Genomic DNA, 283,050 nt, shown 5'->3' with positions numbered 1-283,050 from the left:
AAGCAGCATCAAGAACTCCACATCCTCCTCAGTTGCCTGACAAAAGCTCCCTATACACTCAGTACACCATTGTTTTCCCTCTAGACTCATGAATACTGAATAGCTTCCTGAAGCCTGTGACCCCTGTAAGCATTCAATGATGCTCAGCCAGCCCAGAGTGGTAGCACCTGGGGTCATGAGCAGCTGCACCAAGGGTCATACTTGATGCATGAAGCACCAAGTAAAAACAGAGTTTTGGGGACTAAACTCTAATATTACTTATTTTCCATCTACAAAATAAACTGACAAATTTTTAGTGGCATTTCATAGCATTTGTAGTTGCCACTCTTCTTTCTAAAGAGAGGTGCTTCACTGCATTATCCACTACTATTATTCACACGGAAAAAAAAGTGCATAAAAAATTATGTTATAAGTTAAACTGCATTGCTCTACTCATCCTTTAGAGAAGAAACCTAAGTCTGTACTAATATTGACTACCACCATAATACACCTTTGATTCAGCTCCCATTTATGGGGGAGCTGTCATTTTGCCTCTTTATCAGAAGGATTTTGATGATAGATGCACTTCATTATTATTAAAAACTGATTTCAAAACCTGCAGAAATGAACTTTTAAAATATTTTTAAATTGATTAATAAAACTTAATACTTTGCAGTCAATTGCTAAAGATTAAGGAATCTGAGCTTCTATAACAAATACTTTGCATAACACTTTTATAATATTGCCTCCTCCAATTCATATTGTGTATTCTTTAAAACAGTTACAGGCAATGGAAATCTTGTACTGTTTATAATACAAATGATTTAATACTACCTGAATGATTTAGGAAGTTAATGTAGCATTGAATAAATCCAGAATTAACCAGTAGCAGATTTTAAAAACACTCGAAATGCTGTTAGCATCTTGTTCTCTGCTAGTAGGAAGTTAGCTCATTTAGTTTCATGGCAATTCCATTATTCATGGGGAAATATTTTTGTGTCTGAAATAAAATGAGAAATGAGAAACTGTAAGCTGTTTTCTCTGCAGAAAAATACTAAGGCCTAGTGGAGTGTGCCACTTGACAGGAACATTTACACACATAAGATTTCATCTTGATGTTCCAGCTGGGAGCTTCTCTGACCAAACATGACACTGGGGGTAAGTATCTATTGACAGCAGGAAACAAAGTACAGGCTCTAAACTGGTTGTATTCAAGACATAAGGCATTTGAGAGGACAAAGACCTGAAACACATTTGTACCAGCTGCTGGGTTCACCTTCCCAACAAAGGCAGGAAGGATAGAATCTGGTTAATCTACTTATGTCCCTCATGTAGAACAGAAATTGTAGTAAATGGTGACACTGACTCCACTTATCCAGTTTGATGCTGCTAAATTTATCATTTTCTAGCTTCTCTAGACAAACTTTTTTTAATTCAAAGGGTTATTTCATGTAATGAGAGTATCCATTCAGAACTAATGTGGTGGGGTTTAGCAAGAATAACATATTTCTTACCCGTAATTATGACTCCTCATGAATCATTTGGCTATTGCTAGTTTTTGTTTCTGCTTGTTTTGGTCCTAATGTTCTGCCATTGATAATTTTGGAGCTAGGGGTTCCAGCAAGCATAACTCTGAATAGGAGATTTCTTCTGAATAGAAAAGCATTCTGTTAAAAAAAAAAAAAAAAGAACATATTACCACTGCCTCTTTTTCGATGCTGTCTCTTTCCACAAGGAACTATGAAAACCAACCCATTACTTTGATGTTGCTGATAAATATTATGGTTTCTAGTAAATTACTCACATTTTATCATGTTCAAATTTATGACTGAATTGAAAGGAACAAATATGATGATGTTTCCACTAGTTGTTGACTTCTGATACTTCTTGACACAGAGATTTGGTGCTCTTAAAATAGCAGAAAAATTAAACTTAAACCATGAAAATTAGACTTTTGAAAGAAGAGAAATGGAAAAAAAGAAATAAAATAGGTTCAAATCAACAAATGCCTTCTTCATTTCTGAATGTGTGATAATTCTAACAGAGCTATTTACGCTACGACAAAGCGTTATAGTCTCTGTTTCAATACACAGTATAAATGGGGCCATCTCCCCTTCCACATGTGCATGTTACTAAGTATATATAGCATATCTGTAGGCTGACTTGATACCATTCACACTGCTGACATTCATCATAAGACAGATGGCATGAATTCACAGTGCCATGTCTTGTGATACTAATTTTTCTTCACTCTACAAAGTCTGTTTGCAACCATCTTGAACTTCATTACAGTGGTAATAATCAGAAGAATTCTGTAATCTCCTAATATTAACACAACTTACAGAGCATTCATCAGGACCCAGGTAGTCATGAGTCCTGGATTTCCCATTTGTTGCTTGGAAGCAGGTATTCCAGTCTGTAAAAGTGCATTTAGAAAGTTAAGTTTGTTTATTCTCGTACAAGCAAATTTGTGAACATCCTCAGTGCTTTAGAGATAACAAAAACAGATTATTTGAACAGCAATTGGTAAACATGTTTCTAGCTAAGACAGATTTAGTGCATTTCCCACTTGCTCAGAGAAGGAATATTCCCTTTTGCTAAGCTGGCAAAACATTTGTCTACTTTCCTGCAGGTCCAGAATAACATTTTAACTCTCATTAAGTCCAGGAGGACACACAGATCCTGTTCAGTTACTCATCAGGGAACTCTTGCATCTGGCACTTGCTTTCAGGCATAGCAGCTGCTAAACAAAAATACAGAAATACAGATGAGAACAGACCAAGCATACTGTTGCTATTATAATGTCTAATTATTCATGTCACAAGTGCTTTACACTGCCATTTCTTTTCATTTATAGATTTCATTTAGTTTCTGTTAAACAATTGTTGGACAGAATGGCAGGGTTTCTATGTCTGTATTTCTGATTACATTAGTGAGCTGGGTGTGTTGTTTGTTCAATTTACATAATGAACGAGTTCAATGACTGAGGAAGACAACACGTATCTAAGCCCCACACACAAGTGCACAAGGATGTAATGGGACATATGGAATCTTTCTGCTGTCCCTTTTTCCAAGGGCAGCTGAAAACCTCAATTTTTAAACTTTTTAGGGAGAAATGCTCTCTGCATTCTACCTGGAAAGGTAGTCAACTACTATCTTTATATTCACAGTCATTTTATTGAGCACAGGTAACATCAGCTAAACAATTTTTAAAAGGCAGGTATGTAAGGTTTCCATGTTGCTTTCAAGATTTTGCACAAGTCTAATTATATCATTGCATGCAGCATTGTTGAATTTGGGATGTGGTAGTCTTTCCCTAGCACTGCTATGTTGTGTTGAACAGCCTCTGGGTCCTACTCCTGAGCTGTCATAATCTCATTAGTGAGTGACCTTATTTAGACACATCTTAAGTATTCCTTGGAGACAAGAAAGATTTAATTATATAGTTTTACTTGAATTAGCCTTATAATTAAATAAGAAATGAAAAGGATTTATAAATAGTATGACTAGACTTATTTTTTTTTTTTTAGAATTTATTCTTAGATTATGAAAACGCTTTTCAGGTTGGTTTATATACAGCCTGGGGTTTTTGGGTTGGTAGTATTTTTGGGGGGACTTTACCTCCGAAGGCATCAATGCTAACAGCACAACTGTGGTCCTTTTTTTGATCAGATTTATTCCTCTGTGGGTGTATGTAGAAGTTACTGCTCACAGACTGTATGGCAATTCTGTACTGAGCATGTGACAGCCACCAAAACCCTAAATCTGTCTTGAAGCACAGATCTTGCATGCCTGTCTCAAACTTCCCACAATGTAGTAGTTTTGACATATATTTGTGAGCCAAAAAAACCAACTAGTGATCTTGAATATTTTTATGTATCTCTGGCTTTCACTGGAGAAAATAATATTCAGTGCTTTCTGACTATAATTTTTTCTTATCTCATGAAAAAAACACATTGTTATTGTGTAATTGTAGGCAGCAGATAACTCTAGAGATAGTAACATATTAATGCAGCTTAGCTCACACTTCACACATGGGAATATGAGTGATGAAAATAAGATTAAGGACTTCCATTTAGTTCCATTATTACTAGCTAATGTTACCACTAGCATTCTTTCTGTGATTTTCTTTTATTCAAAAGAATAATTCAAACCAAATAATTCAAAAGAATTTATTCAAACCTTCATGAATCCTCATATGTTGTTTGGACTCCATGTCTTAAGATCACTGCTGAGTAAAGAAAGACTTCAAAATCTTGGGATGTCAGGTTTTTTTCCAGTTACTCTTCCTATATGTAACAGCAGACTGGCTTCTGCATAAGGAAGATGCTCTGCACACATTGTGATTTCCCATAGAACATGATAAGAAAAATCATCCAATGCCTGGATTGCTGTGCTATTTTTAATTTCAGATCGGGTGGATACAGGTTTAGTTGAAGGAAATATTTATGTATGCACAAATGTATTAATTCCTAGGGCGAAGAGAAAGGGTTTCATTTCATACAGCCTTCGAGATAACAAAAACTTAATCAGCTTTGTCTTGTGTAACACTAGGGAGAGTTTAATAGCCCTGACTTCTCAAATGTAAATATTTATGACACCTGGATGCAGACGAGCCATGCATGAGCACAGAAAAGGTGAGATCAGTGGGATTTTTTCACACACCAGTAACACATAACCAAGTCTAGAGGTGAGCAGGGAAGGACCAGGCAGAGGACAGGGGATTAGGGTGTTGGTCTGCTTAATAGTTGAGCCAAGTGTTAAGAGGGATGAATTATTAAGTCATTCAGGTTCTGTGGATCTCAGCCACCTCACCCACTTCTATTCAGGCTAACCCTTAGTATAAGCAGGGAAATAATGTCAGCAAATGCTTACCTGGACTGGCCGATTAAGACAGGCTCATGCTGGATGAAACCACTGGCCTTACACCAACAGAAATTTAGAGCAGAGTCAGTGCAAATGGAGGAGCCTGGGCTGGTGGTTCAGCCATGGGCACGGGGATGCCAGGTCCTGCTGGACCAATCTGGGTTAGGCTGGCACACAGCAGACTCAAGCAAGTGCAGAGGGGATAGCAAGGCACAGCCAACAGAGGACAGAGGCCCTCCTTTTCTGTTTGCTAGCAGAAAAACAGGTACCTTTTCATATATAGAGGAAGGAAAAGCCTAGGAGGATAGATTATGCTTTCTTCTTTCAGCACTGATTGCTTCAAAACTGTCAGAACAAATGATGTTGTGCTGTCCAGCTTTCCCCCCACTTCAGTGCATTCTTGTTACCATAAATCCAGTTATTCATTACTCTAATTTGCAGTCACTACCTTGGTTCACTCATTTGCTATTTACAAAAAGGAAATGTCAAACAATGTCCTAAAGAATATGTACATACCATAATACTGAGGGAAAAAAAGAAAAATGCCACCTAGCGTTCTTTAGCTATCCTTAGTCTCTAGACTAGAAAACACTGACTTGACAGCTGAGTACCCAGCACTCTTATACCTGAACACTGTTTAATAGCTTGGTTTGTACATTATAGTGGAGCATATGTCTTCAGTTGCATGTTCTTTTTATTACTATTATTCTTTCAGTCTTCCTTCATTCCTCGGAAAACCAAAGGCACTAAAACAAGTACAGCTTCCCATACACTATTTTAATTTTGTTGGTTTTTTTATTTCAGCTTGGATTTGAGCACTTAGGATGAGCTAATTCAATTTAAAGGCTCATTAACCAGACTGGAAATGAAAGGGGAAGACACTGTGTCTACACAGGAATTCTCAATGTCAGAGCAGTCTCTGGGTTTTAAAACCTCAGGACCTCCTGGTGCAGTATCAGTCTTCTTTTCTCAGGTAAAGAAAGTGGCAAAGCAATTGAAAGGAAAATTGTAATGCTTTTCTCTCCTATAAATATTAAACTGCACTGAATTTCTCTGTAGTCTTCCTGATCACATAATATCTGGCTTGTCAAGAAGCTTTTATGATAAATCACATTTTTTTCCTGATTGATCTTAAAGGTGTTTTAAAACAAAATAAATCTTTCTTTCTTTATGTCTCTACCTAGCTCTTTCACCATTTGTCACAGAGTCAGTATTCAACACCAAGTTTCCAGCAGCCATGTCCTGATTTTTCCTGTCAGAGCACCCAGCACCATAATGCTATCACAACCACCTGGTGCTTTCACCTTTTAGTTGCAAGATTCTTTGTATGAATGTAAGGGTCCTTAATTTATCAAATGCTTTTTGGTTCAGAATACATTTTGGAGGGGCTTTTCATTTTGTACTGATTTGGGGGAGTTTTATTAGTTTTACTTGAAGCATTTGCTTACTAGTGCTTATTTCTTTGCTCCCTGGAGCTGAGGAGACTGCTGGTTCACATCATTTCCCAAAGGATGCAGCCTTCAGCTGAATGCTCATATAGAGATTACTATTTCCTCTGCGGTGAGTATTCATCAGAGGCAAATTCAAATGCACAGTTTCATTTTATTAGAGTCTTACATTTGAAATATGTATTCACAAAAGCAATGTTTCAAACTAAATCTTTGGTGAGGTTCAGTGGCAGCCCTGACTCCAGGTAAGCTCAGCACAAACTCAGACCTTCACCCACCACCAGCAACACCCAAGACACTGACTGAGCTGCACATCATATTTGATTTAAATATTTACCCTGAGTCTCCAGGTAATAGCACACACATGCACTCCCTTCTTTTAAACAAATCCCTTTCACAGGCAGTGGCCTTTATGCCTGGCAGCTAAATGCCTGGTGACTGTCTCCTGTTTGAATGCTAAAGCTATTTCATTGTCCAGAGCTGTTCCTGGAACACTGCACAGCATAACGATTTCTAATAATAGGCACCTGGGATGTCTGATACTGCAGTGAATTTTCATAGATGTGTGCTGTCACTAGAATCACATTTTATTGTGGTCTCCCAAGACTTGCATTTATTGGTCTCAAAATCTCTCTTCTACCATTCTACTGGCACTTCTGCTCCAGGCCATTAATTTGTGAGGTCTCCTTCACAATTTTTTTCTGCATCTCACATTTCCTGAGGCAGATTCTCATCTTTTCTGCAGCAGGCTTTTTTTATTTTCCAGCAACAAAAACCCAGATGAAGCCAGATCTGCTGGATGAGTGAAGATTCCTTTTAAATAAGTGAATCATTTTGGTGATTCAGCTCTAGCACAGGTATCATCTTGTTTGTGTCCTAACAAGTGACCTGAATTAATCTTAGTCACTAATAATACATCCAAAATGTCCAAAAAACATGAATCAGAATGTTATCACCATGAGGTGCAAAAGTGATCATTAGTCAACCATAATGCTTAACCTAGGAAGCAAATCATCACCCTTTGAGATGGGAGGAGTGACCTCAGATGAACTTCTCTACAGAGACTGGATACAGAAGCATTTATAGTTCACATTTATAGTCCTATGTGGCATTTTAGTGGTAGCATTTTGTACTTCATTACAGACCAGATCAACACAGACCTCTCTCAGAGGGATGCCCATGTTGCCCATTACAAGGGCAGATGTGACTTGTGAGGATTGGTACAAACACAATATGGTGCCAGCAGGTAATGGCAGAAGCACTCTGATCTTCAGAGTATGAATACTTGCTATGCCATTACCCAGACACTCCATAATATTTGGGCACTTCAGTACTCATGGACAGACTTGTCTCACAACAGGAGCTGGAGTTTGTGAACAGCTCAAGGACAGGTAATGTGTGGCAGTGACTTGAGCTGGTTCATTGCTAGTGCTCCCAAGGCTGTCCCAGTCTTTCTTCATGAAAAAAATTTAACTCTGAGCAACCTGTCAAATTTTATTTTTGTTGCTTCAGACCTTCCTTCCTTTAGAAATATCAGAAGCATATAGTAAGCCACAAGGTGAAAGCCACACTGAGCCAAAAGAAGGTCAAGTGGTAAATTGGGGCTTTTTCTGCTCTCCTTCAGGGAGAGAGCACAGAGGGCAGCAGGGAACCGAGTTACAATTCACATGAATAAAGGGGTAAAATTCATGTCAAGTACACTAAGGGCAGGGTTCTTTTTGGCTTTGGAAACTCAGATATAGCTTTAACACTGCCTCTACTTAAAGATAAATTTGAAATATTACATTTTAAATAAAAGCTTGTTGAATTGGGAGCAAATATGAAGAGGATCTTGCAGAATGTTTTTGACTTCTGTATTACCATTATTTTGCTGCGTCATACAGACTGATTACTTTCCAAAGATTTAGATATGTCTGCTTTCCTGTGGGTGATTCCCACAATAATACAGAGAATACTTTATGCAAACCGTGCAGCTGAAAAAATTAGAAATTTGTAGATCTTTCATTACACAGATTTCTATTACTTAGGACATTGCTCATCATGCAATATGATTCACAGGTTTGAAAAACTGTTCAATGCAGTATAAAAGCAGACATATAGTGTGATGGCTTACAAGCATACTGTGATAGTATTACTGCAAACTCCTAGGTACAGTAAAATTACTGATTTATTTATAAATACTTGGTGGGAAGATACACGACTTTTAAGTCCACGTTTTGGTTGTCTATGGCTACAGCTGGAGTAGCTGCACACACATACACACTCAGTGAAATGAAATGCCTGAATGTTTCTTGTTACTCTCCTTTATGGAAGGAAAGGAGAATTGTTCCCTCCATGTCTGTGCACAGCTGTAACCCTTGGTTCATAAAACCACACTTGCAGGCACATGCAAGATGACCGATTTCAAGAGCTGGTAGGTTTCTTTGGTACACAGTAATTGAATTTGGTGTCTCCAGAAGAGTCTCATTTTACCTCTGAGAAAATTTTAAATGGTGGTTATATCTCTTTTAAAAAAAAACACACACTGATGTATGTCATATATACATCAAAACTTCTTCAGCATATCTTGCTCAATTTGACAAACTATTTGTGTGTACATTAGTGGTTTTGTGTGTGTACATTAGTGTTTCATTGTCATATTTGCTGTCATTGCACCTCCTTTTCTGTGTCCAAGCTTCTCCTAACTTGAAACATTCTGCTCTAACTTTTGGAAAATAAAGCTGAGTAGAAAGATATTAATTTGTATAGTAATTTCCTTTACTCTAATATGTAATGACTTCATTAGGAGCAAATGATTTGTTATGATCAATTTTCTGAAAGGTTTTTAATCAGATTCAAAATTAATTGCAGAGTAGTCAGAGAAGAAATATGTGCATAACAAGCAAAGCCTTCACACCCCTGGTTCTGATTTTCTCCCTTGTTCTGATCGTCTGCTTGGTTTTCCTCTCCAACCCTTCAGCCTCATCACTGCCTGCCTTCTATGTATGATGTCCTTCTTGGATCCTTCCTTGGAGGAGCTGATTCTCTACACTACTTTTTACAGTAAAAAAAGATTACAATTTACAATGTCTAGCTTGTAAATCTTCAGCAGTAAGTATTTGTGTTCAGCAAATACCTGATTTATTAGCTATATACAAGAAATACACAGTTTTTCTAACTGGAACAAGATGGATTACAACCAAGTTATTTCCCAACAAATTTTCAAACTATGCAATCTACTGTTTCATGATCAATACATGGTGCAATGCAAGTGATGATTTCATACCTCTCTGGCTCCTGTAATAAAATAATTTTATTATACCAGAATTATATGTATTATCCTCAAAATAACTTTACAGCTGAAGGTGTTATCTTGGGAAACATATATATTCCTAAAGTGAACCGGTTGATGCTTTAGAAGATCTCTCCTTTCCAACTTGTTGACCTCAGAAAGAAATCTGTCTTTGATGTTTCTAAAAAGCTAGTACTTCAAGGGAAGAAGTATAGTATTTCATTTGATCTGGGCATTTCCGTTATTATTTCCTTTGCTGGGATCAAGAAAGAGCCAAAATTTATGCAGGAATAAGAAATTAAAAGATCTTTGAAAATTAAGCTTGAACTGAGGAAATTACTACAATTTCCACTGACTTAAGGAGCTGCTTTTAAAAAATTTAAATGATCTGTCAAGGCAGGAAACCATTTTTGTACCTAAGGTCCAACACTAGGAAATGTTGATGCTTGATATTTATATTTATAAATAATGTTGATATTTGTGTATCTGCTGGTTTAAGTATGTTCTCCTTTGGACATTGTTGTTTCATGGATTTAAGTCACATCCTCTAGCCTGCAGGCTTGTGGTGTTACTGAAGAGACTACAATGATAAAACATTTACTGATTAAGCAATACACCACTAAGAAAGTGAGTGCACAATAACATGATTAAATAATAAGCATATCACTGCTGGTGATTTAGTTATATTGTTTTAGCATAATTATTGCAATTATTAGAACTAAACCATTACAAAGCTATTATCATTCAAGTATTATGAGACACACACAGCTACTGCTGAATTACAGCTCTATCACTCTTTCCCCCCCACCTCTCAGTACTTGGCTGCAAGTCTGTTTTCCTTTACCATACCCCACACTAAGCCTTCCAGACAGAGATCTGATGGAGAGTTCAGCAGGCTGTGTAAGACAGGTCCCTCCAGCAATCCTGAAGATGGGCCAGCATCGCAGCTCATGCTTCAGCTTAATTGATGTCTGTAGATGTCTGTAGACATCTATGCTCCTAGTATCACAAGTCACACCTCTCCTGTGTTCCTTACTCAATTTTATGCCTTATTCTCAATTTAGCCTATTGCCAGGGTCACCTTTTTGCCACTCTTGCACCTCCCTCCTCTGACCAAACCCTCAGTTATCAACCAGCAATGGACCAGATCCTTTCTTGAAGGCACACCTACCTCCTTTCCACTTTTGAGTACTGAGGACCTATTTTAGGACTTTTAGGTCCTTAGATGGGGCATTATATTTTCTTTTAGTGCTGGAAGTCACAAGCTTCCACCCTTCCCCTTCTCCAGAGGTTGTACTTACCCTAAGAGATCAGGTGTGGGCACTGCCTGATTCTCAGCTGCAGTTGGGCTCCAGAACTATTCAAGCTGCTCCATCTCAGAGAAGGGTCTCAATTTCTCCAATGCTCCTCTCTTCCTTTTGTAACACTTTCAACAGGAGGCACAGTGTGTCTTAGTGCTATACTAAGCACCCAGCTCTTATATAGGCCTGTCCTGAACACTAGCTGAAAGTGCTTTAACCTCCCTAACTGGTTGCAGCTGCAACAAAAGTTTCAGTCCATCTGGGTCAAGGGTAGCTGAGCATACTTGTTAAAAACTGCTAGAGCTTCCCTAGAATTCTATTCTTGTATCTCCCCTTACCTTGTCCTTACCAGGCACCAACAGGCACTCTTAAGTTTCTCAGAGACTTCCCCGGCATTTGCCAGTACCGTGTCCCCAAGAGCCCAGAAAGTCCCAAAGCAGAACCCAAAGACACACACAAACTGCTGTGGCTGTCTCTGTTAGCTCTGCTCATGGTTCCCCATAACAGAAATTACTGAGACCCCAAAGACTTTGGGCTCTTGGACCACCTCAGGGACAAACAAGCCCCATGAGCATGTGTAGAAGTGAGGTAGCAATTAGATAATTCCAGATAGCTGGAATACAGCAGTCCATAGGCAAGCTCTGAATGCTCTGGTTTTTCATGGCTGTTTTCCTAGACCAACCACACTGCAAATCTAAATTTAAACTCTGAATGGATGACATACTAAAAGAAAAGGCTGTTTCTTAAGGCAGTGTTTTGGGAAGCCTATCCTACTGGTAGCAGAAGTAGGGCAGAAAAGCCTTTGCCCAAAGCCCGACCTATTTGTTGTATTGACCTGATGCTGCAGGGTATATTTTTTGTGGACTGACATTCAGGACAGACAGAATGTTTAGACCATGGCATGTTCTATCCCAAAGACATTCCCTTGTGGCCTCATATTTTGTTGTACCCTCTGATGGTAAAGTTATAGTTTGGTATTTATTACATGCAAAGACCTAGACTTTACCTATTTATTTGCCACTCAAACACAAGATTTTTCAGACACTCAAATAAGCTATTGAAAACCAAAAGACAAGAAGGAGAAAGCCACCATGTGGATACTCCCAATGTAGAAGAAAGCCTTGTCTCTAAGACTGAGTGGCTTAAAACTTCACTTTCTTTAAGCTTTGCACTTTTTGAGTCCCAATGATTGCATATACACTGCTATCCAGAGAACCCTGTAGGTCAGGCTTAAAGTCCAAACAGACGTTCACCTACATTGTTGCACTGTAGGATGTCCCCATGATCTGCTAAGTGGTGAGTTTTCAAACTAAAAGAAATCTTGGCTGTAGATGGTGCATAAAGTTTTCCTCATGGCTTATTTTCCCTGTGGACACAATTAGACATCTTCCTATCTAACATATCCTTATAGCCATGACAGACAAGACAAAAAACTGCTGGTATAGTGCAGGTGAAGCACTTGCAACCAAGATGTCCAGCAGCAGAGTTTTCTTACATGCTTTTTTGCTGTTCATTCATTAGGATTTTGCACAGATGGGAGAAAATGTAACAATAAAGTCTGAAGAACTTAAATATGCTCAGGGCAAACTGGAACCTGTGGAGACCTATAAAAGGAAATCACTACATTTTCAGCCCCCATTTTGTCAATGTTTTGTTTACTATACAAACATGGGGGAGGCAGAGGTGATGGGGCATTTGCTCAGGAATTATTCAGCACCATCTGGCTTCTTGAGGTAATTAGTCTGCACTCTACCTCCTCTGGAAACCATAGCAACCCTACAATAATTTAATTGTGTTCTCTGATGACAGTATAATAAATAATAAGTGCCACTGCTGTAATATTCTAATTAATGCATTCTCATCTGCCCAGCTGCTGTATACAAATGCACTGCCCATTATAGGTTTCTTGGTAAAAAGTGTTTGCAAAACAGAAAAAAAAAAAAAAAGAATTTTAAAAGAGCATAATTCTGCCTGACATCAGTCCTGGTTAAAATCAAGGAGAAGCTCATACATGACTTGAGTAAGAATTGCAGGTATCTAACTAATGTCAGTCAACAGGGTTTCATGGGAAATGCTTTTTTAGGGCATAACTTTTGTTGATTTAAAGTAACTAAGCAGATGTAATTCACACAGCCCTGCAAAGCATGTGATGTACTGCAACATGGCAAAATATAACAGTGAAACACTATTACACTGTATCAATAAAGTACCTATTAACAAGGCTATAAAGAAATGGGAAACAAATTGGAGGGGGTTGGAAAGAAACTAAAACACAAAATCACAGTTATTCTGCAAAATGTAGATTTTTGCATGTAAAACCAATTAATAGAAACTATTCAATCAAAAGAACTTTATCAGAAGGATAGTGAATCTGGAAAACAGATTGAGAAATTCAACTAGGTAGCTGGAAAACTAATAGAACGTAGTGGACCCAGTGTTGATAAACCCAGTGTTAGAATATAGCAGTAAAGTCCAGGTGCATGTTTGCATGCAGTGCAGGCAAGTGTTGCAAGAAGAACCTCTCTCAAGGCACAGCGCTCCAAGGTCCAAACAGATGCTCCAGCAGAAGTTCACAAATGGTGCTCTGAGTTGGTTGCCCTCAGGGTTGATTAGCCTGGCTCAGTGCTACTGCTCCAGAATCAGCTAACCTCTCTGCTGACTTGCCCAGGACTGAGCTGAGCCTGTGTCTCAGGCCTCACCTTTTATTGGCCCCCTAATCCTGCTCATGTGCAGTTGGGGCCCACCCTAATCAGGCACAGGTGGGCTTAACACAAGCTCATGCCCACTACCTGGTAATTAGTGGCACCTGGTTGCCTCATTTCACTACAAGCAAGAGTGGAAGAAATTCTTCAACTCTGGAGAAAATACTCTAGAGCAGAAAAACGTGGGCACGCTGCAGCACTGGCCAAGACCCTACCCAGGGTTTGTCAAGCCAGCAGTGGAAAGTTGTAGAGCTGCAGTAGCACAAAGCAGGTTCACCCAGCTGAGGTAAGGGTCATTTGGTCCCTGTGACACCTCCTCCTCAACTGCTTCCAGAATTTGTGCTGGCACTTCAGCATTAGGCTGCTCCACATCATGAACATGTGCTAGCTTGCTCATAACTAGCCCAGGGGCCTCTGACCAGGCACAGCATCATGTTATTGAGACTGAGTTTGTGTCCCACTCCATTCAGAAACTGTAGAATGTGAGAAATAGATGCACGTGAATGTCCAAAAATCAGGTTGGATACCTTTCAGGAATATTTAAGGGGCTAGGCTCAGTCCAGGAGGTAATGGTAGAAATATAGAATAGAAATAGAATAGAATAGAATAGAATAGAATAGAATAGAATAGAATAGAATAGAATAGAATAGAATAGAATAGAATAGAATAGAAATACATGGTCCAAAACAGTGAAGATGGATCTATTATTTCATTAAAATATACAGTCACCCCATTAGCACTGTGATTACCATCACTACACTGTCACACTCTTGATCATCCAGTTCTGGAACGGTCCAAAATTTATAAATATTGTGCTTTCATTAATCCTGAATTTAAGATAGCCAGACAATTGAAAATCAGAAAATTGACTGTAAATCATTGATTACTATATAACTGCAAACTGAATTCAGAACATTACTTAGGAAGAATGTAAAATAAGAATGACATTGCTATGCATTAAAAATACCAGTATACATCAGTATACATTAAACATGACAGCCTTATGCATTTTGTAAAACACTGGCAAAACCATCGTGTTTATATTTTTCTTGTCCTCCCCCAGGCCTGTTGGTCATGTTAGTTGTGACCCACCTTTTTTCCCTTTTTTGCAGATGTGGCTGCACTGTTTTCCTAGTTCCCTAAGAAGGAATGGATATTACAAAATCCTGTGCAAGTAAATACATTTGTATTCAAAGCAGTGACAGAAATATTTTATGACCTTATTACTACAATGCTCAGTCCCATGATAGCTTAGGTCTAAACTGTGCCTCAGTCCCTCCCAATAGACACAGCATGCTTTTATGGCAGGATAATGGTGAGTTATGATCAGCTGCAAAACAAAGATACTGAAGATACTATCATATACAGTAAAGACAACATTTGTGGCTCAGATGTCTAACAATAAATTTAAAATATATTGATATACCAAAAAAAAAGGTTTTAGCAAAACATATTCACAGGGCTTTGAGAGAGAACAAATAATCACAAAACAATCAGAAACTGTGCTTCTATGCCTCATGATTCATATTTGACTCATATGGTAAGTTTTGAGTCACCAGCATAAGTGAGAATATATTTTCATGTAGGAAGCCAAGAGTTGTTTTGACTTGTTACTAGTACCATCCCAGATCACCATTCCCAAATATATGGGGAAAAATCCCAAAAACCTACAAGGCCTAATTCTGCTGATCACATCCACATTCAAGCTCACAGAAAGGAAAAGCAAAGGGATCGAGCAGTTTCTTCCCTTCCTCTGGCATCAGACCCTGCCTTTAGGTATATGTCATAATATTTACTAACATAGTATTTTGGGACAGCAGTGGCAAAGGTCTTCTGAAGCTTTGCAAACCTCTGTTTTTCCATGTCGATGCACTACAGGCATTCCGCCACACGAGGGAATGCATCCTAGAAAATAAACACCTCCTCCTGCCCACAGCGAACCGCACGGCACCGCAGGCTTGGGATATTTTCTGAGGGCAGCAATCCCTCACTCCCACCTCTTCTGTGTCAGCAGGACACACAGCAACATCACAGCAAGAGCACTTGGATAAAAACAACTTTTAGTCATTTACAATATTTCCACAATTATTTGACAGGTTCAGACAAAAAGCTATGGTGTTAAATGTACTTCGGTGAAAAGTAGATGGTAGTTCAATAATTTAATGCAAGCAAGTGAATAGAAATTTCTTAAATTGATATCTGTATTCTCAAATACTGAAAAAGCTAAAGGATTACTATTACCTTCAGCTGAACTAGTTTCACCCCAGAGCTAAGGAACAGGCTTCCCAATAAATGCTATGGACCTGTGTAACTGCAGCAGAACTCAATAATATATGTTTGGGCTTTTTCCTCATTTCATTACATGAGCACACTTCATTGTTCATTTTCAGATATACTGGGAGTTAAGCATAAAAATAACTGTGTCTATGTAATGTGTGATGTGGGAGGAAACGAGAGAATTTGAAACAATTTCAGAATTAATAACGGTGTGCTATTCTGAGCACTGCTATTTTATACTAACTTCACAGAAGGTTCAAAATTGTTTAAATGCTTTCTGTCAGATGAGCAATACTAACTGTAGAAATTGTCTCACATTCTTTGCAGAAGGAGGGAAAGAGATTGTTCTATTTCCCTTTCTTTCCCTCTCTTTCCCAGCCCTCTCCTTTGCTTCTTCGTCCCCATTTCTGCAACTTGCATTTCCATATAAGCAATCTACTGATCACCAGTGCAGTCAGCTGGGCCTTTGTCCTTACTAGACAGTTATGGGTATGTTCCAAACACTAAGTTAATGCTCCAGACGAAACACCCTGATCGATTCAGTGGTTCTCACCCCTGCTAATAATCCCAAATTACATAATTCAGCATCTTGACTTGACAGCCATCACCAGTCCCAATAAATATGGCAGTTTAGACCATTTACTACCTAGAAAGGTTGAGATTTTCCTCCACAGCTATAGCTAACCCACAGCACCAGCAGCATCAGTTAGGTAAACTCAGCCTCATTGCCCTGGCTCCAAATGTCTTTCCAGGCATCTTTAAAATAGTCCTGAAATATCTAAAAGGTCAGATTCAGTACTGCTGGGGTATCTTCCACCAAAGATACTGTTGCCCAAAGACCACCAAGATAAAAAAGGACTTGTCGTTTATGTTTCATGCCAGAAATTTGCTTTTTTATGAAGAGTTCTGTTTGCTTCTTTCTGCTCTGACACACCAGATACCTTGGCTAGTGCAATTGGAAAATTCTATCTGAAAAACAGAAAAGAGGAACATTGAAGGTTTTTTTTATTGGTCACAAAGTAAATATAAGGAACTACAGCTTTCACCATGAACAAGAAAGTAATGACCTATCAACATTTTTTCTTCTATATGTAAACATCTTTTTTATGTCCAGTCTGTGTTTAAGTACATCATCAGTGTAAGTCCTCAAGCCTCATTTATCCATCCTTTGCTAATTCAGTGCCCTCCCGGCAATCAGACAATTAAAGCTTTAATATTTTATGTGAGCAATATATTTTAAATAAATTACCTATTAAAAAAATAATGTCCCTGGAATCCCTACAATAGATGCAGCCATGCAGCTATTACAGCTTGGTTTTTGCTGTGCCATGAATTTCGTTCACTAATCACTGACCTCTCTTCAGGGGCTGCTGCATGCTTGGATGTAGTTTGTGGAGGTAAAGGCAGCACATAGAAGAGAAAATATTCCTTTCAAGTTAGCATAACTTTATCCTACCATGTTTCTGTCCTTTCTTCTCATGTGAAACAGAAGGAACTCAACCCTTAAATAAGTGGGCACACTTAAAAGTTAACCAGAAATGCTAAGGAACACCTCACAGAGAGACAATGCTCAGGGATGATTAGGGCAGAGGTGTTTTAACAAAGACAGCATTTCATTCAGATCTCCAAAGAAAGTGTGCAGTGCCCTTCACCCTGAGGATTCCCATGCTCCATGAGACAAATTTGACTCTCTAGCTCCCTCAGAGAAGGTGCTGCCCTTGCTCTCCTCCTCCTGCTTCCCATAAATTAACATCTGCTACCATTAGCTAATGCCAGCCAGCAAGAGTTGACATTCTCTAGAGAAGCACAAGCTTCTTGAAAGTTTTCAGGCCAGCACTTCAGCAGTCTGCAGAGGTCTGTCTGCAGACAAAACTGCTGCTCACCTGCTCCCATCCTCTCTAGATTTCAGTCTTGCACCTTGCTTGCTGAGGTCCTGCCACTGCCTCCCTAGGAACATGTGGCATCTCTCACAACCTCCTTGGACAATGGCACATCCTTGCCTCTTCTGTGAAAAGGTTGTGCAATCTGCTGACTGCCTTGATTTAAAGCAATGAGAAGATTCTGCCAGCCCATATTCCATGACTTCTTTCTAATCTTCATTTTTGCTACACTAAAATCACAAGCACTTTCCATAATGCCATTAGATAAGGTATTTCAGAAAACACTGACAACTTACATTATATGATTATTGTAATAATGAGGTTTTTCATCAGGGAAGCCTATGAATAATTAATTCTAATTAAGTAGATGATAGACACAGTAAATTGTTCATCAGTACTTGAGTTCTGCACATTACAGCCTGTAATAATTTTTCTATTAGCGTAAATGCTGAGCGAGAGAGTGTAATCAATGAAAACATTATTAAAGATTTGTGTCAGTGCTAGGAAACAAATTGGAAAATTTCTTCTCTTTCTCCTCTGCCTTTGTTTTCCTTATATGCTCTTGCAATATAAGGCAGTAGTTGTCCCTGGCCAATGATTCATTCTTACTGCAGCATTACTTGAAAAATTGGAGTGAAGCAGTAAGTGCAAGAGTAGGAAGAATAAGGAAAAGAAGAAAAAAGACAGAAAGTCATTGGCTTTCTCTATCGGGAAAAGTAATGAGGTAAATTTTTCTAGAAAGTGGTGAGCCAAAGGTAACAGGCATAGAATGCTTATTTAAGAGAGCTTTACGTTCCATGGTCTGTCATCACATATACTGCATATAATGCAAACTTTTGTATTTATAAGATTGCACATTATGCTTAATTTCAGTCTCAGATAACCCTGAGTTTTCTACTTCTATTTGTAAATTCTGAAAGAAATTATGCATATCTGAAAACTACTGGCAAAAGCAGTGTAATAAATACGGGTGTGATTACACATAGAATCATAATACAAGAAACTTATAAATACTAACATAGAAATCCTAGTAGCTCAAAGCTTGCAGATATATATATATATACATATATATATATATTCCTATATTTATATCAAGTGGACAAAGTTCTCCTCAGACCCAAGCACTTGAACCAGAGCAGACAAAGAACTCTGGCAATACTATTACAGGTTAGGAGATAACACACAGAAAAGGAATGGCAGGGGCACTTTGATAAGTGCTGAGCCTTCAGGTATGGTGGCTTAAAATTTACGAGTTAAAATGCTGGCGAGGTTTTTGTCTTTGACTTGTGAATTCTGGTGGTTTCATTGTCCCAAATTGACTTTTTTTGTCCTTCTAGAAAAGAATAATAACTCCAGAACACAAAGTTTTAAGATTCTCCAGGTATCTTGAGACTTCATGTAAAGCTATGAGAGAAAGTAGTAGTAGCTTGGATGTCTAGAATTCAGTCAGGGATCCTGGTCTTAATGTGCTTGGGATATGACATAATAAAAACTGGCTTTCTTTGTTACATCCAGTGTTAATAAAATGGAGAGAGTGTGTCAGACTATGTAATATACTTTTTAGTGAAAAATCGTAATTACAAAAGGCAATAGCAGCAAATATAAGAAGTCATATTTAAAAATGTATCAAGACCAGTAGGGATGATTCAAAAAAATTTTCATTGCCAAGTCTGTGAAGAAAAAAAAAACACGTAAAATCAATGCAACAAGGAACAAAACATCTGAGGGCGGTAAAACAACTATAGAACTAGTATTTCCCAAAAATTATTCCTCTTTTTATGAGTTTTCAATTTTATATAGTAACAATAATTAAGGATAATAATTATGCCTATAATTACTTAAGGATATATATATAATATATGCCTATAATTTATGTAGTGTATATATATATATTATATATAATATATGTAGTATATATATAATATATAATATATAATATGCCTATAATATATATATTATATATGCCTATAATAATTAAGGATAATAATTATGCCTACCAAGAAACCAGAACTTAAAAATGGGAGCCCAAGTAAAATGAAAAAAAGACCAAAGCTATACACAAAACTCTATTTTATGACCATGTTCCTCCAACACAGTATCTGCCTGTTTTGTATTTTCACTGCACTGCAGCAGCCACTGCCACAGGAGACACTGAACAACCTGGAGTTACATTTTTTCTCTACTGTGAATTGTACATACTGTCAGAAATGCATCTTTTTATATGGAGCAGAAAATAAAAATCCAACTATCACAATGAACTGGCTACCTCTGTCCCACTGCATCTATTTCCCATTCCTGATGTTCCTGTAGAGTGCCCTCTGTAGAAATGGGTGACAAGTAAAATTGGGAAGTCTCAAATAGTCCTCCGACTCCATCACTGCATGTATCATGCTTAGTGCCATCAGCAGTGCTCAAACAAGCCCAACCATTTTATTCATACCCTGCAGACATCACTGCAGACACTTTGCCTCTACCTCCACCATACTGCACACTGCCCACACAGCAACAGGTTGTAAGCCCAGCCAAGCTCTAGTGCCAGACAGCACTTGTCCTGGACAGAGCCCAGGTGTCCTGACTCCTCCAGAGCTGCTCCTCCCTCTCCAAGACAGGATTAACCCCTCCAGCCCCATAACCAAAGCAACGCCAGAGAGCTGTGTGTGCTGAGGCAGCTCAGCTCTGTCCCTCTGGGAGCATAGTGGTGACAAGGTGAGCAACAGAGAGGTGGATAGTGCCATACTATGGCAGGATGGCAGGATGGCAGGATGGCAGGATTTCTGTGGTCACATCATCCAACACTTGCAATACCAGTAAAGGTGCTTTAATATCTACCATAAGGAACTCGAAAACGGCACCACCTTGGTGCCATTCTTCTAAAGACTGTGTAACCCCCAAAGGTCTATCAGCCCTAAAAGAGGAAGTTCATTCCTCCTTCTAGCTTAAAATCTACAGTAGCTCATTTCATGTACCAGATTATGGGGTCTGAAAAGAGCTGTTTTCTTCTTATTTTGGACAGTGATTTGGACCTTTATGTTTTCTTGACTTACTAAACATACCACAGAGCAGGTGTCAGTTAAATACTGCCTCAAACTCAGATCTGCTGGTGCACTGAATAACTTGTTCACCACTTCATCCGTTCTTCTGTTTTAAGCTGATTTTCTAACTACATGATCCACTCAATTAGGTCTCTCTTCAGTTCCAGTTTTTGCTTTACATTCATTTCACAGAGCATCTCTCAGCATTAGAGTCAGCTACTTTTCCTTCACTGAATTACCTATCACACTGACAGCTATTGCTCTTGCTCTCCTTCTATTAAAAATAAAAAATAAAAAATAAATAAACACAGTCATCACTGTAAAATATCAACCTTGCTTCAGGTCAAATAAAAATTACACATCTCTAGCCCTACTTGGAGTATTTCCCTCTTCTTGGAGCACTTGGCTAACTACTTTGTTTTGGTGACTTCTTGACTCTCTACATGCAGTTTAACACATTCTGTACATCTCCTATGGGATCACCTAATGGCACCTTCAGTTGGATCTCAAAGGTGGTTTTGGTATTATCACTTGCCCTTCTTCACTGTCTACAAAAGCAGTGTGAGAAAACTGCACAAATGTGTATACCATGGGAGATCTGAGCCACAAAAGCACAGCATGAAAGGAAATGATAATTTAAAAACAAACAAAACCAAAACCAAAACATTTGGATATTTTACCAGAATGTGTTTTCTTTCTTGAAGTGAAAAACACAACAGGTTTCTCTCATATGTTTTTAAGCTGCTCATCTTGATATCTTTACCTAATCAGAGATGGTCTTGGTGAGAATTACAGCCATTTTCCAGACAATTTTGTCTCCTATTACAAAATTGGTTTAGCTATTTCAGAAGCAATGAGCCCTCCAATGTGTTCTGATCCTTATCTCCTCTTTCCTCACCACTGTGCCTTTTTCCAACCAGCTTTAACTATGATGTTTTATTATAATAATTCTTTATTTTCTTAGACTCTCATGTTGGCAAATAGCATCTCAGGCCACCAAGAGAGGAACTGCCCAGCAGGGAAGACTGGTCAAAGGTAAAATGAGTCCAGCAAAGAGAAAAGGATCAGTGTGTGAAGACTGAACTAAGACTGCTGTCATGGTTTAACCCCAGCCAGTAACAGCCCCATACAGCCACTCACTCACTTGTCTCAGGTGGGATGGGGGCAAAAACTGGAAGGGTAAAAGTGAGAAAGCTTATGAGTTAAGGTAAAGACAATAAAAAAGCTGTACATTCAAGCAAAGCAAATAAGGAATTCATCCACCAGCATTCATTCATCAGCAGGCAGGTGTTTGGCAATCTCCAGGAGAGCAGAGCTCCACCCTGCACAAGAGTTACTCAGGAAGACAAACACCATCACGTCTAGTGCCTCCCCCAGCCCCTTCCTCCTTCTTCCTCCAGCTTTATATGCTGAGCAAGACATCATATGGTGTGGAATATCCATTTGGTAGGGTCAGCTGTCATGGCTATGCTCCTCTTGGCCACCCACACACTAGCAAAGCATGGGAAGTTGAAAAATTCTTGATTTCCTAGCAACAACTAAAACCATCAATCTATTATCAACATTCTTCCCATACCAAATTAGATTCTAAATCCAAAACACAATGCTATTCTGGCTATTCTGAAGAAAATTAGCTCTATCCCAGCCAAATCTAGGACAACTACAAAAATTATGAGTGGAAAAAAGGCAAATTAAGAAGAAAAGTCTCAGCTGAATAAAAAGAAAAAAGTAAAGATAAGATGAAAAAAAAAAAAAAGCAAACAAAAAAAGCTCATCCAATACTAAAGTTAAAACATTATGAGTCACTTAAATCCCAAAAAGCTCACATACATATGTTAAAATAACTCTTCTGAGAAAAGCATAGAAGTTTTATAAGAAAAATATTTTACCGTACGAAGATGGCAAAACCATGATAATAATTTGCCACAGGATGAGGCCTAGAAAAACAAGTGATATAATCCCTGTTTCTTTAGATAAAAAAAAGACCATGATTCAATACATGAAATGTAGAGGTGGTGGGCCAGGACTTGACATTAAATATCTAGAAGTACCGTGACAAGTAAAGCAAAAGCAGACCTAAGGAAAGAAGATAATTAATTATACATTAGCTCTTCTGCAATGTTACAAGCACTGGAAAAAAAAAAGGGGGGGGGGGTCTGGAGGGGAGCAGTATAGAAATAAAATATGCAAGTAACTTTCTCCTGTGTTGCAAGGTATACTTAATAGCCTGCTGTAACTGAAGCCCCTGCATATTGCATCTGAATGTCCCCAGGGCACATGTAGGGCCTGGAGATTTATTACCTTTTAGGAGATGTGCTGCACCATGTAATAGAGAATGCAAGTATGAGACTGTTGGGAAGGATCCCTACAATGCTTCTTGACTGTTTTACCCACAGCCAGTACCCTGGCAATGTATTCCTGAAATTTTCACAAGGCAGAATTCTGAAATATGTGTATGTTTGTATATAGATATATATGTACATATATTTTCATGTCTACACCGGGAACATAAATTTATTTATGTACATTTTAAACTATTGCCATTACTGGACAAAAACATGGAGCACAGAGGTACCGAGGTAGAATAGATATGATAAATTCTAAATTAGTGGAAGGTCTGTACGAAGAGTTCCTTGAAGTGCAGAGATGAAAGAGGAAGATTTTTAGGAACTACAGATTTGTGTCTAGAAAAGTATGTAAGTTCAGGTATTTAGGATTAGAGTTAGAGTTTCTTATATTTTAACCTTTTATATTTTCCCAGTTAGGAAAAAAAACAAAACAAAACAGAAAACAAAAACAAAACACCAACTTTCTTTTTGCATTTTTTGCTCAGTAAACATAGAATCACAGCATCATCATGGCTGGAAAGGACCTTCAAGATTGTCAAGCCCAACCATCTGTCCTGCATAACCTTAACCCCTGAATCATCTCCCAAAGCATCACATCCACTCTACCACCTCCCTGGCTAACATTTTCCAATGTTTTCCAATGCTTCACCACTCTTTCAGTAAAGAAATTTTCCCAAATATCTAATCTGAACCTGTCCTGGCACAACTTGAACTCATTAACTCTTGACTAATCACTACTCACTGGGGAAAAGAAGCCAACAGCCCCCTCACTACAGCCTCTTCCAGGGAGTTGTAGAGGGCAATACGGTCTCCCCTCAACCTCTTCTCCTCCAGGATGAACAGCCAACATTCCTCCTCATAAGACCAGTTCTCCAGACCCCTCATCATCCTCATTGCCCTTCTCTGTATACTCTCCAGCACTTCAATGTCCTTCCTATACTGTGGTGCCCAAAACTGCACACAGTACTCGAGGTGCAGCATAGCCTGCTCATTTCTGAAAGATTCATTAAAGTAAGAAATGTTAGGTACATATTAATATGGGAGCTGCAAGCACAGATAATTTTATAAGAATACATGCTCTGCAGATACATTAAGAGAGCATCTGTCATTCAGTTTAATTGCCAGGCCAGTGTTAAACCGTGACAGCACCCCACAAGAAACACCGCAGTTAAACTGGAATCTCTCCCCTTTCATGTGAGCAGAGACCACTGACAGAAGCAGCCATTTTGTATTACATATAGCTACAGTAAAAAGGAAAGGCAAGATCAATATCTCCTGTGAAAATGATGAATATTTTTGGTTAGACTTTAATCTGTGCCATTTAAATTCATGACTCACTTCTTATGTGTAGCTGAGATTTAAGGGACTACATTTAAATCAAAGACAGTGAAATTACAATATTTTGACAAAGTAAAATGCTTAGTGTTCAAAGTTTTCTACTTCAATAGCACCACATATTTTTAATGTTAAAATTAGCCACCAAGTATTATTAGAAATTATTCAGTGGCTTTAATGGCCTGGTCTTGTTCCCATTAAACAAAAAGAGATAAATTTAAACAGAAATTTACATCAAATAAGCAACTCTTTGAAGCCTTTATTGGATGTTTAATTTCCATTAAACATCTCCCCTAAAATCTCAGCCTGATGGTGATGAATACTGGCCTGGACTGACCCCTCCCTAGCAGGTCTTCTTATAACTCCATAGCACAATATTGCTCTCTTTCTCACCCTACCTCAGAAGTGGACAGTGTTTAGCAATTCCACCAATAAGTATGATCTGTATTTAGTGTTTATTCTTATAGATACAGACAAAACCCACTCTAACATTTCTGTCTTCTAATGCTTCATCCAAGACAGTGGTTCCAGACCCCAGATGATAGACAGACACAGTCATGGCTTCTTCCCAATATCTAAAAACCCACAGTCTTCTCCTATATAAGATTGCAGGTAGTTAGTGTCCAGGATGGTTTACTCCCAAAATAGACAGAACTGGATGTGAGAGAGACAGGTCAGCAGAGCCTCTTTTCCATGCCCAGGTTTAGCCTTGTGGGCAAAAAGGACACCTCAGATTTTCCATGGCAGACGACTGAATGCAACTTCCTTGCTACATGCTCCTGTATGGATACAAGAGACCCCAACGCCTGTGAAAACAGACTTAAGTGATAGCTGATACAATCAGTACACACCACTCCTGCAAGTAGAAAGAAAAAAAAAAAAGAACAAACAGCCATTAGCATGTATCAGTTGACAGTAGATGGATGCATTGCATAAAGCCCAGGAAGCCTTGGTGTGCTAGATTGGTTTTTCTCATACAGCTTTGCAAAAGACCTCCAAACTTACAATACAGAGGTATTGTCTCTGGTTTTGAGTTCAAGCTCTACTGTGTACTCAAAGGTACTGGAAAATTGATTAACTAATAATGCAAGAGTTGCAAAGTCAGGAGATACAGATGCTGGTCCAACAGAGAAGGAAGCTGACTCAGCAAGACTGTCACTAGTAGCAGACAGATTAGATAAATCTAGAGCCTGAGGTGGGAAACAGTTCCATTAGCAGCCAGCCTACAGCAGTAGTTGCTAGTTTATGAGCCCAAGAGAGAGCTGGATCGACAGCATCTGTAAGAGCTATTTGTCAGATCCATTCAGTCTGTTCCTGAACCTTCCCTTACTCTTTGCCATTTACAGTGAAAGCCAAATGACAGATGTCCTGGAAGAACCTTGCTGAAGGAGAAGAAGGCTGGAGTGACCTCTCTGGCTGATCCCCCAGGCTCCCAGGAAGTGCTGAGCATGAGGCTGGCAACCCCTCCTAGGCAGGTCAGTGAGTAGCATCCAGCTGAGTCTCCAGCCAGGAGTCAGGCTTAGGCACTCAAGCAAGGTCCTCAAGGGATGTTCCCAAGTTCTCCTGGGAGGGAGCAGCATTAATATAGGTTTTCACATGTGTCTCTTCTGATTATTGTACAGGGAAAAAGGAGGCCCCATTGTTTGGTTTGTATTTTTCTGCTCTGATAGAAAACAATCCAAAATGTTTTCATCAAAGCACCACCAGCTTGGATGATGGGCTCATCTGTGTTGTTGGCTGGAACCAGATGTGACCATCATGAAGCAACCCCCAGTCTCTCCTCAGAGAGCACCCTGCAGCCCACCCACTACCAGTACCTTACCACCAATATACCTGGGCTTGACCAGCATATGGGATAGTACCCAGCATATGGGATGGCACTAAATACAGTCAAAGCTGCCTCATGTGGCAAGTATTTGTCAAAACAATGTTCTTTGCAGGACTTCAACAAACTCAGTGCTGTTAGCCTGCAAGAGGCATGGTTAATTACTTTTCATCTTTTATGCAATAGCTGATAGTTCAGAGACAGTTTTCCTGTGACAGAACATAATACCTATTTAGTACTCTAAAGAAGAAGGTAGTTTGCTTCTACAGCTGGTCTATGTGTGGATTTCAAGAAGATCAGAGGTACAAAGACTTAAGAAAAAATTAAGAGATTCCCCCAAGCACAGAATGTAAAAAGCCTGTGTGGTACATCACAGAAGTGAGATTAACAACACGAAATGGGAGCTCCAGAGGGATGTCTGTATCTAAGGAGATACCTGTAGCATTGCCTTCACTGAATATAGTAAGATGTCTTTCGAGTCTCTTTCTTGTACCTTAAGCGCCTGCCTGGAGACATCACTCGTATCTGTGTTTCTGATGCCTTCAAATATCCCATGCAAGTCTCTCTTAGGCAGGTGGGAAAGCTGTTGTCATCATGACCAGAGGATGCTACGCAAAATCTTGAGATAAAATTGTACTGTAAAACATTACTTCATAGTCTAGACTTAGGACTTCTGCAACAATTCAAGGAAGGTTACATAAGTGTCATTAAGTTCTTCACTATAAGACAATAAGCCTTACCAGAGTTTCATAATAAATCATAATAGCATGTATTGATGTGTGAAAAAAAAAAAACCAAAATCATTTAGTTTCCATAGCAATAGGAAAAATGTGAATAGTTTTCAAGGTCTTTTGCTGTCTTTCTTTAATTGATACTGCTGGTTGTAAAATATCTGGAAGAGGATCAGCTGAGGTGCCTCTGCTCTAGAAGGAGATGCAAGAATCTATCATTCAAATTACTTCATCTATCAAGGGTTGGTTCCCAGGAGTTTGGGTTGGTGTGGCTTGAAAAATTACTTCAAGAAGTCTATAGGTGGGAAGGGACAGCATGGCAAACGCCAATCTTTCTCCAACAAACAGTACTGAAACAATAACATCAGTTTTCAGCTAAATATTGTCTCCATAATGAAATGTTCTCAGAACTCATTCTATTTTACAGATGGGTGACACAAAGCCTCCTACAGTCAAGGTTAAAAAAGCTCTGCCTTGAAGACTATCTGAGGGTCTTTCAGATAGGCCTGTTCTGTGTTAGCTGAAAGTGGTTTGGGACCTCTCACTCCCTTTGTACGGATGTGCAAGGGAGAGCCATCAGAGGCCAGACATCCCAGGAATGGTGAAGAGATGCAGCTGCAAAAATGCATATCCCACAGTCTCCATCAGCCAGGGAAGCCTTTCTCTCATTCTCCCATTAGGACTCCAGCATCAGTCCAGGTGTTTCATGAACTTGGTAAATTCCTGAGGCTTCTGTTGCCACCTGACCTCTCTGAAAGTTGTTTTTTTGGGATATCCAGTCTTACATCACTGGAAAAGGATGCTGAAGTCCCAAATCACCTCTAGGTAGTCCCAGTCATATTGCAGGATGTTCTTATGAACATTCAACCTGTTGTATGACTAGAGATGGGACTGTGGAGGAGGCAGCAGAAAACAAGCCCAGCTATAGTTCTTGCGGTGTGGCTGCTAATTTTTCCAATCAGTTGTGAACAAATTCTGCCACAGATGCTCATGAAATGGAAAACACCTGAGCAGTTATAGGCAACTTATGCAGAAGACCCATGTTCAAGTCCTCCTTTCCTCTGAGCTTGCCCCACTGAGCACAGTGTGCACAGGAAGGCTGGATATATCTAGTGGTAGACAGAGCTGGTAATATCAACTATTATCAGTCTCCTGACAGCTTCCATTCCTATTCTGGTTGTTTATATTTCTGCCTAACTGTTTGGACTAAAATTTTCACTGACAGGTTCACTGCCTCGGGCTGAGATTTATTGGAATCATTACAAGGGAAAAAAATACTCTGCTGTGTCAAAGAGCAGAGTGGTGGAGGAGGGGAATGCACTGCTGTTTCCACATTACTGGAACAATTCAATTAACTAAACAGGAGTCTGCTTGCCATTGTTTTCCCCAGTCACTGCAGCAATGAGGCAGCTGCATCTATGTGACAATGGAAAAAACCTCCTGGATGCTGAGCAGAGTAGCTGTGCTTGAGTAAAGCAAGGTTCAGACCTCTGGTTGGTTTCAGGGTGACTACTCCCAACTAGAAAAATAGGCTAGTTCTAACCATTCTGAGAGAAAATGATGCCTCGAAGCAGAGGAGGAGGACAGAGGACAGAGTATTGGCATAAAACATAAAAATTTGGACTTGAGGGAGGGAGAAGCCAAAGGAAAAGAGGAGCACAGCCTTGGTTTTGCACCAGACAGAGCTCCCTGTTTCAGACCCTGATAGAGCCAGAGATCACCAGATTCCCCACTCTTCTGCTCTTCACAGAAGCTCATATTGTTCTCATCATATGGGTGTTCTGTGAACGGAATGACAAGCTGATAGAGTCAAGAGATTTTTGTATTGGATATAAAATGTTCGTTCCTGTTGATACCATGTTATTATAGTCATTATGACTTGTCTATGGCAGTATTAGTTTCCTTAGTTTTTTGAGAGGTTAAATCTAGGAAATATGCAGGAAAAATAGTGCAGATACATTTCAAAGTCAGTAACATCAAAGTTACAGAAAACTGGATTAAAGTCTGTAGCTCCCACCACATTTGCCCAGGGAAGTAATGGATTCACCCTCCCTGGAGGTGTTAAAAAATCTTGTAGATGTAGCACTCAAGGACATGGTTTAGTCGGCTGGTGGTGTTGGGTTGAAGGTTAGACTTGATGATCTTAGAGCTTTTTTCCAACCTTAATGATTGTATGATTAATTCTATGATAAATCTCACATGGGACTGCTCCATTTAATTTCTCACAGCTTTTAGCTGCCAAATTCTGCTTACATGCTTGGAGCAGAGAGAAACACCAAGCAGTGGTCAAGCATGGGCAGAAGGAAAGAGCCCATGCAATTCTCAACCCCTCCAGCTCTCAGCCTGCCTCAAATGTAAGGGAAGAACTGGTTCAAAATATTATTCAAAATATTATTATGATTTAAAACCGAGTAGCTGGTAACTACAGAACACATTTATATATAATTTAACATTATTCTTAATATTAAACTTTCATTTAAGATCTTTCAATAGAGATTTCTCTGGACAGGTTTTGGTTTTTTTTTTATTTCTTGCCTTCATACCAGCCAGTGCAGCAGGCAGTGAAGTGCTAGTGTTTTCTCTTCCTCCCCATCTCACATGGAGGATGCATTTACAAATCATGTTTTATGGGAGGCTTCCAGACTCTAAACACACGTAAGCAGTGCAACGAATCACAAGCACAGACATAATGCTGCACACACAGGAAGCAACTGAAATCACTGAAAAAAGTCACTGAAAAAATAAACATGTTCTGTAGTGGGGTTGGAAGCAATAGAGACACAGGAAATGCTCATTTCTAAACGTATTCATTCTGAGGTATCTGAGACATTGCAGGGGAAAGCTACTACTACTGCCTTCCATTTGTAATGATTTTCATCAAATAGAGGATGCCAGGCAGAGACCAACCACTTCATCAGTCATCAGCCTTAATGTGCTTTTCCCCAGCTCTCAAGGAAATGTGCTTCACAGTTACAACAGCTAGGAGAGGGGGGAAAAAAATATTATTTTTAGTGTTATCTATTTGACCCATAGCCACGTTTCTGGCTATTCCCAGGCCAGCATCCAATTCTCAGGCCTTGTGCAGGTGGGGACTTGGTATGTCTCTGAGGTGGCACAGTAGCCAGACAAGAGGAAGGAGCCAGCTGGTCCCCCTGCAGAGCAGTGCTGGGAGATCAGCTCAGGAGAAGGAGCTGCAATTGCTTTAGCTACCAAGGAGGGGGAAAAGCACTCTCTGAGAATAGATTAGAAAGCAAGCTCATACTCAAATGTCTGCTGTTCCTTTCATAAGATAGATAATCAGACTCAGAGTCAAAAGCAGTTGTCTTGGATATTTTCCTGTCACAAACTGCTCCAAATAGCAGACTTAATGATAGCCCAAAAACATGAATTCTAACAAATTAAACAGGAAAGTCCATTTAGAAAGTATCAGTTTCAGCTGTGTACGTATCTTTACGTCATACCCACCTCTTTGGGACCTGCTCTATATACTCCTTCTGACCCTCATGTGCACCCAGATGTGCACTGCTGAAGTGCTTCATCACTCACCCAGTGCAGTCTGTGGTTGACTCAGATCTCTTGCGCTTATCAACACCTTAACACCAACATGAATATATTAATTCGACATAGATTTCCAGCATATCAACAATTACCTGCACCACTATACAGATCTTGACAGAAATGATGTTGCTACACGTGAAAAAAAAATTGAGAGCTAAAAATCATTAAATGTTAACATGAAAAAATTAAAAAGAATACCACAAATAAAAGCCATCTCTGCTGTGGACACATTTCTCTTTAGTGAAAAGAAGATCATTTCCAGAAGCTGCAGGAAGAAACAATTGTGAGAGTCTGCCAGACAATCTGTGACACAAAAACCTGGAGTGGAATGATAACCAGAGAAAAGCACTTTATTCCCTTTATGTGATGTTTGTTTTCCCATCAGAAACCACAGAGCCATGATAAGCTGCTGTTAGGATTCTGCAGATCTTTCCTTATGATGGATAGTTAATGAATGGAATACAGCTATTTTTAAAAATTTGCCTCACTCTGTTATTTGGAGGTGAAGTTTAGCTTCTCCCCAGTTAAGGAAGGGCTCTTTTTAATGGCACAGATAGCATCTCCTGGGTGCAAGACAGCACATGGCATACACAGGTCTTCTGTAAACTAGTGTAGGAAGACAAGCAATTCTGTTACTAAGAAAGGGCTTCCCAGAGCTCATTGCTATTCTGGGACTGCAGTTGTTTTGTAGTTTTATAGGGAGATTTCTTCCTCCATAGCTCATTTGGTTGAGCCATGGGTGAGAGAGAGTTTTCACTTTTAAATAGCAGTATCTGACCTAAAAACATCTTGGAAAGGAGTGGAGAAGTGAATTGTGAAAGGCTTTTTTTGTTTGTTTGATTGTTCCAGGTGCTAACAGCCCACAGGGAAAGATGGTCCAGCTCTGTGCAGCTCTGAAGTGTGCTACTGGGTGCTTAGCAGAAGCAGAGACCTATTTATCATGTCATGAAACACATAAAGCCCTCATTTGAATTAGATATATAAATGACAAAAATGGTTAGTAGCCCAAATGAACCCACTGAATGTAATTAATTACTTACATCAACAATGAAACCACCTGTGTTAAGGTTCCAAGAACAGCCATTGCATTTTTCCAAAGCACAGTCAGTACACTTATCAACAGGTAAATTCAAGATTGTTTTCATCATGAAGTTCCTGCAACAGAGATTTTCAAGCTGCAGAGAGCCAGTTAGTGAGGTGTTCATTCCTTTTTCTTTTAACATTAAGCACAAGGGGATAGAGCAGAGGAAAAGAGAGAAGGAAATTAAATGTGTGTGAAGAAGTACACAAAGGAATGGGTTTTGCCCAAAAGAAAAAAGTTATTTGAATGGAGTACATTTTCTGAAAATGTAGGCAGAGCCAGGAGATGAGGCAAAAATCTGCACTCTTTAAGTCAGGAGGATCCTGAATTCTAGACTGAGGCTTTAATTTACCATTGTCTCTTCTTTCTCATTTGGCATATTGTGCAACTGTATTTTCAAGAAAGAAGAAACTGATGAAAAGCGAAATATTTTTTTGAAAGCAAAGTTCCCATATAAAATGGCTCCAGGTAATAAAGAAAAAAATAATATAACAGTATATAAACTTTATATGTATCCTCCAAAAAGGAAGCAGAATCACTAAAGCACCTTATGCATTTGACCTGCTTTTCTCCTGTGTTATAGGAAGTTCATATGTGAAAGGATAAAAAACCAACACAAAGCATATGTTTTCTTTAAAAAAAGAACACAGGAGTTCTCATAGTCTTGCTACATGTGGCCTGGAGTCACAAAAGAAGAAACTAACATATATTTTACTATTAGGTGACAAGTAAATGTCTTTACTGTATTCTAATTTACCAAAGAAAGGCTTTTGTGGATTATTATCTCTGCTAACAGAAATAATTTGAGAACTATTCAATAAGGTGAGTTAACTAAGGCCAACAAAAAGCAGATAAAAATAGAAAACAAAGTTTTTTTTAAAAATTGGCAAAACTTAGAAAATCCATGATTTACATTGTATTAAAAATATCTAATACAGAGGATGCATTCAGTATTGCTCAGGAATGGCAGGCAAAGGCACGGAAAGATAAGTGAAGCAATGCATTTTTGTAAAAAGCAGATACTCAGCACCATGCTAGTGTTTTGGTGGGGAAAAATACTTATGTGGGAAAAACAGAATATTTCAGTCCTTCTATGGAATATAAAGTTTGATCCAAATTTCCTGAATGACAAGGATAGTAAAGCCCAGCCCAATGTGTTCTTGCTGTCTTGCATTCTTAAAGTGGTTTTGTTAATGAGCCACCTAAATGGTAACTTAGACTTTTTCCAGCCAGGTCCAACACTGATTAGCAGTGTGTTTCACTGTTTCACACTGGAGAGTTGCTAGGATAAATAAAATAAAACATTAGGTGAGAATAGGACTTTTATGGTTACTTTTATTTTCCGTTTTCTTTCCCAACTCAGTCTCACTTTGTGAATATAACGCAGACAAGAAAAGTAATTAGGATGAAAATAACTCCATTGTCAAATAAGCTTAATGGTGTCATAAAATCAAAGTGTGCAAGAGAGATTCAGGTCAAGTGGAATTATAATAATGTAAAACCCAAGAGAAGAATTGGTCTACTCATAAACATGAAGTATAAAATTATCACTGTAATAAAACATCCATCATTTCCTTTCTTTTGTCCACAAAATAAGAATTTCCAGGGAACAATGTGTAAGTATAGAACCACAGCTTTATTTGAAGCTGGTGGGGTTTTTTTGTTTTGTTTGGGGTTTTTTGGTTTTGGGGGTTTTTTTTGTCTTTTGCCTCTCATGATTAACACACCTGGGATCTGGACACCCCACATCATCCAATATTATTTCTGGTTTTCTTTTCATAAAGAAATACAGGCATCTATAGAGTGTGTGTCCCCATGCATGCATGCACTTATGAATGCAAACAAAAGCCCTTTTGTACCATATTCTGATGATTCAGACTTTGCCCTTTTTCTCATACTGAGACAGAAAAACCTTTCAGGAAGATGTGACTCTGGAAATAGTGATGAGGAGGCCTGGCAGGGCAGGAATTCCTCTGCTTTATGAGAAACCCACACTGGGGATGGCAGCTAAACTGCAGGTGCCCCAAGCATAAGGATTGTGGAGAAACTGTTAATCTGTTAATCTCTGGTCACTAAAACAAATTCTTGTATATATCCTTTTTTTAAAATTATTTTAATTTATTTTCAACTGTCAGTCAGATACTTACTGCTCTTTTATGGTTAAATCTGTGGCAGAATTATCAAGCACTGCCCTGATATGCACACTTTTCCATAGGTGCCTGGAATAGCCAGGTGCATTCACATTGCTATGCCATCATATAAATATTTTTGACAGGGCCTCTCATCCAGCTCTCCCAGAGACAAGATTTCTGTCAGGTCAGACAATCCTTAGATCTTCTACAAGAGGCTGATTAAGCACACACTGAGAACAAGTTATGTTTCTAGAGGAGAGGATAGCCCAGCTTCTTTCCTAGAAAGTAAGGAAACTCTTAGTCTTTTTGAAACTCTCTTAGTCTTTCCTTCTTCTTAGGAAAACTCTTGGTCTTTTTGTCTGTATGCCAGCTCTTGATCCAGCACACAGCTGACCAATGGGTTTGCTCACCCCACTGCAGCCACAGACACTCAATGTGATTGCAATGCTGTAGTGAAATGGAGGAGCTCCCAACACAGTAAAGTTGCTTTTTGGCCCCTCAACTGGATGCTGCAGGGACGGAGTGAAGAACTGCAAAAGAACTAACCAGGCATGTCCCATTTCACCATGGGTTGCCCTTTACAGCTCCCTGAAAGGAGGTTGTAGGGAGGTGGGTGTTGGCCTCTTCTCCCAAGTGAATAATGACAAGACCAGAGGAAATGGTCTGAATTTGTTGCAGAGGAGGTTTGGATTAGACATTAGTAAGAATTTCTTTACTGAGAGATTGGTCAGGTACTGGAACAGGCTGCTCAGGAAAGTGGATGAGTCACCATCCCTGGAGGTATTTGAAAAATGTGTAGATGTGGCACTTCTGGGCATGCCCTAGTGGCCAAGATTGTTGGGGGTTGTTTGTTTTGGTTTGGTTTTGGTTTGTTTTAGGGGTTTTTTTTTTAGTTGTTTGGGGGGGTTTTGTTTTTTTTTTTCACTGGGTGTTATTTGATGGAGTGTGTGTGGTGTTTGTGTTTGTTCCACATTGAGTTTGGGTGGGTTTTGTTTTTTGGGGGGTTTTTTGTGTGTGTATGTCTGGAGTCAATGATCTCAGAAGTCCTTTCCAACCATAACTATTCTGTGATTCAGTGTAATACAAGGTCTTCCCTGAACCCCTTTTGCTCCCACTGTAACCAAGGCACAATTTTAGTAAGAAAGGTCCTCAACAAATCAGTGCCATTTTCACTTTAACTACATCAATGGCTTGGAACCAATGTCCTTAGTAATTAATGGTGAAATAATAACTGAAATGGCTCATCTATAAAATACATGGACAGTTTTTAAAAGAATGCCAAATGCACTGAGCTTTGAAGACTGCAGCCCTGAGACAAAGCACAGGGTAGCAGTAACCTGTGCCATAAGGCACTGCATGGTGCTCCAGCAAGCAATTTAAAATCAGCCAATGATTCTTCACTCAAATAGGTAATGAGGATTTGTTCAGTACTCTGCCAGACTATTCATCAAATGTACGAATTTTTACCCATTCATAAACACATATCAGTTTGAATTTTACATTACTGTCAACATAAGACCTAGATTAAAAATAAAGTTTCAAACCTAATGAAAGTTTCCCAAGACATGAAAGAGTCCAGACAAGATATGTTTATCTGGGGGCTTACAGATACTGTTCATATCTGAGACAGAATGTCTACAATAGATTTTTAAAACATCAAACATTTTCTGAATTGATTAATTTCAGAGAACTTGTCAAGTTGAAACACAGATGGGGGCAGTTGTCACAAACTCAGTGACAAGAAGCAAAATACAGGGGCAAAACCAAATAATATTTGACATTCTGGAAAAGCAAACTTGAAGCCTGTCAAGCATCAAACTAAATTGATGAATACTATAGCATGTGATCCTATAGCATGCGACATTTATCCCTCCAGACAGGATTTATTGAATAATTCATAAGTGCTATGGAATAGGGAATGAATGAGTTTCCTATACTAATTCTTGTAGAAGTGATTACCTGCATCTCATGGGGTTTCCAGTGTTTCCATTTACACTATGCACAAATGTCCTCCTTCAATTTCATAAATGACCATTCACAATTGCATTTTTCCTTCTGTGCCACCATTACGTATGGAACACACATAATGGCTGCTGACAGCTAAGATTGTTCTTCTTTTTCTCTGTAGTTTATTTTTTAAAATGGGGCAGCATTACAAGCTGCCATTTGTCTTCCATAGAAAAAAATATTTTTCACACCCACAATTAAAATCAAGTTCTTATTTTACAGAAAAAATGCATGCTAAAGTTGTTCAGGTCAGAGATTATAAGAATAAGCTCATGACTGCTTCTTTTACTCACAGCTATGTGTGCAAAAGAAGGCACTTCAACTGAAAATACGAATGTTATTACCTGTCAAATGCAGTTTACACCGTGTGCTCTTTCAGTGACAGCATCCCCATCCCCTGAATGATTTAATCACAAAGCCAAGAAAAGATAAGCCTCTTGTGCATTCAGCAAGAATCCAATTAGTGTATGTGTCTCCTTGGTTTTATCTTGACTCTACATGCTTTCACAGCCTCTGCCTCAACCCTGTGCAAGCAAGTGGAGCTTCACATTCACCAACACATTTAATGAGCTTGTACCGTGTAATGAATTTGCTTAAGTCACAGCTCTTCACCTTCCCCTTCAGACCTATCTTTGCTTTCAGTCAGTGACCTGTGGCCATACTCCTGAAAGTTGCAACTGTAGCAGAAGTTACAGGTTTTTTCCAGGTGGCAATACACTTGCCATTAGCAAGAGGAAGGCAGAGCAGAAGTGTTGAGAGCGAAGGTAGAGGCCACACTCACAGGGTGAACTGAGAGCCCAAGGAGGAGCCCTCAGGAACCTCAGCAGGTTTCTGTTCCTCTCTATTCCTTCTCTGTGTGAGAAAGGGATCAGTATCTTTTTATTGCCACATTTTCTTTGTGAAAAGAAAATGAGACAAAGATTAATTGCCAAGAAAGGTGGTAGAGGCATCATCCCTAGAAACATCCAAAGTCAGGTTGGACCCCAGGCTCTGAGCAGCCTGGTCTAGTTGAAGGTGTTCCTGCTCACTACGGTGGGGTTGGACTAAATGACCTTTAGAGGTGCCTTGCAAACTCAAAATATTCTAACATTATATTCTGTAATTCTATAAGTCTATGATCATGCGCTGAATGCTGAGTCACTGGTTTGATTTATGAGCCCATTGGAGTTTGTATTTGATCACTGCACACTGAGCAATGATTCAACATTGCCAATCATTAGAGTAAATTCATCTCCACAACTAAAATGGTTCTTCATAAATATACAGGAAATGCTTGATATGACCATGGAACTGTTATTTTTAAAATTTGTTTTAGTTTTCTATATTTGTCCCTTTACTAGAGAAGAATTAAAAGTGGGCAATACTATTCATTTGTTCCTAACTAAGAATTTTAGAAATATTACTTAAAGCTACATTTTACTGGTAAAGAGACAATTGTGGAAATCACTGCAGGAAATGAGAGTCATTATCAGGACCTAAATTCATTTCTTCTTTCTAGCTTAGTGAAGAAAACAAGTAAATAAAAAGGCAACACACTCAGTGGATCACATGCTGTTCTTCTATATTGGAGTATGCAGCACCTTTACTTTTCTCCCCAGACCTCCTTTCCAAGAAAGCATCCAGTTTAGCAAAAAATAATTTTCTTTTCTGTTTTTCTCACATTTAACTTTGGAAAACTATACTTTCCCCTTAAAACACCTCTACATGGAGTTCCATTTGGTTCAAGACCACTCAGTTCTCTGGACTCTAAGCACACTCCAGCTGTGCCTGGTATACCTGAAATACAAACAAATTATCATCTGAGTGGGTTTTACACTGCAGGAAAAGGTGACAGCCAAAATGATCTCTCCAGACTTAATTTTACAATAACTACATAACTACATCTCTGAGTAAGAACAGTTTCCTTTTCAGCAGGCTGAAGCTTGAGACTTTAAAAATTTATAAATTTTTGTTTGTTTGTTTGTTTTTGGCTTAGAGGAAGCTAATCTTTATATCCTAGCATGCATCAAATCAGCTTTGTAAGAGATACCAAAAAAAAAACTGGCATTGCTGAAGCTCATGGAGCTTGTGTGGCTGACATTAGACGACCTAGTTAAACTTCACCCACGGTGAATACTGTTCTGAATTTCAAAATCTGAACAATCTGCTTTAATTTCCAAATATCTGATGTAATAATAATTTGACTTGAAAATCTGCATTTTATGATCCTTTTCTCCCAGATAAACATTAGATTAGTCTCATGGTGTCTAAATAGATGTTGATACCTCTAGAGAACTAAAAGAGAAATTAAGACTGAACACTTACAGAAAATGCTTTTTCCATTTCCCCTTCACTTTTCCTTTTCTGGCATATCAGAGCTTTTTGACTTTTCTGAGATCTTACCAACCTTTCACTATATTTGCATTCTGTTAGAGATGTATTTATATTTAGCATTTTTCTTTGGCCAGCAGAATAGGCTGTGATGCTGGATTAGGGCTTTACTCATTGTAGGGTTTCAGATGAGTCACAGATCTATCTCTGCAGCAGCTGCTGAGGACCTTGTAATGCCATTAGGCTCTGACTCAAGAGATGCCACACTGGGGCATTGTGCCTATAGTCTCAGTGAGCTCTAAAACACAGGAGCCACTCAATGTAGAAGATGGGAAAGTATCACTGAAATTGATGAATTGAAGCAGAGCATAACCTGAAGGCATGATGCACACACTATGCACTACACAAATTTTGTGACCTTTTCAGAACTTACACAGAAAAACGCTGGAGAAGATGAGGAAATTCCACTTGCAAAAGCCTGTAACTGATTCCTGTCAAAAAAACGTTTGCTTCCTGCCTCATGGTAAAAAATAGTTTTCTAACCCACGGTAAAAAAACCAAACACTTCCTTGCTCATAGTAAAAAAGAATACAAAACAAAACCGAAAAGAAACACTTCCTTGTTGATGAATAAAGAAATCCCACTTCCTTGCTCATTGTAAAAAGCCTCTGCAGACCCACCAAGGACCAATAATATCTATCAAAAATTTCACAGGTCCTGCTGAAAAACTACACATTCATATTTTAAAGAAATTACATTTCATGTGAAACTAGAAAGATGGTCAGGAGTTTAGACATGCCTGAAGAGAATTGGAATGTATTTTACATATTCCCAACACTATAATAAAAGCTGCAGTTTCTGAGCTCTGGATAAGAATTATCACAGACACAGATAAAGCTTGGCATTTTCAGCTGTAATGCCAAAAACTCTACTAAGCCACCATCCTTGAGTGATGCCATTTGTAGAGAAACATTAAGCCCATCTTTACCTCTAAGGTCTCAAATGTTAAAATGATGCACTTGGCTAAATTCAGATTTAGAGCAGATAGCCTGCTATACCTAGGAATAGGTACATAAAGTATAGATGCTTGTCCTAAGTGCTTGTCCTAAATAAGAGCTGCAATCATCTTGTTTCTGCCAAATCATTCAGTCAGATATCAGGCATTATTTTGGGCTAATGAAAGATATATACCTGCCTCCTTGCACGCCATTCTAACATACCACTCGCCCGTCAATGTTCATTTCATCTGATTCCATTTCACTGCCTTTATCCAAATAAATCTGGAATGAATCTGGCCTATTAAGATACAAACAAAGTAAAGGAGGACATGCATACAGAGATTTAACAGGCTAATCATGTAACAAGTTATTTTTCTGAAAAACAGAACAGCACATAAGTGCTGCAGTGTGAAGACTCATAAATAAAAAGGAGTAGAAAATGAGCTAAATCATTTGTTATACCATAGATTATCTAGACTGATAGAGATTTTTCATCATATCAAACAACTCAAAAATAAAAGATGAATTCTCACATCCCTAACACAGAATGGGCACCTGTCATGTTACATTCAGCATATCATTAGAACCTCAAAAAGCTTTTCAGAAACTCCTATTATGCTGCATGTTTTCATGTTGTAATAAACCCAACAGAAGGACATTATATTGTTTAAAGGCCATGCAAAGCATCTGCTGAGTACACTCATTAAGAAAACTATTTCATAAATGCACATGGTTGGAATATTTCATCAGAGTCTAGTGTTGCAAGGTTTTGAGTACACTAGCAACGATCTCATTCCTCAGGTTTGTCTCTATTTATTACATATATAAAAGAGAATACAAAACACAAATGCTTACAATTACACCAACACAATGGATTAGTCTATCAAAGGGAGTGACAGGTTAAATAATGCTTCTAGAAAGGTGAACATGATCTCTAGGAAACCAGGTATTTACGAGACCCAGTGTGTGCAAACAAGTGGGCAACATTAAAGTGAAGGTTGTTCAAAAGTTCCTGAAACAAAATACATCAGAATCTTCTTTTTGAATGGGTTATATCTGCCTTTTTATCTAGGTAGTCTCACAGCTCTCTTCACTGTCTCAACGCAGAGCTAAATGAATGCTGAAGACAGAATTTACCATGTCTTGTGCATCCAACACAGACCATATATAATTACTTCACTTAGTAATAACATTCTCTTAAAGATTACATGAGAATGCTCTTCTGCCCTTCACCTTTTCATAATTGCCCCACACTACCTTGCTGTAGGGAGGAGAGTAAGAAAATGCAAATATATTCATTGCACAATAACAGTGATTTATCTCACAAAAGTACTTGGCGCTGTGGTTTTCAGCCAGAAGAGGTTTGTGGTTTGCTTTTACTGACTAGAGTACTATGACAAGTTTAAAACTAATTAAAAAATTCTGGGCAGTATCTTTGCACTCCTAAGGTCATTAGTAAAAAGGACTATCACATTCAGCAAATGAATTGAGCTCAGCATTCTGAGCTTCTGTTTTTACAGAAGGACATGGAAGATTAAAAAAAAAAAAAAAGAGAGAGAGAGAAAGAGAGTTTTCACAAAAGCTGTATGAAAAGGAAACCTCTTTGGGAAAAGTGGCTTGTTATCAAAGTCAAGCTGGGCAGTGTTTCATCCATGTGTTAAAGCCTGTGAGGTTCAACAGGCCAGAAAACTGTGACTTCTAACTTGGGACAAACTGACTTTGTAACCTTTCAGTGAAACTTCCTCTATTTCTAAAGAGGAAACAAGGATAAAAAAATCCATCTTTCAAGTTATTTTCAAATTTCATTAAAAATATTAGATTTATACCTAACCCATCTGATGTCTTTATTGCAAATTTATTCTTTTACATGTAGACTAAGATCCTCCTGGAATCACTTGCTGAAGCATGCAGTAAACTCTATGACTATCCTGATAGTCACAAGTTTGAAACCTTATTTATTGCCAGAGCTGTTAGAGATTTGATCATTACTCAAACAGTCCAAGATCTGAGACTCTGAACCAAGTATTAGGACAAGCACCCATCCCAGTGTCAAACACCAGATGTTTGTTCACAAGTCTGTAGAAAGCACGAGCTTCCTGATGTCCTAGAAAAGGTGCTCAGATTTGCAGCCATGACTCACCCAGTTCCAGTTGACTTTACTTTCAATTTCTTCTGAGCAATGTCATAAAGCATTCCTCTGATGATCACCTCCCTCCTAGAAAAGGCTCTGCAGTTTCTCTACTACATGGTAAGTTAATATTTTACATATAAGTGCCTCTCCACACAATATTTTCTCTCTTTTATAAGGCTTTCTTATGCTTGGGTTCAGTGAAACTAGAGAGAGACAAAAAGGCATGGAGTTCTGTTTCCAAGTTCAGATCTGCTACACTGCAAGATAAGAGCAAGTGCATATTGTACTGCCCTCCTACAGCCCAGACGGTGACACCTGCTTGCTCTTTTCACTACATGGAGCTGACTCATGCACAATATTGTTTCAGTTATCGGAATCTATTCCACTTTGGGTGGATTTCAGAGTGGTTATGCATTTTTGGTTTATGATTTCTTTCACTTTACTAATATTTGAATATTCCTGTTACTGTAGCCCCTGGTGGTAGCTATATCAATAGATACTTAAGTCTCTTGTAAGTGTGTTTTGTAAATGACTGCCTGGAAAACAGAAGGCATTTGTTTGAAAGAGGTTCTGCCTATTGTCCCTCCTGATTCTCCCAGAAACACGTAAATAGTTGGATACAAGGATTTCAACAATGCTAAAAGAAAAGTAATTTGCTATTGGAAAAAAAATTAAAAACTTCAGGGGCCTCATTCATGGTCCAGTTATTCTATTTGCAGTGTCATAACATCTTTAAAAATTAAAGTATTGAAGAGAGCATAAAATGGAGGAAAACAGCAGCAAATGATACTATTGCTATCAATGTAAACCCATATAACTTAAATTTGCACCACTTTCTTAAAGTGAAAGTAATCACTGAACAGCAGGTTTAAATGATCCTGCTGTATAATTAAGATAATCCTTTTAGCATCTTCTTAGAGTTTTCCCTCGCAGAAGTAACCAATCTAATATAAACATCTGCATTTTGTTTCTCATCTGTGGTTTTAATCTAGTGTTTGTGTGTGTTATTAGCCATAAAGAGGCCATCTGGCTGTCCACACTCCTCCTGATCCACTTCATGTGCCAACACTGCTTGCTCCCGTGACTTTTTCCTTATGTGACAAATCTGCTTGTCACAGTACTAAACAAAAACTACCAGCACAACAGTTTCGGCTTCTCTCTGCTGAGCACTGGGTGCTGCTCACGTGTTTGTCACAGCTTCACAAACATCCAGGGGTGCCTGCAGAATGCTATCATAGTCTTGAACCCGTGGTGAACGCCAAATAGTCTGGCAAGAGACCAAACCTTTGCCCTGTTTTCAGGCAGAGTTTTTATTTCAGGTGTGATATTCTTCCTCCTCATATTTTCTGCAGCTGTGAGTCACACACAGACCTGCACTTTCAGATTCTCTTTTAGCTGTCTGCTTTTGTACAGCTTTGCTCTTCCTGCTTATCCTGTTGTAGCACACTAGCTCTTATGGGTACAGCAGCTAGGGACTGGCAATCCTGTGGGAAACTGTCTCTGCTGCAGACCTGTAGTCACTACTGAACACCATAGAAGCCCCAAATGATGGTCATTTCAGCCCAGTCTTGCATGGTATTGAACACCTCCTGCAAAAAGCTAAGCACTGTTGTTAGAACTGTTACTGAGACCAGGACTCTACTGTAGTGGGACTGGCACTACTCAAATGAGTATGAGGAGAGAAACTTTGCTGCAAACAGCTCAAATCACAAAGAAATGGAATTAAAGCAGCCAGGACATATTTACCCAGGTTCACACAACAGGTCCCTTGGCATACAGGAAGGAATAGAATGCAGGTATCTTACTCCTTTACACAGATAAAAATGCAATCCTTAAGCAAGCATCTCTTGCTATGTCATAAACATGAACATCTGCAGGTTGGCTGCTTCCAAGTGTCCCAGTTCCTTTTAAATATCTGAGATTATTTCTTTTCAGGAACTAGCAACCTGGAACTGAGGTGGTCTATTCGATGTTGCCACAAAATGGTACAGATGCACATCAGAGAACTTGTTCTTGTAGATTTTCATGGCAAGTAACTGTTGAGTTTGGGCTTATGCTATGGAACTGTCTCCCTACATATTTTTGCTCTCATGTCCTGAGTGTGTATCTAACAGTGTATAATGGAAATCTGAATAAAGGACTTTTAGGCTCAAGTGTAGATCTGCAAAGGGAAGGATATACAGATGTAGCATCTACTTTTTCAGATACACCTTGTTTCTCTTTGTCTGGGGTTTTTTGCTTCCCTATGCTTACTCATGCACCTGGGCACTGCTACAGCAGCTTGGTGAGGTAGCTGCTCACCTCAGCAGGTGAGGAATGCCTCCACAGGTTTTCAAAAATCAGCCAAGAGGTTGAATGATCTGATGTATTTTTGATATGTTCTGTATGTCTAAAAATCCACTTCAGGTGTTTAAGTTTTCCTTTATTAACATGTCTTGCCCTAGGGAAGGAGAAGGTTTGCCTTTCAAAATCGTAAAGGATACACACAATATAAATTTACACTGGCTTGCACAGATCAAAGGCATTCTACAATGCAGAGCTCAAAGCCTGTTTCCACAGGTGGTCAACTTTTAATCCAGAGAGAAGGGGTAGAGAACAGTTAAGGGCAAAGCATAATCACATGAACAACAGCAAGCAGAAGACAAAGAGTTCTTCATATCTTGCAGTGGGATATTGATAAGTACATGAGAGCACTGGATAGAGTTTGCTGGCTTCCAGAGTACAAGCTCATCGATGAATTTGATGTTGTATTTGGGCAAACAAAGCAGATGTTTGTTTCAACTGTCAGGAATTTCACTGAGACTACTTGAGATATCAGCAAAGAAAAATCAAATATTTTAAATAAACTTGCTTTGGAGATATATTTATCTGAGAAGATTAAGCAAACCTAACAGGAGAGATATAAAAGTTTATAAAATAAAAATGAGTTAACAAATCGTTTCATAAATAAAACATATTTTCACCATTTTAATGGCTTCAGGAAGAAATTCAAAGCACTTGATCTGACCTGCTTATAGAGCAGATAGCAGAAGCTTAAGCTTAGACATACACAATATGGACTTTAAAATCTGTACACAAAGCCTGCAAGTGGTGTCCTTTCAGAGGGTTAAAGAAGATAAGGAAAGCAAGAATGTGCTTTCATTCCTTTGAGCACAGTTTAGTCTTCAACAATACCATACATAATGTCCTAGCCAAAAGGCAAATTAATAGACTCAGCTAAAATGGTTACTTTGCTTGTATCTTTTTAAATTTTAGATGTAGCTATTTATAAAATTTCATTATAAATTTCCCATGCCGTGGGAGTATTTTATATACTAAACTAAAAGAGGGTGGTTACATGAGAGCTTGGGATTAATTGCACAGACTCCATTTTCTTCAATATCTTATGAAGTGGAAAAAGACATATGCCAGAAATAAAAAAAGCAGGAGTTACAGTATTAATTTTCCCTTCCACTATTGTATGAAACCTGGCCAAATGTTTTCTGACAGTATATTATATAGGAAAAATTTACCTCTTAATGTACATTAACAGCACTACAGGAAAAATTTAGATCAAATTTTTATATATGCCAAGTTTATGAAAACTTCAACCCTGCAGACATAACTTTCCTTCTTTTATACATGCATTCATTTTAAAGAGAAGATTTCTTACTTTGGGAGGCTACTACAGTGGACACTTGTTGTATTGTAAATAATGGAAATTCTTATCTTTAAAGTTCTCATGAAATAAATGTTTATACAATTTTCAGGCACGGATTTCATCTTAAGTAGTCTACACCACTGAAGGCCATTTGAGATAAGCTGATGAGGTAAGATTGCTTCATCATAACTCAGTCTGAGGCATAACTGAGGTTATGAAATAGTATGTGTAATGTTTTTTGACATGCAAATAGACTTGTAATCAAGGCCTTTCACAATTTTGGTTTATTAGTTCAGTATTTCCGCTGTCAATGCAAGAATTTTTCTCCACTTGAAATAACTTGCCCCTCTATGGATATACAATTTCCCTGCATTTAATAAAATAAAATAAAATAGTAATTTAAAAAAGACCAAAACACCAGGTGTTTGTCCTCTTGAGCCAAAAGGTAGTTATCTGCTAAAAACTAATGCTAATAAGTAACTATTGGTTACAGCAAGCCCTCAATATATTTCAAAATACACATTGAAATCAAAGAGGGAGATCAATCTACATTGTCATCTAATCTTTAAAGTATAATCTAGGCATACTGTTTAATTGACATCTTTACTGGAAAGCCAACTGACTTGCTTCTGCTTTGCAGCCCTGTCATGCACATTCCCTGAATTCCTCACATGTAGAGCATGTTTTCAAGTGTGGAAATCTTCGACCTGTTGCTATACAAACTAAAAAAAGGTGGTGTGTGGAGATGGAAACTGAATGAGTGACACGGTATATTTATGACAGAAGAGGTGAGAGGTGGAGGGATGGAGCTCACATACTCACTTTCCAAAGAAATACAAGGGCCAGGTAGTTTGCCAACAGATCCTCTCCTGAAATAGTGTTGCAACTTGTTACTAAACTTGTTACTAATCCAGTTTCCTATGTTTGGATGACATATGGATCATATGGATGAACTATGTGCTGTGTAATGAAACGGTTAAATGTGTTTAGCTTAGCATTGAGGCTGTGTTGAACAGAATTGAAAAACTAGAGAATGTCTTAAGTGACGGTAAGATTAAATAAGCCTTCTTATGTTTGGGGTTTTTTTTTAAGTATTATTCATACTATACATTAAAAAAGGCTTAAAAAAATATTAAGAATTCACATTAACTCAGAGTACACAAAAGTGTAGCAAGAATAAAGCTACTAATTTTGTTGCTGTGCTATTCTGTGATGTGGATAGCGGCCTTGTTTGTAAAATAAGTACTTGAAAATGTAAAAGAGCACTTGGCAGCATTGCTTTACTATTTTCTGTACCCAAATAGCTAAGTTTTCAGTTGCCCAAAGGTATCAGTAATAAGTACCACTTGCCATGGATCTTACAGCCAAAAAGAAGAGTTTAGAAATAAAATGGGATTTTAAAGTAGATTTAAGTGACAATCCTATTTTCACCAGCACTGATGCCATTGTGGGGCAAAGTCATATTAACTGGCACGTATTCAAATTTAGTGAGTTTTAGAATCTGGTTGCAGTCTTTAACAATAATGTGGCTGCTATGAACAGGAAGGGATATATTTTTTTGACTTTTCTAAATGACTGCTTCAGTTAGCCTCCAATTCAATCTCAACAGAAAACTAAATCTGTTTTTTACAGTAAGTAACTTGCATCTGCCAATCTGTAGGTCATATAGCTATGACCTACACTTTGTATTTCTAAAAACTAACTGCACAGACAGTGCATGTTCCCTCCAAACATTTTGTTTTTCCAGTAAAAAAGCACAAATATGTATATTTCTACAATGTTTGCTTCTGGTTCAGAAGAAAATAAAACAAAACCAACAAAAACAAAACCATGGACAAACCAAAGAGATTGCTGTATAGGATTATGCAGAAGAGAATTCTCTTCTGAAGAGGAGTCTTCAGCAGGTTTTCTGGGTGATGGCCAGAAGAGAAGGAAGAAGAAAAAAAAAAAAAAAAAAAAGGAAAAAAAAGCTTTATTTCCCAATTTATTTCCCAGTACAGTCTTCTGTGAAGCAAAGTATTCTTCTTTCCTGGTATCTGAACTCACCACTAACGAAAAACAAATCCTTTGTCCACTTTTGTCCATAAATGAAGTGCCACTTCATAGATTTACACAGATTAAATTCAAACAATTTAATCAAACAAAAGACTGTAGCTGTTTAGACTGTGTATCTTCTCACAGTCGCATGTATGCTCTGTAAAGCAATCAGCAACAATCCCACGTCTCTAATCCGGCTATTATTTCTGAAGCATGCAATGTTGGCCTTTAGCAGGCATGTCAGCATCAAATCCTCCCAAGACTCATGGGACAATAGCAGCTTTATTCTATTTCATAACTCCCATGGCTCTCAGGGCAGCCTGTGTGCCTCGCATCTGACTGAAATGGACACAAAACATAAGTATGTCAAGACCTACAGGTCTAAATTCTTCCCTGTTTTCTTCTCCAACCTGTTTACACTCTGTCTCTTTCCTGAGAGATGGGGACAACATGCCAGAGATCCATTGCTCAGCCTGTTTCAGTCCCCCAAGCGTCACCATAGCAGTCCAGAAGTGGAACTGCCACTGCAGCTTCAGCTTGAGGCATCTACAGCTGGGACCTCCTTTCCACCAGCCCACACAGGAGGAGAGCCTGGATTCGCACTGACTCAGAGCCGTCAAACTGCAGCGCTCCGATTTATGAGTGATTAAAAACAAAAAGCTGGGAGGGAGTTTTGAAAGCCGCCTGTCAAGCAGCAGCACCAAACCTTCCTCCGCCCGAGCAGGGGGCATGGGAGCTTCAAATTCCCTCTCCGGATGGACACCTCCCGCCTCCAGCCCCCCACCCTTCATTTACTGCTCGCTAAACAGCGGAAGAGCCCATGGGACGCGGGGAGTCCCCTGTGCAAACAAACAAAGCTGCGGAGCTCCGACCTGCCTGCTGACCTCCCTCCCCCCCGCCTCCTCCAACCTCCTCTGCCCATGCCAAGGGACTGCCCCCGCCGTGCTGCCTTGCCCTGCCAAGCCGGTGATGCCCAAGGGTCGCCGCTCTCAAACGGCCCCCATGGCCCCCCCCTTCCCTCCTCGCCGAGGCTGAGCTCCGCCGCCCGGGACACAGACCCCTCCCGCTCCAGCTTCCAGGAGCGGGCACACCGGGCGGCCTTCCCCGGGGCTCCCCCCGCCCGCCCTCAGTGCTGGGCAGCGGCACAGAGCTCGGCGCGTTCCATTCCCCTCGTGTAACCGGGGGTGGTGGTGGCAGAGTGCGGAGCTATCACAACAGAAACCCTTCACTCGCTCCACAAGCGGGACCGAAACCCTCCGTAGTGCCAGTACCCGGTAGAGCACGGCGACCTGCCGCGTCCCAGCCCGCTGGGGCGGGAGATGGCGGCCAGGCGCCGCGGGACGAAGAGGCGGGGAAGTGGTGTTGGGGGAGGCGGAGTTGGTAGGTTCCAGAGGGGGCAGGGGAGCGCGGAGCGCTGGCGCCCCGGCTGTCAGTTTGGAGCGGCGGCGAGAGGCTGCCGCCTCGGGCTGCCGCAGGAGCTGTGGCCGCGGAGCCCCGCTGCCGGGAACAGCCGCCCTCGCCCCGAGCTTCGCCGCGGCGTGGGCCGCGCTTCGGCGTGCGGCAGGTGCAGGGCTTGCGGGTTGAGGCGGCCGCGCCACCGCCTCCCGCCTGGCGGCAATGCCGGCGGTGGAGAAAACCGTGTCCGAGATCCGCTCCCGCGCAGAGGGTAAGTGCCGCTCAGCACTCGCTTCTCCCCGGCTGCAGGGAAGGGTGGAAGCAGGGAGGAGAGGCAGACCACAAACCATGGCCGGAGCTCCGCCAACTCGGGCGCTGAGCCACAGCGGCGGCTGCGCTGCCTGTCCGGGAGGGGGCAGCGGGGAGATCAGGCGGTGGGAGACCGTATCGCGACGGCTGCTGCAACGCTGCTCGCCGCGCCGCCCCTCACCGAGGCCTCCGGTCGCGCTGTGCCCGCCGCCCGCCTCCCGACCCCAGAGGAGGTGGGGGGAGGAGGTCTTCCCATCGCCTCTTCTCCCCCCGCCGCACACCCTGAGCGCGGGTTAGGTCTCCCCGCATCGCCCAGAGCGCTTGCCGCGGCCGGGTAGTTACCCAGCGCCGGGGCTGGATATTCGCCGGGCGGTCCCGTATTTAGGGCTCTCCGTTGTCTGCTGGGGACGGGGAGCCCTCGGGCAGCGGTTGTCGCCCCAGCCACGGCAGCGTTCCGGGCCGAGCGGCTGTTCCCTTTTCCCCGGTGTGTCTGGCTACAGGGTCCCCTGGCCCCGAGCGGCGGGGAGGTAGCGGTGGTTCCTGCCCTGGGGTATTTGTCCGGGGTATTTCGTCCCAGGGTTCGGTCGCCGTACCGCTCGTGTGTAGTATGTAAGTGTGCACTGATCATCAGAAACAAACGTTTCTGATACAGGGGACGTGCCCGGAAGCTTCGGAGCATGCGGGTGTCTCATGCCTAGCTTAGAGGGTTATTTACCTTCAGATAGCAACGTGTCAAGAGCTGCCTTGTAGGAGGAATCACGGCTGTGAAATGATCTTTATATATTTATTGCGCACAAAACTAAGATTTGGAATCACTAATAGCAAAGCAGCACTGTGTTGGGCCCGGTTATGATTTTCAGTTGCTGTAGGTAATGACAGCAGTGTCACTAATGATGAAGGCTTAGCATTTGCTATATGCAGGTGTAGTTGTTTGTCTCAAAGTTTCAGTTAACCCATTTCATCAAGTTGATTATTTTTTGCCTATATAGGAAGGTCTCTTCCTCCTCTTCCTCCTCTTCCTCCTAATACTTTCATTTGTGCTACAAGGAACAGGAAGAAAGGTAGGTTAGCAGTAGGTTGTTACCTTGATGTTATTTTCTTTTTGCATGCCTTCCTCCCCCATAAGCAGGTTTGTAGGAGATGTGGCTCTGTCTCCATGCAGGAAGTGTTAGCTGGCCAAGAAACAGAAGTATGCATCTTTCTAAGAAAGGGAAAAGGTATAGCCTTCCAGGGAGATTTCTGAAAAGCATTTGCAGCTGTGTTTGCTCTACTCACAGTGGTTAGTATATGCCTAAGTGGTGCTAGTTAAATGTTAAAATTTTCAGTGCTTTTCAGTTATTGGCCAGTCATTCTTTTCCAGACAGTTGCTTTTCACTGCAAGCTTAGCACAAATAAATTGGGAAAATTGATGCTCTCTTGAAAATTATCTAATTACAGGACTCTTAATGGTTATTAAATGAACAAATGTGATGTTCCCTGAAGATAAAAGTCTATCTGAGATGTGCAGATGTTGTAAAAGAAGAAAAAGTCTGACTTATTTGTATAGTGTTCAAATTCAGATGACTGTAAAGAAGTTAAATACAGAGCTTAAGAGGCTTCTCAAAATACTGTCTTTAGGACTGAAAATAGTTGTGAAACTTTTTAGAGAACAACTTTGGAAAATTAAGTGATAATTTTTCACCCTAGCAGTGGAATTATTGAGTCTTACTAAACTGTTGATAGTATTACTCAAAGAAAAATTATTTTTAACTGTTAGATTAATTTGACACTTTCTTTGACACATTTGTTCATTTCATTATATTCAGTTCAGTTTATTTAAACTAAATTTATTTACAATGAAACCAGTGGCAATGAGTCTCTTCCTTTTTTCTTTTCAAGTCAGGTGGCTTCCAATTCCAACTGGTCCACATTTGGGTAGTTCTTTGCAAGTAAATGTTACTGTTTTCTAAAAAAGAGAGCTCTAGAGTTCTGCTGAGTGTTCTCATCTCTAACATTTGACAGTAACACTGAATTGTAAAGCCTTAGCTATGACCATCACAGGAGGCTCTTAGATAAGCACTGTGCAGAGTGAATGATAAAGCTGCCAAAGTCTTGCCTATAGTGATGAGTAGTAACTTCTTGTTATTGATAGGGTCCCTGTGTGTTCTTCAGAAGCCTCTAGAAATACTGTAATCACAAGCAGCAGCTTCCATAAATGCTGTGGTGGCACAGACGATTAGCTGAAGACTTGTAGGCGTCTGATGGCTTAATATTACGTCCCTTATTCTAGAAAATGTTTTGTATCTTTGAGGTTAAAACCTCATTTTCCCTCCTTTCACTGCAGCAAGTAATTTCTGACTCAGGGACCTTTTCCATGGATCATGAACTACCTTATCAGGCTGGACTGTCTTGGCATCATCTCAGAAATAAGTGCTCTCTGACATGAAGAGAGAGTAATAGTGTTATTAGATAAAATCAACTGATGCGCTCAGATGAAATAAACTTAAGTCAGAATTGTCAGAACATTGCACACGTATTGTTCCCAAGAACTGTCTGGCAGAAGCATTGACACTACGGTCTATAAATTATTCCAAAATAAAAATGTTAGGTGTTTTAACATCTGTAAGGCAATGTTACCTGTATAGAGAAAGAACTCTGTTGTAAAGGAACTACTACTTTTGCGGCCTTCTTCCAAACCTCTGCAGGTTCTTGTGCTTTTCATGACTAATGGAAGATAACCAGGCATGCTTATAACCTGTTTTAATAGATTTTTTTTGTCTACTATTCCTGCTGCAAAGAGCACCTGCAGTTTGCTGTAAGCCTAGAAAATGTTGCTGTTCTAAAGTGATACATGGATCAATAAAGTCTCACTTAATGCATGGAAGATCTGTCCCTCCTAAATGAATTTAGGAAATTACTACATGTGATATCACCACCAGTAGCCTCAATATGGAATTGAGCTTCAGACATTTTGGTGCTGTGGAAATAACATCAGTGTCATGTATTCTCTAAGTTGTAAAACACACGGGGAATTTTTGAGAAGTGTAGCCTCTACCTAGCTTTATTAAATACAGTAATTAACTGTGGTTACTTTAGCTATATAGCTGTACAGTTAATACATGCATCTATCGAACAATATGAAACTGAATCATTCAAAGCATTTTATTTCTTTTAAGAGACTGGCAGAGAGAAATTGGGTGGCAGTTCTTACTAGGGTTCACTAAATACTGAAGTACTAGTGCTTTTTCTCTGAGGAGTTCATTGTGAACTATGTTAGGTTATCGAAAAAGTGTAGAAATTTGAGATGCTATGGTGTTATCTACCAACAATAATAAGTAATAACTAGCTCTTCATATTAGTGTAAGTAAATGCCTGAATGAAAGCAGCTGAATTTAGGAATTTAGGTGAGATGAGACGAGATGAGATGATTTTCATATGAAGAGGGAAAAGTATTCTGGAGTTCTGCAGCGGTCTTCAGATTGTCTTCTGCATACCATCAGTTTTCATATTGCCTAATATATCCTTAGGTGTTTCTATATGACATTTTACCAGATATCATGCTCATTATATTTAATTGTGTCTGTTGTGGAGATTTTTCTACCAAGTGTGTTTTGCAAACTATGTAGAGATCCCAGTGCTTCACAATTGGAAAAAAACTTGGCATAGTTCTAGCCCAGGCTTGGCCGTCTCAGTGGTAGCAGCAGGCTCAGGCAGGTCATTGCAATTCCCTTCTGTGCTCTGACTCCTCAGGACAGACTGATGAGTAAGGTCCCCAGTGCCTTTTCTGTCACTGAAGGTCTGTCACAGCATTATGACAAACTGAAGGCACCTTCTTTTACATAATGATACCTTCTCCAAACTGTGCTGCATTCTTTGGAAATATGAGCTAGCAGACTTACTGGTGTAAGAGGTTCTTGGCTACAGCAGTAGCTTTCAAAGCTTTTGAATGCTGTACTTTGAGACTAAAAATAACATTCTTAATGGTTAAGGAAAGTTAATTAAAATCCTTGTCAGTATTTTAGTAAAGGTTGTCTTTCCCTCCCTTTCTTTCCATGGCGTTATTTACCTTTGTCCATTTCTTGTCATTAAAATAAGCCTGGTTTAAGGAATAAAGCTGAAATTGTTAAACTACCCTACTGAAAGGAAAATGTGGATATATGGAAAATATTGATCAATCTTTACTCTTAAGAGTTTATTGCTGTTATAGTAATTTAGAAACTTTATTATCAAGATGGTTTAGGAAAAGTTGCTGCAAATATTTTGTGATGGAACAGAGTTGCTTTTCACAAGTTTATTCCTGGAAGCAAAATACGGTCTTCAGTGGGTTCTCCTGTTGCAGAAAGCTCTAGCTGGTTGCTTAGGGTCAATTTTTTTTGTATATTTCATTATCTATTCAGCCTTTTTTGTTTTTTTAAATATTTTTCTTGCTAGAAAAACTGAAAACTTGCATGCAAAATACACATTTTCCTGTGATTTTTTTCTTTTCCAATTCAACCTGTACCCTGGAATATAAATATCATCCATATATTCAGAACTGAGAACAATCCTGTTTCAAGTTTCTTCTTGCCTTTACACACTCTTGCATATAATTTACTTTCATTCTTTAATTATGGACAGATTAAAGGACATCCTGAAACAAAATATCCAGTATTTATTGAGGTGATTTTGGATGCAATTTGTGACCTTTTGTTATTATCCATCAATAACTTTCAAATTTGCAATTTGCAAATTTGCAAATAGCAATCAGAGTTCAGAATAAAGTATTATATACAGTCATTCCAGTTTATGCAGCAGATTAGTAAGTGAACTTTTTGATTAGGGTAATAGTTGAATTCCATTGATATTGAAGCACATTTTTTATTGGGTTTTGGGCTGTTGTTATATAAACTAATCAAAATGTATTATCAGAAAGTGTGACTAAATCTTAAGAAGAAATGAGTTTTGAGGCATTCTGTTTCAGCATAATAAATGGTCAGAATAGGACAATGACTTGACATTTCCTATTATTCTTTTTAAAGTGCTGATTTAATGCTTTTCTGTCAGTGGGAAGATATACAAATGTATGTCAGAGAATATCTTTGATAATTCAGTGGTGGTTAAATATCACCTCAACTCTAGTTAAACATCAACAATTTTGCAAGCCACAGAAGAGGAAGAAAAGTCTTGGAATATATTAATATTCTTTTTTCTGAATGCAGGTCTTAGAAGTCCAGCATCACAGTTTCTATCTGAAATGTGATAAGTGCTGCTTTACTCTTGCCTAAATGTAAACTTTCGGAATTATTACTTAGAGGTACTTCAGAATATGCTGTGACCTTAAACTTTTGTGGCCTTTAGGCCAAAAGGAGTGATATTACTTTTTGTTTTGAGACCTGTTTTTTCTGATAGCTTAATGCAATGAACAAAGTGAGTTAGGTGAGTATCAGTTTAATAACTGTGACACAACAATTATGCTGTTTTGTACAAAGAGATTAGAAAGCTTGCTTCATCTTCAATTCTTGGTTATACTCTTTGCACTGATTTTTAAAAATGAGAATTTAGTGACAGCTGATGCTTTGCTACTGTCTGTGCACATGTTTTGGAGTTTTTATTTTACCTGTCTGCATTCTGTATTTCAAGTTTTTGTATTATTTTTTTCTTTGTCAACTTACTGACTGTTTCAATCAACACGCTTCTGTTGTCTGGGAACCTTCCAACAGATACAGAAGGGCAACAGTGCTTTTTAATTCTTTCTGTGTGTTAATGCATCCTTTTCAAACAAATTTTTATCAGAAATGTGGCTACTTTCACCAAGAGGTGATGTGGTGAAATTTGCCTTCCATTCTTAGGTATGGCATGGCTATCCTTTATTTGCAATTTTAGTGAGTAATTATGTGAACAAACTCCCAGTCATACTTAAGGTGGTACCTGTGAACATACAGTCCTGTAACTAATAAATTAGTGGAAAATTTCACTCACTAAACATGATATATTGACTTTAAAAACAGAAAAAAACTTGTAGGGTAGGCATGTCCTTTCTGCAGGCCAGGATGCTACAGTGTCCTTGAAGACTTTTGGCATACTGAGAGTCCAGAAATGGTGTCTGAGCCTTGGCTTCCCTTGCAGCTGTGCTGCAGAGTTCTCTTTGACCTCAAGCAGTTCAGAAAATCAGCAGCTACCTGGCAAGAAGAGTGTGCCCAATTTCTGAACAGAGATGGGGCATCTTGTAGCTAACCAGGATAGATGCATAGCAGTAGAGGAGCTGCAGCTCTGGTCTACCAACTCTCTACTGAAGTTCTTGGGTAGGTCATGCAAGATGTGATGGTGATATATGGACTTTTAAAGAAATGGCATCGTGGGAGGGTAGAATCTCTGTACCAAATAGTGAATTAAAATTTCATGACTCTTTACTAAGTATATTTAACACTTCAGGCAATACAGTGCATGAGTAATGAGTAAGTTCTTTACATATTTTAGTGTACATGTATATATACACACTTAGATAAACACAAACAGGGAAGAAACATTCTGTATCCTTGATACTCGGCTTTGTGTATCAGGATATTCTGTGTGCTCCTATGAATGTATTCTAAAGTTTAGGCAGTGAGGTGATGAATAAAGCATTATGAGTGAGGCTCAGAACTTAACTACTCAGATTGATTTTTTTAAGTGAAAATTGGAAAAATGTTAATTCAAGGTAGTAAGAAGTGGGGTGATGAATGTTTATGAAGCTGCTAGTCACCTTTTTGTTGTGGTTTTGCTTGAAGAGAAATACATGCCATAATACTGATACATGAAAATGGAAGTCTATAGTTAGTAGTCTGTTTACTACCTGCTTGTCAAAAAGTGTTTAATATCTCCTAACATTTGCTTTAACTCTGTCAGTAGTCAAGGCTTATACTGGCGTAAGTTTTTTAATGAAGGCTTTAATTTTAAAGTAGTACATTTCGCAATGTGTAAACTCTGTCCTTATTTCCTGAACTAAGTCAGGCTAGGTTGGTACTTTTGACACTTTAGTTTACAACTTTTCTACACAAGTGCCCTCCCAAGAGTCATAATTCATATTCACTCCTTCCTCGAGCAACTTGAAAGTAAACTTCCTAAACCCAGAATGAAGGTGTGCTTGCCACATGATGTATTTGGGCTCAGTCAGATATACTGTGTGATGGGAGGTGCATTACCAAAAACCTGGCCATCTAAAAGATGTACTGATACCCAGTTGTATTACAGGGATATATGTTCATGTTGTGTATAGCCATTTGTATTATGGTTGTCACTCCAAGGAGAGGTAATAACGAAGAATAGGAAGTGGCATGCTTAGTCTCTTGTGCACAATTGTTTGGCTCCTTGAGTTGGGGAGTATTGTGTGGATGCTTGTTCAAGTGGGCCCAGCCTGTCAGACTGGCTGCCCTGCCTCTGAAGGGTTTTCTTGGCATACATACTAAACTTTGGATAGAGTTGTGTTGCATGCCTTTCACTGGGAGAGCTGGAAGGAGAACAACAGAGAAGTTGCAGTGGGTGACTGTAGTAGTGGGGATTTTCTACCTAGTAATGGAATCTGGATTCTGAACAGCAAATGCCATGAGGTGACAAGGTTCTGCTGAGTCTCTGCACAACGTGTGGAGCCTTGACCTTCCAAGGCAGTGTCTGAAGTGTATGTTCTGGGTAAAATAGGTAACAGGCTATGTAGTGGGTGAGTAGACTGGAGGATGACTGTGCATAACCTGTTGGTAAGGATTTAGAGAACATGTTAGAAATTAGCTTTAAGTTTGCATGTACAGCTTTAATTATCCTTGACAGGTACATACAATCTGATGTATTCATTTGCATTCTAACGTTTTTTTTCTCTATGTATCTTTCTCATTTGACATACAGAATAAACAGTGCTTATTTAACAAGCAGCTATACACACACAGATTATTGAAATATTTTATTGATGTAATTTTAAAACTTATTGGTGATTGATTTATGTCATATATGTGTTTACTTCACAAGCTCCAGCCTGATAAGACTGTTAGGCCTGTTGATCCTAAATGTAATGCCTGAGTGGTCGACAAAACATTAGTGAAAAATCTTGAGAGAGAAGGATACGTTGGTATCCCCTTTTACAGATGAAAGTTATCTTGCAGGTTGGAATAAGATTCCTCATATTTTATAGAAGAATATACACACAGCTCAGCTTTTACTGACTAATGGAGGCAGTTGCTGGGAATGTCGGTAAGTCTAGTAAGAACATTTCAAGTTAAGCACACACAAAATGAAGAATATGATGTTGTTTAGGTGGGAATAATCTGGCTAGTGTAAAATAGCAAATCTGTAGCAGGTGAAAGAATGGTATTCCATTTACCAGCAAATGCTTAGAGACCTTGGTTTCCACAGATCATGTCCTTCCAGCTCAAGACTGGTCCATCACAATGAGCAAGAAATCCAGTGACAGTAGTACTGCAGGAATTAGCAAGGTCTCACTGTTGGACCACTTCTGGATATCTCTTCAAGGTCATGATGGTTTGGGGAATGGGGGAGGGAGTGTTCCTGAAGACTGGGAGAAAATAAATCAGTCCCACTGTAGGGTAGCTTAAAATAGTTTTCTGTGTTTGCTTAGTTACAATTGTGGCAATTTTCTACCAGTATCTCTCAGAACAGATGTTTTTTCTTAGTTTTAATTGTGATAATTTTCTGTACTTCTCAGAAGAACTAATTTGTGGAAATAATTAGGATTAGTAATTTTGATTTAAGACAGCTGTACTAGACACATGATCTTTGTATTCATTTCATTGTTCGGACATCCTCTTGGTTGAACTCTTTTTCCAGAATTTAGATTAATGGTTAACTTTTCACAAAGTTATAATAAGAAATTTACATGCTTAAGTTTCTTTTGCAAACTCAAATTTTTACAGCACTACAGGTGTGTGTGTGTGTGTGTGTGTGTGTGTGTACCACCCATCTGAAAAAAGCACAATGGGGAAAATGTTATGTGTGTACTGGCCAAATGTGCAGGCAAATAGATTAGGTGGTGTGGAGTGAATTGTAAAAAGGTTATAGTAAATGTCCCTTTAAATAGCTGAATTTTCTTTAAAGTTGGCAATGACCAATGTTAAATTTTGCATGCAAAACTCAAAACTGTTGAAGGCTCTGTATTAAATACAGACATCTTTTGATTTTTAATGCTTTTTTTCAGATAACTAAATTTTCAGGTAACCTAAAATTACAGGTATTACTAGTATATTCTTGAACTTGCGTTTTTCTTGTGTTAGTTTTAATATGTTTCTTGGTGTTTTCCTTTTTAAATATTTATTTACCTCATTACTGGAAGTAATTTCTACAGTTTTGCAGATGGTAACTGAAGATCACTCAGCGGGGAGAATGATGGATGAGAGTGACCTTTTTTGTGTTTGGGATTATGTTGTGGGGGTTCTTTAATGCTTATTTTCTGTGTTCAAATGCAGCAAAGTCAGTAGTTCGTTTCATATTGCTGTGAAGCAGCACAAGGTTTTTAAATTCACTTCTTAATTCAGTAGATTTTAGTTATACATTATTATAGTTTCATCAAGCATCTTGACTGTATACTTTCTTGTTTTTTAAATGACCATTACTTGTGAGAAATGCAAATGAGTTCAGTTCGCATTCATTATAAATGTCTTTTTTTTTTTTTTTGGTCATGATGTGCCTTAAATCTTGTGTATGTGTGTATATAAATGTATTTATATGGAAAACTATGCTTGTGTTTTTACAGGCTATGAGAAAACTGATGATGTTTCAGAGAAAACTTCTCTAGCTGATCAAGAGGAACTGCGAACTATATTCATCAATCAGCCCCAGCTAACCAAATTCTGCAATAATCATGTCAGGTATTAACTAGTGGAGTTTTTTAATAAATATTTAATTTCAAAACACAGCAAAAATTCAGAAAAGATTTTGTTTGTTTCAATCCTGCCATTTCTTCTGACCACTACTTTCAGTGTCAGGCTCTGGAGAGGATGTAATGAAGTGAAATGAAAAGAACAGCAGAGCTGTTTCAGTTACAAACTCGACCTTCCAAATTTTAAGAACAGGATGAGAAAGGCACAGATGCTTTACAGCTGCACCGTCAGCATGTCCCTAAAGCATGGATTTGTTCCTCAGCTTTCAGTTCAGTTGAACTTCAGTTTATCTTTAAATGTTTTTCTGGAAGTTGAATGCCAATGCAGATGTACTTCAGTTGAGCTTGGCATTGTGTATGCTTTGGAAACTCTTGTCAATTTTAGTCAGCCAGCTACAAAGATGCAATGGTTGCTTATGAAACTAGTTTCGAATTTCAGTGCTGAATGCTTGTAAGTCATATGTGTTTAGATCAGGTAACATCCTTAGTTTTGTTATTAAAATTGAAAGTAAATGAATGGCAGATACCCCTGTCCTAAGTAGGTGTGTTTTCTGAAGGTAATTTCAATGGTATGCAGAAATTTTACAGACTTTAAGAATAATGTGGGGGGTGGACATCTTTTCAGAGACTTCAGAAACTTTGTAATGCTTTTTGTTTGTGTGCACAACTTGTCTCTTCTGTGTTTTGATTTGTTTCTTGACAGTGTTGAGATTTTTTGCAGGATACACCCTTTAAATTGACTTTCATTCCAAGTTGAAGTAAATATAACTAACTTCAGAAAGGGTTATATATCATTGTAGCTTGAAAGCTTTTTGCATTATTATTTTCACTGTTACTGTTTTAGGATCTTAGATGGTAGCAGTCTGTTCTTAAACAAATGTAAGGCTGATGAAGAGCTGGGAGTGCCAACAGTTTGAGACAGAAGCTTAACTGTTACCCTGGGATAAGATGTATTCTTTTCTTCCAGCCTAGCAAAACTATACTTAATATCGAATATTTATCAGTTTAAAATAAAAAAGTGGACTTTCAGTGAAGAGCAAAAGTTTTTATCTTCTAATAGATTCATCTGATTTTAATAATTTCTCAAATGCAGCGTTTTCATTCGGTTGATCCTGTTTGGTTTTGTGCACTGAATTTTGCAAATGCCTACTCAACCCAGAAGCCCCACAGCACTTCAGTCCTGTCTTAATGCCCTCCTTGTTATGCCTCTTTCCTGAAGAATTTTGCTTGGCTTGAATGGAGCCCTTGTTCAGATTTGCCCTCCCAGTGTGTGCCATGTCCTGCAGGGTGTCCTGCAGAGCCGCACTCATGGGCCCTGCCTTACCCACTCCCTTGGCAGCTGTCAGGCTGCCTGGCTGCTGCCTTCTCTCTAGTTTTTCCCCCTCTCCTTGTTGCCTGGAGCTGAGTGGCCGCAGGGCTTGGCTGTTCCCCACAGAGCAGGCAGAGTTGGTAAGGGAGCTTTGTGCCTCAGCAGGGAAGCCCAGGGCAGTTTCTGTGGGCAGGTACGTGGGTTATCCAGTCCATGGGCACCTGCAGGATTGGCTCTGCAGAAGTCTGGCAGTGTCTCTTTTAGCTGAAACTAATCTGTTTTGCCAGCACAGAAATCACAAATGATTCTGTTTTACTTGAAAGCTTGTGTAACTGAGAGAGAAGGTATACATTTGAAGAAATTTCTTTGTACTGTAATAAGAGTGCATGTTTTTGTCTCTTTCTCTCAGCACTGCAAAGTACAACATAATCACATTCCTGCCAAGGTTCCTTTATTCCCAGTTCAGAAGAGCTGCTAATGCATTTTTTCTTTTTATTGCATTACTTCAGGTAAGATTAACAATAAGATGCTAATGTTTGAAACTTGTTGAGAAAAAAAGCATTTGCACTATAGACAGTGTTTTGCAGAAATACTGAGGTTGGTATACTATTATTTTTGAGCTGTTTAGCTTCACAGAATAGCTTTATTGTGTAAAATGCCTTTAGTAAATGTTTGGGTTTGTGGGTTTTTTTTTACTTCTTGCAGATAACACGTTACACAAAGATTCTTCTGTAAAGCAGGTTAAGTATAGCTGAAATACAGTCAGTAACAAAGTCTGTTGTGACAGGAAAATCCCATTTAAAAACATTTTATATAAGGGAGGGTGCTGCCTAAAAGCCTGAACCTTATGAACTTTAGTCGTGTAGTCTCTTTTTAGGGGCTGGAATTGCAGCTGAGGAGGTGTGATTACTGTGTATTGATTGTTAGAGTCAAGCTGTTAAGAATTGAAGTTGAGTCTAGATGAAGAAAAACTGCAGTGGACTCCAGTACTATAGCAGCTGTTTCCCATATCTCAGCTGGTTAACTGTGCTGGTTAGGAAGAAAGCACACAGTTTTTTCTATACCGCCACTGTAGCTTCATTCAGTATGTTTGTAAAGTGATATCCCTGACACAGGCTGTTGAGACATTTTTAAGTAGTACATGATGTTTTGCAGATGCATCAGAATGCTTTAATTTTACAGTAGTTCAAGTCAATAAAGCAAACTGTGGAGTTTTTTGACCAACATTCTATGAATACAGTATCTTGATGATGAATGAAAATTCAACTGCAGGCAGATGTAGTGATAAATACCATTACTTAGTGGTGTATTCTGATCATATTTGATTAAAACACATTTTCTACATAATTTCTAGTACATTTTTTCTGTAACGTGTTAATCTGTTCTGGAGTTTTTGGAGGTCATTATGTTAGGAGTTGACAGACCAAACAAAAATTACTGAAATAATGGCACATGTAGTGCCATGTGTACTTTTTCTTCCCTCACTTCAGATGTGTCAGGAAGTTGATACCCCCATACTTGATCAGGTTTCTCTGCTTCTGTTATAAGTGCTTGCAGCATTTTCTTAGGATACATCTGTACAGGTATCTTACACTGTTTTGGAGGGGGGAAAATACCCGAAGTTCAGGTTTTCATTAAGTTGTCTGCCCACAAACCTGTGGCTTCTAAGTAATCATCCTTTTGACAATCTTCTGACCTTTTTGGCATCTCAGGCTAATGCAGTGGTTCAGCAGCATTTCTTGGAGTGCTACTGAGCATGTCAGCTAGTGAAGCAGAATAAAGAGCTTCAGAAGCTGTTTGAGACTTGCCATGACTGGGTGAGAGGTATATGTTTGGGGTGGAGGAAATGGAAGATTAAATGGTGGATTTTTAGGACTGACAAGCCCACTAATGTCCTATCAGATTATCAGTGAGACCACACTGAGCGGAGTAAGAAAATAGGGTAACAGAACCAGAGTATATGCTTGTACCTCTTTTGCTTTCATATTCAGCCTGGAAAATAATGTGTGATTGCAATGGGGGAGTTTGGGCATACATGTAGGGAAGAAGGAAAGAGCAGGAATATCTGGAGAAGTGATAGATCCCTTTCCGGTTTCCATTTAATGACTTGAAGAAAGTGTTGTAGAGTAACCTAGAAAGCAGATTTATATTGGTCTTACTCCAAGAAACACGGCATTTATACATATAACATCCTGTTTTCCTTCAGAAGCACAGTGTAATGGTAGCAAAAAGAAGTGTATGTAATTATTAAACAACATTGGCCATTTTTCACAACATTTTATGGTAAATTGAAGATGTCTTTTAACTACATTAAGGCACAACTTATTAGTGTACTCTTTTTTTGGCAAAGATCTCATAGTAGTCATATGGGGTGCATTGCTCGTCTGTTAAGGCAGTTCTCTCCCCTGTCAATGTTGCCAATCAAGAACTCTTGTCAATATAAAGATAATTATGGATAATCATCCGTGTATATCATAAGTATCTGCGTCGTCTCAGCATTTACCTTACACACATATTCACTTGCATCATCTCTGCCCATACCTGCTTAGCAAAAATGGTTATCTTGAAGTAGTCTGGCAGAAAACACCTATTGCAATTTGTCAATTAAAAACTAGTATGATACAAAATACCTCTTACAGACTAAAACCTCAAGGAAATAAAAATATCTTGGACTTCTGCCCACTGAAACAAAAGTCTTATCTGAAAAAAATTAATCAAAATACTTATCTATCAAATACAATTGATTTGAAACACAAAAGAGCAAGGTCGAGGTACATCTGAAAGTAACTCCCCTGAATGCTATGCTGTTTAAAATGCAGATGCTGCTTTATTGTATCAGCTGTTTTTGAACTGCAGACAGTAACCCTCTCTTTGATATAATCAGCACCATGTATAACAAGTTAATCCAGTTGTCATGTCTGTATTTTCACAGAAAGTACTACTTCTTATTAAAAATATGTTTTCAACCAGCAATGCAAACAAATTCTTTCTCTCTCTCTTTTTTTTAATAGCAAATACCAGATGTATCACCAACAGGCCGTTACACAACATTGGTCCCTCTCCTATTTATTTTAGCTGTAGCTGCAGTGAAGGAAATAATAGAGGATATTGTAAGTATTTGATAGCAGTATTTTGTAAATATCTTTAAAATTTTCTGTAGATCTTACAAAAATTGAGTTGAATAATTCTGTATTGAACCATTCTTGCCTCTGGATTCTTTTGAAACTACTTCAGAAGGTAAAATGTTTAGAATATGGTGTTACAATTTGGAAGGATGTTTACTGTACATAAAGTGACAATAACATGGAAAAAACAGTGACTGCTGTGTTTATTGTTAGATTGTTTCTAGTCAAACACTTCTCAGTAGTGAAGTCAAAGTATATTTTTCAAGTGTGAACTGGAACCAAAAGTTCCACAGAATGCAGTCAAGCCCTGAATATTACCAATTTTCTTTAAAAAGGGTTCTGCTGAAATAAGACTGGAAGCTATTGAGTTAATCTCAGGTGAAATCTATTTTAAAACCAAATAATCTTTAAATATTTATTTCATTATGAAAAGAAAAATCCTGCATGAAAAGTAGTAGAGTCATTTATTCACACTAATTACACTTGTGAGCTGGATTTAAGTTCAATCATCAGTGAGATACTAGAGTAACGTTTTATAGAAAAACTGTGAGAACTTTTGGGTTGAAGAAGTTAGGATTAAACCAGCCTTCTCATTATCATTTTCTTTTACTTCATTATTTAAGATGCCTTTAAAAAAATATAGAAGCCCTTGTGAATTCACTTGAGGATCTAGGAGGCTGCACAGCATTCAGCATTTTCTGACATCCTCCATACCTAAAAAGGGACGGATTTTTGTTTCACGATGAAGTGATTCCTGACCTTTCTAAAAAGTGTCTTTTAGAAACATTATGATATTGCAGAGTGCCTTGTCCACTACAGAAGCAGTGTTCCCATTTTTCATACAGTGAGCTGTTCTCTTGATTTTTGGGAAGGGTTGCAGGTAGCATGGTCTTTGCCTGCACAAAAGTAGGAAGCTTCCTGGCAGGATCAGTTTTACTGTGTTTGAGCAGAATTACGATGTGTGTGGGAAACATGATCAAGTATAAGAGTGGTGAGCTGCAAAGAAGCTGTAAAATGGAGGGTGGTTGGTCACATGCTGCCTTTTCAGCTGATGCAGTCAATTCAGGTCTTCTGCCCAGTATCTTCTGTGGATGCATAGTAAGCAGAAAAAATTGATCCCCTGGGCAGTATGAAGCACCTGGGCTACAAAGTTGAGTCATAGAATCATAGAATTGGCTGGGTTGGAAGAGACCTCAGAGATCATCAAGTCCAACCCTTGATCCACTACCGCTGCAGTTACCAGACCATGGCACTGACTGCCACATCCAGTCTCTTTTTAAATATCTCCAGGGATGGAGAATCCACTACTTCCCTGGGCAGCCCATTCCAATGCCTGATCACCCTCTTGGTAAAGAACTTCTTTCTAATATCCAACCTAAACCTCCCCTGGCATAATTTAAGACCATGCCCTCTTGTCTTGCTGAGAGTTGCCTGGGAAAAGAGACCAACCCCCACCTGGCTACAGCCTCCTTTCATGGAGTTGTAGAGAGTGATGAGGTCTCCCCTGAACCTCTTCTTCTCCAGGCTGAACACCCCTAGCTCCCTCAGCCTCTCCTCATAGGGTCTATGCTCGAGTCCCTTCACCAGCCTGGTTGCCCTCCTTTGGACCTGCTCCAGGACCTCAATCTCCTTCCTGAACTGAGGGGCCCAGAACTGGACACAGGACTCGAGGTGTGGCCTCACCAGCGCTGAGTACAGGGGCAGAATCACTTCTTTGGACCTGCTGGCCACGCTGTTCCTGATACAGGCCAGGATGCCATTGGCCTTCTTGGCCACCTGGGCACACTGCTGGCTCATGTTCAGCTTCCTGTCAATCCAGACTCCCAGGTCCCTTTCTGCCTGGCTGCTCTCAGCCACTCTGTGCCCAGCCTGGAGCTCCCCATGGGGTTGTTGTGGCCAAAGTGCAGGACCCGGCACTTGGCTGTGTTAAACCTCATCCCATTGGAATCAGCCCAACTCTCCAGTCTGTCCAGGTCCCTCTGCAGAGCCCTCCTGCCTTCCAGCTGATCCACACTTCCCCCCAGCTTAGTGTTACCTGCGAATTTGCTGATGATGGACTCAATCCCTTCATCTAAATCATCAGTAAAGATATTGAACAGAACTGGGCCCAATACTGATCCCTGGGGGACTCCACTAGTGACCGGCTGCCAACTGGATGCAGCCCCGTTCAGCACCACTCTCTGGGCCCGGCCCTCCAGCCAGTTCTTAACCCAGCACAGGGTGCTCCTGTCCAAGCTGTGGCCTGACAGCTTTTTCAGGAGTATGCTGTAGGAGACGGTGTCAAAGGCCTTGCTGAAGTCCAGGTAGACTCCATCCACAGCCTTCCCCTCATCCACCAGTCGGGTCACCTGATAATAAAAGGAGATCAGGTTGGTCAGGCATGACCTGCCCTTCCTAAACCCGTGCTGGCTGGGTCTGATCCCTTGTCGTCCTGCAAGAGAGTGATGTTTCTATTAAATATTTTTGATCTCTTTTGCATTTCTAGTATTTGCTGCCTAATAGTCAGATTCTTCTTAAATGCCTTTGTTGCTTTATCTTTACATAAACAAAAACCCTTTAAAAAAGCTATAAAATCAATTCATGTTCTTTCAGATATTTTTAACCATTCTGCTCTTAATGCATACAGACTTACACCATCTGTCAGTGTCTAGGCACATATAAAATCGAGGCTGTTGCGACTGCACAAAGTGTCCTTTTTAATTTTTTCTCATCCACTCGCTCCCTTCTATGTCATTTGTTTTTACCATTTTGCCTGTGCAACTTGAAGTGTACAGTTTGGCATAGGGGAGGGCGGAAGACAAGGAACAGCATTAGTGTTTTCATATATATCAGCTAAAGCAGTAAGGTTCTCATTATCAAACACTAGAGAGATCCCTAAAGGCAATTCAAATACTGGTTTTCTTTCTATTAAGTTCAAGTTACCTCAGCATGCAGCTAATTCCTGCTGTATTTAGTTGAAACTGAGTGAGATGAAGGAGCTGACTGGGAGAATTTGGTTGGCAATTTAAAACCTGTTTGTGTTTATATATAGCTGATGGTAACTTCCCTGATTTCTCATTTGCACAGCTGAGTTTCACAGACTATAGTCCACGTAAAGGACTTGCTTTAGTTTTGTAGTCAAACAGGTACGAAATTTAATGCTACCTGCTGGTTATATCATGCAGGAATATTTGGCTGACAGGCAGCTGTTTTTCCTGGGAAAGCTTACCACTTACTACGTAGTAAAATATTCAGTGTGTTTTCCCTTAACCAATAATTTTCATTATGTCTTAGTTTCTTTACATAGTGAGAATCCAAGATCTCCAGGAATGGTCCTCTTCATGTATTATTAAACAAGATTAAAAGGCTCTTGGATGAGAACTTTATATATAGATACCAAGAAATATACTTATCAAAATAGTAGTTCTAGCTCAAAAAGGAAAAAGTTCCTTTTCTGGAGTGAAATCCCAAGAAGCATAAGGTGGTAGCAGAAGAGATTATTCATGAGCATCATACATTTTCACTGTATGCTTCAGAATTAATAGCAAAATTTGTGATATGCAGTGCTAGATTAACAGCTATTTGAAATTATTTTCATTGATCATAGCTCAGAAAGCAACTGACATCAAATTCATTTCTCAAGCTGCTGGAGACTCTCCCTATGGGTAAACAAGCACCTGCTTTGGTCAGGTTTTTGTGTCTTCCCATTTATTAAAGGTTATGTTTCTGTAAAATCAGCCATCTTTTTGAAAGGGAGTCTGCTGAAAATCTGTGAAAATCTGGTAAATAGTAATACCTCAAGCCTTTGCAAAGTGATAAGTTGACCTTTAAAGAGCTGCTGGCTCAGAGCAATACCAGCTTTTCATTAGAAATAGATCTCATAAATGGCTTCACTTATTTTTATTTCAGTTTACAGGACTGCTTCTGGTGTTCTTTGTATTTCAAAGACATAAGTTCTGTAGCTCTCTTCAAAAGGCTTTCCTAAAACAGTTAATTCTATTTAAATTAATTTTCCAAATCATGTTCCTCCTCAGAAAGAACAGAGTTCATTACTCTTAAGAACTGAATTTAAACTCATAGTCTCTCAAGCTCTTGGAAGCTGAGTTTAGTTATACTTTGAAAATGCCAGTGGTCTGTAGCTGCATCAGAATGTTTCTCACAGCTGTATTAAAACTGAGAGACATCATGGCCTGTTTAGGGTGGAGTTGGAGGGGTTTGTTGCTTAGTGTTTGTTTGTTACTGTTGCTGAAGTTTGTGGGTACCTAAGTGGAGTCCTATGTTTACACATTCCTTGCTTGAATTCAGATCTGTGTGAGAAACCTGTAAGTAGAATGGTTCTCTGATCTTTGCTCTGGTAGAGTTATCTCACACTTCCAGGAACCCCCAAATTTATGGAACACAAATACACTACTTCCTTATGTAAGGAACTTGAATACTGATTGCACGCAAGAGGATGTTTTAGTACAGCATGAGGGTTAGCCTGGAACTGGGTGTGACTTTCCTGATGATAATAAGTAATAAACCATAGTCCTGTTTAAAATTAGGGTTTTTTTTAATTGATGAGTGGGAGGGCATAATTATAACATAGGGTTTTTATCTAAAGTGTGAAAGGTTTGTCATGTCAACTCAAGTCTTTAACTACTGTGCAATTTCTAATTTAGAAAAGGCATAAAGCTGATAATGCGGTGAACAAGAAACAAACTCAAGGTAGGAAATTTTTTTGTTTAAGCCTATGGATTGTGGTTTGGGAGTGGTTGTTTTTTCATGCTAATGTAATATGAACTGCTGACAGGTAATTGAGTGGGAAATTGCTTATGCAGAATACTGCAAAATTTGAAATCTAAACAGTTGACATAACTATTTCCAGTCACACTAGCCACACAAAATGGTATATTGTCTCAATTAGGTTTATGACATTGCTAAGAAACTTCTAACATTACTCATGTAATGCAGGTGATGCTGTAATTGTTATAAGATCAGAATCATCACTATATTTAGTGTGCCTAGATTATGAAGAAAAGTGTGTGCGTTTCTAAGTACACACTTTTTTTTTCTTCTTTTTTTCAACTAGCAAATCTTGAATAATTTAGTTCTCAGGCTGGAAACTGTAGTTGAAAGGAAAAGTCAAAGTGGTGCTGCTTCGAAACTGGGAATAAACATGAAGGGAGTTATTTTGAGTTTGTTTTATTCTTAATATGAAATAAGTTTTATGGTTTAGTTAGAGATTCTGAGATACTGACCCAGTATACCAAAACCAAAACTTTGGAATACAGTTGTTTTAAATTTTTTAAATAAAGAAGTATTAAAACAGGGGATTATTTTAGCTCAGAAAATGGGAGATATGCCCTAAACACACTTGTCAGATAGGAAGTCCAAGTTTAAGTTCCTGCTTTGTTTCTATTTAGCTTTCCGTGGCAACCTATTCTGAGGTAGGCCTCTTTTGATAGAGCTGGTCCTTTTTTTTTTTGCTTGTTTTTTAGTAGCAGGATAAATGAATCTCCTATGAATTTGATTGCAGAAAGTGTAAAAATAATAAAAAGAGGAGACTCTTACATATAATCTCTTTTTAAATAAATAAACAGAATATTTTAAGTATGTAATAATTGAAAATAACCAGAATTGTTTAGTACTGCCAACCACTGGATTCAAAGATCTAAACTTTAAAGCCTGCCTAAATTGTACATCATTTTTTAGGTGTACTGTAAAACTTACAAGGGAAAGAGAACTTACAGACCTACTGAGCATGTGGCTCAGTATGAGGTACAGAGAGAAATCTGTTGATTGAAAGTACTAGGAATAGAAATATCCTGACAACAGACCTGGAGAAAAATAAACTTTTACCTATACTTAAAAAACCAAAGAAAAGCATATTGTAGACATCTGAAATCCTTTCATCAAGCATTCATATTTTTTGAGACTGCAATCAGCATGTCTAGGTTGCAGTGAATGTTGAGGTGTCTTTCCATTTTTTTTTCCCCAGAGTGTAAAAGTTTTAAATTAATAAAAGACTTGGTTTACTGTCTTTTTCACTTCTTCTTCTTGATTTCCTCTCATGAGGCTCTTTGGTGACTGTTCCTGAATGTTCCATGCATGCAAGAGTGTCTTGGAAGTTAAAAGTGTAATGAGGATAGATAAAATATTGCTAGCACTGAGAAACAGGTCTCAAGCTAAAGCAGGATTCAAATAAGTACAAGTGATCTGAGTGTACTGTCAAAATAATATAGAAATGTATTGACAAAGCAATAATTTAGATGTTAATTAGTATAGTTCTCTCACTTTATTTTCAGGTATTCAGCACTTCTGCAACCCTGAAATGTGTTGATATGCATGCTCTGTCATGTATCCAGATCCACCTTTGGCTTTCTTTTGAACGTACAAAATTGTTAATGAAATCACATGAGCATGGATAGATTCCACATATGGTTTCCCTTCATCTGTCTGTTCCATAAAGACCATCTGCTTCTCAGCCTTAAATTATCTAAATTCCTATTTATACATTATTTTTGCACAGGATTTTGATTTTTTAGGCTGCACTGGAGATGATTTTTGTAACCTCAGGCTGCATGCATATACAACAGGACACTGTCAGACACTGCCTTGATGGAATGTGCTTCAGTAGTCTTCTGTAGGGAACATAGAGTGGGATTTTGAAAGTTAGTTGTTGGAGATGGCTGAAAAATAGGAGCTACGAATGAGAAAGCCAGGTTGCAGAAAGACTTTATGGCACAAGTGCTCTTACTATTATATAAAAGGTGCATAGCAACACCACTTCTTTTTTGTTTGAATAAGAAAATGGGGTTAATTGAATCACACTGTATGTTAATTGTGCTTAAAAGCTTATTGGATCAAGTTAGGGTTAGGCTACTCTTGAGATTTTGGGTATCACAGCATGTTTTCATGCTTCTGACTAATCCATTTGTGAGCTGATTTTAACCAGCTAAACCAGCAGGAAACAAATCCTGAAAGAAAAGCTAACAGTTCCCTTCCCTTTAGTGCTCCTGTAGCCAGCACTTCTGATGAAGCCCCTGGCCATCTCTGGCAGCCTATTTACATTTCAGAGCTACAGAACTCGACTGACAGTGATTCTGCAGTAGCTATTGGTGGAGTTGCAGGATTGCAGGGTGTATTTTAATCCTCATCAGTCCTTTCCTCTGGTTGATACTATGACCTCCCAAGCAGTATTGCAGACACAGGGGGATGGAAGTAGGTAGATGGTGGCACAAATATCTAATGTTTTGAGTTCTTTAGCACAGAATTACAACCAGTCCTTACTCAGGATCTATAGCTTTCCACTGAGAGAAATGGTTTGTCAAAATAGATTTGGGGTAATAATCAACTGATTGGTGAGACAGCCATTAAAGTATCTTGCTTACTGTATGAAAGGGACACACCTCCATTTACCATTGCCCCGAGCTTATCAGTGCTAATAAGTTTGGAGGAAGGAAAGGTAAAATAATTTATCTCTTTCTAAATGATTATTCAGAAAGTTAGATGACTTGAAAAAATCATTTTGATGTGCAAGAGGGGTCAGTCTGGACAGCACCTAAAGGAAGACTGAGATGTAAAGGCTATGTGTGTTCCCAGATATTGACACTTTTAAAATCAACACCTGCTTGTGTAAGAATTGGAACCGGATCAGGTAATTAAACACCCTGACAGTTTGAAAGCTGGGAGACAAAGTGAAAGAGAACTATCTCTTGGAGCTGAGTATTGAAACATAGCAATACATTTTAATGTCATTTTCTTTTTGACCATCAGTCTTCAATGGCTTTGTAACTAGTGCTAATGACAGTAAAGTCACCTTTGTTATTCTCTGAGAACAGTCTTGGCAATTAACTGGTAAACAAAGCATGGTCTTTGTATCATAGTAGCAATACTTAAAACTAGAGTAGTGGAGCATGCTTGTAATATTAATTCCTGGGAAAATCTACAGTAAATCTTATGCTAAATGACATGGATTGATTTGGGGGATTTCCAGTGTATTTATGGAGGAGATGACTGCAATGATCCAAAAGTTCTCTGACATGCCCATGACGGTGGGAACAGCTAAATCATAAAAAGCCTACTGGTGACTGAGTCTTTTTGGATGAACCTCATCAATACTAGAACCAAAATTCCCCCCATAATTTCATAGTTTTCACTTTGGAACTTTTATTTCTGTTACTAATTCATTTCAGAAAACACCATATTATCATACAATTTGTATCGGGTTTAATTGATTCTCAAACCCTGTGAATTGTTTTGATTGACTGTAATTAGAGCCTATGGTACAAAAACCATTAAACAAATATGCACTGTATAATTGAAATGTTTTACTTGAATTTATAGAGACAAATCATTCTGTAAAATGTTGTGTAAATGACTGTATCTGTATGGCTTTTCATAAGGAATCTGACATGCCTGTATATTGCAGTAAGACTGTGCAATTGGAGAATTCTCTTTCCTTTTTCTTTTTTTCAGTACTACGAAATGGTGCATGGGAGATTGTCCACTGGGAAAAGGTGTGTGTTTGTGCTGGTGCCTTTCAGAGCACAATACAGATTTAATAATTGTTTTATTTTTTTCCCAGCAATTGTCATTGATTAGAATTAACTGGTATGATGGTAAATACATAATTTTTATTAATACTTGTCTGCTAAAGTGTATTCTTAAGTCTAGTCAGCTTTGATGGCATGAATCAGGCAAAATTGCCATTAAATTGTGGGCTTTAAGTTCAGTGAAACATAACTTGAATAATATAATTGACTTGAGAGTATTCACATATGGCAAAATTATATGGTTCCTTAGTGTTATTTGGCATGCTATGGTAGAAATTTCTTTCTGGAAACTGGCCAATTTGTGTATTTGCTGATTTTCTTTGGCATGAGAAAGAGTTCATGAGAACTTTAAAGGCTGTGATTTAGTAGTTAGGAAGGAACTATTAAAGGTAACTTTGGACTAAATGTTATGCCATCTATCTTGTCCCTTAGTTTTATTGGTTTCTAGACTTGAAAGCCTGAAAAAAACCCAGAGTAGTTTGGAGGCAAGGTTCAGATGAAAATGGATTATGCTTTTGGAGAGAAGCAAGGGTAAGATAAGATATACAGTGTGATGCAACAGAATTGTGATCTCAGAGATTTATTTCTTCTTTAAGTTAACTTCAGTATTCCAATAAAATATTGTACTATAACTAGCAAAATAAAGAAATGGATAGAGACAGTCAAGGTTAGCCCTATTAAAGAATACATTTCAAAGAATTCCAGTGAACTTTGAGTACATAATATCTACAGGCTTCTCTAAATGTGTGGGTTTTTAAGTCTTTCTAGCAAATTCAGCAGGTAGATATTTGCTATGCTTAAAACAAAGGGATAACATATTTTGTTTGAGGCCATTAACCAATTCCCAGTTTTCTTTCAGGTAGATGTTGGAGATATAGTTATAATAAAAGGCAAAGAGTATATACCTGCTGACACTGTACTGCTCTCATCAAGGTAGAGATGCCCACTGATGCTTATAGTGTAGAGGCTGGTTTCTCTACCCTGCATTTATTTATTTATTTATTTATTTGTGATTGCTCCAAGGAAATAAGGAATAAACAAAAAAGCTGCTGTTCTGAAGTGTAGTCTTGTGATGATTTGGGCATTTATCATTTCAGGCAGTGTTTCTTTAAACTTTGAAAACTGCAGTCTTAAAATTGCACTGGCATTCAAATTACCCCTAAGAAAAACGTAGTATGGTATTGGATATAATACACAAAAGGTTGATTCTCTGTATAAAAATTGGGCCTCAGGTGCTTTATTTAACCAGGTTGATTTTTTGAAATGTAACAAATTGCATTCTATAAACTTAAAAAGGATATATTACAGGGAACAGAAAATTGTTTAATGGGTAGAGTTGCCAATTTGGTAGCTGAATCAGAAAAAAAAAACCATGAGGTGTGAACCATCAAATTAGCATTGTCTTAATGAGCTGAGCATCCACTCTGAACATAATCAATTATGTCTAATTTCAGCACTGAAAGCAAGACAATTAGCCTGTAATGCTGTGACTCTTTTACATGGTCAATCACAGGTTGTTTATCATCATTTCCTTGGACAGTTTTGTTTAAGAAATCCACATATTATGTGGAAGATGCACATTTTTCAACATCTATTTGATCAGGTCAACAGTTGACATATTCCTAAGAATTTTTTTAATTAAGATTATGTAAAAATTTCCACTTGTATTTTGGTTTATTACTGCATGTTTACAACACAATTTCTGTATTCTTTTCTGGCACAGGCAGAAGCATTATTGTAATGTGTATGATTATGAATAAGGTAGAAACCCTCTATAGCGCCACTGAAGTTCATGAATCCACTTATACCTCCAACTAATAAGCTTAGGTTTTCCTGCATTTCTATGACTGGCTATGGTGTAGAGTAGCACATTGTTTATTCCATGTTCTATTTTATCTCAAAATCAAGTATTGCTGTTTCTAAAACACTTCTGTTAAATTATTATCAAGTGTAAAGTTGTTGACAGATAATACTGTAAATTTTGCCCACAGTCTTTCTTCAGCACTCTACTTGTCATAACTTCAGATGCTTTTGTATTGAGTATCCTCTATAAAACTTTCACTTTCTCACTTCAGTTACATATATAAATTATATTGATGCTTCTCCACCACCATCTTCATAGGCAATACATGATGCAGCAAAAAGTTGTTCTGCTGGCTGGATAACAGCTTCTGTCCTGCTAACCCTGGTCTTTTGCAGGTGAAACAGATCACATCCCCTCAGAGCAGCTGTGTTACAGCCTTCCTGAGTAAGCTTTTAAATTTGAGCCATTGCCTCAATTCTTTTGCCCTTTTGGATCTGGAGGACACTTAACATTGCAGTGTTCTCGAGCTGTAGTTTACACACAGGAAAATTCCAACTTCCTGCTTAACCTTTTTTCAGAGTCTTGTGACCTCCTGAAGGAATTCTACATCACATGTTGATAAACTGTGTTATGAGTCAGCTGATACTGGACTTGTTAGAACACAGTGTGCTAACCGTGACCATTACTCCACTTGAATTTTCCTGTCAGGTTTTCTTCTAGAATCCACTTTGCAAAGGGGACTCCTTGACTTGTGGTAGCTTTTCTGGGCCCAGTTCAAGCACCTTTTCTAGCTAAAATTTCCTTTTTAGCTGTGCTACTGGGGTCCAGAAGAGCATCCTGTGCTACTACATTACTTCTAATTCTGCCTGCATACTGGCACGTGCTCTCCTTCACCTCTCATCTCCATGTGGTATTTGGCCAGGAAGACAGTCTCATCAGTTTTGCTTACCTGATATTTATTGAAACCTTATCTTAAATAAACCTTATTTGTTGAAAACTTATCTTTTAGGCTTCCGTAGCAGTGTGAACCTGTGGACCTGGTTTTAATTCAAGCTATAATATTTGGTTGTTTTCTACCAACAGTAGCAGTTTCTGGAAAATAAGATCTTAATTCTTTTAGGAAACTATACAGTACTGGAAGGACACAAATCTTTCAGATTTAATCCTCTTTGGTTCTTCCTAGTTGAGTGTAAATTGAAATTTACAAACCTGAAACAAAGAAAATATTTTTAAGCATGTCTGTGTACAAGGGTTCTTGTCACCTGACTTCTGAAAAGTTGGTGGAAAATCTTTGATTGTTTCCTTTATGTTTTTTAATTAATATATGGAGTGGCTCAAAAATTTTTAGCTGAGAAATAAGCATAACACCTTTTTATTTTTACCATAAAATATCAAAGCATTCTGCAGCTTAAGTTGGTGCCTTATGGTAAAACAGTCCAGTTGAAAATGTTCTAGCTGTTTTATTTCTGACCTGATTAAAATAGATTTTGAAAAAATTGACATCAGACATTTTAATTAACATGTATTGTTTGTATAATAATTTCAAATTCTGTCTTTTTGTCTTTGTCCTTTTTTTGTTTGTTTGTTTTCTTTTTGTTTTGTTTGTTTGGGTTTTTTTTTTCCCCTGTCACTTATTTTTCTGTTCTAATCATTTTCAAACTGGGATGTGTAGGTGGCAGTAGGGGAAGTAGTGAAAGTGACCAATGGGGAACATCTCCCAGCTGATCTCATCAGTCTGTCATCAAGGTTAGAATACATTAGTTGCACAGGATATGTGTACGTGGGTCCTCGTATACCAAATATGAAGAAAACTGCCATATTGATAATCTTTGCTTTGCTGTTCACCTTTCTTCAACAAAACCCACACATTTATAACAGAAAGAGTTTGGCTGATAAAAGAACAGATGATTAAAGTATAACTACATGGTAACACTCCAAGAAATGAAAATTTGTTTCAGTCCTCTTTACTTTTACATTATCCCCATGAAATTTTATCAGACAAGTTGTCATCGAATAAGCATACAGTGTAACATCAGGATAAATATGTTTAAATCCTTAGAACAAATTAAGAAGAATATTAATGTTTATACCCACCTAATACTTTCAGCAAAGACTATAGTTTAATGTTCATAGGACTGGTAGAGGACCCTCTGCACAAGCTTGGATGTTGCACAGTCTCTGCTGCATGCAATGGCAAAAGCAGCCCTGTTCTTGTGTTTTGTGACAGAATGCATGTTTTGTAGGCAAGTCAGCTTTTTGCTACTGTCTGTACTGTTACTGCACTTTGGTTTTCCCTACCCAATCAATGGGCCTGCCTTGATCTAACTGTAACTTACTGACTTCAGAGGTCACTCCTGTCTGCTACAATAATTTCAATTAAGCATGAGTCTCACTTGAAATGTCTTTGCTGCCTTAGCCTGTTTTAAAAGTGCTTCACAAAAATACTGTTTGGTTTTTATTATTATTAACAAAATTCTAGAATTGTATTAATGTTTTATACAGGTGATTCCATCCAAACAACTTAGAGGTCAAATACATTTTTAGAAAAGTTTGCCAAGCAAAAAACGCTAGCAAGCAACTTACGATAACTGATTTATCACATTTTAGGGCTCCTACTTTACAAAAATGTATTACAATATCTGTATTTTATTCTGCAAACATTCTAAAACTAAATCATTATCAGTAGCCACTGTGTCGTTAAGAAAGAAAATTTTCTGAAACGTTTGATACTTCAACCTCATGTTAGAAAGAACAAAATTACTAAAAGAGATGTAGAGAGTAAACTTTTATTCTTTTAGCCTGCAAGAGGTTTTTATGACTCATTTGGTCCTTTAAAGGATCAGAACTTCTATCATAGGTATAAGTAGTACCTGCTTTGTTCTCATGTCCAGAAAATTGGAGCTGACTGGAGTAATTCAGAAATCCTGACCTGGAAGACCTGTTCTTGTTTACTGTCTGCTTGTAGAGAAATAGTTTTGTCTTATATATCTGTTTTCCTAGTTAACACTTCTGTAAGGGTTGTATTATGATTTAGTCAGAAAGTGGTTTACAAAATATAAAATCACTGCTGTGTTACACAAGAAAAAATTGTACTGAAAATTGTAGTGAATGGTACTGAAAAACTTAAATGCCAGGATTAAGCCATTTACCAGAATGTGTCAAATAGGTTAACTGTTCAAATAGTGACGTATAATCTAATGCATATGTGTAATATAATTTAAGTATAAATGTAAAACTTGTAATTTGTAAAAAAAGCTTTTTAAATTGCATAAAGAGACTGTGTATTTCTAAAACTGCTTTATGTTACACCTAATTTAAACTTTTTAATAAGGAAATCCTTTACAAGAAAATTTCTGTATCTAAACTCCTACCATCTATAGCAGTAGGTAGTATGTATGCCCTGCACTTGTGCCTGTATCTTATTCTCATATGAAAACACAGAATACTTTTGCTGTGTACAGCATTTTCATCAGTGTTTTATCTAAGAAGATGGGTTTTGGCAAACTTTTCTGAAAATGTAAAGTACTGTTGTTTTTTACAGATCTGGCTGTAGATACTTCTAGTTCTGAAGATTTGATAAGAAAAAGGAAAACCTGGTTGCATAAATAGGTTTTAAAAGATTATAGAAATACACAGATTTTGATATAATTTAAAGATCTTTTTTTCTTCATAGTGAACCACAGGCAATGTGCTACATCGAAACCTCTAACTTAGATGGTGAAACAAACTTAAAAATTCGACAGGTAGGAATTTAATTTATGAGAATATTGCTAATAGTATTTTCATTTGTTATTGCTTGAAAAACATTTCATATGCAGTATAAATATCAATGGCCATTTTAGAAGACTTCTAGTGGTTTGAATAAAAAGCTGAGGGTTACTGGCATCAAAGAAGGTTTTGTTCAGTTATTCAAGTGTAAGAAATGAATGGTTATACTAAAACCATGCTTTGTGGGTTGTTTTTTTTTTTAGGATTTTTCTTTGGGAAAGTAGGAAGATGTGTTAGTAGTTTGGGTATTTATTCATTTTGGTTTTATGGGTTTTTCTCTCTAAGAGAGGTAGAAACCATGCAGAAAGAAGCTCATAATGTCAGTATGGTGCTTGAGGGGCAAGGAGGGAATAGCAGTTTTATGACTGAGTGTGCTGTCTACAGAGGCACATTCTTGCTGAGCTGTATGATTGGTTACAACCCTGTCTTCATCATAATGTTTTAAGATACCAAGGTGACTTTTTCACTGTCTGTAGCAGTGTGACAGCGAAGTCCAGCAGTCCCATTTTGCTCTCATAGGGATACTGGTTTTCTGCTCTTGCATTAGTAGATCTGTAATACTTAGATTTATATTGGAAAGTGATTTTTTTAAATGTCATGATAAATTAATTATTAAAATAATTTATTTACAGGGCTTGCCACTAACATCAGAGATAAAAGACATAGAAAGCTTGATGAGACTTTCAGGCAGAATTGAATGCGAGAGCCCAAACCGACACCTCTATGATTTTGTTGGAAACATCAGACTGGATGGGCATGGGTATGTAAATCCAAGGAGTAAGACCCCTGGGATTCAGTCTGTCATTAGATAGCTACGTGCTTTTAAGTTACTTGAGTTAAAATATGAAGAATACGGTCTTTATTCTGTACAGATTAGAGAAACAGACATTGTTTCTGATGTATTCTTTATTATGCTTTGTTCTTTTAAAAAAACAGAGATGTGAAATCTTCTAATGTCTACAACTTGATTTTTTATACTGCTGGACCTTCAGAAAGCAATAGCTACTAATAATAGAATGGAGTGCTAATCAAATTCTACTAGTTTTGGAGTACCTAGTAACTTACATCTTAAGCATCTCATTTCTTGCCTGTTGAGCTTCTATAATAGAAGCTGAATAGAAGTAATTTCTTGTCTGAGTTCCTTATTGTTGTTTTCTTCTGTTTGTCTAAGCCTGGAATGAAGAAATTGAGTCCATTCTTCTGTACCTTAAATTTTTCTAATGTAGCTGAAAGACAATGCTGAAGATTTCTAAAAGTGTGGTTCTGTAAAAATAGACTGCCTCAGTGCAGTGACTACATTCCCTGCTTCAAAAGTTCCTCTGTAAGAGCTTACCGAATGTTGAAACTTTGAGTCTTCTATGATTTCAAACTTAATGTGATGCATTAGGAGTATTAAAATCATTGCTAGATCCTGAATTATTGAGTCCTCCATTGCCAGAGATTTACAGGATTTCTTTTTTATTGTGTAGGCATTTATTCCTCCTTACACAATATTATTCATGTTTGCTGTTGTAGACTGATTATATATAGTACTAACTAATTAATAAACACTTTTTTTTTTAATATTACATTTTTATTTACTGGTTTCTTACAGATGCATTCCAGGAGTTTTCAGTCACAAGAATGTGAATCTATTATAATTCCACTGTACTTGTCATTAAGGAGAGAAAAACATTTACCTGTAATTCTGCTCTGAAGGTAATAGTTAAAATAGATCCACACATTCATCCTTCCTCCTTGGCTAGAGGGAAAGCATATTTTTATTTTTATTCTAATTATTTCACTTTAAAATTTGATAGAAAAAAAAATATTGATTGTTCTGATGGTTATTATGCCACAAGAACATGTAGGAGCATGCCATCTGCTGGTCAAGCAGTTTGTCACTTGAGAAATTCACTATTGGAATATTTTTAATATAGTTCCTGTGCAGTAGGGTAGTTCCAAAAGTGTGGCTCTAATATAATATTTACCTTCAGTGAAAAAGAATTACAGGTAAGTAACTCTTCTTGGATCCTGATCTTATTTTTAAGATCCCTGGAAAATCAGGGATGGGTTCTCTTTCTGCCCATACGAGAAGTAGCACAGATTTATCTAACTGGTATTTATCCAGATCTTTTAAGACCTTGCTACCAGGTTGTGTAGGTCCAGCAGATGTGAGTTTTACATTTTCTACAACCATCTTACCATTTTTGCAGTGAACGTGAAATGTATCTCCCTCTTCTTTCTTTGCCTTTAGATAACTCATTGGAGTGCCATAAATACTGCATCTGGTTGACCTTTTCAGTCTCTTTCCTTGCATGGGAAAACAACTCAAAAAACTAAAATGTTGTTTTTTTACTTTGGATACTCAGTGTTCAAGGAGGTAGAACTCCACCACAGTTATTTTGCCATTTGGCTAAATATGTAGACTAAAAGTAGCCAAAAAATATTCTTGGTATCTTCAGCTTCAGGGAGCTAACTCTTATGTCCAAAGTGTTCACCTATTTGTTCTGCTCACTAATATACAGAAGAATGTCACATGGTTTTAGTCAATGAAGACAATTAGTTAGATGAAGGACAAAGCTCATTGGCCTGGATAAATGTGAGATAAGGCAATGGCTCAAAGAAAAAGGATGAGCAAGTTAAAAACAAGAGCAGATACTGGTTATCCAGTCCTAAAGTCAATGTTTTCCTGAAGATGTTCTTAGGAAAAGTTTGAGCACAATTAATCATGCTTGTTAAGAAAAATATTTGGTGCATAAGCATTCAAATCTGTCCTGGAAATTAATAGCTCTTAATATACCCTTAAAGATATATAATCTTAAAGAGTACTTCCCCATTGATAGCATCCCTTTCTGAATACAACCCAGATACACTGCTGAAGAGTCATGCAGCCTACGAGAAGAATCAGATGAGTTGGAACAGTGCTGAAGCTGGGAAATAGACTTGAGGGTTTTGTCCAGTCATCACACCACCACCCCGTTAGAACATGGCTTAAGATCCTCAACATGACACTTGGTTGATCTGAGATTTCTGTGTCCATGGTTGTTGTGCTTTCTGTTTTCAGCTCCTTGGTCTATGCACCAGTTCTGCTGGAGACAACTATTGGCTTCAATCCCAGTTCTCTTCTGATTTTCTTCCTCATAACAGGATCTTGAGGATAAATTACTGTCCCAGGTTGGAGAAGGGAGAGCCAGTGTCCTGATGGAAATAAGAATTAATGGATCCTATAATAGAAAGGACTTTACTGCATATTCTTCACAGTTTTTAAGAAAGGAAAACAAACAGAAAGATGAGGAAGTGGCAGGAAGAAAAATTGTTAAAACTTACCTGACTTTTCAGGGAGTAGCAGAATTAAGAATGGAAGGTTTTGACTTCTGTCTTCTACCTTCCTAGAGTCTTGTATTAATAGAAGAGAAGGAAAGTCTGTTGGCATTCCAGAGAATGTCCACAGTTGAAAAGGTTTCCAATTTGTCTCTGGGGGTCTTGCAGAGATAGTTCTCTCATCTTCTGTGACATTAAAGTTATATTAATAGACAAAAAATAGCTAATTTTTCTTGGAATGACATGAAATCCATTTCTTAAGTGAAAACTCTGTGTGTGTACTGATGGATGGCCCAGAGGTTTTAAAAGGATTCTGATCGAGGCATGCAAATAAATAAACATAAGTGCAGGAGCAATCTTTGATAGCAACAGGAGTCTCTCTTAATGCTGCTTGTGTCATTCAAACCCCAGCAGTTCCTTTTGCTTTTGGAAGGTCATTTATTCTCTTAATTTTGCTACGATAAGAACACATCTCAAATACAGAAGCAGCACAGTTCAGTGCAAATAAATCAGTATGTTTTAAATTGCAGTTTTCTTTTCCAGTTCTGTCTTTTGAGAAAATGCATGCACCTGGATGTTATTTGCCATGGCAATATCATTTAACATTTTGGTTGCTGAAATATTGGTGGGGAGAATGATTCCTCACACACTCAGCGTGCTCCATGCTGGTTTGCTGGAAAGTACATGGACTAGATTGTAGTGGAGGGGTCTTTGTTAGTTGTTTGGTTTTTAGGGAAAAGCACGCAAATGTTTTCCCAGATAATTTTTTTTTCCTACTTTCTGAAGAACTAATTCTAAAAACCTGTATTGCCACTGTTGCTTTTATGGCAGAAAGAATGTATTGGTTCCTTTTCACTTGCAGTCTTGGAATCTTAAAAACTTGTGTATGAGAGAAGGGAAGGGGACATGATGATCCAAAATAAATTACCTGAAACTTACTTGCTGGGACTGGCTTTGTGCTTTATTACATGTGGTGTGCTACCAAAAATATTATCAAATATCATAGCTTATTCAGACTCTTTATAGCTTATATATCAGAGATGTAATTACTGCCACTAAGCAGTTTCTTTGAAATCTTAATAGTGTGTTAATTTCAAACACCTCTAGAGATAATAGTTGGAGGTAGGAATGTCAAACAATAGAGCACTATTGATAAGTCAGAACTGCTAGCTGGTTTTTTTATAGAAAAAACCTGGCAAAATAGGGTATTGTTTGTTCCAGGAAACAAGTAATAATTAATAATAATAACATTTTTATATTTTAAGAAAAACCTGAGCTACAGTGCATGTATGAGGGCAACTGTCTGAATTTAAGACACTTATGTCACTAACATCTTTTAAGGTTTTCTTGCTCATTTACTCAGTGCAGTTCTTAAAAAAGTAACACTGGTAAATTTAGTTACTTTTGCAATTTAAAGATGATGCAGGAAATGTTGAGTTTTATATAGTTAATCGTATTCAGAAGAGATATTTATTTCAGAGGAAGTGTGGATTAAGTTAAGATTTTAGAAAATTATTTCATTAGAAAATAGTAAAGATCAATATTGTAATGGTAGCTGAGTTTCTGCATACACTTAAGAAAAAGTTTTGTAATTGTAAATCACAGGAAAATTTGCCTGTTAGTTTCAGTTTGCTTGCTTAGTAGTACTGTATCTTTAGATTCCACAGTCAAAATTGAATGGTAAGTAATAGTTTTGCAAACATATTATTTTTTACTTGCTTTTCTCCATGAGTTTTCTCTCTGTCAACACTCCCAAAAAGTTAACTATGAAAATTAGGTTCCTATTGCATTTACTATAATTGTCTAAATTTTTATAAACTAGTTTTAACTACTGCTGGTTACATTTATTCATTGACATGGATTGTTCCAATGCTAAAATGTAGAACTTGTTCTTTCTAGTACTGTTCCATTGGGAGCTGATCAGATTCTTTTACGAGGAGCTCAGTTGAGAAATACTCAGTGGGTTCATGGCATAGTTGTCTACACAGGACATGACACAAAACTTATGCAGGTTTGTCACTTGAATTTCCTCTAAATTATCTGTTTTGTTACCTTGATCTGCCATTACTCAGCACAGAAAATCCTTTCAGAAAACATTGCTAGATCCAATGTGCTAGTTAAAATGTTAGTAATAGAGCATCTTTTTTATGAAGCAAAACCAATTAAAACAAATACCTTATTATTATTAGTTGCTTAGCTATAGATTAGTTTTTTCCATGAGTAAGCATATTTGTTGATTCTATTTTGTAACTTGTGTTTTGAAAACTATTTTATTAGCAAGCTGGATCATTATAGTTTGCCTGTTCATCTTTTTTATGTTTGACTGCTCCTAAAACTGTCCTCTTGTGGAGCTTTCTTTCAAGTACAAAGGTAAGCATTCATGTCAGAAAACAAAGTAGAAGTTTATTTTCAAAATGAGCAGGGAAAAGAACCATTCTTGGATTATGAAACTACTTTTACTAGTGCTGTTTAAACTCTTAAAATTGAGATGTCTTTGTTGAGAAAGAGGAATGCTTTCAGAATAGTCATGCATGTCTCATTTTTTGCTTTTCTGATTTGTAAAAGTTACTGGAAGAAACTTGGGTGTTTTAGTGGTAGTCTTTTATAACACTGATAGTTATATGCACATTCATTTTTATGTTTACTCTTAGCTGCTTCAGTTATAAATGTTCTGTGTGATAGTTTAAGCTGCTTGTGAAACAAATCTAAAACATTAATTTGTGGACTGATAAGTTCTTTTTTTTCATTTGAGTGAAATAGATTGCTATTTATGATAACAACGTATTTGGGAGAATGTTTAGAAAAGGATGCAGTAGCATGTAATTTGAAGAGTACTGTACGTACCTCTTCTGATATTTAATAGTCAGTGTTGTTGTTTGTCTTTTGCAGAATTCAACAAGTCCACCTCTTAAAATGTCTAATGTGGAACGAATTACAAATATTCAGATACTGATTCTGTTCTGCATACTTATTGCCATGTCTTTGATCTGCTCTATTGGTTCAGCTATATGGAATCGAAGGCATACTGGAAGAGACTGGTATCTTGATCTAAATTGTAAGATGTAATATTATTATTTTAGTGTTCAGCTTTCTTTCATGTTTGGAAAGAGGATTATTACAATCTCTTTAGACCTTATGGTTTTGTCAGTCTTTCTTTATTGTTTTTTGACTGAAGTCATTAAACTAGGTATATCACAGCAAGTATAAAATTTACCTTACTGTGCCATCTGAGCTTTTGCTAATTTCAGGTAGGGAAGCTTTGTTTGCCTCTACATCTCTGCAGTTCTGTAAGGTCTGTATCAGCATTCCACTGGCATAAATATTCAGATTTCTAGACATCAGAGTAAAGGCATTTTCAGCTATTACAGATGGATTGCATGTAAAGCTGCAGAAACTTTTCTGAATTTTTTAATTCCCTCATCTCCAGAAATGATGCTGTGGCTTTATAACTTTTACTATACAGTGATCTAACTAAATGTTGGCTGCCAACTCAGACCTTAGCAGACTGCTCCTAAGGAAGATAAAACAAGCACAAAACATCTCCTCTCTCATATTATACTGGGCAACTGTACTCATGGTGGATGCAAGGGATTGTGATGCTTTATGGGCCTTCATGGCCATATGCAGTATATTTGCATATTTGATCTTCAGCAAAGAAACTAGATTTAAAGGAAGGGAATGCCTGGTAAGTTTGCTTTTCAAAAATCAAAGAAAATGGCAAAAATTTCTGAATTTGAACTCCATTTTATATTGGAGATTCTTAACTGTGATAAATATCATACTTAGAGGCAAGTGATACTGTAATTATTCTGAAGTTTCTTCTTGGACAGAGAACATCTTAAAAATCAGCAGCTAGTGCAATACTTTGAATATTTGAAGTCATGCTTTCAAGTATGGTCTTAAATGTCTTTGGATTTGCTTTGTTTTTTGGCAGATGGTGGAGCAAGCAACTTTGGACTGAATTTCTTGACTTTTATCATTCTCTTCAATAATCTTATTCCAATCAGTTTGTTGGTTACGCTTGAAGTCGTTAAATTTATCCAGGCATATTTCATAAATTGGGTAAATATTATTTTTACAATATGCATTGACTTCTAAAATCAAGCAGTTTACAAGTAACTGAAATGAATGATTGCTTGATTGTGTATATGTTTTTTCAGACTTTTTCTTAATGTAAATAATTGAGTATGCTGTTTTTACTTACTATTTTTCTTTATTATTATTATTAATTATTTATTTATTATTATTTTTACTTATTATTACTGGAGTCTGAGGAGGTAATAACAAATGGGTTTACGTAGTCTTTTAGTACCTGCACCAAATTGTTTTTGGAGCATCTTTATATGTACTTTGTACTTTTGTGTTACTAATATTTCAGGTATCAGTTTCATCCAAAATGATCAGTAGGGAGTGTTCTCACAGTTTTGTTCAGTTTCATTTCTCCTTTCAAAGCACAGCCTGTGCTTAGGGGTTTTTTGAGATTTTTTTTTTTTTTTATAATTTTCCCTTTTGTTAACTATTCTAAAATAAATATTCAACAATGACTTAGCTATTTTGAATGTGTAGATCAGCAATGGGTTTTTATACTACAAACTCAAAGAAAATTTAAGTTCTGTTCTCCCCCAGTTTCACATCATGAGGTATTACTTGTCTTTAATTTGTCTTAAATTGGAAGTCTGTACATGTATTATCTTCAAAATTTTCATTGTGTATGTCCATATCGTACATGTATACATAGCAAAGCTGGTCATCTGCAAGCTCTCACACTACATTGCCATAAGTCACAATGTCTCAATGTTTTCAAATAAGCTGTGATTTTAATTTTTTTTAACAAGTAAAAAACAAAAAAAATCCCACCACCAGAAATCTCCCCCAAAATCCCCACCTATAATATACCCAACACTTATTGTACACTCTTAAATTTATCTTCCTGTTTTTATCTCCTGGTGCATTTACCTGACTCTTTAGAAATGACTGGCTGTGCATACAATATAAATAGATAAGACTGAGTTATAAGTATTTCAATATGGTATTTCTGCTTGCTGGTGAGTCTAAAATAGATTAATTAATACAACAGTTTTTCAACAGAGATCACTATCAGAAGGAAATGTCAATCACATAGATTTTTGTTTTAAAGAGGAAATACAATTTCTTCTGGGTACACTCAGAAGTGATCTGTTTATGTCTGTGGCTTCCCATGTTGAAATGCTAAATAGATAACTTGTATTGATATTTGATCTCTCCTACACTTGATCTTTTCTATTTATGTACTAGATTTTTTGTAATATGTTATGAAAGACTAATTTTTAAATATGTATACTTTTTTAATCTGTAGGACATAGACATGCACTATGAACTCACTGACACTGCTGCAATGGCTCGTACTTCCAATCTCAATGAAGAACTTGGACAGGTAGAAAAAAATTACTTTTTCTAACTCACTGTGTGAAATTATTCATGTGATTTAGTTGTGATGGTGTTGAGACACTGGCACAGGTTGCCCAGAGAAGCTGAGGCTTCCTTTTCCCTGCCAAGGCCAAACTGGATGTGGCTTTAAACAACCTGGTCTAGTGGGAGGTGTCCTTGCCTGTGCAAGGGTCTTGAAACTAGGTGATCTTTAACCCAAGCATTATATGATTTCATAATTTTTACAATCTAAATTATTAAAATACTGTGAGGATATATTTCAAAACACTTAGATTTTTGCTTTGGTCTTTGTTTGCTTATTTCTATTAAATTATCAAACACTGCTTTATGTATCAGTGTGCATGTGGTAATCATAGAAGTGTATCATTAAAGTTTGCATGTACACGAAGTTTGCATGTACTCTGAAGTACATGAGAGCACGTGTAATGAAGAGGTTTCCCCCCAAGTGATCTTCAGCTTTTAAGAAAGGCAAAACTTTGGTGTTGGAAAAAGAGGTGTTTTCTTCAGTGCAAATCCTGCTTTCCCATTCTGTCTCAAAAAAAAAAGTTTCTTGTATCTCAACAACACAAAATCAGGAATGGTTAATTATACCACTGTGCACTGAAGCAAGCTTAAGCTCCCTGACACTTGCTTGATTATCATCTTTGGAAATTAGTATTGAGACTGTACCTCTGCCATGTTTATGTATGGTTGATGGTTTTTGTATAAAGTATGAAGACTGCAGAAATGGTAAAAATATGTAGTTGATAGTCATGAATTGAAATAGATACGTAAATAACTGGTGAATGTTGTGTATAATGAATTTTATCATTTATTTAGGTCAAATACATATTTTCTGACAAAACGGGTACCCTGACATGCAACGTTATGCAATTTAAGAAGTGCACTGTAGCAGGAGTTGCTTATGGGTAGGTATTTTTATATGCTTTTCTTTATCTGTGTGCCTTTCTTTTCCTCTGTCTGTGTATATGTCCCCATGCATTATTACCATGGTTCACCACCACTTTTCTGAGTACAGTGCCATAGCTCCAAATATCAATCTCACTTTTAAGAAATCTCTCCAAGTAAATGCAAACAAAGCATTTTACTATATTTGTCAGCAGTTGCAGCCATCTTCTCTAAAAGAGTTTGTAAAAGCCTCAGACTTCTAAGGCTGTTTGCTTAAAAATGTAAATTAGAGCAATGAATAGAGCAGAAACATGAACATTGTAAGTGGCAGCATGGCTTACCATGATGCTGGTCTTGGGCTGATCTCAGATCACTGAGTAGCAGGTAATTCAACACAGAGATCAGGCAGAGGTTATGAAATTAAGCATTGGACTTGTGCTAAAAGTCATGATATAACTTCTGTGGCTTTATCATTTCAATCTCTTTGAAAATCCTAATTTTCTACACTTTGTGTTTTGGCAAAACTTAGATCCTTAACGTATTAACCATACTCATATTTTTACTTAACTGTTGTAATAAAATACAGTGCTAACCCTGATATCTTATATGTATTTAAATGTGTGTGTTAACATATATGCACAGCCCTCAACTTCAACCAAATGAGCTAATTTTATGACTTCAGAAATGTCTCTGAGCAAAGTATTTTCAAATTCTTTGTATAGCAGATGAAAAGCATTGATGTTAATGGCTCTTAAAATCAGGTATTAGTATTTGGTTCATTATGTGTCTTCATCTGAATTTGGTACAGCACAAATTCTAAAATTTCTCCTTTATGAAACTTAGGTGTGAATGTATGTTTTTAGAAAAAAAATTATCTGTTTTTTATTGCTAAGCTTCCCAGCTCCCATCCAGCACATTTTAAAAAGGCCAATTTCCTGACGAGCATTACTATTGAGAAAGCAGAGTGTCTTTTGACAGTGGGTAGCCACTACAACATCTCTCATAGTTACTCTGTAATTCTGTATTGATGTAGATAAGAATTTGGGAACATAGGAAAGGGTGAAAGTGACTCTTCCTTCTCTCATGCCTTTTCTTCCTGAGTGTGTTAATTTGTGTTCTGTTCAGACCTGTGTCAACACAGAGCAGAGTCCTCCATGTGCTATGGCTGGCTTTCTTCATCCCCATTTTGTGAACTCTGCCAGATGAGCTGTATTAGTGTGGCTTTAGATAATTAAAAAACTTCCATTTAATGAGAAACGGTAACAGTGTATATATAGTGAAATATAAAGCAAGACTTGAGAGCACAAATGCTTTTATACCTCCTGATACAAGTTAGCAAGTAAGCTAAACACAAATAAATAAGCAATCACAAATGGTGATTTTTAGTCTATGAAACCTCAAGAGAAACTTTGTGGTTCTGAAGTATTTTATGGTTATCTAGACACTAGCAAAATATTCTGTTAAAATACCTTCAAAACTTTTTAATAATTCAATTTCATTGACTAACTTTATATGTGATCCAGCTTTTTTGCCTTTGTGATTCTTTTTCCTCTCCCTGTTTCTGTTCTTCCCTTTTTGTGCAGCCATTGCCCTGAGCCTGAAGATTTTAGTGTTCCTTCAGATGATTGGTAAGTGTGGTGTTTGTTGAGGAATCAAATGTAAAACCAGTGAGGGAATTTTTAGAAACAGAGATAAATGTGAATCTTTAGATTGCCTTTGATGTATATAGATTATCCTTCAGCTTAAATCTCTGAATTTACTGCTAACTCTCTTCAAAGATACTGTGATCCAAGGCAAGATACAAAGTAAATGAAAAGAGAATACTTTTCTCCAGCTGGAATAATTTTCAGCACCATTTTGTTTCCCTGAGATTCAGACTCAACTAGATTGTCTCAATACCCTGCAATCAGCTACCATACCAAGTTTCCCTAGAAGTATCTACATTCTTGAGCTTTCAGCTCCAACTAGATTTATGCCATTTGTGATATGTTAGTGTATGACTTTATTTCTCCAGAATCATCTCTACACTCCCTTCCTACTTCACCAATGTTTCTCTGTTATATTTATCCATCAATTTCCTAGGTTTCTTCTTGGTCATAAGTAATAAAAGATAAACCCTCTCCGTGCAGTCCATACAGACCTCCCTGATGTCTAAACTCTGCTTAGTGCTTTCAGATACCAGACTTTCTTTTTGAAAAAATTTGCACGCCTATTCCAAAAGGTCTTAATTTCTGGAAGAAAAGTGATCTCTTCAGGCATATCTTGATCTGACTCATTCTAGAGGTCAGAAGACAAGTAGTCTTAAATTGTGGATTTACTTTTACTTCACTGTGCATTGCCTGAAGATAGCAGAGAAACTTCCCTAGATTTAAGTGTATTTATATAAATCAAGGTTTCTTAAAATTAGGTAAATGTTGGAGATGTGAACAGAGTACCTCTTCTCTTCATTTTCTCACAGTATATGATTGCAGCATTCACTGTAACAGCTACTATACAAAACTTGTGCTTGACCTTAGCACAGTAGTGTGGATGGTTTGCATATGAATTGTTAAAAATATGCTAGTGCAGATCTCTTTTCTACTTAATTGTTTCTAGGCAAGGTTCACAAATTGGAGAAGAAAAGACATTCAGTGACTCAACATTACTGGAGAATCTTCAAAGCAATCATGTAAGTTATAAACAATTACCACTCTTTTGTGAAATCAGACCCTGACTTTCAGTAAGTCAAAGGATAATGTCCTTTGAAGGAAAATAAGTAAATTATGTAAATTACGTATTTGCACAAATTCAGCACTCCTGCATGAATACTTGTATAATTGCTTGTTGATGGTACATGTTAATTAGAGACAGTCTTTTTCCTCTTTTTCATTCAGATGCTCTGAGCCTGAAATACAGTAATTTTTTTTTTCTTTTTTAGAGGTGTTTTAACATAAGCCATGCTGTTCCCATGATTTCATGAAATCCATGAAAGATTTTAGGATCAGTCATGTTAACTTACTGTCCTGGCATGACTTATTTCTGTGTCCAGACTTAGACAAGAGTCAGGAGTTAACCATATCTGTTGGTTTTGTAAGACATGCTTCCCTGATGAAAGATCATCAGTACAGATGATGAAATGAAACAAATGTTCTAGAGGCTGATATTTACCCCAATGAGGCAATAAATTTTCCAGAAAGATAGCAGTTCAGTTTGTGACTTGATACCACGTTACCAGTTTCTGTTTGTCATTTGTATAGGAGATGTTTTTGCCTACTCATAATCAAAAAGTACTACCTTAAATAGTATAACTTTGTTTTCTCCTTGAAGAGTGAGAATAGATAAATTACTCTGCATGCTGAAATTAGTGTGTAGATTATGTCTGCTGTGTTCAGTTCTTGATAGCTGTTTGGTGTTTTTTTTTTAAGCCAACCGCACCTATAATATGTGAATTTTTGACAATGATGGCAGTGTGTCACACAGCAGTTCCAGAACGAGAAGGTGATAAAATTATATATCAAGCAGCATCTCCAGGTGAGACTGAAATAATTGAGTGAACCTATAATAAATTATTCTGTCAACTCAACAAGCAAATTTTATTCAATGTTTATTGTTTTTTGAAGTCTGTTCAAAAATTAAAAAATAAAACCTATCCATCCAAAAAAGAATTGGTTTTCAGATGAAGTCAATTTTGTCAAAAAAAAAAAAAATTAGACTTTCCTACTTTTCTTTAGAAAATACATATGGATGGTCTGTGGATTATGTGAGAGCCAAGGGTGATGAACAGCACTCCAAAGGTCTCATCAGATTGCTGTGAAAGTCTGGAGGAACTGCCCAAATACAGATAGAAAGCAAACCAGCAGACAGATTTATGTCTTTGGTTGTTCTGTACTTGGTAACCAAAGTATTGTTTAAAAAAAAATATTTTTAATAGGGTAAGAGTTGTGATAAGTTCTGCTAGAAAGTGAGAAAGGATAATGGTGCAGAATGGCCAAGTTCAAGCCCAGTGTGGTCCATAGACAGTTTCTAAGTTCAGGAAATGATGAAGGCAAAATGATTAAAGTATGTTCAAGTCTGCAGTGCAAACATATTATAACACATTTTGATGGCAGAAATTACATGAAGCAGAGTCTCCAGCCTTCCTCTTCCTGTCTGCCCCAGCTGCTAGGTGACTACCTCCCTAAATTCTGTCCTTCAACAGCTGGAAGACTGCAGAGGCAGAGCCATAAATTAAGGTAACTGGGCCATGGCAGTGTTTTATTGGGCACTGAAAGCAAATTCCAGTCTGACATCCTAAGCCATTTGGACAGAACTGATGCCTATGGGAGACTAGGTTGCTGCTTGAAATGTTTCCTGACTGTAGCCATTGAAGTTATCTATTATTTATGGCAATGACTTATGGCTCTTCTCTTCTGAAACAGAACTTAGACAAGAAGAAATGTTCCTTTTCCAGTGCCCTGCAATTGGGAAGTTTGTTTTCTAAGTAACATTTAGTCAATACCCAAGCCTCTAACTCCCTGCAAGTAGGCTTACAGGAAGGAGGAAGGCAGGAAGTCTTACCTCTTGATGAAGCAGAATTGTGTCTGCTGGCACATACAATTCATTAATTTGCAACACAAAACCTTGAGGAGGATGTTCTTGTTAATGAGCTGGAAGCCATGTTACTTTGGGGCTTTTTTTTTCCCCTAACTGTAAATTAATTTCATCAGTTTTCACAGTAGAAACAGAGAAATATTCTTAGCAGTTTTAACACCACCACATCTAATATTTAAAATCTACCGAAGAAAAAGGAAGTCAAAAGTAGAAAAACTTGGACAGTATCCATTGAACCACAATGTAAACTGAGAGTTTTCTAGTACATCTGTAAAATAACTAATTGACTTGTTGCAGATGAAGGAGCATTGGTCAGAGCAGCCAGGAATCTTCAGTTTGTATTCACTGGGAGGACACCTGACTCAGTAATCATAGAGTCTGTAAGTAAATTGCAGTAACACTAGCATGTTCTGTATTTTATATATTTTATTCCTGCTGTATTAAGCAATTTCTGGATAACCACATCATGGTACATATCTATTGAGATGTTGGTTGGTGGTGTGGGGTTTTCTGCTTGAAGTTTTTTGCATTGATTCTCACTTTTTTTCTTGGGTTTTTTCCTTGTTTTTTTTTCCTTTTTTTTTCTTGTTTTTTTATCCTTCAGTTAGGACAGGAAGAGAGATACGAACTGTTAAATGTCCTGGAATTTACAAGGTAAACGGCATGTTCTGCACTTAGTGTTTTTTTGTGAGAAGGCTTTGCATGTCTATTATGGATAAAAACATTTGCATTTTTAATATTTGCATAGGCAAACTATGGAATTTGTATTGATTTTATCTTTGTAAGTGATCGTAGTATAGACAAAGTGATGTATATAATTTAAGATCATGCTTTCTAATATTCTGAATTTTGCTTTTGCACAAAGATTGAAAAATAACCCTTGATTCCTAAGCTTTAAAAATTACGTGAAAAGACAGTATAGAGAAGTACTTGGACTTTTAAATGTATTTTTGGAAGTCCTGGCACCATGTAATTGTTAAAATTTTGAAATATGTGTGTAAAGGGGTTCAAGTAAGTTTATAAATGTGTTGGTTTTGACTGATGGAATGAAATTTTACATTTGATTTTACATTTGATTTTAAGTATAAGTACATAATTATGACTTGTTCAAGTACTCTAGACTGAAAGTCATTCTTTGCTGAGTGCTGGCCAGTTGCTTGTTTTGTTGTTGTTTTTGTTTTTTTGAAACTGAGCTTATCACATTATGCTTTCAGTAAAGATTTTCTGTCAAAGGTGTTGGAATTATAAAAGTAACCATAAGAAATCTGGATGCAATTTCACATGTTATGTAATTCTTAGATTGTACCCATGTATTCAGTCTGTGTTCTAAGTATATGTGTAGGATGATTGCTTTTTTTGGCACAGAATAGGGAAGAGGAAGCTCTTTTTTCTTATGATGATTACTTACAATTGTGCCTGTGGAAAGTGATTGTTGTTTTTCCTCCTGTCCCGTTATGTTTTGCTTGAACATAGCTGAGGAAGCAAAAACATAAAAAATAAAAACCCAAAGCAATACTTTGGGAAAGTATTCCAGCAATACTGGGGAAGTGGGGTGAAGATACGTATGTTTGGTTAAATAAGAGTAGTAGTTGCCTACGGGTAAAATAATACCAATAATAATGTGAAATATAAAAATCACCACAATGGAAAAAATAATGTATCAGAAACTAATGTTTATAGTTTTGAATGTCATTTTGCAATTAGTTTTGGTTTTATATATTGTAGAAAGCATACTTGAATTTTCAGATTTATGGCCTGATTTCATTTTTCCATAGGCAGGCAGTTCTTTCTTTTCTGGGAAGTTAGCAAGTATGTAGCATGAATTTTGATGGTGGTAGTTTGACATCTGAAAGTTAGTACTGCATTCATTCATGGAGTAGCAATGAAGGCTTCCTACTTTCTGCATTTGATCTTTTTCTTGATTTCATAAATGTTTTTTTAATTTATGTGTCAGTATAAAGTTGCAATTCAAACAGTGATACTTTATGGAGGAAGATGAATTGCTTTTAAAGGATCCGCTTTGCATGATTAATATTTTTTGTGGGTACCTGTCACCCAACTTTAAGCATTTGGTTTGTAAAGCTGATTTCTGAGTCTGCGCTATTTAGCTTTTCTTGGAACTGACTTCTTGGAAGCACTAGAGGTCACCCTTGTTCCACAGCAAGAGAAATTTTGGCTCCAAAGCGCAACCCTATTTGCAGTGGTAGGAGTAGGTACATTCAGAGAAGTCATTAGTAACGATTAAGCTATTGAGGTAAGAGTTTCCAGATGTTCTAAGTTTTTCCCAGAAAAATTGCAAATTAATTCCTTGTCACCTTCCAATATCAGCCACGCAAGAGTGTTCTGCAAGTAGAGGGCAACAGTGTCAATATTTGATAGGAGAGTCTTTTGGAGAAGTGTGGTACAGAAGCAAAGCTTGCAGGAATGCTTGTGTTAGAGTTGTCTTTTGTAGTATTCTTTTTACAGTAGTTTGCTTATGAGTAATAAAGTACATTTATATTTAATAGGAGCAGCTATTGATAGGAGCAGCAAAATATATATTTCCATGTCTTGCAACTAGTGTAGGAACACACTGTCAGTTACCTATATGTCAGTGCATAAACGCATACGCATAGATTATTTTAAATAATAAGGATACAGTGTTCATCAAACCTCTCCCAGGAGTGGGTCCTTAAAGTTCATGATAGATAAAGTCTTACTTTGAAGAGTGGGAGCTGAGTTAGTCATCCATTTCTGGTGATGACAGAAATTGTCTAGGAGATCTTAAAGACAAATTCAAACCGGTGGATGTAGTGGAACAAAACAATCAGACGCCTCTGATTACCGAGAAGTGGGTGTGAGCCGGTATCAAATCCACCTGTGCCCAATTAGGGCAGGCCCCCTATTGAGCATGTGCAAGACCAGGGGGCCAATAAAAGGTGAAACTCACGCCCACAGACTAGCTCACTCTCAAGCACTGTATTACCTTTATTGCGCCACTAGCGCTGATTGCCCTCAAGGTGAGGCTCTCGTGGCGCAGCTGGTTAAGACCCAGTACTGCAATGCCGAAGGCCCCGGGTTCGAGACTCCACAGAGAGCCCCACCCTGAGGGCAATGAGCGCTAGTGGCGCAATGAAGGTAATACAGTGCTCTGGGAGCTACCAGTCTCTCTCATCTAACCCAAGAGTGAGCTAGTCTGTGGGCGTGAGTTTCACCTTTTATTGGCCCCCTGGTCTTGCACATGCTCAATAGGGGGCCTGCCCTAATTGGGCACAGGTGGATTTGATACCGGCTCACACCCACTTCTCGGTAATCAGAGGCGTCTGATTGTTTTGTTCCACTACAGGTGGAGTTTCCAGAGAGAGAGAGAGACTCCATTTTATGTAAAAGCAAGTCATTTTTATATGGCAGAGATATTAAGGGAGTGTAGGACACCACCATCAGAAAGAGTCAATAGATGCTGCTAATTTTCATTTACACCTGGGACAGCCAATACATCGATCCTGTTTTCTGTCAACTTGAACAACCCATAGCAGTTGCCAGTGACAACTTTCTCCCTTTTCTAGATTTTCTCACCTTTCCAAATAATAAGTTGCAGTTACAGCTCCTTGTTTTGTGCTTATTGATGATACCTCAGGATGCTCTAAGTACCTGGCTGTACTTCAGAGATGCCAGGTGTGCTTCTCAAGGGTGTTTTGGTTCCCTTTGGCAGGCATTTTCTCTGTCGATTTCAGCAGAGATCTTCTGCTCAGTATTGCCCCCCTTATAATCAGGTTGTGTTTATGGCTGCTGACATTACTCCTGTGGTAAAAGCAAAACCAAAAAATCATCTCACAGTGACAGTTCAATTTGGTGGCTTCCTGTATTTCACCAAGAAAAGGAAATAAAACTGTCACTGCGTTGAATAAGGCTCGCAAGAAGTAAAGACATCCTTGACAGTAAGGTCTGCTCGTTAGCTTTATTGCAGTTTTACTAAGAAAGTGTATGTCAGTCAAGATTCACTGTCTGTCTTAATAGCTGAAGTTTCAGAATGCTACAGGAAAACATTGGTTATTTTCCGATACATCTTTGGGAGAGTGATAGAGAGGCTGAGAGAGCTGGGGCTGTTCAGCCTGGAGAAGAGGAGGCTCAGGGGAGACCTCATTGCTGTCTACAACTACCTGAAAGGAGGTTGTAACCGGGTGGGGGTTGGTCTCTTCTGCCAGACGACTTTCAACAAGACAAGAGGGCATGGTCTTAAGTTGTGCCAGGGGAAATTTAGGTTAGATATTAGAAAGAATTTCTTTACAGAGAGAATGATCCGGCATTGGAATGGGCTGCCCAGGGAAGTAGTGGATTCTCCGTCCCTGGAGCTATTTAAAAAGAGACTGGGTGTGGCACTCAGTGCCATGATCTAGCAACCACAACGGTGGTAAAAGGGTTGGACTCGATGATCTCTGAGGTCCCTTCCAACCCAGCCAATTCTATGATTCTGTGATTCTATGATTCAGGATTGCAGTCTTCAGGTATTGCAGGATAAGTGCAAACCTGCTGTCTTTTTACATAGCAGGGGCAATAAATATTAAATTATCGTTTATACAAACCCTAAATTACTGTAATTCCTTGCCTCGTTTTGAGAGGACTCGGATACACACCACCACCACACCTCCCACCCGGGGCTGTCCCGCCCGGAGCCGCCTCCCCAGGCGCCGCGGGGCTGTGGCGCTCTCAGTGCGGGGGCAGCGGTGCCTGTGGGGAGGGGAGGGCAGGGTGTGTCAGGTGACCCACACGGACCAATCACAGCGCTGCTGCCCATGGGGCCGGGTACAAAATGGCGCCTGGGGCAGCGCTCTGCTGCCTCTGGGCCTGGGGTGCCCGGGACGGGGCTCTTGGGTTGTCACAACTCCCATTGCATCCTGCTGGCTTCCTGGGGAAGAACATTGCTCCTTGGGACAAGTGTCCGTGTCCCGCCTTCCTGAGTATGAGCCACTGGGCCGCTCCAAGGGTTTTGTGGGCTGTCTGGGCTGTCAGTGATACCTGGGCTCAGGCACCCCCCGCTGCTGCCGAGTTCAGTTTGGGGCTTTCCTGTTTGGAAGTAATTACCAACTGAGGAGTGCGGCTCCAAGTTTACATATATTGTTTGTAATTCACCATCATCATTGCTTCATTAAACCTATTATGATATTTTTACTACCTTAAAGTCTTCTTCCCTTCTTCCCTTTCTTACCTGCCTTGGGAGGGTAGGGGGCAATAACAGAGGGCAGTGTGTCACCTGGTTACTGGCTAAAACTGGGACATTGCTCCATAGTTCCTTAATTAAACATTTAAGCAAGTGTAATGAATTTAAGCAGCAGTAGGCTAGATAGTCTTTGCCAGGAATCAAAGTGGATGTAAGACTTGCTTTTATTTCAGTCTACTTAACTCCAGTTTAGGTGATCTGAATTTCATTGCTGTTGTCTAAGCAGACCCCCAACTGGACACTGTCTTAAGGCTTTTTGGAATTGTGCTTATCTGAGTTTTTTGGATTACAGATGAAATGAAGAAAGAGTTGCAACAGTTAATGGTGCCTTTTTATGCTTTCATATGCTCTCATGAAATATTCAGGGTAGAAATGTAATTTAGTGTTGCTGTTAAAATGTCTGTACTTGAAGAAAAGTTCATGCACAGGTGTAATAGGAAAATGTTTCTTGAAGGTACTATTTAGTCATTCACTTCATCAGTAATCATAAAATTCTCTCTTCCACCCATCTCCATATGTTCCACTTACAGGGTATTTTCCATAGTAGTCTGAACTTCAGGAACCATTCATACAGTAATGCCATTTGATGATCTATAAGTGGAAACCAGTTCCAACAAATTATAAAAGGGCCATTTACTTCAGTCACTTTTGTGCGTTTTACTGTGAATGGTTGTATGAAAAATGTGTTTTGTTCCCTGAATAGTTTCAAATTATTTATTTTTAAAGTTTGAAAGAATTTTAGCATAAATACACATTTTGACTGGACATGATGTTGAACCTAAGGTATACTTGTTGAAAGATAGAAAAGCAGAGTGATTATCTTCATTCTTTCTTCAAATTCCTACCACAGTCATGAGGACAACAAGAAAAAATACTCGTAATCTTATTAATAACTAAGAGCCAGACAATCATTAAAATGAGGCAAGTGCCCTTCCAAATCTTAGCATATATAAAACTTTGCATGATTGCTGAAATACTGGTTTGACAGTAATAGGACTGCAGCACAGTACAATGTTTCACTGGGAAGGATGAAAATGCTGAAGCAGTCCACGATGCACTACCTCTTTATGATGTTGATCAAGATACTTTCTTGTCACCAGTAGACAGTATTCAGATGCAGGTAAAGATTCTCAAATTTGTTTCTATGTGAAGAAGGCCTACAGAATACTGCCTGGAAAAACATCATTCTCTGCAAGTAGTAGAGAGTAAAACTGTTTCTTCATCCCAGTCACCTGAGAACATAATTAAGAATACATTTTCCTTATTTTTTCCCTTTGTTATATGTAAGAGATATATTGATATTCATAAGTAAAAGCTTGGTAAAGATTTCTATTTACAAAGCACCTTATATAGGGTATCTGTTTCTCTTTCAGCACTAGGAAGAGAATGTCCGTGATAGTTCGCACACCATCGGGAAAGTTAAGACTCTACTGCAAAGGAGCTGTGAGTTTTACTCTGCTTTCACTGTATCGAAGAACATTCACTGCCAGTAAAAATGCTATAGCAAATTTTTATTATAACTGCAGTTCAAAATATTGAAAAAGGCATCATTGTTCCTTAACCCACATTTTCAGTTTACATCATTTTACTTTGTAGCTGTTGAGTGTGATGAACTAATTAATGTCTCTTTTCTATTAACTGCCTATGAAGGCATTGCAGATCTGTTCATCCTATTCTTTGTACTAGAGTAATACCTTTATGCTTTCTGCTAATTGCTTCCTATTATAATACAAGCTAATGGATGAATGTGTGGTTTCATCAATTAGTCACTTGCTGGAGTAGCTGTGCATGAATCATTGTGTAGAAATAGTAATCTAGCATAAGTGACTAGATGGGAATTTTAACCTACCATTCATGTTATTTTAGAGGTAAATCTTCCTGAAAATAGGATCTGTAGGAAGGTATCTTTATCATAATGTCTTTGGGAGTGGCTGGCTGAGTTCCTCATTAGTTCTTGTTCTTTAGCTAAAGTCAAGTTTGAGGGGGATACAAACTCAGTTCCTGAATGGTTTTAAAACAGTTTTAAACAAGTTGAATATAGAAGTCCATTCTCTATCTTCTGAAGTGAAGAAGCTGTTGTTAACACTCTGTGTATCAAGCTGGCTACAAAAAAACTGAGAATGGCAGCTATGAAACACTGACTTTTACCTTGTGGAATTAAGAGCAAGGTAGCATTTTAGGACATAAATAGAATTCACGGAAGATGCAGAGCTTTTCAAAATGAAGAGAAATAACAGCAAAGAAAACAGAAGATAAAAACAGCATCATCGCAGAATTTGTACATTTAGAGAATCTAAGGATTTAAAATGTCACTTCCTCTGACTTCCATTGATTTTTGATGCTTAAATAAATCAATACAGTGCTGTGTGTTTTTCTGCCATTTTTCTACATGATTTGTATTGTCTGTACAAGAACCTAATTTTTCTACTGAATTGTTCTGAGTTAATTTTATTTGTTTTGTAGGATACTGTAATTTATGACCGTCTTGCTGAAACTTCAAAATACAAAGAAATCACCTTGAAACATTTAGAGCAGTTTGCTACAGAAGGTGGGTGATATTATTAAGTATAAAGCTAAATATGAAATTAAGTTACTGCTCAGCTCCTCAGTTTTGCAATTCTATGTTGCTGTAATTTTTTATTCACGTTAATTTGAAAATTTTGTTTTAGAAATGCCTTCAAAAAAACCCATACTTCTCTTCTGAGACATTTCATGAATAAGTTCACATGTAGCAAAAAACTCCACAGAACACAGTGGAATCTTTTTAAACATGCTTTTCCAGAGGGCAAACACCTTGCATGTTGGTTGTTTCAGTGGAGCATTCATCTCCCATGATCACTTTCATGTCCCTCACAAGGAATGGTGTTAAGATGGCACAAAGGAGTAGCCAAAGTGAAGATGCTTGGTAATTACTGGTGTAGTGTTTTGAAGGTATCTTCATGCTATAGTATTTTTGTCACCAGCCCAAATAAGTGGAATTGTCAGCCCTAGCTTTCCATGCAATGTATTCTGTTATCTCTGCTGTCTTAGCAGTCATTGTTTCTGAAGATGGGGATCCCATGCATGAGGGCTTGTGAGTAGGAGTTTAAAAACCTGTGAAATGAAACTTGATACAAACAGCCAGCAAGTTATTTAGTAATAGTGGATTCCACAGTACAGACATGAGCAGGAAAGCAGACTGTAGAAAGGTTTCTGCTTTCATGTAAATTCCTTTACCACAGTTCCTAGATCTTCCATGCCATGCATCCTTTCTAGTATCTTAGTAAAGAATTAAAGAGTTGTACTGTGAAGTATCATGGTGTTTTAACTTATCTATGAGTTGGGAGAGAGTAGTTGGAAGCAGAATTATAGTTACAGGAATCTGATATGCAGCTTCTTTACCTTGTCAGTTTTTTAATACACTGTCCCTAGAACTTTAAAATTATATTTAATGCTTAGTCTTATGACATAAGCTTACACTGGAAAGCAAACATGATTAAAATATTTTCATTCCAAAATGCAATCCTTGCCTTTTGACAACTAATGTCTGGAAAAATCTTCTTGAATCAGGAAGACCCTTTCTCTCTGTTACACATGTGACTTCAGGAATTTTTTCTGGTAAGGGTAAAGTTAAAATAAATTACACAATAAAGTTGAAAGCAGAACTAAAGCAAAATTGACTCATGGTACAACATGAAGCCTCAGATACAGCCTTTGAGCATATGAATTTAGTTGAATGAGATGATTGGCCAGTTTGGGGGTTAATAAAGTCCTGACCAGGGTCAGTCAAGGTATCGTTACTTAGATGTGGAGTTAGTTGGCGTTGTAAGGTTATATATTTGGTAAAAGGTAAAAACAGTTGAATATCTGCTGTCCTGTGTCAACTCATACAAAATTTTCAATCCAGTTATTAATTACTGTTCTCATTAAATCAGTGGTCTGATTGATAGTTTTTTCCTCATCAGTCAGGTTGGACCACGTGAAGCAACATAAGTGGAAAAATTCCATCCTTCTTTTAACTACTGTTCATGCACATTAGTGTTAAGAACCTTGTCCAAGTACTTTTCATACCCTTCTTTTTAACAGATGAAAATATTTGCTGTGCAGAAATGTGAATTGCTAACCTTTCAAAAACATAAAATTCAGTCTTTAAAAAAAATAATTAAGTATGTCTGTCTCTGGAATCAATTAAAGAAATCAGTATTTATTTTTGCATCAGATTTAAATTGCAGCCAATGACGTTGCAAAGTTTCATGCATATCCTTTCATGTGGCAGTACAGTATGTCCTTGGCATTTGGTGCATGTTCTTGGTGTGTTGTTCAAAAATAAAGTGGTTAGAATGGCTGGCATTTATATTTAAGCATTTATTAAGCTTGAGTGTTAATGCCTGCTCAAATAAACAGAATTGTGTAGTTTCTGTGTTGCTGTTCCAGTCTGCTAAAAAGCAGACTTAATGATATTTTGTTTTCCACTTTTCATGAGGTAGATTCTGCTAAATGAGAATGAGAAGGATATTTTTTAAATTAAATATGGAAAAAAAAAAGGCGTCAGATTTAAAGAGAGAAATCAAATGCCTTGGAAAAACTTGTTTGCTGATATTCCACACACACTGATTTATTTTCTTCATTTTGTCATCTGCATAAAATATTTTGAAAGAGTTGTGAAAAAAAAATTCTGCCCAGCCTCTTGATCATTTCCTAATTGCTGTAGACAATAGAAACCTCTGAACAGATAAAGATTGCATTTAGCCATTCTTGATTATGGTGCTGTTCATCTCCTAGAGCAGAGTGGGCAAGTGATCAAAGGCAGTAACTTCATTAGTCCTGTTTCTCACCCTCCTAAATTCACCGTTCTGAAAACTGTGGCTCCATAGACGTCATTTGGCTCGATCAATGCTTTTCTCAGTATGGAAGGAGTTATGCCAATTTCATGCTCTAGAAATCTAAGAACCTCATAATGTGTGAAAATGGACTGTTAGAGTATTCACACCTGGCTACTTATTTGAATGTAAATGTATATTGTCAAAAAATAGATGTTTCTTGTAATCCTTCTTGTCTCCAGTTCTCACTGTAGTGCTCAATACAGGTTTTTGCTGGAGGAAAAAGTATATTGAATATAACCAGCTCAAAGATATTTAAGTAAAATATCCAAATGCTGCCTGTGCACCAAGATTTTAGTTAACAATTTGGAAAGCTAAAAAAATATGTGAAAACTATGTGTGAATTAAATCTGAGCAAATTCAAAGTTGTTGTCTAGGTGGTAAATTTCAAGCTTCAACTGAGAATTTCTTAAGGAGACTGAGGAGAGGAAAAGAGTGTAGTTGTAACATTATACTTGAATATTTTAATTTTAGTGCTTTCCAGCAGAGCAACATTTCAGTTTATAAAACTTTTTTTCCGGAATGTGATTCAATCATATAAGTTTAATGTTCCTAAAAATCTAATTTACATACCTGTTCAGCAAGTGTAATTTGGGATTGCTTCATGTTTTGTTCACAGTTTCAGATGTCAAATCCTCTGTAAAATTTCATTATTTTTTTCCCCTGAACTATATCGCCTGTATTGCATTCAGCTACCTTGGTAGAATAACTGTTGAATATATTTCTACTTGAATCATTTTTTTTACTCTATCTGTATTTAAAAATTTCAAGATATACAGCAGTAAGTTGAAAACTGGGCATAAACTTACATAAAATACAACATTAATTCAGCTACTTGTAATTATTAACTTCAGGCATATCAAGGAAAGGGGTAACAAATACTGAACCATATTTACTGTGTGCTTTCTCTTTAGGCTTAAGAACTCTGTGTTTTGCTGTGGCTGAGATATCAGAAAGTGATTATCAAGAGTGGTTGAATGTCTATCACCGTGCTTCTACAGCTGTACAGAACAGAGCACTCAAACTTGAGGAGAGCTATGAACTAATTGAAAAAGTATGTGTAGCCTTCTGATTTCATTTCTCCCTTTTTTTGAGGGGTGGAGGTAAGGAGGGTGGTTTATTTAATTAATGTCCTTGCTTTCTATACTGTGAAATCTGAAGCACTATTGAGGAATAATCATAGAATGGTTTAAGCTGAAAGGGATCTAGTTTCCGTAGTTCCAACCCCACATTCTCTACCCGTAGAGTAGTCAAGGTTAGCAGGGACTTCTCAAGATATCTAGACACAAGTCCTTGCTCAGCACAAGGCTAATTTTGTTTGCCCAGCACTTTGAAGTTTTGAGTGTGTGCAAGGAGGGAGTTTACCCACCTGCAGTAGGCAATTTTTTTTCTTAGTGTTCACTTACTAGTTTTCCCCATTCTGAACTAAAATTTCTTTTACTGCAGGATGTGCCTTTGGCCCCTTCACTGTTCAGCTCAGAGGAAAATGGCTTCTCTAAAAGCCTAGCAGAAGGCAGGGATGTAATCCCTCCCTTAGCCTTTTTTTTTTTTTTTTTTTTCCCCCATGTTAAACTCATCCTCTGTCCTCAGGCACTCTTAATAAAGCAAGCTCCAAGCCCCAGGCTGCTTTTGTGTCCCTCCACTGAACTTGCTCCATTTTGTCAACCTCTCTTGTACTGGAGACCCAGGAAAAGGAGGTAAATACTTGGATGCAGTCTCATGGAGAGCAGGAGCATAATCACTTCCCTTGAGTTTCTGGCAATGCTGCTGCTGGAGTAGCCAAGCGTACTCTTAGACTTCTTTTTTTTTTTTTTTTTTTTTTTTCCTTGGAAAACTGAGAAATTACTGCTTAAAATTCAGAGCCTCAGAAACCTGAAGTGTTTAGTTAATGAAAAAAAGAGTGAGGTCATACAGCTTCACTCATTTGCGAGACTTCAGTTTACATGTATGTTAAGTTTATCCAGACATGGATAAGACAGTCTTAAAACTCTGTAACTTTGTTAACATGGCAACCCTGCTACCATTACAAAGTTTTATATTAGTTGCACCAGTGCTTTCTCAGCATCAAGTATGCAGGCCACGCTGCAACCAGGTTTATAATGGTGTCATTAACAGGGTTTTAGCTAGTTTTAATGGTACAGATTATGAAGTATAAAAATGACTGTATTCACAATAACTTTGTAGGGTTGAAGTTAATACCAGATGTAATCAAGATTATAGTTTTAAGATAAAGATGGATTGACAGGTATTTTATTACAAGATGAAGAGAAATCATTAAAAGTGAGATAAAACATAATAGTAGTACTCCGTAAGTCTTCAAATTAAAGAGGTGCCCCTCAGGACAGGGTAGCTGTTGCTGAACAGACTCCAGAGATTGTGTATAATTGGGTAAAGTTTTTAGTGGTCAAGTAGTGCAGTTTGGTAAGCCACATAGATACTTAACTTAAAGCTCACAGGAATAAGTTGTAAGATCTTTGTCAGTTGATACCTAATCTGATTAATGAATTTAGACAGCATTAATCTCATCATAAATATGGAGAGTTAAACAAAAGAAATTGGAAGATTAAAACAATTTAAACCAAAAGAACTGTATGTACTGAATATTTTGTATTCACAGAATCTGCAGCTGCTTGGAGCAACAGCAATAGAAGATAAACTGCAAGACAATGTGCCTGAAACCATAGAGACCCTCATGAAAGCAGACATAAAAATTTGGATACTTACTGGGGACAAACAAGAGACTGCCATTAACATTGGTATTGTGGTTGCATTTCTTTCATGGCTTTGTTAGAGATTTGAGAAATTACAAAAGTTGCTAGAGTAAAATTTATTTCTGAACAGAAAGATATCTTTTAAAAATAATATTCTGTGACATTTGAGAATTCAAAGGCTCACTTTTTTTTCAGTCATTGGTAGGGGGAGAGTGGGCAATGGTGTTAAACAGGAACAGCAAGAAAAATTCATGCCATGACAGAGAGGAGAAAAACATATGCCTTTATACTTTTTTTAATATAACCTAAAATAAATTGTTTATGATTTGGTAGTGAGAGGGAATAATACTAAGTAAATTAAAGTATTCTTAATTTCGCTTCTGTGGTTTTTCTTCTTTACAAGAAAGTTGGCAGGGACCATAATCTTAATTAAAGCAAAACCACAGAGATTGTTCACTAAAGTACTCTAAACCTTAATCATCAATCAGAGGTTTCATTTTACTCTTTACTCTCATTATAAACAACGAATAAAATAATTCCGAATTTCAAATCAATTTCAGCAATAAATATGTATTTCAAATACTGATACATGAAAGCTGCATTTACAGTTTGTTATTTTTTTACCTATGACTGTATTAGCACTGCTTCAGTAATCTAGATTTTGTGCCTAAAGTGAAGCATCGTTTTGGTTATATGAATCCTTTTTTATTACTATTATTATTTTTAATCTTAAAGAATGTTTTGTAGGCACATGGTGCCATTGATCTAAGGTTATTTTCAGTAATACCTTCAGTTTTGAAGTTATACCAGCATTGTCACTTTAGTAACAGGGGTGATATATATTTTTCTAGGCAGCCTGCAACATTAGCACAGAGCATACATTCAATTGAAAGTGGCAGAGAATAAAAGAATGGGAATGTGTATATACAGAAATTTTTTTATGAAATTCAATTGCATTTTGAAAATCTGCAACACCAAGAGAAATCTGTTGGCTCTTTTCTGTAACGCCCTGTAAAGTTGTTCCTTGTCCTTCCTCTGGCAACCTCTGTGAATAAGACACAACAGTCACAAGTTGCAGCAAGAAAAATTCTGATTGTTCTATCTTTTTACCTATATATCTAATTTTACAGAATGTAGTACTTTATTTTTATACCTGATTCTTACAGAAAAAAGTTAAAAATGCTTTGTTCTATTGTAGCTGATATTGTGAAATGATTTTTTGAAAACAAAAATGTTTTTTTACAGGTCACTCCTGTAAACTTCTGAAAAAGAACATGGGATTAATTGTTATAAATGAAGGTTCTCTTGATGTAAGTAAAACCCTCAAAGCCCTTAGTTAATGAAACGTTAATGTCATTTACTGCTTAAAATGTCCAGATGTCTTGGTGGAGGTGGCATGAAAAGTAATTTGAAGCATGCGTTTACCTGTACAGACAGAAAAATCTGCTAAAAATACTGCTTGATGGGGAGTTTGGTTTGGGGAGGTTGCTTTTTTGCTTGGTTTTATAATTCTCTCAGTAAATTTTAATATTGCATAGTTGGAAAACCCTGTGGCTGGTGACAGAATGGTTTCTGAATGAGTAGAAACTTAGTCCCCTTCTTCAAAAACCACAGTGTAGCTACTACACAAATGAACTTCAGAATGATAAGGAAACAAATTCCATGTAGTGACATGACTCCATCCATTCAGGCACAAAGCCAGGAGCTTAACAAGCTTCTAGCCAGGAGCTTTACATGCTTCTAGTAGCACCTAGCAGTGCCCAAACAAATAATCCAAAGGGCCTTTCTAATGCTGTTCTGTTCTAATGCTGTTTCTTACAGATACATAGTATCTGCCAAAGATTGTTATTGTGTGGTTAAACAAATGAAATTATGATCAGATGTTGAAGTATAGTGTTAAAGCTACCAGCCTCCAAGTGTACAGTGATTTGTACAGAAAAAATTGTTTAGGGAAAGTAGGAATGCAATGTTTAGTGAAAAATCCCATGATGGGGAGGGGGAAAATAGATCCTGTTACAACTCTCTAAGGGTGGTAAATGAACTCAGAAGAGGAAGAATTTCCTCAGCAGGAAAACTCGGAGTCCAAAAGGCTTCAGAAGAAAACCCTGAAATGAAGTTTACCTTACTTTGTATTGTGGTCATGTTGCTCAAGATAAGGAGAGAAAGGGAAAGAAAAGTAAAAAGCATAAGAATCAGCTAAGGGAGGAAGTGCTTTAACTTTTCAGTGGTACAGGTATAAGTAGGCTATAGCATGAATTAAAATGCTTACTAGTTCGCTTTTTTAAAAAAGTACTTTTTAAGCCATTTTGACCCGTTTAGGATACCACATTTTCAACATTAGTTTGAATTAATCATGATCAGAAGAAGTGTGGCCAGCAGGTCACAAGAGATGACTCTCCCCCTATACTCCACTCTTGTGAGACCCCACCTGGAGCTCTGAGAGCAAGAGGCAGTTGAAAACTAATAATAAACTTGCTTTGTGCCAGTATTTTAGTAAGAGACTCCATTAAAAGTTTTCTGCCTCATTTGTTTGTGCACGTTTCACTGTTTGATTAATGCATACTTGGTGCACTACCATTTGCTTGCTGGTGTGGTTAGAATCAGAGGTCAGTCTCTGTTGCTACTGCAATTGGTTGAGTCAGAGATGGCCTTGAAAATTCTGATGAAGCAGTGGAGCAGGACTCAGGAAATGGAGAGAGAGAGGTGGACGCTGTGGTAGCAGAACCTTCACTCAGTGCAGCTGCAATCCTTTTCCATTTACATATACCAACAAAAGCTGACAAGAGGCCATACATACTGAGCTGGAATATTGTCTGTTGATGGCTGAAACTTTGGCTTTTGAACAGCACAGGTCCACCTCTTACACTGGGACTCTGAACCTTACCTTGCAGGGAAACTGTGCTCCCATGAGGGTTGCTGGACAACCCAGTTCCCTCAAGATCAGAAGGAACTGAGCAACCATGACGCTTTAATAATAATTTGAAGTTCTTAGCACTGGATCACAAACTAGTGACTTGTGTTGGTTAGATTCAAACTGTCCTTAGCAATGGGAAGATAAAAAATATCCTTTAACATGTAGTTTATCTGGGCTTATCTTAAAGTATAAATTTAATATGATGATTAGAATTATCAATTATAACACATGCACTTATACAATGAATTATATTTCACATGTTTCTAAACATTTATGACCTTTTTATATAATAATGGATAGAAATTGTTTCTTCTAATATCTCTATATATGAGAATTTTCTTTTTCAGACATATAAAATAAACTTATTTAACAATGCTTTTAGCAAATTGTTATGCATCCATTTCATTGAATGTTCCACCACAACTTACATATTTTGACGGAGTGTGAGAGCGATCCTACACACCATTGCTACTGTGGTTTCTAATAGTACAGTTGTTGAAATGCTTTCTCATTTGATACTGTATTTTATAATGTAATCGAAAGGAAATTTCCTTAAAAAGAGGAAATTTCAGTACTTCTGATCATACTGGAAAAAAAATTGCCTTAAGAATAGTAGGAATTAAAAATAATGGACACGATTTTTTTGTACAACAGGGAACAAGAGAGACACTCAGCCATCATTGCAGTACCCTTGGTGATGCTTTAAGGAAGGAAAACGATTTTGCTCTCATCATTGATGGTAAATCTCTGAAGTATGCTTTGACATTTGGAGTGAGACAATATTTCCTGGATTTGGCTTTGTCATGCAAAGCTGTTATTTGTTGCAGGTAAGATTTAAGTTAATCGTGCTGTACAGCATTTTCAGAGAAAATACACGCAGCTATGTCATCAAACCATGAAATATAAAAAAAACCTTTAGTACCCAATTGTATGAAATAGATGAAATGGAGTCATTCAATCAAAGTATTTCTGTACACTGCTACAGTGTACAGTGTCTGCTACAGACTGTACCTGGCAAACAAAGTCATTCAGGTTGTGTATTCCTAGAAAAATAATTTATCTGTTGGGGATAGTCTCATCAATATTGAGACAGCTGATCTCAGCCTTAAGGCAACTGCAGGTATTAGAACAACTGTATTCTTTTGTAGAGCTTTCTCTGCAGGCAAGACTTTATATCTCTGCTTTTGTGCTGGTCATGGGTTATACTGTGCAAGTACACAGAAGTGTTAAAAGTATTGCTCCAAGTGATTTTTATTTCCTGAGGCTGATGAAAACACTCTTAATATTATTATTGTTGTTGCTATTGTTGCCATTACTCCTGATTGTTTGGGAGTTCTTTTATACTATCAGGTATTTTATCATCTCTTGTAAATGTTGGCTATTAGACCTTACCATAAAGAGAGAAAATTTTGTATATATGCCTTAATAGACTGGTTTTTATTAATAACATAAATAAATGGAAGATTCTTGTGTCCAGATAGAGAGTTTTAATAATATTCCAGTACATTAAAGTACATCCATCTGAAAAATCAGTGTTCAAAATGGAAGTACCTTTCTGCCTTGCAAAAGAACAGGGAAAAGGTACATGAGGTTACAGTATCCAAATAAACACCTGGTTTGTAGTCTTCCCATGCTTTCTGTCAAGGGAAATGTTATGCTTCCAAGTAATTTATTTTTCTATTTTAACAGTTTAACTTTATAGCCATACTCCAGCATGAAGCAAACTAAAGTCCTTTAAACTGTCTTCTAAACTTTGCTGTCTTTTAAACTGAGATCTTACACTGATGAACAGTTAATACTGTGTATAAGCTTCTTTTCAATAGCAGTAATTTTTCTGACAGACAAGTTGGAGCTTTGCGCTTGTTTCAGTTCCAGTTTTGCTCCATATAGTAAGCAACAAGCAGGAGAGGCATGTAGAAGAGGTATTTTCGCAAAATTGTTTATTTTTCTTCTTTTTCCTTGATTTTAAACCATATTTTATGCTGTCTGAAGGAACAATATTGCCATTTCTATTGAGCTGTAGAACCACTGAAGGATATATGTGCATGGAGCTGTCATTTATTGGTACCGTTTTTGTGAAGAAACAACAAAAAATGAAAAGCTTCTGTTCTGGTTGTGTGTTCTCTGCCCTTTCTACATCTCCATAACACATTTCACTCAGCTGGTTTCAATACATGTCTAGGTATATGCTCTGACATTTTGTGGTTATTTCAAAATTGGCTGCAAGTATAAAACTAAAACATTTACTTGAAGAGCTTGAAGTTTTAGTATGTGCTTCTTTAATTCATATGCTTGTCAGAATACTGTAAAAAAATTATTTTCCATTATCATTAACAAAAATTTCATCTCATTACTTGTGGGCTTGAAAATTAAAAGTATAAAAATTGCAGTCTTTAATTAATGTAAATTGCTTAAAAATACAGTCCTGATCAAATGAAAATGTAGGCCTCTTTTCCATGCTTATAAAGACGGTAAATATTTTGAGCCCTCCATTTTAAAAGTACAAATTAAATTACTTTCTTTGGAGTTTTCAGACTCTATTCATGTGTTCAGAAGCATTGAGGTTGTTCAGCCTGGAGAAGAGAAGGCCCTGGTCTTACAGTGGCCTTCCAGTACCTGAAGGGGCCTAGAGGAAAGCTGAGGAGGGACTTTTCACAAGGGCATGTAGACATAGGACAAGGGAAAGTAACTTAAAACTAGAAGAGGGTTGATTTTGGTTAGACATCAGGAGGAAATTCTTCACTGTGAGTGTGGTGAGACACTGGAACAGGTTGTCCAGAGAGGCTGTTGAGGCCTCATCCCTGGAAGTGTTCAAGGCCAGGTTGGATGGGACTTGGAGCAGCCTGGTCTGGTGGGAGGTGTCCCTGCCTATGCTGGCGGGTTGGACCTAGATGATCTTTAAGGTCTCTTCCAAGCCAAACTATCCTGTCTTTCTGTGATTATTAATAATGGATTCTTCCTAAGGCTAGCCTTAACAGATGAAGCTGACAAATATACAGCAGAACATTTCACTTCAAAAAACTGTATGTTATTAACTTCAAGCAGATGTTTGGCTTAAAGACTTTGACAAACTGAATTCCAACTCTATATTGGTTTCATGGTAATGTGTGCAAAAAGAATGTTAAAAATATATTTTCTGTAGTCAAAATGTACAACTAAGAGTGAACAAATTGAATGGTATTTTTTATTGGTTTCACCACAAATTTGATGCACCAGGCAGTGAGAGTAAATGCCATCTTCCGACTGGCCCTGTAGCATTGTCTGAAAGGGAAATGAATTGCTGTTGCTGGAAAGCTGAAAAGATGAAAAAGTTCTCAGGTCAGAAATTTCCTATTGAAGATAGCTGTAGTGAGTCTTGATACAATATATGTCAGCAGAGTTCAAATAAAACATGCAACAAAAGATCATAAAAGTGCTTTTTTATATAGTTGGATCACACAATTCTTCTAAAGGATTGCTACCCAGCAGCTTTCATCCCAAGTTCATCACAAGGTTGTTCTCCTCCAAAGTACCTTTCTCAAAAACGTGATAGCACATATTGCACAGACTGTTGAAGAAAATAACTAGATAGCAACCTTTAATCCAAAGACTGTATTATTCTTTACTCCTTTATGTTTTTCATTTTGAAAAACTATGCAATTAAATTTTATGCATCATTTCTCTGATTTATTGTACTTAAAGCTTAAAAAAATTTACTTAATTGGAACAGAATAGGCATTGGACTGGGGGGTTTCAGACAATGGGGCATTGTTTACAGCTGAACACTGAGTTGTCCATTGGCACATGGAGAGGAGAACCAGAAAAGCTACAAAGATGTTATGGAAACCCAGTGGTAATTAGAATATATATGTGAGCAAAGATGAGCATAGACACTGTGTACTCATTTTCCATTAACAGCACTGTCTCTGGGTTAAGCACCATGGTCTAGAAAAGAAAGAAAACCACCATTACTGTACCCTTATGCTGGGAACTCAGTAACCTGTCTGATTTTGAGGCTTCTCCTGGCTGGTGCAACACTATTTTTTTTTATTTCCCATAGCTTTATATGGTAAAAAACCCAAAACTATATGGTAACATTTTCTGAAGAAAAATGGGCAGTTTTCTTTTTACAAATGAGCTGTGGAGCTTGTGTTATTCTTTGTATTTCTTCTGTGACATTGAAATGAGATCAAGGATAAGTCTGTTCCACATGAAGAATTAGTACTTTGGTGATATGGACTGAAGTCATAAATTGATACTGTGAAAGAATTGTGTAGAGTAAAATTGTGTGACCTCAGGCATACATAAGATCTTGTTCTGCAAGAGACAAGGGGGATTGTAGTTGAAACAAATACACAAATATGCTTCAAATGTAATATTAATGAATGTGTGGAACAGATGGTATGCTTTAATTTTAGGAGTTACTTATCTGGGTATTAAAATAGTATGCACCAAGACAGGTCATAATTTCTCTTTTTTATATATAATTTCTTTTTAAAATTTCATGGTTTAAAGCAGTTTAATATGCTTGGTAAGCTGACTTCCTCCACCAGGAATAGTTTGGGATCCTCTTTCAGCTCTTAAATTACCTGAGTTTCAAAAATGTTATTTTTTATATATAAGTTTTAACTAGAGAGAATTGTGATTGTTAGTGTAATTTATTGGCTTAGACAAAACTTAATTCATCATGAATGTTTTGAATGAATCTGCATTTCAGGACATAAAAAGCATGTCTAAAAAAACTTGTTTTTTCTCCTGCAGTCTTAAGCTACATTTCAGAATACTCATGATAAATCTTAGCTAAAAACTTAAATAACCTTTATTTTAGTGGGAAAGTGAATTCCCTTTCATAGGAAATTAAAGTTGATTTGGTGAAATTTGTATTTCTGAAGGACATGGTTATCAGAATTGTCAAAAGCTGTTTTTCCTTTTGCCCTGATTACTTAGCTTTCCTTAAGTCTTTGTAACATAGATTTGTTAATAAAGGAAATAGATAATAGACAACACCAGCAGTTTGACAGAGATTTGCAGGGGTTTTTTCTGAATGTTTTCTGCTGCATTTACTTTTTTAATTGAACACCATGAAATCAATCACCAGCCTCAGCTGTCAAAACTTTGTTTTTCTTGCATTGTCATTAGTATCTTTGTGCTTAATGTAAATAATACAATTGATGCTTCAGTGTTCCCTACCTGTAAGAATTCAGGTATTGAGTGTGGAGAATTTAATATGCCTTCTTTATTTCAAAAGATATGGGAGGTTTGTTCTGTTTCTAGTTTTGGGGGGGGGTGGGCTGGGTCAGACTGGGTTTTTTTGTTCTTGGTGGTGGTGGGTTTTTTTTTTAAGTGGGTAGAGAGAAAAGTGTGATGAGGAAACGAATATGACCAGTTGGAAAAGAAAAAGTTTTTTCTTAAAAACTTCACTATGAATCATGTGTTTGGTCCAAATAAAAAGCAATGGGTTTTTAACTTAAAATGTCAGTCAGTGCAGTGTCAAGACAGGAAAATCATTCAACCTTTGCTGTAACGGTGGAGGTCAGTGTGCAGATGGGAACGTTATGCCATATACTAAAAGTGACTTCAATAATTATGTAGTTGGAATAAAATTACTTATTTTGTGGATGGTTTGTTTTTATAAATGTCCTCATTAGCACTGGTTTCTCATCTTGTAGAACAATACTGAATAGGAAAGTAATTTTTTCTTTTTGCTGCAGTCACTTACCAGATTTGATAGAATTTATACAGCTAGAATTCTTCAAACTAGGAAAAGATTTGCCTATCAGGAATGTCATTAATAATATGACACAATATGACACAATAATATAATGATAATATAATTATATAATATATAGTATACAATTTCTAATAATATAACAGTGCTATAACATGATAATACATAGAAAACCATTTTCTCAAGTAATATGAGCTCTTTCAGTACACATACTTATGAGAATGGTGCCTCTGAGACCTTCAGCTTGCAGGATCTTCTGTGCAGATCTTTAGGAATGCATAAATGCCATAATACAGCTGATTTTTTGGTGTCTGGTAGTGCTGTTTTATCTTGGCACTGAGCTTCTGAGTGCTGTACAGCAGCCTTGGTTCGGCTGAGAACTGTGCTGATCACTGCATAGGCAGGGTTTCTTGATAGTAGCAGCATACAGAGCACATTCAGGAAAGAGCATTATTTAGAATTAAATAATTTAATTTAATTTAATTTAGAATTTTTTGTGCTTTTCAGAAAAACCTTGTATTTTTAATTTCTTTCATATTCCACTGGTTCTGTTTTAATTTTTCACCCGAAAGAATTAAGGATGTGAAAATTCTTATGCAACCTTCAACCCTGGAATTTTGGCACCACAGGGGAATCTTTCACAGAGCCACCTGCAAAGTTCAGTCATCTATGGTGCAGAGAAGTTACTGCTGTGAGTGTGTATATAGAGCAATTGTAGGAAATTAATTCTAAGTACATGTTTCTCCCCCAGTTTTTGGTGTCAGTGTGCATTCAGTAGCAAGATCTGCTTCTTATTGACGTTTAATTAATGGCATGGACATCCAGAGTGTCTGGAAAGCTGGAAAAACAGATGAGAAAAGGGTGGTTCCATCTTCACCAGGGCACATCTTCAGCTCCACAAAGACTGCAGCTGGAAGCACTGGGAGTGATGCTGTGGTACCAGAACTGCTTCCTCTGTAGGAAGCAGTGAACAGCAGAGAGGGAGGGATACTCGCCTTTTTTTTATTTTCTTTTTTTTCTTCTGCATTTCCTCTTTTTTGTTTGTATTGTGAAAGGTGTGGGGTTAGTGTCTGATTCGTGACTCTGGTGGCAGGAGGCACAAAAGTGGACTGCCACACTGCTTAGGGTTTTCTCCTTCCCTTCCCCACCCTGTGAAACATAATGGCTCTAGCATGGAATTTCTGTACCTTGTTTTTGGATCTCAAATACTGCAAGGAGGGAATTTCAGCACAGAGTTGAACTTTCACAACATGAAATGGAAGGTACACTGGGGACACACACAGTGGTGTTAATGAAGCCAAAACTGATACAGTTTCATTAATAGAGCTTTTGAGTGATTTCTGTAATTTGTTCCTCCAGCTGTGGGCAGGCATTTCCTTAATGACACGTAATTGGAGCAGCAAGGGAGTAGTTACCAGCAGCTAAACAAAGTCAAGGATCAAGAGACAGTGTTCAAACTTGCTTCCTCTGATTTAGCCATGCAGGCTATGTTAAGAAAAGTGGTGGTCACTTTGTTCCTGCTTGCTTTGACATCTGTGTCTTAGATATTTTGTTCTATATATTTGTAAAATACATACATCTCTATGTATTATATATACATACATTTGAATGTATAAAATATATTTAAACAAAAAAGAAAATAGAAAGCATAACAAGAAAATATGCCAAAATCTGTTAATACTGGCAGTGTCAGTGTTTGAGGTTTCTTTCTTTAAGGTGTTCTAGGGGCCTATTGCTGTATAATCTGTGTGTCTCAAGGCCTATTAACATTTTGCTTCAAAAAAATCCAAGGTTTTTAGGAATTTTTGCTGGATGTTACTTGGCCCGTTTTTACTGCCTTTTCACAGAGTATGAACTATATTTTGAAAGTACATTGATTTAAAAGTCCTGTATTAAATCTTTTTATTTGTTAACCCCTTAGAGTATCACCACTTCAAAAATCTGAAGTTGTAGAAATGGTTAAAAAACAAGTTAAGGTAGTAACTCTGGCAATTGGTGATGGAGCAAATGATGTTAGTATGATACAAACAGCACATGTTGGTGTTGGTATTAGTGGGAATGAAGGTCTACAAGCTGCCAATTCTTCAGACTACTCAATTGCTCAGGTAAGTCATTTCACTGTAAACTACTACGATAAAGTCATTTAATATCAGATTAATAGTGGTGTATGTGTGCTCTGATTGTTTGTGTTCATTTTTCATCTTTTGCAGTTCAAGTATTTGAAGAACTTGTTGTTGGTTCACGGAGCCTGGAATTACAACAGAGTAGCTAAATGCATCTTGTACTGTTTCTACAAGAATATAGTCCTTTATATAATCGAGGTAATTTTCTAGCACAGTAAATGTTACTCCTTGATACTAAAAACTTTATTATTTTGAGCTTGTTATTATTATAGGGTATTTTAAAGAAGCATTTAAACTGTCAAAAACACTACTACTGAATCTTATTTTTTCAACTAGCTGATTAATAGAGTGATTACTGGTGTCAGTAACTGCAGTTCACAATCTGAAGCCCTTTTTCAGGTCACTGTTGAACTGCAGGGCTGCAGCTGTGCAGAACATAGATCTTTAGTTACACTGCTGAGTACTTTTATACTTGTTGATGAAGTGACTGTGTCTCCTTAGGCTCTAGCTTATGACCAGGGAGACTTTCCTCAAAGTAGCTGACCTAGTTTTCTCAACTGGGATTTTAAATAGACCAAAGTCTTGTGAAATATAGTATACAATAGTATGAGAGGACTGTGTAGTAATAAATGTACATGTATTGGTAGGTATTGGTTGAGACAGCAAGTATAGCTGTAATTTTCATGACCTTCATGACCACAGGTTATGCTGAAGGTATTTTATCTTTTTGAATTTTTCTCTCTACCCCATAATTTATTGTTCCTTTTTCTAATAACTAAATATGTATCTAGTAATTATGTTTCAATTGGTTCAAACTTTATATTCACAATGATATCTTAGGTTCAAAGTTGGAAAATAATTATTTTGTTAAAAAGCTTATTCACACAATAACTTTTATAGGTGAGTTGTCTTTCCAGTATTTTACATTAAGAATTAATATTAAACACATTAAAAGTTCCTTTGGTTTTTTAATATATTCTCAAATTAAAATCTTAAACATGTGCAGTGTGTATCCAATTTTTACTGAAATAAAACTTTCTGTTAGACCTTATATAAAATTAAATAGATAAATATCAAAATCAGATATATTTATGAGATCTTAGGATGCTGCAGTATTTGAAAATACTTGAAGCATCTTTTTATGTAGAAGTTTTGCAGCCAAAAAGCATGCATTTTTCTTAGCATACTTTTTACCTTTTCTAAATTTCAGGTTTTTCCTCTTTATTGTGTTAGTAACTTAAATAGATTTCAGTCTAAGTAGTAGCAAGTTTGTAACCCATTGAGAAAAAGTAGGAAGCCCAAAAAATGCAAATCCATTAAAGATAATTCTTGCTTTAGAGGTGATGGCAGACTTTAGATCATGAATTTAAAAAGCTGAGTATCTGATTAAATGATCGGACTTCCAGAAGTGCTGATTAGGAGTAGCTCTTGAGGTAGTTACAAAAAACGGTATTAATGTATACTTTTTGTTTACAGAAACTTTCAAAGTTGGGCTTTAGAACATACTACTTTATTTTTCTTTATTTTCTGTCACTGTCACCTGCAAGCACATTGTGAAGTTATAACTTGTATCACATATAAATACGCCACTGTTTGTATTCTTTGTGAAAATTAAATGTGAGGTATAGAGATCATAGTCTAAAAATACAAAAGACTAGAAGTAGTCTCCCTTCTGAGCAGATGGAAGAGCAAAGAGGTAATTTTTATATGGATATGATCCTTTTATATATAATGCTTACAAGCCTTTTGCCATGTACATGCACCTTCTCTGGAAGACAGATGACTTCTATTTGAATTTCTGTATACCTCATGTTTGGCAGCTCAGAAAACTTTCACAGATGTTAATAGCTCATGTCAATACTGTGAGTGAATGGGCAGAAATTCATCATTGAATGTCTCTAGAAAGGACAACTGCCAGTCTTGAATCTCTCTTTTCAGTTTTTTGTACAGATCAAGCGTGGGAGCAGAGAGCTCAATGAGTATTTGTAAGCTGCTGCTTAATATGCAGAAATGCTACATCAGGAAAACGTCTGTGAAGCTTTTGTGGCCACGCCTCCTCTGTCTTGGAGTTTAGAAAATAATACTATGAAAGGCATGTCTGGAAGTTGCTTTAAACAAGTTTCCTTTTATTAGCTGTCAATAACTAAAAATACCTGCCTTTCCTTAATAGATGCATATTCTATCTTGAATTGTCTGCTCAGTACCAATCAAACAAGGAATGTAATAGATTGCATTTAGTCTGAAATATGGCTTTTTTCCTAGGCATCCATGGAGTGATAAGACATAATAACCATTGGTTTCTTGGTTCAGAAAATGGTAAAAATCTATGGTAATATTCCTGCACCATCATTAGTGTTTATCAGTATTTAAACTCCTATTCATAAGAAACTAGAAGTGGTCTGTAATAACTTTTTTGACTTTGTGTCTTGGTGCAATAGATATTTAAACATGGGCCTTATCTTTTATGTAGGACTAGTCCCACTAACTTTAGAGGTCATATTCTTATGTATCAATCTAAATTGCAAGAAAAAACTGAATTTCTAATAGACTGGTGATTTGCATTATTAAGCCTGTACTGAGCCTCTCGCTCAGATAGGATAAGCATATGCAGAATCTCATACTTATTTTGAGGGGTCTGTCATTGCCTTATAATGATGGTTGGGATTGAGATTGATCTAGTTATTGAGAACTCCTCTGTGCATTAGTTTTGGCTTTATAATTACCATTACTGCATATCCTCTTTTGTTAAACTATTCATTTTGTGAAGTTATGCAAATCTCCCTTCAACATCAGATAAATTTTTCCTTTTCTTTCTTTTTGTTCTGCTAGCTAGTAATGGCTATTGAGAACAACTGGTTTCTGTTAAATAAGAAATTTTACCATTTAAAAAAAAAATAGAAGATCTGCATAATTCACTTATGCTTCACATAGGGGAAAATTCAAATGAAAGAGTAAAAAACAAGAACATAAATAGAAGAAACAGATGTGTGGAATTCCCATTAAAGTTCAGTTACAGATCCCTAAACATGGTCACTTGTGGCAATTTGAGTGATACTACATAAACAGTTCAATTATACCAAGCAATTACAGGTGCAATAATCTGGGTCTAGGTCTGTAAACTTTGAATGTTGGTTTTTCTTTTTTATCTTTTTTCTTTCATTTCTTTTGATGTTTTTTGGGTTTTTTTCCTCACGCCCTTTTCATTCCACTGATGAGTTACACATTGTCTGCAGCTCATGTCCATAACTAAAGTTTACCATTTTGTTCCAGATTCCCTTTACCTGACACATCAGATGAATCTCTGTAGTCATATGAGACCCGTTCCATGCATAACCCTAAACTTGAGCAGGCTTTCTGTGTGCACTCACACTGCTGCTGAGCTGGAGAGTTTAGGTGCCGTTGTTCAGTACACCATGGCTTGTTCAATGTATGCAAACTGCTCTGAGTTGAGTTTAAAATACAGACAGCAGAAAGTTACTGTGCTCATGCCTGCTTTTTTTGTATTATATGGTTTGAAAACTTAGAAATCCAAGGGCCTTTATTGAAGCCCATGTCATTTTACATGAGCTGTGAACTTGAAGTTTTCATTTTGAATAGAAATTACGTAGCCATTGAACTATAAAATTTTCACTTCTTCCTCATGTTGTCTAAATTATTTCTTAAGGGCACCTATCATCTCTCCTTCTGTGTATGGGTGTTGGATTTGAGCTGCTAAGAGTAGGGCCTACTCCTTAAGTGGCTGAGTGTGCTCCTAAGTTAGTAACATGTGTAACATACTAAGAACTTATTTTGCAGGTACAGCTGCCTTAATAGACCATCACAATTAGGATGAATACATTTCCCAGTGTGAAGCAAGTGGGTTTTGTCACTGGTAACACTGTAGTGAGCTCCATAGTAGTTATTTTATGTATGATTAAGAGTGTAATTTTCTAGGATCCAAGGTTCTGAACTTAGCTGTAGATAGCTTATTTCCTTCCTCTCTTCTGAATTGAGATGAGGGCTGCATTTATTGTTCATGGGGTTTATTTCTCCCTTTAGATCAGCTAATTTTTTTCAGCCACAGGTGTTCTTAATGTGAACATTCAAAATACTATCTTGTAAACAACAGAAGATCCATGTTTCTTCCTAGATTTTAAAGATGTGCTGTCTCTGGTAGTTTGTCTGGTATGCACTAAACAGTCGTGCTTCTACTGCAGAAGGTGTTGTTTTTAATTTCTTAGCCACATTAAAAGCTTTATCCTCCCAGATGGGTTTTTTGTGGGGTTTTTTGGGGGTTGGTTTTTTGCTTGGGGTTTTTGTCACGGTTTAACACTGGCCCGGCGATTAAACCGAATAACAGACGCTCTCTATTAACGTCTCTCTATCCTTGATAGAGAAAGGAGAGAGAATAAGGGAGAGAGACTTATGGGTTGGAAACTAAACTACACAACTTTAATGAAACAGTAATGATAAATAGGTAAAATTACTAAATATATACAAATATACAGGAAAATGGAAACCACATTCCTCCCCCCTCTCCCCCAATAACTCTCACGTCACCACCGAGGCTGTAGGGCAGCCCTGGGAAAGTCCAGGCTGGACTCCTGGAGTCGGCAGCAGTCGGGAACTGGAGGCAGGAACACACAGATATGGGCTGGCACGGATCAGGACCACAGGCAGACGAATGGACAGGATCCTTCCAGGATGCCGGGTGAAGGAAGGGAAGCAGGAAAAGATCTGGCTTGGCCCACGTGATGCCTCAAATTTATACTGAGTGTGACGTATATGGGATGGAATACTCTGTTTGGTCAATTCTGGCATCTATCTTGTCTGTTCCTCCCCAAAGGAGGGCTCAGGTGGGGCCTCTGTGTCCTCCTGGACGGTAAAATATTTTCCTCAGAGCTGAGTGTCCTTGGCTCTGCATACCAGTCTCTAGCAGTAACTATAAACATCAAGTGTTATCAATCCTAGAAACAGACACTGAGAAACTTGCTGTTAGTTTCAGCAAGTGCAGCTACTTAGAAGGGACTTAGCTAAAAGCAAAAGTACAGAAACAGAAAACCACCTTTATCCTGGTCCAAACCAGGACAGGTTTTTTTTTTTTTGGTAGATTAAAGAAGAGCTTTAGAACCCAGGGCTGCTACCAAATTTCATTTATTCTTGGCATCTAGAACCAAGATACCTTCCAGTTCCTTTTTATACTGAGCTGAACTAAAATGCTCATAATTTGCATGCTGCCTTTGGAAGAAAGTAAATGCTAAGATTTCAGGAAGTTAATAGTACACCTTGGAGAATTTCTTTATAATTTTACTGTAAAATGGTTTTCAGTTTAAATAGCTTGGAAATTTTTAGCTTATAGTCTGTATAAAATAAAACTGTAAGCAAGAGGAGTTTTAAGGAATAAAATGTTACAAAGCATTTCTGAGAGGCTTGGTAGCAGCTTCATATATCTGTTCCATTATAAATTAAAATTTGTCTTAAATACTTGCATTTCCTTAAAACAGTCATTTCAAAACACTTTAAAGTGGGGCTTAACATCACTTAAGTGATGTTTGCATTATATACAAACACATTTAACAGTAGTGAGTAAATTCACACATTTCAGAGTAGTAAATACATGGAATAGGTTCAGGAAATGTATTTAGGCCTTTCTTTTTAAATTAGTGTGTTACAACATTTTGACTGCTAGTTGAGTCAGATCAGGTTAATGTTCTTTCCATATACTCCTTGGTTATGAAGTGTCTATTTGCTTTCTATTTTATTTTCTTCTCAGAGACTACTACTTCTTTTGAGCTTGGTCAGAAGATACCAGCCACAAGATGTACACACATTTTTGTCCAGCTACTTACTCTATTAAAAATGCCTTTTTGCACCACCCAAATCCTAATTCATAAATTAGGAATTCTAAAATTTTCTCTACTATTTGATACAAACAAGGGGAAAAAGAATAAAATAAGGGGTAGATGACATAATAACATCTATCCGTCACTCCTCCTTGGTGCTTTTACCATTGCTGTGGTAAAGCCTTACCCTGTCCTGAGTTCCATGTATGAGTGAGGAACATTGGTACAGTTTTAAGTTTCAAATGGCAGCTTAGTGTAGAAGTCTATAAGGAGCTTTGCTTATGATGAGAATATGACTGCTTTAAATCAGTAGACTCCTCACCTCATATTTCTCAAAATTTTTATTGCATTAAGTACAATATAAATGCAGTGAGCTTCAAGAATTCTTTAATTCTTAAAGAATATGACATTTCTTCTACAAATAGCTACATCTGTTAAATGTTTCCATGTTTAGATGGCGTTGCTCACATATCTAACTATGTTGCCCATTCTGATCTTGAATGCAAATTAATTTTATTACTTTATTTATTTTCAGGTAGATATAAACCAGAACATGTTCAACTGTGTTGTAAATATGCTCTAGAGGTATCACTTATTGTGAAGTGAAGGAAAAATCTATTCATCATACCTTGCAAAACATTTGCTTAAGACACATTTCTCCTCTTTTTCAGATCTGGTTTGCATTTGTCAATGGCTTTTCTGGACAAATTCTTTTTGAAAGATGGTGTATAGGTCTTTACAATCTGGTAAGATGATTTATTTTCAACCATAATAGTGAAAATTTCTTGAGTAAACAAGCTTTAAGTGAGTCCTCACCTCTAAAGTTTTGCAATTTTTTTTTTAATACATCTATTAGATGTTTACAGCAATGCCTCCACTAACTCTTGGAATATTTGAAAGATCTTGTCGAAAAGAAAACATGCTGAAATATCCTGAGTTATACAAGACTTCCCAAAATGCACTGGATTTTAATACTAAGGTAAAATTTGGTTTAGATCAAACATAGTTAAAGCAGAAATTAATAAGAATTCAGTATAATTATTCTTTTCATTCTATGCTGCTCATAATTTAAAATGAGGATGGTTTTGTTAATACTATTTCCAGTTGTTCACTTGTCCATCAATGGTGATTATCATACTTACCCATTTGTAGCAAGTACAGAAATGGACAGCAAGCTTTTTTTTTTTTACAACCTTGTTGTTGTTTTTTTTCTCTGCTCGTAATAAAGCTGTCTTCTATCAGCTGAAGTGCTTTAGATCTCTCTGTCTCTGGGCTGTATGTATTGATGCTGTTATATGAAAACGGATTACTGAAGCCTGTGGAGAAGTGTTGAAGAGGATAATAAGAACTGTCATTAGATTAGTAGAGGGAGGGACTTTGTACTGTTCTTTGTCAATTTGGAATTGTGATTTTATGGTTTTATTTTGAGTTTTGAGAAGAAATACTTGGAGTCAGTTAAGAATGTGTCAGGATCAATCAAAAGGAATCCAAAGCTCGTTTTGGTGGGTAGTGGGCAGCATTCATCTTGGAAAGACTAGCACAAGATCTTGTAAAAGAATGTAGGGCTATTTTATACAGAAAATATATACAATTTCTAGAGATTTGTCCATAAATAATGTCTTAAAAACCTAATTACACTTGTTCCTGAGTCTGCAGTTTCATTAATACCATGATATTTGTAAAAGTTTCTTCTGATGTTACTTGACTTTTCTAAATAAAATCATCACATTTCAAGTAATGTCATTGTAAGCTGAACTTCAGGACAATTAATTTCAATCTGTAGTAGATATGCAGACCTGATTCAGCATACTTAGCCCTTGTATCTGTGCTTCTTGTACTGTAAAACTGCATTTAGATAGCATGCAGTTTAGAAACCTTATTTAGATAGAATTATTTATCTAAACTATTTTTGTTCACTGAAACATGAGATTTTTGTCCTTCACTTCATCTGTTCACCTACAAAAAAAAAAACCTGAGAGCTGTAAGGAAACTAGAGAATGTAGTTTCTTGTGTCACTCACTGCTCTACAAATACAGAACTTTTCATGGTCCATTAATACAGACATTTGTAATAATTTTAATAAATAATGTAAGTCAAGAGTTACAACGGTTGGGGGTTTCTGCTCTTAAATAAGCCTATAATACTTTTATTATTGCAAAGATGAATTGTTAACTTCATTGGAAATTCTGTGGCTGTTCCCATAGAACTCTTGCTATGAGTGTCTGCAAACTTCTCAGCTACAAAATTCCCACCTATAAGTTGAATAGTTGGTGTTAAAGATTTGGAAACATCACTGCCTTGAATGTTGATGCAGATGTTTGTTATGGTAAAAGGGATCAAAGGTTATGAGGTCATGACAAAGGTTAAAGGATTAGCATGTGACAATAAGAATTGGTCAAGAAAATGGAAAAGTAGAACTAATTTTTCTTGCACCCACCTGTGCTTTCTGTCAAATAAAAACTTCTGGTAATGACACAGCAACAAGGAGAGACAAAGGTTAATGAGTAGCACAAGTTCAAATGTGCAAAGTATTGGAGCATAAATTGGATCATACAACCTAGTGTAGTAGTATAATCTAACAAAAGATGCTGAGACATTGTGGGAAATGTGAGGCAGGCAACTTAATTTTAATTATTTGAAGACTTTAACACTCATAATACACATCAGTTTGTTGCAATAAAGGCTATGATAGTCAAAAGCATCGCTAATGAAAAAACACAGTTTGCATATTTTTAAGTCTTTTTATGTCTTCATACAACGTTTTTTGGAAAGAGTCAGAATCTTTGCAGAAGCCATATTTTACAAATGAACATAAGTTTGAAAGTAAGTTTTTCATTATTTAGCAAGTACACTAAAGCAATTTTGATATGATGAAGTGATGCACTTCAAGAATAGAGCATGTGGAGAGAAACCTACAGAAAATACTTTCATTTGTCTGGTTTACTTTAAGTTTTCTGATTATATTCCCTTATGTATGCATTTTAATTCCCTTCTGATTTGACATTAAAAGGAGGAGATAATACACACTTTTTTTTTCAAAACATAAAAATAAACAAATGACCCATGAAGTGCTAAGAGGCAGAAAGTGCCTGTCAGTTGTGTTACTTCACAGTGGTGGCCTGACAGAAACACATTTTGTGAATCTAACACACAAATAAAAAGAAAGGTCAGGGTTCACAGAGCTAGTTTATTGCAAATTGTTCTCATGGATTTTGTTTTCCCTTAGGTTTTCTGGGTTCATTGTTTAAATGGCCTCTTCCACTCATTCATTCTGTTTTGGTTTCCACTAAAAGCCCTCCAGCATGGTAAGTATTATGAAAAATAAAAATACAAATGTGAATGTACAGAATATCTGAATATCTTCTCTTTTTCCTCAGAAAGCTCTATAAATAGTAGCAAGTTGGTGTGATTAAATTTCAATATACCATTTGAAGAACTAGAATAGATGCAGCATATTTTTAATGCTTTATTTAAAATCTGTTTCAAGTTCATATACATAAAGCTACATAACCAGGTTTTATGTAAACTGGGGAAAATGGAGAAAAAGAGATTGCTATGGAATTATGCTACTTTTTTATCTAATGTGCTACCATATTAAATATCTGCAAGATCCTAAATCAGTCTTGTCCCTTACTGACACTGTGGTGTCTCTTACACATTGTAAGCTTTGAATGCTGATGTGTATTCCTTCTCTCCTGTTACTTCAGGGTTATACTAACCCACTAGTTTACATCTATATGAGCAGGCTTGTGACTGTGACAGATGAAACTGGGACATCTCGGACAGCTCAGTCCTGCCAGTCTTATAGTTTGACAGCTGTATATGCGCTCAAGCTGCAGAAGTAAACAGGACAGGAAGGAAAGCTGTGTGAATCCTGCAGCTTTTCTATAACATCAGTAATCTTCTCAGTTTCCCTGATAGAGCCAGGTTGTCTGCTCTGGCAGGTGATAGGAGTATTCTTATGGACACTTTTTGAACTGTTGTGACTAGAGGGTGAGACAGTCACAGCTTCTTGTGCCCAAAAACATTGAGTAAAACTTTTTTAAGAGTGTTCTAACCTTGGTGACTTCTGATGGGTAACAGGAAGTGGGTAGCAGTCTCCTTTCTCTGAAAGGCCAGTTACATCACACTGGGTGTGAATTCAGTGCAGTGGTTTGCTTTGGAGACTTTTAGACAGCCCAGGAGGAAAAAGGACCCAAAATATCAATGTATACTCTAAAACCACAACCTCAGAGATTTATGCATTACATGATGGAGAAGTGTTTTGTGAGTATATGTGGTGAAGTAGAATAGAGTTCATGTGTGAATGTCAAAGGTGAGATACTTGGACAAGCACATGGGAGGGCACTTTAGTGCAGGCCTCTTTGTCTCACAGCCCCTGGTCTAGAACTGACCTGCTGGCACATGGCCTCTGCAAGTCTGAACAAATTGCCTCCTGTCTTCCTTATTTTATTCCTGGAGAAATGCCAGATGAATACAGGGACTAGAACTAGGACCTGGGGATTGTGTACATGGTGGGCAGTATAACCAGTACCTGCTGTGAGTCCGACTGGTGCAGAGTTCTGCATATAGGGAAAATGAGCGCAAGATGGGAGCTACTGTTAGTTAAATCTCTGGCTGTGTATTTAAAGAGAAAAGGAAATTAATACTGCTAATTTCCTAAGGAGGAGCTGATGAATGGACATTTACCAGAGAGAGGAACTTTCAAGATTAGGTATACAGTCTTCATCTTCTCTTAGCAAAGAAGAGGCATGGGAGGATCCTGAGATGTGAGAGTAGGAATGGGAAGAATGGAGGATAGCTCAGCTTTGTGCTTTGTGCAGTGATGAGTTCCACTCTTCCAGTTGATGGGAACAGACTTAGGTGCCTGCCTATTTTATCATCATTATGCTATTTACTGCTGGGTTTATATGGTAAAGCAGCAGAGTGTATTATTTGAGTAGGTAAGTTGAGTTTCTAACACAATTCCTGAAATTGCTAGAAGTTTTTAAGCACTGAAAATCATAAAAGTAATAGATATCTACTGTTCAATATAGTTCAAGGTGAAATCTGTTCTCCCCCTATAGGACATCCTACCATCTTTTTTTGTATCAGAAATCAGATTTTTATATATTTATGTATTGCTGAAATACACAGTACTGTTATAGATTAGATATGGTTTAAGGCTTAATGGTGGATAAATAATGTTTTTTATTTTTATTTACATAAAAATGTTTTTTATTTTTATCTCTGCTTCCTTCCTCAGGTACTGTATTTAGCAATGGTAAAACTTCAGACTACCTGCTGCTGGGGAACACTGTATACACTGTAAGTTTTCCTACAGTTTTCTGGTGCTCTGTCAGCTGACTGTCTGTATTGGCATTATCTTTAACACTTTAATATATGCAGTTTTATTAATATTTATTATTCTCTATGTAGAACACTTGATTCATTGTGGTGCCTTAAGAATAAGAAATGGCACCTGAATGACTCTTTGAGAAGCTTTGAGATGTGTATTGCATTCTAATTCCAGTTTTTACAATTAAGTACTTTAATATTCAGAAGATACATTCAGATATCTGTAATTTACTGGAAAGTGTCTACTTTCCAGTAAGTTATCTTCTCCCTCTCTTAATTTATCATGGGAGCTTCAAAGGGAGAAAAAGCCACATGGAACCAAGATTTATGGGATGTCTTTTTGGGGACAATCAGACTGCCAGAATTACTTGATCCACACCTAACAGTAATCTTCTGATGCTCTCATAAATATTAGTCATTATTGTTGATTTTTTTCTTTTAATGTTTTATTTCCTAGAATAAATGAACACCAGTTTTTCACTTGTTAAAGATCACTGTTACCCATTAGATGAAGGTTTTCCAAGATCTCTTAGGAGCAAAATTAGACTTGCACTTCCTCTCCTCTGTTTTTCAACACTAGGAGTTTAATTAATTTTTCAACTTCCTGTAGTTGGCAGTACAAAAAATAAATTAACTCTTCCATTAAAATAAGGAAGTACAGTAGTACAAATTCATATTAAAATCAAATTCTCTAGAATTATATGGAAACATCATAATGGAAATGAAACAAAAGTAGTCTAGAAAACTTTGTAGTCCTTTGAGAATGTAGATACTGTCAACATCTGCTATGTATGAGAGAACATTTTGAATTGTGTTTTCTGGTCAGCTAACCAGAAAGGTTAAAGAGCATTAAAGGGCTGAGTAGCCACAGCCCATTCTGTGCATGTGCTACTGCTGTATCAGTTATAATAAAAAGTTTGTTCTGCCAGTACATACATGGCCCTTAAACTGGTTCCATCAAGGACATGGAAAAACTAGTTGTTCACACATTCTCTTAAAAGCACATGTTTTGTAAGCAGCAGTTGCACATGAACTTGCAATCTATCATGTGATGAACTGATCTCCATTAGGCATGGATGGAATATCCTGGATGTTTTCTGTGCAAGTCTTAATAAAATTAAGAAGCAAGGTTACAGTCATTGTCATAACTCAGTCCTGACAGAAGTAGTTCATCTGACACAGGACTCTCATAACACTGAGCAGCATTTAGAAGTCAGTCCTTTACCTGAATGGTTATTGCTTTCCCCAGTATTAGTAAATACTTCATAAGAATATCTCAGAATCGTTTTTCTAAGTGAAACAGTTTCTTCCTGGGAAGAGGTTCTCTGCACCAAGTTTTTACTCTATTTAATAAAAATATTTCACTGTTTACTATATTTAGAAGTTTCAATCTTCTTCAGTTCAGTGGAATTTTATTTATGAGTTATATGTATGTGAGAGTTGCAGCACCTAACCCACATTTTCTGCTAACATGTCCTTTTCCTTGATTGCTCTAAAAATATCACTTGTATTCACCGTCATTTTTTAGAGTGAGTTTGTGCCATACTCTTGTTAAAGCAAATTATTCAACATGCTGCTGCAATTGCAGCTGAAGTGCTTTCCTGAAGCCACCTCAGAATGTCATCCTACCCAGTCATTCTGCTCTGTTCTTCCTTTCAAAAGTGAAACTTTGCATCAGGAGAAAACAAGTTTATATATGCAGTACTATAAATTTACTGGTTTACACTAGGTCCTGTGGAACTCAGGGTTCAAAACATGTAGTCATTTAGACTGTCACCCACTAGCTGATGGATAAATCCTGAAATCCTATAGTAGTGCTATATATCTGAGTATCATCTGTTATGTCAGCTGACCCACAAGCATTGGAGCAACATTTTCTAACACTTTCAGAAATCAGTTCATGTCTTACACTTTTAATATAGTAACCTGGAGCTACTCATTACTGTTTGTCAAGCTGTATCCATAAATGCATAAAACAGAGGTCCAAGAGAAATTGTTCTGTAACTTTCTGCAAGCTGTTCTCAACTAGGACAGCTCCAATTTCACCATCTTAAGCAATTAATTGCTTGTTAGTAAACTGCAAAATGGCCAAGGATTTCCCAGTAAAATGTTATTTCACCATTAGAAGTCCAGACAACCTACTTTTTCATTTGTTTTCAGTTTATCCACTTCACCTCCTATTGAAAATCTAGGGAGGGATGTACAATTGATGTATATTCATGTATATTCACAGGAGTTCAAGGATGTCTGGAGCATGCATGAAGATATGAGAGACTTTCAAAATGCAAAAAAAAAAAATTATTTAAAATTTTAAAAAAAATCTCTATGTGAACTGTGTGTGCACTGACAGTTATCAGTAATTGTCTTGATATATCAAAATCATAAATCTAAGGTACTTCTCATTCTTCTCACTGCTTTTAATTTGTTGCAGTTTTTTTTAGAAATTCTACATTCATCAGTTGTGCAAAAATCAATATCAAATGGATTCAGGAATTAATATCATTTCCTTGGGTCCACAAAGAATATGCATGGATTTATATCATGTCCTGGAATTATTTCTTGAAACATAAATTTCAAATAGGAGTAGAGCACCATGAAAATAATTGTATTACCATGCTGAGAGGTCTTTCTTAATAAGCTCAGTGCTTTTTACACAATGCCTGTTTGATTCCTTGTTTCCTGGGTAAGGAAACAAGTGAGCTACTGTTGTTCAGCTCAAGAGGAGCCACTATAGCCCAACGTTTTGAGGAAGCCCCTGTGTGTAGGCTGGTAAATTTGTAATTTTAATTTGTAAGGATGGTATTTGTCACAGAGTGTATATCTCTTTTTAAGAGAACTGCAGTATGTGGTCATTCATACTAACGAAGTATCAATGAAGTGAATGAAACTTACTTATTTTTAATTTAGATTAAAGTAATCTTGAACAATTGCAAGATTTCATCTAGATGATGAGAGAAAGTAGTAGTGATGCTCTCCATCTCTACTGAACTGCACTTGAACCTTTCTGTGTAACCAAAATGCCATCAATGTCATCTCACTCTGTAAGAGCCAGATTTCAGAGTTCTAGGGGGGAAGGGAAAGGTTTAAGATTTCTAATACAAAACTGAGTTTTCCAAATAAAATGAGTGGACATTATTAGTGGAAGCTAATAATTCTTAGTGTTCTTACTGCTGGCTCATTACCACATTAAATCTTCTAGTGGCTTCTTATTGTGGTCGTTTCAAACACACACTTTTAACTTCGTATCTAAGCACACACACAGAAGCAGAGGGAAAAAAAGAGCTAACTGTGGTATAAGCAAACTTCATTACAGGGCTGCTTAAAGTCCTACCTTCTGGGAGAGTAGATTGTACTGAAGCTGAAGGGCTTTTCTGTAGCTTCTCCAGGTCCATAGAAATGGTTGCCATTTGCTTTGTGAACTTTGGTTCCGATCCTATTCCATGGCTAGGGACATTGACACATACTATTTTGCTGAAAATCATTGAGGAAATCACATTTAAATTTAGGAGACTGATTATCCTTTCACTTAGTTCATTTGTGCAAGTAAACATGATGTATGAAAGTCATTAAACTTTCTCTTCTCTTCTCTAGAAAGTTTAACCAAACTATTCTGTTTTGTTTGTTAAGTAATGTTCCCATATTAAATAAGAATCCTCTCTCTCTCTCTCTCAATAAAGTTTGTGGTTCTGACTGTTTGTTTGAAGGCTGGATTAGAGACCTCATACTGGACTTTGGTAAGCAAATGTCTTTTCCATATTCTCAAATGTTCTGTAAAGTACAATGGATGGATGAATAAGTCTTTTATTTTCCTCTTACTTACTGTATTACGCCCTTGCAGTTTGTCAGCTCTTGCCACAAAATCAAACCAATCTATGGTTTTTGTGTAGAAAGACAGAATATCCACATGCAAAAAATAATGTTTAATATTGGAAAAGGAGGATGTTGGTATAAGGCTTAAAGTAATCCTTAAACTAGAAATATCAGATTACTCTGGATTGATTGTAATTGAGCTTCAGTTGGCTTAAAATGCAGTAATACTGCTGCTAAAAGTATCATCCTGCTTTAAGAAATGGCTAACTGAAGTAGCAGAGTTAAATTAATACAATGGAAAATGTATGGAAAATTCATCATATACATTGGAAGTGCATTGTAAATACTACATAGCAAAGACTTTTTTCATTATATATCTGTGATGATTGTTCTTTTCTATTTTTTTTTTTAACAGTTCAGCCATATAGCTATCTGGGGCAGTATAGCACTTTGGGTGGTGTTCTTTGGAATCTACTCTTCTTTATGGCCAGTCATTCCTATGGCACCTGATATGTCAGGAGAGGTAAAGTACAGTTTAACTAAAACCTGAATGTGTGCAGAGAATATTGTTTCAGTCTTTAGCACAGGCCTAATCTTTACTGGATCCTTCTGTTAACAAGAGGTGCATAAGGGTGTTGCTTCAATGTGGTAGCCATGTTTATTTCAAATAGAATTTATTTTTACTCTTGTGGCAATGGAGCGCAGCTAACAGGCTGTGAGGTCCACTGAAGAAGAATAAACAGGTAAGCTGCTTTGCAGTTCTTTAGTGAGTTTCAACTTTCTCTAGACAGAAGTCTTGCCAAATTCAGAACTCAGAATTACAGTGCTTCTTTGGCTAGAGAATTTTTTGTATTGCGAGGCACACAAGTAGTGCATAAGTTAAGGCTGTTTTTTTATCTTAAATTTTACAGATTTCTAGGTATTTGAAACTAGAAAATGCCTGAAAAAAATTTGAGGTGCCATAATATTGTATGAGCAGCTGCTTGGAATGCATTATTGTATTGTCTCTTTAATCTTTTGACAGTAATTACTGGTTTCTTTTTCATCTACGATGCCATTTGTGTAAATCTGCTCTGAATATTGCAAGTAGGACTGAATCCCTAAATAATGTTTAGTTGCTCCCTGTGCTGATCTAATTAGGACTTAAGTTCCAAATTCTCAAAAGTATTCAGTTCCAGAAACATATCAAATTTAGTATTTATTTCCCAGACACTAATGTCTGCTTCTGAGCATTCTTGGTGGGAATTGGAGATTGAGCATACCTGGTTACTTCAGTAGGATCCTCTTCTAATGGTTCTCAAAGTGTACCATCTAAATGAAACCTTACATCACTAACAGGAAAGGACTGCCTTTAACTCCACCTCTGTGGTGTAATTCAGCAATTGAAAAATTCATGTAGGATATGGGAAATTTAGGTGCATATCTCTTCCTCACCTGGAGGTCATTTTTTTAACATCTCTTTTATCAACTCTAATCACTCTGAGATCTGAGTAACATGGATGAAACGATCCATTTGGCAACCTAGTTACCACTATTTATAGGGCTTCAGAGTACTCTTAACACAGCTGTCTACGACCCACACTGTGAGGAACATCACTGGAACACCTCTACTTCTGTGCATATAATTAGGCAATTCAGCTTAATTCGACATTTTCACAGACTGTGATACGAAAGTCATTTCAAGATGGCCAGATCTCTTCATATTTCATGAGGTATTTACTTTGTAGATTTTTTTGTTTGTTTGAGACTCTGCATTGTACAGAAAACTGTTCTGTGAAGCTGGAAAAAAATTCATTTTCAGTCTGTGATCCAGTAAATCACCAGGACACATTTCCTGTAGTTCATGTTTTGTCATACTGTGCCTTATACCCCCCTGAAAGGAGAAACCAATGCTGTGGTTCAATTGTTATGTTTCTATATCAGCATAGTCCTTTTGCAATAAATGCAATAATGAATAATTTTCTGCAATTCACGTGGCCTAGTAAGTGTAGCTACCATTCATGTGCCCATAAAGTTACTAGAGCCTATCTATTAATGTTTCCATACTTGCAATTTATGAAGCCTAGTTTTCTTTTTAATAGCACAAAAAAAAAAAAAATTACTTAAAATTATCAAGTTGATGAATTTCTAAGCTGATATGGCTGTCTTTTTCTTGAACAAATATAACTGTGATTTGTGTCTAAATTCTTTCATTGGCAAAGATAAAAAATAGACCAATCGTATTTCAAAGTAGTACAACTCTCGACCCTTTTGGGTTTGTTACAGTTGTGTACTCTGAGTTGTTATGCCTTTTTTTATTCACCCATCAGATTAATGACTTAGCTAAAATTATAACACTGAAATAAGAAGTATGACATCAAGATGAAAAACAAAACTTCAGTATCTGCAGAGCTTTTTAATTTATTGTGGTACTGCAGATCATGCAGATCATGCGCTGTAAAGCTCTCCAGAGCACCGTATGTTTCTGCTCTGTCTGACCCACGGGATTCATAAAACTACTGACGGAAATTGAGGCTAAGGAAAAAGCATGTATTTTATAGAATTTTAGATCATTTGATTCGGGTTTCCACTATCTTTGTGAAAAACAATAATATTTCTTGTTGGATTATTTAGCTGCACTGTTAAGGAAAGACGCGTTGCAATATCCTAGATTAACAACTATTGGACTGTATGATCTTACATGTCTTTTCCAACCTGAACAATTCTGTGACTCTATGGACAGTGCTGGTTTCTTAAACCTTGCTTCTCTCTGTATTACTTGATACAGAGATTGTGTTTTACAGACCTGTAAATCTTTACAAAGTAATAGTCAGTGATCTGTATCTGTCCTTCCCTCTATACTTATGTGAACCTCTTGTTTAGAGAAATGGTTTAGGGTACTTTTGTTGAGAATATTATTAGTTCAAAGAAGAACTCAATGATTTCTTGAAGATTTTTATAAGTGAATCAGAATTTATCCCATAAGAAAGACACGGAGTTGCTGGAGCAAGTTCAGAGAAGAGCAACCAAGCTGGTGAAAGGTCTGGAAAAAAGTCCTATGAGGAGAGGCCAAGGGAGTTGGGATTGGTTAGTTTGGAGAAGAGGAGGCTGAAGGAAGACCTTACTGTTCTCTACAACTATCTGAAAGGAGGTTGTAGTGAGGTGGTTGTTGGCCTGTTCCCTCAAGTAAAAATGATGGGTCTAGAGGAAATGGCCTAAAGTTGCACCAGGGGAGGTTTAGAGTAGGTATTAGGAAGAATTTCCTTACTGAAAGAGTAGTCAGGTGCTGGAGCAGGCTGCCTAGGGAGGTGGTGCAGTCACCACCCCTGAAGGTATTTAAAAACTGTGTAGCTGAGGCATTTCAGGACATGCTGTAATGGGATGGTGATTTTTTTTATATTTTTTCTGAGTTGACAGTTGAACATGGTGATCTCTTAGAAGTCTTTTCCAACCATGTGTGATTCTGTTTGTGTGTGAACACGTGTCCATTGTAGTCATCTATTGGCACTTGAAAGCCTAGGATTTAGCTACTATTTAATACTGATATATTTTAGCTTATTCAGTTCTTTAAATATAAAGTTTGCTTTACACTTTCACTTCATCAATACAAAATGTTTTTTTCATAAGGGACTTTTCATGTTCAATTCTCATTAGGTAGTTTCTATTTTGAGTCCTCAGAAATTCATAGTTTAATTATAGTTAGTCAAGTACTAGATATTTGCAAGCCAGAGTTTGCGGTTTTCCAGATACACTTTAAAGATTCTGTTCCATGTTCAATAGTTACATTCCCATTCTTGTTCTTTGACTGCAAAGGTACAAACAGAAACAGCAGAGCTGAGCTTCAAACTACCAAATTTACTTTTTCTGCTTATGATCTTGGTAGTGTTACCATTTTAATAGTCTTCCTTTTATTGGTTAGTCTTTTCACAGTATCAGCATTTAACAGAGCTATTACCCTCACCATATTATTACCAATCTCCTTCATAAACAAATGTTACACATTTTTTTCTGTTTAAAGTGTTAAGAATCAAAATCAGTACTATTGCAATTATTCATACAATGACACTGAAAAGATTAATACTATTCAGCTGCCATCTTTTTCCATAGCAACTTCCTTTTCTGATGAGTCAGGAATTGCTGCAGTGCCTTAAAAGTTCTAGTGAAACTCAAAGTTTCCTGTTTCACTCAGTGTAGTGCAGACCACCCCTATCCTGGTAACATACTGTGTATACCAACAAGAATCCACCCACTCTTCGGGACTTTACATCTCCTTTCTCAGATACTATTTCTCATGTCATCTTTGAATCAACTCAGATAGGTTCCCCTGTGAATCTTTTACTCCAAGGCAAAAGAGAAGAATGTCTCCTTTTCTTGCAGAATAGCTAATATTCAGTGATTACAAACATGATTAAAAGTAGTGTGATAAATCTCACCTTGGCAACTTTTTATTGCTTGTCTAATTTCAAATCCAGGTGGCTAATTATTTTTATAATTAAATTAATTTAATAATTTTTATAGTTTATATTTTTCAGTTAGCTAATTCAAGCTGTAGTGCAACCTGGTAAGCCAAACTTCTGATAAAAGAACCTGCTTCACTTCCTTATTCTTGGGGAAGCTTTTTTGTGTGTCATTCTCCTTTCCAGCTTTTGGAGTAAATTTGCAGGTATTAATATTTATTGTGAGGCCTTTTTCCTTTACTCTTTTTTTTTTTTTTTTTTTTTTGCTTTTTATCTTTGAAAGTACTTCCATTAGTTTCCACCTAAAGTCAATAGAGATAGCAACTGATAAACTGAAAATGGTTTTCATAAGTTTTCTGTAGCAAGAACTTTACTGATCTTTTCATCTTTCTTTAATTTCAGAAGGCTTTTCAAACTCTGGGCTACCTGTTTCATTAGGACATTTCATAGTGAAGAAAAAGGGAATATTTACTGTTCATTTTGGCATGTGATTTCCTAACAGTGCTTCTTCATCAGTACATTAAAAATATTTTGCAGCCAGGATTTCTAATCTGCCATTAAGCTGTGAAAGGAAGTAATTCTCAGCAATGTATTTTCTTTTTTAAAAAAAGATCTTATATAAAAATCTCTACAATGTGCTTTATAATTAGTGTTGATTCACTTTAGGAAGTCCTAATATTGAGCATGAGCTCCAGAGACGACAAATTATTTATCCTCCCTGCAGGACTTGTAAGTCCTACAATAAACTAGGCTTCCCAGCTCTCATTTTGGATTACTTCTGAATTCCCCTGGGAGCCACTTTTGTGGCAGATTCCATTTGGTTTCACAAGGCCTAAAGGGGGAAAACTTGGCATAGACCACAAATCTCTCACATTAGGAACAATTTGTAAACCTCGAACAGAGGCAGCCAGAGTCCGTCCCCAGAACAGGCTGCTCCTGTTAGTGCCATTGTCTGAAAAGGGTTGGTTTGCCATTTCCCAGATGACCTGCCTATGTGTAGAGAGATGTGAAAAGTTAGAGACAAAAATGTTTTCTACAGAGTGAGGGGGGAGCTTTCTTGTACAGAAAGGAAGGAAATACCTCTGTGGGATTTTATTTTTTCCCCTCTTCATCCAAAAAATACAAAGAGGCCCTCTGTCTTGAACACGAATGTCGGCTTTAAATCTTTTAGGTTTGGATTAACTCTGCAAAAGAAAAAAAATCTGACAGGCTTTCAAATATGACGCAGAAAACTTTTTTTTTTCCCCAATTCATGTTGTTCATTTGTAAAGCCAAAGGCTGGATGGACTGAATAGTAGGTGCCAGTTGTTCCCTCATTTATAGTTAGCATTACAATGGTCAGAATTAACATCCTAAGACCTACATTATCACTTTTGCTGTTTCACCAGCAAACATTTAATACAGGGTAGCTAACACAAGGACAGCTCTTGGCTATGTTCTTATAAATTAAAAGTTGTTTTTAATAAGAGGAACTAAGAGTCATAATTACTTCAACTTGTAGTTTTAATGCTTTCTTGGTTTTTGTGGAAATTTCCTCTAATTGCTATTTAATGATAAAAAGTGTTGCATAATGTAGTTGTGATAGACATTTTCTATTAGCTGCTGTTCTAGGAAATGAGTATTTCATCAAGTATGTCAAAAGTCATGTTTTGTTTATAAAGTGACTGTGCTAATATATTTTCTTCAGTGCCTGATGAAAAATTTTATTCTTTTTGTCAGTCCATTGTAAATGTGAGTTGTTTTTAACTTGTCACTGCTCAGTGTTTACACCTTTGTTGACAGCTGTTGGCAGAAATAATTAATAGAATCTCGGGGCAGTATCTATGTCCTTAAAGATAGCTGTGGAAAGTCTACCAAATTTTCAGTCCAAATAAATTCTAATGCTTTCAAAGAATCAAGGTCAGTAGGACTTTGGTTACAAAAAGAAGGCAAACAGAACTTTTTATCTCTATGAAAATTACTTTTTCTTTTTTTTTCTTTTTTTTTTCTTTTTTGAAAGTAGCTCACTTTTTTTTGCACATTAACATATATAGTATAATTCTAAAGTGTTTGTGTATATGCATTCAGAAGTTAGACTTTCTTTACTGTCAGATACCTGCATTTCTCTGCTAATTAATGTTACAAAAAATCGAGCGTGTTTATTTTAGTTACATACGGAGGTTTAACCTTTGAAAGGAATTCATCTCCAAGTAATGAGGCAAAGGATTTGAAAGAGTATCATTGTGTAGCAATGTTACATTCAGTCTCTGTGCAATGTAATTACATTAAGAAGGTATTTTTAATACCGGCTGCAAAACAATCTTTCAGTAATATGCTTCATTAAGTATTTATCATACTCCTTGCATCCACAATATTATTGATGTAGATACTTGGGCTTGCATTACAAGAATAGATTAAAGTCGTTATTTTACTTTAATATCCATAAATTATGATGTTTATTTTGGCTTCTGAGCGTATTCTAGGTTTTAGTGTATTTACAGACCAATTAAAGTTCTGAACAGAAGAAACTCCTATGATAGAAGGCAGTATGTGAAAAAGCAAGCACGGCTAAAATCAGTGATCTGCTTTGCACACACTGCACCGTGCAGTGTTAGAACTTTATTTAACAATATGATGAATACATCTGTAATTATGTAATTAATTGCTTTCTTAGTTCTCCTTTTTGAGCAGTTTGTTGAAGAGGAGTCTTTGACAGTGTAGGAACTGTGGTACAGTGTGTTCTGTTGAAGATTACTTCAACTGAGTTATATGGCAAAATGCTTGTAATGCTGTCCACTATCCATATCAAGGGTCATGACCCATTATATCCTGTTAGTGTTGATTGCAGATAAGAAATTATGCTCATAATGACAAAGAAGGGGTCGGGGATGGATTTTGACAAATCTGGTTTTAATGGAAATACCTACACTCCACATCGTGGGGTAGAGCAGGGTTGTAGCTCTCAAAGAGCTAAGCAGTGTGTTTTTTCTACCAGCTACTTAACATGAATTAGTGCTTCCTAAATAGGATTTCTGTAGCAATTCAGGGGATTTTAGAAGGAGTTAAACTTCTATTTCACATTGGGGAACCGAGAGTGGTTCATTTAAATTTGCTTTTGTTACCCTCAACCAAGTATTTTATATTTCTTAGGATTTCTTCCTTGTTCTTATCATTACATTATCACATTTTGTGCTTTTTTTTTTCCCTCCAGGCAGCTATGATGTTCAGCTCTGGAGTGTTTTGGATGGGACTTCTGTGTATTCCTATGGCAGCACTACTTTTTGATGTAGTATACAAAGTGTGAGTACAGAAATGCTGAGGTTTAAGGGAGAAAGTACTGACTTTTAAATGTGTGTTCTAATTACTAATATAAGAAAAAAATTAACAGCAGCTCTCATTTTATATAAAATTATTTTTCAGATTTTTTGTTTTTAATTTTTACAAGGTTTATTACAGGTTTAATTTATTACAGGTTTAATTTATTACAAGGTTTACTAGTGTTTTAAGTAAATATTTGTTGTTTCTAATTTGCAAGTACATCTTTAAATATTACTTAGACTGGCTTGATAATATTTCTTTTTATAAAGCTCAATTTGAAGTCATCTGGGAAAATGTTTATCTAAGTGTTAAAACAATCTGTTCTTTTACTTTCAAGAAGAGTAAATCTGGCAGTATTTTGTTTTACCAACAGAATAAAGAGAGCTACTTTTAAGACACTGGTAGATGAAGTTCAGGAGTTGGAAGCAAAATCTGAGGATCCTGGGGAAGTTGTGCATGGCAAAAGGTACTGTAAAAATCTCTAGATAATTGTGTTTGAAAAAACAAAAAAAAATTAAATATTTTCAGCCTTATACATGCATCAGAGACAAAAATGCTGTTCTTCATAAACCATACAAACAAAAGGCATCTGTAAAGAGGCCTAAGGAGTACTGATACTGTTTGGGTTTTTTTCATATGCTTAGATGTAGATTTTTGCCAAAGGCTGATGTATTTCTCTGCAGCTGACTGTAATGTCTCCAGCTATTACATATAGAGCAAACTTAAGGAACAATTCTTACAATTTCAATTCTGTCATTTTCCGTTGTGTTAACAACTAATACAAAGTTTAAATCTGAAAAGAATTTAAATCTGCATCATTCACTAATACAGTTATAATTTGAGCCTAATCACAAGAAAAAAAAATTAAAACCTGCTTAGTAGCATAAGGAAAAATAGCAAAATTTGTCTAGGATTTGCTGAAATTGACTAGAATAAGTTGGCTTTGTGTCTAATGTCAGTCCAGAGCAAAGAAATCTGACTAGCTTGTGTGGTAAAAATAATTTTAACTAAAGACTCCACAAGAATTCCCCTGTTACATCCTCCTTCGTGGATCAGGCATATCCTTTATATATAAGAGAAGTTAAAACTGAATAATTGGACAATACCTGTATTTAAACTCTGATTAAAGGTGTGCATTCACTAAAATACTTTTTTAATCCTGGCTGAAGTCATAGGAAGCACTTGGTAAACAGGAGGATGAGGTGACAAAGCACCCTTCTCCCCCTCTTCCATTTCATTACTGACATTTGTATGAGCAAGAGCTTTCTTTGCTTGTTCTCATTTTCATGAGTTTTGTGAAGTCTGAACAAAAACCCCAATACTATTGATACTTGCTTTTCCTGTTCCTTCTTTCCTTTGGACGGCTGCTTTTTTTAGTAGCTTCATGAAAAAGGGCTTAGCCAGGACGGCTGATTTCCTACCAAGGTATGCATGGAAAGAGACCAGAAAAAAACACAGCCACCTCTTTTATTCTAGGTTTAATTTTCTAGAAGTACCTTTTGTTCATAATTTGCCTTTCTCCTTCAGTCCTACTGTATCCCTCCTGCAATTCTGTGGAGGATTCAGCTTACTACGATCTACTAGGTTTGAGACCAAATTATGCTGGATACCAAGGTGATGCTCACCAGTTTTAGGGTAGAATTCAAGGTAGAATATCCAGCAGATATGAATGTTTGCTCCTACTATTCCTTTCTTTTCCTAGGAATTTATTTTCACAAGAACATTTTGTCTCTAGCAGAGTTCATCTTTCCTGGTACCATAGACAAATACCAGGAGAGGTACCCAGAGGCCTAGAAGCTCATCCTGCCACCTGTAGAACACCCAGTAGTTGGCTACATAGGAGCAGGTATCTGCAGAGTGGCTCCCATCAGGCCTAAATGCTGTCTTCGTGCCAGCAGCTTCATACTGAAAGTACTGTAAAATCCCCTAGATGATGTGATCTCTGCATCGAGCACTTTTCCATCATCACTGCAAGACCCAGTTAGTGCTTGCAAGAGTAAGTGTTCTTACCTTTAAAGATGATGTAAATTGTTACAGATGCCTCACTTCAGCTGCAGTGCTCATTCAGGCAGATCTTCAACGGAAGATCTTTCTGCAGCATTTCCATCTCCTTTATCAATGTGCTGAGCTTTGAGCCAGAAGCAATCTATGCTGTGGGCTCTTTTGTGAGGAGCAAAAAAGCTGTAAAAGAACAAGTTACAGAAAAGAAAGCAGACATTAGTACTGGAGAGTGCTAAATGGGGAACAACTTGGGGATGCAGAAGAAAGTATGGTAATGTTCCTTTTTATTGTTCTCTGCTTGCATTCCCAAGATTTCTCTTTCATTCCTGATTTCAGCTACTTTTACTTCAGCTGTCCAGACAGTATTGTCTTACTTCATCCTACAGAATGTCTTCCATATCTCTTCTCCTTATTTAGGTAAAAGGAACTTGGTAGTTTCACCACTAGTTTTATAATTATCTGTTTATCCCACTATGAAGAAGTTAGGAAGGCTTCATGAATGATTTATTTTCATTAAGAATTTCTTAGATCCATTCTTTATCCACAAAATAACTTCTAGACCTGTATTCTTTGAAGTACACAAGCATCCACCTAACATGCAAATAGACATCTTAATATCTCTAAAAGATTTGTTCCATCCGTGATTTTTTAAAATAACATCTGAATTCAGGCAAGACAGCCAAAACTTCACCCATTGTGGTGAAAGTATTCTTTGTTAAAGAAACAATCTGATGAACTGACTTACTTGCATCTTCAGAAACTTGATTGAACTGTTGTAAATATTCTTGACTCTCCAAAATTGCAGAAGCCTGGATTAACTAGTTACCAGTGCAAAGTAGCTAAATTGGTAAGGAATGTTCTTCATCTATTTTAAATACATATCTGTGACTTCTTTATTCTTGAGTTGTAGTGCTTTTCATGTAAAAAGGAATAGTTATTTTTTACAAACTTATTTAGTATTTTTCAGCACCAAATAATATTTTCTGGTGTGCGTACCTCAGAAAGTACCTTTTTATGTCATAGCAGAAGAAAGGATTTGTTCTTATGAAATGCCAAAATAAGCTAAGAAGATATAAATATAAAGGTTGTGGGCACATCTTTAGAGATACATACTGCAAATGCTGCTTCATATAAGCATTGGTTTTCATTCAGTCTGCTTGGAAAATTTTTTTAGATCAGGTAAGTGGTTGGGCAGGAATCTATAAAGTAGTATTTTTTTTTTCTATAAATGAGATTAATTGCCTGTAAATGCCTGCATACATTTCATGTTCATAAATAGTTAATATTCTACTTGTAGGTACAGTTACACATAATGAACACAGGCATTTAGTTACTGTGATTTATCACTGGTTACTTGTGTAACCAGGCTTTCTTGAGTTCCCATGTAGATTTTTAAATATGCTTTTGAATGGTAACAGGGTGATTAATAATATAGAGCCTGCAGGATTTCTTCAAATCTAGAAATAGAGGAGAACTTAATACCTGAATAGTTGGAAGCACTTTTCTGAAATGTATTTCCCTAATTTTTTTATTAATCTTGTCACTTTTAACAGTTTATTGCTCTGAAGTGAAAAACAAAACTCCTATACAGCTAGCTTATGAAAACACTGAGAGTAAGGTGTGTCTCTGTACTCCAACCTCTCCACTCTTGTACAGTCAGCAGATGCCAGCTGCTTTCCTGGAATTGGTACCTAATGCCTTTTTTACAAGGAAGTCTTATTCCATCTTTTCATTCAAAACACAGTCACAGAAGCAGTTTCCCCTGTTCCTTACCCTGTAAATTCTGCAGTTAGCAAATATCTATGGGAGTGGGGCTAGCAGGTTTATTTCCATCATCCATCTTGGAAAAAGCAAGCTGTTACTTCCTGGTATATGCTTTATCTACCAGACTGGAGTGGAAAAGAAAGGGAAGACAGACCATTAGCATCTCCAGTTTAAGATGGTGGTTCGTCTTCATGTGGATATACTCACTGAAGAAAGAATGAACATTTCTAATGCAATTATTTGAATGCTTATCTAGTACGGGAGGTGGTCTGGTTCCATTTTTTTGCACCATTTAATTTGGTAGGTAGCCTAGGGAAGGTAAGTCTGTTGAGCTAATTGACAGTAATATTATAAAGTAATTTGGCTGATCAAAACTCAGTAACATAGGTATGTGAAATCTGTATGATTGCTACCTCCTTAAAAAAGAGACAACATCAGTAATCTAGGAAAACCAGAAAAAATTAAAATCACTAAATACTCAGAATAAACATAATATTTTAAATCTTTTGAGTGAACTCATTGTTAGACCAGCACTCATGGGGGCAAGGGCTGGATTTTTCCTAATTGGAAATGTTTAAATGATAAATTGGTATTTCTCTGAAATGCAAGCTCTTAATTCACAGTCAAGAAGTGAATTCAGAAGTTAATTTAGAGGAAGAAATTAAGGGGGTTTTTTGAGGTGTTTTTTTTTAATGTAGTCTCTTGAACATCCTTAATACATTACCAAAATTGTCAGGTTTCAAAGGCTTTCTGAGCTATGGCTACCTGTTTGGTAGTGTGGATCCTACTTGAGAGAACTTTAAATGTAAGAAGGATGCACAGTAAGGAGACCTGATTCCTTCACTGCTCCATTCACTACTGTTTCCAGCTGGTGCTTGAGCCTCAGTTTAAAAACTGTTTAATACTCCTGTTTTCTACGTGGGCTAAAATGGAGAGTAGCTTGCATCACATTGAAGCACAATAAATGCACACACAAAAAAACACAACACACTTGGTACTACTGAGAAGGAAGGAGATGGGTGGAAGTGACCAGTGTCTGGTAGTAGTAGTAGTAGTCTATTGGGGTATGAGCTCCAGAAAAATACCTTCTAGAGTTTGACATGGAATACACCTTGTTAGACTGCTTCTCATGGCAGCAGTGTATTTCTGTGTGCACAGCTGAAGGAGCTTACCCTCCATCTTCTTTTCCCATCCCTTGGGGGTATTGTGTCAATAGAGGCCAAGAACACTTTCCTATGTAAGAAAGTCTGTAATTCAGCCTGGCACTAACTGGGCCACCTTACATCAAGGAACCCAGTGCTTTCCCTTTATGTTGCATTTTTCTAAAGGAGTCACACTCAGATGTTCACAAAACTATTATCAGTGCACAACAATGCTCCAAACAGATATTTTGACTGTACTTGTTCTGTGACAAGTAAGAACATTACCAGGAATCTGGACTTTATAATCTACACTCACACATGCTTTTAATCATCTTAATAATTGGTTCAGTCACAACTGAAAAAGAGCATTGAGACTTGTAATTAAGTAATTCGGTTTAATAGACTGAAAGATGAAAGGATACTGTAACTAGTAAGTAAATATTTTTCACACATATCCACTTTTTTCTAGCTTAACTGAAAGAGCACAACTGTTGAAGAATGTTTTTAGGAAGAACCATGTGAACTTGTATCGCTCGGACTCTCTGCAGCAAAACTTACTTCGTAAGTGTTCACTGACAAATAAATAAAAATTAATATTCATTAATAATGTAGAAGTAAAATTCTACCTTTCACTTCATTTGTTTCTAGTAAAGATGCAATATCCTAAATCCAGTAGATGATGTTCTTTGTTGATAGGTTTCTCTTTATTCCTAAAATACTGCATAGAGTTCTTTCTGCTATTTTATAATTGAAAAATTACGTAAGAAACAGTATGGGTTTTCTACCTACTAATTGCTGAAAAGAGTATTATGATTAAGGTCTTTGATAAATTGTTTTTATTAAAGCTTTAACAAAAATATCTGATCAAGACTTAACTGGTTCCTCTTTTGTTTTATATCTGCAGATGGCTATGCCTTCTCTCAAGATGAACATGGAATAGTTTCCCAGTCTGAAGTAATAAGAGCTTATGATACCACAAAACAAAGGCCTGAGGAATGGTGAAGGAACACAGCTCATTATTTAGGCCTTAGCAGTTACTTTTGTGAGACAGACTACTGGATCTTTGCTGGGAGCTGCAACCATCACCCAGTTATCAGAGATTTAAAGATCTATGATGGTCTTGTTCCATAAAGTTTGGATTTGTGTATTCAGTAGACATAAGCACTGTGCAACTATACTGTAACACGCCATCTCTAAATTTTTTAACAAGTATTTGCTTAGTCTTTGTAATCAGATTGGAATTTACCTTGTATCTTGCCAGCTTGCTTATTGTACAATGAAGTTGTTGCACCAATACTGGTGTCATATGCTCAGAAGGCAATGGTCCGATCATAAAACATACTTGTCACTGACAGACCATTAGCATTGGTGAAGGTTTTCCAGTGTTAATATATTTAAAGACAGTTGATAACAAGCCTTTGATTTCAGCAAGTGCTGAAAAAATATTATCTTAATGGTGTTAATCCACCTTCTCCAAGAAAGATTTTGAGATGTTTATAGTTGTTTGTGTCAAACTAACCTAAAAATGTTTGCCAAAGAAGTTCCATAAATGTTTGCTGTCGTTATAAATAATTGGAAAGGAAATGAACTCTAGTCCTGATCTCAGAACTGCATGCTTGAGTCTCTGCACTTGAGAGGAAAGTGTTACAGTACAGTGAGTCTAATTTGAGTGGCCTTTATGGCATTTGCTTTCAAAACTGCAAGTCTTTGCACCTTTGGCCTTATACGAGCTTTTCCTTTATTTTCATTTAATATTGCATATGTTGAAAATGGCTGCCACCTTGTAAAACTGAGTAACTTATTTTTGTTCCATTTTTAAGAATCGCTCTGCCTTACTTCCCCTTGGCAAACTTAGTATTTTTGTGATGCTTAGCCATATCTGCTTTTACTGTAGGTTCAAAAGAATGTTTGTTGTAACTTATTTTTTAAAATTAATTAAATTTTCAACATTTTTATAAATAAATTATTTGAAATGCATACATTGAAATAGAGAGCAAAGCATGCCCTTTGCTAGCCTGTGGTATGTACTGTTTTATTTGCACTAAAGCCACTTCCTCTAAAGGTGTGAAATACATTGCAGCAGCCTCTTTACAACTTACTGGTCATGCAGAATACCTATATACTCTCACCTTTAATTAAAATGGAGAGGAAGTGACTTCAGAAAAAGATACACACCTGGTTTAAGAATTTTTAAAAAAAGGGGGGGGGAGGTCTTAAAGGAGAACATTGTGATAAGATTTTTAAGTAGTTATACTTGGTATTTCTTAGCTTACCATCCAACAACCATCAGGTTTCAAACTAAGAAAAACTACTTTAACTTCAGGATTTAATGAAATCTTCTAGCTTTCAGTTCATGTTTAATTCCAAGTTCAAAAGCTGTGATAATTACATTTTTAATATTTTTTCTATAGTAGCAGTTTGTTCTATTTTTTTGCTAAATTTCTGTGAGTTGCATGGAGTTGGTCTCTTTTTCTTTCCTTTGAATGGAGATTACCTAGATTGAAAATCAGAACAATTACATCCCTGATGATCTGCTAAATTAAGAATTTCCTCTTTGCTCTCCAAATCACCCACTTTCAACTTAAAAGTAACAAGTCATCTACTCCCATCTTTTCTCTGCCCCACTTCTTTAGTCATACACTCAAAGATTGACTTTACCACCTTGCCTTTCATCTAACTAAACACTTGACATCAAACTTTATTGCACTACCCAAGTTTCTTGTGCTCCATTCTAAGAGAAACTTACAAATACACATGGAAAGGCTGACAAAAGGCTCTATATGAAAGTACATATTGAGGAAGGCCCAACAAAGAGCAGGCAGCCTGCATTTCATATGCATGTTATGCAATCTCTTCCTCTCACTTTCCCGGAGTGATTAAACAGAAAACACAGGGACAAAGGGAACGTATCCCACTAGGAACAGTACTGCCAGTCAGTCATGCAGACAAGAACTGCCTTAGAAAAGCCATTTCAGGCATAGATAAATAGATGGATCAATATGGGAGGGCCAAATCACTTGACCTAAGGCAAGAAAAAATTTGAGGGCATGCCCCTTTCCTAAAATGGGGGTTCCCTATTTTCTGTCATCCAAGGGACAATGACCAACTTCAAAACATTTCTGAAATTAACCATGACACTGTTGATCCTTTATAATCTTTCAGTGTACTTAACTCATACAAATAATGATTCAATCCATATGTAACTCTATTTATGGGTAAATTTTTTATTATAATTTTCTTTTCTATTTTATATGGTTTAACTGCTGATTTTGCAGAAAAGGATGGGAAAACTAGAATATATTGCTAAGTATTTATGTTGCAAAATTACATGTATTCTTCCTATGAAATAAAATTCTGTCTCCCTGCTGTAATACAGCTTGTGGATAATAACACACAATATATCCTCAATTTAACTATCTTAATAAGGAGAAAAGCAACTGAAACAGCTTTCAGATCCTAAATTTAGCCTGTAATTTAAGGTATGTAAGAATGGCTTATTACAGCATTTCATCCTTACATCTTTACAGAATTTGAAGTACTATTCCACAAAGTGCATTTTTCATCTTTATTACTTCTGATGGTTTTTTCTTCTGTCTCTATACTTATCTGCATATTTTATGTTATTTATTGTCTGGTAATTAGTGGTTGGAATATACTACTGCTTGGAAATAGTGAAGTAATTCTGGTTTGATTAACCATACTGGTTAATCAAACCAGTTGATAAACTGGTTTGATTTCTCATACAATTGCATTTTAAAACACAAGATATCTATGTGTGCCCATTTTTAAATCAGGTCAGGATAACAATATGCACTTTATTTTCATGTTGCATACACAGCAATCTATTACCATCCTGTTAGTGCACCATATCTATGTTAAAATCAGGGGATCATGGAGATGTCTATTTCAAGAAAAAAAAAACAGTCTAGGCAAAAATGTTTGTAAGTGTCTCTGCTCTTACTGTCGGAAAATTCAAATTTGTATAAATAAAGATTTCACATGGACTTTTCAATCCATTTCACATGTACTGCATAACAATTAAAAAGTTATACAAGTTAGTATTAAAAATTTTCATCAAAAAGTTGAACCAGTGCCATGTAGAAATCAGATATCTTATATAAATATTGTTGCCTGATTTTTTAAAAAATATATACATATATATGTAAATTATTCAAAAGAGTAAGTACAAGAAACAAATTTTAACAAAGCTATTGATAATTTGTATTTGGAACTTTTTCTTGCCATTTCCTAATTTCACACTTACTTTTGCAAAGCAGTTTCAAGAGATTTCTACTTAGTTAGCATGCTGTTTGTATAAAATTATAAATAAAATATTTGGAAACTCTAAGAGATAGCTGAAGATCCTGTCTGTCCACATGCATCTATAAAATTCACTGTGTTATGAAGACAGTGGTTAACTCTCCTAAGACTTCAGTTGCATTTAAACACATCTTGAATGATGAATAATTTGGAACACATATTAAATTTAAGGAGAGATATCCCTTTTTTTTCATGCGTATTCCGTAAAGTCATCTGTAGTTCTGATTAATTTCTCATTGTGTCTGCATGAGGTAATATTTTTAAGTGTTCTGAGGCAATGCATGATGGTTGCAGTTCCCCTTTTCCAATGCCTTTGTTAAAAGTCTGCTCATACCAGGGAGCTAGTGCTATGTCAGCAAATGACTTTGTCAGTTCAACTTTACTCGTACTGAATGTTTTCACTGGTAATAAAACTCAATTAGTTTCTCCTTCCCCCCCTCTGCCTCCACCTCCATTTTCCTCACTGTTAACCAATAGATGTTTATGAAACAAAGGAGTATTTTAGCATTCCAAACCTTGTTCCTGCTTACACAAACCATTATCAGACACAGGCTCCAACTGGGCTGTGTGTGGGTGTCAGGACTCCTCATCTGAGGGTGGCTGTGCCAGGGTGGGCACTGCAGAGGGTTGGTACTTCAACTTCAATGAAAGCATTTCCATGCAGAGAGTGATCTGTAATTGCAAAGCTGTGACCAGAACAAGTTTTGGGTTTTTTAAATCATATTTGACGGTGTTTCTTTACTGTTAGAATAGAAGCCATAAATGCATCGATATTGTTTTTTTACTTCAACGTAATTTTCTCATTAGGATTTTCAGTGTTTGATATGTATGAGCCACTGCAGAAAGCAGTCTGTCCGTAATACTAAAATTTGCATTCAAGGTAAAGTGAGGTTTCACAGCTCCACTAAGCCATTACTGCTGAAACTGTTGTGGAAATTATGAAGCTGCATGAATGAAGACCTTTTGACTCAGTGTTTATGGTAGTTTCTCAGGTTTAGTTTTAACTGGATGTTGAATGCACTGTGGTTTATAAATAGTTCTCTTTCAGTAAAATATTCAGTTCTCTGCAATGTTACATGTCATTTGGCATTTGGTGAATGTGCATGTTTTGAACTGCAAATTTTAAATGTTTTGTCTTTTAATTGTTAAAAAAAATGAATAAACTTTACCATTTAATGAAGAAGCTTTGTTGCTTTCATTGGTTCCAAACATTAGTGATTACTTTCAAAGCATATATATATATATATATATATATCCCATCACCCTATTTTTTTTTTAATTCTTTAAAATTGACATACCAGAAACAGAATTTCACAAATAATGAAGATTTCATATGTTATTAAGGTAAACTGAAAAAAATAGAGAATGATTCTAAGATGTTTTTAAACACTTCATTTGGGATGGCTTTCTCAGTTCTTGTGTGAAGTCCAGAAAAAGTTGTTTGGTTTTGGTTTTGGTTTTGTTTTTTTTTAAAAAAAATGGGGGGGGGGGAAATGTCATCTCCTTTTTCAGACAATCAGGATAAATACAGTATGCTTTAGTTATGATAGCAGCAGGTATTTCTTTCCCCATACATTGGCCACCCACTAAATAAAAATCAATAAATCCAAACCTAAACTGAGTTTTAGTTGTAGATAGGTAACTGATTATATAAACACACCAGGCAATTCATTTTGTGGATTTCATACTCTGCCAAGGCAGGTTTGGTAATAGATGTATCTTTCACGTTGTTAGTGTCATGATACCCAGTCTTTAATGGCAGAGCTGGTTTAAGGAGATTCCACCTCACAGTATGTCATTGCCTCTGTTACACGGACAGTCACGTGGCCATTGAAATTATTCAGGATCTAATCCAGTTTAGAATGATCCAGGCTCCCTTTCAAATCCTTTCTCTCTTATACCAAATGTTGGTTTTAAGCTAAATCATCTCACTAACATGATTTACACCACCGCCTCCTGGATTTGCACAAATCGTAGGTGGAGAGAATAAAAGCAACAGGCACTACTTCTGTCTTTGCTAATAGCAAGAAATTATAGCCTCAATGTAACTGGGGGTAAAAAACTTCACGAGTGTAGAGCAGCAGCCCCTTTAAAGCAGGAGCTCTCTTTAGAGTATCAATTCCACCAAACACATCACAATACACAGAAAAACAGCCATGAAAACTGCCTTCGTAACCTTAATGTTACTGTCAAGCTGTAACTGAACAGTAATGACAAATTAATATTTTAATTGTCCCTTTTTTTTTTTCATCCCATCTGGATTAGCGTTTCAAATAATCCACAAGGTTACATAGCCATATCCTGTACTGCTTACCTAGTTTCAAAGAAAATCCTTCAGACATTCTTGCAAGTAAGTGTAATGTTTTTCTTAGCACTGAAGAGTTTTGATGCATTTTGGAGATACATGCTTAGAAAAACAGAACAAACAGTTGATCTAATTCATGTCACTATTATTCTTTGGCTTGGGTTTCATACATGCCTTCACTAGTTAATGGAGAACAAAGCATTTTGTGCATAATATGAATTATAATAATCACTTTGCTGTTATTTGTTTCATTTTGATTTATTTTAGACTGTAGTATAATGAGTATGAACTACCTCCAGTATTACAAAAGAAATAGCTCCTGTGTCTAAAAAAAAAAAAAAAAAGCAAGCATGGCAGTAAAGCAAGTACTCTGTAAATGTTACTTCTGCTAGCAAGCAATTTATTTTAGCTCAAGCATGCAATCTAGCCCTTCAAACTGTTTCATTAGTCATTAAAACTGTATCAGAATGCCATTTGTGTTCTGCCTGCAAGTTTTAGGAAAATTGCTGTTCCCAGAAATCACAGGAGCATCTCATCCCAGTAGGTCCTTTTCATTAGGAAGCAACTTCAGTGTTGTCACCTGGACCCATCTGGGTTGGAAACTACCAGCACAGGTAAAAGCATCCCAGCCCCTGACCCTGCATTGGAACCTCCCTCTCCCTTCAGCTATACAGGTCACTGCCACTGTAGCTACATGAGCAACAACTTATAGGTTCTTCTCTGTCTACCTATTTGCAGATGGTCATAATCACCACTTCACCTGCCCTGCAGGTAACCCACTACAGCTCTTTTTTACAATACATCATCTCTTTTGGCAGTAGACCCTGTCTGCAGGATTTGCTGCACTCTGGCCATCCATCTGAAAACTTACAGACTTACATCAGTCTGATTCAATTAAATTATTCCTGTGTGTCAAGTTCTCCAAGCGTTTCATGAGGTCAAACCCATTATGCAGTATCAGGGGAGGAACAGCAGTAGCTCACAGGGGGTCTTCCCTGCAGGATTTCACATGACACAGCAAACTCCACAGCTTCTGCTTAGGCTGAATAATTGTTTAAATCTTGTGAGCCTGCATGTAAATGTAGCACAAATCCATTTCTGCATTAAAACATCACTAAGTCTGCCTGTAGAGCCTGGCCCATTCCTGGGCACTACCACATGTCCATAGGCAACAAGAGTTCAACTCCTGGCTTCTGGGTGCTCTAAGCCTCTCTCTGATGCACACACTGAACCTCAGCTCTCCACCACTTGGGTCTGGGGCTCTGCTGACTGATCACTCTTTAAAATTGCACCTTCCTCACCAACCGATCAAGCTTCTGCTTCCAGAAGTATCTCAGCTGCCTTGGTTTATTCAATATAAAAAATAAAAAATACTGCTAATTGAAGACAATAGATATTTGGAAAAGTGCAGTCTAATTGTTCTATTATATGTTTCTACTGAATACAAGGAATGATCAGCAGATCGCACCAAGCTGGTATCTATTGCAATACTAAATGATTTTTCCAGTTACTTGAAGAACAGCTCTGTCTGTCTTATCCATTCAAAATCTGCAGTGAAAAAAAGCCCTATAAAATACCAAAGGTGGGCAAAAATTTACCCACGCCTTTCCTTGAAGATTGTTCCTAAAAATTCAAGCCAAAAACACTTCTCTCTCAAGTAGTTTCCCAAATATTTCGAATCTACTTCTTAGACACCTACAAAAAAATGCACACTATTGTCATTATATTAGTTTGTTAACAATTACAACATTCAAGCTAAAATCTATTACTTAAAACATCACAGTATATAGAACTGGTATTTCTGCTTAGACACTGCATTTTCAGCAATAATATCCATTAGAATGTAATGTTAATTATGCAATAAAATATTTAAAAGATTATTTCAAAATATTTTTTCATAAATGCTGAGTTACTGATTGTTAGATATGTGCTATGAAAAAAAATTATTCCACTCTTGAGGGAAAGCCAATAAAGCTTTTCTAAAACACAGATAAGTACACTGCAATCTACAATAGGAGCTCTGTAATGTTAATATGCCACATATATTGTAGGACCTGTAAAACTTGTAGTCAGAATGTTCACCAGATCCTGTACATTGGGAGACTGCGGCTGATAAAACATCTTCCACCTCTTGATAATGTAGATACTGGCACACAGAATTACTTCATTTGTTCACAAAAATAAGTATACAGAGAAGCTCTTTAATGACTGCCTTTTTTTTTCTTGTGTATTTTCCATTTGCTCTCTGCATGTGTTTGGTTTAGACGCATTTTTTTCTTCCATTTGGTTTGTTGGTTTACTTGGCTGAAGGAATGTAGAAGGGCAAACAAGATTTATTCCTAGGGCAGGATGTTTTAAAATAAAATACCCAAACTAATCAGCATAATTTTAACCACATCTTTACCACAGTTACATATCAAAGATATTAATTAACCTATTAGATCATTAGATAGTCAGAATTTTATATTAAATCTGCACAACAGGTGCACAGCTAAAGAAGCAAATAATTTCCAAAAGCAAAACTAACTCTTTTTAAGAGGAAAAAATACATTATAGTTACACCATCAAAATTAAAACTTGCTTATCAAATGTTGTCTGTAGAGAGGCAGACAGATGACACACTATTCCAACCACTCAGTTTATTGATAGTTTTTATATGTGTAACAACTAAATAATTAGTGTTGTCAATGCTGTAAATACATTTAAATTACAAGCTTGTCTTTATATTTTATACACAGCTAATTTTACAAATAGAACTTTATGCTGAGTTTGTCCAACTTTGCTGAGCAAAGAGCCAAAAATAAATACTGCTTTCTGAGAAATGCTTTAATTTTAAGAGAAGTTATCAGTGGTATTACTGAATACATTCTGCTTTTCTCATACATAATTATTTGGCTGCTTGGAACAGGCACATTTTCAACTAGCCTAATTAGTACTCGTTCTATCTATCTTGATTAAAGTTTGCTAATATGCAGTGTAAGTTCAGGTATATTATGTGTATTTAAAAAAAAATATCTCTATAGTAAAATTCTTCCTCTTACTTTCATTGCTCACGAAAGTGGAAAGCAGTCACCTGTTCTCAGGATCTGCAGACTTTTTCTAGTTAATATTACTCCTCTCTTCTCAGGTTTATTGCTGCTTTAGATTACTAGTCTGATTATTATCAGTGGAATGCAACCTGTTTGTTAACTAAGTTCATATAGCATTATGAAGGGTTAAAATGTCATTTTTAACACCATTTTAAAAGTACCAAAATGTTTTTTCTACTTGTCTCTGAAAACACTCAGCACAATTTAGATCCAAGTAGTTAGTTTCTAGAGTAACTAAGTTTGGAGCATTTCACAGTCCCTTTGTGTGATCCAAGTTTGGGAACTGCGATACCAAATGCAGCCTTGCACTTTTCGAGGGCAACTCACCCGTGGCTGTGGTTCTGACTTCTACAACCCCAGCTCATGTCAGTGTGACACCCGGCAGCAGCACCTTCTGAAGGCTGCCTTATTTCTTGACAAATCCTTTCAGCTCTGACTAAAATCGGAACAGCTCTTCCCAGCCAGGGCAGGCTCTGGCTGGAGAGGATACCCAAAGTATGGCGGTGACACCAGAAATCCCGATGGCTGTGTCAGGTGGACTGCATGGGCTGTCTGGAAGCAACCTGACGTATATGGTGGAGGTGACAGTGCCACAGGGCACCCTGGCTCTGCCCGGGGGAAGGAGAACCTGCGAACCGAACCGCCCGTCGAACTGGAACTTGTGGCAGTACTGGACTGCCTCGATGGTGTCCTGAAGCTTGTGGATGCCAGGATCATGGGGAGAGTCTCGGTCTGATAGCTCCGCAGAGAAAACCGAATCGGCTGTGATGGCTGCTTAGGTCTTAAACATGTGCAACAATAAACTGCTACCAGCGAGCCCACGATAATGAAGGCAATAAATATTGATCCAACAATGAGGAATGGAACGTAGATTGGTTCTGGGAGAAGAAAGAATAAGAAAAGCCATGAAAATTAGTCTACTGAAGTAACAGGTCTGATCTGTGGAAATAAACTCTGTAAAGTTTATGAAGCCCCACATCATCTCAGTCAGCCCCACTGGCACACTGAGCTGCTCAGAAGACAGAGCTCCCAACCATTATCGTTAGAACAAAATAAAAGTTAAAACTGTCAACAAAAAGAAATTTTGACTGGTACGTACCAAGTTTTAAGTTACCAACAGTAAAAGCTGTCTGCACCACGTTCAGTTTGCTGGGGTTAGTTAGCCTTTGCTGAAAAATCGCGCTCCTCTCCCTCACCCCCCAAAAATGTCGGGGGTGTCCAATATAGCAGCTTGAATCTGCAAGCAGAGCTCAAACGCTGCAGGCGCTATGAAGTCGTAAGGTGGAAAATAAGCGCAGAATTTGTGGCTTGGGAAACTGGTCTCCGTGTGCGCTGCCGGATTTCTTTTGTTTGAAAACCCGACGGCCCTTGCACAGTGTGGCTGTGCCCGCCGAGCACCTGAGCTCACTCTCACCTCCGGAAAAAACGAAGCACGCCACAGTAAAGTTTGCCGATGCAAACGGAAAAAAAAAAAATGCGCCTTACAGCCAGCACGGACCCAGCTGCCGGCGCCCTTTTTCACCGTGAAGTCAGGACGCCGAGTGAAAACCCGGGCACCCGCTCCCGCAGCCGCAACCCGCGGCCCCGCACGCCCGCCGCCGCCTCCCTCTGCGCACCTGGAGCCGCGCCCGCCGCCTTCCCTCCCACCGGGCCGAGCCAAACCAAGCCGAGCCGGGCCGGGGAGCGGCCGCAAGACTGCGGCCGAGGGATGCTGCGCGGGGGTCGGCTCCCGCCCGCCCCGGGTCCCACGGGCCGGGCACTCACGGGCGGTGACTCCCGGGTCCGGGGGCTCCCGGTCGTTGGTGCAGCCGCCCTGCTCCAGGCGGGCCTCGGCGGCGGCGCAGCAGTAGCGCAGCGCGCAGGAGCCGCAGCAGATGGTGGCGGCCGCCGTGTCGAAGCCCTCGGGGCACTGGAAGCCCTCGTGGTAGCCGCCCTGCCCGTCCACCCAGCCGTGACAGAACTCGCCGCCGCCGGTCTGGCCCCCGCCGCCGCCGCCCAGCAGCCCCAGCAGGAGGCAGCGCAGCAGCAGCAGCAGCGCCCGCCGCCGCCCCGCCATCGCCCCAACGCCGCCGCCGCAGCCCGCCCGCCCCGCCGGGGCAGCCAGGGGGCGGCCCCGGTGCGGTGCGGGGCCTCCTGCGCTGCGTCCGGGGGTGGAGGGCAGCTCCCCTCCCGCCCCCCGGCCCCGCCGACGAGCCCCCCCGGGGCCGCCCCCGCCGCGCTTACCTGTCGGCCCCGGCGCTCCCCTCCCCGCGGATCTTCGGTCCCCTCCGCTCCGCACATCGCTGCCCCTCCGCCCCGTCCCGTGTGACTGGGCCGGTTCCGCTCCGTCCCGGTTGGTCCCACGGGGCACAGGGGTCGGCGTTTGTTTTTTGGGGGCTTCTTCCTCTCGGCAGCTCGGGTGCCCGGCTCATCTGGGAAGCGGCAGAGCCGGAATGCGGGCACCTTCCATCCCAGCACACCGCAGCACGACCCTGTGGTTCCTGCCAGCCCGACGCCTCGAAGCAGAAAGGTCTCCTGAACGGGCACTTCATTAACGCAGACCTGCGCTCCTAGGAGTTAAAAAACACAAGCACAGAGCATGATTTATTACAAGGACTCTCTGCTTTTAAACCTGTTTCCTTTCCTCGGTACTTTTTCTGTGCAAAGACATATAACAGTGTATCCGCAGAAGATTTATAGCCTCTTTTCGTCAAACACCAGGCCCGTCACCTCTATTTTCCAGAGGGAGAGGGCGAGTGTGGGGCTGAGGAGGAGGGACACATCTGTTCTGTGAGCGCCTGATCGTTTTTCTGCTGCAAGAGTAATAGCAAGTCACCAAGCATTAGGAAAACCACAAAAGGAACTGCTTATTCATTTATTCTAGAGGAAAAAAAATATCTTAAATGAACTGAGCAGATTTGGACTTTTGGTTTGAGCAAAGAAACGTTTCTTTGAAAGATGTGTCCCCTGTGAGCTATCTAAGAGGCACTCCTGCACTTACTTTTTAGCAGTAAAAGAGCTTATGAAACTAGCATTATATTAAAGTTAGGGTGAGCTAAAAAATTCATTTTTACTGCATCTGAAACTTCTGCCATCATTTACTGGTGGGATATGAATATGTATATCAGAGTCTGACCACTTGTCAAACATTTTGAATGCCTGTGTCACTAATTTCCAGAGTTGGCAGGTTTGGTGAAACAAAAGGAACAAAGTGTGCTGTGTACCAGCAATAAAACTGTGAGCAGAGAGCCATCTATCAAGACCTTAGACTTCTGTCCAACCTCAAATAAAGTCCAAAAGCATGATATTTGTCTTTTTCTTTTAACTAATCTATTCTCTTTCTTCATTTTTTTTTCCTGTTTTGATTTCTTTAAATAAAACCAATAATACTGGATAAGAAGAAAAAAACAAAACAAAAAAAAAAACCAAAAAAACCAGGGGAAAAAAAAAAAAAAAAAAAAAAAAAGGCAAAAAAACCCCCAAAATGTTATTTATGGCATTTAACAGGTTTAGGTATAGGAATGACAAAATTGGATCTTAAAGAAAAGAAAACAAGTTTTGAACATGAAGATGTGATACTCTGTTCTCTTCTGTATTTTCATTTTGAAATTATGGTGTGAATTAAACTTGCCCCAGCCATCCTGACCCTGAGTTCTAAGTTTTTATAGGCCAATGTTAAATATTAATAGAGTTTTGCCTTTGCTTCACTGTGGTTTTAGAGCAAACATAGCCTTCATGGAATATTTTACACTGTATGACTTTACCTAATCCAGCTTCCAGGAAGGTCAAAAGGAATCTCTCTGTGGACCAGAAGCAGGAGTGCAGTAAGGTCTGCATGGTATGTTCAGCTGGCCTCAGGTGCAGAGGATGGAGAGATAACAGATCCATCCTGTCAGATTTGCAGGAAAGCCACATTTGGTAGGATTTGCTAAGTAAATGCATCAAAACTCATATGTTGGTTTTCCTAATTAATTCATTATATTAAAATAAATAAATAAATAAATAAAAAGAGGGTGGGGAGGGGGGAACACGAAGACAATTGGGGAGGCCCCCAGTCCTCAGGCATCAGCAATATTTTGACCCGGGTTTATTTCTCCTGAGTTGCATCTTTGGTGCTCAGATTGTTAATAAAAATTTTGTCTTTGTGTCCCCCCTTCAGGCCGAGGCTGCACTCTGCTCCCTTCTTGTGTAACTGATGGCAGCTGTACAGGTCCACGAAGCAGAGACAATTACCTTTCTCTTTATTTGAATCCCAAATTGCCCCATCCTGCAAGAAAAAGGAAAAAAAAACAAACCACCAAACCCTGCAGGGGCTAAGTGTTTTCTTGAAAGTGTGTGTGATGCTGGTTTATTTTTGTGTGGGTAACATTTCTGCAAAGTACCCGTACTCACTTTGTTTATTATTTATCTTAACTGAAGCCTCCTAGGTGATACATCACCATAAATCTTGAATGAAAAAGCCCTATTTAGGGCTATTGCTCTGATTGGTGTTGTTTAAAAACTTAGGGTTAAAACTCATGTAGATGAGAGAAGTCATGTAGCAGGTGAAGATAATTTCTTTGATACTGTCAAAGAAATGTCACCTGTCACCTGCAGGGCCACACGCAGAAGTTTCCTGTCCAGGGAGGACTGGGGGGAGCACTGGGATGTTCCTCAGCTCCCACCATGTCTCTGCTCCTCTTCTGGCTGCAGAGTCTGATGTCACTGCCTTCCAATTTGGGACAGACATGTGAAACCCATAAAGTGTGTTTTGGTTGACTGAGTCAAGGGAAAATGTGGTGCTTCTCTTCTTTCTTTTGTCTCACTTTTTTTTGAGCGTTATTTCATATCTGGGATGGAGGGCTCGTACTGGACTGTTTTGGGTTGAGAGCTGCAGCTCTGACACTCAAGATTTCATTATTTATTTCTGATTAAATATTTCTAATTTGATTCATTATTTCTAATATGATTTTTTCTTCTGAATAAATATTTCTAAGATGTGGCCACCACTGCATTGTTTTTCATCCTGGTCAGGAATATGACCGTGTTTTCTGAAGTCCCTCAGGAGTCCTTGAGGAGTAAAGTTACATAGGCCAACTTTGAAAAGCAGCACCTCTTATGCTTGCCCACAACTAATCTGTTGAGAAAGCCAGTTACAGCTTGTAGAGAAGAACGTAGAAGTCAGGCTATCTCAGGCTATTGACTGTCAAAGGAAGTGAAATTGGTCACGTTATAAATGCCTCAGGGTCCACTCAGTAAGTAGGATGTTGGGTTGCTGCTATCTTGATATATATATAAGCATATCACAGTAATGTTCCCTTATCTGAAATTTGTAGCACTGCTAGGTGAAGGAGTTAGATTCAGACTTCAAAAATTATTTTCTTCCTAAGGTACCCAGAGCAGAAGCTATCTTCAAGCCAGCAATGCAGCCATCCGTGTTCAAAGGACAATACTATCCCAGCCACCCCTCATCTACCCTTCAGGAGATCACTCCTGTCTTACATTTGAGATCTACAGAGACCATGTACTGAAAGATGAAGAGATTTTCTTACATACAGTAACTTATATGCACTGAATGTATCTCTTCTATACAACCACAGCAGTGCTCTCTGCTCTCTCTCAGCATCCAGGCAGATGCAGAGCTGGAAGGAGTAGGAGAGCAAGGACAGATGTCTAGAAGAGATAAGAACTGGTGATCTTAGGGGATGTGCAGTTATCCTTCCTTCACTCCAGTTGTGGCTAAATATAGCCTGTCATGGCTACCAGGAGGGGTTTCTGAAGAGGTGTTTAATTTGCTTTTAAACCAGAAATTCCCGTGCTGTTGAATTCAGAAAGTCTCCAAGCAATGTTTCTCAATTATGAAAAAGTCCAGTAGGTAACTATATCACCAACTCTAGCCAACAGCAACAGCCAATAAAATCGTAAAGAAAAAGTCAAAAAGAATGTGTAAAAATGTCTTGTATTTCTTACAGCTATTTTTCAAGAACTGAACATGGGAAAATGTTTTGACAACCAGAAGACTGAAAAATTGTCACATTTTGACTACTGTTTCACCTGAAAAATGCTGATCAGCCATAAACTGGCACATAGCTCCTTCTTTGTAACTTCCAGAGACAGAATAAGTTATTGATAAGAAACAACTATATTTTCTAATAATCTTTGTGACTCTACCTATTTTTAAGCAATACCAAGCTTAGCTGCTGCTGGTGGAAAGCTTGGTATGCTTTTGCCATGCAATTCTCTGTTCCCCTGAACAGAAGACTTTGTGCTATAGTCATATTAATGAATAGTGCTACAGAAAGGTCAGGGGAGAGAAATAGCATCAGTCAGACCTGCTTTGCTCTGAAGCAGTGTTCACTTCTTTTTCCTTGCAACAGAATTAATGAACAAAAAAAAAATGGGAAAAGATGTGAGACATCCTGACATTTGAGTGTAGAAAGAAACTTTTCTTACCAGGGAATGAAGACAACTGTTTTGGTTTTTTTTTTTCATGTACATCAATAAAAATCATATTTGATTTAATATTTAATTTAATAAATAAAATTTAATATTTACCAATGCTATTTTTTTTCAAAAGAGCTATTCCTTAATATAAAGACACTATTCTAAGATTCTGTGATTAACAGAGCACTTAATATATGAGTCTAAGTTTGAAAGTATTCAGTTGCCTTTTTAAATTATTATTATGAAATTAAAGAATGAGAATAACTGATAATTAATGTGTGGAGAATTTTCCAGATAGACTGGTTATAGAGTTCATTAAGTCTTAAGTAAGATGCATCCTTTGCAGAAGTATGGGGGAAATTGTTTTGTAGGATATATTAATATCTAGTACCAGTAAATTGTTTTTCACACACCAAAGATCTACACAAATATAATCATAGAATAGTTTGGACTGGAAGGTACCTTTGAAGGTCACCTAGTCCACCCCCTGCAGTGAGCAGGGATATTTTCAACTAAATCAGGTTGCTCAGAGCTCTGTCAACCTGAACTTGAATGGTTCCAGGGATGGAGTTTCTACCACTTTCTGAACAACCTGTTTAACCACCCTCACTGTAAAAATTTTCTTCCTTGTATCTAGTCTGAATCTACCCTCTTTTAGTTTAAAATCATTAACCCTGAAAAAAAGTCTGTCCTCCCCTTTTTGCAAGCTTCCTTTAAGGCTGCAAAAATAATTCATGCATAATTCATTAGATGCACTGAATGAATCTCTTCTATACAACCACAGCAATGGATCCTCTGGATTTAAAAGAATAATTCCTGGTAAATGAAACTGTTCCCTGGCATTGCATTCAGCAACCAATTAGATAATTTTATTAAATACTTTAATAGTACAAATAGGAATTCTTAAAATGCTTATATTACTGCTGCTAAGAATTGATTCTGAGCATTACATAGCTGCTAACCAACGCTACAAAACAGGGCCAAATCCCCCATCTTCAAACATGGGAGCATTTCCACAGCTTCTGTGGCTCATTTCCTCCACACTCACTTCCTCAGGCTACATTTCACCCAGCTGAGGACCACCCATTCAGGTTTGTGTTTGTATCATTCTGTTTCATAAAAGATTTTGTTCTGCCCATTCATTGTATTTTTTCTGTCTTTGGCATGGTTCTTAACACTTCCTATGTATAGCAGATTTCCCAAAGTATGTAAAACACTGCAGATCTGGAAAAAAACAACCAAACAAACAAACAACAAAAAACAAACAAAAAAAAACCCCCACCAGCATTTGAGGACATAACTTTGATCTGTATTTATAATAACACAATCAGTGAATGAAAGATTAGGTGAGTTTAAAGTCTGAAACCCTTGTTCTTTGCTCCAGTGGGTGAGTAGGATTTAGGGAACAACTTCTCCTCAGCTGAGCCCAGCCCAGGGCAAGTGAGGGACTGGGTAAACCTGGCACCATTTTGAGTAGCAGCAAAGCTGCTGCAAGATGTGCATTAGCAGCTCCCAAGCCAGATGGGTCCTGCCATTCAGCTAATCCAAGCTGATGCCTCTGGCCATCAGTAGCTGTTTCAGGGGAGGTAAGAAGCCCTACAACATCATGCTTAGCTTCCCCGTGCAGTGAGAAAACTGTGTTAGGCTTATGCTGTATATCTGGATTGCATGAGTGCAGAGGAAATATTTGGGGTTTCTGGACTGAAGTGCATGGTCTTGAAATTTACCCAAACAAGATTTATGAGCAGGAAAGAGGTGTTACCTAGTGAGCTGAATATATACCATTTTTATACTTTGGATCTGTAATAATTGGGGACTGGCTTTAACTCAAGTCTTAGAACAGGCACACTAATATTCTTTCCAAAATATTTTGCTGTTAATTTTTTAAAGGCAACTGAACATTGAGCAGACGCTTTCACTCAGCTGTCCTTTTTCTGAAATAATACAGCAAACTGAAAGACCCGTAAAGTGTATAACCTGACGTCTGAATGTACTTCTCCAAACAGCACAACCCTGTATTTCTGGGTGCTGTGTTTCATTTGCTTTTGTGTTTCCTACTCAATGGTTTGTTAAAGTCTCATCACAGGTCTTCCAGACTTGTTGGTGAATTGGTAAGTTAGGATTGGCTCTCACCATCATCACTTGTATCTCCATCTTTGTGTGCAAGTGCAATACCCATGCACTCTATGGTGCACCAAACAAAGCTGCCACCAAAACGAGCTGCTGGCATTCAGTGCTTCAGCTTGAGAGGGACTGGGTTGGTTTGCAGTGGTTATCTGAGGGAAGATTTTCACTGGAAACCTTTTAGCAGGCAGCCACTAAATGTGATTTATAGCCCTCTCACCTAATATCTTCTCCACTTGTGGTTCTGCTGGAGGGGAGAGCAAAAGCCTTGCACATCAGCATTGGATCTAGATCCTTCTTAAGGGCTTCTGAGTCAGGTCCAGGAGCTCACTTCTGCTCAAGCCAGACAGCCTCATGCTCCCTCTGTCCTTTCCCATATTGATCTCCACACTCATTTTCCTGCTTGGGAGATAAAATTTGGGAGAAGGCAAAAAACTGTATCCCCTCCTATGTGCTTATGTGCTAATCATCAAATGGCTGTCCTGAAACCCAGCGTTGAGGAACAAAAGTCAGCTCAAACCCTTCTGGCTGGCATCAATTGTACTTCACCAACAGACTGTAGGGTCTGACCCCTAGTCCCTGGCAAAAGCTAGGCTGCTGCTGTCTGCTGCTCTCCCCATGGTCAGTGGATCTAAAGATTTCAGCCACCAAATCTTTCCTGGCAGTGCCCACAAGCACTGAGAGGGCCTGGAGGGGCAGGAAGGGCAGCAGTTACCTATCTTATACTTCTGCCTCTACTTCAAATAAAAGAGAAGCCAGTTTCACCATTTGTGGTTTAGACTATCACCACCCTTTAGGCACAATGCCTTTATGAAATCTGATTGTTACTCAGGGGAAAAAATTAGTAGAAAAATGTCTTTGAATGCAGAACAAGTACAGGGTATGTATGTTCTATGGTGTAGGAAGCCTAAAAACGCCTAAATCTTTAAAGAACTATGTGTAGATTCATAAAATGTTTTGGTGAACATATTAGTTATTTTAGAGAGCAGTACTGTTGACCTAAAATATTTAGCTTTTGAATTTGACTTAAGTATTCACATAGACTGAATGTAGTAACGTGTTTGGGGATTTAATAACTTTACTGCTAAGTATTACTTATTATTCTTATATACAACAGCCCCAGGAAATTTTCTTTTGCTTATCTACATTTCAGTCTCTCTGCTTACATTTCTTCTGGGATCTGACCTATAAAAACAAATGGATTTATAATACACTAAAGTTTACAGAAAACACTTTAAAAATACTCCTATTTCAGATATAGAATTAGTAGTGTTTAAATATAGTCTCAAATGTTATCGTTTTGCCGTTTACTGAGTGAAGTCATTTTGTAGCAAACGTCGGGGAAACAGCGAATGGTTAAATACAGCAGGAAAGGATCTGCACACCGCCATCTACCGTGCCTGGAGACATTGCAGGAGTTTTTTATTGCTGGGGGACACAAGTGAAGGTATTCATAACCAAAAAAATGTCACAGATTCTCATTCCCTGGCAGCAGATCCTGTTGGTGCAGAGCGTGGCAGAAGGGCCATGATAATACTGAATGTGCATGACTATTGAGTAAGGAGAATTAACACGGAGTTTGGAGGGTAATTATTTCTCTGCACAATGTTGTTTGGAGTATTAAGTTTGAGCACATCCAGGTGAAACCATGCAGGAGAGAGGGGGGAGTGCATTGCTTGCAGGGACACCAGGCTGCAGGCATCACAGCAGCCCAGTTTGCACAGCATGTTGTGAGACCACCAGGTTGGGTCCTGGCTGCTGGTAGGAGTGGTTATTTTGAATACCAGCTTGCTCTCTCTCCCTCCTCCTCCTCCTCCTCTATTTTGGGCTCTCTGCAGATGCTTCTTGCCTCACCTCCCAGCCAGCAGCTGCTACCACTTTCAGTTTCCAAGAGCCAGGTTGGGATGGTCTATACAGAACATGGGAAGGCATGGGGGCCACGTTCAAGCCCAAATCATCCATACAGCAAGGCTGCAAGCATCTGCTCAGGTGCAGCCAGTGACCCCATAGAGAGGAGTCACACAGTCTAGGGGAAGAGAGGGAAGAGGGTGCCCAGTGTAACATACACATATCTTACATACATAACACATGGGCAACCTTTTATTCTCTCTCCAGAGCTACCTTTTGCAAATCAAAAACCCCAAGAGAAAATCTATCACTGCAGAGTCCTCCTTCACCTCCCCACCTGTGCACAACTGCCCTCTTCAATAAGCTTTTGAAGGGCACTAGATGTTTAAAAAGAAACTGGGAACCATTGCATAGAGCAAAAGTGGAAACATTAGTGATATGTGCATCTTCTGCTTTTACCACCCACTCAGTGTGCCTTGCAGACCACCAAAAGCTCATGTGTTGTCCCTTGAAAATCCCCAGTGCTCAGCAGAGCATGCTTGGCTCTTAACTTGGCTGCTGAAATCTTTGCTACTGGATGCCGATGAACTGAGCACATCCCTCTGTGTTTATTTCTTTATTACTGAAGCTGTTTTTTTCATCTGCTATAGCAAGAACTGTTGGGTTTCAGACTAAGAGGTAAGTGGAACAAGGGCTGGCATCCATATCTGCTGGGACACAGCCTTGCACAGCTGGGTTCAACAGCTGGGTCTGGTAGTTAGCTGGCACCTTAATACAACAATATCAGTAATAGTTGGTAGCCTCAGCCCTAGGATACTATTTATCCAGTTATAAAACCTAGTACTAAACTAGCCAAGTCCAGCATCCCCATTAGCCTCCTTTTCAGAAGAGAAGTTAATGTAAAGTTATCACACAGACTGCCTGTAGTGCCCTGTCCCTCTGACTTCCTGCAATGAGCTTATCTCATCTCCAACTGATGATGAATTAGTATGAACTTACTTTGGACATCTTACTTCAGACTGCTGGCTTAGGCACCTAGAAATTTCTTCAGTGCCAGATTGTTGACTTCAGTCTTAATGGTCACGTGTTATCAGCTTAGTTCAAACGTTTATTTTCTAACTTTTGGTTGTGTAGCCTAAACATTTCAAAAGTCCAGATAGATGGCTTTAACTTAAAATGTTATGATTTTGATATTGACTTGATGACTTCCTGGCTGAGTGTGAAGATTTTATTCTTCCATCACTTTGATTAATAGACCTATTACAAATCCTATTGCTCAGAATACCAAGGAGTGAAACAGCTAAGCACCATTAACCTATATAAGAGTTAATCTTACATTTCTGTGAGAAATTTCTAATTTGCTGAGAAACTGCTTCACTCTTTAGTACAATTTTCAAATTATGAATTATTGTGCTTCTCTGCAGCCACCTATTTGTCTTTTTCTTGGCTTAAACTTCTGCTCTGCAGCTCACATGCTGGATGTTTAACAATCATTACTCTGTTACACAAACGATTAAGAGTTCAACTTAAGTATGAGGAAAATATGCTTTAAAACTCTCTGCTAGAAAATCACAAGATCTTTACCCCTAATTGTTTAGAGAAGTTATAAGCTCACTTCTTTACATGAAACATTGGTAGTTCTCTCATCATTCCTCTATCATCAAGCACTCCCAGCTGCCAGTCTAGTCCATTCACAGATTTCACAACAGCTTTGGGAATGTATCTATGTTTTACAGACTCAAACTAATACCCTCATACTAAGTAACAGAGCATATTTTATCATCAATTGTTTCCTAAAACAGAATCTGGGTAACTTCTTGTTAATAGAAACCTTGTTTGAAATTGAAGACACTTCTCGTATCCTTAAGCTTATTGTACCACCCAGTGCTTTTTCTGTAGCTGGAGAAGTTGCATTGAAACTGAGATACTAAAACAATTATCATTTCTAGCCACACATAATTTAGTGTCTCAGTTAACAATTAACAATAATTAAAAAACTCCTTTTTTTTCTGTTTCTGATAACATGTTACTCCTGAAATGTATTAATGTACATTCTGGGCTGGATGTAAATATATTCTATTCTAAAATGGAGGCTCCCTTTTCATGCTAGAGCCAAGATTTCTTTATTCCAATGGCCTCTTGTGACTGCTTTTCATCATGAGGAAACTGAACTTAGCTGCTTATTAGGTGGGAAGCCTGCCTTGCCATCAGCTGTTCTGATAAATTCCATGACGAGAAGTGGGATGAACTGTTAAATCCTGCCTTTACTGGAGTGCTTGGTCCTCTGTGCATAGACAAATCATAAATGGAGTTATTATTTTGTACCTTGGCTGCAAGCTTGATTGCTCTGGCAATCAGAGTTGTATAAGAAAATGTCCTCAAATATGGATGTGTAAATGAAGTTGTGAGAATGAGTTATAAATACCATCACTCAGCAAGAAGAGCAAAGTTACACTAAGGTAAATGCAGAGATCTCCTTCCTGTATTTATGTTTAGAGATTAGTTGAAGATGTAAGATGTCCACTGATGGACTTAGAATGAAATATCTCTGAAGTTATGATGCTTGCTTGCATTCTTTCTTACTGATTCAGATGCTGGTTTGAATATCACAGAGCTCAGGAGGTATCATACTGATTTTGGCCAAATAATCCATCCTGAAATGGCAGATAAATTTTAATGGTTATCAGATTATTTTTCTACTGACTAGCTGTGCCTGGTACTATAATATTACTATTGGGGGAAGTTAGCAAATATACTTTGGTATCAATGTCTGAATATTTTCTAAATCTCATTGACTAGCTGGGCAATATAATGAAATGTTATATGATGTCTGTGGATTTTTTTCTACAAAGTTTTTTTCTATCCTACTGGGATGTCTGTAGAACAGAACAAGTTCTCTAAAATCTAAATTATTTACGAACTTTCCTTTTTTAACTGCAATTCTTCCTCAGAATTCAGTGTCCATTTCTTGAACAGCATCATTCTCTATCTGATAAAATCTGGCATTTACTACAGTCAATTCAGTTTAACACCAATAACAGAATGAAAACAATCATCATTTGCAAAAGACTGCAGAGCTGCAGCTGTGGGTTCATCCCCAGCCCTGTGCTGCTGACACTCCTGCATCTCCCCCTCAGCCAAGTCTCCCCAGTGTGCTCAGGACATTGCTACAACTGATGCTTCCTAATGTGCAACCCCACTGTGACTGGTCACAGGTGATGTGAACATCCTTTGCCTTGTCATACACCTTATGGAAAGGTAATTCATGCTCTATGAATGAGAGTTGGCCTCTTAAGGTACCTCCAGATATTCAGCCACCCCATTTCCCACTTCAGCAATAAGGCTTCCTCAGAACCAACCTTTTCTTTGCAAAGCAGCCAGAGTCTTCCTCATACAGAGGAGCACAAAGACAGTTTGGTGAAGAGAGGCTGGATGGTCAATCTTGGCTACTCTCAGGACAAGATTCTTGATGGTGCATGTTCTTTGAAGGTGTTTCTTAGTTTTGGGGAGGAATTCTACATTACAGATTCCACCATTAGCATTGTTCTTTGGAATAACTAGCTCATATCTATCTGGAAAGACAGACGAATGGAGAGACAGTTCTGAGTAATTTCAGATTCAGTGAAGACAGAAACTATGTGATTACAGGGGAAGTGTCCTACCACTCTCAAGAGTGCATGTTCCCCATGAACTTTAATTAAATTTATGGCTTCTCTTAGACAAACAGCTGTGAACAAGATACCTGCTCTCTGGCTGGATACAGATGGAAAAAAAATTGTGCTCAAAAAAAAAAAGTAATTGCTACTATCCATCATCAGTTTGTCATCTCAAGAGTGGTCTGCTGCAACTGTTGTCCCCAGCATAGCCACAGGAAATACCATTTGAATCTTCCAGGACCTGGTAGCAGAAAAAAGTATCATGATGCAACTTAAGGCTGGATACCAAAACTTTTGGCCAGGGCGTCTACTCGAGCTTCTGGGCAGAAGAGGGAGAGATCTTTTATCCTACATGTCTCTTTCTCTTTGCATTGAACCCAGGCTCCAGAGACACTCTCATCCCACTCTTCAGCTCGGAGCTCTCCCAGAGGAACTAAGCGGAATCTCCAAGACAAGGAACACCGCTTTTCCTATTCCCCACTCTCATCAAGCTCCTGAGGATCTATGATTCATTCTTTATTAAGCCATTGTTCATGGTATCTCTGCTCTGCTTCAGCACTTTTCTGGGGGAAAAGAGGAAAAAATCCTGGCCAGGGAAAGGGGAAGTATGGTAGAAATAAGATGTGGCTCCAGGCACTACCCATACACCCTTCGAGCATCATCCCTGCACAAGCTGAGCAGAAATACAGCATAGCTGGGCAAAAAGGTGCAAGGCAAGCTACTGGTCCAGGCTGGTGGATGCCACCACCCCATGGGATTTTGCTATCAAGAGGTTTCATGTGCACTTGAGATGGCAGAGCTTCCAGAGCATGGGTGCCCTGGTCATCATTAGCTGCATTGTGAAGGTGCTCGGAGGTGCAGTTAGGGAGGCTGTGGGTTGCTCAGGGAGGAGGGACAAAGCTGCAGTACAGTCTGGCTGCTTCTCCCCAGCTCCTCTCCCTGGGTCCCCAGCAGCACCACAGCTCTGTGGAGTCAATGGGGAACTTCCAGCAAGCTTTGTCAAGCATCCTGAGTAGATGTAGCCTGGGAAGATGCTCTCCCTGACTGACCCCAGAATGACTGTCTGTCCTCTCTGGGGACAGCCAAGAAGATTTGAGGAGGGAGAAGGGCTAATTTATTTTGTTATTTTCTTTGGCAATTCTATGTGTTTATGTGGGCAGCAAAACAACTGATCTGTTTTGCTATTCTCTTGCCTGCCTTTACTATCTTGGGTTATTATTTTTTTCATATGATTGTAAGTACATTAACCTTTAGTTTCAAACCTAGCTTGCTTTTGAAATGAAAATCTTATATAAATTACCAAATTAAATCCAAAATATTCTTCAGGCAGTTCAATATTTACTTATTTTATTTTTTTAATTACATTAGCTAGAGGCATACTTTTGGATTTGTAGGTGTTTGGATAACTTAATTTAAAATAGCAAAACAGAATAGACCAGATAAGAGGAACTCAGGTCAAATTATTCTGGTTGTGACATATGTGATACATAATGCTGTGCAATTAGATATTAAAGTGGTTGCTGTGCAGCAGAATGTTTTATGAAAATGGGACAAATGTTTTTTAAATGTACCACTGGAAACCAGACAGATGGTAACATATATCCCCAAGGAGGATAGCTGAATTCCACCAAGTTTTTTATAGGAATTTGAACTATAGTGAACAGGAAAGGAGGGAATTTGCGATTATAGCTTAGCTCACCATTAGTCAATGTTTGGCTGAATGTGCAAAGGATGCTTATATAGTGCTTAGTCTGGACAGTAATGTTTTCTGGGGATTTGTTCTTTCTTGAGCAACAGCAGAGCAGATGGTGACAAAGCAGATCTAGCAATAAATCATGGAGACAGGATACTTTAAGCAAGAAAGATGATCTTAAGGAATAAAATAGAAACTGAAGAATTATTGTTACAAAAACAGAGTGTATTCCTGCTAATTTTATTAATGTTGGGAGCAGTACTTAAAGGCTGAGCATTTTCATGTAGCTTGCCTGTTAAAACTCCTATTAAAATTTTTAATCAACTTCCTTTGGGAGCATAACTTTTCAGGGGTCATACAGGAAAAAAAATCACAGCTATGTACTGAAACTCTGCTGCCTTCACAATTAAGAGATGCCTAACAATCTTAAACAGCAACAGGACTCACCAGTTTTCTGGGCCCCTCTGTAGGATTCAGCTCTGAAACCATTACAGGGTTCAGCACTACCTGGTGCACATAAAAATACTGGGAAAGACAACTACAAATATTCTGTGAAGTGTAAAGGAAGGAACAGCAATTCCAGGAAACAACATCTCCATAGGTCTGTATTTGCACACCAGCAGTTGGATGGTGGTGTTACCTCTGCTCCCCCCTGCCAGGAGGCATCTCACATCCCCATCCCTGCCAGAAGATGCTTCTTCCTTGTTACCTGGGCAACACCCTGACCCTGGAACTCGATCTTCCTCCCCATTCCCTGCTGTTTGGGCTACTCCAGGCACACCAGCACCTGCCTTGGCACAGCAATCTCTCTCTCTGTCAGATCTGTAGTCCCACTTAATATTTCAACTGGAATGTTTATAATTTTATTCCTCAGGTACTCACAATTTTATATGAATATTTATTTATTTATAATTTTACTTCCTCAGAGGAAGGCACTCCACAGTGCCTCATGTCGAGTCCATACTCATGGACTTGGGTAGCAAAGGGACCCTTGGTCCCTCATTCTTTCCCTAAAGATAGGCAGAACTTCGCTTCCAAGAAATTCTGGATGATAAAATCATAGAATGATTTGGGTTGAAAGGGACCTCAAACATGGTGCAGTTCCAACCCCCCTGCCACAGGCAGACACCTCCCACTAGACCAGGTTGCTCAAAACCCCATCCAATCTGGCCTCGAACACTTCCAAGGAGGGGAAACCCACAGCTGCCCCGGGCAACCTGTTCCAGCGTCTCACCACCCTCACACTAAACAATTTCTTCCTAATGTCTACCCTAAATCTTGCTCTTTCAGTTTGAAATCATTCCACCTCTGCCTATCACTACCAGCCCTGTAAAAGGTCCCTTCTCAGCTTTACAGTAGGTGCCTGCAGATACTGGAAGGCTGCTCTAAGGTGGCAATTCCCAGCTCCCCAGGCTGAAGCAAAGGATTACCACAGCATTTTGCAGACAACACTACAGTTTATGTAAGCCAAGAGATAGAAACTACCCATCAACAACTATCTTTTCACAGATCCCCATATCAGATCATTCTTGGCACCTTTCGGTGTGTGCCACAGCACAAGCACCATCACACAACCTAGACAGGCAGTCAGACCAGAATGACCTTATCATCCAGCAATTATCCAGTGGCTGGTGTGTGCCCTCGGATCATCTGTCATTTGCTTAAACTTAGCATTTCCTCTGATCTGCTTCATGACAGTGACACCATCAGGCAGCCCTTCTGCAGGCAATTGCTACACTGAGGTGTAAGCGTGTGCTGCACAAAGGAGCCTCTGTTTGGCAGGTGAAGGTTCAGGCAAACTAAAGGCAGGATTACTGAGCAGTAAGTATTGGCATTTTTTGGTGCAACATGTACCATGAAAACATATTTCAGCAGCCCTCAGAGAGAGTGATTTTCAATCAATAATTTAAAAAATAGGGCTATTAAACCCTGACATCATAATGCCTCCATTTTCTTTTTCGGATCCTGCACTGGAATGAGGCTTTGCAATGTGAAAACAGGTGGAAAACAGAGACAAGCAATTAATGGGAAGAGCTAAAAGCAGAATATTTTGTTCAGTTTTTCAGTAGCTTTTGCCCAAGTTTGAATGAAGAGGGCAACAAAGCCTTACATCTCCTGTTTGCACATGTTCTGGTGTAATGGCTGGAATTAAACTTTGCATTGTAGACTTTCAAGAAGAATAACCTTCTTCCCCATATAACCATAGGTATTGAGCTCTATATAATCGAGGCTTGCATGCTGAGATCTATTTGGGTTGTGATTGCTGGTTTGCCCAGCTCTGATTATCATCAGGACATTTGGGTATTAGTCAGATAGAGCAGAAGCTGCATCCTTTGAATCTAAGTATAAGGAGAAAGAATTTCTACTAAATGATACAAGCAAACTAGTTTGATTGTAAACTATATAGTACAGGCATATACATATCTAGAAAATACTGTGTACTAGCAGTACTGATAAGAAGCTCAGAAAAACTGGGAAAGAAAAGAGCATGGTGCAAAGAGTGAGTGAACAGAGCATCTCCATTACAAGGAGCAAGGCCAGACTAAGGCTCTTCATCCTGGAACAGGAATAGCATAGGGAGGATACAGGCAAATTGTGATTAACATAGAAATAATGTGGGTTTCTTTCTATTTCCCAGTAATAACAGGCAATAGCTACAAAACTAGTAAGATGCTAGCCAAGCTTTGGGATTGGACATTTCAAATGCTAAAAGTAAATTCTTGCAAAACAGCTCCACCCGAGGAAAAGATAAAGCTGCCTCCCAGTGTGAGCAGAAGCACAGCTCAAGCAATGCCACTCACTGAGCCACGGAGGGAGCAAGTGCTCTTGAGGTGTATCCGTATGCCATGACTTCCCCTTGCATTTGTGTTTGCAGCCTCTGGTGGTGTGCTTGGCCATGCTGCTGGTGCACTTGGAAACTCATCCTTCCCGGTGAGGCTGCGACCTGCACAGCATCTGTGGCAGCCAGGGGCTACATGGAAGCAAGGTCATCTGGCCGTTCTGTCTCTCCTATGGCTGACAGCTGCTGTGAGTGTCACAGCTGGAAAAGACATGGTAGAGGTGTATGGCCTTGCAGCCAGGAAGGAGTCAGGGTAGCTGCCAGGAGCACTTACTGCATCTGCTTCTCCCCAAGCTGTACACTGGAGGCAGTAGGATCTGCACTTTGTACCCACTGGCTCTCCTTCCCAGTGTGCAGGTTACTTATTTGTCTAGCAGAAGAAAAAGAATATATCCCAGTAGTGGTACACATAGCAGCTTCTTAATGCTCAGGGTTTGAGTTTTGTTTTTTTTTTTTTCTCTGTCTCTCTCTTTTCTCCTCCTTCTTGAGGGAGAAGAGGGCAAAGAAAATGTGAAATGGTAGAATTTACTTATTTGTTTTAATTTCCAAAAACATTTACAGTGAATAGCATTGGAACAAAAAGTGTAGTAAGTCACATCTCAAACATTTTACTTAATGTTTTCTTCCTTATGACATTAAAAGATCACCAGAGGGCAGAGGCTGAAGTTCCTGTCCCCAAAACCTTGTGTGTTGTTTTACTGTTTAATGCTGTAAAAATGCAGGGTCATGTTAAAACCTTAGATTCTCTGAGGTCATTAATTCCTTCAAAATCCACATGGCCAGACCTATTAAATCTTGACAAGAAAAAAATATATATGTACCAAATCAGGAAGTAAATGTATTATAATATGGTAGCACAACATTTTGTGAAGACAACTGAAGTTTGGGTGCAGAAAGGTCTCTTTACTCTTTCTAAATTTTAGTGCTTCAGCAAAGGCAGTGTAAAGAGAGAAACAAGTTATCTGGATCCATATCCAGTATTATCTGCTAGAGATAGCTCTTCAGATGGGTTTACTGCCATGTTCACACTCTTTGGGCCCGGCCCTCCAGCCAGTTCTTAACCCAGCACAGGGTGCTCCTGTCCAAGCTGGGGGCTGACAGCTTTTTCAGGAGTATGCTATGGGAGAGGTGTCAAAGGCCTTGCTGAAGTCCAGGGAGACTCCACAGCCTTTCCCTCATCCACCAGGCTCCCTCATCACCCTTGGGTGAATCCCATCTGGTCCCATAGATTTGTGGGGATCCAAGCAGCTCAGTAGGTCACTAACAGTTTCCTTCTGGATTACAGGGGGGCTGTTCAGATTCTTGTTTCTTTCTACAAGCTCCAGAAGTCAGCTGTCCTCAGGACAACCTGTCTTACTGTTGAAAACTGAGGCAAAGAAGGTGTTAAATACCACAGCCTTTTCTTCATCTTTGATAACTATATTCCCGCCCATGTCCAGTAGAGAATGGATGTTTTCCCTGCCCCTTCTTTTGCTACTGATGTATCTGTAGAAGGACTTCTTGTTATCCTTCACAGAGGTGGCGAGATTCAGTTCAAGTTGTGCCTTTGTCTCTCATTTTCTTTCTACACAACCTAACTATATTCCTAAATTCTTCTTGAGTAGTTAGCCCTTTTTTCCATAATTGGTAGGCCCTCTTCTTAACCCTAATTTCTTTCAAAGTCTCCCTGTTCAGTCAGACCGGTCGTCTTCCCCGCTGGCTCGCCTTTCAGCACACTGGGACAGCCTGCTCCTGTGCTTTCAAAACTTGCTTCTTGAAGTACGTCCATCCCTCCTGGACCCCTTTGTTTTCAAGGTCTGTTTCCCAGGGTACGCTCTGAATCAGTCTTCTGAATAGGCTAAAATCTGCCCTCCAGAAGTCCAACATAGAGGTTTTATTGACGGCCCTCCTTGCATCCCTGAGTATTGAAAACTCTATTGTTTCGTGATCACTGTGTCCATGAAGTCCACTGACCACCACATCTCCCACCAGCCCCTCTCTGTTTGTGAACAGGAGGTCTAGTGGGGCTCCATCCCTGGTAGGCTCATTTACCAGCTGGAGCAGGAAATTATCCTCTATACACTCTATGAATTTCCTAGACTACCTCCTCTCTGATGTGTGGATGTCCCAACAGACGTCCGGCAGGTTAAAGTCACCCATGAGAACAAGGGCTGACGATTTGGAAACATCCGCCAGCTGCTCGTAGAATAATTCATCACCCTCATTATCCTGATTGGGTGGTCTGTAACAGACTCCCATCACGATATCAGCCTTGTTGGCCTTCCCCCTGATTCTGATCCACAGGCACTCAACCTTATTGTTACTGACTTCAACTTCTACAGTCAAGAGACTCTAACATATAGAGCTACCCCTCCACCTCTCCTACCCTGCCTGTCCCTTCTAAAGAGCCTGTAGCCACCCATGGCAGCTCTCCAGTCATGGGAGTCATCCCACCACGTTTCCGTGATAGCGACTACACCATAGCTTTCCTGATGCACGATGGCTTCCAGCTCCTCTTGTTTGTTGCCCATGCTGCGTTCATTGGTGTACATGCAGTTCAGCTGGGCTGCTGATTTGGCTCTTAACTTGGGCTGTCCACCCTTGGGCATCCAGAAAGGATTTCTGGAGAGCCCAGTTTTGACCCCATCCCTCTTCAAACCTAGTTTAAAGCCCTCCTTATCAGCCCCGCCAACTTATAGGCTAGAGTCCTTTTGCCCTTGCTAGATAGATGAAGCCCATCTGGTTTGAAGAGACTAGGTTTGATAAAATTTGGCCCATGCTCAAAAAACCCAAAGTTCCACTGGTGGCACCAATCCCTTAGCCACCTATTGATATGATAGGTTTTCCTACTCCTCTGCTCATTCATCTCTGTTACTGCAGGAAATGAGGTGAACACCACCTGTGCTCCTGACCCATCAACTAAATGACCCAGTGCCTTGAAGTCCTTTTTAATTGTCTTAGTACTTCTTCCATTAATGTCATCACTGCCAGCCTGGACTACTAACAGTGGATAGTAATCAGAGGGCCAAAGTAGCTGAGGGAGTCTCCTACTAATATCCCTCACCCGGGTTCCAGGAAGGCAGCAGACTTCCCTGTGGGATGGGGCCAGTCGACATATAGGGTCCTCAGTTCCCCTCAGAAGGGAGTCACCAACTACAACTACTCTTCTTTTTTTCTTTATAGCTGTAGTTGTAACCCTTCTGGTAGACAGGGGGCAAACAGGAGACCTTCCAGACAGATTGTCCTCTTGTCTGTCCTCTGCCTGATTCTCTGAGTCCAGAGCCTCATATCTATTCTCTAAGGGCACCCGGGGAGACACTGGGGGTTGGAGGCAATTCTTTTGCCTCTCCAATGAGGGACCTTTTTCCCATTCCCTCCCATCCACCTGGTTTGCTCCAACTGCCTGAATGCAGGAGGTGCAGGGCTTCACCATCTCCTAGACTTCTTTTGGGTTAGAAAGGGTGTGACTCCACCAGTCAATTTCCCTTTCACTGTCCCTAATACTTCTTAGTCTCTCTACCTCTTCCTTGAGCTCTGCCACCAGGCATAGCAAGTCATTCACCTGCTCACATCACACACACGCCCAACTCACACTGTCCTCTGGTGCTAACGCAAGGCTCAAACACTCTACACAGCCAGAGGACTGAACTGCTACGTCCCTCTTGCTGTCCCTCTTAAGATGTTCCATCTGTGTGGACACACCCTGCATCTAAACAGCACCAGGTTTTACTTTCTTAGAGACCATTGCTCCTTCAAGAGAGCTGGGAGGTGGCTGCACCCCTCCTGCTTGGGCTGCTGTGCGAACTGCCTCACAAACTGGTGAACCCTGTTCCTGTTTGCCTGCTCTTGTACGCTGCACTCCGGGTCGCTAATGCTCCTCGCAGCCCTTTATCAGCTGATTGGCCTCACCTGAGTTCACCAGCAGAAGGTGGGACAGCTCTTCCCAGCCCTTTATAGCCATGTCGGCAGTGCTCGGTGTCGCCCCCTTATCAGCTGATTGTGCTCGCCTGAGACCACCAGCAGAATGTGGGGCTGTTCTTCCCAGCCCTTTATAGCCATGTCGGCAGTGCTCGGTGTCGCCCCCTTATCAGCTGATTGGCCTCACCTGAGCCCAACAGCAGTAGGTGGGTCAGCTCTTCACAGCCCTTTATAGCCCTCTCAGAAGTGCTGGGTGTTGCCCCCTTATCAGCTGATTGGTCTCACCTGAGTTTACCAGCAGAAGCTTGTATTGGATGAAGGTAAAAAATATTTACTTTCTGAAGTGTCACTGTAGTTACTTCTTGTGCTCAGAAAGAATCTCATAATGCAAGGTTTTTATCCCATTTATTCCAGTTATCCTGGGCATAACAGTGTGGCATCAAAAGTATTTGGGTATATTTGACCGTCACAGAACACATAACAGTACCAGAGTTGAATTATATGTCAGGTCAGAGTTTCTTACAATAAAAATATCCAGCTGTATATTTTGCGTCACTTGTGGCTCTCAACTTTATTTTGGGCAGCTGGTGAGCAGTGCAGTCTCATGGATTTACTCAAATGTAAGATGCTGTTTGGAGTGTGCAGCAGGGACCATTCATAAACTGCTCCAATGAAAAGAGTTTGAACTGAGACTTGGGATGCCCACCAGAAATTTTGCTTTCACAGGGACACAGTGAACTTCAGCTGCTTGCTTATGTCCCACTGAATAAAGAAGGGTTTTCTCACATGTGCCTGTGTTGTCCGGGAATGTGTTGTGGCATTTACTAACCTCACACTCCTGTGCACAAAGTGTAAGTTTATAGTTCCCATTTCTAAGCATAAGCATTCTTGGGATTTTGCTTTTGACACGTGCCATCAATGGATTTACACTTGTGGAAACTGGAGCTGGATTCCTGCAGGGTACTGAGCTGTCTTTATTGCATATAGGAATACAAATAGATTTCCAAAAATCAAGTAGGCAAAGGTCTAACTCTGAGAGATTTGCAAGGCCATAATTCCATTTTTTGTGCTGAAGCTTTACTGTTGAAAAATCCTTTGTTGTTTTCTCTCATCACAATTAACTCTTCTAAATACTGAGACATGGTTCAGACTCCAAATGGGATCTGCATTCCCAGCTGATTTCTGTCTATTCACACATTCATTCCAGCTAAAAGGTCCTGGAGGTTAAATCAGACCTTCAAAATGATTCCTCTGTAATTCTGTGTCTTACAATCTGGCCTTTTCCCGTCATCCTTTAACTCATCTGCCCTCCAAGGATTCACAGGGGACTGACTGGCATTGAGACCAGATCAATTATTCTGTTGGTGGTGCCTAGTTTAGTTGCTCAGATCTGGAAAGCAAAAAAAGCCAGAGAAGGAACTAGCAGCAAAAGCTGTGTTTTGTCAAAACGTCAGCGAGTGTGTGACTGCAAATACCTACAAGGGGCAGTCTGTAGAAGAGGATGTCATGTCTGCAGTCACCTTAAAACACAGGAGAAAACCAGAAATAATGGATGAGATCTCTGTTACAGAGGACTGTATCTGATTAACTTTCTTTATGAGCGGAAGAATATTTATATAGCAGTTTTCAGCCAGGGAGCTCAAAAAACTTATAGAACTCCTATTAGTAGCACCTCTGAGTTTGGCCACACCATCTCTGTTGTACCCATGGAATGAGGGTGACACAGGGAATTTGTTTATCAAATGAGCACAAACAGCCTGTGGAGAAGGTAAAGCAGAAGCCTCCAAATTCCTGCCTCTTGTTCCTGCACTTTGTCCATCCTTCTGTCAGTCTTAATAAGCTTTATATATGTATAGGAATATCATTGCATAAAAATCTGCCTTAGCATTCTGAGTGAGGGCTAATAAATGTGAGAATAAGACATAAATCATTGATTAAAATGTCAGAAGTGATGAAAATAAAAGATTGCTCTTGCCTTTGCTGAATTACATATGCAAATTTGCATACACTACAAAATGAACATCTTTAAATGTATGAATTAGAATCTCATGTAAAAATGACTGAGCCATATTTGCATACAGAATTTATCAGGAGGAGATGCACTTATTTTTGGAATGAGCAGGGAGAGCAAATCTTTGGAATCTGCTGGAGCAGTCTGTGCCTGCAGCTCATCAGAGCACACTGTCTCCCATGCCAGTGTCTGCAAACAGCTATGAGTTGTGCCCTGCAAAACTAACTGGCAGATTCAGGAAAACATTAATGCATCCCAAACACTTACAGGAGTTTGCTTTTAATAAATTAAAGCCACTGAGTTTTTCTTGATATTCTTTTCTTTACAGACAGCCAGATTAAAACTTGGGCAAGCTTCATATTCACCATTAGGACAGGAGCATCCATATTTATTTGAGGCAAACTCCATACACTATTACCTTGGAGACTTTTCAGTGAGATCCATCCCAAAGGTACTGATGCAATTAAAAAATATTGGAATTGAAAAGTATAGCACACTCTACTTATATCACCATTGCCCCAAATTATCTGGTATACAGAACTATGAAAATACCCCCAGTCTTTCTAAGTTATCTAATTTTACATATTAAGTCAGAAAATTTTAGTTTTCATAAGATTTTATAAAGTATTTGGCCTTCCTGAGGCTTTATTTTGCTCATAGCTCCTTTGATTTGAAGTAAAGGTGAGAGCACTCAGTATCTGCCTTTTCAGCAGTGCTCAAAACTGTTCACAGCACAGTGAAGATTTTTTTAACTCCTTGTAGTTAAAGCACAAGGAGGAGAGAGGGGAACAAGAGGAAGCAGGCCAGATCCATCCTGAGCCCCACCACAGGCATCCCACGTGGGACTCTGGTCACCTTTTCTTCTTCCTTTGGTGCTGGTTACTTCTTGAAATTCAGATCTTGTGGACCTGCATGTGATTTCCCTTTGTGTCTTAGTGGAAACAACAGTGAAAACAACCCTTTCCTATTCCCTTAATGCTGCTTTCTGGGAAGTCCGATGTTTGGATTTGTAGCCTTAAGCAGCACATGTTGTCTGTGTCCCGTAACGAGCACATCTGTTGGGATCAGCGTCTCCAAGCAGGTGCCTCAGATGCTGGGGGTGTGGGGAGGGCGTGGGCAGCGGGAGCGGCTGGGACACGCGTGGGGCAGGAGTGCCCTCTAGGGGCACTGCCGAGAACCCCCACCCACACAGCCTCTTCCAGACTACTCCTTGCGGGAAACCTGTCCCACAGCTCACCTGACCACGCTGATCATCACATTCCGGGTGTGTTCTGCCACATCCCCTGGCTGAGAATCCCCTGCCAGGTGCTCACGGCTTCAGCCACCCAGAGCCTGAGCGCTCTCTTCCAAAACTCAAGGCTTGCACACTGTCGAATCATGGAACTGTTTTGTCTGGAAAAGACCTTTAAGGTCATTCAGTTACAGCCCAACATACAGCCAAGTCCCCCACTAAACCATGTCCCTCATCACTGCATCCAGACTTCTTTTGAATACCTCCTGGGATGGTGACTCCACTGCTTCCCAGGGCAGCCTGTTCCACTGCCTGACTGCCATTTCTGTGAAGAAATTTTTCCTTATATCAAACCTAAACCTCCCCTGGAACAACTTGAGGCCATTTCTGCTTTTTCTATTGCTTGTTACTTGGAAAAAGAGACCAACACCCACTTCACTACACTCCTTTCAGGTAGCTGTAGGAAGTAATAAGGTCTCCCCTCAGTTTTCCTTTCTCCAGACTGAACACCCTCAGCTCATTCAGATGGTCCCCAGAAGACTTGTGCTCTAAACCCTTCACCAGTTTCATTATCCTTCTTCAGACACACTCCAGCACCACGCAATAGGATTGCTCATCTTGCTGGTCAGACCCACTGGTTGGGCACAGAGGGAGGGAGAGGAATGACTTAGAGCTGCTCCAAGGGTCATAAAGCCACTGGAGTTCAGCCTGGAGAACAGTAGGCTCAGAGGAGACCTCACCACTCTCTACAGCTACCTGAAAGGAGGTTGTAGCCAAGTTGGGGTTGGTCTCTTTTCCCAGGCAACTCTCAGCAAGACAAGAGGGCACGGTCTTAAGTTGTGCCGGGGAAGGTTTAGGTTGGACATTAGAAAGAATTTCTTTACTGAGAGTGTGATCAGACACTGGAACAGGCTGCCCTGGGAAGTAGTGGATTCTCCATCCCTGGAGATATTTAAAAAGAGACTGGATGAGGCACTCAGTGCCATGGTCTAGTAACTGCAGCAGTAGTGGATCAAGGGTTGGACTTGATGATCTCTGAGGTCCCTTCCAACCCAGACAATTCTATGATTCTATAAAGGAAGGCCCTGGAGCCATTAGAAATAATGTGAACTTTTTGCAGATACAAATACATGACCTCAAGGTAATACTGCAAAAAGAAAAAATTAATGTGTACAATACTACTTTGTGTAATAAATGTCCACATTTGAATCATGATCACAAGAAAGACAGTGACAGTAATATGTCCAGTGTGGATGTGACAAGCAAATCTTTAGAGTTCAAACATCGTCCTCAAAGGTGCTAAAATAATCCAGACATAATCCAGCACCATTTAGTATAGAAGTAACATTTAAAAGAAACCTGTACTTTCCTTGCCAAAGACATTTTCTTGTGACATTCGCAGTTCTCAGAGACATAATACCATGCAGATTGCCTTGATAAAAATGAATTTTGGACAGCTGGTTACATTATCAGTAGCTCTTTCTACCACATACCTCCTCAGAAAAAAGTGTATGAAAAGGAGGACTGTAGTGCTGTGGCCATTTGTGACCTTTCCATTTCTTTGCCACTCTGAAGTGTTGGGCAAACAATAGCATCCTGCATAAAGCAGAGTCACAAATCACCACTACACTTCAGCAGAGCAATCCTAACTTCAGTTAATTCTTGCTTTTTCAGTTCTGTGAAACTGCAGTTCACAGTTTGCTTTTAAAAGACTTGAAGATACCTAGCAGAGCAACCTTTCCTATCTTAGTAAATCTATCTCATGTTTGGCAAGCTTCAGTATGTCAGTTCCTTCAAGCCCGTAGCTGTTATTTGGAGTTTTAAAAAAGGAGACAAAAGCCCAGGTTTGAGCAAGGAACCAGGCAATGCCCTTGGTTGCTGTAGCACTTCATTGTTTTGGTCACCACCTGTGCGTCTCTGTACAAGCCTCTGGTAAAGCACAGAGAAACTGGATGGCTCTGGCTTGTTGCCCAATTTTGTAAGTAGTAAAGTTCAGAAACCTTGTGAAGTCCACTTTTAAAACAGTATATTTGATTCCAACCAAGAGGATTTGTTCTACGTTTGATCTTAACAGTGCCACCAATAGATATTCTGTCATTTCTAGAGTTTCTCGAAGAAAAGTGCAGCCTGAAAAGGTCTTTTATAATGACAGCAGCTTTCACTTTTTGCTTCATGTTAGTTGAACACCTACAGATTCCATCCCTTTCATTATAAATAAGATAGGCCAGTTACTAGAAGACTCACACAAAACAAAAACACTTCTGCCACCAAGAAGAACTCCCCCTCAACCTATAAATCCCTAAATAAATCAGAAAAATAAAAACCATATCCAAGCAGCTTGTCTTTCAAAGGAAATCATATTCCCAAAAATACAGTATTTACTGCCATGCATACATTAGGGGAGGGAAGCAGCATTGTACTAAAAGTAATTTATCCATCTTTAAATACAATCTTGTAACACTGGATAGATGTCAATCACCCTGCATTTCCTACTCTTCAAAACTGACTGAACATGTCCCTGGAGTCATTCCTCTGAAGTTATATTCTGGATGAATTTGTCCCATTGTGTCCACTCATTGAGTTTTGCCAGGCAGCTGCTAACAGGAGTGGGAAAGGAAATATTGCTAAATGTGTCAAAAAAGTAGTCCTGTCTGTCTAACCACTCTGACTCTGAATATAATAGTATTGACTTCTTTTCTCTTTCTTTTCTATTTGGTACTATTAGTTTAGCATGGTTTTTGCCACATAATTATTATCAAAAAAACCCCACAAAACAATGTGGAATCAATATAAATACAGCCCTTCAGTTCTTAATTTGCTGAGTTATCTGCACTCTTTTGTGCAGATATCCAAAGCACTGGCTTTGGATGTCTATATTTTTGTAAAAATTCCCTGTTATAATTTTTTTAACTGGGGACAAAAAGGAAAGTCCAATCCTATGATTCCAGAATTTTCTGGTAAATTCAGTAGAGGAGCAGCAAAGAAGATCCGGCTTCAGGAGCTTCAGAAACTTCATCCTCAGCCTGGAAATCACAAAGTGCTGCTTGCTCTGTGGATTCCTACAAGATGCAGACTGAGGGGGTTCTGGCCCAGCTATCATCTAGGAGGTACTGAAAAATTAGTTTTTCATAGCAGAAGGAAGTTTCTTCAGTGACCTGTGTGGAAATAAGTGAAATTTTTATGCAGTTTCTGTTGTGGTGGTTGTCTATGCCCAAATCACAAAACCCTTATAAAAAGTCCCAGTAGAAGTTACTTTGCTGTCACTGGCAGGTGGAAGCACAGGATCTGGGTAGTGCTCAGGATACAGAGAGACTGACCAGTCTCTCAGAGACATGTTATGGAAGCTATTAAAAGCTTAAAATCCTTTCACATTTCTTTATTCAATTTTACACTTGCCTTGAAACCATGGTGACCAAAAGGAGAACACCTTGAGGTCTTGTTTTCCCAAGTCACTCCTAATTTTTCTATTATGAACAAATGTGGTCTGAAATACTAAAATCTGCTAAAATCCAAAGAAACCCCAATCAGTATGCAGATAGTGAAATGCAGCTCTTGGGGGACCTCTACTGACCCCTCCTGATCAGTGTGTATCTACCTCTTTAAGAACAACCAACAACAAGAAATAAGTTGCTTTCCTCCTGATACTCCAAAGATATCTATTCACTGGGCTCTGAGAATATATCAATGATCAGATTCTGGCCCTTAGAGCAGCTGATGGCATTTTTTTGCACCACGATCAGAGACAGAGAAATTTCTACCCAACAGCCTCACCATTAGCTCAGCTTTGGTAGACTGGAAATGTGGATTTACACAGAGTGGGACCTTGTCCCAGACCTCCTGCTGTCACTCCACCCAAAGATCATTGCTGAAGAGAAACAGATCTGGCTGATTTTCATGCTTCTTTTTTTCATGGTTTTCATGAAACACCCAAAGAGAAACTATCATTCTCTTCCTTCTTTTCAAGAAATGAGAGCATGTCCTTAGCAGCAGGAAAGTCTTTGAGATAGCAATACCAGGAAATAGTGCTGAATAGACAACTTGGTTGTCTGCAAGGAGATGGCATCACTTTCTGAGTGACCATTGCATGGATTTTGGCATCATTCTGATGGATAATATATCTCCCACTCATCTTCAGTTGGTTTTGGAAAAAAAAGTTTGCTAAATTTAGTTGCTGAGCAGTTAGTGCCTGAAATCTAAAAATCTGCAACAATGCTATCAAACTTAGCGAGTAACTAAAAGAGTCTCCCAAAGCCCTGAAAACCTTGCCCCTTTGTCAGCAAGAGCTGTTCCATTAGTTTAATACTCTGCCCTCAAGATCCTCAAGTTACTGTTTTATATTTCTGCTTTGACAACACTGTTGTATTTTCAGTGATCTTTGGCATGAAAGCACTTTCCTCCTTCCAGAGAGAAAGGTGTGAAAATGGAAACCTCTCTTCTATGATTAAAACCAAATGGTACAAGTGGTCCATGAGGTGTGAAACTTCCCCAGGAAGTTTCTCCCCTCCTGTGCTCTTCTGGACATTGTTTTTTGTTGGTTGTTTTTTTTTTTTCAATATTGTCAGCATAAATGAAAGAACTGGAATATCTGGGCATTATATAAAATAAGGCTTGTAGCATAAAGAAATAGTTATTCTCCAGTGTGAAAAAGCAGGAGTGTACAGGTAATTTTAAAATAACTTTCTGGGTTTGCACTGTCCATTATTGCTAAGTATTCTCAGTCCTAGAAAAGAGTTTCTTTTGCTTTATAATTCTCTTTTTATATTTCCTTTGAAATTATAAAAATGCATTAAAATGCTAAAAAACATGTGCAAAACAAATACACAGTTTGCTTAAAATCTACTGTCAGAAAATATTTCAATTAGAAAAATTCCCTAACTCAATACCAAATTATCTCCCAGGAAGATTTTCAATAACATTTTATTTCAGTTAATAAAACATTTTCAGAAAGTAATAATGTGTGATGCAACACATTTGGTCTAGAATAATTTGATTGTATCCCCAAGTTATTTAGTTCAGAAATCCCAAATTAAAATAAATTATAACAAAATTGCAAATGTCAGTTGTGCAAAACAAAGCATTCGGCTATCCCGCTCCAGAGGAAATTCTGAGATTCAGGCCTTCCACAGAAACAAAATTCCACTGGAATTTCCTACAGAAACGGGAACCTGTGCACTGATTTCCCTAAAGGCAACAGCAAGAATCCCCATAGCACTTGCTCAGAGGACCCAGCAGAGTGTCTGCCCCCCCACGAGGATGTGCCAACACACCCTGCTCACCATGTTGCTATAAGGATCACTGGGCTTGTCCCCAACCTTCAGGGGTGAGCTGCCTTGACATTTCTGCACAGAAACAACACAGTGTTAAATCTTCATTTTTTAATCAGCATATGTTTCTTTCATTGAAAAGATTCTTGAAAAAATGTTCATTAAAAGCTAACCTAGGTTCAGCTTGTCTCTTTGCAAAAGAAGGATCCTGTATTTCTCTCCAGAATGTAGTATGTGGAGAGAAACAATAACGAAGGGCTGAGAAGACGTAGGCACATATTCTGCCACCATACAAATCCATGGTATACATGAATTTTGAAGACTGTGCAGTTCAAATCTTGGTAAGGAGATGAATGGAAAGGAAATGTGCTCAAACAGTCTTAATTTACAGGCATTCATCATACACCAACACTTGCATGATGACCAACAACTTCATTGCTAATGTATACCATGCAATTAATCATTGTTCTGACATTCTCATGTCTTCACATGATTATTTTCTCTATTTCTTGGAAGCCTGCAAATCTAGCAAGGTTTTTAACTTGTTGTCTAGCAATACTTTACTACTATGCTGTTTTGTCAGTCTCAATTTTTAGTAGCTCTGGCCTTTGGCATTGCACTCTCCCACGTTTCTGTATTCAGCCTCTGACACCAGATCTATGTGATCAGTTTCATGACTTCCCTTCTCAATTTTAAAAGCCTTATTAATTGCTGTGTATGCTCATTTAGAATTAGGAGGCCTAGATTTACACAGGAATCAAAGGAAGTACTTTTTCTCACAAAATATAATTAAATTGTGGTGTTTAATACCAGAGGATGTTACAAAGGCCAAAAGCTAAATGAGCTCAGAAGAGATTAGGCAAATTCAAGAAGGATGGTACCATCGGTGCCTATTAAACACAGTTTCAGAGACATCCTGTAGCTTAGAGACTTTCAATATCAGAAGGGAAATGTCATGCTATGTACATGTTACATACATACTTTCTTAGGCATCCATTTCTGGGCACTTTCAAAAAGCAAGTTTGGGGGCAAATGAAGGTGCCTTCTTCCTAGCATGGTGTCTCCAACATCAGTAATTCCCATGCAGCAGGATGGGGATGCTGCTGCTCTCCCTGCTCACCAGCAGCAAGACAAGAAAGGTGCAGGTTTCTCTCCTTGAGTTGAATGGAGGCTTGGCTCAAGTTTGGAGTAGAGCTGCCTTAAAAAGCACTTGGGGAGTCTGCATTGCCCCCTCTCAAAGCCCAGCAAAGCTGCATAGGAGCTAGCACTCAACACATTTCTCTGTGTTGAAAATCCAACCAAGCTACCCATACTGACATCCATGGTCTTGTTTCATGCTATTGAGCAGTCTTACCAGTTCAAATTAGATCCCCTAATTTACAGCCCCCTCTGTGTATTTAAAAAATAATGAGTTTCAAATAAAACAAAGGATATCAGGTCTAGTACCATATGTAGGATCAGGGGGTATCTGCCTCAAGTCCAACATCCTCATCTTAGCCCAGTGCCCTGCATGCTGGTGACACTTTCCCCCACTTCACCTGCTTGGAAAAACTCCTACAGCACAAGATGGTCCCCCAGCACAGAGGAGAGCCAGCCCAGTCTTTCCTTTCCTAGCTGCCCATTTGCATTTTGGCAGCATCAATCATTGCTCTACAACGACATCCTTTAACCTCAGGAACACGTTACTGTGTCACCCTTTCACCTTCAACTTTTTTCCACATTGGCAAGAGCACATTTTAGGGTTAAAATCCTGGTATCTCATCTTGGCAGCTTTGCCTTCCTGTACAGAAAAGATGCCACCCTTTTTTTGATCTTAAGTCTTGTATCTCTAGCTGGAGCCCTAAATTCTACTTATAGCAGTAAATAGTAATAATCAATATGTACTGTATGCTTTCTCGAATATTCTCATGTATAAATTGTCCATGTCCCTTAACAATTGGTGTAGGAAAATATATACTGTAGCATTCTTCATAACAAAATAGTTACAGCCTATTCTACATACTAGGAATTCAGCAAGACACAGCTAGAAATCAATAAAAACACAAATTGCTCCATCAATACGTACATTCATTTATACTCTTCAAGGTTATCTTTGCTATGCCAGCACAGAGACACATTTTCTCCATATATAGCCATGCATATTAAACTAGGTAAGAGAGAAAGGGATGGAAACAAAAGCTATCAGTACAAATCTAATCTAGCTAGCATGCATGTTCAAAGACTTTAGAGTTGGTTTTCCCCTCTGTTCAGAAGGCAGTCTGAAATCCAGGCTCAGCAGCTGACAATGGCTCTCCATTTCCTGTAAAATCATCTCCTCCCAAGGAAGGTATATTTAGTTATATAAAACACCCACAAATTCATCTTATGTAAGTATCATTCTGCCTGTTGGCATAATATCTGTGAACAGGGCTTCTTTCATATCAGTGACAGATGGATGGGTCATGACCAATTAATTGATGGGTTAAACTCTGATCAGTGGACATCCCTGTCAAAAGAGAACCAAGAACACTCATGTTAATGTTTTTTGGTAACTCCATGTACATGGACTTGTGCTGAAACCCACTGGTTCAAAAGACCCCAGAAAGCTTATATCCTTAGGGATGTTCTTATTCATAGATTATGAAAGTGCTAATTTCAAAGCACCTGGGCCTGTCATGCAAAAAACCAGATTCTGCAAATGCTTTAGGGCTCATATTATTATTTAAAAGTGGAAAAATACCAAAGGAAAATGTTAGGAAGGACCTGCCTGAGATAACAAGGCAAGGTAGTGACAGGGAAAGGCTTATTTGCACAAGCTGTTTGACACGTGTGAGCTGCTGTAGGAGATACCTTTTTTTGTCTGTAGTAGTCAGTCATAGCAAAGAATCACAGAATTTTCAGGCTTGGAAGGGACCTTTAAGATCATCCAGTTCCAACCCCCCTGCCATGGGAAGGGACACCTCCCACTAGATCAGGCTGCTCAGAGCCCTGTCCAGCCTGGCCTTAAAAACTTCCAGGGATGGGGCTTCCACCACCCCTCTGGGCAACCTGTTCCAGTGTCTCATCACCCTCATGGTGAAGAACTTCTTTGTAACTTCCAATCTAAATCTACCCTCCTGCAGTTTGAATCCATTCCCCCTAGTCCTATCACTACCTGACAGCCTAGATAGTCCCTCACCAGCTTTCTTGTAGCCCTCAGTCAGATGCTGAAAGCCTACAATAAGGTCTCCTCAGAGCCTTCTCCTCTCCAGACTCAATAACCCCAACTCTCTCAGTCTGCATTCAAGGAGAGGTGCTTCAGCCCTCTCATCAACCTCGTGGCCCTTCTCTGGACATGCTTCAGCACCTTTGTGTCCTCCTGTAAAAGGGGCTCCAGAACTGGACCCAGTACTCCAGATAGGGTCTCACAAGAGCAGAATAGAGGAGAAGAATCAATTCCCTGGACCCGCTGGCCATGCTTCTCTTGATGCAGCCAAGGGTCTGGTTGGCTTTCTGGGCTGCAAGTGTACACTGATGGCTCATGCTGAACTTCTCATCCACCAGCACCCCGAAGTCTTTTTCCTGAGGGCTGCTCTCAAGCCAGTCACTGCCCAGTCTACATTGGTGCTTGGGATTGCCAAGATGTTAAGTGTATGGCTAACAGATACTCTCTTTGCACTCATTCATCACTAGGGAGAATATCAAGGCATAGATCTGAAGTTATTTGATATGTTCTGGGCATCTCGAATCTTAATGTAGGACTCGTGTTTCTGCAGAATGTGTCCCGGGGATCAGTTCTGTTTCTGCTCAGATCTCTATGCTGTATTTGCCTAGAACTTATCCATCTGGTTTTCTCAGAACTTGCATAATTTTAATTTATATGGGTTTTTCTTTTCCCATCAAACAAACTCTTTAACTTCTCAGATGAAAGCTTCATAAAAGTCCTTGCCAACACTATGCAAGAGAGTAAGATGGAAATCTCTTCTTGGAAAGCATCTTGCTGCTCTGGAGACACCTGAATATATCTATTTGGCTGTGCAGCACTGAGTTCAAAGCTGACTCTCCGTTCACCTGCACCTGAGGTTCATCTTTTTACCCCTTGCTTTAAACACATTTTCAGGGAAATCTCTTTCCAAGCCTTCTATGATGAAACCAGCAAATCTAGCAGACACTAGGAGAAGTCAGTACCAGAGAGCCCAGATGTACATATACCATAGGAGGTGCAAAGCATCACAGTCTTAAAACTGTAGAAACTTTATGTGCTGGAAAAGCTAAACAATGCAGTGAGCAAACTTGTTTGTTTCCCTCTCTAGAGGCTGAAAGCAAACTTCACAAGTGTTTTCCCCTACATGGGGTGTCTCAGCAATACATGTGTTGTTATGATTTTTGCGAAGTCCATGTTCAATATGGAAATGACAGTCTTGCAATTTTTGTAATCATCTCACAAACTAGCTCTGGATTTCAGCATTTAAGCAGACAGGGGCACCGTAATGCCCCATGATTAGCTCTGATTGTGAAACTCCTTCCATAACAAAATGATAAAAGTGATCAATCACCCTAACAATAGTTAATAGCTCTTATCCAAAGCCATAATAATCCCACTCTGCAGTTTTGACTGTAGCAAGCTATTACCCTATCAGCCCAGCCTTGTGTCTGAAGCAGCAATGTTCTCTCTTGTATAGCAGCCTTAAAGGACACCTTATCTCATGGTCTCACAGACTTCTTTCCACCTTCCTCCACCCCTGCATAGTAATTCCTTCTCCTCTTTGACTCCCAGACACCAGCCTAAATTCTCAGTTTACTCCCCTGGGAGGCTCTCACGGGAAACCTCCAGTCCTTGAGACCAATCCTTTTTTTTCCCCTCACCATATGTCACATCAGTACTGGACCCTTCCTTTTCATATCCATTCTTTTTCCTAGCAAAATGGAAAATTGACAAGAGGCTTTAAACACATTTCCTCCTGGTATTTGCATGCCAATAAAGAGCAGGAAATTTAGCTTGTATCATAACAAGTGTGATCCCACTGGTCTTCAGGCCTGCAGTGGGGCAGACACAACCTGTAGTATCTCAATGAAGGATGCAGGGATGCTGCAAATTTACCTTTACCAGCTCAGCTACTGCTTCTCTCAAGGAACAAGAAATTACTGATGATGCCCCCAATTCAGGGAGAGGAAAGGTTATTCCACTACACTGTGTCTGTCTCTCTGCTATGCCTCAAACCTATTTTTGCTCATTTCTAGTTAAACACAGCTGAGTACATTAAATTTGAAAGGACTTACTATTTTTTAGGGTATGAGAGAAAACAAAGCTTTGTGGGGTTGGTGAAATATGAAGACATGACACTTTTCCACATGGAAACAAAGCAAGTCAGGTAGCATGCAGGCAGGATGGTCATCACCATTTGTGTACCAGAAAAGATTCCTCTTCCTTCTGCTGGACTCAGAGAGCAGGAGGATCTTCAGTATCCTGTACCAGTGTGTTTATTATTGTGACCTGCACATGTGCCAAGACTTGCTCCTATTTTCACACAGGTCTGTCATTTCATTAGTAAAGGCAGGCAGGGCACTTATTTGATGGTCTGGGGACAAGAGTGAGTTTTCCATTAATATTCCTCAATCTGCAGATCTATCACTGTGAGCTAGCCTGGCCCACTAGCCCTCTGCAGAGGTGAACTTATGAAAGAGAAACAGTAATCACCTGCTGAGGTAAGACTTCCCTATAACATTTGGACAGACACACAAACCTCTGTCCTGAGACAAAGAACCAAAGGGCATTGTGGAGCTGGGGGGGGTCTATAACTCAGACCCCAGAATGAACCAGGAGCACTCACAGTGTCCCAAGGATTGAACCATAGCAGAGCTTCAAAGTATACTCTCATTAAATACCTTTTAATTAATTAATTTATGAAGTAATAGCTGGAAAGGGGGGAAAAAAATCCCCTCATCAGTAATGTAACATAAGTAGGAGCATAAACAAGGTAGAGCTAGGACAAAACTACTGTGAAAGTAGAGACAAATTTCTCAACCAAGACAAGGGAAAACTTGGATGGTGGGATGTTGCTGAACCCAGGAATATAAGTTGGTCCTATGGACACATATAAAGACGTGGTGCAGTCAACAGCTCTCTGATGCTCCTCAAGAAGACACAGTCTGGGGTGAGCAAACACATTTTCACTGGTGGAGTTTCCTGGTCAGCACTGGCAGATGACTCACAGAGTGTCTTCTTCAGTGTCTGTGTTTCCAAAGATGCCACTCTGAAAAGCAATGCCCAAGAATTTTGTCCACTCTGAAGGAATGCTTCACTTATTCTGTGATTTAATAGCAATGACTTCACTAGCTGCACTTTTGCCTTCTGGTTTCGGATGAGAGAAACCTGTATCTTGGAGATGGGGGATAAACAGATTTACTCAGACTTAGTCTAGAAGATCCCCTCAAATTTCTATCAAATAGATTTAGTCTTTTTTCACTTTAATAACTGTACTTTTTTATTACAAGTTTTAAAGTAAAAAAATAGGTTTCGCCCACCTTTGGTGTACCTGCAAATCCTTTTCTCTTCATTTATTATATTTGCTTATACATTTAGTTCACTCACTCCCTTGGTAGAGATAAGCTTCCCACTGTAAGCCCCAACATTTCCAACTCATTTCCTACTGCCTGTGGCTCTTATCAGCATGATAATATCTGTGTTCCTGGCCTCACACCAGCTTGTCTACCTGTGTCCAACTTAAAATTCATAAATGTTCCACTTTATTTCAAGCTAATATTTCATTCATCTTCTGAAGCAGTGTCCATCATTCAAAGAAGGAATAGCTCTGAGCTACTGATGTTGTTGTCGTCTTCTTCGCCCATGCTGTGCACACTGTTGGCACATGCACTCTTGCAAAGTAACACAATACATTTCCATTTTGCATACCTTCCCAAATATCAGACATTATTTTTGCTTACATTTTTTTTAGCACATCCCTATATGCTATATTTTGGTCATGACTTTTTACCACTCTCTTTTCAACTAATATTCTGTATTGCCCTTACCAGCCATGGTGCCACCTCATGTATCCTCCATAAGAGAAAAACACAGCTCCAGGTACCACCTTCAGAAGTGTTATTTTCTTTGCCACAGATTAATTCTGGCTTCTCAGTCATTCTTGTAAGCATTTTGCCACAGATTCTTACAATGATCTTATCTCATACTAAAGACTTTGGACCCCAGGAGTGGCCTGTTGGCCTTAAAGGACTATCTTTCTCTTTTTTGAGTCTTGGATTTTTAGATATGGATATACATAAATATACATATATGCTTGCATGTGTATACATATGTATATATACTATATATATATACATATGTATATATACTATGCACTTTTATATATACTATAATGCTAGCAACATGTTTTTCTCCTGTGATGTTTTTCACCACTTCCCAGTGATGTCTCCAAAAAAGGGTTAAGTGGAAACCATTAAGCACATGAGTTGCCTCAGATCAAAGGATTGCCAGAAAGTCAGCATCTGTATATTTTGGATGGTGAAGTGAGATGTAAACCATCTACAACTACCCGGAACATTTTTAGCAAGTTTCTGCTTGTAACATTCAGTATTCAGCCTTTTTTCAGATATTTTCTTAGGTGGTGCTCCTCCTTCTGCCTTGTGTCATTCAACAGGCAGGCAGAACCAAAAATCACAGGATGCCCACTTCGTTCTGTACCCAAACTGATCATCAGATTCTGCTGCTGCAAAACAGCTGGTCTGAGCTGGCTCCTGCTATCACGTACAATTCCCTCAACCCTGAGACCTGTGGAGCTTCTTGCTCAAGTAAGATGCTGAAGCGAGACCTCATGAGGTAGCTTTGACTTCCTCAGTGCTGAAGATGAGCAGCCCTGATAGGAGTAGGGAGTTACCAGCCACTCTCCTCTGAGGTCAGTGTGCTTTTCTGGGCCAGCAAACAACTAGTGACTGGTGCTCAAGGTTGTGGAAGATCACAGTACCGTGTACCATTTAACTTTTTCCATTCCCTCAGACCAGGTGAACTTAAAACCATATATGCCAGGGACACAAAAGAAAATTTGGTCTTGGCTAGAAAAAGCAAGATACTCCACTCTGGCCACCCAGTCCAAGCCTGAGGGACCACCACCATTGCAAACTGCTGATTGAGGTTTGTGCAAGATTTCATGATGCCTCAAACTGGGTGATCTGGTAGATGCCAACAGCAGAGCTGCTACAGGCAGCAGGGCACTGTGAAGCCCCATACCCTTGCCAAGGGATGCACATCAGCTGAGAGTGAGCCATAGAGCAGGAATACCAGGCACTACTTTTAGTTCACAGCATCTCTCTCCCTTACTTTGGTGGGATCTTGTTTTTCTTCAGGCTAAATTTGTTTCTTACCTAACTGGCAAGACTCAAAAGTTGAATCCTGCCACGGGTGGTGAAGCCCTATTTATTGTTTGTCTGAAAGCACTGATTGAGTTAATACATTATAAAAGAGATTGCTCCAGCTTAGCCAAATATCTTTAGAGCCAAGAAAGTCAGGGAAATGCTACTTATCCAGTCAGATTATAGAGACTGCCAAGAACATCAGAGAAAAGCTCACTCTCTACAAGCTGACATAGAAAAGATGACGGAAGTATCTGGCCCCTGCAACAGGAGTGGAGCTGGAAGAACCCACTACAGGTTCATGAGCTGTAACAACAGCTTAGGCATAAAGGCAGTGGCTGAGATCAGGACATTGCAGGGAGTCGTATACAACCCAAAACACAGTGGTTAGTGAAAGACTCAGAATTTCTTCAACACCAGTACTCAGACTACAAAATTACAGAGACATCATCTTGAACAGCCCTGACTGTAAACCCAGTCTGGGAAAGAGCTGCTCTGACATGTGATGTATCTCCAGAACTTCCTAAAAGTGTGCCACAAGAACAGCTAGGGGAAATCACTGTCTCCAGAGGACTTGCTCTTATTGCAGTGATCCTCCCAATGTGTTAAAACCACCTTCTCATCCCTTAATAAAAAAGGCCACACAAGACACTGGGCCTTGGATGATTGTGCTGGAAGTAATTCTTATTTTCATTATTATTTAAAAAAAAAATAATCTGAGGCAATATGTGTTTTAGCCTCAGCAGATCTTACTTAATCAAACTCCTCAACAATGTAATACATAATAATGCCAGTCCAGCAGGACTTGCAGCATCCTGAATTAAATCAAGTAGTGTATAAATATAACTAAGGTATGCTCAAAGTAAATACAACTAACCAATTTTAAAATGGCAACTGGCTTTCACTTTTTAATTGGGGTGACATTTTGCAAGGCCATTCCTTGGTGAGTTTCATATTCTTCCATTCTGTTCTGCTTTTCTTATTTGTATAGTGTTACCAAGGCATATATAAAATACATTTCAAAGTACAGATATCAGCTCATTTACAGCTAATTATAACAGGCAAGTGGTGCAGTAAATGGAACACCCGATTTTCTCCCCTTTTTTTTTCCTTTTGGTTGAAGCTTTTGTGATGTTCTCCAGGTGACTCCCATGCATAATGTAACACTAGCAATGCTGTTTGCATAATAAGCTATTTTCTACCACAGAAGCAGAAACATTTTATCACTCTAGAGAAGGCTGGGATTATGAATACATTTTCATATAAGTTGATTTATGTGAAAATTACCAATAAATGCATTCTAGCCATAAGTAAAATGTTTGTTCCTACTTTAAGAAGTAGTAATATTTGAAACTTAGGGGGAGGGGAAATGGATATCCCACTAAGGCGACTTATTTTATTAACCCAATTCAAATATTAGAGCTTGCAGACACCTTCCAAGGTACTGAGCTCCTTCATCTTCCTCCAGTGAAGTCAATGAGACTGCAGCACACCCCAATGAACCACCAATTTTGTGGCATTTAATGCAGCATAAACACCAAATCAAACCCTGCTCTAACCCAATGGCATCTGTAGTCTCCAAAACAGCTGTTTGTTGCCCTCTTGTTTAAAATGCAGCCTCATCTTCATATTGTGAGTTATGCATTTCTTTATTAGTCTTTTATAAGCATATTTATTTGAACTAGAGCAACATTCTCAAAAAGATCAACTCTGGGGTCTCAACTACCTGCCAGTGCTACGGGAACAAAGCCTGAGTCCATCATCACCTCCATGTGCTCAATACCCCTCAGACCCACACTGAGGCAAATGGAGCAAGGGGATTAAAAAAAAGAAAGGTTCCACGTGGCCATACACCCATTTTGAGATCTGTGCAGGATCACAGCTCGCAGGTTTGGTCACAGATGAAATGTGACCTAGATGCATATAAAGCATCAGCACCAGTCTCAAAACTGACACCCTTGAGACTAAGCTGGTGCCCTTTGAAGCCAGCAAAATAGAAGGCTTTGGATCTGGCCATTTGCATTGGAGGGTGTCCCAGAACCAATTAATTGCCATTGCAAGTGAGTGGCTGCTGGGGCAGGGTAAAGAGGCATTCCTCAGGAAGTGCTGGAATAGCTCCCCATGCAACGAGGAGCTTGTTCTAAAAAGCAGATGCTGTGAACAAGCCCTGGTCCTCCTGAGCCTTCAGGGACCTTGGCTGAGCTGCCTGACACAGCAAGGCTACGTCCCAGTGCATCAGATCAAGCCTCTACCTTTGAAACAATGAATAAATGTTAATAAAAATAACCTCAATTTTTCAAAGCAATACGCAGCTCAGATCTCTTGCTACAGTAAATCAAGGTGGTTTTATTGACACCAGAGGAGTTCTACTGATTTACACGAGCTGAATATCTGATCCAATGGCTGGTGACCAAGATTATAGAGATAACTCATGGAAGGAAACTTTTCATACAATATGTTTACTGCTCTCGAATCTACAGAATTAAAAGCCTAATGTTATAGTTGGGAAGGATAGAGAACTGACTACTATGAGCAACACACATTTTTTTCCTCAGACATCATTCTGTAGTTGCAAACATTGCTTAATATCACAGTTTTCCTGCAGATTTTATTAAACTTCCTCAAATGCACTCTCATTTATTTTAACTGCCTTATACCACAGAGGATGGTGTGGATTTTTTTCTAAATCTCTACTTTTTTTCTAAACACCTTCCAGTTTTACTAATTAACATCCTTGTCTCTTCCCTGCAGACCTGCCTGTGAGGAAAAGCACTGTTCAGAAAACAGCCCTGAGCACTGCACTGTGTTCTGCTCAGTGGCTAAGAAAGCACCATGACCCCTCAGCAGGTATCACTGGACCTCAGTGGGAAACTGAGCCCTCCACAGTGGGCTCGGACCCGTGACACTTCTGGTCTGACCCTTGTTGACAGCAGGGAACTCAATGCATTATCTTTGTGTGAGATCTGACAGAATTGCTGCCCTGGGTTGCCTCCAGGCAAAATCCAGCATCACACATTCCCACTCTCTGATGTCACACCATGCCTGTACATACCTCTGCTTTTCACTCACATTTGCTATTAGAGCAAAACCTTACAGAGCCATAGGATAACCATTTCCCCTTGGATCATGGGGGCTCCATTCTGCCCTGCATCCTGCTTCCAGCTCAGGAGGGTGGGCACCTGGAGAGCAACTGGTCTTACTAATGAAGACTGAGGCAAAGAAGGCATTAAGTATCTCAGCCTTTTCCTCATCCTTTGTCACTATGTTTCCCCCCACATCCAATAAAGTATAGAGATTCTTAGTTGTCCTTTTGTTGCTAGCACATTTATAGAAACAGTTTTAATTTTTTACTGGCCAGATTAAGTTCTAGTTAGGCTTTGGCCTTTCTAATTTTCATCTTGAATAACCTCACACCATCCTTGCAGCCCTCCTGAGCTGCCTGCCCCATCTTCCAAAGGTCATAAACTCTCCCCTTTTGTCCTGCATTCCATGAAAAGCTAGCTAGTCTTCTCCCACTAGCTTCTCCTTCAGCACATGGGGTTGGCCTTCTTCTGTGCCTTTAAGACTTCCTTCCTAAAGAGAATCCAGCCTTCGTGGATTCCCTCACCCTTCAGGATTGCCTACCAAGAGACTCTGTCAACCAGTCTCCTAAACATAATCACCCAAAGTCCAGAGTGGCAGTTCTGCTGAATGCCCTCCTTATTTCTCCAAGAATTTAAAACTCTATTATTTCATTATTTTGATGCCCAAGACAGCCTCCAGCTACCACATCACCCACAAGTCCTTCTCTGTTCACAACCAACAGGTCCAGCAGGGCACCTTTCCTATTTGGCTCCCTCAGCAGCTGCCTCAGGAAGTTCCATACATTCCAGGAACCACTTGCACTGTTTTCTTTCTGCTGCATTGTATTCTCAGCAGACATCTGCTAAATTGAAGACACCCCCACACACACAAGAACAAGGGCTAGCAATTGTGAAACTCTTGTCAGTTGCTTGCAGAATATTTAACCTGCCCCTTCATCCTTGTCAGGTGGTCTGTAACAGAGTCCTGCCATGATATCTGCCTTGTTGGCCTTTCCCCGGATTCTTACCTATAAACACTCAACCCCCTTGTCAATATCATTAAGCTCTACAGTCAAAACCCTCCCTAGCATACATGGTTACTCACCACCATGTTTCTGTGATGGCAACTTTATCATAGTTTTCCTGCTGCACTGTGGCCTCCAAGTCCTCCTGTTTGTTGCCCATGCTGTGTGCCTTGATGTGGATGCAATTCTGTTGGGCTGGCGACCCCTCCACCGTTGTTCCTTCCTGACTATTTTCAGGTGCCTCCATGGTTTCTATCACACAAGTAACTCTAGCATCTTTGTTGTTGTAGGACTTTCCACCCCTTGCCTCCACTGAAGGACTTTGCTAGCACACCATACCCTCCCCCTAGGCTTATCTCTAGAGAGCCTGGTTTTATCCCTTTTCCCCTTCAAATCTAGTTTAAAGCTCTAGCTATGTTCCCTGATAACTCCAGTGCAAAGATGTTTTCTTCTCTCTGAAACAGGTGTACCCCATTTGTTGCCAGCAGGCCTAGTGTCATGTAAATCTGCCTATGATTAAAAGACAAATAATAATCCACCAGTGACACCAGGCTTGTAGCCAGGTATTGATCTGCTGTCTCTTCCTGTTTCTTCCCTCATCATTCCCTGCAACTGGAAGGGTAGAGCAGAGCACTGCTTGTGCTCCTGATCCCTTGAAAAGTCATCCCAAGGCTCCATGAAGAAGGAGCAACTCAGGTTACCCAGCTGTGCACACACCAGGCTCTCCTAGCAGCAGGTACCACCAAGAAGTCTTGGGCAAGTTCTTTCACTCATCACTGAGCCTGGGGCTCCCAACATGAGCTGTCAGTGTCAACTCCCCTGGTCCTATTCCTTTGGATAAGGCAGCTGGTGCTCTTTCACAAGGTAACACTGATCCCTAGGCCTCTTCTACTTTCAATTTCAAAAAAATTAAAACTATATTCATTTTATAACCATTAAATAAATTTGTGTCTCTAAGATAGTAACCAGTATTGGTGCTGGAGCACGGATTCAAGAAATTAAACTAATTCATATTCAGACGAGATGGTGTGGAGATTAAAGGCATGAAGCAAGCTGCCAAACAGGACTGTTAGATCCTGCATCCTTAGTTACACATTTACCATACCTATAACAGCTCACTTTTCTATCTTCAACCCCACTAAGTGGAGACTATTTAAATGTACTGCTGTAGTAATAAAGAAAAGGTCAACTCAATGTCTGTCTTGGACATTAATCAATCTTTCCCATACTTTCTAATTATCTTGATTGCCTGATTGAATGAAGCATGGGACACTGATTATTTATATGTTCCTTGGATATATCTGCTCTTGGCACCTTTTTTTTTTTTGTTGGAGACCAGAGAGGATATTTTCATTTGGCAACTTTTTTGCAAAAAAGGTCTCACTCTGTTCTCACAAAACCTTTTGCAAAAAGGTTCTGACTCTGATAACCAAGTCCTTTTCTGTCTTACCTCCCAACATTTTCTGTAGCAATTTTGCAGGCTGTTCCCTATAAAATTTTGAAGTGTCTTTAATCATCTCAGACAGCAATTTTGTGTTGTTCTTTTTCCCTCTCCTTTTCAGTAATCTGGGATTCCCAGCATTATTTTCTCTCTCTCTCTCTGATTATGAATTGTAGCTTCTTATTTTTAGAGGAAGCTTAATGCAATGCAATAGCACACAAACACTGAAACAAATTACAGCCATGAAAAGATCGGATGGTTTTTTTTATAATGATAATTCCATTTTACTCCTGGGTGTCACATATCCATGAGGGACTCCAGAACTTCATCAAGAGAAGCCAGATAGCTCGTTACCAAGACACCCAGGGCTGCACAGCAGGGCCTCCATCCCCAGGTGACAGAAAGGGCCTTGTAGACAGTGTCACGGGGGACAGGCAGCAGGTCACGTGCAGATGTCTTAGATCCAGCCCAGAGACGAGAAATGCATGTGACAAATGTCATACAGAAAGGGGCAATTGTGCAGCTTCCAGATAAGCTCTGGGAGGTGATTTAGTCTCAGTTCTGCTTTACAGAAAGTACCAGGGAGATGGGAGACATGCAAGAATGGACACCTCATCTTAATTTTTCTGTACTGAATTCCCTGGGACTTTGGGATGTCTGAAGATGGCAGAATAGGATCCTTTGGTAGCATTTCTCACCCACTTTGATTATCTCTACAGTTTGATTGAATGAGTCATGCAGTTCAGCTCCTTCAGATATCTATTAATGTCAGGCAAACAAAGCATATTCCACCCATTGAGGATATTGTGGGTTTTTTACCTGTTCATAAATAGTGTGAGAATAAATTCATCCATTGTTTGAAATCTTTGGCCAGTAATTTTTGCAGCTTACAGAGAGCCCATAGATTTCTCAGCTAGTTTATGGTAAGCACTGTCTTTGCCCCAAATCTGTGATCGTGGGCAGGCAACCCCCACAGCCTCAGTGTGAGGCACCAGCAACTTCTGCAAACCTCTGCAAACCTCATCCCATAGAACAAGCATGCACTACTGGTGTGAGGCTCAGGTGCTCCAGCCACATCCCCCAAACCTAGATCAGATGGTGTTTCTGCAACTTGATGTAAAAAAGGGAGGTGGAATGCAATGGGACTCCTATTTTCCTTGGTGCTACCAGAGAGATAACCCCCAAATGTTCACATCCCCATTCTGTACATGCTGACACCCTCAAAATCAGGGTAATTTCCCCAGCAGCTCAGGAGCAGGGGGTGGAAGCTGGGGGAACCAAAACCCACCACACTACCCAGTGGGGCACAGGGATCTCCAAGCCAGGGTTGAATGATACGGGACTTTTCCAAAGCAGGTATCACCTTGGGACCTGAAAGAAGTCAGCTGAGGTTGCTGGAGTGTTACAACCATTTCTTCTCCACTCTTTCAGATTTTAATGGTAGAAACAGTCCCCAAGGATGTTTCAGTACCATACCATACTGGCTCACTCTTGGTGCTTCCCTGCTCTCCATATTACCCACCCACCAGATGTACAGACATCTCCCCACTGAAGATCTAGAGAGCATGGCAATCTTATATCTTTCTATTTTTCTCCACCAAGCACTTTGTCAAGGCCAACTCCTGATGTTGTACATCCCAGAGCCACACAGAGCACCACACATTTGCACCCCTAGCACATGGTACACACTGCCAGAGACAAGCAGCCACCCAGGCTAGCACAGGTTGAGAGACATTATTGATATGTGACTTTATCACATTTCCTAGTCTTCCAGAAACTAGTGATAAATGAATTGGTGCCTCTAATTGAGAATTAGGAGCTGCAACATCACAAACTTTAGTTTCAGTAATAATGCATTCAGGCAATATTTACATGACAAATAAGAAAAAAAACCCTGACAGAAGAATCTTTCATGTACTTGTCTGGTTTTATCACTCAGCTCACAGTTTTATCTTGCATTTAATCATATTGCCCTTCATCTGCCACCCAGTAGCCAAAGCACTAAAATAACTTTAATTTCTCTGTATCTCATTACAGTGTGAGCCTATGGTTTTGCAAAACTTTCTGTTAAGTATGATATATCTCAGAAACATAAGATATATGCCCAAAACCCATACAGTATATGGAACAGTACTATAAATTCTAGGACCATCTTTAAAACAAAAGCTCTGGATAAAATGATGCAGAAAATACAGAGTGATGGGAAGGTAAAGTGCTATTAATATATCATAAAGGCTAATGAAAAATATCACAAACATTCTCATTTAATGAAGAACACAGAGAAATACACAGCAGTGGGTCTGATAGTATAAGACTTACTTTGAAGACTGTATACTTCCTGAGAACTTAACATAAACATCTCACTGACATCTGTTTATGACACATAAATGTGGAAAAGTCATTTTGTTTTGTTTTTAAGCTCTAAACCTGTAGCAAATATGACATATTTTCAAGCCAACACAACATGATACAGTATGTCAACCATATTTATAAAGATTGCTACTTACTTGACTAACTCCTCATCAGCTTTAACCACAGAGCACCGGGTCCTTAACTGGATGTAGCTATAGTCACACCTTGGTGTTAAATTTACTCTTCACCTGCCAGACATTTACAAGTAGAAATCCCTTTAGGTAAATGTATTTGTAAATAACTAATTATTATCATTGTTGTTATTTTAGCCCCAGCTTGTTGAAGATTTAGACTCCGAAGAGCAGCAAGTGGCACTGTGGAAGCCTCTAGAAGGACTGGATTTGGGCTGTAATATTATACTGCAGATAGCTGGCAATTTATTAGTTACACATTCCATTTGTCTACACCAGTTTCTGTATCATTTAAGTATCTCTAAGACCCCTATTATTTCAATTACTTGTCACTGTGGCGTGAGGTATCATTACTAAGCTGAGGATAATAAATAACTCCTCCTATTTCTGTTGCTAGAGCTGTGACTAAGTTGGCATGATCAAGAAGCAGCATAGGATGGAGAAATGAGTGCCATGTGGTAGGTGATTGATTCTAAATCAGATTCTGCTCTGCCAGCTTTCTTATATGCTCTTGGGCAAACCTCTAAACCTTACTTTTTGAAAGAATTGAGCACTCTATAAGCCTACAACATATACTGATTACACAAGCTCACATGGTGGTTTGGAAATTATGCATCATCTGCAGTTTCTCTGTTGTGATTGGGTTGAGATCTGATGCTAGGAGTAGCCAGAGTCTACAGAAAATTTAGAAATGGAGCATAGAAGGACTAAGAAGGAGAACCATTTCATTTGCATTACAGTATGGTTGGGTGTCAGTGCATATTCTGATGGCAATAGCTTTCATACTTAGGGTTTGAGATGCTTGTTTTCTCACCTGAGATCTTAGTGCTTTACTGGGTATTGATTTTGACAATCACCCCACAACCCTACTGCTGTCACCAAAGTTTGGCTACAGCTTCTTTCTGTGCATGTCTAATGCTCTCTCCATACCTTCTTTTTGACTTACAGCCAGTATTAGCATTTGACCCATTTAACACAGAATTTGGGCCACATAACTTCTGATAATTTATTATAACCAGGTTCATCCTGTTGACTAAAAAAGCCTTAGTCTACAAGGGCTGTGCCAGCCCTAGGAATGCAACAGTTCAGAGCTCTGTGCCTGTGCATCATCTGACTTAAGTCAATTTTAAAAGCAAAGAATTATGTTGTGTCTTATGGACATACAATACTACAGAAGTTATACATTAAGAGCTCTTTTCTTTATGGGTGAGCAGAAAAACACTCTAAACTTGCATCTCATAGAGAGTCCTGCTGTTAACACTCTTGCAATCATATCTTTCAGCTAATTTGTTCCCATTAAGTGTTATGTTACTGAGAAAAACTGCTTTGCAAGCATTTAATGACTTCTATCAGTCTGAACAAATGAATCCATAAGTTCCTGCCTCTTTAAATATCTTTTTTTTTTTCCCCTGATATTCAGAAGAAGCAGTCTCTGGTTACTTTCTTCTGCATGTGTGAGACTGTGAGGTTTCACATGTGAATATTGGTTCTTTTTTTTAGGGGGGTGGTTGTGGACAGACCCACTTCCAGGCTGAGACTGTTGTAATAGAATATTGCTGTGCTCTTTCTTAATTCTACCTGCAGTAGGCTACAGGCATAGAAAACACTGGAGGTGGGTCCAGAACCAAGACATAAGATGATTTTTAAAACGGACAGTGTGACTCATTAAAGAATGGTAGTGAGAATCCAAAAACTTGGATGCGGCCTTTCCTCACAAATTTTGTTTCCCCAGAGTGTCTGCCTCAAGAAAACAGTAAATGAAGTATCACAAAGCAAAGGAAAAAAAAAAAAAGGAGTGAATGTTAGAAGAAAAGGAAGAGTTAGAACATGAGGAATGTATGTGTAAATTCAACCTGTTGCTTTACAGTTCTGGAATGAGGATTGGTTTGGTCTACATAGGAAATTTCATTAGTTCCATGTTAGGACTGAATTAATGGCACATCACCTACCCCACATAAACTGTATGACTGGTGCTTGTGCATGGCCAGAGCAAAGCCTGATGCCACCTGAAAAGAGCAGCTGCTGCCCCAAAAGCAGAAAGTCATGTGTGAGACCTCTCTGTACGGGACGTAAGGTGTTTTTATTTTCCTAGGTCTAGCTGATCTAAAAGTGGATTTGCCATCCCTAAAAATCCTCAAGTTCAATAAGAATGTTAAAAGCTCAGCTCCAGTGTTCCTCTATCTGTATCCGGGCACAGCCCAAGTTTGAACATATTACCTGTATCCTGCCTTTCACCAGCAAACCCAAAAGAAACCACTTTGTTCCATCATGCTGCTGACTTAGGTTTGTAGACATTCCAGACTGCTGAGAAGTCACTCAGCTGAGAAGAGTTCCTTTGGAAGCTGCCTTTAGAGCTGCTCCACCCATGGACATCACCATGGCAGTAACTATTCCAACCTGAATGTCTTTGTGTTGTGTTCAAGTGATTCTGTCTCCTGCAAGATGGGTGTTAAATCCTGCACATGGCCAGGCACAACTGTAAAGGCACAGAGCAGGAAAAAGGTGCTGGAGATATATTTTGAGAGGCAGAGCTGCTTCCAACCATGCCCACCTTCCAGGGCAGCTCTCCTCCACCAATTTAACCCTAGAGGGAATATCAGGCAGATAAGCTGACTGTTGAACAATTCCAAGTTCCTTATTTGAAAGTTCTGCTGTACAAGGTGAGAACAATCCAAAGAGAACTCATACAGGTCTCCATGGCTGGACTGTGAGCAGACCAACACCACCAAGCTCTCCAGGGACAGGAGCTGCTGGTAGCAGAGACAAAAATGTTGTCAGCCTCTTGTCTACCCAGTACTGGAATGGCAAGTCTCCAATTTGGGACAGAGAACATTGCTGAAAAATAAAAGAGAGCCAAAAGGGCTGTTTACAATCTCCACATTAAAGATGTGCAATGGGATGCAGGGTTACATACTCCAGTGCTAGGGCTGTGGTGCAGTGATTTGCTCCAGCGCAAAGCATTTCTGCAATGTTTGTGTTTTATATCCCATTTAAATGGCAGAACAAAAGGGAATTAACACCCCCAAATTATTAGCAACCTCTTTTTTACCTTACAGTTAAATAATGAGACAGCTGCATACAGTCAGCACCTCAAGTTTGTGTCCTTACCAAATGATTGTAATTACTCTTACATTTACTTTTCCCCTCCCTTCTTGAAAATTCTACTGTGTGAGCCCCTATATTATGTCAGACATAAGCATCAAGCTTGTTTTTCCCCACGTACAGAAAATTAACTCCTCCCTCAATAAGGACAGACCAGATTTATCTAGTACCTCACCCAGATTTAATCTTGTGATGTTACAGACAGATCAGTATTACAGATGCTTACAGACATTTTACAGAATACAAGATTAAGAATTCAGGCTTTTTAAAATGAAAATTGACACTGTTTTTATGTTGCTTTATCTGCTGAGGCATGAAGAACATTAGACTTCAGAGGGAGTAAAAATCATCACTCATATAATTCCTAAAATATCAGTTATTTCCCCAAAGCAACCTTAATAAGCTTCTAAATGTAGATTATTTGGTGTTAATTATACATAATGCCTTGCTACCTGTCAAGACTTCCTCAAAATCTAATTCCCTGAACTAATATTTCTTGATCTTTAAGTATGTAAAATACTGACTTCAAGACCCAACAACCAGTTAAATAACAGACCTTAAAACTGCCAGTGGAGCAACACTGTCATTTCAGGCCTGTGAGGAAGTGAAGGAAGGACTGTTCTGCATTCTGGGAAAAGAAAGGACCATTTCTCTAGCAATAGCAACAAATGTTTAAAGAACCTCATTAGCATAAGAAAAAGACACTTGGTAGAAATGAATTAGCAGTCACAGTGCAGGTGAAGCAGGCAGATAATATATGCAAGGTAAGTGGAATTTATTGTGAGTATGGTCTGTCACATGGCCGTCATCTCCACCTGCTTATTTTCTGATTCAAATACTCACTCCCAGGTGACAGGAAAACAGCTCAACATGTGGGAGCAGGACCTGTACCTGGAGAGTGTGTCATTCCCTATCCTCCTTTGGGCACCTTTGGTACAGAGCTCAGCATCACTGGGTGGCCCACTGAGGCCACCCTTTGCCAGCCAGCAGTGGATCACAGTGATCCCATAAGCAACACCTCTGGCACCAAAGTCAGGGAAAGAAGCCACAAGTACATATGCCCCAAACTATGGGGAAATGGGAAGGATCCAGTTGTCCTCGATGCAGTGGTTACAGCACCCAAGTCTACAGATCTGAGGTAAGATCCTGAATGTGGAACAGTGAACAGGAATGGAGTCTTACAGGGACAGTCCTGTAAAGTTTTTTAGGTTGGTATCACTGGGTTATTTGTGTGCAGAGATGTCTCTGGTAAGGAGTGGTTCAGCCAATGGTGTTCTCAGCTGGTAAACAGGGGCCACATCTTCCCCAGAGCTCCACGGGCTCACTCTCACCTCTGCTTTCCTTGTGTCAGGGTTCCCAAATACAGAGTATTGCTGTCATCTACATTATCATTACTTTATAAGGAATCACTGGCATGTGCTACTCCTTTGAAACCATGGTTAGCAGTGGTTGTTTGGAGGAATAGAAGAAACATGAAAAGAGCCCTGGCCAGGCAGATCCTCAGAACTCCTAGACAAAAATAATGTGGTGACTCCTTGGCATGGGCATTGCACCTGTAACTCACATGTAATGGTCAGCAATGGCTGCATCCCCTACACATTGCCCTGGTGGTTTTGGATGTATTATACTTTGGACCTCCTTCATAGTCTAAGGTGGTGAGCTAATGTATGTGGCATGTAGAATAAGTTTGTTCTGCACTTGCTCAAGTCAATGTCCCCCAGGTTTTACAGTGGTAGGAATAGTGAATCACCATTCTTCATTCACCTTTTCCATACAACTGATGGTTTTACAACCCCTTGTTAAAATCCCTTTCAGTTATCCCTTCTCCAAACTGATGAGTCTACATTTATTTGGAATCTTTTCATATGGAGATTTATAGAAATTTAGCTGGGTCCTGCCTGATCACCTCACACTTTGCAAGATGAAAAAAAGTAGATATTATACTGTATAATCTGAGAAATAATATTTGATCATGTAATTAGACTTTATCATAGGCAAATGCACTAGGGAACAGAGTTAATGTTGCATGTACAACCTTAATTTTATTTCCTGACTTTTAAATGCCAAATTAGGCAACTTTAACATTGTCTTAATGCAATTTTTGTATGGAATATTATATAGCCTATTACATATGCATGCATATTGAAATATGGAATACATTAGGGTGTAGCACACAGTTTGTGGCACACACATCTGAGTACCAGATGTCAGCACCATTCTTAACTGGCACTGGCACAAAGTTACACGGGTCATTTCAGGGTAGTGTTCTTAATGCTTTCGGCTGTCACTGCCCTGCTTTTTTTCCCTCTATATACTGTAAAGTCTTACAGAGCAGTGTTTCAGAGAATTAGCTTGAGAACATCGTTGATAAATTGAATTGATGCAGTTTTCTACAACCTCCTTAGAAAGCCAGATTTATTCAAATATTTAGGATGCAGCAACTTAAAAAGCATGTCCTCAGAAGCTTTAAAAATTATGAAAATGCTAAATATTACTATGAAAATGCAAAATACTTTTCCAAACATAATGATACCATGGCTTTACTCCCTGATCTCTACAGAGCTCCTTGGCTATGAAGACATCGAAAGCTGAGAATCTCCCTTTTTAAGTGGTAAGTGTAAAAAGTCCTTTTCTAGCTACAAAGGGCTATAAGATGATTGACTTCAAGGCTGACTTGTAAAGGATTAGACACTGTCCTTTCTGCATCTTATTCTGCACTGTAATATCAGGGTATCTCTGAAGCTACATGGCAAATATAGGGGTCAGAAGAACTCCCTTGCAGAGACTGCAGGGAAGACACTTGGATGAACCAGAATGTATGATTGATTGATGTAGCTCATCTAAATAATTCAATATTAAGTCATCAGATGAAAAATAATACACATCGTACATATGTTGTCATGAATGTGTGGCACAAAAGGGTGCTGTTGGACATGGGGTTTTATTTCCCTGCTCAAAGACATTTAATACATGTCACGATTACAAAAGGTTAATATCATATGACAGGAGCAAGAAATCCGCTGTCTTCAGAGGTTACTCTTGAAGAATGTCACCATGGACTAGATGGAATATACCACTAATAAATCACAGCAATGTTCTTCCAATAGACTAAGTGATTTTTTAAAAGGGCAAAAAAAATCAAACATATTCAGCTAACAGGATTTGATCAGCCGATCATCTAGTGAATATTAAAAAAGCTGATCTGATTAATAAATTATTCAGTGAAAGCAGGCAAGATTAACAAATTATGTATTTGCTGAACAACAGTTAAACCGTTCAGCATATATATAATTAAATATTTATTCATACATATTTATAAATAGTTCTTATCCATGTTTTTGTTTCATCCAGGTGAATAAAATTTCCTAACTCTTTTTTTCTTTTCTTCTGAGTAAGGTGGAAATAGCTTGTCTTCAGAAAGCTTGATCTCAGGTCAGCATTTCAGCAAAGCCAGGCTCATTTCCATTTTTAATCAGATGCCTATATAAGTGAACACGTAAAATCTTAACTGTGTAAGTGTTAAATTGTAATATTTAGTTTTACAGTTTTTTGGATTCGTGTGTGTCTAGAAGTCAGTATGAAGCATGAAAGGCTATGACTGTGCTCATTCTTTGGCCAGATATATTTGAGCATCGTATTTTCTTTCAAACCTGGACATTCCAGGAGCAGTAGTCTCTTGCTTTCTTTGGAAAGAAAGCATCATTAATAGAGCTGATCAGAATGGAGCTTTCTCCTAGCAAAAGAGAATTACAACAACCAAAGATTTAAAAAATTAAAAGAGTTGGAAAATTACAGAAACAAACAAACAAACAAAAAACCCTAAAAACCAAAGCACAACAAAACATGAAAAAAAACCACAACAACAAAAAAAAGCCACCTTTTGTACTTAACTAGATAAATCATACAAAAGCATCATGGATGCTTGTAGAGGGAGAGCAAGAAATGCTGTCCTCCTTGAAGAGCCAATTTCTTCTTCTGCTGGTAAGAATATTATCTGAATTCTGATCTCCTTTACTCTAACTAAGAGTGGCAGAATCAGCACTCAAACCAAGGATGGTAAATTACCTCAACTATAAATTAAGAGACTGAGGTAGAGGACTAAACTCTCACCTTTCTGCTTATATCGATGGGCAAGTCCCTCAATTGTTTTAAGATGGAAACCCATTGTCACATGACAAAGAAATGAGAATATAGTAACAAGGATGCTGAATAATGGCCAGGAGATAAAGAGATTCTTATGAGACAGTAATCACAAATGTAAAGCTGATAGATGCTCATGGCATTATTATTATCTGAGACCAACACACACATATCATCAATCTTTTTTTCAGATCCTTTGCATTTAAACAAATAAAAGCATACACTTTTATAGTTGTCAGTTATTTGAACTGCTGTTCTGAAATCACTTTTGGATGTCTTTCAGGTGCAACTTACCTGTGTGCAGAGGGCCAGAGCTGGGTGTGAATTTCAGCCTCTGCAAAGACATCTGTATGTTTACCATTGGACAAACCTGATTTCATCCATTTTTTTTAATTCTAAGCAGATGCAACTTGTGATGGACATGTTCCCAGACACAAAGACTTGCAGGATGATAGAATTTCTTCTCACTTGAGACCACAGCAGTCTACTGGCCCTGCTTCCACACAATTTTGCCTTTATGAACTGGTTTTTTGTGGGGTTTTTTTTTTCCATTCTTTTAACATGGCATTCATCCAGTTTATGTTCCAGAGATGTTAGCACCTCTCCCAGATGAGACATTTGGTGCTTCACCACATGGTGTGCAATTGAAATCTCAGAATATTTGCCCATTGCTTTTCCTCTTTTCTGGACTGTGAGTCAGGATTTTGCCCCCAGGGACAGCTTTTGGGGGCTTTCCACAGGATTGCCAATGTTATTTGTACAATATTCTTAATGTAGAGGAAGTCCTTTATTTCATCTCCATGAATTTAAGAATGAGATGTTAAGTTTTTGTGTTTTCATGTACAGCTTAAGGGCTACCTGAGAATGGAATAGTGATGAAGGTCAATGCAAGGAAGACTTCACACTTTTTGGCTCTCTTTAAAGATGGGGAAGGCATTTAATCTGGGGTGACACCTAACTTCAGGAAAGAATCAAGTGTCAGTCCCGTGCTTCCAGCAGTGGTGGTATCTTCAGGCATCTGCCAGGCCTGTGCATTTCACCAGATTAAGGCTCTCTGACTCTGACTGGTAGACACTGGATGGCTGATCATGTATAATCTGTTTGAACTGCAGTCAGGTTCCACAGCTAGATGAGCTTAAGGAGGATTCCACTTCCAGCTGTTTTCCTCTGTCCATCCCATCTGTATTTTATCTGCAACTGATGTGCACAGCCTGCTTGACAAAATCTGACTGTACTTCAAAACAGCCAACAACTGTGCAGGTGCTGGGCCCAAACCTAACACCTCAGAGCAAAATATCAATAATGTTTCTTCTTGGGGAAACCAACGTTTTCTACTCTAATTGAGTTCTAGCACATTGTGACTTCTCCTGCCTGCAAGAACCACCTTTTTGCAAGCCTAGATAACCAAGGCTTGAAGTATATGCAGGGCAAGAAATAGCAGAAGCAATGGGAATTGTACAGGTTTGGGAAAGCAGCTGGATTCCAACCTGTGGAGCGTGAGCCCTCCCCTTCAGCATGCAGCCAGCAGAGATCTGGAAGTTCTGTTCTCAAAATGTTTTGTGCCACAAGATGAGGTCTTAAAACTGCACAGAGCCTTTAAATGTTGTAGAGTAACCCCACATTACATGGTGCTGGGCAAAACGAGAGCATGAAGGGTTAACAGGAGCTGATGTTCCAGGGAAGTAAAGCTCTTCAAAATCATTCCAATACCAACAGTGAAGTTTTTTGAAGGCATAGGAGAATTCGGAATATCTTATGTCATCTGTTTTGCCCATGACATATTTCTAAATAAATTCTCAGCAACAAGTGCCCTATACTAATTCTCCCCTTTTAAAACTGCTTTATGTAAGGTATCTTTAATTAAAATGAGCTTTTCCATGTGTCCACAATCAATTCCTTAAAATATTAATAATTTTCCCTACATTGGGTATCAAAGCCATTACTTTTTCCTGTGTGTCCCTTAACTATATTTAAATAATTCATTTATCCATTTTCCAGCCCTCGGAGAGATCAGCTCTTTTTTTTTCTTTTTCTTTTTTTTTCCTTTCTTTTCTTTTCTTTTTTTTTTTTTTTTTTTTTTTTTTTTACACAATGTGATCCCATTGAAAGCATAGGCTATTTACTCCTCCTGAACTTACAGGCCATTTTCTCTCTTCCCATTGTTTACTCATCACAAGAATCCAGTTAGATAGCATTTTATTAAGACACAAATGTAGCATGGAAATATGTGTCTAGCTGTGTATAAATGCCCTTTCCACTGCTCATCAATCTTGCACTAATTAGACAAAAATATTTTAAAACCAATTAATGTCAGTGAGAAACATTCCAGTAATTCTCAAAATACAATGTAACTGTGATAGATACATTTCAATTATTTCAAATCATTTTCACAGAGCACCGAGTAAGCATAAGGGAAAAGCAGGGACTAAAAGCCACATGGCTTGGCTGAGGGATCTCTGACACAGGATGTGGATTAAGGTTTGAGACCAGCAGTTCATGTTCTCCCTCAAAAAGCTCCAGAGTCACCTGATTAAAGTGCAACCTTGACAAATATGCACAGCGTTGTCTCTCACAGTTGGAATCACCAAAGAGGCTAAAAACAGCACCATGCGCTGCATAATCTCTAACCTCAGGGGACAACAAAAACAGAGAATTGCTGTGTCAATCTCATTTCCTTGTTAGGCTCATTATCATAAATGCAGGCCTTTGGTTTTGAAAGCCACACTTCAATAACATTTACCTATCAACAGCTGCTGAAATATTGAATTCTACAGTTATCTTTTCCTTTTGATGCTCTCCCTTTTGTTTCTTTATCCATAAACATGAGCAACTGAGCTAAGCTTAAATTAACTAGCTGGGGTTAAATGTTTAGGGCAGCAAATTATGGCTAGCCTGCTTGCAGAGTGGTTTAGATTACAGGGGAGAGTTGCCAATCTGAGCTCTCATCATGCACTCCAAATGTGCAGAGCAATATTGGCAGTTCATGGCCAAATCCTGCATGCTTTAGTTATCACAGGAGCACTGCTCCCATGGATAAGTGGAGCAAGATTTAGCCCCTCCTTGGAAGATAGAGATGAATCACACTTTTATTCTTTGAGTACTTCACGGTACCTTCAACACAGGCATGTTCAGTGATTGATAGCCTGTGTCTAGATTGGGTATTTTTCTATATACTGACAAATATTCTCTTTGCGGTGATTCCTAAGAGCAGAGGAGTATACACAGCAGCAGTGTTGGGTTTCTTATTTTTCACAGTGCCCTTTGTCTCTGTTTTGATTAGGGTTTTTTTTTTCTGAGGGTCAGCTATCCTTTTTCCACTCAGAGTGTTCTGAAATAATCCTGTTACAGATCTCCAGCCCTTAGCATCAGTAAAAGAGTGGAAACTTCCATCAGCAAACAGGTAGGGAAAGACACGACCTCTGTTTCAGTGGTGCCACAGTCTAAGGAAAATAAGGGTGCTTGGGTTTCTTGAAATGAAGCTGGTAAATAGGCTGGTATTTCCTAAGGTGCTTTTGGTTTTCTTTTACTTGACCAAGGCAAGCCTTATTTGAAGAGCTTTGTATTAGTTTTTTTTAATCTAGTTTGCAACCAAAATGGGACTATAATTCAGAGATAAATGGTTAACAGCCATTTCATTACTACGTGCACTTCCTTATGAGACCACCTGGGTACATTAGGACTTGCCACAGGGTGTGGCCATGGAAAGGGACAGCCCACTGCCACTTGTAGCAAGTACAGCAGCACTTCCCAGCACTTTTCCATTGGGGGTCAGTCTAGGGCCGTGCTCCTCAATTGCAAAACCGCATTAGTCTTGCAAGAGTGGCTGTATACCTGTACAGAGCTTATGAGTAAAAAGGTTTTGCCCTACAAAGGGACATCCCACAAAGCCAAAGGTGGGACCACCAGGGTGTTACACTTTTGCTGCACAGGACTGGGCTGCAGGAGCCCTTCAGGTTAGGCACAACCTGTGAGCCTGTGAGGCAGCAGAGTCCCTCCTCTGAAACTCAGGGGAACTCAGAAGGTAAATGGAAGGGGGAAAAAACCAACACACTCTTTAGGTGTGAAGATCCCAAAGAATCACTGAGAACAGAGCAGAGGAAAACCCAAGCTTTCCTGAAAACAACTTAAGAGGCATTTTGGTGTTCCAGTGACAGGCACTGTCGAAAACCTCTGCAGAAAGAAATTCAGTGCATAATGTATTCCATTTTTCTCCTGGTCTCTGCCTCATTTCTATGGGGAACTATAGACATACAGTTCTGCTTTTCTCTTCATGTCCATAGAAACACATCATCTTCTTCATAAGCTGCAGGGACCCCAGCAAATGAGGCAGCTTGGAGGACAGGACATGCCAGCCCTTGTTGTAGGCAAGGGTTATTTCCTCCATCAGAACTCGAGAGGTAGGCATCAACACCAGAGAGTATTGAGTTCTACTACTAGCAATGTAGTAAACACCTGAGTAGGTAATTTTAGCTTTTTATTTGAATCTAACTATTAAGAGCCTAATATTAACTTTGTACAATATTATTACTGTACTGGCCTCAGACAGTGGCTGGCCAAGGCTGTGGCAGAGGCCAGTCAGATGAGATGAGGCAGAGGACACGTTTCTTTCCTGAGTAGAAGCAGAGTTTCTCTCACACTTATTTTCAGTACAATACAATACAGTACCATATTTTTTTTAAGAGCAGGTGATCAAAGAGTCAGTTAGAATACAAAAACCTTATGATTGATTTTGCTTAAGTAAAATAGTGATTTCTATTACAGTGGCCTTTACTTAAAAGCTTTGGGCTTCTATAAGGAATTGATTTATCCTATTTGTCAAAAAAAAAAAAAAAAATCAAAATCAGAAAGAGCTCAGTCTCTTGTATGTCCTACATGAAAGGAACGCCCCGCTTGTAGAAGTTAGCTTGACTTTTCTGCAGCAGAGAGGCCAAGGACCACAGGAGTTAATTACATCAGTAGGGAAGGGTCGCTTTTCATTTCCAGTGAGCCCAACTCTGACTAAATAAATAAAGCTGTAATGGGAGAGCGATGACCACAATAAGTAGCTGAAACTCCACGTGATGACAGAGCAATGATTTCCCACCACCACCGTTTAAATATAACTAAGGTGTTCTGTAATTTTACTTCCAAAAGCCAGAGGGCTTATTGTAATCCTGATAAATTATAGCAGCAGAAGCAGGAGAGAAGTGGGACAGAAGAAGGGAAATGTTAATGCAAAATATAAAATTGCCTCACAGAAAAGAATGGTGAGATGGAGTGAGTGGTTTGTTATCGTTTATTTTTCTTCAACATATCATTCAATTTCAGCTGTCTCCCATCTCCCCCAGATCTCCACCATTTCTCAGAAACGTCTCTCGATGGCATCTCATTCTCTTCCTGTCTTTCACCGGCGTTTCATCATTTCTTAACTGTCCCTGAAAGGGCCTGGGCAGGAGGCGGAGGGGAGGGAGAAGCGGAGAAGGACGAGGCTTCGCCCCACGTGTCCGCCTCATTTAAGCAGTTCGCAAAAAGCGGGGGGGCGGGAGAAGGGGGATACGTTGCAAATAATGTTAAATGTGATTAATCTCCCGGATTCCTGGAAATCTGACATGCATGAGTTACTGCGAAACCTCTTTTTATTTCGCCATGAAATGCTTTTGCATAATGAGAAAAAAATGTCCTCTGTGCCCTAATCAACTCTGACAGGTCCTGGACTCCCAAATACTTTTCTTTATGGCATTATTTACTTCACGCCTAATAAAGGGAGAGGCGGGTCCGCGGCTGCCGCTGTGCGGGGCCAGGAGGGGAGGAGACGGCCGGGCGCCCGGCGGGGCTCCGCGCCCGGCGGAGGGGTCGCAAAGTTTTTGCGGCGGCTCCGCGGGGCAGGGCGATCCCGCACGGCACCGGCTGGCCGGGCCAGGCGGAGAGGCGGGTGGGGGGGGGTTTCTACTACCGCTCGTCTCCGCGGCCGGGCCCGAAGGCTCACCTGCCCCCGCAGGAGGGGGGGTGCCGGGGGCGTCGGCGGCCCCGCCAGGGCCCGCCTCTCCGCCCCGCTGCCATTAGCAGAGATTACCCTAAACACTTGCCGGTCGCCGCCCGTCTCCCTCCAGGCATTGGCGCGGCCGCCTGTCAATCAGGCCGGCGCCCCGCCGCGCCGGGGCTCTGCCGTGCCAGAGAGACGAGCCGCGGCGGCGGCAGACACAGCCCCGGAGCGGGGCCGCGGCGGGCCGGGGGAGGCGGCGGAGGAGGATGGAGGAGGAGATGCAGACGGCGGAGGAGGGGCCCAGCACCCCCAAAATCTACAAGCAGCGGGGCCCCTACAGCGTCCTGAAGACCTTCCCCGGGAAGCGGGCGGCGCTGGCCAAGCGCTACGAGAGACCCACCATGGTGGAGGTGCCCCGCGGGCGCGGAGCGGGGCAGCCCTTCCCGCACGCCGCAGCCGAGCCGCTGCCCTACGCGCCGCACGGCCCCTTCCCTAACGGGCCCGCCCGCCCCGCCGTCGCCCCCGGTGCTGCCCAGGGCCACCCCCGCCCTCCTCCGCCGCCGGCCCCCAGCTCCTCGGGCCGCTACGGCCCCTGCCCGGCGGTGGCGGGGGGCGGTGGCGCGGAGCTGAGCGCAGGTACCCGCAACTCCTATCCTCCGCCGCGCAACTTCGCGGGGTACTTTGCAGCAGGCGGGAGCGGGATGGGGGCTGCGGGCTCCCCCCTCCACACCTCCCAGCACCCCTTTCCCGAGGGGCTGGCATAGGGCTCCCCTTCACGCCCCCCCTTCCCTCCCCTTCGAGTTCCCCCCTTCGGGGATAGCGTCGGCAGCGCCCCGGGGATGAGCGCTGAGGGGACGGGGCGAGCGGCTGTGGCCGCCCGTCGGTCGGGCATCGCTGAAGTTCCTGGGGGCGGGCGGGGTCGTCGTCGGGAGCGGGGCAGCTGCCCGGCCGGTATCACCCCGGGGGCGACGGGGTTGGGCGGAATGGGAGTCGTCCCCGCCGCCGTCGGTGCTGTGCCGACGGCCGCTCCCGGCTTGGCGGGGCGAGCGGCCGCCGGGCTCTTCGCACCTGCGGGAGCGGCGGCGCCGTCTGCGGGGCGGGGGTAGGGGACAGCCCCGGGCCGGCTGCTCCCCGCCTTGGGGGCCGGGGAGGAAGACGGGCTGGCAGGGGCTGGCTGACGAAGCGAGATGCTGGGAACGGAGAGGTTGCTGTTGGAAAGGCGGTTGTGGTTTTAACAGAAAGAAAATAGATCGGCTGCTTGCCCGCACCGTTTTCATAAAATGCAGCGAGGAACAGGAGACAAGATTTTTTTTTTTTAATTTTTTTTATTATTATTATTCTCTAAAGGTGTAAGATACTGAGATGCTGAATGCATATCTTTCTTCTAGTGATGGCTTGGAGTTAAAAACCACGTAGATCTTGATATGCAACCTAAATTTGGCATCAGGAAATGGGAAATTGCATCTTTAAGCAGAGTACAATCAAAAATGAATTACAATAAATCCTATATAATTGCATAGGTCATTCTCTTTAATGAGATTTTATTAACCTGACTGTCAAGCTTTTGAGTCAGGCAGATATTTTATCTTCTTCAACTGATAAAAGTGTCAGCTATAAACCACCATATAAATATTCATAAATCTACACATCTGTGGCAGCCTATCAGCATCATTCTTTTGGACATTAAAAGCATTCTAATTACTTTCTGTCTAGCAGAGCTGAAATGCTGCCTGTTATAGTATGTGCTTGGCAGGCATGATTGCTTTTGTTTGCCATCACAAATAGCAGCATCCTATTTTATATACTGATGGTCCAGAATATATTCAGGGTTTGACTGAGCAGGATGAATATTATGAAGCACCATCTGGTTTTGATAACATCGGGTATATTAACTCATCTGTTAATTTTTGACACATCATTGATTTATTTATTTAGAAAAATTGGATCCTGTTTTAGTATGTTGCTGTTTGCCTTTGTAACAAATGTGGTGACATTTCCTTACTAAACAGAGATATGCTAGTTAATAGGATATATGGCTATGTTTCAATGCCTCTCTTTGCTCAGAAGCAGCCGTGTACTGGATGAATTTATCATGTCTTGTTACAAATAATCCAAGTACTTTACTAAAAAAGTTTAATACTTGAATAGATTAGACAGAAAATTCACAGCTCTGATGCATAGTTCCATGATGTGTGGCAGGTTATCTTTTCTTTTTCTTGAAACTACTTCTTATTTGAAATGCCCAAATGGTGGTAGTTTGGTATTTTGGGGGTCCCACAAGCAAAACACCGGTGATGAATGTGACACCTACATTTCTTTACAGAAGCAGATTATGCCATGGAAAACATTCAACTGTCTGGCAGATGATACACAAGGCCATATTCACAGCAAAGCCCTTTGGGCTTTGATGCACAGAAGTTTGGACTTTCTCCTGCCTCTAGGTTGTACTAGTCAGGCACTAGAGCAGGCTTCAAAGTTTGTAATTGATTCAGTCCTGTGCTGAAATAAAAAGTAAAGATAGTTAAGGAAGTGCTGTTTGTGCACTAAAGTTCTATGACGTCCTTGTCCCATCACCCCCGCATCCAGGCTTTACTTACCCAACATACCCTTCTCTCAGCTAAGACTTAAGTACCAAGCAAAACAGGAAAAAAACAAATCAAAGACTAGAGTGTACAGAAGTGAGATTTTGTAGAAGTTGTTACCAGAGCTGCTAAAGCAAAAGGCGAGGCTTAGACCTCCTGGGTATTGTAATCCCTGAGGAATGGGTGCTTTGCTGAGCTATGCATCTATCATCCTTGGTTGGTGATGGAGAAACACCAGGCACCTTGTATTGGAACCATAATACCAGCAAACTGACCAGGAGCTGCTGAGGGTGAGTAGGTTGGGACCTTGCGGCTGTATATATGTGAAGTATTTCCATCCTGTGTCCAGCACCTTCAAATTCTCATAACAGATGTGTGTCAGATTAGTAGCTCAGGCTGCCACTGGGGTTTTACCCCCAGGGAGTGGAAGCCTTTGTGTCTGCTCCATGCATGGATGCTCTGTGTTTTGTCCCGTGTCTGCGGGGTCTCTGCCCACCAAGCCCCTGGGTTCCCTCGGGAGCACCAAAGGGCACAGGGCTGGGCCCTTTCCAGAACACATCTTAGCCAGAGGTTCATCTCCTGAGTGATGCGTGTTGTGAGGAAGGAAGGATCCTTCCCCTAGTAGGTATCCATCCATCTGCAGGTCTAATGAGATGTTCTCCATGAGACAGGCAGTCACCACCCATGGCTTGCACAGTTTTCCCACTTAGCTCAGCCATAGCACTTGGCTTACGTGAGTGAAGGAGTGGAGAGCTGTAGATAGCAGTTTTGTAGGGACACCCATTTCATAACTTCAGAGATTTCCCTCTGTCTGCTGATGCATCTTGGCTCATGCAGGCAACAGTGAACAAACTTAGCAATAAAAGACCATTCCTGGGATGTCTGACTGCACTAGCAACTTAGACACTTAATGCAGTTGATTCTTAATCTTCATGCATGATGTTTCTGACCCCTTTGGATTCAGATCACTGAGTTTGCTTTTGATGGTGAGCATCTCAAACAGCCACAACTAAGGATGCTTTTGTATTTTTTAAGATCTCCAAATGGTTAGAGCTCTTGCCAAGAGTGAATGGTTTCTTCCTCATCATCTGGAAGTGGATGTATCGTATAAGTACTGAAATGGATAAGCATTTCTAACTTTCATCAACTGGACTGTCTCAGTGGTCTTTATGCCAAGTGCCCAAGAAGGCATGGCTCAGCCATGGGGAGTGTCAAATGCTCTCAGCTTCATGATCCAAGCATAGATATTTACAGCAGTATTAATATCTAAAAACTTAACAACAAAGTCTGCAGGGGCAGTTATTTAGGGGGTACAGAGCTGCTGCCCTGGGATCTAAATCAATAATAATATAATAATTGAACAAATCAAGAAATAAAAATCATGAAGTGAGGACAGAAGCAGTGCAAGGTGAGGAGTGAGATGACTGCAATTGCTAAGGAACCTGGGCTTTTGAGTCTTGCTGAAAATTGCCTATAAATATATTCCATGCAGGAGAGAATGTGTAATATTCAGACCCACTCAACAGTTACAAAGATTAGTTTTTAAACCTGCTGCCCAAGATTACAAAGAAAACTATGGCAGAGCCATGGCCAAATCTGAAGCCATTGAGACCCAACACAATGCCTTATAAGCTGTGTGGTGTAAGTGTTGAAAAGATCCTCAGGTGTAGGAAAACTTCTTGTTACACCTGCCAGTTTTTCCAGACATCTTTTCTGATACATCTATGTAAGTCATCAGGTTGAATTTCAGAAGTTTGTTCTTAATAAACCCCTGGTTTTAGTCTGGCAGTTGGATAGTTGTGAAACCCAGTGGTTCAGCATCAATGAGAAAAGGATGTAAAGATGAGTGCTATATCCAGGAGTTGGTACCTGGTATCTTCTGGTTGCTTGCACTCTCAAATAATCTAGTTAGGAATACTTTGGCAATTTCATCCTGTTGTATTAGCACTTCATGGGCCTGATTCAGCATATATACCTTCAGGCAAAAGTCTAGTTAAAGTCAATAGTATTAAGACTAAAGACTGTGGGGTCTGAGACATTAGAATTACATGGTTGGTGAGCATTGTAATAAGAAAAAGGAATATCACAATCAGACTTTAATAAACTGTTTACACTGTTTTGGTCCAGAGCAGTCATTTCAATAGAATCTTCCTTTTCTAGAAAATACATACATTGCATTAGCTGAGTTGAGAATCTGTGATTATTCAGTAGTAATCACATGAAAACAACTTTTTGTCATTTCTTAGTGATTAAACACTGCACAGGGCTTGTGTTCTAATTACAGTCAGTCTGTAAAAGCTGACATCCCAATATCTACAATATATGCTACATGGGCAGCATTTGTTTTTATGTTTTCTCCATCACAAGAAATAACCATAGTTATCATTCTCATTTAGGTTTGTTCATACTGTGAGTATGTGTACCATTACTGGTGCAGAAGTTAACTTCCAAGTGGTACCTGCTTCAGCACAGAGCCAGATGTTTCCAGAATGTCTGCTGAGAGCATCTCTTGTTGTTGCTGCCCAGTGGTATCCACAAAAAAGCATTTCAAAATAGCCCTGCCTTGCCTTGACTTTTGTTTTTGTATCTTCAAGCATGGGTTAAAGTTAAGAAAAAAAAAGAGTAATTGCTGTTATTGTGTCTTTGTAGTAGATCTGATACTGAACTGAAGATTAAATCAATACTGTCATTTCTATATAAAATTTCAGTTAAGTTTTAAACCATTATCACAGCGAATGTATCTAATGTATACAGTGTTACAGCAAAACTAATTTCGCTTTACTGATGTTAGCGTGTATGATAGCATTCTTCAGAACTGGCATTTGAAACATCATGTTATTTTTTGCCATATTTTAGGAGAAACCATATATTAGTATAACATGTCTTATACTAATCTAATCCCTTTTTGGTTGTTTCATTCATATTTTGTCCCATTGCAACAAGGATATGCAAAGAATAAGTAACTGTTTTCTCAACAGGGACCATAATGATTAAAAAACAAACAGTAAATATGACTTCAGGTCTGGAATCGGATTATAGGATTAAAATGAATGAGAACTGTAGTAGGATTGCAAAGTTCCAATCAATATCATCTTGTAATAATTTTAAAGGGAAGATGTGAGAAGTAAAGAAATAAGGCAAAGAATGCACAACTTGAGGGCTTTAGTGATGGCTTAGTTTCTTGGTTTTCTTCTGGTTTATCAGTAGGTCCGAGCTAGAAAGCATCAGTGTTACCAGGATTCCGTTCTCTTCATTTATATTACAACTGCTGTGCTGTATTATTTTGCACTTTGCATCATAAAGATTAAATACATCTGGCCTTAGGTTAAGGCAGTAAAATGGAATGACAGGCAACAGGTACCAAGGCTACAGAGCCCCTGGCACCTCACCAGCACTCACTTGCAAAGGGAGCAGCAGTGCCTGTCCATTTCTGCCCCTTTGAGTTTGTAGTGGGGACAGAGGACATTGCTTAACATTTTGGATCAAAGATGTATTGGAGACACCTGTCCTGCTTCAGCTGAGCCCATCTGCTCCTCAGCATATGATTGCAAGAATTCTTTAAGTGGGGCCATCCTGGGGCCATCTCAGTTCTTCACATGGGCTCTTGGCCCTTGGCAGCCTCATAGCCCAGCACTGTACCTCTTATAGGTAATTCCTCAGAAGATCGCATCTTTTTTGGGGTTTTGTGCTGGGGAGGTGACCTCAGGCTGCATTCAGACTGAAGGCATTTGTGTGCTGCTTCAGCCCTGCCCTCTTTGCAAACATCTGGAGGATGGTAAAAGCAAAGTCGCATTCTTTTCCATGTTCTCCAGGCCAGCTGTGCTAACCTCAGTGAGAAGGAGATTTTCCTCCAGAAGGTGTTATCTTCTGCATCATGGAGAAGTACCACAAGAAGTGCCCCCTCATTATTCTGAATGTTTCTGTTCTTTACATGTTATCTGTGTGATGAGGCCATGATTTCACCACTAGTGATGAAGTTAAGATAATGAACATCTGGAGTGCTTAGCCTCATGCATCTATAACAGGTTGCCTTTCAAAAGTAAATGCATTTGTGTCTTTCTAAAAGTCAAGTGCTCTCCAAAATTGGCAGCTTATGCCTACCAGTCTTTTTTTTTTCATTATTTTCATCTCATGTGAAATATTACTTACATCTTTTTAGACACCTAGAGTAACTCAGCTGTGAATAAGCTAAAAAATATTTTAAAGGCATTATTTTTATTTGGGAACCTAACAGGTCATACTGTAAATGTCTTGGTCATTTTCCATCTGGATCCAAGAACAGGTAGAGCAGCTTGAGATACATACATAAGTGTTGCCCCCAGAGATGTGGCATTAGAGGCAAGGCTGACCAGGTGCTGTGTGGCATCTTTGTCCTACTTCCAGAGCTGAGCTGCTGCCTCCAGAAACTTGTGCAGCCCTATATAGTTTCCTGATTATGTCCAGAGCTGCTTGGAGAACTCTGCAGTGCTCTTCTCTGTATGATACTGTGCGATACAACATAAACTCATAGGTCAGCAGAACAGAAAAATATTCCTTCTATGGCCAGAGCAGCTTGATGTTGTACATTTGGTGCCTTTCCTTGGTTTTGTGTTTGTCACTCTTGAGTTGTTCTTGGACATATCTAGAATCTAAAGCAAAAGGAACAGAAGCAAAGTCCATAGAACTGGGAATGAGTGTCCCATGTGCAATGTCAAACAAGTGCAGCAAAGATGAAAGGAAGACAAAGCAAAGCTAGGAAGCCTTGTTGGAGGGAGGTAGGGCATAGGATGGAGATGTAGTGCCAAAGGCCTGCAAATACATACAGGCAACTCCCAGCAGCAGTTTGAAACAGGCTTCTAGGGAAGTGCTTACTTGAACTGTTACTTGTAGCAAATTGGATGGAATTTGTATTTTCTTGCCCATTTTCCTTTCTTACTCCCTCTGGAAGAAGATGGCAGTAAGCAGTGACTATCATCACAATGCATTTCTGATTAACAGCAAGGGCATGAGGGCACTCTCAAAATAGAAGCGTAGTCAGGATTGTTTTAAATCATAGTGTTGCAGAAGTATTAAAGGAGAAGCCATAATTTTGGTGTGTTCAGAAATAAAATGCATGCTACTGTAAACAGTTGTGTTCATTTATCTAGCTGCTGCTGCCTGGCATGACCTTTTGCTTTAGGTTTCTGTGATTCATCTTTTCTTTTGTTGCAGAGAGTCGAATGATTCTGGATGCCTTTGCCCAACAATGCAGCCGGGTTCTAAGTCTCTTAAATTGTGGTGGAAAACTACTGGACAACAATCACTCTCAGTCCATGATTTCTTGTATAAAGCAGGAAAACCCAAATTATAGTGAAAGACAAGAGCAATGTCAGCTTGGGAAAATGGTCCATAGTCAGACATCAGACATTTTAGACATAGAGATGCAGTATATGCAAAAGAAACAACAAACCTCAGCTTTTCTGAGAGTTTTTACTGATTCCCTTCAGAACTATTTGCTTTCTGGCAGCTTTCCTTCTCAGAACACCTCATCAGTAAATGATTTTAGCCATTTGGCAGATATGGATCCACTTTCAAACTCTCCAGTACACACTTTAGGTGGATGGACATCTCCAGCAACATCTGAATCTCATGGTCACCCATCATCTTCTACACTTCCAGAGGAGGAAGAGGAGGAAGAGGAAGAAGGTTACTGCCCTCGGTGTCAAGAACTAGAGCAGGAGGTAATTTCATTGCAACAAGAAAATGAGGAACTTCGAAGAAAATTGGAGAGTATTCCAGGTAAATAATTTCCTGTCATTTAATATTGTCAATCCGTGATAAAAATAGTTTGGGTAATAGTTTAAGTTCTACTCTTTTTTTTAAGGTTGTCATCATAGTAATCAAACACTGGAATTTGTCTCCAACCAAAATTCCTATAGCTGTGTCCACTGAATTATTACCTGCTTGTACTCATATCTATGAATCTTGAGTCCTAGGCCTAGTGAGCTGTGTTCAGTTTGGGATTTACTTGTAATCCCAAATTTCAGACATCAAGTGGTTTGTCACAGTAATGTCAAATGTGGATTTTTTTATAATTATCTATCTTGCTCTTTAAGTGACACTGTTGCTTATAAACCTAATTCCCATTTGGGGCTCCATTTTTTGGTTGCTTAAAGAAACCATACAAAGTTATATCCATGCTTTTAAGTGCAACAGATTTGGCTTTTACCTTTGATAGTGTCTCTTAAATTGCTGTTCTCAGAAGCATAGAGACATCTCCAGTTCAACTTCAAATAAAACGTGGAAAAAAGAAAAAAAAAAAAAGTTGACAAAAAGTTCTTCAGTTCAGCAATACCTAGTACCCACTGGAAGCAAGACAGCAGACAGGAAAAACAAACAAACAAAAAAGCCCCATCTAATAGAAACTTCCTCTGCAAAAAACTTCTTTTGCTGCTTTAAATTTAGAACTTCTCACTGTTGAGGTGCACCAAGATACTTGAAGAATGATACTGGATAAGAACAAAGTATCTTGGACCCTTATCCTCTAAACTTTAGGAACAAATACACCTTAAATAATAATACTTAGCGCAATTAGGAATTTAGCAAGGAAAATAAGTATACAACATGCTTTTGGCATGTATAAAAGCTAGAGAGCTGCACCTTTGCTAGTTTTGAGGTACTTAGGGTAGATCCATGCAAAGTTAATTGAACTAATCCCTAAATGACAGAAAAAGACAGATAATTTAGCATTGGCTGCAAAAATGAAAATACTTCAAAGCTGGTAGCTATGTAGAAAGGAAGAAAGTAGTAACCAACTGTTGCCCTGGTAAACAGTTCCAAAATCTGAGCAAAAAGCAAGCAGCAGTCTTCATCATTCTTCTCCCCAGCTGTTAGTGATGTATTCTGCATTATTTGTACTACATTGTGGTTTTCTTTTGTTCATTGGTCTCTAGGGGTACCAGCAAATCTCATAAGCAGCATTGTTCAGTGTACAGAAAACCCAAAATTTATACTACTTCCCTCCCAAAATCTGGAGTAACCATAACTCATGCAGTCTCACTGGATTCCGTAGGGGTTTGTACATCATGTGGAAACACTGACAAAGGGAGTTGTGTGGACTTCAGCTCCTGCTGAGTCCTAGTCCCAGTCTCTGGATGAAGATACTTAGAGATTGAAAACTGGACTAATTTCCATTTTAGATAAATGAAGTAAACAGAGCTGTTTACAACTCCTAACATGCACTGAGTGCTTCTTTGCAGTTCTTTTCTCCCCTTCTTTACAATTTGGGCTCTGGAAATACATGCAATGTGTTTTATCTGCCTGAGCAAAGGTGAATAGTCTTTGTTCCTGGCCATAGTTGCCCTGGTCATTTGGCCACTGGTCATACAGCTGATCTGCCCATTCTGAGCACCTTGGTTTCGAGACATACGTACTTTGTATTTGGCTCTGTTCATTAACTATGTGATCCAGATTGCTTCAGCTGCTCTGCTGGCCCCCTTTTTGCTGGTTCACCAGCTTCTGTATCATCCAGAATTAACTTTTGTTTTGATCGTTTTTAAATTAGCTTTGTGATCCTGGCTAGAAATGTTGAATGGTATTGAGCCTGCTGTCACTCCCTGTCAAGCCTTGCTTGAAACACATCTCTTCATGATGATTCCCCCAATGACAAATACTTGAGATGTCAGTAGCAGGTTCTTAGTCCGTGTACTCTCCAGTCTACTGATGTTGTGTGTTGCTGCTTTTGCAATCAGATAATTCGTGGTAGTAAGTTAAATGCCCTTCAGGAGTCTAGATATATTACTCCTGTTCAAGCCCACTGTTTCAAGCAAGCCTATAATCTCATCAAAGAATGACAATCAGGTTAGTCTGACAAGATCCACTTTCTGTAAGACAGTTGTGACTGGCATTAATTATATTCATATTCTTTAGTTCTTAAGTCAATTGAATCCCATTGTGATTTCCTGTGTTTTGCTAGGATTAATGCCGGGCTAAGCAGCCAGCATTTACCTGGGTCATCACAGTTACCCTTCCTCTCCCTTTAAAAGAGAGATAAACATACATAAGCATAGTCATTTTCCACCCCCAGGAGTAATGAAACATCTTGCTAACAGCGTATTGAAGGAAGCAGGCAAACAAAAAATAAATGTGAAAGGACATAGGACTTCATCAGCCAGCATGCAATCATCATCTTATGCATCTGCTGCAGTTTGGGTGATGTATACAGACAGGTTTAGAGTGACCCATGTGTTTGGGGGAGTGTTAAGAGCTGCAGAAGAAGCCCTCAGGTTTTGCTACGTGGTCTCAGAGGTTTCAGCTCCCCAGGCCATCCCACAGCCAGCACTGAGCACAACTGACCAAAAATGAGCTTAAAGGCATAATCTAATTATTTTTGCCTCCTGCCACGAGGCTGCCATGCTGTCCCCTCTAGCTGGTGTCAGACCAGGGGTTTTTGGTACCGTGTTTCTTCCACTCACCCTTAGGGTAGCTGCCTGGTGAGGCTGGCCAGGGACCATGCACTCTGCCTTCCCCTTGGGTGCTGAGGCTCCCACTTAGCATTCCTGTCAACAGAAGATAAAAGCACCAACCCCTCCCTTCTGCTCCATAACCGCCTATGAATCATTTTATCCTTTTCCTGAAATACTTTGCTTTTTTTTTTTTTTGACTTCCATATGCAAAAGCCCTTTTAAAATCCATGAGAGTTTGCAATCTAAAAATAGTTACTGCTGTACATCTCTGCCTCTAGCTCTGCAAAGCACCATTTGCATGGCTCACAAAGAGACTACCGGGAAGAAGAGTGTTTTCTCAGCAGATGTAAAGGCAATGACTTTTTTTTTTTTTTTTTAATTAACATTACAGAAGACATCCTATTCTGTAGCTTTTGGACACAGAAAACAAGATTTTTCAGTTTTCAGGATTCTGTCCTTTTGTTGCAAAAGCTCTCCAGTACTGTAGGATCTTTTTTTTCCGTAGTCTAACATCACTCTTGGGCAGGTAATCATTGTAGAAAAATGATTACATGGGTAAAATATTGCTTATGTTCTGCTTGTTGGTTTTGGGTTTTTTCTTAAAAAGTACTCATTTGGTTGTACTGAAACAAGAAAAAATTCATATTTCAGTGCTTTGGTTTTGGAGAAATGTGACTTCCTGCAACTTGGGCAGTTTTCCCCAATATTTTTTTTTTAGTTAAAAACATTAACTGGACATTTTTGCTTTCCAGTTTGACTGAAAAGAAGAGAAACATTTTAATTCATTGTGTTACTTTGCCTTTTAAAAAAAATAATTAAAGATTAGATAATTCCTGAAAGGAGTTTGGCAAAATTATCATTGTCTCTATAGGGATTTGAGACTGTCAAGAACAGAGCAAAGTAATCCATCTATACAAGGAGAAAAGTGCCTCCTAATCTCTTTCCTCTGTATAAAAATTACTGGTTCTGTGATACATTCCCAGTAGTAAAATTAAAGACTTATTTGTGAAACTGCATGTAAGACCTGGATTTAGACCATCTAATATATCAGGATATTAAGCAGTTCTCCAGTATTGTCAGTGTGATTCACTCACAGTTTTTGGCCTAAAAGAAAGAAATTATTTCCAAGTGGTTAAAGTAAAGGCCAGAGTTTGCCTTTGGGGGTTTGCCTATTGGTGTTCCTGGCTTTGCTGCATGGTATCAGGCAAACCAGCATGAAAACAGTCAAAAGGTATAAGTAAGTAAGATGAAGCAGTGTGTGATACATATGGTAATTATTCTTACCACCTTAGCCTGGCAGCAAAAAATATTCTGGTATACAGCAGGAGAATGGGGCTGGAAAACCCCCTCAAATGTAGAGAGGTGATGATCTATAGAGGCAGCACTTGTGGCAGCTGAAAGTAGCCAAAGCAAAGCAGGATTTGCAGGTAGGGTTAATATCAATGTGATTGAAAAAGTCAGACAAGTTTTCCAGGAGGTTTTGTGTGCCCAAGGCTTGACTCTTTTCCCTAAGTCTATCGGGTGATCTAATAAAAGATATTACTTTCCCCTACAAATCCTGTCTCCTTTATAGTTTCAGAGCATCGCGTTTCCAAAGAGCCTACCACAGCCACCGTGCAGATAAAGCAGCCATCAAGGGTTGTGACGAACACTTTTTCATGTCCCCTTTCTTGATGTTCACATTTAACCACTTCTTTGGTTTCCCTTGATGTTCTGGATGTTTTGGTCTGATCTCTGGCCTCGTTCTGCTGTTCAGCTTCAAAGCCTGAAGTTACTCGGGGAAGAGAGAGCCTCGAGCGCGGTCACCCCGTGTTTGGCATCAGAACCACTTTGAATTTGCAGCACAGATTTGCTGGCAGCTTGGGGGTGCCAGCTTAGTTTGCTAAACCAGCCCTAGTACAAAAACTTACAGAAACACTTAACTGTTGCAGACTAGGGCTTCATTAATTTTTTCCCCCACTCTTACAGGTAAAAAAGCTTTGAAAATTTGGGGGAGGGCAGGTTTCTTTGCCTACCCTGGGGAGAAAGAGCTTGTGGGTGTTTTGTGGAGGGCTGCAGTTCAGCCCAGCAAAGCTGAACTGCCCAGTCTGAGTTTCAGATTGTGTTTTGAAGGTCAGGACTTGGCATTTTAGTGACACAAAGTGCTCTCCCTGATCACCTGGGGCTCCTTGGTTTCCCTATTACTTATCAGCAGTATAAATGTGTAGAGGGGTTTACAGGGAACATCCCTGTCCTGAAGATTTTATGGGTGAAAGGGAGGACAGGACAAGCTACCTTCTTTAAGTAGAAGGAAAGTGAGGGAGCAGAAAGCAAAGTACAAGCCACAGTAGCATGTGACAGCATCCCTTAAATTAGAGACTCGGAGCTGCCTTGGTTTGTCTGTTTTCTTCTGTTGTTTAGGCAGAGGTATACATCCTAGGGGTGCATGGAGAGGGCAAAATCATTCTTTCTGGAGGAAATATTTTTGCAAAAGAAAATCAAAATAAATACAATTGCTTTTCAGATGCAGATTAACATAAGTAAAATAGTTTTTCACTCAACCTGGAAAACACAACTGAAGGAATTTAAAAGGTGCAGGATATTTGCTATAATTTTTTCTTCCTTCTCTGCTTCTGGCAGGTACAAGAGGTCTGTTTAGACAATCTAACATCCTTCTGCATGTCATGTCAGTTTTTCTGCTTGCTTCTCTTATTAAAAATGAGTGCTAGTTTTATTTTACCATATAATTGCAAACATTCGAATTTGTAGGGTCTTGAGCACCAAGATCAGTTCCTCTTTACTAACCCCATCTCTTCTTGCCCCCCACTCTTTTTTCCAGCTCATTGCACCCCAACAACTTTCCTTCACAGCCTGTCCATGCAGCGTTCACTGGCTTTCAGCTGACTATTGAAATAAATGAGCGTATGAGCTAAAATGATCCAAGTCGTGTTACACTGCACAACTTGTCCAAATTTCAGACAGAGAAGGCATCTCTGTTAAGGTTTTAAGAAATTCACAGTTCATCTAGAAATTCACAGAACATCTAGTTCATCAGCAGGTTCCCTATCATTTGTTACATCTTTTTGACAGTCGAGCATCAATTTAGAAGTGCCTTGCAATGGACTCGGAGTGAAGCATCACTCAAGGTCAAGCAAAGGAGGATGCATTGCAGTGCTGATCCAGCCCTAACTAACAGCTGCCAGCCTCAGCAGGCTGGTAGATGTTCACCCTTCCCAGTTCTTCTCCTGGCTGGGTAGTCAGAAGTAAATGGCTTTGAGTGCTAGGGGATTCATCTTCTGCTTTGCAAAGCACCAGGAGGAATACTATCTGGTGCTGGCTGCAGAGCACAAAATCTCATTAATGAGCAGAATAACCAAATTCCTTACTGACTGCTCATGGGGGCTGAGGCCACTCTGGGGATGAACCATCCCTTCTTGCAAGGGTTATCTGATGGATGACTTGGGAGAGGTTAGAAATAGCCCTTATTTTTGTTGAAGATTGTCTTATTTACAGCAAGACCAACAGTCTCTTTGTAGCACTGTGCGTTGGCAAAATAAACAGCCTGGAGTGTATTGCACTGGAGGCCACATTTTGGGGAGGATAAATGAGCACTCTCATTTTGATGTATACCAATATAAGTTATTGTGGCCCAGTAACATTTATAATGAGCAAAAACCCAGCTCAAACCAATAATAGAGTTGTTTCTGGTACTTTCACTAAAAAAGCGAAAGCTTAAAAAAAAATAGAAAAAAAGTGTGTGTGTTATAATTGGAAAACTTTGAAAGCATGTTGTTAAAACCCCCAAAAGACTATCTAGGAGGAAAGGTTTCATGCTGTTTACAAACCAACCAGCTTAGAGGGAAAGAGAAGGAACAGTGAGGAGCATAACAAGTGGAGAAAAGGGGAAGTTGATGGTGATAAGTAAAAGGAAGAGGTGAGGATATGTGAAAAAAATAATTCTTTTCCAGAGCATCTGGGGAACTCTATGGAGGAGACATTCTTTACCTGGTGAACTGAAGGAAAAATATTGAGTCTTAATAAAAGTATGAGTCCATTATGAGATGGAGATAGTAAATTTTGTCAGTAATACTGAACTGCTCACTGACTATTTTTGTTCTGGTGCTTATGAGGACTAAAATGATGCAATCTACCATATAATGGTGATCGTAAACAAGTAGAAATGTTTTCTTTTTCCACTGAAACTCTGCATCATAACACAAATTCAACAGCAGCTTCAGGTGGAAGCAACCTCATCTTTCTTCCACAAATCCCTCCCATGTCAGCACAACTGAAGAGCTTGTTAGTCAGTAGTCAGTGCTAGAATTGCCAGCCTTTTTAGAACTGATAAAGAGATGCTGATTCCAGCCCAGGCTGTAAGACAGAGTAGTTCAAGAGCAGAGTTGAGAGTCCCTCTTTAAGAGACTGGCATTGCCAGGAGAGCTGCAACAGAGGCTGCTGAGAGCATTAGCTGCTTGGGCTCATCAGCTTTTCATCCCTGAGTGCACATCAACGTGTTACCAAAAGCATTAAGCAGCTGCTACCACAGTGTGATGCTTTAAGAATCATGAGATTTGGCCAAATCAATTCACGAGCTAGAACAAAAATGCAGGTGGACAAAGAGGACTGTAACTGTGTTTTTCTATATATTTTTGGATATTTGAGATGCTCAAGAAGACTGAAAGATGAAAATACATTACAATTATTTTTTAAAAGGACACTTGAGATGTCCCAGATGACTGTAGGCTTGTTGGCCTGATCCAGAGCCCAGACAAACTAATTGCACAGCTGATGCTAGCTTCAATTAATAGAGTATTAAAAGAGAATAATGAGTTAGTACCAGGGATTATCTTGCCAGACTATGGTTTTGATGAGATTAAAAATTTGTTTGATGAGCATGTTGCAGGTACTTAGAGCGTTATATATTCCAAAAAGTACTTTTAGAAGTATTAGTATTTTGGAAATTGACATAATGCAGGTGGATTTGTGGAGTGACTTTTGGTGAAACCTTTGACAGCCTCAGTTTTGAATCCTACTATCAGTGAAAGAAAGCACAGAGCCATTGCTCACAGCTTGGAAGTGGTGCAGAGGTAGCAGTGAGTGAGGCAGATGAGAGGCAGCAGACTCAGCCAAGCAGGGCTCAGCTTTACCAGATATTGAGGCACAGAGAACATCACCTCTGCTTGGTTACAGCCACTGGGAGATGGACACTGAGAAAGGCTTTTGGAGCACACAGTGGCTGAGTATTGATGCATCAAGTAGCCATAAGGGATGGTGTGGGACAGGGAGTGCAGGGACTCAGCTTTTAGCTGTAGCCATGAGCCAAAGGTAGAATCTGCATCAGGGGAATAATGATGGCTGTACTTGCTGTACTGTTTACCCCCTTGATGCTGTCTGGTGTGAAAAGGATTTAGCTGGGGAGCTGCTGCACTGTGTGGCAGGTCAGACTGAGAGATCACACCCTGGCTTTTGTCATCAGCACAGTCAGTGGCCACCACGCTGTTCAACTGTTAATTAGAAATTAGGATACTCCACAGACAAAGCTGTGACAAGCTATGCTGAAGAAGCACTTGTTACAGCATACAGTGCCTAGAATGACAATGAAGTCTTAAAACTTGGATCAATAAACAACAAAGACCTGCCACCTCTTACTCTTGTCCTGCATAGTCCCTGCTTTGCATCTTGGCATCTTCCCCAGCATGTTAAGTGGCCTGTAGCACCTCCTCCTCGCCCTTTACCTCCAGGAAAGATCCTGCTCTTTTAACTTGCTGCAGGCCAAGTTGCTTTACTACTTCCAGGGTCTTTTCTGAGTCACTGGCACTTTCAGAAAGTAAAGGTTGTGAAAACTTCTTCCTAATGGGGAGGAAAATTATTGCCTCCCCACAGGCCTTTTACTAAATCATAACAAGCACTCATTATTTCAACATTAGCATCTTTCCTTTGGTTACAGTAGGCACAGATCCCTGTTGGTGTTGTAAGTGATAGTGGATATGTTTATAAGTATGCAGAGAATCCCCTCTTGGGGTGATGGTCTTGTTAACTCTCTAGAGACCACATCGAAGTCAGAGAAATACAAAATAAATAAGCTAGTAGGTTTAAATGATTTTTTTCTGCTCTCAGTTAGGAGCTGCAGGCTCTTACAAAGTTAGGTTTGCTGCAGGGTTTGAAGGAAGCAGTTCCTCTTATCTCTTTGCATAAAGAGTATTTGCAGAGCCATAACAGGGACACAGAGGCAAAACTGAAGCTTTGAATTTCAGCTTCACACTGTCCTCTGTGTGAGTTCCTGTAGGCTTTGGTTAATGCAGCAGCCTAAGAAGCCTGGCTTTGCAGGTAGCATCTGGTGTTTGAATGGCTGAGGTTGTACCAAGAGCAGACAGTGTGATGTAAGGTGGCTTTACAAGTCAAACACTCAGAGTCCTCCAGTCACTAAAATGATTACAAAATCATTCAATTTTGTGCTTGAAAAAGTACTGCTCTTATGCAAATAGAAGTATTCATAAGCTTCAGCCAACTTTTAGTACTTCCATATTTCTCACCAACAATGAGAAAACACTTTATCAACAGAATACAGTTAAAATAGAGCTGCACTTCATCTACTGGGGACATAAGAGGTTAAATAGTTTCCTGTTGTCTTCCTGCTTGCGTCCCATCCCTTTGGAAGGACATGGGTATATACCTCTTTGAATAACCTGCAGTGAAATTACTTCCTGTGGGTAAAATACCATCCCCCTGTGAGATCAGCTCTTAAAAGCTAGAAAATTTTTGATGCATTATATTCCGTTCTCTTTCAGGCCCCACGTTGTTCTACATAATTACAGGTAATAGTAACAAGTATGTCTGAGAGCCTTCAGGTCATCACCACAGACTTTTGCTAATAGAGATAACCAGAAAACCAAGTACAAACTTCACAGGCTGTTCTGAGCACAGCTCCCATGGTGGGGACAAAAGGAGTCTAAAGCCTCCAGGTACTGCTGATGCTTCAGCAACTATGTCCTCAGTGGGCTTGCTAAATGAAAAGCAACACATTAGACAGGGCAGGAAAAGGATATTTCACAACTACCTTTGATTTCCCAAGTCTCATCCAGCTCTCCTCCAAGTATCAGGTATCTTTCCAGCCATAGTACAACCACCCATCACAGCCTCTTCCATCCTCACTGTCACGTCAAGGCAATCCAGGATCTCATGGGAGATGCTGGTTAAGTGCAGTAACTTCCACCCGAGTGGGAAGTTTTGCAGACCTCTGATGCTGCTCAGGACTACCAGCCCTCAGGATTCTCTTTCTTGGACATCTGCTTAATCAGAGAGTAACCTGTGCATGTGTGTTCCTAGTTGAAGATTAATTTTTGATGCGCCAGCCATCAAACACATACAGAGTGTAAAAAAAGGGCTGCAAAATACTATCTTAAGCATCAGCCAAACACATGGAGAAAAAAAAATTTCTTTTATTTTCCCCACATTTGCTTTCCTGTATATAAAAACAGGAAGTAGAAAGCCAAATCCTTTTTATGCCACACCTGCTTATATGCCTGTGGTTATTTTTCTCCGATATTCCATGTAAGAACATGTATTGAGTTTTTTGATTGCTGCTCTGTGCTAAATACAGAGCTCTCATTACATGGAGGACACAGAGAATGTGTTGTTGAGACTATGAAGCTTGACTGCCCTTCTGACTTTTTCATAGTTGAAACATTTTCTGAAACTAGCTGGTGATACTTAAAAGGGTTTTTTGGGGGTTTTGTTTTGTTTTGTTTTTTGTCTAAAAAAAAAAAAAAATAGCAGCATCCTGTCTCTCCTGCTCCTGTGGCAGTGGGCAGTGTCACTGCATAGCAGCTACACTGTGGGCACCCTCCCCTGGGCTAGCAGTGAGCAGTGAAGTCATTCGGGAAATAACACAGGTAGGAGCCATGAGAAGTGCTGACTTTTGCCTAACCCGTAAGCTCCTAACTTCCCATGGCAAAGAGGGATTTATCAAATGAAAGGGGAGAAATGCACTGCTGGGTTGTCTTTACGCAGAAGTTATCATGTGGTGATATACCAGGTACTTTGCATGACTTCTGTATGTGGACTGGTGGATCTAATGCCACTTAGCCATTCATAAAGAATTAATTTTGCACAAACTAAGGTGCTCTGCACCCTGCCTGCCCGTACCAGGGCACAGTTGCTGCTACTCAGTGTCAATGCCCAGGAAAGGATGAAAAATACCTGTAAATCCTACCCAGACATAGTGATGTCAGTGCTTGATTTTAGATTGCCAGCTTAAGACAAAGCCCAAAATGCTACATTTTTTCAGTTGTAAAGACTGAATGCTAAGAAATAATAAAATAAACTAAAAAGAAGAAACATTGAAATATTTTTTTCTGAATTTTTAGCTGCAGCTAAGATTATCCCTGATTATTTACAAAAGCAGCCCATACGAAGTGTGAGGGCGGTAAGATACCTTAAAAATAATGCTTAGTTAGTGTTGCACAAGTCAGTTATAACGTTGGATTAATATCTGTTTAATTCTCCTATGACATTTGAGGCTCGGGAGAAAAGCCCTGTATCTCAAAAATACTCCAGAATTAATCAGGGATGTGGCAGCATCTGTTTAAGAGAGTCCTGTAATTGAATCATCCCTAATTAACCTATTGCCTCAGTAGAAGGGAATAGGATGTTGCTACTACTACTGAAATGGATTAGAGTGATGGAAATGGAAAGGGGGAGTATGAGGGAAAGAGAAATAAAACAATTTGCCTAACACCTAGTTTTATAACAAATTTGGGAGGAGTAAGGGAAAAGAAATTAAAGTGTATGAATCATTAAATCTGTTCAGTATAGTTAATCAGACTGTACTTTCAAAAACATTTGAGTGTATTTACATGTTAATCAGTGCATGATTTAGGTCCAAGAAATGTTTTCTCCTTTGTGTGGTTTGGGTTGTTTACAGCATTTACACATTTTTTTTTCTTATTTCAATTTCTACTGACCTAATTTGTATTTGTAGTAATTATAATTTCAAACTAGGAAAAAAAGCCTTTGAAAACTAGTGGGCAGAAAATAAAAGCAATGTCAGAGACCTCAGCATGGAAAATAAAACATCCGTTGTGTATTTTTTGAATGAAATGACTGCACAAATCAAACTGAGAAGTATTTTCTATTTGAAATAAATCTCACAGATGTACAAAACAGATCCCGAGGAACTCTGCTTGATTTAATATTGTTGTTCTGTTTTGTGCTAGATAGCTAATATGCAGTAATTGCCATTTGTTTCATGCAGTGCCCTGCCAGACTGTTTTAGATTATTTGAAGACTGTACTGCAGCATCACAACCAGCTTATGGTGCCACAGCCAGCAGACCATCCGACTGAGGTAGTATGCTGTGAAGACCAGATACATCTCTTTGTGTTTTACAGTTCATTGAAACCATGTAGGTAAATCAATCAGTAGGCACTGGAAGAACATACTTAGTAGGAAAAAAATTGTAAAACATGTTATTAAACTGTCATTTTCAAGTACAGGAATCCCCCAAATGCAGGAGACTCATCACTAGTATATTCTAGGCTGAGTTTACTGAGCAGCACATAACTCCTTCCATTGGCACCAGCTGTATTTGCCTTGCTATGGGTAAATTTTTCTCCCACTTTTCTTCAGAAACATCACTTAGAACATAGAATTCAAGCTAGGGTTAGCCTACTGAAAACTGCAGCTGGGTGATGGATGGTGGCTGTCTGTGCAGAGGGGCTACAGCCTGTGCTGGGGTGGGGGTACCCCCCTGTCCTGTGTACCGACACCCACGTGCCTGTGTGCAGGATCAGTGGAGCTCTCATGCAGCCCTCGGGTGGTTAACACTGGAGTAATGTTTATAATGTTTCGCAAATATAGACTTCTGCAAGTCTTTGGAGTGGTCTTACTTTTCAGAAGGTGTCTCAAACAAATTGTTCAGTCTTGACAGTTTTAGACTTGATACCTGGTCAGAGGATTTTAGTAATTATGATCTGTTTAAAAGTGCTGCAATGAAAAAGCAGAAAATTGAAGTTCTCTTCTCTAGAAGGTAGATGTATAGATTTATCCATGCTGTAACTCACATTAATTTTGCTCCAGGGTTTTACTATCCAGGTCTGTAAAAATGCAGTCTCTTTGTTAGGACTTTCCTAGTGTAGACTGTCTGTATTTGAGGCTCTTGCTATGCCTGCTTTTATCTATGTACTGTATACGTGTCACTACACATTATTCACACAAACAAAATCAGAAGAGGAAAGGCTTAAGTCTCATTTGACCTCCGTTTGCACATGAATTATCTGTAGTGCAAGACTTACATAGTCCAGCTTACCATAGTTCCACTGAAGCAAGATATGCATCACTTTGCTCCTCCATTCAGTTTTATCCCATACAAATAGATACATACATAGATACATATATATTTATATATATCATTAGCTGTTATCACTGAAATATATCCCAAGGATTAATTTTCCTTTTTTTAATGATCTTTTGCCTCACTAAAATTTTCAAACACTGTAAAAAATGAGGCTGCTCTGTAATGTCCCACATGGAATAACTTGTCATGATGTGACAGAATTTTTTATTCAATTAAACACAGATGCTATTTTTTTATTTATAAGTTTAATCATGTACAAATACAAGCATGAATGCATTTGTACATTGGCTCTTCCTTCGGGATCTGCTTATTTCATTTCTGGAAGGTTTTCTGTTTGTTTTAGCCTAATGACTGCTGGACACACCAAACTGCATCACATGTTTACCAAGAATCTTTTCCCCAGATGTGCTTTACTTTCAGAGGATGTGATGGAATTGTATCTGTAGCAAGTAACTGTTTAACAGAGTAGTGTAGCAGGACCAGGCAAGTAAAATGCAAATTATAGAGAGCTGGACTACAGGTAAAGGGTTTTTCTCTTAGATATTACAAACTAGGGTTTACAGGCCAAATGTTTGAGATGTTTTGGAGAAAGAATAGAGGCCCAGCAGACAAAGTGTGTTTCTTCCTTTGGTATTTTGGCTTCCTTTGCAGAGTTCTGTATTTGCTTGTAGCTGCTTTTGCTAGCAGATTGCACCAAGCCAACAAGGTTTGCACCAAGGTGAACAAGTGATAGAAAGTCGCACAGGCTGAGTTCTCGGTGAAGCTGACCCCATTGGGGAAGGTGGTGGGGGTAATGTAAATAATACCAGCAGATTCTCCAAGGACCTGCTCATCATGGTCCACTAAATAAAACCTTCCCCACATATATCAAACTTGCAAAAAAAATTAAAAGCAAATACCTGAAGAAAAACTTCAAAGATGCTCCCAAGCTGTCTCCCAGGGTGCTGTAAGTCTATGAAAGGAAACAAGGCTAGTCCTTAAAGTAGTTTTCAGACATCAAAGATCTGAAAGTGACGAGGAGAACTCTGCAACAGTCGACCACCTCTATTGAGAATCAGACCCTTGTTTCTCTAGCTCACTCTGAGCACTGATCTAAGCTGGAGGCCACACAAAGCTTTTACTAATTGGGCCTCCAGATTTATGTGTTTTAATAAAGAGGTATAGTTGTAAAAAATGAGTGAGTCCCTAGGAGGCTGCAGTTTGGGGGTTTTGTGTATTTCAATTATTTTGAGTATATTTACAGAACCATTTTATATTAACTGGGTAATCCTGAACAACAGCATTTTATGGGCAACAGGAATTAAATACAATATAGTTGCGATTGACGAAACAAGGCTTATACATGAAGGTGGATTACAGGAACCCCCATAATTAATCCTACAGTGTTCATTTAGTGTTGGGATATTGAAGCACACAAATTACAAAGGTTAAAAGCAAAATTTCTTTCAAGCTGACATGGTAGCATTCCTGTAAAGCTATAATTTGAATTAATACAGTATTCATTAATAATAATGAAGCTTTTAGTTTTCATAGTTCCTTTATTTATTTTCCTTATATTTTTCACAGTAACATAACTGCTGTCAAGTTTCAGATGTATTCTACAGAGGTAATAAATTTATTATAAAAGCAGACCAAAAGAGTCACCTCTGAAGTAAACTGTCAGCTGCGATGAAGCAATCTATTTGATCATATTCTTCAAAGACCCTTTTTATGCATTTTAACAGATTAAGGGGGAGGATTTTACTTAAATATTATACCCAGTCACCATTCTTTAACTCTTTTTAACCTGTTTGTTAGAGTGGAAATTATCAATAGCCAGCTCACAAAACGTGTTCCTTGTACCTCACCAAATTTGAGTTCTAGAAAATGGAAATACAATTTTAAAAGTACTCATTCTCAGTAAGAGCCATTATGTTTTTGCTTCAGGATTTGTTTGGCTGTCAGTATCACAGCCAGTTAAAAATCATTTTTTATTATTGCAGCTGACGTCTTTACTTATTTGCCTTGTAAAATAAGCAATGGAAATATTTTGCTTTTTCAGGGGAGCAAGCAGTTGCTGAACAACTACCCTGTCTACATCACTAGTAAACAGTGGGATGAGGCTGTAAATTCCTCCAAGAAAGACGGACGCCGGCTGCTCCGCTATCTCATCAGATTTGTTTTCACAACCGATGAGCTTAAGTACTCATGCGGCCTTGGAAAAAGGAAAAGGTCAGTGCAGTCAGGAGAGACAGGTCCTGAAAGACGTCCTCTGGATCCAGTAAAAGTAACATGTCTCAGAGGTACTGCATCTTTTCGCTCAGTGTCCACCATATGTGATCTCATTTCACCACATTGGCTCTGGCTCAGTAGAGGCATTTGGCTGGCAGTTGCAGAACTAGAAGGGGTTTCACAGGCAGGTGACAAGCAACCAGGAATCCTCTGCTTTTGTTTTCTTTAAACATACATACATATACATATGTATGTATTGTGTATGTGTTTTGGGGTGGTTTTTTTAAATGGGAAAAAGCAGGGCTGCATATATAAGAGAGGAGACACAGACAAGGGCACATGACACTGATACACTTGAAACAAAGAAGCAGCAGCCAATCCTAATTGCATTCCTTAATAAAAACTAAGAGGACATTCTTTAATGCTGTTATACAACAGAAATTACAAAAGGGATTTTTTAATGAGGATATGGTCCTCAAGGCCACAGAGCATCATGGGTGTTTAACAGCTGAGATTTAGAATAGGTCTGAAATTTCTTTAAGAACATGTATGGTTTAAATACATACTAAATCTATGCAAATGCATTCAAGGATTTAAGTCTTTTTTTGAAGTACTGATACAATGAAAGATTGTCTGTTGAGGCAGTTCATACTTCAGTTCTCTAAAATTGTTTGGAAAGTCTGGTACTGGGCTTCATAACAAAACTAGAAAATAGCCCTTTTAAAGCCCAATTAAAAACATTTTTGCAATACCAGCATCTTCATTTTATAAATGCATAGGCTTATCATTTCCTTAACCCATACTTAACTTTTTAGTATTCTGTGAGCACATACACAAAATCTTGAACTGACTTCAAGAATGTGTTACTAATCAGTACAGTGTAAAAGGCTGCATTTTGGGCAGCCAGTGATAAAAGTATATTTAGTCATTCAACTGGAGTCCGAAGTGGTTATATACATGACATGGAGCATCCCATCTAGAGCAGAAGAATTCAACAAGACCAGGTAGCTAAGACTTGTAGTTGAAGTACATTGATGTAACCAGTTAATGAACTCAGATTTACATACAGCCAAATCAGGCAAAGAGGCTCTTTTTTTTTTTACTACAAAGGAACTTGTTAACCTCTTACATGATACTCTACCAGACCTAATGCTCTATCAGAGGTTAATAGAAGGGCAAATCATTGCACACTGTGCTGCACAGAGGTCTGGAGCCAGATTCAGGGTTGTAGAAGTTCTCCTAGAAACTGAAAACCAAACAAAAGTGCATTAACCATTTACTAAATGGCTTTAAATTTTACTCAGTTATTTATGCACGAGCAGAGTGTTAATAGCCTCTTCTTCTCCTCTCTTCCCCCTGCTTCCCACTAAGACTAGCAGTAAATCCACCTATAGATGGACTTTAGCTTATGGCCACATTCCTTTCTGGGCTTCTGAACCTGCAGAACATGTGGAGCCCTCCTTGGGAGAAAGAAAAAGGCCAATTTCCTTAATTTTCATAATCTTGAAGAGGAAGCAAATATATTCAGCATCTAAAGAACCAGTTAAAGCAGAGTAGGCAACTCTCCCTTTGGTGCATGGGGGGTACATGACAGCTTTCTCTGGTGCCAAGAGTTGGCCACTGGCTCCTACCTATTTTCAAACCAAGGTAACAAGTGTCTGACTAATTCTCAGCATGTCCAATCATGCTTTCCTACTGCAGCAGGGAGTACAAACTGTTTCACTCTCTGCACTTGGAGTAGTTTAAACATCTATAAACATTTTTAATACATTTCTACAACTGACTGGCATCTGGAACCAGCTCTAAAACAGCCTGGCATCTTCAATTATAGCATTACTCCTTTTTGCAGTATCATTTCTCCAAGAAACACACTAGTCTGTGGAGCCCCACATGGACATAACTAGGTAGGAATTATTGTTGCCTCTCTGCCTTTTCAGGGAAATGAATTTAAAACAGATAGCTATCACTTTTGCTGACACACTACTGGAGGGGCTATGAAAAAATCACATCCTAATTGTCCAAGAGCTGAGATACCTTGCAGGCATGGAAACTCATGTAAAAGCACAGCGTTCCCTTGTCTCAAGATGTGGTGACAGTAATGAAGTTACCTTACACCACATACAGTGCTGTTGGCTTGTCAACAGTAGAAAACAGAATTTAAAAATATCCTGGGACACACAATACAACATGAGGAAATAAATAATGCTACGGAAAAAATAAGAAGCTCAGTTGCTGTAAGAGGTATAGTATATCTAATAAGGTGCCAGTATAATAAGCCAGTATATCTAATAAGGTGCCCTCACATTTAAAATTGTATTTGGACGTTTCAAAGTCCAAATAGACTGATTGGAGCTATGTCTAGCAGTTACAGCTCCAGAATAGGTAAGGTGCCTTCTGCAAGTTTAGTATATTGCATGTCAAAGAATCTCAAAAAGAAATAATTAAAAAAGTGAAATCATCACATACAAGTCTCTGTCTTTGGAAGCAGCAGCTATTTAGTTAACCAAATTGCACGTGGAACAATTAATTTTCTCCGGGATTTAGAACTATCACAAGGCCCCCCAGATTAGCCCTCTCATCTAGTTCTAAGGTCAATTTAGTTTCTTAAAAATGGCTATCTCGTTCAGGACGGTGGGAAGAGCAGGAGTTAAATGGAAGGTGTTCCAAAGAGGAAGGAGCACCAAACCGAGATAATGGGAGTGACATTTCCAAGCAGGCTGTGGGCTGGTGCAGCCTGCAGGTGTTGAAGCAGCCAGCAGAGGGAGAGCACAAAAATCCGGGAGAGTAATCCTCTTAAGGTACAAATAGACAAGTTTCAAATTAAATACAACCCTGTTCATGCTAACTTCTACACGTGTTGCACACACTGAATTACAACCATCGCTTTGAATTAGTTCTTTTTGTTTCCAGAAGAAGGGATTTTGTATCCAGATCCAACATGTCATGTAATTAGCTGAGGTATAACATGCACTGCACATGGAGAAACACAATAAAGCAATAAAATAGGTCCAAGTGGCATTATCATGGCATCCCCCATAAGGCTTTACATCTGCTTAAGTAGTGCAGCAATTCCCCCTTTCTTATTTCTCATGAGCTTTTAGTACCTGGGTGGTAATGGATGCTACAAAGACAAGTTGTTTGTTTTTTTTTTTTATCCTTGCATGTTTTCCTGCAGAGTTCATTAGGATGCATTGCACTTCCAACCCAGACTGGTGGATGCCATCGGAAGAGCAAATAAACAAGGTATTCAGTGATGCTGTAGGACATGCTCGTCAAGGGCGTGCAGTGGGGACTTTCCTTCACAATGGGAACTCGTATTATGAAGGGACTGACCATCCAGGATCACAGGATGAAGTCTTCAATAGAGGTATTCAAGATGGATCTGGTGATTGATGGCAGTGAGAAGAACCTCATACAACCATAGCAACCACTTAATTTAGGAGAGACTACTTGTTAAACATACTTACATAGTTATTTAAGAGTCCAAAGCATGTCTGAACACATACTGCATACATTTCAGACCCACCATCCTACCATGTCCCAGGTAACAGAAAGAAATCCATCCCAAGAGCTGCTCTATGGGACTTCTCAGTGCCTATTATTTGCAAATCCCTCATAGCACCCTCACTCAAAGGATAATCACAGTTCATTTCATCTAGTTCTAGAGGAAAGATCATTTAAAAACTATAAAAATGTCAAAAGAAGCAGTGGCTACTATCTTGTCTGTCTAGTGATAACAAGCCCAGTCTGGACCCAGAACAGCTGGGTAGTATTTGCTTTCCCTGAGCAGGAGATATAAGAACAAGCCTGCACACTTACAACAAAATAAAGAAGTGGTCTCCCATTTTCTAACAGAAAATAACATAATTATAAATGCTACCTTAAAATACTGCACAAAATGGAAAATTCAGGGACTTCTTTCAGCCAACCGAGCCAGGAAATTAAGCTTCCAGGATAAAAAAGCAGGGCTTGTCAACAGCAGAGTCCTTCAAAAACCCAGAACAATAACAGGCACTTCTAATAGATAAAAATTGCTTTATATATCAGATAGAAACTATATTTATCTAGATTTCTAAGGGATTAGAGTTGATCATGACAGTTTTCATTAAAACAAGATTGCTAAAAACAAATTGCCATTTCAGAAGACAGGTTTTGCTTTATCTGTTCCTATTCTGCAGGCATATTATGTAGCTTTAGAGGCTTTAAATTGCCTTTTCTTGTTTTTTGCTTTTATTTGTGTTTTATATCCATTCCTTGAAATAGATGAGGCAATGTACTGCTCTTAACAGTCAGATGCTCAGTGTTGAATTCAGGGAGGGGCTGGGTAAGAAGAGCCTAGTTTAACCTTCTGTAGTAAGTGAACATGGGGTCCAGACTTAGAGCTGTAAGATAAGAGCTGTGCTGGGGCAGAAATCACAGCAGCAAGCAACATTGGAAGCAGATACCAACTTTAATATCAGTCCTTTGAAAACCTGTAATTTTAAAGGCTTGGGAGTCCATTGTTCCTCCAAATTGATGCACTCCAGAAATATGTAATGCCAAAGAAACTATACCCTTTCTCTTCTGCATCAGGGTATTTCCATCTCCTTGCCCTTATCTGGTCACTCAGGCCAGTGCTGGCATACTTCACAGCCTGAACCAGCTCTCCTTGAGGCAACATTTCCCCACTGGCAGGTACAGGGTTTTTTAAAAGAAAGTTCACTTCACTTCTGACCATTCTTAGTGCTACCTCATCAGCGTTGACTCTCCTGAAGATACATCTCATGATCCCTGTACTTGCCTTGTGCAAGTTACAAGAGAAGCTACCAACTGCTCCATTTACCCTTCTCACCTCCCTAACCTTCTCCTCATGCACCAGGCAGGGCAACAGACATCCACCCTCTTCCTCAGAGATTGGGATGTGCCCTCTGGGGTGAAGCACTCCTCTAGCTCTGGCCTGCAGATGGAGGACTAAGGTGGTCTCTCAAAGGTCTGCTTGCCCCCATGATAGCTTCTTCCCATCATCTGCCTCCTTTTTGCCTGTGGTCATGACCAGTTTTTCATGGCCAGCATCTTGGGACATGGGCTACACCACAGACAGGATCTCCCTCAGCCAGGATATGTTTTAGGCCCTTAAATGTCCAGAACCTACCAATTCATTTTGTCTTTGATGATTGTTTTAAAAGGAGGTTAAAAGGCACTCATTTGCCCCAGATTAACTCATTTATTTTCTAAAAATAAATGAGCACTTGAGTCACACTGGACCTCACCAAGCCAAGGGGTCTTGGGACAGCATTCCTCACTGCAGGTGGGAGGTTCCTTTCTTTGAGAAGTCAATGGGGGGTGGTGGCCCCTGGAGGAGAAATTCAGTGTACAGAAAATTCATGATACAGATATCCTATAGTAGCTTTTCAGTGTTGAACTTACACTTTAAAAAAAAAACAAAAAAAACAATTATGGAAGATGTTACATTGCTCAGATGGCATAAGTCTTGCTGGTCTATGTTTAATGTAGTGACTCTTGCCAGAACTACTTGGTAAAACATGTCAGAACGTGTGAGTCAACATTATACTGTAAATTTGTCCACAGCGATATGTATCATGCTGTATTTTTGTAAACATTGTGATAGGGTTTTTTAAATGTTTAATTGTATGAGGTTAAAACTATGAGCACTTCTTTTTCAATAGTCACAGAACAGAATTACTCTCAGACAGAGACCTCTTTCACTTAATAACCTAAAGATTTGCTGAAATAAATAGAAAGCTTAGCTTTATTTTTAGTGTAAAAAGTGTAGCCAGCATCCTGGAATGACTCACAATCCTCTACCCCCATATTGTGTAAAATAACCAAATGTATAGTTTCATCCTGAAAGCCACTTTGGCAGTAGAAATGGCTTTGCAGGTTTGGGCCTTTCTTTACAAACAATGTTTTGCCCTTAGTTGCTAGTATGCCCCAGCCAGTGACATGAATCACAGTCACAGGCATTAACAGACACCAGCTCATATTTCTTTGTTCATGTTTGGTTTTAGAATAACTGACTACAACAACTCTTCTCAGTTGTTTTTTAATTGCCATCCTGGCCACTTGACTCCTGACCCACTCATTTAACTTAAAAAAAATCCCAAACCTCTCACAACAGCTTATTCCAATTAATTTGCTCATGAGGCATTATAGATTCGTGCACACTGAAGTGTCTAAATATCCACAAGATGTTAGGTGTAATATTATGGGACCTGAAATAATAGATAGCAGATAAGCCCCTGCCAGGTGAGATATCCATATGGAAGCAGAGTGCTTTTGTAAGTCAGCATATCCCTTCCCAGCTCTGGATGTAGACAGCAGGCTTGCAACAGAAGGAAACTGCTATCTATCATGTCACTCCAGGAAGTCCCAGGAGGATAGAGATTCTTGTCTTATCCTTCCCTATTCTTTAATCTTACTGTCATTTATGTATCTGCCTTCTCTCAAACTTTGTGTAGCAGTACTGCACGCCCATCTGTGCCAACATGCCTTCGCTATATTTTCTATGACAAATATTTGTGGAGAAACTGTGATTAAAAATCCATTAATCCTGATATTTTTATTGTTATGGTGTAGTTAATTCTATGAATACTTTATAATGATGATTGTACTGTGTAGAGTAAGTACAGGCTAGGGATAGATCTTTACTAGATATTGTACAAAAAAGTGCATAGTGTAATATAGACTAGTAAGGTTTTTGTGACAATTTCTATAGGATGTGTGAATTGTTTTTTATGTGACAACACACGTTTCTTTTAAAGAATATAAAAGCTTAGAGAATTTTTTAAACAGTCAATATTTTTTAATTATAAAGACATTTGTTACCAGCAGTTTACTATTTCTGGTGTTAATTCTAATTTGAATATTGGTTTTATTACTACATACCTCCAGTTCCATTTGTTCTGTTGCATAAGAATGCACAATAAAAGTTAGTATCTGGTTAACCTGTCTCTCTGTTTCTCTATAAGCATTGTGTCAGCGTGACACCTATCACAGCTGGCTCTCACTTTATATTAAGAGTTAGAATGAGATTTATATAGAAGACTAGAAGACTGTCTTTTCATTAATTGCTTGTTTGCTATGAAGCACCAGCAAGTGCAATGAAAGATTATGAAGAATTCAACTATAAATATAATATAAATCATTTCCACCTCAAAATATAACAAAATATATTTCTGCACTGGTTAGGTAGAAAGACAGATCAAAGAAAGCACTCATCTGCAATCTTAAGACCTGGATTTTCAAGTGGTGAAGTTTAAATCCCATTTTAATTCAAAATTCAGTGAGGGCTGAATGCTTCCTGTTCGCTTAAATGCTTTAGAAAATCCCAACTTGAAGTAATTTGTAGTGGAATTATGGTGACAAATGTTCACCACGGCAAACTTCCTCTGCTGGTTTGCAAAGCAAGACACTCCTGACTGCAGGATGGTGTCATTCATTAGGAACAGTTGACAAATAATTCCATTATAAACCAATGCTTTTTGGTGCCCTCACTCCAAATGTTTTAATCCCTCTGGAAAAAGAATTGTCATGAGCTTCTCTTCAGAAAACTCTGACTTCCCAGACTTTTAGACAACAACTTGAGATGTCAGAGCATAGATCAAGAAGCAGGTGTGAATGGGGATGGGCTATGGGGAAACCAATGGGCAGTGCAGGCAGGGAACTGGCAAAAAAAACATCAGGGAAAGACAGTGCATAGGTAAGGAGTTAGAAAGCAACAACTGGGTTTTTGAAGCTTGGAAAGATCCCCAGAGATCAGGTCTAAAAAGGGTGTTTGTAAGACGCTAAGGAACCTGAGAAGTAGTGGCAGGGGCTGGAGAGGCAAGAAGAGGCAGGGAAAGGTCTTTGGGGTGAGGAGGAACCAGGCCTGGGAATTGACTGAAGAAGAACAGGCAGCACAGCTTGTGGGGGAATACAACTCAGTGATGTTGCATTTTATCACTCCTCCACCAAAGACCTGTTAAACATACTGGCAAGGCAATAGTTAAACCATGCCTGGGCTCTGCCCTTCATCTGGCAGTTATGTCCTTCCTCAAGTACCAAGGTGTTCTGAAGGTCAAAATCAGCCTTTGGATCCCATGCATTTGAAGGAAGTTAGATTTTATTTCATCTGCTTAGAACAGGCTCATGTGCAAGCTCACATCATGGAAGTCTCTGTACCATTTTAATAAGACTACACAGGTTGCACAATCTACACCTCAGAAGTCAAGCTGGGCAGGAATTGGTTTTCTTTGCCTCCTTCCTTCTGCTGAGGCATCTCTTGTGAGTGAAGGCAGCAGGAGGAGGAGTGTCAGGATAGGAAGTGCTTCCCTCACAGTGAAGAGACTGCTGAAACATCAGAGTCCAGGAGACCACAGTAGGAGGTTCCATGTTTCAACCTTCATCCCACTGTGTCCAGAACTGAGATAGTTCTACCTCTTCTTTCCTAGGGGATTTGTGAAGATCAGTGCTACTGAAGAACTAGAACTGTAGGGCAAAGCACCACGAACAGCACTTGAAGACTGTAACCAGCTGTCCCTCAGGTTGTTTAAGTGCCTGTGGTATATAAACCCAGACCACCAAATCACTGCTGAAGCAGCAGCATCCTCCTGCACAAGGCTGGGGCACTGGGCAACTATTGTAGGGTAGATATAAAGACTGCCAGACACAAGAAGGCATTTTGCACAGCACCATTCATTTTGCTCCCTCCTTACCTCTGAAGCTTTTAGATCCTGCCTTTGCAATGTTCTGTTCTCAGAGCTTTGCAATCAAATAGCTCACACAGCATGGACAATAATGCCAGGAGTACTGACTTGCAAAGTTTACCTTTGGTGTGCACAGATGCATGTAAATGGTATCTCAAAAAAAGCAGGGAACAAAGAATTCATACATCCCTATCTGGCACTTATGCAGATGCAGACTCCAAATGTCTCCAGGTTCCTCAGAAGGAGGAAAATGTGAATACAGCTCCAGGTGACAGTCACGTAAATCTTAGTTGTTGATACAGCAAACCAATACCACTGATGTGACCTGAGCACTCCTTGAGTGGGGCCTATTTAAATCAAAGTCTCTGTCTTGCTTCTTTCCTATCAAGTTCATACATGAACAGTTCTCCAGAGATTAACCCTCCCTGCTGCAGCACACAAATTCAAAATGAATACAAAACCCTTCCTCCAAGGACTCAACATCTGAAGTATAAAAGCAACTCCTACTGCAGATGTGTGGCATTAGGAAAAAAAAGCAACCCACATCACCATATTAATTACCCAAGTGAAGAGAAAAAAAACTCAGACATGAACTTACATAATGGTGTTGGGAAAAAGCTAAAAACCCCCTGGTCCTTAAAAACACTTTAAACCTTCTCACTCACTTGGCAGATAAAATTGTCACAACCAAGGAACCAACACAATCTTTGTAGGAAAATGGAAAGAAACAAGTTTGCTAATGATTCAAAGTAGTTTCTCATTAGAAAAATTAGTATTACATTTTACTTCCCATTTAGGAACCGGGTCAGTAGTACAGCAGAAAATTCTAAACAAACCTTTCAAAAATTACTCGTAGTAGTAACATGAGTGAAAAATGGAAAAGTCTTCTTGCAAAACCTGGAAGGACCAGCAGCTGAACTACTTACTGAGCTGATGTGGAGGAGGATTTTTTCCTAAAGGATAATGCAGAACAAGCAGCTGAGGAGCAAACAGTTCTAACACAGCCTCTTAACAAGAGTATTAAGGAAACACCCAGGCTACCTTTCCCATTGCACAGAATCAGGGAGACCATTCCAGAACAAGACTAATCTCAAATTAAAAAAATAACCTTGGCATGTTTGTAAACCCACCAAAATTTCGCCAAAGCATTGCTGTGTATCTCCCCCAGTGATCCAGAAGTGCCCCGTTGTCTAGTGAGCAGGTGGGTATCTTGGAACACAGACTTTGGATTTCATCTCCTTCACCCAAAACCCTTGTTTTGAACCACCTGAAGACTGAAGGGCAGAAGCAAGGAAATCAGTGCAAGGCATAAAGGGGAAGGACTAGAATGGGTCAATGTCCACAAGCTTCACACAGGCCTAGCTAAAGGTGAACAGAAGGGAGTCTATAAAGTTTAAGAAAAAAAGAAAAAAATCACTACAGAACTTGGTAAATCAATATGGGTAATTTACTAAATTTAATTAAGTCCCTCATCAAGTATTAGGAAAGGTAGAAAAAATAATTTATTGAACAGCAGTGTTAAGATCACCTCCCACCAGTTAATTTTAAGGTCCTTCTTCAACCCATTACCAACCATTTAACACAACCATTTAAGAATGGCCCTGCAACAAATGCCACAAATGGCAAATATTTAAAATATTCCAGGTTGCATTACATGAAAAGACAGAGCTCTCTCCCTCTTTCAAAGTAGCCGAGAGCATCTGCCTCGTTACTCACAGCCCAATATTTGGACTTGACCTCATACAAGGTATGAAGGCTGTCACTTCCCTGCTCAAGGAATTTGGTTCATTTAAAAAAAACCAAAAACAACCCCAAACTACAATAAAATGGTATCACCACCTAAACCCAATGTTGCCAAACATGGAAAATTAGTTTCTCTAGTGTCCCTGAAAGAAAATCCTTTCAGAAGTGGAATCTCTTGCCTACGAAAGTGAGACTAGCAATTGAGAATTAGGCTGCATATCCAAAATCTTTCCTGCAGTATCTTCCTTGATTAACTTATTTCTGGTATCTGATACCATATTGACTACAGCTTTTCAAGTTTCTCCACTTCATTGACCAGGCTTCTTGGCTTTTTGTCTCTCCTTTTCAACTACATACAGATTTTTTTACATCCAAATAGTTCTTTCCCTAACTGGATAAATCACCACTTTTGATCAATGTTAGAGATAAAAAGAGGCACTTCAATGAACCAGACAGTATGTTAAATCCTTTCTAAACTGGCTAATTTCAAGTTAATGATATTTAGCTTTTTCTTCAGAAGCTTGGACAGCTTTGCTGGGATTCTCAAACTATAGTTATTATTTCAGTCTAACACATAAACCCGGCCTCTTAAAATAAATACTCCACACCCCTGACTACAGACAGACATGCAACTCATCTTTCTACCTTTCTTCAAGTCTTGGTTAGATGTGGATCTGGACTGCAAGTCCAAATTGGAGACAGTGCCAGTGGGGGCCTCTGAGCTGGGCAGAAAGAGCTCCCTGTGTCCTGGGGAAGGAACTGCAGTCCTTGGGCTGGGGCTGAGCAGGACAAAAGGCAGAGCAGGGAGGATTAATAAATAAAACTTGGCTTTTCTAGGCAGGCTGCTCATGTACCAAGTGCATGCTATTTAACAGTGCGCACTGTCAACATCAAAGGCAAATTAAATAAATAGTACAAATAGATGGATATAATCTTTGTTTTGCATCCAGAAAATACTGCTAAAAGCATTTTAAAGCCAGGAACTTAGAAATCATCAATTGCCTGAAGCCAGGGCTATTGCTTACTTTTACAATACATCTAAAATTTCTTGAATTAACAGCGCACGACCTTTACCAGCTATGTAACATTTTACTGAATAATGACAACTTTCAGACATTTTACAGAATGTACCAAATTCAAGTACGATTACAAAAGAAAGAACGTATGTAGAGAAATATTTAAATGTCTACAAATCAAAATTATTTCCCCATACTAATATGAAGTAACCAAGAGACCAAATGGAAAGCTCTATACACTAAAAAGCATCAGGAACAGGGAACACATTTGATTAAAAGGCTGCAGGGAAAAACATGTTTGAGCTCTAAGACTGCCCTGTGAAAGTTCTACCACCAGTGCAAATCCTCACCATTAGACTTCCAGATTTAGTACAATTTTGACAATAGCCAAAATGCTTTCAAAAATTCTCAAAGACTTCTTTCTCACATAGTTCTTCAGCATCTTTAATTTGAAGAGAAACTTATAAAAATAATTTTAAAAAACCTTTTTATTACATCATTACCTACAACCATGCAGATTATTTTTCTTCTGTCTTCAGATTTGAAGCTACCTCAGAAAGTTTTAACCACAGTCTACATTTCAGTTACAAAAGCAAATGTATCCTATTGTGGAGCTGTATTCCACTACTTTAACAGACACCTTCTCCCTACAACAGCACTGTGAATGCTGCAAATACAAAAATTTGACCAGGCTTCCTGTTCATGTAATGCTTACAGAAAGCAATCAAAACCCTTTTATTTTAATTGGTGGCTTTGGTTTACACAGGAAAAAGAAACTGTCCTCCAAGACGTTGTGCAATATAGGACAGAATAACAATTTTCTGTTTATCGACTGGTATCTGTCTGTGGTATTTAAACATGTACATCCTTCTTACATTATGTTTTCAGCATTTTCTTTAACTCCTTTTCAAAATGTGATGATTTAACCAGAAACCTTATGCATAGACATTTAAGCAACTGGAAAAATATGGGCTAACACCTTAACCAATGATTACAGTCCACACCAAACTCTGTAGAGCTAAGAACATTGCACCTGTTTGTATTCTTTTCCCCACAACATCTTCACTATGGTGCTTCAATCATTTTCTGGCTGAAAGTATCGATTAATTTTCTCTTTAATTCATTTCAGCTACCCCTTCCACAATTAAAATTATTCACCCTCCACTTACCAAACACATACCTCACCAGCAAAGCTCCAGACTGATTTTATACTATCACCATTTTCAGGTGAGTATGTTTCTATCTGCAGTACTAAATACTGCATAAGGGAATAGGTAAATGGAGACACAAATGTCCATTTACAGGGGAGAAAAAAAAAAAAGCTTTTGCTGGGGGTCAAAGGGAAGAATCACACAACTACCTGAATATTGCTAAAAGAATGTCATACTACATGGTTTTACACGTTCCAATTAAAATACAATTTCCTACAGTTTTTTTTTTCCCTTTCTAATCAAAATTTCTTATTTCTGGCCAAATTTTTTAGATTGTGTTCACCCTTACCTGTTCCAAAGTGGTCAATACCAACACCACATCAAGTGCTCAAAACCAAGGTTTTTCCTTCCTCCTATTCTTTTCCTTTTACAATACACTTTGTTGTAGCTCCTTTTCTTTTGCTTCAGCAAAGCCTGATTGATGGCAGTTTCCCTAGTCCACTTGGAACCCCTGGAACATTTTATTTCCCTCAAAGGACATGTATTTCAAAAATCTGACTGTTGTGCTTTAGAGCCTGAATTCCTGTATCTTTTTATATGTAATAAAGATACAGTCTACTTTTGATCTTAATTATTTGTGTCTCACTGACAAGAAAGGAAAAATTGCTTATTTAAGCTATGCAACCACTCTACCAAAAAATCTTTTGGGTACACCTTGACTTCTCACTTACATCGAGCAGGTAAACCACAAAAGATGTTAGCTGTACTCTCTGTTCAGAGAACAAGAACAGAAGCAGCTCAATACTTAAGCTAGAAGAAAAAAAACACATTGTCATTTGCAACGTAAGCCTTCAGGCATGCACAGAGGTTCAGTTTTTGTACAGAAGTCAATTTTAATCAATTGTTCTATTCTACCAAGCCAAAATGCCTTAAGAACACATGACCATAAAATGAAATACTCTTTCTTTCCAATCTTTAACAATATGCTTCTGTAGACTCTTTTGTAAGACACACATCTAAATCAACTTTAGAAAAAGAGCTACTAATTGAGAATTTTCAAAAACTGCTACAATTTCAACACTCAAAAGATGAAGAACTCTGCAGGAAGCCTGTATTGGATGCACTCGTCATTAGTAGAGGTACTTCCATAATACATAATTTTTTGTTACCAAAAAAAAAAAAAAAAAAGATAGCTAAAATGGTAACAAATACGGAGAACACAATTGCAATGAGTGTATTATCTAGACAAAACAAACCTAAAACTCCTCTCTATACTCCCCTTATCACAGAGGGGCCAGTAAAAATCTCACAATAAGAACTGAATCTCCACATATAACTGAAAAAACTGCAGCTATATCAGAAAACTCCAGGATTTTTGGCTAACATGATTTGTAGCTTCCAGAAGAGTAATCACTCTTGTCAGCTATCATTGAACAAGAAGGACAGTACAAAATCCAGAGACTAAGAGCAAAATCTAGCCATGCTATTAGACATATAAGATGCTCACAATGTCTTCCTCCTCTAAGAGTTACTAAAAAAAAAATAAAATCCATGTAGGAAGTTGAGAAAGGAGAAAAGCAGAGGCTAAAAAACCTTCAGCCTGAGTATGAGTTCACAAAGGATAGAGGATGCAACTTGCCCTTATAAAATATGTTCTCCCATTCCCCAAGTCTTTGCTACTTCTAAGCCAGAACAAAGAGCAAAAAGTCTCTGTAATCCAGTAGCCCACTCAAGTATTTACTAAAATTTGCTTAATAAATGCTTTAGAAAGTGGAAGGATAGAGGAAGAACACCTCAAATACTGAATTCCAGTGTTTAAAGGACATAATTTAGACATGAAAGTGATGAATGGGGGAAGATAGTAACTTCAGAATTTTATCTTTTATAGAAAAAAAATCTACAGGAAAATACTTACTAGTAGTGTTCAGTCAACTCTGACCTAAAATACATTAAGGTGACTCAGTGTATTGGAATACTAAGAATTTTTTCAAACATCACAAGTTTTACAGAATTATGAGATACTGCACAACGTAAGCAAACTTTCACAAAGCAGAGGGCAGTATACTTTGAACATGATTTGAAAAAATAAAACTTGCAAGGCCAGACTACAAACATAATTCTATAAAAACCCACCTTAAATTTAAAAAATCCTAGAATATAGGCTTATTCTTAGCTAAATTCTCACTCCTTTTCCTTAAAACCAATCTAAAAGGAACATCACATAATTGCATGTGTGATAAAGAAAAAAATATTCTTCCACACTTTGTAAGTTTTCTTTAATTCTGAGGATTCTACCATGTAAATGTATTAGCTGAACATTTTACCCAAAACCACTAAAACAAAACTAAATACTGGACCCATATCTCAAGTTTTAGACCATAAGAGTGGTTAAGAAAGAAAAAAAAATAAAAGCACTAAAAAATGTCAAAGCTGTTAAAAACAGTCTGCAATTTAAAATTTACATTAAAATGTAACAGCTTGGAATTATATTTCCTTACCAACATAACAGCCTCAATGAAAGCTGCAACTTCTGTAAACTTAGAATGTACTGCCAAAACCATTCTGCCTGCCTTTTTGTGGTACATCACCATTCAGGTTGTTTTTAAAAATGGAACGGGGTTCTCAAACTATGCAAGTGTTATGCACCCAAAAACATTCAAAAACAGAATTCAGATCCTTGACTCCCAGTTGTCTTGGGATACAAATGAGTGGGTGTGGATGGGTATGCTTCTGCCTTTGATAACAGAATTAAGATCAGAATTCATATGACTTACATCTCTGATGGATAAGAAAATGTTTATATAGGTTTTTGGAGCAGATGCTCAGAATGTAAAATTCTTGCCTCCTCTTAAACACAGTGTGGGAATAATTCAATATTGAGATAACATTCACTAACCTCTCAGTGACATTGCTACCCTGCAAAGGGCACACTAACAGCCACTCTCATCAGTAAATCCAGAACACAAACCACTTACATCACATTGGCTGTTGCCTCTAACTCGGTAAGGATGCTTTCCCAGTTTTACCTCTCTTCAGGTTTTTTTTGATTTCTGGAACAATGGGTTTATTAAAGTGTATATTCAAATTTAAAACCATTTATATATTCTAAGAAGGAAAAAGGTTATGAGTTACCAGATTCCAGTCCTCTTCATGTAGAACACAAACATGCATACCGAGATGAAGTTTACATGAAAGTGGACAGACAAAGGTAAATTATTTATAATGAGCTAAAATATGCCTTATTTGCTTGATACACTACACTTCCAAATTACCTTTAAACTGCATTTCAAATCATGAGGCTTAAATATACTAACTAGTTCTACAATATTTGAAAGCCAAATAAAGTAGGCCTTCTTTTGATCAGCCATAATAAATTAATATGCTAAAAAGCCACCAGCAAATATGGATTATGGACAAGGGTACTCAAGAGATGCCTTCACTCACAATTACTGTATGTGAAGCCCCATTTGTAACTGAGCTCTGGAATGTTCTTCTACTTAAAATGACCAGCATGCTAAGTGCTTTCCAGATGTCAAAAGACATGCTATTTTAAATTCTCATAATTCACTGGTAAGTGATGCTTAATATGAAAAAAGCCATTCTAAAATGCTTTTAGGCGAATCTGGACATACTGGTCTGCACATTTATTATTTGCTGCAATACTTATAATTTAATCGTAAATTGATTTTTGAAGACTTATGTTTCATATCAACATTTCTTCTTTCACCAAATCAGTCATGACTGAGTCACTTCAAGGGTCTTATTACCACCTCTCACCCGTGAGCAATTCTCATTTCACTGAAATATGTTAAAGTGCATAAAGGATTTTCCTCAGAGTTGTTCATATTCAGTTATTTCCTTACATCTGAACTTTCATGATCAGTACTCATACCTTATTAACCAGACCAGGTCTCAAGGAATCTGGTACAACATGGGTGCCAACTGCAGAAAGCCTTGAGGCTGACAATGTACAGTGCTCGAACTGCACATTTTGAAGTTATAAACTCTAAGCACTCATGTCAGGATTGTAGAGGACTACTCATAGAATTAACTTCCTTTCCCAAGCAAGGAGAGACAATTTTTAAAAAACACAAAAGTAACCAGTTTAGAATTCGGGAAACAGATGATATCGAGAAGTAAATAAATTAAAAGTACAATGCATTCATTTGTTTAATTATAAATAGTTCTAATACATTTTTTTACTATTGTAACTTACAACTACATCTCTTCTACCTTCTAGCAAAGACCGTATCTCGCAATACAGCCTATTGAAAGTATAAAAAGCCAAAAATGCCAGGTAACTTTTAATAAGCACTGTCATAGAGATCTGACAGATTACATCTGAAGATCCTTACAAATAAGAGAACAAGTGTCAAAATAGGAAAAAAAAAATTAAACAGAAGTTCACTGAAATCTGTACACAGTAATTTCTTCACAGTAACTTAACATACTCTGGCTACCCACAGACAGCTGACTCCTCTAAGGAGCAAAGCCTTATTTATCTGAAGCATGGGTGGTAATCACAACAGTGGCAAAAAGCAGGTTTCCAGGCTGTGATACTTGAGAGAAGGCCAGGGCCTGTTTGAAAGAGCTCATCTCATAGAAAAAAAAAAAAAAGAAAAAAAAAAAAAAAAAAAAACAAAAAAAAAACTGTGAAACAATCACACAGTTGGAAGTACTACAATTAGTTTAAGGTTGGCAGGTTCCACTGGAACAAACTCTTCCTAGCTAATCTTAATATCTCCCAAGAACCTTTAATGATATCTTGAAAGAAACTAAAGAAGTGCAAACTGACTGCAAAGGGACACAAATGGAACAACTAAGTGTGTTGTATATTTTCAGGCCGCTATATTTGCCTAGCTAAACCTCAGGTCTTAAGTTCTGAATTGCAGTAAATACACTCTGGCAGACTCTCCTGTGGAATTTAAGTAGATTTTGAAAATGAATTTTGCCATGGAAATTTTTGTCTGCAAGTCTAGCGCTCTTCCAGAACCAGAAGGAGTGCTAACAGTACAGGAAGCCTACAGCAAAAGTAAGCGAGGTATGGTGCTGAGGTCACTGAAACTTCAGAAGCTTTTCAGCCCTTTACATGACTTCTTTCCAAAATGGTAGCAACCTGAAGATTTCTTCTGCCAAGTCTAAAGTATCTCCAAATCCACGTGGCGAACATCCGGGTTTCGTTGCTGAAATAGAATTTTTAAATACATTTTTATTGAAAATATTCAAACCCAATTTTGCACAGAGATATAAATCACTGGCAGCTGGGTAAGAAATCTCCTTTTCTGGTAACGTAGCTACTCTTGTAATATAACGACTACTCTTAAATGAGGAATGGTTTCAAACATTACCCATACTATAAGGAATTTTTTGAAGGCTAACTCATCTTTTTATTTGACAAATACTTTTGAAAATCACAGATAAATTAGTTCTTATGCCTTATAAAGTATGAATCAGCTCTCAGTTTTAAAATGGCAGTTAGCTTTTAGATAGACCAATCCATATAAGCATCTCTCTCACACACCTTAAGTTTTAAGATACTTTCCTGAATAATGAATAAGATTGTTGAAATAATTTCTTTTATTCCATTGAAGCTATTTATAAAGATTCAAAATACTGTTGCTATTAAGAAATAGGCATTTGTTGATATTGTAGAAATAGGCTATTGTTATTATATGAATTCTACAATCCAAAAGAGGACTGAAAGCCATTGACTTCAGTCATCCAGCAAGTGAATCTGAGTAGCATATTTAGTAAAAGCACACTCATCAGAAAAAAAAAAAAGCCTATACAAAAGAAAAAAGAATTCATGTTTATAAAATAATTAGTTGGGATCCTGCTCCTCAAAACCCATGAAGAACTGCATCTGCACGTACAAATATATTTTAAAAATAGTATTTTTGGTTTTAAACAGCACCATTCCAGGGACAGAAACTAAAACAATATTTATTAAATACAGTAAGCAAGGACAGATATACTCTTGAGCACTATCTCCTAATGACTGAAAAAGGCAGTCACGACAGGACTGCAGGACTGTATTTGTCTGGCAGTCAGTACACTTATAAATCTGTATTCATGCCAGAAAAGGCAAGATTAACAGCCACAGTACAAATATAAAATTGAAAATTGAAACAATCCTTTGTTGCATCAACAAAATGAAATTTAAACCACAAAATTAAAAAAATAATGATAATGATGTACTGCTTCAGCAAGGCCAAAAAATAAAGCCCTCATTGTGCACTGATAAATTTGATACAATGCTTAGTATGAGATTTAAAGAAAAAATTAAAAAGTAAAATTGAAATTTGCTCCTTTACAACCAAAACAAAATTCAACGTACTTTAGATAAGCTGGTATTCTAAGAATACAGTAAAAAAAGACACAATGAGGTCTCATTTCACAAAATATTTTTCTACAGTAGTATAAAATTGATCCATTTGTTATGTATTCTACACAGCAGCAAAGTAAGGGTTTGTTGCTGGTCAGAACTTAGTTAATGATACTACAAGCGAGAATATTTGCATTAGGATTATCAAATTCTTCCTCCCATATTCACAAACAAAATCTAAAAGAGCAGACACAGTGATATAACATAAAATGTATCACAGAATAAGCATTCCCTAATAGGCAACTAAATTTTACCTTTAGGTCCTTCTCAAGTCTGTCTACTTCAGCTCCCAGTGTGTCAATTATATTCTCACCATGTTTAAGCATGAAGGCTTCTAATTCTTCAAGTGTTTTCACTTGTTGAATTTCCTAGGAAGAAATCAAATTTAAGAGGTTAAGATAAGGAAAAGAAAGGAATAACATTGCAGAGGGTCCTGATGTATTTCAAGTGAAGAAAAAAAACACAAGCCAAAACAAACACTTATAAGCATTTCTTGTCAAAATATCATCTGTTCTTGTGTCTCGAAGACACAGCATCTATTCAACAAAAACAGCAGGCTTACCATTACATCTGCACTTGATATAAAACCTTCTATCTTTAACAGATTTTTTTCCTTTATTTTCCAAATAAGTTTAAGAGAAGTTCATTAATTTTTTAGAAGTTTCTGGGGTATCTCTTGCTCACAGCAAGGCAGAGTAGGGTGCCCCTGTGTATTCTTTCCTCATTTTACTACATTCTAGCTATTGCAATATGTTGCTTACTTTGGGCATCACATTATTAACTCATCTGAAAATCCACAAGATTACTGTGAATGCTGCTGTATATACAGCTCCCCTATAATATCAAAAAACTTGAATGTAGTTGATAGGAACCCAGACTGGGAGACCCAGAGCATAAAACAGTACTAAGGAAAGATGCTATGGAAAACAGGATGCCCTGATCCTCCATCCAAAAAACCACAGACCTCAGGAGCACTAAAGCAGGTATACAGCACTGTCATGAGCTTTTCTTAGAGGTCTCATATCAAGTTGGCTAGAAGCCATTTGCTTTGTAGTATCTCAGCCACAGTTTGTGAAACAGCTGCAGTATGCTCAGGACAAATAGGTTATGGATAACACAGAATTACAAAATTGTTCTTGTTGGGAAAGACCTTTGAGATCATCAAGTCCAACCACTAACCTAGCACTCCAAGTCTACTACTAAAACCATGACCACAACTATACATCTAAATATCTCCAGTGATGGTGACTCCATCACTTCCCTGGGCAGTCTGTTCCACTGCCTGGCAACTCTTTCAGTGAGGAACTTCTGTTAATATCCAATCTAAAGCTCCTCTGACATAACTTGAGGCCATTTCCATCTGTTCTATCACTTGTTAATTTGGAGAAGAGAGTAACACCCACCTTGCTACAACCTCCTTTTTCAGGTAGTTGTACAGAACAATAAGCCTCCCCTCAGCCTCCTCTTCTCCAGATTAAAAAACCCAGGTTCCCTCAGACACTCCTCATAAGACTTGTGCTCTAAACCCTTCCGCAGCTTCATTGCTCGTCTCTGGACATGCTCCAGCACCTCAATGTTCTTGTTGTAGTGAGGGACCCAAAAATGGGTATTCAAGGTGCAGCATCACCTGTGCCAAGTACTGGGAAATGTTCACTTCCCTGGTCCTGCTGGCCACACTCTTCCTGACACAACCAGGGATGCCATTGGCCTTCTTGGCCAGCTGGGCACATTGCTGGCTCATATTCAGCTGTTGACCAACACCCCCACTGCTGGGCAACTTTCTAGTCACTCTTCCCCAATGCTATAGTGTTGCAGAGTAATTATTAGATAACATTTCTTGTGTATACAACTACAACATAACAGAAATTTCTCCCTGACACCCCATCCCTGCCCATTACTCTAAAAATGAAGAGGAATAATGTAATTGAGAGAGCTTAAAAACCATGGTTTTACAGCCGACAAGAGGTTACTACATGAAATGACAATCAGCTGTGTAAAAACAGTTGCCAACTTAAAAACAATCAGAAAGAACTTCCCCAACAATACTAGTTGAGAGAACCATCAACAGTTGTATGCAGTTGCCAAAGAGAATAGTGGGTAAGGAACAAAATTTAACGAAGGATTTGAAAAGGTAAACAAACAGCTGCCACAACAAAGCAATTGAGACTTGGCAATATAAAACCAAGAAAACCTGCAGTGTCCCTGTTATATAAAGCTGACAGCAGTCTTGCCCTCAAAAATGTATTAAATTGAAATACAACACAGGAACAGATCACTTATTGTATTATATGTAAGATATATGCATATGTGCTTATTTTGACATTAAAGACCAGTACTTTTTAGAAACTCAGACACTAACTATTGGTCAAAAAAATTGCAGTAATTTCAATGTAAACTCGGGTAACTTCTAAGTCATGTTTGATGGGCAGGCATCTGATGTCCACTTTTTATTTTGAAAGGGTAGTAAAGAAAAAATCATGTAGATTTCAGCTGTAACAGAATCCAGCTGAAAGCAGTTTTGTATTTCTATATTGGAGAGGAATTAAGAAAAGCTACTGTGAACAACACTACAATCAGAAACAGGCACTTAAGAGCTGATAATTGTTAAATGCTGTCAAAATGCTAAGTCATGATGCAAGCAACCCATATTCAAATCTACTGTGAATGGCTGGATCTGCATCTTCAGCACCCAAAGCAAATGGCTCTGCCAAAACATACTTACTCTCACAAGACAGGCTTCCAGTTTTCACTAGACATTTTGTCACTCAATAAAAAATATTGGAAGAATTGTATTCTCATTAAAATTATTTTGGACATACCTGTATTTCCTAACAAAAAATTGAAATAATAAATCCATCCTCCTCCTAGTCAGCCCAGAAGTGTCTCTATTTCAGCAGCATGTAATACAATTCTGTGCACATATCTTTAACTAATACAAAGTAAAAACATCTGCATCCTTTCAAAATGAGTAAGTGGAACATATCTCACCTACTTGAAAATCTTGGGTTTAAACATACTTAAAATTGGAAGTAAATATCAAATACTGTAAATTACAAAATCATTTCTTTCAACATACTTGTAGCAGCTGTTCAATGTCTTGTTTTTCCAGGTAAGAACGAGTAACAACCCGTCCATCAAAGTCTACTTCTGCCTTGAATCTCACTTTGCTCATTCCCATGTCTGTGGCTTTAACATCATGAATTGCTCTGAAACACATAATTTTTAAAGAAAATGTATAACAACATGAAATGAACAACTAGCTACTTTGATTTCTGATGTTAATAACGCTGTCATAACAAAATGACCCTGTAATTTTAAAAGGCCACTGCCTTTGCCTACCCTCACTTTTGTTACCACACACTTCCATTAAATACCAATTTATATTTAACTGGTTTTAACACTTCCATGAGTATCTCCTACATCAACGTATCTACAAATGGCTCACTGCAATAAAAGACACACTACAAGAAGCATTACAGATTTAGAACTAGAACAAATTTAAGCTCTTAGCTAGAATTTTCTCTTCCCAACTAGAAATATTTTTTCTCATCTGAATGTTTATGTATCAAAACTACCTTCACAGGCAGTGAAGGAAGAAAACAGAGGGCATCTATTTTGGAAGGAGCCTGCTCTATAGAGTGAACAAGAAAGTGAGTGGCAAAGAACAGGAGGCAGAAATGTCAAATGAGTCACAGGAAATGCTTATGGAATACTTCTTGTAGTACTCCAGTGTAGAGGAGGAGTAAGCATATTAAAAAAAATATAGCGCATGAACTAAATATAGGAACATAAAAAATACATCTTAGTAAACATTTAAGCAGATTAAAAGACCTATCAGCTTACTGGTAGCAATAAAGAATTTTCAGCTCCAATCAAATTTACACAGCTATTCTGTGGGAAGCTTCTGAATCAAAACTGTACTAACTGGAGTAACCCAGCTGGCAAACTACTCCTCACACAAGAGGCTATTTAAGATAATGGGCGTGGTTCAATGAGAGTTACTGGGGAGAACTTGAAACCATGTGATTCAAGAATACTGAATACATATCAAGTGCCTATCAAAGCCAAGCAAGAAGATAACAAGAGATATTAAAGATTCTTATTAAGCAGTAACCTGATAATACTCAGTGAAATGATGCATATTCTGTAAACGTGAAGAAAAAGTCTACCTTACTGCTTAAAAGCTGTATGGGAAAGATAAGACAGTGAATTGGGAGAAAAATCACTAATAATTCAAAAATACAAATGTGTATGCCAAAACTTAAGCTGCAAAGCTTGCTTAGGAAGACTGGCTAGTAGACACCATAATCAAAGCTAGAGAAAAGAGCAAATTTTACATTAAAGAAAAAATTGTCAGAGGATGTCACATTACTGTTTTGAGCCACCAGTTGTAATACTTTTTTCTTACTCCAAAACCAGAATGACAGATTTTTCCAGTACAAGAATATGGAAGAGTAGCACAATTAACCAATAGCTGTTACAAAGAAATAAAAACTAAAGATGAAACTGTCACTAAGAATAGTTTATGCCTTGGGATTTGTGATTATATTCCATAAGAACAGAATCAGAACACTCTGTACCATGTTGTATATTTTATTTCACAGTTCTGAAAGTCTAATCTCCTATACTTCAGTTAAGATGAACTGCTAAGAAGTTAAGATGATGACTAAGGCACCAAAGATGTGAATGAGAGTTACGAATGCAATTTTTTTATAGCAAATAATAAATAATTTTCCATCTGAGAACAAGTCTGACTGAAAGCCCTTTCCGGATCACAAATGAAATAAGAGCTGCATCTAGAAATTACCAAGCAAAATGAAAAAGGGAAAATAAACAGCCACAAGCCTAAAGAAGAAATTACAAAGTCCTGCAAACTGATAGAAGCACAAAGAAAGGCTTTGTGTGCAATACAAAGCTACATATTTTAAGTATCAAAAAACCAAAAAATAATCTGGAACACACTTGCTACTAGATGGAAATGATAAAGCTTATGATGGTACAGCATAGTCACAAACATGCAATAATCATAGGGTTTTTGTTCTAAAAAAGCAAAACAAGATATTAGTACTACAAAGCATTTCCCTTTTAGTAGCAAAAAAGCATACTGGATATTGGAAAGGAAAAAAAAAATTCTAATTCATCAGACTCCATAAAGTGCATTCAAGTATAAAAAGAAGTAAGAGTAGCTGTGAAGGTCAATTAAATTTTTAATTCTGCAATACTAATGATATTTTTTTTTAACAGTAAAGTAACAACACTGTACCAAAATTTAAGAATAGCAAATCAGACAAACCATTTAACTAAAGACACCTTCACCTGACAAAGAAAATAAAAATAGTGAAAAAGATGAAGAAAAAATTACACAGAGACAGTAGTAATTCCAGGCATTAAGGCTTCAGGGAACATAAGTCTTGTCAAATAAATCAGTTTAAAAAAAAATTTTAAAAAAAATTAGGTAAAAAAATAAACAGAAGATTATTTATTTTAGCAGTATAGCAGTCAGTATTGTCTGATAAATCAAATACTTTATAACTGACAGTAGAACATGATGTTCAGGCATGCTGCTGCTGGAATACCAAGTTAAATGGTGGTGCTGCTGCCAGGGGCAGGAATCAGAGCCTCTGGATCCTTTGGTCAATATGAACCTAAAATAGCTTCTGATGAATACTAAATGATTCCCTGATATATCACCATATATCTGAAAATAATGACTGTAAATCCTCCCTGAAAGAACAAAGGAGGACTGATCTGGGAAGCAGCAACTACAGAAAGGATAGCATCAAGAACTCAGATACAGTTCAGCAGCTGAAAACCCTGAAAGGTTGAAATACAAAGAACAAATGTTAGTCAGCTTCAAACCAGTATTCAGGAGCTTTTTCTTTTACATTTGGTGCCAGTAGAAAAAATATAAGACGACATACTAATACAAAACTCCATTCAAGAAAATGAAGGAGTTTCAATGTTCAGGAAAATGCTGAAACTATTACAAGCTCAAAGATATGCTGACAAAAATGTACAAGTAGCCTTTTGAAGAAATATTTGATGCTATAAGACTTCATCATTTTATGGGGAAAAGTTGAAAACAAATTAAAAATCCTTACGAAGTGAAGGCTGAAATAAGAAAAATGATAGCAGCTTTTTCTCCAAACTGTGCCTAGTTACCAGCAAGAGCAATATACTTTCACATCTCAGAGAATTCTGAGATCAAGACCACATGTTTTATTAGAAAACTTAAGTTAACCAATCTCAACATATCAGAAGGACAAGAAGAACGTGGTTAAACACCAAGAATGCACTAAATCAAAGCAGGTATAAGAATTATACCTGAAAAGGTATAATTCAACACAAAACACCCACAGAAGGTCATGTGAACAGTGTTATGAGAAGAACCTAAACATATAAGCTTATTACCTTAAGACAACTACACAGTTTATTACCAAGCCTTCAATATTTTTACTCTTCATGCCTTTTTACAATTGTTACTTCTTTTTAAAAAATGTCAGCAGCAAAAAGATGATGAACTAAGTCCTTTTGAGAAGTACAATCTACAAAATGGATTAAAGTATCAAATGTTGCTTGGGATAGATATTTTATGATTCCATCCTGAAAAGAGAAAAAGCCACCTGAGCAGTTTGGAAAAAAGAAGCACAGAAGTTATGTACAAATAACCAGGTGACCTGACCTGCTCTAACAGAGCACTATTGACACACACTCCACCATTCAGACTAATCCTGGGCCACCACAAGAGAGTTTAGTTACTGACATGTGAAAATTCTAACACAATCCTATCCTAGGAATCTTGCTGAGCTTCTGGAATGAAGGGCATGTTATTCAGACCTGTTGCTTGCAACAGAGGTGATGCAACACTTGGTTTTTTCAAGTATTCTGGTGTTAACTAACGAGCCCCTCTAAAGCTCAGTAATAGCTACGACTAAAAAAAGCACTCACATATTCCAGCTGGTTTACACAGAAATATATTCCTGAATGATGAGGAAAATTAGTTTTGCTTCTAAATCAAGGCTAATAAATAGGGTAAGCTAAAATAGCTCCCTTAAGCATTTAAACAAGATTTCAAAGTTAGTGAGCTATAAACTTATTTCACAACAAACTACAGATCTCCAATTATATTAGTTTCATTCTGTAAGCATATAACATGGAGGATTTATTACAACATAATACTATTGCAGCACTGCAGCCAACAGCTACAGAATTTCAGGCACTGGATATTAAGTAACAGAATTTAAATATTTAAGTGCCAATAAACTATGAAAACAACATTACTGCATCATTTAAGAGCTTTTACTTCATACCTTTTGAAAATAGTTCTAAGTTTGCTACAGCTTTCTCTTTAAGTCATTGTCACCTCCTGTAAATTAATCTGACAGCCAGATTAATTTCAGCTGTGGAACATCTGAGAGGTATAAGTATTCACTTATTGAAATTTTTAGCACATAAACAAAAGTCACTAATAACTAAGATTTTAAAATTTCAGTACAGGAGAATCCACCCTAAAAATAATAATTCTCACCAGATTTCTTTAATTTAAAGTTCCTGAACTGCCTTTTCCAAATGTTACTTTCTTGCCCTTTTTTGGTTTAGTAGAGAGAGAGCTGTTAAAATCCTTACCTTACTACAGGATCACTTTCCAGGAACTCAGTGAGTCGCTGCACTTGGTCAGGCTGAATAGATCGTCCCAGCAAGGCTTCAGTGTTGGTGTAGATTAAAAACGCTGACACCGTTCCTAGCAAAGTTCCAACACCAAGTGACCCCACACTGTCATAATAAGGGTTTCCTAAAAAAGTAAAATAAAAGTCAAATTAATTGCACAGAGCATTTCTAAAACATAGCAGACAATTCAGACTTCATACTGAAAAGAGTACGTGGTTTCAGAGAGTTTTGGTTTTCAAATTTTGTGGAATACTTTGGTTTGGGTTTTGTGGTTCGTTTTTTTAATGCACTGGCAATTCTTTCCTATTGAGGAACAATATAAAGCTGGAAGACAACAATTTATCTTAAGATATAGTCTCAAGTCCCTCCTTTCCCTTAGCATCTCCTATTTCCTTGAGTATGAATAAACCAGTAAACTCCTGATAGTCAGTTCCACTTCCTTGTACAGATTTACCTTTATTAATATAAAAATATATACAAACACAGGTACTAGCACAGAAGTCTGTGTTCTTTTAACAGTAACACAAGATCTTGCAGGCATTAATCATTTCTGCAATGCAGTAGTTATAAGGTTTTAAAATACATTAATTCATATTCAGATTTGTAGAAGCAGTAATGTATTTTTAAGTGGACAACGAAACTAGAGATGGAACAAGAAACTGCCTTCTACATGAAAAATGAACCTGCAATTAACTCATTAGAAGCCTCAAAGAAAAAAAAATTATCATTTTTTTTTTAAACAATTGAAAAGCCAAAGTCAATACTTGAAAAGAAACAAATAAATAATCTTCCCTCTTTAGGAAATAACTGTGAAGCAAAGACAGACTTTGAACCAGCAGCCATACAGATCACTCACCTCCACAAGTTAGGCTTCCACACTGTTTAAATGCAGCTATCTTAAAATAACACTCATAACACTACACTCAAAAGGAAGGAAAGAACTGGTTCCTTAAATCCCACCACCACAAGCACACATAGCTGCACACCACTGAATATGAAAACTCAAATTATGCAATCCCACCATAGCACAAAGTGCTTTACATAACGGACTACAATGAATACCTTTAGTAAAAAAATACCTTCTTTCATACGGCAAAAAAACTCAAAAGGAAGACCCATCTGCATGTACTCTTTCAAGCTTAAGCCCACCAGTAAGAGATAAGAAAAAACTTGTTTTCATTTTCCAATTTTCAACTCAAAATAATACAAATCAGATCAGAAAACAGTGTAAGTCTGCAGAAGCTCACACACTGAAGAATCAGAAAAAGAGTAGAGATGTATTTAAGTCAAGCAATGTAAACTGTGTTCATATCATGCACAGGAAAGGATTCACATCCTGCTTGCTGCTGTTTGAGGCAGAACTTTACCTGTTACAGAAGTCAGACCCATACAGGTAGCAGCTATAGCCACACTCAGAACTGCTGCAGCATCCTCCAGTAACACCACATTTGTACTAGGATCACGACTCTGCACAACTGGGTATCCAACAAAAAAAATGATTACTTTGGAAATCTCCCCTTTACCAGATTATGCACAGTACTTAAACTATATTAACATCAGCATCTTAAAAGAAAAAAATTCCATAAGTATACAGGTGCAAACAGATTTTTTGCATGTGCACACACTTCCAAAAGAACTCAAAATACACAGAACAAGCTGTATGCTAATTATGGAAATTTCTCCAAAATCTTTAAAATTTTAAAAGACATTTATCCTGCAAAATCCAAGTAGTTTATTAAAAGTATCTAAGTAGGTTATTTAAATCAACAGGTTTTCACCTAATTTGTAAAAGGTATTTGTTACTAGAACAGAAAACAGTTCAATAACACAAGAGGAAAGGAAAAACAGACAAAAATGTTCCATCATTAGGCAAACACTAGCAAATAGATTCTGTTTTAAATCAGCACATACCTTACTGCTACAAGGACACATACCATATTGATAAAAGGACACACCCTTGGCTCGGGCACTCCTGCGAATTTCATTTATAGCAACAAGAAGGGTAGCTGAAACAACACCAAAGTAGTTGCTGAAAATGGTTGGAGGAAAAAAGACTTGTTTCCATTTTGAAAAGAGGGAACTTTCCTTTTTATCATAGCAACAGATTATCAAGGAAACTCTGATCATTGATACTTTGAATAATGACAAAGCAAGTTACTTTTCTACAAGCGTCTCTCCCATAACTGTTCCAATTGTTCCAAGTTTCCTACAAATACTTTCCAAACACTGCTGTAACTTACTATATAGATAGGTAAAAGTTTTCCCACTTTGTTTGTTTACAACACAAACATTTGCAACAAAGCTCAAAACTTCACTGTGCAATCAAGGACCAATTATTACTGTGACTACTCACATCATACTCTTAAAGATTATGCATAATTAAATAGAAATATTTCTTAAAACTACATACCTCCTTCAGACACCAATGACCCTGCTAAAATGCAGTATGCCTGTGTGGAAAACAAAAGACTCTGTTAATATGCTATATGCACATTTGAACAGATCTCTTCACCACAGACTATCTAAATGCAGCACACCAGTATCTCATTACCCCCTGTGCCATGTAGCTGTCCCTATGTGGGAGGCAGTCACCAATATGTGAATTATGCAATATATTGCAAAATAGGAAAGGAGGACCTCTTGGGAGATATGAAGGGAAGACTCAAGGTTTAAAGAACAGGTCATTTTGCTGTAAGGTGAGCTGCAGTTTAACAATTTTTTCTTAAAATAAATTCTCATTAAGGATGTTTTGACTTAATTCATAGAATCCCATCAGAGAATGGCTTAGCTTGGAAGGCACCTTGGACAGCATCTACTCCAACCTTCCTGCCATTGGCAGGGACACCTTTCATCTAGACAAGGTTGCTCAAAAACTCCAAGCTGGCCTTGAACACCTCCAGGGAGGTGTCATCCACAACTTCCCTGGGCAATGTATTTCAGAGTCTTGCCACACTCATACTGAAAAACTTCTTCCTAAGATCTCGTCTAATTGTGTTTCAAACTGACTCAGGAAGTGAAATTCAGACCGTGCCATTACTTTCTGTTAAGTCACCAGTGTTAGATACAATAACAAACCAGATCAGCTTACCCAGAGAAGAGATTCTATAGGATGAGGGTGGAGTAAACCTATGATCCCATGATACCAAGAAAGTCCTGCACCCATCATGAAAATGCCCACCCCACTAATCAGGGAGGCAATATAGCGCATGTTGGAGAAACCATACCTAAATGAAAACAAAGAAAGTGATTTAGAAAAATAAAATTCTCTCTCTCTTCAAACACATCTACAAGGTTTTTTTTCCATTAAGTTTCACGATTTTAAACTGTCACCATATAACTGGACATCTATTTAAGACAAAGCTGCTAAATCCAACCCAATCCAAGGCAAAAAAAGTCTGGAAAAGAGTATCTGGGACACATAAGGACATCAAGCATACTTTTCTACTGCATTTTTAAACAAACTATTTACACATTTACACAGCTGTATTAGCTCTTGATGAAGAGACTGAAGGTTTTACTACTGTTAAAAAAAACAACATTCATATCTATTGAAATGCTACTTCTAAACAAAAGCTCTAGCCTTCCTGGCAGCCAGTCTACATGTTTTATAACTCAAACTTCAAGGGAATAAAATTTGTGACAACCTTAAATAGTTCAGCTAACAGTGGGCATCCAATGCGGGTGAATATTAAGATGAGTGGGAAGAGCTAAAGCAATACTAGAAGTGTTAACTTAATAAATTTTGTGTTAACTGCTACTACTAACAGTACATTTCCTTAGCAACATTTTAAAAAACAGCACTACAACAGATCAAATTAAGGAAGAAAGGGGAAAAAAACTGGGAGAGGGGAAGGAAATACAACTAATATTTAGAGATATTTAAGATTAAAGTATTTTTCAAATTACCTGATGCTTTTGATGAAGAAAAGTTTTACTAATTGTGCAAATTAGAAGTATCTGAACAACTGCTTTTAATATTACTTGCCCAAACATGTGAAGTGAGGCAGGTCAACAACCATAGGGAGCACATAGAGAGCATAGCTTACAATTTCCATGAAGTTGTAAGAACTTACCAATAACATCCCTACTACTCAGATAAAAATGAAGAGTAGTTTAAGTCAAACACATCTTCTTATGATACAAATTGCTCCTTGCTGCCCTTTGTTGAAAATAGGAAGAGGGCAGTATTTTATGTTCAAAAAGTCTTGTCATTCACATAAACAGTGTTTAAAAACAAAGTAAATCTGTCCACTGGCAGAGGCAGAAGTGCCCAAAATAACTGAAGGAAATAATGTCAAGTAAAATAATACAAGTCAAAAAGCATACCACAATCTTTTGTAAAATCAGATACAGTCCATTTCAGGAATGACAGAAACAGCAGATTAAAAAGAACAAGGTGGTGCACAAAAAAGAACTGATCTTACTCCTATATATAATTATCAAAATCGTTATTTACTCAAAAAGCTTACGGATGAGTAGGGTCGGGGGTCCTTGCAGACTGACTGATGCCCAAAGCTAGCAATGCCTATTCAGGACAAAAGGAAAAAAAATCTGGTTAAAAAAAAAATTAGATACATTTTAAACCAACTGAATTTGAAAGATTAAAGTGCAACTTGCTGTGCAACTTGCACATACGCTTTATTACTACTATTTTATTAGAGCTGAAATACAATCCTCAAAATCTGTCATCTAAATACTACCCTCCAAAAATTGTTAATACTTATTACATAAGCAAAATTATATAATATGTAATTATTCATTTTAATTTTTAAACTGCAACTGAGAGTGAACATTACATGTAATCACAAGCATTATCACTCTGCTTTCATGTGAAGGAATGAAATTATTCAGGGAACAAAGCTAGTTAAATAATTCCTTCTTGAAGAGAAACTATACAGACTATGGTGATGGCATACTACATTTAAAGCAAAAAAATTTACACTGCAGCTTCTTGCAGTAGTGAACTTTGTGGTTTTAAAACTAAAGAAAAGTTATTTTGAAGGATGAAATAAAAACTTCTTGCTATCTAAATGGCCTTTTTTGGATATATTTAATTAGGCATCTATTAAACTATTGAGGCAGTAAGTGATAAAACTACACCTCAATTTTGCAAAGTACATGCTTTGTTTTAGGAATTACTGAAACACAGTAACAAGGATAAAAATTTAGACACTTTAGTCTTAACAGCTCCAATCTGCTTTGCAGTAGCATTTCAGTAGCCTAGGAATAGAAAAACAACCTGAAATGTTCAAATTCTCATTATTATTCCACCATAAGACAACTAAGCAACAATGTCTGTCATTCTATTACAATGACTGACAAGAAAAGTATTTCAAGTTAACATTTCACCAAAATAAGAAAGTCATATACTCTGTACATCATCTTTGTTTCAAATCCCACTTATGATCCATGAAGTAGCAGAGCACAGTTCTCCTTGTTAAAACTCCTCTCTTTCAACTTAGTTCTAAAAAAGCTTAGAAACCCACATTCTATATTATTTCATTCTTACATTTATACAAATGGAAAATACCCAATTTTATTGTTACTTAATTTACTATCTAGACAGGCAGTTAAGAATGTTTTAAAGATGACTGACCCACAATTCATGTCAGGAAGGGGCAGGAAGCAAGGCAGAGGGGAATGAGCATGTAACCCAAAGACCCTTCATTCTGACACAACTTCCTAAAGATTAGGCTGTTCACATCATGAATATGCATTGTGACAAACAAAATTAAGCCTGTCCTGGGACTTAGTTCCTTGTATTTGTACAGGTGACTAATACTATAACCATTTAATCTTTTGTGGTGCACTTCCATATTGATGGTTATGGGTAACATAAATTGCAACAAGTACTGAAAAATTTATATAAAAAAATAATATTTTAGAAAAACAGCTGGAAAAGAAGTACTAACAGAAGGGGCAGACAGTTTAAAATAATATAGATGTATTATAATTAGTACTATATTAGCAGAAATACTTTCCAGAAACCATTAAAATAGATTTTATTTCTAATGACAGGTGACAGGATTCCTTCTTCCAAGTAACACTTTGAGACTAGGTAGGTTATTTTATGTTTTAGCTAATAAACCCTCCAAATACTGGCATCAATTTAAAAAATAAAAGTAAAAATAAAAATAAAAGTAAAGATAAGATAAAGATAAAGATAAAAAGATAGAACAGCTGGATCTAGATAAACCTGTAGAAACCACCAGTTGAAATGTCTGCTTTTGGCAAATAAATTTTAGGCAGAGTAACAACAGCTGTTCACTCAGAGTGGGAAACAGAAGAGAGAGGTCTGGGCTTAGCTCAGTATTTCTGAAATAACATGGATTTCTGACAAAATATGCCTTCATCTGCCTACAGTTTGATAAAAATTGTATGTAACAATAACATTACTTTTTAGATGAGTTTCACTTTTGTCTCTGGGAAGCTAAGAAATCTACATGAATACTACACACACAGAAAAGAATACAATTTCTCTCCACTGCATGCACACAGAGCAGACTTTGTAATAAATGACTGAAACCAGAAATTATTTAGTGATAAAATAAAACACATTAAACTGTTTATTTAAAAAACACCTTTAAGACTGTTTTGCTTCAAATTCCCAGAACCTATTACTATTAATTCTAAGAAACACATAAATCATACAGAACCTTACAAAAATTATCACAGGTATTAAACAGGAGGAGTACTGCAAATGCACAAGAGCAGAATCTGAGAGTCATTTTTAATAAGAGTTGTGGCTAGTGGACTTGGAATTCCTAGGCTCCTCTACAATACTGATATTATCTATAAACAGACTTCGTAAAGAAATACCAAGTACTGCTCTTTGCACTTTAGTCCTCCTAAAATGCTGATTTCATTTCTCTGATGTTTACTATTTAGAAAGCATAGGCAACACTCATATATTGAATTATTGCTTTCAAGTGTAATACAACTCCTGTATCTGTCTTTATTCCTGAAAAATTATTACAAATGCTAACAATCAGAATGGGAAAAAGACTCACCTGGTTACATGTGTCTGCTAAAGAGTGTATGGCTTCTGAAAACATACTTGCAGAACCCGTGTAAACCCAAGCAAGTAGCTTAAAGAAAAAATTCAACCCATTTCTGAAAGGAGAGAAGAAATAAGAAATATTTGAATATCCTGAATATTCTCAGAAAAGCCACAAGTGCTTTATATTAATGCATTATTGACAGCAAGTGGGGAAATCAAGTACCAGTTTAATATTTAGACCTGTGCAGGCAGATAGGCATACACATTTTCTTCATCATTATTGTTGAAAAGCCCTTTCAGCTAAACTTGGTACGTAAAAGTATACAATTTATTTTTCCAAAGTTAACTTCTAAACAGTTCTGAATAAGTTACACTTCCTGAAAACTACCACCACATTCACTAGTCAGACCAACTAATTGCCTAGCAGTGGGAGAACAGAAGCCTACTAAAGCAAGTGAAGTTTGTAAAATACTATATATCACACAAACTTTGTATTGGTTGGAAGGTAAAGCATTAGAATGACAATGAAATTACATCAACAGTGCCAGACTCTGAAAAATGTTTTGCTAATAATAATTCCTTTCCTGGTAAAGAAACCATTACTTTCTTGTATTTTTCTAACAGAGCTTTAAAGTTTTTTCCTCACACACAGAGTTCTATTAACAACACAACATGCTGGTGTCACTGGTCTATATCCTCACATGGAGACCCATGGAGAAAAATTCCACTTTTGAATGAACCACACTTCATCCTCATTGGGGAAGCCTCGATTTTGTGAAAAGACTACCAAATCATTCCATCTGGAATGTTGTTAAGACAGATTGCCCCTTCTTGATCTGAAGCTACTTAAAATCAATGCCAATGTCAAAAACATCAAGGTCTCAAAAAAAGAAGCACTGAGAGAGGCCCTGACTTAAATATCTGAATCAGGTATTTGGGAGCCCTGGGGGCCAGCTTCTAAGAAAGCTCCACAAAAGGTAACAGAGCAACACAACAGGCTCTATAAACTTCTGCTGACCTGGTTGCCAGGCATCAATCTATAAAAGTACTTAGACATCTAAAAGGTACTTACCAAGTAAGAGAGTGCAATGTTTATAACAATGCCCTACTTACAAAGCAGGACAAAAGGTTTGTTTTCTCTACATCATTGTAAGAAAGTGAAGGAGGTGGAACTGACCATATAGCATCCAGCCCTCTTCTTTTTTTTTTTTTTTTTTTTCCTTAGAAACATCCATACTGGCAGTTCTTGTATATTTTTAACTTATAGTTCCAAATAGTTACTAGTAGAACACTCAAAGAGAGAGGTTTTCAGTCATCTGAATTTGTAGTTTTTTCCCCCCTCCAAGCAAAAAGTACATAGTTCTATAGGAAAACTCAGGAGAGTTGCTTCCTACTCAGAATGCTTCCTGTGCCAAAAAAGATTTTTCTCAATGTTTCTACTTCATTCCCTAATATAGATACTGTTTTAGAAAATAGATACCTTTTACAAAAACAAACTTATTTTAGCAGTTCACAGGTTTTATGGCAAGTATATTTTTGGCATAATTTCCTGAGAAAAAATTAACACACTTCTGAGTATTTCATGCCAGACAGTCTCTGGGTTCATTTGCTTTAAATCAGGATGCTTAGTTTACTTTTGCTTCATTCCAACTTTCAAGACATATGAAAGGCAAAATACTTTTAAGAATATCCCCTTTCCACTTAGAGAGGAAAATAGCTGAATAAAAGCAGGAAGAGGGAAGTTTGTTATGGAAGACTGTTTAATACATATGGAAAGCTTCTCACAAACGAGCAAGAAAAAAGGACAACTTCAAATTGTCTTCTCCATGTCCTTCAAAATCTTAGGTTTTACTTTAATGAACAGTTCATTCTGATGAACTTCAAAAAGTTTGCTCTTCTCTGATCAGATATATTCTCTCCATGATCCCAATATATTGCTGAATATATATTCAGCATATATATATATACACACACACATATATATTTTTTCACCTAAAGTCTCTCATCAACAGTGAATAAACAAATCTATTAACTTCAGTTATAGAGACACAGGTATCTTTAGATTGAATATACACACCCTTCTCATTTCCAGGATAACAAAACCAAAAACTTACATGCAAATTGCTACCATTACCACCTTCCCTGGTCCCTTCAAAAACATAGCTGCTGTACTGGAGCGTGGCTACATAAAGAAATAGAGAGATTATCAAAATAAAATAATAAAATACAGACCTTATGAAGGACCCACCACACAAATTATTAAATAAAATCTTTGTACTGCCCTGTATTGAAAAAATTGAAGCTGTGGTCCTTAAAGCCTATGAATTTACTACTGAATGCTCACCCAAACCCGTTGGCTCTAACACATTTCTATGAATGCATGGCTTAAAAAAGGCTGAACAACCAACAAGCCTCCAGCAGGGGCCACTGAAACCATAAGAACAGGAGCAAGGTGTGCAGCACAAAGATTAAGAAATAATCAAACCAAGGCAGTGTATCTGAACCTAGGGAATGGGTCTGCTTATGCAAAGAGGGCACAGAAAAAGGTGTTAATATTTTGGGGTTTTCCCCCCCCCTAAGAAAAACTATTTATTCCTTCAAATTAACAATATATTTATTAGGCACATTTATAGGCTATGGACAAAAATCACAAATACATCTGCAATTTTGGTAGTAAGAAGTCAGGGACTAAAAAATCAAAGACTTAGCTGGTAGCTTACACTGCCACAGTAGGAAACTATTTAAACTGGCTTCATAACATTTACTACTGCATTATAATCAGAGATATATATGGTTTATTACAGCAGAAATAAATCTCCCATTACTGTTCAGTTAGTTAAGCTTATGCAACTGTTTCACAACTTTTTTCCATCAAAAGGTGTCCTAATGCATCTTGCAGCATTTTTCTATCCAAAAACTTTAAAACATCTCTTACCTTAGTGTTTCCAAAGAACTGCTTGTATTCCCACAACAGCCTTTGGTTTCTAAATAGATCTGCAATACAAAATTATCACAAATACACACTAGTAATCAGTAGTTAAGGAACAGAAGTTATTTCTTTTTTTATGAAGAAGCCAACTTCCAGTAAGACTCCCTTTGTGAAAAATTCCTCTTCTGGTATTGTTAATCAGAAACACATATTACTATATACTTATGCAAAATGCCAAATACAATTTGTTATAATCCTATTGCTGTCATTTCAACCAACAAAGGATGATACAGAGAAAGAAAACTCAAAATACTCTGCATCACAGGCATTCTACTGCTCCCCTCCTATCCTTTAACCACAAGGGAGAGGGGAAAGGATGTTTAAATCAGGTCTCCTAACATCAGCATTTTTCCACCCACTAATCATGTTCCTTAACTTCAAAATAAGTATGAGTACACTGCAGTATCTAGACTGCAAGATTCTCCCTCACAAGGGTTTACAAAATACTTTATACACAATAATTTAAATAGATTAAAACAGTGGAGTAGAATGATAATCTGTAAAAAAAAGGGAGTTACCACTTCAACCATACAATGTTTCAGTATGCTATTGTGACTGAGTAGTATTTTTTTACTTTCATTTTTTGCATTATGTCCAAGAACTATTCTGCTGGTCACTAAAAATTTGAAAGCTACTGACTGCATTCTCAATACAAACACTTAGAGGTACCTTAATAACTGCCTGCAGATCTATCCTTGATAAAAGGTGGGTGTTCCAGTGGCACAGAAGAAAAAGAAAAAACGTCTAATTTTAATGTATATAACTGAAGTAACTTGAAGCAATATTGCCTCTCCTGTGATTTTACATGACTAGAAAGTTCAAAATCCATTACAAACACTGATTTGACTGTACCTTTTATTGATAATACCAATAAGGATGGCAACAATAATTTTCAGCATCTGGATGATTTGAGGTATTCTGAAGGCACAAAGTTAAGTTGAATTAATTTCAGAGAATAACAGAATGATGCCAAGATTTGGACTGGCTTTAAATCTTTTCAAAATTCTCAACAAAAAAATCCAAAGCCATCAAAGATGTTAGTTATACTCTAAAAACTGAAAGCTCCACCAAAAAAACAAAGTATGATTATAGATCTCAATTCAAAGCATGTTGTTGCTATACCACATAGACTGCAAACTATGCCATCCATGGTAATTTGTTAGTCTAACACTATGCTATAAAATCTTAGCAGTAATTGCTAATTCCAAATTTGTATGCTCTCAGTGAAACAGCACATCATCTACCGGGTCTGTAACAACCAAACTTTGTTGTTTCCATTTGAAGTCATGTGAGAACTCCATACTCACTTTCCCTGTACTTGATCTCTGCTTCTTTACGGCGTTTTCTTTCTCTAGCAAGAGCCTCTGGACTACCCCAAACTTCAAGAGACCTGCACAGAGTAGAAAGAACTTAAGAATGCTTCTGTTTAGGCAACTTCTTTTCAGTTTAACTACATTGCAAATGTACTTCCTAGAAGCAGAACATCACATCATTCTGATAAGAAGCCACACAGACAATTTACTGAATGAAAAGCTGGACAAGAGGGAACTGAGAACAATCAATCTTTGGACACATGAAACATACTCTCTGATTTTATATATACCATGCAATTACTACAATAATTAGGATATAAGATGCATTCAGATAGAAATAGGAAGACACCACTGCCCTTTAACATTGTAAACCTGATTCCTTAGAAGTTTTTTTCTTTCTCTCATAATCCACTTTAAATAATCCAAGCATTCTTCATAAAACAAGTTCTTACTTTGCCTCTACATCCGATCTCAGGTACACAGTGAAAGACTCAGTGTCATCATGGGGGCTTCGTCGTTTAATTTTCCTCAGCTGGTCTAAATCACTGAGTAAAGCAGACAAACAATTTAGTGCAAGAAAAATATGTATTATTCTAATTTCATGTCTGGGTGATCCTCCACAATTCACAAATTACTTATTTGCACTACAAAAAAAAACCTAAAAATGTTTACTTGAGACAAACAGATATACAACACAAAGAAAGAGATCTCTAGGATGCTATTGAAAAATCACTTTTTCCACACTCAGAAGTCTAAATCATGTTCTCACACTATGGAATACTATACATAGAAGACAAAGTGATAAAACACTGAATAACAAAATATTTAGTGAATGCTCTGCCTGTAAAGGATGACATGCAAGAGTGCTAAACAAGAGGATTCGTGGCTTAACTCTAAATGGAAAATGAAAGTCACACAACATGAAAACATAAGGAATTTAACCTCAAAACCTACACACCCAGCACATGCTACAAAAGGCTGGAGATTACAAAACTTCTTGGGGGAACAGATAAATTTCCAGTGCACCTACATTAAGAAGTATCAGGGATTTGGTTTTATTTTTAAATGCAAAAGAACATTTCATGTTTAGCCCAACCAATTATCTAGTCCTTTTTTCTTTTTCACTCTGTCCCTCTACCCCCTTGTTTTAATTTGGTCAATCCTGTAGCTAGTTATTTCTCTACACACACCAGTTATGATACAACTGTGGCAGAGGACTAAGCATAATTTGTCAAAGGATTTTCAGCAAAGATTAAATCTGGTGATATCTAATGTGTGTAAAAACTGGAGAGGAAGAGTGATAGCATAAAAAGTAATCCACAAACCTGCTAAGCCTTTTGATTTAATATGGGTAACACAAACCACATACATAAAATCTGACAAGACGCCTCAAATACAGCAATACTCAGTGAGATCTGGGGCAGGTTTGGCACACAGTAAAAGTAAAAATAAATCAAGCAAAAATAGTTAAGTTACAATGAACCACATTATATTTTATTTGACATTACAGACCTCACTTAGCATGAAGTTTCCACTGATCTTTCAGAGATGTTCACATCAAACCACCACAACCAACAAAATGCTGAAACATGACTTATTTGCCATTCCCCCCTATAAGTAGCTGCTGTAGAGGATACTTCCCTCCAGCTAGATCTATGGTCAAATAAGCAAAAATAAATTACTTGAAGAAGCTACTACAGCAGAAGCTACTACAGAACTTCAGTAACTTATGATTATGTTTACCATAAAAGCATTTAGAAGAAGTTGCTGTGCAAAATCACACTACAATTATAATTACTTCTGAAAAACATTGAACAAATATTCACAATTTAAATTTCAACTTGATGCCATCATACCTGGATTTAAGACAAAACTCATTTATTGCTCTGACTCCAGTGATGAAGTTATTCTGTGTGTATTTTGGTCCATACTCTCTCTTTTTAAGGACTGCTTTCACTTAAAAACAGAAATAGTTCAGTAAGTTAAGTTATTCATGAAGACTACAGCAGATACTCCAAAAGGTAATTCAGCCTAGTGTCACATCATGATACCTCTGTGTGGAGCTCTGAAGAACAACACTTGTCAGCCAGACAGAAAATTCACAGTGAAAAGAAAGGAATGTTCTTCTTTGTGGAAATGAGTAAGGGCAGAATGATTTACCTCCAAAAATGCTACTTGCTAAATTGTAGTTCACAACCGTCAAACATCCCAGACACTAAACTGCCACTAACCTTAGTTAGAAATAACTTTTGGATTTATCAAACACGCACTAATCCAGCTTTAAGAACCACAGGTGAATTTCACTAAGAAAATACTGTAAGCATCTGTACATTGCAGACAATTTCAACAATTCAACCCATTGTTTGCAGTGTATATATATATTTATATATAAAACTATATATTTGGCTATAAAAGCAGAGGGGGGAAAAAAATAATCAATTTGGTATTTCCAAGAGAAGGAAGAAACCCAATAAAAGCCTAAAACACCTTAAAGAGCACAAATTTTTAAGATTAGTGAACCTTTAAAAAGTTATTGTCTAGCAATATTTGGATCAATAAGTTTCCAAGTATTCAAATATTAGAATTCCACTTTCTAGACACTACCAAAATCTATAACATAAACATGCCTGTTCACATGTCTATAATGTACAGAGGTAAAACCTGCTTCTTACTGAAAGACAGATTGGTTATACAGTTATTTCAGGCTAATTTCTACTATATACCTTGTACGCTCCCCATGCACACATATGCTAAGTGACAGCAGACCCAAATTTATATAACTTATGTAGACAAAAGTGTACAGAAAATACATAGTAACACGGTGAGAACATAATCCCTCTAACAAGTATTAAGAATCGATGTTTTTTTAAAATCTGGGGAAAGTAAAGAAGGAATTTTTTTGGAGTTTGTAGCCTGCTGAGTCACTTTTACTCCAGAGACAAGAGATACACCTTCTCTCTCTCTCGTTTTTTTTTTTAAATAGTTTAAAGAGAAATAACAATTTCTATTTTAGTAACATTCCTTCGATACATAGAAGGCTAGGAGTGATCAAGAGCACAAGGGGGTTTATTTAATAGCATGATTCTGTCAATAACATATTGAAGAGAAACTATTGAAGACAGAGAGAAATCAAGTCACAATAAACTAAAAACATGAAGGAAACTTACGCTCTTATTTTATTCACTTACATTTTTAAACAATGTAACTAAACACAAAAGCGTATTTTTACTACAGGCACAAATGGAAACATTGCAGGACTCAGATTAGGCAGTTCATGTGGTCAAAATATATTTAGAAGGAACACTGATTAGATTAACTCAGCAATAAGATGGAACAGAGGAAGCCTTAGAACAAGGAGCAGGAGATGATCCAGATTCAGCTTAGCCACATCTATGCTTAGATAGTGAAAAGACATGCCCCAAAACACACAAGGAGGCCAGACTGTGGTAACAGGTGAGGAAGCAAACTAAGCCTTTGCTCACAAACTCATCAGCCTAAATGAAACAATTAAAAACATACAGACGAATAATCAGAATGAATACTGCTATATGTGCTTTGTCAGGAATCACCTGCAAATGATGGGGTACCAAACAGAGCTGACATAAGTGTTATTCACATAATTTGCTACACAGTTGAAAAGGAAACAGTTTCCTTACATGTATCTTTTTTGACTACTAGCAGTAAAGTGTCAATACAAGAATGCATTTACCTTTTACTTGAATTGGCTCTTTAAGGAAAGACTGCTTCTGACCTGCATTGGCTGTATCTTGTCCTGTAAAATAAAAACAAAGCTTACTGTAAATATGAAAAGTATCAACTTTTATTTTTAGTAAAGTTTGGTTGACATAACAAAAATAAGAATATATCTTAATATTGCTTTAGAGCCTGACAATAAAGCTACATTTCCAGCACTTAGACCTCTCAAAAGAAACAGTAAAGAAATAGGTAACAATATAGGACATTTAATACAGCATTAATCAATGACCTCCCAGCAGCTTGCAAAAGAGCATCAACTTGCAACATACTTCAGAAAAAAGACTGTTGGGTTTCTCTAAAAATTTACCAGTGCACTTACAGTCTGGTGCAAGTTTTATGCAAAGTTTTAGTTCAGTAAATACAATGAATTCCGCACAGTTTATGGCTGTTGACCACCTGACTCTTTCAAGCTGTAACTAGATTTTAATTGGGTGAACCTTTTCCACTTAAAAAAATCTAACTCCTTAAAATACAGAATATTTATTCTAAAATTCAAAACTCCTATATCACAAACCAAAGCTTTAAAATGAAGCATTTTAGCTGGTTTTGAAATTTGAAACTACTCAATGAAAAGACTATCAAATATAATTTACAGTACTAACTAATTCTTAATGTTTGTAAAATAATACATTCTGTAATTTCAGCGACATTTCTACTAAGAAAGCTCAAGTTCTAACTGAAAATACAAATATTGCCTCCTTATCTCATGCCTCTTGACATAGCTTTTAGAACAAAAACCTTATGCTTCTAACACATCAAACCACCATACCCATTCTTTTGTGCCCTAACACTCTTCAACATTGAAGTTTAACACATTCACAGCCATTAATAAAATTAAAACTGACCTCAATGAAAATAATATTAAAAAAAAAAATGAAGATTTTTTCAAGCAAGTTTTTGCTAATAAATGAGATACAGTCTGACACACTACACAAATTACTCAAAGGTCACGTATTTTTTAAGCTTGGAGAGCACAATTATCTTTCCATCAGACAATTATTGTTCTAACAGCAACTGAGAACTAAGGCCAATAACAATCCATGTACACTTTATTGGAAAAATAACACTTACTGATTTATACAACTGCTTCCATTACCCAAAAAATAAGACTGGACCATAAATAGCATTCCTAAAACAGTCATCCCTATCAGTTATTGTTTGACTTGAAAACAAAAGCTTAAAACCCTTTGCTGTCCTTCACTTTCTTCCCTTAGCTGGTTTAAAACACCTGGCAGCCATCTATCAATATTCATAATAAAAAAACTCACTTAAGTTTGCCTAGCAAAAACTGAGCAGGAGATTCCCTTCAGAAAATGCATGCAACCATTTATGTCCTTAAAATAACTATCACCAACACCGTTCAACAAAAGATTGGGTCATAAGATTTCAGAGAGGGGAAAAAGGCACAAAAATATCAAGATTTATACCTATGCTCAGAGATCTATGTTCACCAAGTAGCCTTTCAAAATTTCAGCCTAGAGACTAGACAAAGTCACAGCATATCAATAAGGAAAAAAATACAGAATACTTCAATTCACAATTTACTGTTCCTCAGACATGGAGAGGTTGACATGATGAACTTGCAAGATGAATACCTTAATACTTTTAATACCACATTACAAGGAAAAGCATTTCCAAAATTTATGGGAAATTTCCTGCATAGGGCATACATGTAATAACACAGATTCCAAAATAAATGTCAGAAGAAACTGCTCATCTACACAACAGCATCTCTAAGCTGTAGTTTCATATATACTTGCATATGTCAGGCTCCATTCTCAAGAAACAGAAAGTCTCATGATGCCCATGTGATGCAGCTCCACCCAAGTGTTTCTGCATTCAAGGCCAGGTTGCCACAAAGGGCAGCATCTCTCCTCAGCCATTTTAGAGGCAGTGAGCAGGATCAGCTTACTGATCCATCCTACATCTACCCAAAATATACAAAGCAAGAAATTCACTTCTCACAAAACAGGCCTAAATATCATTAATGACAACATAAGAAAGGGAGTAATCAGATGGGGGTCGGAGAAGGTCTGAACATACCTTCTGATGACAATCAAGAGTTACATAAACTTAAGGCAACCATTAAAGCAATAATGCTGGACCATCTTCACATGTTCAGTTTCTAAGTGTACATTAAGAACCCAGAGAATACCAACACCTACAAATGCCTCTACAGTCAAACACTCTTCTGCAAGGATCTCACTGTTCAGAAACCATCTTCAGCTCTAGACTTTCCAAGGACCATAAATGGTCTTAAGCACTATCCTCTTCTAAAATCCAATCAGACTTAAGAAACAGCATCTAATTGTTACACTTCAAAAAATATATGATGCCCACAAACAAACATGCTAAGAATTCTGTAAGCACAATATCACACAATTGAAAAAAGTTACCAATTGATAAACACATGAAATTTTTACACTTACATAAATCCTCTTTATTTCAGCTTAGTACTACCTGTTCCAACTTTACGTTGGGCTTCTTCAGGGGCTGATCCACGTTTATCTTCTGATCCAAGATCTTTTTTCTGACCATTGGAGGTATAAACTCTCACTTGACTCACCAACTGCACCGGCAGACGATTGCATTGTAGAATATAAGACAAACTCCTGCTTTTCATTGAAGTTTGCCATCCTAACAAGGGGAGGAAAAAAAAAAGTTTCAGGTAACCATTTTTTAGTAGTGATGTGTGCTTATTTTACCCATGTTTAGGAATTACAAAATGGGACTACACAGCACGCTTTCTTTCACTGTCCCACTTCAAACATTCCAATATTAGAGCTTCTTCCCCATAAATACATTTTTTTCCAAAGACCTCTGGATGATCTTAAGGCAGGGGGAACAAATCACTGATACATTTAGTCCCATGCTAGTCATACTGCCTCAAAATCTTTACAAAGTGAGTACTGATAGAAGAACAAATACAGACCACCTGAAAGTTATCAGCCAGCATGAACAGTGCTTTCCACTCTGTAAAAACCACAGCTGACCAATTAGGAAAAACTGACCTGTATGCATTATACATTAAAAGCAACTTGCTACAGAAATTACACTGCAAAGTGTGCAACACTGTAAAAGACATTTTATTCAGAAGAATCTTAAATTTTACAACATTTACAACAGACAAACTGCAAGACAAATATGTAAAATGCTTATTGAGAAATCATACCAGGAAGGCAATCTTCAATTTCAAAAGACTAGCACAAGGTAGAGTTGCACCCAGTACAGGCCAACCTGTATTAGCAACCCACTTCTTTTGGGCAGGACAAACGCTTCTGAAGAGAGGGCACGTAACTCCTCCAACCAGAAATGCAACAGGAAAACTGGTTGCTTTAGAGAGCACTCATTAAAAGAATGAGCACATTTAGAAAACAAAACCACAAACAAGCAATGCTAGTAAATCAAGTCATACAAAGCATGACTAATCAAGTGCTATTAACACACCTCTCAAAAGAAAAACATTTTTTAAAACTGTTTATTCCATATAAGTCTTAATAACTTCCCTTTTACTTTACTCTTTTACAGTACAAAAGCATCTGCACACATGCACACACCTATTTAAACATTATAGAGGAGCAATTTCCTGAAAAAAAAGTCAGATAAGCTCTCACTGATGGTTAGTTGTTGCTAATATGATAAAAGCCCAGAAAAAAATCGACGCAGCTATCAGAAACTTAGATAACAATAAGATGACAGAACTCATAAAAGACTAGAATAAACACATAGCACAAGGTAAGCAGTGTTGTTTCCTCAGCCTTGATAATACCACAGCAGGTGAAAAGGGGAAAGTTAATAAGCATGTTTAGAGGACATTAGAGGACCCACACATCTGCAGGAAAGCACTACAGAAAAAGGGTATTTGCTACAATTTAACAGTAAGCGGCGACCTGGGGTGAGATAAAAGTAGTCAGAATTCTGACGCGATGGAATGTGGGGCCTGAAGGAAAAGCGAGTCCTTACTTCTCAGACCAATGCAAATTCTTTAAGACTGCGCTTCATTTCATATAATTACTGCAAATTCCCACCCCATCACGGCCATGACGTACGGGGCTTTACATAAGCCCGGGGCTGAGAGGGCCGGAGGCCTACCCGGGGCGTGTGCCCACACCCGCGGTGAGGGGTGACGCCATCCGCCGCTCCTCTGCCTTCCACACTCCCCTCTTCCTGCAGACGGCACTCGGGAAGCAGCCCTGACCTCCCCGGCGGCTCCCGCCCGGCTACGGGCTGCCCCACAGCCAGCGGCGGTGTCACCGCCACCGGAGGAATCCCTCCTCGCCCCTGCTGCCGCCCCGCGCCGTATGGCTCCAGCCACCTGCCAGCGCTGCCGCTCGCTTCTCCCTCCGCGGCCGCGCAGCTTGATTACAGCTTCCTACGAGACTCGAGCAGGGATCCTGCCCGTCCCGGGAAGTTCCCAACGCCACGGGCCGGGCCCCGAGAGACTCACCGTGGCAGGCGCGGGGGAGCGGAGCCGCCTGGCACCGCAGGTACAGGCGGTAGAGGCCGCGACAGCCCCGCCGCTGGGCGGCCAGGGCCGGCATCATGGCGGCGACCACTCGGCCGCTCCCCGCCGCACGCCAGCGGCCGGACAGCGGGCAGCGACTCGCATGGGAGAAGCCCGGAGCGGCTGCGGCGCGGCCCTCGCTGGCCCCGGGCGGCAGCGGTAGCCGGGAGGCCGGCGGTGGGCGGTGCCGCGGCACCCGGATGTGCGCGGGGGGAACCTCGGGGCCGCCGCTGACTCAACCGCCGCTCCCGCTGCGCCTGCGCGGAACGGCCGCACCTCACCTCAGAGCGGATCAGCACAGATCCGCGCAGGTCCGCGGCTGCGGACGGCGGGATGGGGGACGGCCCCGGGTGCGTGGGGGTGGCCCCGCTGCGGGCTGGCGTTTGGCAGCGGTCAGCCCGGAGTGCCCCCGCCTCGCCTATAGCGGGGAGGCAGGCGCAGTACGCGTCCGTGTGCGTGTAACACGGGCATCGGGGCTGTATTGGTGTGCACAGGTACAAACAGGGAGCAGGTTTGTTTTGGGTTTGTTTTTTTTTGTTAACAATGAAGCACGTGTGCTAAATGCGTTAGATTTTTTTTTTTTTAATGTGAAAATGCTCTCCATTACCCCAAGCTCACTCCTTAAAGGTGCTTCCGCGATCAGTGCTGATAAAAGGCGATCTAATAAATTATTTCCTCCTCCAGAGACAGAAGAAAGTTAATCCGGCAGTCTGAGTTGTGATGTCCTCTTGTACCCGTTCCGGCACTGCTGTGACATCTGTTCCTCTCACCTTC

The 283,050-nt window shown here is 38.6% G+C and overlaps 4 protein-coding genes across 6 annotated transcripts; 2 read left to right on the top strand and 2 right to left on the bottom strand.

Moving 5' to 3' along the window:
• The first annotated feature begins 48,180 nt into the window (after nt 1–48,180).
• ATP8A1 (ATPase phospholipid transporting 8A1) lies at nt 48,181–145,659 on the top strand. Of its 3 annotated transcripts, none has more exons than XM_030449745.1 (37): nt 48,181–48,555; nt 58,285–58,399; nt 60,129–60,228; nt 62,731–62,829; nt 67,485–67,530; nt 71,284–71,324; nt 74,837–74,910; nt 76,838–76,907; nt 77,565–77,692; nt 82,135–82,246; nt 83,125–83,290; nt 84,170–84,297; nt 85,571–85,648; nt 86,482–86,570; nt 88,134–88,178; nt 89,146–89,218; nt 89,955–90,060; nt 91,417–91,499; nt 91,724–91,773; nt 97,690–97,759; nt 98,780–98,864; nt 102,090–102,229; nt 103,793–103,931; nt 105,132–105,196; nt 107,455–107,627; nt 114,429–114,612; nt 114,718–114,828; nt 121,124–121,198; nt 121,309–121,431; nt 123,679–123,757; nt 125,698–125,759; nt 129,467–129,523; nt 130,015–130,122; nt 137,226–137,314; nt 137,706–137,798; nt 142,709–142,800; nt 143,144–145,659. In XM_030449745.1, exons 1-37 carry the CDS (start codon nt 48,507–48,509, stop codon nt 143,239–143,241), a joined length of 3,495 nt encoding a protein of 1,164 aa, XP_030305605.1. In that variant the 5' UTR covers nt 48,181–48,506; the 3' UTR covers nt 143,242–145,659. The 3 variants fall into 3 exon arrangements, with proteins under 3 accessions (XP_030305605.1, XP_030305606.1, XP_030305607.1); XM_030449746.1 differs by lacking the exon at nt 74,837–74,910 and adding an exon at nt 72,220–72,293 and having other exon boundaries at nt 48,340–48,555; XM_030449747.1 differs by lacking the exons at nt 74,837–74,910; nt 88,134–88,178 and adding an exon at nt 72,220–72,293 and having other exon boundaries at nt 48,341–48,555.
• A 6,720-nt stretch (nt 145,660–152,379) lies between these two features.
• On the bottom strand, nt 152,380–160,534 carry SHISA3 (shisa family member 3). Its single transcript, XM_030449954.1, has 4 exons — nt 160,489–160,534; nt 154,177–154,502; nt 153,718–153,952; nt 152,380–152,831 (listed from the first exon to the last, which is right to left on the bottom strand). The coding sequence occupies exons 1-4, from the start codon at nt 160,532–160,534 to the stop codon at nt 152,380–152,382; spliced, it is 1,059 nt and encodes a 352-aa protein (XP_030305814.1).
• A 52,250-nt stretch (nt 160,535–212,784) lies between these two features.
• Nucleotides 212,785–239,460, top strand: BEND4 (BEN domain containing 4). The gene is made up of 5 exons (XM_030450036.1): nt 212,785–213,154; nt 220,291–220,857; nt 232,756–232,847; nt 235,898–236,138; nt 239,243–239,460. Exons 1-5 carry the CDS (start codon nt 212,785–212,787, stop codon nt 239,458–239,460), a joined length of 1,488 nt encoding a protein of 495 aa, XP_030305896.1.
• Nucleotides 239,461–247,563: 8,103 nt separating this feature from the next.
• On the bottom strand, nt 247,564–282,479 carry SLC30A9 (solute carrier family 30 member 9). Its single transcript, XM_030449634.1, has 18 exons — nt 282,220–282,479; nt 280,233–280,409; nt 277,726–277,788; nt 275,873–275,972; nt 274,469–274,561; nt 274,011–274,093; nt 272,650–272,708; nt 271,829–271,896; nt 269,725–269,827; nt 267,184–267,239; nt 265,803–265,938; nt 265,125–265,164; nt 264,649–264,720; nt 264,082–264,189; nt 262,673–262,838; nt 258,123–258,252; nt 255,301–255,414; nt 247,564–253,844 (listed from the first exon to the last, which is right to left on the bottom strand). Exons 1-18 carry the CDS (start codon nt 282,314–282,316, stop codon nt 253,800–253,802), a joined length of 1,710 nt encoding a protein of 569 aa, XP_030305494.1. The 5' UTR covers nt 282,317–282,479; the 3' UTR covers nt 247,564–253,799.
• Nucleotides 282,480–283,050: the final 571 nt, after the last annotated feature.

This window comes from Calypte anna, chromosome 4A (genome assembly GCF_003957555.1).
Source record: "Calypte anna isolate BGI_N300 chromosome 4A, bCalAnn1_v1.p, whole genome shotgun sequence".
Lineage (NCBI taxonomy): Eukaryota > Metazoa > Chordata > Aves > Apodiformes > Trochilidae > Calypte > Calypte anna.
The sequence above is the reverse complement of the archived record's forward strand: the minus strand, read 5'-3'. Positions and strand labels throughout refer to the sequence as shown.

Excerpts from the sequence above, each read along its gene's own strand:
- BEND4 (XM_030450036.1), top strand. The coding sequence starts at position 212,785 with ATGGAGGAGGAGATGCAGACGGCGGAGGAGGGGCCCAGCACCCCCAAA. Across the intron at positions 232,848-235,897 it reads CAGCAGACCATCCGACTGAG|GGGAGCAAGCAGTTGCTGAA; the intron begins GTAGTATGCTGT and ends TTGCTTTTTCAG. Across the intron at positions 236,139-239,242 it reads AAAAGTAACATGTCTCAGAG|AGTTCATTAGGATGCATTGC; the intron begins GTACTGCATCTT and ends GTTTTCCTGCAG.
- SHISA3 (XM_030449954.1), bottom strand. The coding sequence starts at position 160,534 with ATGGGTATTGCACTTGCACACAAAGATGGAGATACAAGTGATGATG. Across the intron at positions 154,503-160,488 it reads TGGAGATACAAGTGATGATG|GAGCGCAGGTCTGCGTTAAT; the intron begins GTGAGAGCCAAT and ends TTTAACTCCTAG. Across the intron at positions 152,832-153,717 it reads GGACCCGGGAGTCACCGCCC|AACCAATCTACGTTCCATTC; the intron begins GTGAGTGCCCGG and ends TTCTTCTCCCAG.
- ATP8A1 (XM_030449745.1), top strand. The coding sequence starts at position 48,507 with ATGCCGGCGGTGGAGAAAACCGTGTCCGAGATCCGCTCCCGCGCAGAG. Across the intron at positions 58,400-60,128 it reads TTCTGCAATAATCATGTCAG|CACTGCAAAGTACAACATAA; the intron begins GTATTAACTAGT and ends TCTTTCTCTCAG. Across the intron at positions 137,315-137,705 it reads TTTGATGTAGTATACAAAGT|AATAAAGAGAGCTACTTTTA; the intron begins GTGAGTACAGAA and ends TTTTACCAACAG.
- SLC30A9 (XM_030449634.1), bottom strand. The coding sequence starts at position 282,316 with ATGATGCCGGCCCTGGCCGCCCAGCGGCGGGGCTGTCGCGGCCTCTAC. Across the intron at positions 272,709-274,010 it reads AGAGATCAAGTACAGGGAAA|ATCTATTTAGAAACCAAAGG; the intron begins GTGAGTATGGAG and ends TTTGTATTGCAG. Across the intron at positions 253,845-255,300 it reads GACTTGAGAAGGACCTAAAG|CAACGAAACCCGGATGTTCG; the intron begins GTAAAATTTAGT and ends ATTCTATTTCAG.